General features: G+C 36.6%; 1 protein-coding gene across 3 annotated transcripts; it reads left to right on the top strand.

The window, feature by feature from the left end:
* The first annotated feature begins 112,514 nt into the window (after positions 1 to 112,514).
* On the top strand, positions 112,515 to 249,725 carry CDH8 (cadherin 8). 3 transcript variants are annotated; one of them, XM_055819041.1, is made up of 11 exons: positions 112,515 to 112,768; positions 151,813 to 152,107; positions 168,595 to 168,714; positions 183,406 to 183,573; positions 187,459 to 187,646; positions 190,405 to 190,658; positions 198,121 to 198,257; positions 215,612 to 215,733; positions 223,870 to 223,987; positions 246,276 to 246,527; positions 247,662 to 249,725. In XM_055819041.1, exons 1-11 carry the CDS (start codon positions 112,517 to 112,519, stop codon positions 248,153 to 248,155), a joined length of 2,400 nt encoding a protein of 799 aa, XP_055675016.1. In that variant the 5' UTR covers positions 112,515 to 112,516; the 3' UTR covers positions 248,156 to 249,725. The 3 variants fall into 3 exon arrangements, with proteins under 3 accessions (XP_055675016.1, XP_055675017.1, XP_027648287.1); XM_055819042.1 differs by lacking the exon at positions 247,662 to 249,725 and adding an exon at positions 232,060 to 232,180 and having other exon boundaries at positions 246,276 to 246,390; XM_027792486.2 differs by lacking the exons at positions 112,515 to 112,768; positions 151,813 to 152,107; positions 168,595 to 168,714; ... (4 more) ...; positions 215,612 to 215,733; positions 223,870 to 223,987 and adding an exon at positions 229,017 to 232,180.
* The last annotated feature ends 38,633 nt before the right edge of the window (positions 249,726 to 288,358 follow it).

Raw genomic sequence — 288,358 nt, 5'->3', positions numbered from 1 at the left:
GCACGCGTGGCCAAGCACAGACGTACTGACATTGTAGCTCAGACGAGGAAGAAGAAGGCCTGAGATTGTGGGCCCCCAGCAAGACTTCTTGCAGCTTCTTCTCATGGTTTTGCTTTTTCATGGAAGTCTGATCAAAGATTATGCAGCAGCACTATATCAGAGCTGGCCTTGAAGATGGGCAGCTAAAATCCACTTGGGAGAGAAGGCATTGCAGAATCTCTGCACCTTGTTCAGGGCCCTGGTAGCAATGACTGCGGACACTAATGAGGATTCAGTCGTGCTTAACATAATTCAATCAGAACATTTATATGTAATTGGCTTTATGTATAACATGTATTGTTATTGGTTTCAGGTTTAGTCATTTTCAAACTTTCATAAAAAAGACCAGTACCTTGTCTCACAGGAGGTGCTTTAGTTTATTATTCTTCAGAGGTAAAAAAATCCTTTCCTTCAAAGTAGTAGTTATTTTAACCTCCGATTTCAAACTGCTTCTTTTGGAGCAATGATTGCTAAGAATTTTGTGAAGACTCAAAATGTGCTTATTGCTCAGTAATAAATGCAACTGGTTTTCCTAAGACTTTTGGATAGCTAGGGAAAATTTTACAATCAGGTTATTATGGTAATATGTATTCAGATTTTTCTAGAAAAATGAAATTTGTTAAAAATTTACTCATATCAAAGTCTGTCACAAAAGAAAAATTATTCTGGTGGGCTGCTATACTGATCAAACTAGAGGAGATTTTCCAACAGGACTTAAGATGGGGACAGTGTCTTTCGTATCCTGTTCTCTCCTTACATATATGCCTTTTTTCCTCTTCTTTTTATAGAAAGCTTTTAATTCCACTCAGATCAGACTAGTAGAAAAATATTTAACATCTTATTGGTTAGGTTGCTATTCTCAACTTTACCATACCAAGTAGATTTATGTGTTGTGTAAATGTATTTAAGTGTGCAACTGGACTTTGTCATCATGAATCAGTTCTCTCATGTGAGAACTGAAATTCTCTGGTTATTCTGATTTCAGTGTCATGACCTTTAAAATTTGCTTCCATGCCTGATATAGTTCCATTTCTGAACCTTCATGCATTTTAGCCAGACTGCTACCATGTAGTTCCTGCTGTAAACTGGTAGAGACTATCTGTATATCAGACCAGACACAGACTGTAATACCTCTCCCATCCTCACTGCATAACATCCATACGTCTGTACTGGTTTTTTGTTGGGTTTTTTTTTCCCTTGCTTAACTTTGAACAATACTTAATCCTTTATCTCTTGGGCCCTAAGACACACTTTTTTCTGGATTAATCCTTCCTTTTTTAGCCCTTTATATTCTTCCAAATTCAGTTCACCTTAAAAAAAAAAAAAAAGGAATTCAGTTAATTCAAAGAGACTTTCAGGCTTAGCTACAGATACTGCTAGGTACATAGGTTTCACAGAGCTTGCATCTTTGACCAGCAAATTTCAAGAATTTGGTGTGTCCAAATCCTAGTGATCTTTATAGAATCATAAAATCATTTAGGCTGGAAAACACCTTTGAGACCATCAAGTCCAACTGTCAACCCAGGACTGCCAAGTGCACCGCTAAACCATGTCCCTAAGCACTGCTTCTACACATCTTTTAAATACTTTCAGGCATTGGTGGCTCAATTACTTCCCTGGGCAGCCTGTTCCAATGTTTGATAACCTTTTTGGTGAAGTAATTTTTCCTAATATCCTGTCTAAACCTCCCCTGGCACAACTTGTGGCTATTTCCTCTTGTCCTATCACTTGTTACCTGGGAGACTGGCTCGCACCTCACTACAGCCTCCTTTCAGGTAGCTGTAGAGAGAGATAAGGTCTCCCTTGAGCCCCCTTTCCTCCAGGTTAAAGCAGCCCAGTGCCCTCAGCCACTCCTTGTAAGACCTCTTCTCCAGACCCTTCAACAGCTTCGTTACCCTTCTCCGGACATGCCCCAGCACCAATTCTCTTTAGTAACAGACAGAATTTGTTATTTGTTTCTCAGTATTTTTCTTTTGTGATACACATCCTTACTTAGAAAACTATTTCTGTATATTCTTCAGCACAACCGATACCTTGTGTGATAATTTGACCTGAAGTTTTCTTTTTCTGAACTCTTTCTTCTGCATGGCTCGGCTCTCACTACCAAAATATATATGTGTAATCTTCAAAGTTCTTCCAGTGAGCACTCACTGAAGAAATGTAATAGCTGATATACACAAAACCACATGATAATATAAATCAGAACATTTATCCTGAAGTTTATGTGTGGAAATACAGAGTCTTACATTAACATTAGGAAGATCCATATAAAAATTATTTCTTCGTCAGTAAAAGACTTCCAGCACTACCTCAGAAAATTCAGTTACCTTCCTTCCCCAAAGTGATGTTAATTCACAAAAAAGATTTGGTCTTAACTATGTTATCTCTTTCCATTTTCTGTTGTTCATCATTAACTAACAATACCAATATAAATCATCTTTGTAAGTCGAAAACTCCTGATTGTATTGTGTTGCATTCTTGATCAAGTTCAGTTTCGCTTGTAAGCTCAGGTGTCTACAAGCCTCAGACTTGAAAATGTTTTGCGTCTTCCTTATTTGTCTTGATTCTTCGTACACTTCTACCCTCCTCCCCCCCCGCCTTTTAATTGATGCATTTATAGCCTTAAGTCATAGCTGTGAAATACATTTTGGTCATTCTTGAAGAGGAGAATTTGGAAATGGTGCCAAAGGATCAATGATAATAAATCACAAATACTGCTTTTATGCCTGTCCCTGTAATTCTCAGACATGAGGGTTGTAATCACCAAATACATTGGTAAACCTGGAGATTACTTGGACTGGAATCTTACTGCTCCTATATTTGAAGGTGCATTTAAAAGAACATTGAAACAAGGCTTAGGAATGTCTTCAGGTGAGTAAAAGTACTATAAGGCAAAGTAATTATGTTATCTGTAAAAACTAGACTGGGAAAAGTTTTGTTGCTTTTCATTATTTTCACTGTCATTCAAAGTGCCAAATTTTCTGTGAAATTTGGAGATTGCATTCTTGAACAAACAATAGAGAACTCTAAAGTCACAAGTCAAATAAGTAGGAAAATCAATTCATTTAACTGAGGAAAATTGTGTGAACAATCCTAATAGCATTTTTTCTTGCAACCTGCCATCAACATATTGTATACTGACATAAAAAGATTACAGTATCTCTAAAATTAAAAATGGATCTCTCTATATATATATTTCCCAAGACATTCCTATATTGTACAGCATTTGATCAATTCTCACTTTCTTTTATAAGTATTGATGGAACAACAAATTATTCAGAAATAACTGATCAATATTAGAATCTGTTCCTGGACTTCTTATGTTATCCATGGGTATGTTGCTACTTTCTAATTTTTGATTGTATTTTCTTATTTACTGTTCCAAGACTTAGGCATATTTATATATCAAACCCACCAGGAAATTCTTTATACACTATTATTCTTTAAAACTCTGCATAACCTTGTATAAATACGTGCACTGTAGCAGTACCACTATTGCATCCTCTCTGTTCTTATCCATTTATTCTAGAAAAATTGTAGGGCAATTTCTTACTGTGTGTTTTCAGCCACATATTTTAAAAATAAAATGCAATATTCCAAATCATCTTCATTAGAAGATGGGAAATAAACAATTCTGTCTTCCAAAAACATGTCTTTTCATTCTCTTAATCAGTTGGTTTGAAGATAAGTATTTATTTCTATTCCATGTAAGTTAACAGTATAAGGCTGTGGGGATAAATACAAAGGTTGTTTAAAAGCATAATACCAGTGTTACCTTTCATTGGAAAAGTGTGCTATGGTATTAATTTACATAGTGCATACAGTAGCTCATCTGTACACCACTTTTTAAAATGGGGCAAGTGTGTTTATGGGATATAAGATCACCAGCTGTTTACTGTGAAACCATGCAAAAAATGCATTAAACAGATTTTTGGAAATGTGCATCTACAATGGAAGCTCTTTCATTATATTGTCTATTTTTAAGTAGACTATGGCTTAGCATAGCACTTTCCATATTAAAGTTTTTAGAACAGGAGCATACCATTATACATATTAATCCATTTGTGCTCAAAGTAGGATTTTTCTGGAATATAATTAATTGTTGGAACAAGAGATCTGCGAATTAATATTTTTGCAGTCCACATCCAGTTTTAGTCTTAATACTTCATGATCTAAAAAAATCTGTATTTGATGAAAAGAAGGTATAAAGACTAGACCAGCTTAAATTTTCTGCAGCCTTGCCTTCCTAAGGCTAACTTAACTTCCCAAATTTTTGTTTTGTTTTGTTGTTTTGTTTTGTTATTCTTGCTCCCTCCCACCTCATCTCAAGATACATCATGTCCCAAAGCTTGTACAGCTCACACCAGTTCCAGTTCTCAAATTAACAAATAAATGTTTCTTCCCTTTCTTTTTAACACTGTGATGCTTTAAAGTCTGGCCTGTGCAAATTAGGAACAGTGGTCTGAGTTGTGCAGGTGTCAATCCAAGAAACAAGAAAGATGGAATGTTTTAGGTGTACTGGCTTTCATGTAGAAAACAAAGCCCTGTCCGCTATGTTAAAAGAAAGCTAAGGTAAAAAAGGCTGTCAGAGAGTGGAGCTCAAAAGTGCTGGAATTAGTTACCTGAAAAGCTCTTTTAATTAATTCCATTAATGAAAAGCTGAATGTTAGGGTTCAAGTTTTCTCTACTTCTACTAAAGCAGAAATTCTCTCACATGCAGCCTTGCCACTCTGTGATCCAGCACAGACATTTGCTTCTCAAGCAGTGGGAGGAATAATGAGGAGCCCGTGAACACTGGCGGGTTGTAATCAAATGCAGGCCAGCTGCTTGAGAAGTACTCTGCATGGATGGGTTATCCAGCTGTTTACTGACTGCAGGGACGTATGGAGTTCTCAGTGGTACTTGAAGTTATGAGAAGTTATTAGATATACATGTTTAGTAGTTACAAAGCATCTAAAATCGACTTCCAAATCCCAGTTTCTGAAAATCTACCTTTGCAGTTGAAAATCTGCTTACCCATATAGATCAGCTGGTAGGACACAGACATGAAGAGTTAAGGAACAAATCAGTCTTTGCAGAAGTCAGAATTTCCCAGGATTTGTATTTTCCTTAATTCATATAACTAGACATTGTATCTAAGCTCCACAGTTGGAAAATGTCACTTGTTCTATAGCTTATCTATGTGAACTGTGAGGAATGTCTTGGTACTAAAATGTATTCTGTGCAACGTGATCAAGTGCTGACGTACATTGAGACAAATTCTTACTGAACTTCAGAAAACTTGTCTGTTTAAGGGCAAGAAGCACTTGGAGAAAGTGGCAACAACTACAGTTATAAAATGGAAATCTAACACGAGTTGCTCAGAACTGGTTGGAGAATTTTGACCCAGGGCTGTGATACACTGTAGATATGCACTTACATGTATGCCTATACAAAGTACAGAAATAAAAATTTGTAGTGTAGAGATTTTTCTTTACAGGGGGCTGTACATTTCTGGTATATTTTTTGAACAGTTACCCTGCCCAGTGTGTCCAGTTTAGCTTCTGTCTCCTGACAGTATATTAAGACACTGAATTAAAACTACATTACTTGGTAAAACACCTCTGCGGCAGTGCTAGTAGTTTTTCATTTCCAGCTCATTGGGTTTGGTGGATGAAACAGTAATAGTTATTTGTCTTCTTAATCTAGTTTTCCAAGAAAAAGGTTAAAACTGTCTGTTTAGCATAATCTTTACTTTTTAATAGAAAAAAAAAATAATTTGTTTCAGCTATAAATGTTCCAGAATTACAACCTCTCGGTTCTGTCCCAGTAAAAGTAGATGTCACATCAGGCAACCAGACGTGACCTGCATTAAGTCCATGCCTTAAAGCAAATAACCGAGCAGAATTTCACAGAAATTAGCTTAACACTAAGATAATGTTCCAGTTTAAACCGATGTTTAATGTATTATGTGGAGAGGCAACTGAACAGGAAACAAATCTGTTTAGGTTCATCTTGTTCAGGAAAGCCTATCAAGAGGTCCCAACCATGCTCAAGAAAGCAGTATGACAGGTTAATTCTGATGTTAACAAATGCATCATTACAAACTCATTGAAAGTTCCTTGTCAACATGCAGCTATAGATATTACAATATTTAACAAATGCAGAAGGTGGAAATACTGAAGCTACTGATAAAATTCTGACACAAGAACTATGTCAGTACATCTCAGATTTGATGCCACAGTAGCAATGAAATGTAATTTTACTATCTGCTTAAGGTTGAGAAGGATCTTTTCTTATTTAAGTTAAATACCAGATCATTTTTTTTAAAAAAAATAATCTTATGTACACTTGAACTACTCTGAAAAAAATAAATTGTCTCATATATGTTCTTATTAGGTCTCTTAAACGACAGCTGTTCTCACAACAGCCAAATAAAGTGCACATTATGTTGTCATGTCATGTGTTTTTAAAGTGAATAGTAGCAATCATCTTCAAGGATGTGCTAGTATAATTATATTTCTATTTTTAGTTCATTTTTTAATACATGATCCGATTTACATTTGTCTATGGATACATAAATTTACATTCTATACACAAATGTCACCAGGGCTAACAATAGTGCTATAGGAATTGTACTGTATAAATGCTGATCAGATTATAACTCTATGTAAAACCCTAAATGTTTTAGTTGAAATATTCCTTATACAATATGGAATCCAAACAAATGGAAGAAAACCTTGTTCTGTTTTCATGAGATATTTAAAATCTAAGAGTCTCTAAAATTCTTGTGTGAAATTCTTACAGATTCTGCATCTGTATGTGCTGTAACAAGAACCCTCAGCAAAGTGCAAACAGATTTTTCCTTATATTCTGAAGAAGAGAGGTAGTCATACAGTCTGTTTCTATGCAATTCTCAGACAAAACTGCAGTTTGAACATGAAAGCACTACACAAAATCAAAAACAGTTAATGAATACTACAAAAAGTGAATACATTGAACAAATGTTGGCAGTGAGTTGGAATCTCAGAAAGATTCACCCTCAGCTGTTTCTTCAACTGTGGACCTATTACACATTATGAAATTAGATAATTTTAAACTGATCTGCTTTCTGCTATCTTCAAATTGCTAATCTCTGACATAAAAAAGTAACCAGATTTGTGACAGTTCTTAATATAGCAATTGATAATAACTATCTTGTTGCTAATTCTAACATTTAGTAGGAAAATAATGATGAAAGCTGCTTTTAGACATTCATAGTAACTTCAATATATTTAAAAAACTAATGTATTTTCCCTCATCTGTTTTTCTCCAGTTAAGGAACTAGAGACCTTCTACTCTGTGTTTTTATAGAAAGTAAGTTGTGCTCACATTTGTTGCCATTGTAAGTGTGTGGGGGTGGGTGTTTTCCAAGGTACTTTACAGCTGCAGTGATGAATATTCCAGCATACAGAGCCTTCATTTTTGCCCACTGTAGATTCAGGCCCTGATTAAGTAACTTACCACATAACAAAGTTAATGTTGTGGATGTTAACTCATCTAGATTTCATCACGAGGTCCCACTTGGAAAAAAAAAAAACAAAACCAAAAACAACTAGCTTGTTTCCATCGTTAATGCCTCTAGGAGCCATTGCAACTTTGACTAACTTCGTCATCAAAATTTTCAGAAATATCTAAAAGCTCTCCCTAACAGATTTGTCAGGATAATGTTGCCACTCCACAGCCAAAGCCTTGGAGGATCAGAAGACAGACACCCAAAGAATGTTATTTTCTGTGCGGACCTAACTGCTATTGCCTTTCAGTGCAGTTATACTGTGGTGACCCGGGAAAGAACACTGCTTAGGGTGTGCTTAATCAGAACAATAGTTTCATCAGGTTCAGGAACAACTAAGTTTTTTACTGAAACTTATGCACCGCACTGATAGATGATAGTGTTTTCTGTTTATTGTTTTACAGATCGCTACCTGGGTACCTCATATTGTGTGAAATAAGCAATAGTTGGGTCATGGAGAAAGAAACTGCATGGTTACCTTGTTCTTGCTGCTGGTCATGTGGATCTCATTGGAAGGAAGGTAAGATTGCTCTTTGCTGGTAAAGAACAGCATGCTCAGTGAAAGAAGCTTCTAGAGTGCAGGCAGAGAAACACTAGAAGGGGGGCAGTGGTGGTGGCTGAAAAGAGCTGGAGTTTGATACATAGCCCAGGCCTCAGACACAGTGAAAGACTTCTAAGAGCAGGTAAGGAAATGTATGGACTTTGTTGCAACCTAGGTAGCCACTGAACTGCTTAACTGAGAAAAGGAAAAGAGCCTGAATTTCAGAAGCTTAGTAGGCAGAGAAAGAACTGTAGAAGTCTGTTCTTTTGCTTTATTAGTTACTTAGGTAAAGACAAAAGCTTAGAAATGAAGCACACTAAAACCACCACAGTATTCTGTCTCTAAACTTCTAAATTCAAAGAAGAAACAAAATTCAGATGTCGCATTCTTTTGTTATAGCTAATGCTCAGAAAAGATTTATAGTGGAAGGACAGCACTCATGATCATTAACACTTGCATGCTGGCAATATAGGAAATGTGATTAATTCAAAGAAAATGCATTTAGAAGTGAGATAAGTGTTTAAGAAAACCAATTAGAACAACACTGAATGTAGATTCAGCTTTGTGATGTGCAAGAAGAAACTCCTTGTTTACCACTCAACCCAAGAAAGCCTTGACCAGAAACAGACCTCCTTCTCCAACTGTTATTAAAGGTAACAATGGGTTATTTTACTGACATTTGAGTGAAAGGTTTGGTATAAGATTTGGAGAGTAAGCCACTGGTGGAAAACATTCTTTATCCTATGTAAGGCTATGCCCTGGTGGAGGCTTGTGCCTATCAAAATGCTAGGGTTTTTTCCCTTTTAAAGTAAAAATTCTCTTTCTCTGTAGATGAAAGGTGGGGTTTTTTTGCAGACTAAGCAAACTTTACCAGAAAATAATAGTTAAACAGCGATAGCTAGCTGGACCTAAAACAGGTAGATAAAACTTCTGTTAGCTGCTACGGGGGACATTATAGACATGACCTGCGTTATTATTTGGTGCACTGAAATGGGTTCAGAATTGCAGATGTTTTCTTCTGACAAAGCTAATAGAGTAACATGAGTTTTTGCAATATAGAAAATACTTTGCAGCTTTGAATTTTGCAGGCTATGCTACATCAGTGCTTCCTCTAAATTCCTAGTTACTATACCCGAACTGAAATAGTTGCCAGACTGGTGAATCAACATATATTAATTAAAGCCTACTTAAACTTCTGTTTCATCTTCATGCAGATTCACTTGTTTCATTTTTGAAAAAAAGTAGTTCTGCAATAGTTTACAATCCAAAATATTTATGCAAGCAACATTGACCAACTGAACAAAAAAGGGTATATCTGTATTAGGAAAAGTTAACTTAAACCAAAATTTATAGTCTATTGTCAGTTTATCAGGTCGGACCATGTGGCAAGGCTGTTAGGAAATTGGACCAAAAGAAGTAAAATAGAAGAATAAAAGCAGTAGGTGATTAATAGAATTGCAAACCATAACAGACAAATAAGTAAAGGCATTCAAAAAAGTCTTCATGCTTTCTGATAAGATAGTATCACTACAAGTATTACATTCTTTAATGTCTGAGTCAGGGATAGGATTGATTTACATATTCAGAGCCTCCTGCACTGAAAATGAGAATCACAGTAACTGTAAATCTGTGCTTTACAGTAAGTTTCATGATGAGCTGACAAGGGGGTCTCTAAATAGTACAGCATAAAGGGAAGGAGATGATGAAAAACTGTAATACAGATGACTTTTTGGAGAGAGCAGAAAAATCATAGTAATCCATATTAGAGAGCATAATACAGATGCTACAGAGGATTTGAAAACACTGGGGAAATTTAATTCAACTACTTTTTGCTTCAGTAGACAAATAATAGTGATTCATTATATTAATTCCTTTGACATATTAGGATTTTTAAGGCTTAGGAACTGACATTTAATATCTCTAGATGCTACCGTAAGTATTGCTTGGGTAGCCTATTCATGTCTACCACCATGTTTAATGGCTGGATCCAAGAGATCACTGAGAAGGTAACAGGCATTGATCAGACCTCATACACTTACAGTATAGCATCCCTGGTATAGGACCATTTCATCTTAGTTAGAGTCCTTAGGGGCTCTTAGAATACACATAACAGAAGATCTGTAACTACAGAAACATGGTGAAATATCTTTGTGTTGGAATTGCAGGTATTATAAATGACATAGTAAAATCATTAAGTGTTAAAGAAGCAAAGCATGTTAAATTACCAAGAACTGTTAAAAAATACTTAGAAGTAAATACGTTAAATCATACAAATTTTAAACTGGACAGGATTGTCAGACAGTTTTAAATTATGCAACATTTTCAGAAATAGAATAGTGAGATGTTTACACAAACATCTTGGCAGACAACCCTTGGCTTTTTTAATTACCTTCGGAGACATTTTCTATTATGATTATTAAAATTTTAAGCTACCTTTGCTATCTCAGCATATTGTCTTGATTATTTTAATTATTTAAGATTACATGATGTATATGTACAGTCCACAGTGTTACAGTTATACCTATGATTAGTTTTTATCTATGTTATTTTAAAAGAAGACATGAGAGATTACTTATTTAAAACTTTCAGATCCTTCTACCAGACTGTCATACTCAGCCTCATAAAATGTTTTCTACCAAAAAAAAAATGCAGAAGCCTCATTGGTGATCTCTAATTACCATTGTGATTCACATTTGAGTACTGGCTTCTCTTAGGTAGAAGCCATCTTAGTTCATTAACATTAATGCTTAGCTGTGTTTTATGATCTGTTTCTAGTTCTGTGCCAGACAGAAGACAATTCCTTTCATAGGAAGGAAAAAGAATTCTTTCCAAGATTTTTCACTGTGATGTACATCAACAAAGAGATTCTATTACTTGAACTGTACTCAGACAGTTTTCCTAAATCATCAGTAGAGCTCTGTCTAATTTTGCCTAACTTGCCTTAGGATTTTCTGAATTATAGCATTGAATGGAGCATCATAAATATTAAAAGATATTGTTCATAAACATTTAGCCATCTCCAAGTGTAGTTTCACTTCAAACCAGACTGTTAATTCATTATTCACATTTTGTTTGAATTTATACTAAAAAAATCAAGTTACTTTGAATGATGACTAGAACAGGCTTTTGCTGTAACTAAAATAGTCATGAAAAAACGTTACTTTGGGCATCACAAAAATGTATATGGGTTAAATTTCTTCAATTCTTAAGTAATTTATTAAGTTTAAGTCCCAAGACAAAAGACTGCAGTGTGACTGAAGTAACTGCTCGTGCAGCTGAATTTGAATTGTGAATTCTAAATATTCTCAGTGAAATTTGAGTCAACTGAGTTAGAAGTTATGTCTACAAAAAAATCATCACACAATCAATAAAATACTTCAGTAAAGGTCTAGAATGTATCTACATGCAGAATATTAAAAGGATACTTTTGCTGAATATGTATTTTTCATTAAAATTTAGTATAAATCTGCCTGTGAGCAGCTTGAGTGGAGATATTCCTGTGAAGTCATAGCCAATAGGGGCTTGAAGTAGTTATTTTTGACCAGCTAAAAGTGGATATTCTGCATTGAAGTAAATTTGGTGTTTACTTGTAGACATATTTTGTATTATTTTCCATTGCCTTAGTTACAGGCTGAAAGAAAAGAGCAAAAGGATAGATAAATATGCCAATAAAAGGATACAAGTAAGCTAATATCCATCCCTTTGACTGTTTACACTGAATAAAATAGGAATTAGTATTCCAGGCTTGTGACTCTACCTCTTGGCTCTTAGACTTTTAAATGCAGTTGCTAATAATCTCCATGCATTCATGCATGCTGACAGATATGCCACAACACTTTAATCAGCATTGGCTACAAGGCTAATAAAGGTTAGCAATAAAATAAAATTCTGTAGAGGCTCCTTCTTTACAGGCAATATCAAGCCCTATGAACTTTTAATGCCTACTCTGTCTGTTTAGATAGTCATGGCTCAAAGCCTGTATTAAAAATAGCAAGGAATGCTTATTGTGAAGTGTTTGAAAATATTGCAAATTACACTGTAGTATTGGCTTACTCCAAACTAATCTTATCCCTTACTGACCTTTGCAGAAACACTTCTCTTTCATTTGGCAGCTTCATTTCCCTTCTTTCCTTCTTTCTTATTCCCCTGTCCTTCTACCTTTAGTTTATTTAGTCATCAGGAATTGGTGTGATGGGGATGCTGCTTTTTAACTATGTAGCTGATAGGCTGCTTGTGTTCACCAAGAAGCAAATACCTATTTCTCATTCCATTTCCATTGCAACTTCATTTTCATCTCAATATTGTGTTCTTCAGGAGCTGCACAATACATTTCTTTGAGGAAAGCAATGAATGTATTTACTCTTTGCTTTACCTCTATACAGGGTACTGTGGATTTTCCTGTCCTTTGTTTCCACATATATTTTATAAAAAAATCTAAATTCATTAGGAAGCTAAAAATAAATGCAACAATGAGCCAGGAAATAAATGGGTACACATACACATGCATGTGCAATAAAGATCTTTCATTATCATTATTTATTAAAAATAGATAGAATACAATACATAAATTAATCAGCCCAGTGGAAAGCTAAAATCTTACAATGAAAGATGGGTATATCTTGTATTCTTTGAGATCACAAAGCTTCTATTAGGTCTAATTCTACCCTGGTAGTTGATATAAGTTTCTAGACTTCATAGTGGAAATTGGATCTTTTTACAGTCATGAAGAAGAAAGTGAACCTGGAGTAGTCTTGACAGAATGAGTGCATTTAACTTTGGAACTGCTATTTCATTTCAAACCACATAAAATGAAATATCCAGACATTGATCTGTACCATCCTGTTGTTTCATCTCAGAGTCTCCACTGACGGGACCAAGAGATATTGAATTCTTGTTTCTAGCCTCCCATCCTAATCCAGCAGTCAATGGGCTTGCCAGACTCCCATAAATCTGTGACAAAAGCAGTCTGGCATTGGCATGCCCATTGCAGTTCTTGTTATTTAGGTAGGTTGTGAGTTTATAGATCATCTGCTTCATTCAACTATAATGACATTATAATTGTATTCTGAATGTAATTTATTCCGGTTGTGTTAGAGCTGTTGACAGGATGCACAGTTTTAACTCCTTAAAAGGAACTATATAATCCTGTAGGATAACATTCTGTCATGCTCTAGGCATCTTCAGTTGCCATGGGTGAGTTATCCATATTGTCAGAGTACTGGTTATAGTGACTGCCAGTGTGTTTTGGAAAGTCCTCCTTTGCCAGTAGTGGACTGTACTCGGTAATGTGCTTAAAGGAGCAGAGGTTCATAGATGGTCTCCCGTCAACATCCACAGCCTGACTGGATCAAACTCCATCATGAATGATAATATTTAAGATGCATAGGATGCAGAGTGCTCCTGGAGGACAAATGAGTCTGTAAAAAAATAAGTGCCTGCCTGCAGTACTGCATTCAGCTCTGGGGGCCCCAGCATAAGAAGGACATGGACCTGTTGGAGCAAGTCCAGGGGAGGGCCACAAAGATGAGCAGAGGGCTGGAGCACCTCTCCTGTGCAGACAGGCTGAAAGAGTTGGGGTTGTTCAGCCTGGGGAAGAGAAGGTTCCAGGGAAAGCTTATAGTAACCTTACAGCACCAAAAGGGGGCCTTCAGGAAAGCTGGAGAAAGACTTTTTACAAGGGCATGTAGTGGTAGGACCAGAAGGAGTGGTTCTAAGCTGAAAAAGCATAGATTTAGATTAGATATTGGAAGAAATTATGTGCTGTGAAGGTGCTGAGGCCCTGGAACAAGTTGTCCAGAGAAACTATGGGTGCCCCATTCCTGAGAATGTTTGAGGCCAGGTTGGATGGGGCTTTGAGGGACTTCGCCTAGTAGAAGGTGTCCCTGTCCATGGCAGGGGACTTGGAACTAGATGATCTTTGAGGTCCCTTCCAACCCATTCTATGATTCTATGATTAAGCAAAGAACAAAACAAGGACACTTCTTCTTTTCCTAGACCTTTCTTTGATAGGTCTCAGGTAATGTTTTACAGCTTACTGTAAAATGCCACTCAAAGTCAGGTGTAGAAAGGACTTTATGCCTACTTGAAAAGTCTGCTAAATCATCTCATGTCTTTTCCTTCTGGTGAGACCATCTTCCTTTGTGGGGACACAAAATAATTTGTGCTGGAGGATTGCTTCATTGAAGCCTTCTTCAGGCTTTTACCAGATCCTGAGCTTTTACCCTTGGTGTTTCAGCTGAAGTATTCTCAGTATTCCATATATTATAAATGCTTACAGATGTTTCTAGAAGGACTATTTGCAGACACAAGGTTATACCCTTTTTTCCTTTCTGTTTTCAGAATGCTTCATTTTTTTTCTAATACCTTTTACACTTTGTTCATAAAAAAAACCCCACATACCGTCAGTTATCCTTATACAGAAATCCTTGTTTTGCAATAATATGCCCAATTTGCTGTACTAATTCTGCAATCCTGCCAATGTTTAAGACTTCACTATTCATCACAAAGTCAAATCCAGTTTTTTCACTGCTTGATTTCTTCACTAGTACTACAATTAACATGTCCTTAGTCCTGTTCTTACATGTCTTCCTTTTTATCAACATCTGTCAAGCCTATAGTTTTGTGGTACTACAGTTCTGCAAACATTTACAGTGAAGTATTTTAAGCAGGTCTAGGTGACAACTCTGGATATAGAAACAGAGAAATTCTTCTTTACTGCAGCACTTTCCTTTGTTCTTATTTGACTTCAACACAGTTCTTTCCGCTGAGGAATCTGTACCACTTGTTTGACATCAGCACCTCCAATTGGAACTCCTGCTTTACCATCTGCTAGTGCAACACTGATGTGCTATGCAAGAGTTACACTTGGTACTCTTTGAAGTGATCTCTAGGGTTTACAATGTAGATAAAAAACTAGAGGATATCAATGCTGTACTGTAATACTTGTTTAATCTAGCATTTTTCCACGGTTGTCTTATAAAAAGCTAAAATTTTCACCATCTGGTAACCAATGATTTTGTATTCAGGACTCAATGGTGTAATTCTCAACAAACTTTAACACTGAAATTTGGTCACAGTTAAACCACAACTGTACCTTATTTCTGAGAAGCATGATGCGCTGTGGAGATATGGACTGGCACCTGTATTCATTTTTTACATTTATGACATGTCTGTGTCACATCAATACCACATCAGTACTGATGTGAATTCAGATTTGTGATTTGCAATGAGTTGACCTGGAACCCTTTGCAATTGTTCACTATTTCCAGCTGGCTGTGCACACTTAGACATGTCAATAAATCTCTTTGTGCCTCAAGTGCCCTGTGGAGTGGAGATTATGTCTGGTTTCTTAAACACTTCTGTCTCTAACATTTCGAGGCCTGCATTTGCTTATGGTCTCCAGGCACTACCAAAATATGACTACACAGCAACAACAAAATAGTTAACAGTTCTAAGTCCGCAATACAACTGCCAATTTGTTAGCTGCCAGAAAACTTATTTGTAGTGTATATGTAGCAACTGCGTGGTTGCTCAGACACTTTACAATAAATTCATTGCATATTTATGAAATTTAATATAGTTTAAATATCACAGATGATCCTACTTACTTAAGAGATTATCCATCAACATTAACAAGTGTTAAATTCCTTGGCTGTTACATAAAAAAATCTTTAGTAATATGTTTCTTGGTTTTTTTTTCCCTCTGTTCATTGTTTGAGAATTATATAATAGCACCTCTTATTTTACAACTATTTTTACTTTTTTTTTTTTTTTACTTTACTTTTACACCTGCTTTCAGGTGTTTTTTCCCTTTTTAATGCAGAGCAGTAGCCACACATTATCTATAACTACATTAGCAAGTAGAGTGATGCAACATGACCATGTCTGTGAAGCCAAATAGTTGGGGCTAAGAGCTTGATCCATGTTATGTGATTTTGAAGCAGACTTATTTCAGACTAGTTTTTATTTGGTCGGATGGACTGAATATTCATTAGTGGTTGCATCTAATGCGGTCAAGGAGTACAACTGAAAGGAATCAAGTTTGTCCTCTACATGACTGTTCCCATGGTCCATGGTAATTGAAGACCCCTGGGATATAGGCTTCAAAAGTGCCATCATGATTAAAACTAAGGTACTAATGCCATTGCACAAAGTAACAAACATACGGGATTGTATTGTCTGGTTGCTAGGCAGTTTTGTAATGCATTTAAGTTCAAATTTTCTGTGCATCTACAAAGTTACTGCATAAACTTTTCATGCTGATGCATACAGATCTAACACCAGTTCTCCAGCCAGGCTGAAGAGCCACTGGCTTTGGAGTAGTAAAAGACCACACATGCCTGGTAGCAGAGAAGGAGCAGGTCCCTAGACTGTTTTTCTTTCCATGTTACACTGCTGCAGACACTGCTACAGAGATTTTTAAAGAACTGTCTGACAAGTCCATCCGCTCATTGATCATTTCAGCCTGGCAGGGAGGGTAATCAGTCACTAACAGGATGGATTTTGTCAGGCTGATGTTAGCAGGGCAGGGTCTCAGAGCCAGTGTATCTTGCAGATAAGCTTTAAAAAGGCAGAAGAAAACATAGCAGTAATCATGTTAGCCTGTCAGATACCCAGCTCTCACACAAAACAACAAGATCCAAGATGGTCAAAGCTGAGTGACCCAAAAAACTCCTCCTGAAATTGTTGTTCATAGCCTGACAGTTATGGACAAGCCTTGCTTTAATGGAATAAAGCCACTGCAGAGGGGAGAGTAATGTGAAGAGAAAAATTACTGCGTGAAGAATTTGTATTTGATTCTGACACTTGCCTTTTCAATGTAATTATCAACATGTTTTCTAAAAGTGCACTGAAATTTCATTCAGATTAAGATGAAATATAAGAACAGAAATAAGAGTAATGCACTGAAAGATCCAATGTTGATAATCAGTTTTAGGCAGTAACCTTAATCAAGGTTAATGTCATTTCAGTGCCTCATCTCAGATCCTCATTTTGTGTGTTAGGCAAGCCTGGCTTTTTTGCTTTTTTTTCAAGTAATCTGTTTTATTCATGATATGTACTGCAGACTAATTATTCAGGCTTATCACAAGTTCAAATAGCGTCTGTAGTGGAACTTGATAAAATATTTATTAATAAATATAACATACCCAAGATCTAAAAATATTTTTGCATGATTTTATTTAAAAGCAACAATATTTTATGTGGACCTTCATACCAAATTTTCAGTAATTTCAGTACCTGAGTATTTTACTCTAGCTATAGAAAAATCTATGGGAAGTAATTCTATGGCTAGGAATCACAACAAATAGTTTATTTATTTTTTTTTATCTCTGCAAGATCCCATTACTCTGTGCATGTGTACATTACATTGTATTAATTCTAGCTCATTAGATATGTTTTATTACAGCATGGTTTCCAATATTAGCCTCCTGATTCGGCAGCATAACACGTCCTACTTAGTTTATTTGACTGCACCATTGATGTGCCCTGCTGACATTATGTAGTCCTATATACTTAATACTTTTAGCTGGCCACTGATACTCACCCAGATTTAGATGCAACCCAAATACCCATGGTTTGAGCCTTGTGTAAGGAGAGGGTGTATATGAAAGTTCTCAAGTATTTCAGTCATTGAAAATCAGGGTCTGAATTTGCAGTCTCTTTCTGGCAAAAATTCAAATCTACCATTCAAAATGCTGATCTGCCAAACTTTGTTAGATGAGTCATCGCATGTAAGTGACCTTACTGAATGTGTCACATGGTTTAGTGATTTAAGAAAAGATTAAAAGATTTGGTCATACATTGGTAGAGGGTAAAAAACTGCTGCATTTAATTGAAAATGCAGGGAACACTGGAAAGACAGAATGTTGTAGCTTCTGTATCTAAAGCAGACTGTAAGGAAATTGATTCATTATTCACTGTATCTTCTAGGAGTAAAATAAGTTAAGGATTTCATTTATTCATTTTCTCTGTGTAGTATGCATTTTTGAAACAACACTATCAAGTGTATGGAATAAGAGAGTTAGGTCACTTCTAGTTCCATTTTCAGAGCAAGACAAATTAAAATTAACAGTTGTGTTTGCTTTATTATAGGCAAAAATTTGATTCTCAGCCTGAACGGATAACTAATGCGTTTTGTGTACAAATACAATTAGCATTAAACTTGCATCTCACACTGTTTGAATTGTATAGGTAGTTATTCTGTTCTGTTTTAGACACAAACATGTAAGTATTGACCAAGTACTATCACACATTTGATTAGGCCAGACCAGTGAGTTACAGATACATCTAATTCATGTGCAAGAAAGTTTCACCTCATGCAAAAGGGGATTTTGCAAGGTGAGGCAGTATTTCGGAAAAAAGGCACCTTCCATCTCCTTCTACTAAATCCTTTTTTGACTAGCTATTAATATTGATTAACCTTTTTTGGAGCTGCATGTTTTGTTGAATGGAAGTTACCCTACAAACCTGAAATAGCATATATTCCTAGGCAAATACATTAGGAATGAGATATTTTGGAGCCTTAAGCAAGGGTAAGAGTGACGTCTGAGGCAAAAAATATACAGATGGTCATAATCTCCTATATCCATCTGATATATTCTTTTTTAATCACAGTAAATTCTGATTATTGCTTTGACTTTGCTCTGTCTTTGCTACTGTTTCCTACAGCATATAAAAAACTTTTGTCTATTCTAAAAAATATTAAGCAATGGTTTAAGCTGCTCATCTGCTAAAAGCTACCCATATTTATCCACCTCTGTTGTTTACTGTCATTAATAGCAATTGCATTTCACAATCTGACCTTGAAATGACAGTTTATGTGCATAAATTCTTCCACCCTCTAACACACACATAAACATATAGTATTCATGAACACAAACATTAAATCAAAAATCTCTGATTTAATACTGGGAAAATACAAGTGTGAATGAAGAATACTTAAACACATTGGAAATGTTCATGTAAAATATATTTTTTCATTTTAATTTTTGTAAAATAATATCTGCATCCTTTCACTTCCCCCCACCCCCAGCTCTCATAGCACAAAAAATAGCAAGTGCAACTTGGGCTTAGGCATTGTGTGGTTCCATAACAAGAATAAACAGTAGGAATTCTGTTTTCTAATAAAATCAAATATGCAGATGCTCACTATAAAGAATTATTTGATCTACCTATAGGAAGTATCTGGAGACCATTTGATACAAAACTGTTGTGCCTCCCACTTTGTGGTTAATTCTAGGAATGTATTCTATGAAAGCTCTGTGTTCACTTGAGAACTTGTTTTCTGTTTCCCTTCTTCTCTCTAAGCATGAAGAGAGTTATAGTACTGAAGATGGAGAACAGATACTTTGTCCATCCTACAGGCGGTTGTGTTATTTGGAATGAGTCAATGTTGCCCAGGGACATTAATCATTAAAATACCTAGGAATCTTTCAAGATAAAAGGCACTATAGATTAACTTATGTTAGAATTCTCTACCACATCTAAGTTCGCATTTTCTGAGGAGTGTTGAGAATGTTTCTCATTACTGTAAGCACATTAGATCTTCTAGCCTTATATTCAGGCATTGATGTAAAAGAAACATAGCTTATAAGTACTTAGATCCTCTTTTACCAGCTTTCTCTCTAGAGGGACATGCATTTTCCTTACCATAATGAGGCCCATAAAGAATAAAAATGATGTAGCCTAGTATAGATAGGGAGTCACATTACAGTAACTTTTCATCAGAATTAGAGTAGTTAGAGACTACTATATTATAAGCAGTGGCAGGTAACTCTGCTACTGTTAAAAGCCAGCTGTCAACATCTCTGTTATAAAGCACATTTTTCAGGGGTTTATAACTCCTCTGGAAATTCCACTCAGGGTGAAGCTTGGTTTAGAAAGACTAAGTAAGGGAGTGATCTTTTGAAAATGAAATAGAGGGGCAAGCAAAAGAAACCTGAAATACATGCATTTTTTGGTGAACCACTGTTTTCCTATTTTGTTTTCTTTATCTTAGTATGGTTGCTTTAGTTTTAGGATAAAGGACCTGCAAATAGAGTTTTCAAAAACATTTCAGTGCTGATACTGAAGATATCACTGTATAGTTAGACTCCAGCCTCAGCTCTAATGAGCAGCTTTATGAAGCACCTTTAAAGAGTTACAGAATTGTCCGACTCCCCCGGGGACAGTCTGTTAACAAAAACAAACAAACAAACAAACAAAAAAACCCAAACCAAAACATAAAAGGAAAAAAACCAACAAAACAGTACAGGACTAACATGAAATGATAGACGTCTTTCTGACCCAGCCAACTTCTCCTGGCTCATCTCAGCTTCAACGTTTTTCTTCATGTAGAGCTCCACTACACACTGAGTTCCTGTGGGGTGTAAAATGCAGCACAGAGCATTTCTAAGACACTCAATCCATCGGTGCCAAACAGAAGTGAAACCTGTGCAGGGAATAGTCATTAAATAGACTGTAGAAAATAATGGTAATTCCCTAAGTGTCCTTTTTAACTCTGAAGAAAGTGTCTTAGCTTGTCATTAGAGGGCAGCGAAGGTGCTGCTTTTCCAACAGGACACGAATCGCCACTTGTAGGCACTGGAGTTTTCACTGAACTCTTCCTCTAAGACCCTGATGTTAGCCTCAGTTTCATAGCCAAATTTCATGTCAAGTAATTATTAGCACTAACAATCAGTGAGTGAGCAGCACAAAAACAACTCTGTGAGTTTTCATTTAAATTTTGAAGGAAATTCATGAGTGTTTGTTATTATCTTTTTGAATAAATCTCTAAAAGCATCCTTGCACTCAGAATTTGTGATAGTGCCTATTAAATGTCAAACTTTAAAGTTTTGTAAGAGTTATATTCTATTTGCAGTGTATCTTCTGGTGTAATTTGCTGCTTTGCTAAAAAAAATAAATAAATCAGTTATTGCAAACCAGTCAAAAATAGTAGGCTTGAAATTAGGTTAAGATTGCTATGTAATTATTTCTTAGCCACCATCTTTAGTAGTTACCTACAATTTCTCTGGCATTTATTTTACGTGATGTTTTCTGTCATGCAAACAGTTGTTATGTTCCAGTCTGGAGGAGACAGCGTGGTGGTGGTGAAGGAAGGTCTTCATTTGCCCAAGGGCATTGTAACCCCATTTTACATGCTTAACTTATCAACAGTATGATCATATGAGAAATATACAAATGAGGAAATGTTGGGAAAAAGTCTACATATTTTATTCACATGTAAAATGAAAAGGATGGGAAAGTGTGGTGGGTTGACCTTCATTGGATGCCAGGTGCACACCAAGACACTTTATCACTCCCCTCCTCAGCAGAATAGCGGGGGGAGAAAATAAGATGAAAAAAAAAACATCCAAAAACCAAAACAAACCTTATGGGTCAAGATAGGCAGTTTAATAAAGCAATAGCAAAAGTTGCACATGCGAAAGCAAAGGAAAACAAGAAACTTTTCTCTACTTCCCATCAGCAGGTGATATTCAGCCACTTTATGGGAAGCAGGGCTTCAGTACATGCAGTGGTTGCTGCAGAAGACAAACATAGTAAATAAAGTATGCCTCAACTTCCTCCTCCTTTCTCTTAGCCTTTACATCTCAGCAGATGTCGTATGGTATGGAATATCCCCTTGGTCATTCTGGGTCGGCTGTCCTGACTATGTCTCCTCCTGAGATCGTGCCCAACCCCAGCCTGGAGATGTGTGGCGGGGGGGGCTGGCGAGACGGCCTTGGTGCCGTGCGGGTGCTGCTCAGCAGCAGCCAAAACGCTGGTGTGTTATCACCCCCTTCCCGGCCACCAGTACAAGCGCCGCGCTGTGAGGGCTGCTGGGGGGCTCCACCAGACCCAATACTAAAAGGTGTCTCCAAGATTTTCAGCTTTCTTGTGCTGTTGAACATTTCTCATCCCTTGCTTTTGCATTTTGGATTTCTGTATTTCGAGCATTAGCACTTTGTTATTACCAGCAGTGCAGGTGAACGCAGGCTGTATGAGATCCATTGAAGCAGGCGGCTGGTGCCTTGGCAGAATAGGCTGAAATTACTAATTGAATTTTGTGTCTATACATCTGACTACTGCAAATCAGATCTTCCAGTGAAGGATGATACAATTACCTGAAAGGAGTCTGTAGCAAGGTGGGGGTTGGTCTCTTCTCCCAAATAACAACTGAGAGGACAAGAGGAAATGGCAAGTTGCACCAGGGAAGGTGTAGATTGGATATTAGGGAAAATTAGTTCACTGAAAGGGTTGTCAAGCATTGGAACAGGCTGCCCAGGGAAGTCACCATTCCTGGAAGTATTTAAAAGACATTTAAAAGACATGTAGATGGGGTGCTAAAAACATGGTTTAGCAGTGGGCTTGGCAGCATTTGGTTAACAGTTGGACTCAATGATGTTATATGTCTTTTCCAGCCTAAACAATTCTATAATTCTGTGATTCTGTGATGCAATTCCGGCTCCAGAGAATAGTGAGGTGTCATAGAAGATTGCCGCTTGGCGTTTTCTATGATAATCTTCCACCTTCCAGAAACATGATGATGTTACTGTAGCCTGGTTTCCCACCAATCTCTGATGACAGCATCCTCTGCCTGAGAGATTTGATTCTGGGTCCATCCATTTTTCTCAGTGTGCAAAACCCATGCATTCAACTTGTTCCTTTTGCAGACTGCAGTTTCTTTCCATTCCTGCAACTGAACTCGTATCTTTCCACTGTAGCAAGCAGATCGTTTTTCTGTATTTTAAATTTAAATTATCGTTAAAATTAATGTAAGGTAAAAAAGAACATGCAGCAACAAGACGAACAATAATTTTAGTTGTGTTGTTTTACGCATATTTTATATCATTGCTTGCCAGTCATTGATTGCACCTGGAGTCAAGAAACAGATAAATCATTATCTCAAATTTTTCCTCTCCTTATTTTTATGATTCTCTTTTCATTCCAGGACAGTAAGTGGGAATAATTTATTGCCCAATATCTTTGCTGGGTATTCAAATAGTTACTCACAGTATGCCTGACAGAACAAATATTTCATTACTACTACAATAATTTTTTTTTCATTCCCCCCCCCTCCCCCCCGTGTGTGTGTACTCATTGTAGGTAGTGTAGGTAGGAGACATGAAAGGGCAGAGATTATTTTTTTTCTTCTATTTTCTACACCCATCTTGACTTTGACACACAGAATTAACAGTGTGAAACACAAGGGCAGATTATTTTCTCTGAGAGTCAGATAGCTGAGGATATTTTATTATTATCAAAATCACATTTCATTGCTTCCTTGCTGTTATGACAACACAAGATAATTGTTGCTTTTATTCAAAGGCCAGAATGTATTTATAATCTCTTCCCTAGATTTCCTCCATAAACTAAAAATCTTCTTTTCTGAAACAGCCACTTAGGAATCTAGATTATTGCTGATAGCTTGCTATCTGAACCAGAATAAAAATTGAAATTGCTGTTAACATGGGAATTTGAGCCTCAGTTTTTATAAGCATTTTTCATTGCTCAAGTTCTGAAAAATAAAACCAGCATTGTATGTGTGGGAAAAAAGCTTTTGCTAAAACTTTTCTCACAAAGGGAGAAGTTTTTTAACACACTTTTAATCAAATCAGAATCAACAATACATTTTTTTAGGACTTTGTGGTTTGAGTGGTATACCAGACCATGTAAAGCAATAGTAATCTCCGACATGTGTAATAACAATCACTTTAGGGAGGAGAATTTACATTCTTCTGGGAAATGTGTATAAACCCAAGTGGTAAAATCTACAGAAAAATTAACAAAACAGTTTGTTCTAGAATGTCAGATAATCTGCATGAATGAAATGCCTGCTTTCAAAGCTAATTGCATCTATAAAGAAAAAATAAATTACCTTTTCTTTGATATATATAAGAAATATATTCCTGGTTGAATGCTGTGAGCAGATATAGATACGTCTATGAAAATATGTTTAAATACTTACTCAGTCTTGAATTCTAGGTTGAAACCCTCTGTCTTTGTGTTGGAAGACTGAGAAACTGCCAGAACAAAAGGATTGAAATAAGTTTTATTTTCCTATTTCTGCAACTCCTGAATGGGGTAATGTTATCAGCAGAGATAATAACACCTTTAAATGACTTGGAATTTATTTGGTTCACAAAATCATATGAGAAGATTGACAGCATCTTAAACAGCAGCAGTCAGTGAAGATACGGCTTGAGTATTGACAGAGGTGATTTTTCAAATAATGAAGAAGGTTACGTGATTAGTTTCCTGAAGCATACTTTGCCTGCCGTTTGCGCTTACTGTATATTGTCACCCTTCTGAGTCACAGAAGAGCTTCATTTTTTTTCAGAAGCAGGATCAATAGGCTTAGGGGATTTACACTTAAAGCTTGCCTGTGGCTTCTTGTTAAGCATGTCGTGTGCTTTATAGCTGCCTTTGAGTGGCTTTTCGCAGTGTTCCATGGCATTAATCACCTAAATAATATTCCTACATTCTGATGTTTTGGCTATTTTTTTTCTATTAGTACTCTATAAAATAAGGTATTAAAAAAAAAAGTCAGAAGTCAGACTCTGAAATTCATGTTCAGAATTTTAAATAGTAGCCTGCTCCTCAGAAATTGAGTACTCTTCAACTTTCATAGCAACTGGTGATGTTCACAATTTTATTTTTTCTCACAAAAAAAACTTGTTTGACTGTAGCTGTTCTGTGAAAGACCTGTTGCCTTTGTGTGTCAAACAGTATACACAGAGAAGTCTGCACAGCCAGATGGATAATGTAGTTTGGCAGACACATCAAGACAGATGTGCAGAGGACAGCTTAGCTGGCTCCTTGCAGGTCAGCTAACAACCCATCAGAACTCGCTGGGTAATCTGATGACTGTGCAAGCCAGATGTATTTTGCAAGGCATGATTTGCATGAAATGGTAAAGTTTACTGGTGTGCTACAGTTTAATGGGCTTCCATTGAAGTGTGAAGTTTAGACATTTTATCTCTAGCCTTTATTGTCACTGATCTAATGGATTGGTATAAAGTTTCAACAAAAAGAAGTAATTACTGAAGAAGCTGAGAAATCAAGTCCTTTGCAGAGCTATACACAAAGCACATAAAATGCCAACTTGGAATGAGCACACGTAACATTTCATTGCCCCAGTTCAACAGCAAGGGAAGAATACTGCTCTTTATCTTACCTACTTTGATCCAATTTATAGCTTCTGTATCTGCCCCCTTTTTGCAGAAGAGGCCGTTGAGTCATACAGCTGGATATCTGAGAACAGTTACTACACATACAGGGGGTTCTGTAAGAGGAGAGAGGGTCATCCCAACCTGCAGCAATACACATTGGTAGGCCCCCATCCCTATAGATATTAAAAGGGGGAAAAAAAGAAGTAATTTTGTTATTTGTAAGGTATATTTTTGTAAAAGTTTCCTACTGAGGAGTTCAGAGAAAAGATGCAGCATACCTGTAGCTTTGCAATTGAGTAGTTCATTAGAGAGATAATTAGATGAAGTGCTTGATCAGTGATGGGTAAAATATGTCAGAATTTATCTGAGCAGTGCTTTAAGAATAGGTTTATCCTTTTTCTAGAATGGAACAGAAATAGACTCCAAAAGCAGAAAAAGCTGTTTCTCAGGAGAATTTGGCTTAAGAAATTCAATATTAAAGTCATTTCACTCAGTTTATTGTTTTGAAGCTGAATTAGTGGACATGAATTAAGCATTGTCATACTATTCAGTGAAAGGAAAAAGCACATAATTGTATGTAAAGGAGTCCAGGAGGACAAGGACTGCATAGGGCAGTTTTGATGAAACTCAGTTTGGATTTGAATGTTTTGTACTTGAAAACAGACAGGTAATACTGGCTGAATTTGCAATAGAAATGGACATTGGTGCTAGCTCAGTGAAAATAAATGTACTGGAAAAGCTGGGCATGAGAAAAATCATGGTTATACATACACTGTCAAATATTTTGTAAAGGACAAAAGGACATTAGAATGAATGAGAAGAGTGAGGTATCTGTCTACCAAAGGATTAAATTTTCTCTGACGTTCCTTGTCTAGCAAACTGGAATGACTTTTGCAATGATACTATTCAACTGCAAAAATGATCAGCTTAAAGAGAGTAAGAAACATTTTTTCCTAAAACTGTCATACAGATTTTTAACCAGAAACCTTGAGGTGCTGTGGAGCTACCTTTTAAGGACACACTTGATTTTGGAAATACAAGACCATATTGGAAAAAATAAAATAATTATACTCACAATTGAGTTCAGATATTCATCCAGGGAATTACACAGAATAGATAACAGATACTAATTATTTTTCTTATTTGTCCCGTGTTAGTTACCTGATTCCCAAACTGAATGGATAACTTCAGTTGTGCTGATGATACAACAGCAGCAGGGATGGTCAAATTAAAGTTTAGCACCATCAGAGAATTAGTACTGATTAGAAAGTGTAAACAGGCAGAGGTACTGATTATAATCAGATTTTTTTTAAAAGAGATTGTCATCTCTGATTGGGAATACTTTTTACTTTTTTTTTAAAATGAAATTCAGTATAAATATTAGAGACAAAGCATGATTGATGGAGTAGATGTATGGCTTACGCTAAGTGAAACCAGGTATCTCCTCTTCTTGTAAAGGTCTCTCGGTGGTTTAGTGTGGTGATTCTTCCAGTTCCCCTTCCCATCTTTCTATTGTGTTTTGGGTTTGTTTGGGTTTTGTTTGTTTGGTTTGGGTTCTTTTTTCCAGATAGCATGTTCTTCAGGAAGGAATGTTGTAAGTTTAATTTAAAACTTGCTGTTATGAGTGACCTTTCTATAATTATCAAGTGTTACTGCTGTTATTATTGGAGTCTCTGCATTAAGTGAATTTCTTTCTGGACAATTATAACGTGACTTAACAAATATTTGGCAAATTATGACACGTGTACACATACATGTATTCACTCCAATTTGATACGATGCTCCATGCCCTCACAGTTTGCAGGATAAGACCTATCAATTAAGTAACTAGAAGGTTATTATATAGATGTAATAAAAATGAGATTAATGTTCAGTACTTCCAGCTGTGTGGTATTGCAGGCTAACACCTGCATCTGCGAATACACCCATTGATGAGACTGCAATGTATATGAGTAAAAGAGCTTGCCTTTCTACTTCACAGTGTAGAATAGTTCTTGTAAATAGCTGTCTTCCAAGGGAAAATAAAAGATAATCTTTTAGATTACAAAATTAGTAAGGAAACAGTCTAAATAGAAACATTGAAGTTCAAACTGTCGCTGTAAATGTTCATTTTCACCTGTATTAAAATTTGCCTGTGTTTTTTTGTTTCTTTGTTGTTGTTGGTTTTTAGGGGGTGGTGCTTGGTTTTGGTTTTTAAATTTTAAATAGACTAGGAAAAAAGAAAGAACAGTCAAAGTTATTATTTCCAGGGTGAAAATTAGAGTTGTTTGTGTAGAACATTTGAGCTGTGATAAAAATGGTTTGAAAGGTCTTGAAGGGAAGAATGTATTATTTTGAAATATGAGGAACTCTGAGAAAAAAGGAATTATGTAGGTAATTCTATGCGCTTTTCTCTCTCTTCACTTGGGATGAGTTAATATTACTAGTATCAGTATATTTTAATAATAAGGGAAATAAGAATGGTGCAGTCAGCAGTGTTCTGGTTGTAAGTTTTCTTTGATGTTTTAGTAATACTTTTTCTGCCATCTTCAAAATGAAGGTTATGAGTTTTGAGTAGAATTATAGAATAATTAAGTTTGGAAGGAACATCTATAGGTTTTCTGGTCCAGCTCTGTGTTCAAGGCAAGTGAACCCAGATAAGCAATAAAAGACCCAATGGATAGTTGGCTTCCCGTTACAATACATTTTAACTGCCTTTTCCTTTCTCTTATTTTTTATTGATTTTTAGCTTTACATTTTTTACGTTTACATTATGTGCAGAGCACATTTATATTATCTATAGAGGTAAGAAAAATATGTCCAGTCTGGTCACAGTCACTGTTACACAAGTTTATCAACTTTACAATCCATTTTTCAACAGACTGTTGGATTGGCAGATTAATATGACTGCTGTGTTACCTGTCATAAATTGTTCATCATAAACACAGGATTGTTATTTATAGTTGATAGCACAAAGTCAGTAGTGCACTGAGCAAAATCACCACTGGAACGTTACTCTGTTCTTTTAGTTCAGTAGATGTCAGGAGATCTTCCTGCATGAGGTCAGGCATTTTGGACAAGGATGATGAACAAGCAGCAAAGAGTAAAAAATGCAATCATTTGCAAGATGCTTCGCATTACCAGGCCACCATCAAGAAGGCTGGGGAATGCTGGCAGTAGCAAGGCTTCAAGCAACCGGGAACAACTATAACAAAAGGCCATGTTACCACGTTAGTGTGAAGGGGAAATAGAAGTCATTTCTAACAGTAGTGCCTCAGAACAAGGTGCAGGGGTTTTGTTGCCTAAAGAAAATGCATATCCTATTATAAGGAAAATAAGGTGTCAGAACTACCTTGTCTTTTTAATCTAGATCTCCTAGCCCAATCACTTTGACCTTTCAAGAATCGATGGAAGTTTGCATTACTATAGAAATTCACAATGCAAATTTTATTCCAAGGTCCAGATACAAGTAAGAGGAGCTATAAAATTTCACAGCAGAAATTGTGAGGAAAAATAAGGAGAACATTCCTTTTTATATATAAAAGGACCAGATGAAAATTTTGAGTTCAGATGCAAAAAGAAGAAGAAAGATTTATCAGATGCTATAGTTAGAAAACCTATGGAGGGTTTTTATTTGATTACGGATCATCTGGATATATTTATCAAAGGGAAATCACTGCAAGACATTTTATAAATTCTTCTTTAGAAAAACATTGAGTGGGAAATCCCCAGCTGCAATTTACAAAGGCATTTAATGAATCACCTTATATATACACAGTGAAAATATTCAGAAGACTAATCTATCTAAATCAATCTAAAAGTACGAATGCCTAATCAGCAAGATCACTAAGTTACAATTTATGAGCAACTCCAAGATGCAGAACTTTATTGGATCTCAGTGGCAGAGGGCAAATATGAATGACAAGACATTGGGAATTAGAGATATAAATGCATGTGCACAAAAGATCAGGTTCCTAACCTGTTTTCAAATGTATTGGCTGATTTACATTATAAATAATTTCGAAGAAGAAATGCATAGTAAGGCAAAGAATTATGCTGAGGAAACAAATACAAAGAAGGATGGTCAATACAAAGGGCAGGACAATAACAGCAACATACTGGAAAGGAGGTTATGCCACAGGCATGCTAGTAATTAATGAATTAATGTTGAAAGATTTGATGTTTTAGCTGAGAGTGACCTGGAAAAGTTCAGGTGACAGTGCAAAGAGTAACCTAAATATGAAAGCCTGCAAAACTTCTCTGGAAATGTAAAAAGACAAACCTTCTTGTGAATTTAATGGACTTTTTTTTATTTGCTGCCATAATGGCTAATATAGCTCATAAACCAGAAAATAAATTTTTGTTTTGAACCAGTATAGCCATCTATGATGGGGAAAGATTTTGAAAGGTGTGATTCAAAACCAATGATCCTATTTTCTTTATACTTGAAAACCCATTCTCTGAGTTATGTTTGTTCCACTACAATACAAATAACAAAACCATTTCAGAAAAGAAAAATGGATCTCATCTGAGTATAGATTTTTCCATTGTAAATATTTAATTAGTTTATTAACAATTTTTCACAGAAATAAACATTATTATACTTCTGTGAGAAGTATTATTTATGTTCTTGTGGAAAGGGAGCTAAAAGTAAAAAAAGAGATAAGAAATAGACCAAAGGAAAAAATGAAAAATTCTTCTCAAAATGAAGGCAAAAAGTAATAGCAGCAGCCTTCTTTATACTTAAATATTTTTCATGATTTTGAGTCACTAATAACAAAATGTAGAAATATGGTTCAAGTACCTACTTAAAGCCAATCCTTTACAGTGTTCCATGCCATTTTCTTAGTAAAATCAAACATAAAGAGTACAATGCAAGGTTAGTATTGATTTGTCATTCATTGTTCTCAGATTAACTTTTTTTTGTGTTTTCTTGGATAGTCCCCTTTCTGATGCAGTTTACTTTTCCTTTTTTATCTTATTGGAAGATTTTATTCCCATAAGGTAGTGACAGACACATAAGGGATCAAAAATGAATTCAACTTCTGATAGTTCTGTCCCCTGTGTTGTGGAACAGCAACAGAGCACTGAGTAACTAGTTTTCATGGAATCATAGAAACATTTAGGTTGGAAAACACTGTTGAGATCATGAAGTCTCACCATTAACCTAGCACTGCCATATCCACCACTAAAGTAAGTCTCTAGGTACTGCATCTATGTGTTTTTCATACACCCCCAGGGATGGTGATTCCACCACTTCTCTGTGTAGCCTGTTCCAATGTTTGACCACACTTTCCAAGTAGAAATTTTTCATGATACCCAATCTAAACTTTCCCTGGTTCAACTCAAAGCCATTTCCTCTTGTCCTGTTCTGTTACCTGGGAGAAGAGACCTACCCCCACCTGCCTGCAACTCCTTTCAGGTAGTTGCAGAGTATTACAATCCCCCCTGAGTCTTCTCCAGATTAAATAACCCCAGATCCCTCAGCCACTCCTCATAAGACTTGTGCTCTAGACCCTTCATCAGCCTCACTGCCCTTCTCTGGGCACGTTCCAGCACCTCTGTGTCCCTCTTGAAGTGAGGAGTCCACTTATTATCCATTGTTGGACCATTTATCAGAAAAGTTTCATAGATAGACAGAAATAACTAAAAGAAAAAACAAACTACACACACACACAAAACAAAACAACACCCTATGGTTGATCTTCCTAGACTAATCATCTTCAAAGTTTCTAGATCCTTTCTGTTTAACATTTGAGCAGGACACACCCAACACCCCAAAAAGCTTTTTTTGTACTTTATGTCTCTAAAATCTATATAATGTGATATATGTTTTCTGTAGCTGTTAATATTCTCCTCACTAATTCTACTACAGTCTTAACTTTTTTTATGCTTAAGTCCATGTAAACTATCATAAAACGTTAGATAAAAGGTGGTTTTCCTGTAACAAAAAAAGATTATTTTTTTTTCTTAAAAGAATATTGTCTCTCCACCCATTTAATTTACTTGTCCTAATGACTTCAGGATGTTCTAAAGTCTAAGGCACCATTATATATCTCAAAACCCAATTTGTATTCCTAAGAGACCATCCTGAAAGAATGGGAGGAATGGAAAACAACCTATTTATACAATATATTTTCTCTGAAACCTGGTCTTGAAGTTCTACATGTTTTTCTTCATACCTTCAATATCAGCTGGTTAACATATCAGTTGAGTAGGCAACATTTACCCATAGCCATTTTACTGTTTTAAATGTTTATGTTACTAAAGGCTCCATACATAAATGAATAACATGTTCAAGTACAAGGTGTCGATACACAAGTAAGTTCAGAGCCATTTCATCTACCTCCACATAACCTGTTTTAAAATCTAGGACTTGTCAGTTTTGTCCCCAGTAATTTTACTGAAGCTTTTTATCTAAATCTTATTACTAGTATTTCTCCAGTGCTGTTTTCTGTCATCCTAACTACATTTTCACTTCATAATCATCATTTCTTTCACCATTCCTGGCACAAATCTTAAACAATGAGGATGTAGTACTGTGAAGGTTTTGTTCACATTCTCAGTAAAAGTTGTGCTCAACATCAAACAAACAAAAAAAAAGGTAAAAAAAATTTAATTCTTAAGAAAGAGTTGTAAGTACTTTTCTTACAAATTATAATTCCATACTTTTAAGGACTTACAGTTCTAGGTGAGGATGTGAGTCTTAGAACTTTTATAATTATATTAGCAGTCCTGAAAATAATTTTTTGCTAGGACATTTTTATATTTGATTTAAAGTGTTTTTTGTGAAATTGAGTACTACTTAACATATGCAAACAAACAAGCAGTATCTGCTAACCTTTCATTTTATGTTTTAATTATATTTGAGCAACAACAAATAACAGGATTTTTTCTTCACACAAAAAATCATTTCATCAATCATGATGTAGAAATTCCTACGAGGCAGTGTGACATCTGCAAGTAAGGTGGGAAGTGCAGCTGTGCATAAACCCATCAAGCCTTTAGAAAGGTTGTCCTTTGTTATAATTCTGACAATTTCAGAATGTACATATCTAGATATACACACACAAATTATTTTCAGAAAGAAGCATTTCTGTCATAAAATTCTTGCAATACACCTGAGTTTCAGAGCAGTAGTAAAAGAGTAGAAATAAATCACTGTGCTAACCTTTTGCTAAAACAATTAGCAGGATTGGCATGACTCATTAAATAATGTGAGATAATTATTTTTTATTAGAGGCAGGGGATTTTCATACAAACCAAGAATAACGTCACAGCTGAAAGGATGGACTCAGAGTACCTCTGACTAGTACAGAAGTTCTAGTGTATGCAATGATTTTTAGATACTATTTTTACAAGTATGTATAAAAGGAAAAGTGTACATACATCTATTGATAGCCTTTAGTTTTCTGGCCTTCTTTCACTACAGGGAAAAACATCATCTTCTATTTCATTTCAAATTAGAGATGGCAGTTTTCTGCCACTGTTTCTTGCAGGATGTTACGAATACCAGCTTCACAGACCTCCTCTAGTATTGGCCTGCCGACATCCCAGCATTAGTAGAGAAGATGTGGCTACGTTCATATTTCCACTTCCATATTGACCCCATATCCCTGTATCATGTACATATTAGTTGTGAATATACATACACCTAATATCCTTAGGAGCACAGCCAGAGGGAAGAAAACAGTCCATAGTATTTCTTCATTTTACATAGATACACACACACGGAATAAAAATCACAGGATTCATAGCTTCACTGACCCATAGGCAGAAATCCCACCAACTTTGAGGAGCTACAGGATTTCACCCAAGAAGTGTAGGTATCCCAACCTGTATTTTATTTTTACTTGCATGTTTTGACTCATTAATTACCACTGTAACACATCGACATCAAAGATGAAACACCAGAAACCGCCTTTTGCTCTGACATCAGAGACCCAGAGATTTTGTTCAAATGTGTAACAAATAGTAACACAAATTTAATCTCCTTCCAGTTCTCATATACAGTTCTGGAAGAAGTATACAAAATGCCTTTGAGCCTATCCATACTTTCAAGCTGAGCTTGCCATGGTGAAATGCGCAGCATGAAGAATTTTAGCTGGAGACAGACTCCATTAATGTTACCTACTTGTTTGAAATAATATGCTGTTAGTGTTAATCTCAAGTGCTGCACCCAGCCATTTTTGTGTTTTTACCAGAGAAAATGCGATTATCATAGTAATTATGACATTAAACCTTTAAAATGAATGTACCATTTCAACTTGTATCATCATCTAAAAGGGTGTTTTCTTTGAGCCACAGTAGTCTCACCACGTAAGCAGTCTGGGACAGACCTCTATGGTCCAGGGTTTCATTTGGTTGGTTTTTTTTTTCCCATAGTTACTTTAATATTAAAGCAAAAAATATGAATGGATGTGGTTACCTCAATTCCACCCATACATCCAGCAAAAGCTCAAAATAACAAACAAATTAGATTTGCATTTTAAAATAATATTTTTAAAACCCTACTGGAACCCAACACACCTATAGAATGTTTCATGGAGAAGGGAGAAGATGCTATACTCTCCAAATGTATTTGAGTAGCTAATGAGTAGTTATCTGTAAAGTTAGAAAACACATTTTATTTGAAATTATTTAACTTTACATATTTAAACACTGAAAGTAGAATTTGTCACGTCCATTTTCTATTGTCAGTATTTAATACCTGAATATTTGTGTACTGATCAAAGCTACAAATAACACTCTTCTGTAGGGAATTAGCGCCGTTTCACTAACAGCATCAAACATTTGTCTATACCATGTGTTAGACAAATTAAAAAAATGCTGCTGTATTTCTCTTTCTTCCCCAAGGGTAGCTAATTTAAAGATTTATTCTCCACCACCCACTCATTGTCTTGTATTCATACTAAAGAGAACACTTACCTCTTCTTCCTCCTGTGTTCAACCTAATCAGTATGAATACACTCATACCATAAGCTCTCAAAAAGCAATATAGGATAGAATAGCTGTTATGTCTTAGTTAAGAGAATAGCAAGCCTTAAGCATCCAAATACTAATATCAAGCATTATTTAGAGGTAGAAGTTGTAAAAAGTACTTTTTTTCCATCTAAACCCTCTTCCTGGCAGGGGAAAAAAAACAACAAAACAACCTTAAAACTTCGTAAGTAATAATAAACAGCTTTTCAAGGAAATGGAATAGATGGGGTTTATGAATAGTTTCCGCATAGTAATTGCTCCTGCAAATGCTAAATAGTCACATTATTAGAACAGTTGCCTATTTTCTTCTTGAGTTTATGATGAGCATACCCATTAGCTACATATATAAGCCACAATGTATTCAGCATATCACATACAATTCAGAGAAAAATATTGCACTTGTGCCTTGGTACGTAATTAATTATATATTATGATGAGGTGACCTTGGCAGACTGCCAGATGCTTTTACCTCCCCTACCTAAGCAGGATAGAAAAAGCTTGCAGGTCAAGCTGAAGACAGAGAGATTGTTTACAGTTATCTTCACAGGCAACACAGGATAATGTTTTATTTGTTACTAATTGAATTAGGTTTGGATGATGAGAAACAGAGGCAAAACTAAAGACACCTCCCCCATCCTTTTCCCCAGCTCAGCTTCTGCCCTTCACTCTCAACTGCTCAGATCCCCATCAAGTGCCACAGGGGAGCAGCAAACAAGGGCTGCAATCACCCTGTAACAGCTACTCTCAGCCACTTCTCCCTTCTCACACTTTTCCCCTGCTCCAGCATGTGTCCTTCTATGCACTGCAGTCCTTCAGGATAAACCCACTCCACCGTGGGCTCCCCAGGAACGGCCACTTGCTCTGGCACAGGACCCCACAGAGCCTGCAGCATGGGTCCCGGCTCTTCCCCCCGACTGCAAGGGAACCCTGTGCTACAACAACCCCTGTACAAGCTGCAGAGGCCTCTCTGCTCCAGCACTCACACTCCCCTTCCAAACTGGTCCCGCACTCCCTGAGCACTCTTTCATTTTTCTTAAACACATTTTCCCAGCCGCACCACTGGCTTTGCTAATTGGCTCAGCTGTGACAGGTCCATTACAGAACCAGCTGGAACACACCGTGTCCAGCTCAGGGCAGCCCTAACTTCTCCCCACAGGAGCCACCCTGCAGCTCCCCACTACCAAAACCTTGCCTGGTAAACCCAGTGCATATATGTATTAATTGGTTTTATGTTTCAGCTGAAGCCAGACTCACAGATGGGGTGGATTAATATAGCTGCACTCCAATCTATAAAGCTGTGCTAGGAGGGGGTTACAGGGGGGTTGTCCTTTTTCCAGGCAGGGTATGAGAGTATGTTGGGTAGCCTCACTACTGCTTTCATAGAACTGGTAAGTTCTAAATAATCTTTGTTTGCCTTTAAAGCAGTAATATACTTATGATGTTTTTTGGGGGGATTGGTTTTTTGTTTAGTTTTGTGGTTTGGGTTTTTTTTTTTTTCCTAGAAGGGTAGGACAGTATTATTTCTACTGGAAATGATAGGTTATTTGAAATGTTTTTGGGAAGCTGACAGTTCCTCTGGTATATCAAATCTAGCTATCTGGAGCTTAGAGGTTCTTGGATGTTATAACTTTTGTGATAAAGAAGGAAAAAAAAATGTCTTGTGTAATTGTAGTAGTTGTAATCTCTTTTGATGCTGGTTTTTCCTGGTGTAAATTTGATTAATTGTGAGAAGTAGGGTTTGTTTTAGAAGTGGTACTTTGTGATTTTCCTGTAGTTGCATATTTTAAATTAAAAAGTACTTGTGAATGGCATTGTATCGTGGTGTTTTCTTAAATCATGTTCTGTTAGTATCAGTTTCACATGAGTAGTGATTTTCTTTTGATATCCGAAGACTAGTAGCTTGGTTCCACTAATGAGTAGATTAAGGTACGGGGGAAATTTGTTATGCAATTTCTCACCCAAGGAGTGGTGTGGAGTGCCATCTAACATGAGGGTTGTAGTGCATGCTTGTCTGCTTTCAGATGAGAATATACTTTGTTGATAGCTTGTTGGGACTAAAATTATCTTTACTTGATTCTTTCAATTAAGTGGTTTTAATTTTGTGTAATAATGCTGTTCTTCACAAAACATTTGCCTTGCTATTCCTCTTCTTACAAAATGTCTCATCAGTGCTGTTAATTGCCTCGTGACATCACTGTGTTACTGTTGTGAACTTTCACACACTCCTATAGATGGCACGGCTCATAAAGCTTAATGAGAGTAAGTTCATTAAATTGGTCCTAGTAATTAAGAAACTTGAGGCTTGCTTCTCGGTTGTCTAAGTTGTAATAGTCTTGGCAACTGGCTTCCAGCAGAAGAGAGACCCGAGTCCAAAAGGCCCATAGAAGTCAAAAGTAAATTAATCTTGCTTACAATTTGATTATTGAATTTAAATCTGTTGCTGATATCTATTGACTTGTAAACAGGTTTCCACTTTAAAAAAAAAAATCACCAGTAAAAGGAGAGTTCACTAAAGTAACTTTACTTCCTATACATCTATGTCCAAAATATGTTTTGAATACAGTACATTTCCTGAAGTTGAGTCTGCCTGATTCATCAGAACAGAGCTTTGGCTCTACAGGAAGACTTAAGTGGAGAAGCTGGCTAAACAGCTGGCTCTAAAGTGCTGAATGTCTTCTAATACATTTTTGATCTTAACATTTGTTTTCAGTATTACATAAGAATGTCAGTAAGAATAAGATTAATCTTTTTTTTAGAAAATCCTGTAAAGAAGAGGTGAGGGATCTGTTATACTAATGGTAATCTTAATACAGAGACTGATTGGAAAGACTTTGAATGTGCTTCTATTTTTATTTTTATCCAATTGACTTTAGTGAAGTTACTTGACTTGTTTATATTCCTTTATCTGAAACTAGAGTTGGGACTGTTGAGGTTTTACTGAGGATTTATTGATACATTACTATTATATTTAAAAAGATTTTCTCCCCAAGATAAATCTAATTCTTTTTTAGAATTAACTATGTGCTTATACAGGAGGAAACTGAAAAGCCTCTTTTTCTTGCTAAAATTAAAAGAAAAAGGTGCTATTTAAAACAATTATTTTACATGTTTTAAATATGTAAGGTTTTGCAATTAACTGTTTTAAGTTTTCATAGTTTTCATTAGAAGCAGTAAATAAAAGGTGAATTCGTGCCAAAGGTGAAGTGTGCTGTAAGTTCTCTGTGCACGTGAGGAGAACCAAAGCCTTCACACAATGCTAAGCTGGTCTTAGTACATTTACCTGCGGAGGCTGTAGTTCACAAAAGTGTTTGCAATTAAGACACCAAGGGAATTCCAATTAATTTATGACAGTTGCTGCCTGAACTGTCGAGTTAGGAGCCTTGCTTTCTTTACCATGTGAAGGGTGAGCCGGTTGCTTCTTGAGGGTGATCTACAAACGGCCCTCCATTAGCAACCTGATAGCGAGCTAAAGATGGTAGCACAGCTTGACTCATATCACTTCTGGAGCTTAGACTAGACTTGTACCAGATCTGTAGCTTTCTCCTAAAAGTAAATGCCTGAAAAACATCTGAAAGAGCTGAGCATCGCCATTTTCTTTCTTAAATGGCAGCGATCTCAGATGTAATGCCATACTCTTTGTAATATCATATTGGTTAGGCTGCTTGCTGCTAAAATATTATTGCTGCTAAGTATTAATTTCTTACACTGAAGATGTCCAAATGTATGTTTTCTAACCTGTAGGCCCCATATGCATTCAGCTGGGGTACCCTGGACAGCTGTTTCTGAAAGTCTGTGACTATGTAGTAATTATAAGTCCATGGAAGAAGCAGGCAGTGGGGAATGTGAGTGTGCTAGCCATGGCTGCACTGGTGAAGGAGTTCATGATGCAGAGGTATAGGATGCCCTTTCCAAGGCATGAAGCAGGATGAGCAGTTTGTTGTGATGCTTGCAGTTTGTATGGACACAGGGTATTACTTTTTTTAACTTTACATTGTTAAATAGAATTCAGCTTAAAATAACTTTTCCAAATTTTAGGTTTCTAAATATAAGCTGTCTGATCAATAGCCTGGTACCAAAATAAGAAAATTATTTTAACTGGAGAGTAAGCAAGGGTAAGAAGATTTGACTCTTTGCAGAATGGTAAAGAAGTTATGATTATATCTATTATTGCATATTATTACTTTCAATTTTGCTGATGGGTGACTGATTAGGATGCGTGGTTCTAAGGCAGGCTGTTTTTTCTGTTTAAAGACAAATGGGAAGGAATGCTCCAAGGCAGAGACTGAAAGCAAGTGTATCAAGCTAAAAAAAAAAGTCCTCAGATAAAACATTATTTCCTGAGATCACTGAAAATATGTATATTAATGCAACAAAAATAACTGAAGCATTTAACCAAAGTGCTTCCTTTTTCTCAAACAAAGTTTGAGTCTGACTTGCTCTTGCTGTCTGGAAGTGTTAGTCTGTGAACTTGGAATATGGTGAAAACTGTTGTATTATAAGATTTTATGCTTCCATCTGGTTTTAAAGGTTTTTTTATTTCACCAGTTGAGAAGCACCATACCTTTCCAATTTCCTTGATTAGCTGCAGTTAGGAAGTTCTGAATGTGTGTCGATTTGTAATCTTACATAATTGACTTCGGGCAAAATGTTTATTTTTAGTGTTTGAGTAACTGAAATCAAAATTATTCTTCCATTGTTAGCACTCATCCAGGTGCTTTCCTTCATTTAAAATAATGAAGTGGTTTCAAACCCCCCAGAAAACTGTTTCATGTGAACATGCCCTGCATTTCTGATTTTTTGCTTTTAAAGAAATGGGAGTAACACTGAAATTTAGAGAATCTGAAATCAGTGTTTACTTTTTGTAGTTAAGAATCACCTTGGTGGTTTTGAGTCAGTTCCTAGGCATAATTTAGAGATTAGAAGAAAACTTACAAATTTGCAATTTCTAAGATTCACAAAATAGCTAATTATTAATTTTTATTTAAGAAGTGCTGAAGAAAACCAGGGAACAGTAAAGAAATTATATCTACATATCAAAAGCTAGATCATTAATATATTTTTGTAAATGCAGTTAGGAAATTGCTGAAGGGACAATAGGAAGCGTAGTACTTAATATTGCTTGGTGAAATATGTTATCATATTTGGCGAGTAAAGGGAAGAAATAAAAAAGTTGCAGTATCCTTAGAAAAACTGTGAAGCACCTACCCTGAGTAGTTAAATTCTTTTTTGAAAAGGTGGCTGTGGATTAAGATACCAAGTGTTGTAAGTGAAGTCTCTGTAATCTTATTCTTACTGCTCTGCACGAACAACCTTGATTACAGTCAAGAGAATGAAGAGAAATTAGCTATGCACAATGGGAATACAAATTGGTGCTGACAACAGTAAGACCAGATAAAAGTATAAACTTGAGGGTTTTAATTGGAATACAAGAATTCATTTGCCAGCATAGGGGCATATGGAGTTTTGTTGTGATCACTGCAGAAGTAAAAACTACTACAAGAAGCTAGCATTTAGGAAAGCAAAGCAATGTTGTATCTGCTCTAAAAAATGAATCCTCTCTGTTTCCCTTTTTTACTTTGTGAATACGATGTTTTGATAGAATTGATATATTAATAACTGATAAAAAAATGATAATTTTCTGTTAAGCGGAAGTGTGAAATTAACATCAGCCTTTTAATCAGAATGGTCTGTTAAGACTAAGTAATTAAAATCATAGAGTAAGTCATTTGCTTTATAATGAACTCTGTGACCAATAACAATAAGGTTTTCTGTGAAGTCATTTTTCTTGAGTGAAAGGTGGGAGATTTTAAATCCACTTCTTTCCACTTACAGATCTGTTCATTGCTATACATGTTGTTTATCCTTGCGAAGTTCATAGTTTATGCAAGCTCACAAACAATATTCCAGCTCTCAATGAAGCGGCAGATCTTATCGTCTGGGGGATAAAAACTGAGGCTCCAGAATTTTCTCCTGTAATCATTTAGTCATAATTCTGTTATTAATAGTTATTAAATTAAAAAAAAAATCCAAAGACCCCTACCTACCCACCCCCCCACTTTCACACCCCACCCCCCCAAAAAAAACCCCACCTACAATGCACTTCTTCAAATGTGATTAATTTACCTGCTATGAAGGAAAAATGTATTAGTTGTATTTGCAAGACAAAAGGATTATTTACTGAAATAATAGAGTGTATTACTCTATCAAAAATAAGTAGATATTTAATAAGGCTGAAATGTAACAGGTTCTTACCACGTGTTATAGAGAATATGGAACAGAGCCAGGAGTTTTCTGAAGGTTGTGATGAAGTATGGATTGGGTAGTAACTATCAGTATTTATGGAAAAGTCTAAAACATCTTCATATATTTTTTTCAGTTACATTAAAATTATTTTGATACTGAGGCAAAGGAAGAATGAAACTGTACAACTGATTGTGTTTTCTTAGTAAATTGGCATACAGTTATTAGTTTTCCATTAGCAGAGTTATACCTATCTTTGAAACTTGCTTAACGTGTGAAGAAAAGTATTTAGGAAAGTCTGTTTTCTGTTACTTTTTTCCAAAAGACCTTTGGCTTCCAGATTTTTATGTCTCTGCAAAATGAGTTACAGCTAATACACACAGCTACCAGGTCGACCTAAGGTAATTGCCCCTGCCATGCTTGATGCTTGCCTGCCAGTATCAAATGCAGGAAAACCTTGATGTAGATAAAGTCATTCACTTCAGACTAAACTGAGCTGATTTATTGTATATTTGATATAGACTAAAAGAATATACAGAGACAGCTGTCATAGCTGAGGTGAAGTAGCTCATCCATGTCCCTGAAGCACTTTTCAGTGCGGTATGATCTGGTGCTTCTTTTAATTGCATGATCCACTGATCTTTGAAATTTTAAGTCATTTATTTGATGGCCAAACAGAAGAAATAGTTGTAGGAGAGGTGTTGATGGCACTTTCTATTTCCTGCTGTAAATTGTTGAGTAATAGCTTGTGTGCTGTAGTGGTCAAACAGGTGAAAACAAAAGAAACAGGACCAAGTAGAAATTATTGCTATCCCTTTCATTTTGTGTAGAGTTATATGTTTGGAGTAACGCATGAAGCTCTCACACACTTCTCAGGAACTAAATTCCTGCCTCTCAACAATTCTCTTAAATACTTAACTGCTTACCAAAATACACTATGCGTGTTTTTCACAGTGCTGGGAATCCTAAATACTGACACTTGCATAGTCACAAATATTGACTGGGAGTTCTACAGAACAAGGTCTGTCTTGTGCTTCTAAAAGTAACAGAAGCTGAAAATCTATGCTTTGCATTGTTTCAAATTATCCTTGCTCCTTTATAAAAAGGAAATGTTTATAAAAATATTTAAATACCTTCCTAGCCTTCATATGTTCTGTTGTCTCTGGAAACCTCAGATGCTCAGCCATTCCTAGAAAATGTCATAATGCTGCAATGTTTCCTGGTTGATCTTTCAAAAACTTCACTCATGATTCAGATTGTACGTGTGTGGACATTGAAACTATGATTTATCAATCGACACAATTGTTTACCTAGTCTTGTCTTGAAATGTATGTTGGCTTGTTGGTTTAATCTTGTATTCCCCTTTTGGCCAACAGATTCAGAAAAAATAATGATGGGCAAAATGGTGATGAAGAGAAAGTGACAAAAAAGACTGAATTTCTGCTGGTTTGGTTTTGTTTTTCCTGTGCTGAATTTAAGGTTAATGTGTCTGGTACTAGCCTTTCAGCCCTTTTGAGCGTTAGTGTAAGATCACCATTTTGTGCTAGCATAAAGCCTTTTTTAAAGGCAAATCTTTCAACATATTTGAGAAAGAGAAACGGAAGAAAACAGTACAAACTTTTGTCAAAGTTGTAAATGGAACTACCTGCCAAAACAAACCTGATGACAGAATTGAAGCAGTTAAGGAATACAAGAAACAGAGCAAAGCTGTCTCAGAAATAAGTGGAGTTATTTTTAACTTGTGGTGGTGGGGTAGAGACACCATATGATTATTCTGAGAACTTTCAATTTTGTGTAAAATGTTCCACTAGTTTTATGCATATTTAATTGCTGCTTATAGAAACTGACAAAATGAGCATGCACTTTTTTCTTTTCAGTTTGTGAATATTTTCAATCTTTCTGTTTGGATTTCTTTTATCTACTTAGAAGTGATTGAGTTCATAGTTTTGATTTCCATTCTCTTCCAGCATACTAGTTTGGGCAGGTTTTGAATCTCTAAACAACTTTCTGTAGATGCTACATGGGACTCAGAGTAATTTACCCTGAGACTCAGTCTTGACATAAGAAAGCTCATGTGATTTACTGACCTTTATCTCACACCTCAATGTGGTATCTTTTTTTCCCCTTATTTTGCTTCATGTCTCTATGGAGTGTATATTTTTTGGCAAGGTGAGAAAGGTTCTATAGTGCTAAAACACACTTAACCAGCAGTATGTTCTCTTTTCCCAATAATGCTTTGTGTATTTATTTGTAGTTTTTAAGGCAAAAATAGTCATATAGGGAAAGTATCATTTATTTCTTGCATTACAGCTTGGACAAAGTAAGTGGAAAAGAAACAGATATAGCCAAGCATTATGTTACTCCTTCCTCTTGTTGACTGAATTGTATTTGCTTTGGGAAAAGACGTTTCCCTGCAGAGTCCAACACCTTTCTCCAATGTTGAATTGTCTGAGGAAAATAGGTGGGTTTTTCTGCTTTTGCCTTGTCACACAAAAACACAGGTAATAATTAATTAAGTTAATCAATGTATGCTATCCTTTATAAAGAGCTTTGAGATTATATTTTTAGGTGCATTTGAGATATTAAAACTTAAACATTTCCAAAGATAAATGTCTATTAAAAAAAAAAAAAAAACACCAAACCCCAAAAACCTCAGAACCCACCACAACTGTAGGGGAGATTAAGTAGGCCTAATTACTGCATGTTGACCGCTGAAAGTGTGTTGTGTTGATCTAAGCTTTTGGAGATAATATTTTCAAAATCAGTGTTCACATACTTGAAAGATTTGATCTTCAGTACTCGGTAGCAATACCATTATTTCAGAATAAACTTCATAAGGTGCTTGTATGTAAACTTCAGTTAAAAAGATTAAATGACAGTGTGACGTGTGCATAGATTATATCAATTCTACATTTTGAAACACAGAAAAATACATTTATTTGAAATGATGATTAATTAGTGATTGCCTGTCGACTTACAGGAACAATAAAATTAGTCATCTGTGGAATTCAATACAAATTCATGCATCATGTAATGCTATGGTACGTACAGTAAAAAGTTATTGCTTTTGTAGGGTTTTTTTTCATTTGAATGTTCCCTGCTAGATAACAAATTCCTTCATCTTTTAATGCAGAAAGAAAGCACTAACAGTAATAAATTGAGAATGTAGCACCTGCAGCAGCTACTCCCTAATCAATGGGCTCTGTTTCAGACTCTAAATGTGACAACTGCTTTGTTCTAGATTGCATTTCTAGCAGGACAGAGTACTCCAGCTCTGCTCATAGTTCCCATTGTCTGAAGAATGCATGTTCTAGCCTGTTAGTGTCTGAGAGTGGATGTGATTTATGCAACCAGCAGTTGGTTTCAGCTCCACAGAACAACTCTTTTAGAGCAAGTCAGATTATTTACGTGTTGTTGTGGTAGCATTGCTTATATTTCTGCCTGGTGACTTCTACTTCAATTTATGTCACTGCAGAAAGCATCTGGTTGTTCTTTCAGTTCCCTGACAGTTCAGGTTTTTGTTTCACACTCTACTTGCACTGTTCTCACATTTCTGCCTTCTCTGGCTGACTGTTGTTATAAATCAATGTTTGGTCTATTTGTCTTCCACTCTATCTCAAGGCTCCCTTAGATACATGTTGACAGTCCAAAACAGCCTCTTCATACTAACCAAAGCTGTTACTGCTTGCATGCAAAGCTAGAAAAAAATGAATGGAGAAATTAAGTCTAAACTGTATTCATCAGGTTAGTACAGAAATTTCTTGCATTCTTTACAGCACTTTAGTGCCACCCTGCACTGTGTGGAAACTTAGTCACTGGTAGTTCTTGCAGTGGAAACTGTCACCACAATGTTTCTGCCAGAAGAACGGTTGCTTTATATAAATGTTTCATATCTGGAAACAGGCAGTTCACTGCAGAAGAATTAATAATACGCTGTTCAGAATGACCATTTCTTGGAGTATACAGCTGCGTCCAACTCTGATGCTACATGCGAAGCTGATGATCTGGATGTATTGCAGATTTTTAGTAATGGTAAAGTGGTTTGTGCATGATTTTTTTTTTTTTTTTTTTCTTACTTCAAGGCATAAAGTTGCTGGTATATGAGCCTTACAATCTCTTATGAAATTAATGAAACAGTGAATTAAATTTGCAAACAACTGAATTTCCTGACTTGCCAAAGTATGAGCTCTAGGCAAAACAAGCTTATTTACTGACAGGTAAAATAGATGCTTTCATCTGGCGTTTTGAGCCTCCTTTTGTCAGTACAGCTGTACAAATTCAGCAAGCTGTTTTCAAGTATGCATCAGAAAGAGGTAGGAAGAATTCACCACAGTTTTGATAAAATCAAATTAAAAATTTATGGAAGTAAAACACTGTTCTGCCTGATCCAGTAGGAGACAAGTCTGAGAAATAAAAAAGCATTAGTAGGTGCAGAAGCCTCTGGTGCACTATTTTATTTAATATTAAATAACTTGTCTACTTTGTAATGATTTTATCACTTGCCTCTTGAATACCGTAATTCTCAGAGGAATAATCTTACCTCCTACGCTGCTGATGTAGGAAAGTGCTGTGTTTGATGATCAACAATAGTATACTCCAGAAAGCGCTTTAAGCCAGTAGTGCTTGAAGGAAACAGACTTTGTATCAGTAGCAAATCGATACTTTCTTTTTATATTTCAGGGACATACATATTTCTCCTAGATAAATACAGCATTACCTAGCTTTGTTTAGTTTGCTTATCTGCACAACTTCCAGAGATCGTATCTGTATTTTTACACCATCATTATAATCTCAAAAGTCTATTTAGAACAGGTAGCTCCAACATTGGGTTTTTTTTTTTTAACATTCACTTTTGTATGTTGGAAGTAGGCATGATCTGAAAAATAATTCAGAATTTATGTTACACCTTTGTTAAATTAGCTAATACAGTCGGGATTAGCAAGAAAAGTTAAATAACCCTTACAGCAAGAATTTAGCTATTTCGGTGGGATACCTCATAGATGATTGCTTTAAGCAAGAACTACAGAGCAGGAATGCTAAGTAACCCTAATTTGCAGCATAGTAACTCAATTAAAATGAGAAAAAAATACAACAGTATGGAAATGAAATGGTGTGATGAACAAGTGCAAATTACATCTCCAGTTTCAAGCATTTTGATAATTGCAATTTCTTGACTAACTCTGTATACTTACAACAATGTGTCAGGCAACTTACAGGAGGAGAGAGAGAAGGTCAAGTTCAGTAAAAGTCCAAGACTGGTCTCACATCAGTCCAACAAAAATAAATCAACTTCCCTAGAAGTCTGAGGCCACTGAAACGCTAAAGTCTGCAATTGAGAACTGCTCATTAGATAAGCATTATTTTGAGAACTAGGCACCATGGTGTGAGAGATGCCACAAGCAGATACCCTGAACGGGAGCTGGAGGGGCAGGGACGTGACAAGGAAGGAGTGCTGAGCATGGAGCTGTGCAGGCCACTTCTTTAATTCCTTTGTAGGGCACTCCTGGATTGCAGGGAGGTGAGGAAGAAATCTTGGTCATCCAACATGGTGGGGTTAAGGGTCTTTTGCTCTGTCCTGTTCTCCATTCCCAACAGTTTCAATATTGCCATAACAAGACTCTTCTCCCCAGGTATTGCTCGTGCTGTCTAGGCAACAGGAGACTTTCAAACTTAAAGTAAAAAACCACCACCCCTGCAAAAACCAACAGTGGGGAGAGGGGATGCATAGCTCCTTCCACTGCAAAAAGGCATATAAGGAAGGGTGCATGCATGTGTTTTATAATTTAATTTTTTTCAGTTGTTTAAGTTCTATGTCCCACTTTAAATATTAATGATCTCTATGCAAATGCTTGGTATGGGACTTTAATTCCTAGAATGTAAATGGCAGCCTAAAGGAACAGATTTCATAAAGTACTGGGAAATTGCTCTGCATTATGTTCAGAGAGATACTGTGTAATGGAAGCAGTACTTCAGAAATCACGTGCTTTCATCTCAAGAAGGAGAAGTGTTAGGAAATCTTTATTGTCTAAATATTCAGTGCTTGAGAATTCCATATGTACTGTTCTGGATCTTGTCATAAATATTGTCTCTAATCTGCCTTAGACATTTTGCAACTTGAACTATAGTAAATGAATAGTATTGTCTGAATTCTGTAAGTGAATTGGATTAAAAATGGTTATATTCCAGCTTTGTCTGATGTTGAGAAAAAGGGTGGCTTCTTACTGAGATAGCTGTCTAACTGTATAGTCCTTTTGAGATAAGGCATCAATAACTTTCTCCTAATCTTAGCTGAGCTTAATCAAACACCTCACTTATCAGACTTAGCTGCTCTCAGGTAAAAGCCTCCTTATCTTGCATTCACAGGATTTTATAGGAAGGTAGTTAACATCAAAAAGCACAGATTTTTGAGCATGACAAAGTTCACCTCTACCCTGCAGAACAGGAGCAATCACACCGTTCACATCCATGAAAAGTAGTTAAATCTGAAATCTTGAGAGGTTCCAGTCACAACTGGTAAAATCTTCTTTGTTAACACTGATAATGGCCGAAAGTTTTGTTCTTTGGAGCTGAACATTAATGTTTCTCAACAGAATAGTACCAGGTTGCATGTGCATACCAGATCAAATTTTCCTTCCTTGAGAAAAAAAAAAAAAAAAAAAGCCACATCTAAAGGACAGTGGAAAAAAAACCCATGAGTTTACACTGCTGAAGGATTATTTTCAGAATAATTCAGTACACCAATGGGTGACTAAAAGGCCTGCATTGCCAAGTCAAGGTATACATAGCAAGCCAATTGTGATTTTGTTTTATGTACTTTAACTCTGAATTTTTACTTATTGTACATGCCAGCCTATGAAGCAGAGGAGGGTGTCTTAGTATCTGATTCTGTTAATTTCGTTTAGAACAGTGTTGGGTTTTTTACAAGTACATGCCCAGAGAAGATCCAGAGGAAGGATTTTGTTGGCTAAATGGTAAAGGAGATACAAGAGGACTGATGCAATCCAGAAAGGGAATTGACTTGGCACTGATGTAAAGTAATAAGTATGATATGAAAGTCTAAGGAAAATGTTTCATTTCAAAAGATAAAAAGCATTATGAAGATTTCAAAGACCTAGAGTGTTACTGAACTGTATCTGGTGAAAGAGGAATGTGAAATATTAAGCATTTGAAGTGTTTTGTTCATATGGGAATTCATTTGAAATTGTTGTTGATTTTATTATGCAGTTCATGTTAATGGATATTTGACTGTAAGGTTGATTATTAATGAAGGACAAATGAAATCTATGCTTAATGTTATGCCATAGCATGTCACCTTGAAACTTTAATTGTAAAAATTCAGTAGGGCCAGACTTGATCAGTATTTCAATTGAAAGCCATGAGATGCATGAAGTAGTGCTGGTGATGGGCCCCAGGACAGCTTAATGGCAACTCATGCTACCTTTACAGTGAGGGATTGAACTGCTGCAGCCTTTCATGATCTTCTATTATTTTAAGATGGAACACAAAACAAAACCTAAAAAAACACCCCAGTCTAGTTAGTCTTACTGCCTGAAATACCTTTTTATTAAACTACTTTGTAAACATTATGTGATTGTCTTGTTTTATCCCATGACCTTCAATTACATGTTTGCTTCAGAATTGAAGTTTTCCTTGTGAAATGTTTTCCAATGGTACAGAAACATTCACTGGGACAGATCAGGACTTTTGCCACACATGGATGTTGAGGGTGGAGCTCTGATATTTTACTTGGTTTTTTTCTGATAGAAAATACTGGTTTGTCAGAAGCCTTTTCACTGAATATAAAATGTTAGCACTAGGATTGATTTTTTTTTTTTTGGGGGGGGGGGTGGGGGGGGGGTGGGGGGGACGAGGACACTACAAAAGAGAAGAAGCCGCCTTTATTCCCTTTCCTCAATCCCAAAACACAGACCTCAGTAGCTCTTGTCATAACCTATCACTCACTCTGTGTTGCACCCTTGCTTTCACAAGCATTCATACAAAATGGGACCCCAGGAGACTCTAGAATGGGAGCCTAGCTGTGTCTATGATTGCAAGTGATGTAGACTGGAAGCAGCACTGTAGAACAAAAGAGTTGTTTTAGAGGACCTGTCATCCACCATATGTGCTTTTCTGGTTTTTTTTTTTCATTAGCTGTCATCTGCCTCTAGGGAAATAAACACACATTTGCAGTTGGAATGACACACTGCCACACTGTGGTTATTTGGAAGATAGATCATAAGCAAGAAACTCAACTGTCGACCCCTAAAACCATAGTACAGAGCTTTGGTCCTTGTTAATCTCTGTCAGATGAGAGTGGTTTACATAAGGCTGATGCCTATGAAGAGTATCAGCATAACTGTGTTTGTCCTCTGCTTTTCTTTTACATTTTGTTCAATCCAACGCGTGTCTTTGGGAGGCTTTAATATTCTTGTAACTTGCTTTGAAGTAAACAGAGGGGATTATCACAAGAACCAACATAAATTCAGTAGTCTTTAGTTTGTTCTTGTTTTCAGGTTTTTTTCCAAAGCAAAATAAATTTCAGTATCTAGTTATTTTACTCAGGCTTCAGATGGAACATGTATATTGAGTATAATCTAATACTCATTAAGCATTTCTTAAAGTTCATTGTTCAAAAACTTATCTGCAGTTAGAGTCTCTAATGGGTTTCTTTAGGGGATCCCTGTGGTACTGTTCCTTTTCAGAACTCCCTTTCTGATCTTACCTGTCTTTCCACTCAATATGCTTGTGAAATTAAAAACCTGCACATAATCCATGAAATAAACTGGAGCAGGGAGACAAACCACCGTTTTAAAGCTTCTCTAAGTACCTGTTGCCCAAGCCAGAGAGTTGTCAGCCCACGCCTGTTAAACAGCACATGGTTTGCGAGCAATGCCAGTGCCATCTCAAGGCAGTGCTCCAGCATGAATATTGCTGTCTCTGACGCAGCTCCGTGCCCTGCTCAGCCTTGTTATCTGTTTGGCATGGTGGGATCGGCCATGGGGAACATGGCATGTGTCACTTGAGTGTGGATGTCCTTTGATCCAGGGCTGTGTCTTTGTCATATGAGGACACTTTTGCACATGGCTAGTAGATGAGGAAGCCTAATCACATCTGACCTAAAATAAAAGGACAGGACCAAACTTTAGTGAGGGCACTGTAAATAGTTTTCTACTTTTTTCAATCTGGGAGCAGTTCTCTTGCATGTTCTAACTGCTGAGTTACTTCATCAACAAGAAAAGTAATACTCAAGCAATTATCAGTCTATTTAAACTTCTGTGTCTCAAACCTGATTTCTTCAGCTGTGACTAGCGAGCAGAGGAAAGCAAGTGCAGATCAATACGTTGTTACATTATTTAGTTCTGTCTTTCAGGGTCTAGGGATGTTAATCACACAAATTTCAAATCTTTTGAATACTGGCAATTTGCAGATGCCTAAAGGCATAGAGAATAACAGAAACATAGCCAGGGTTATACAGTGGCTGTAACAGAGCTAGAAAGAGAATTAAGAGTTATTCACTCCTCCACTTCTAAGCATTAGAAGAGATTCTTTAATGGTGTCAGGTCTCAATATTTGTTATAGGAGTTGAGGAGATCAATTAAAATGCTAAAATTCATTGAAAATTAAAAAAAAAACTTTAATGAACAAAGGAATGTTCCTTTGTGACGTGGGATACTAGTGGAGTCTTTAGAATTGAGACATAGAGCCCTAACATAGCTTAAGCAACATAAGAATAATCAAGATTACAGAAGTCTTTAGTTATAATTACAGTTCAGTGTTTTAAACTGTTGTCTTTTTTTCCATTCTTTCTACCAGCAGCACATATGCGGCTTAGCACTTTAACCATATGCATTGTTCATATTATATCACATTAATAGAGGTCAGTGCACCTGAGGTAGAATGAGCTATTGCACAGCTTTTACCCCTCTCTGCTCCAGCGCTTGTCATAACGAAGGCTCCACAGGTCATTGTGTTGGTATCTCTGGGCTTTCTTCTGCCAGATGGTTGGGTTGCAAGTGTGAGGTCTCAATCTCATTCATTTTTTTAATTTTTTTTCCTTTCTTTGGTATATCTTTAATTCTGAGGAGTTTGTTAAATCTGAGTGCAGCATGTATAATTTTCTCATTAAATCAATGGACAAGGTCATTATATGTTAAAAGGAGGAAATAACTAGTTCACACATGTTATCTTCACAAAAATGAGCTGAGCAATTCTGTACTGACCTTTCAATATCATTCAAAATTAAATTCCATATGCACTCTGCTGCTATACCCATTCGGATGATGCTATGATGTTACAATGGCTTTTACATGAAATAAACTGTAACTATGTCTTTGTAACTATTCCATTGCGTTTCCTTATCACTGTTTTTTTCTTTGTCTATATTTAACTTCTTAATTTAATGCACATATGTTTTCACTGTATTGATCATGGGAACTTGAAGTAGCTTCTAATTGCAATAAAACCTGCTATGAACTTTGCATGTACTACTGTCTCCAGAAATACAGGCCTTAATTGCTTAAGAGTAACAAGTGGAAGGACTTGCTTTGTTAAATAGTATAGAAAAGACAGTAATATAGATTTGTAGTCATGAAACAAATTGGTCTGTCTCAGTGGCAGGAAGCAACTTCTGCAGGGTGTAATTCAAACACAAAAGAGCATTGCTACAAAGGCACTGTAAAGATATGAAACAGTAACAGATAAGACCCTAGAGTAAATCTGTTTCCTAGAGGATATTAGTGTTTTGAAAATGAAGACATTAGATGATAACATTAAGGGCTGCAGTGTTCACACCTGTGAATATGCTTAATTGTTTTATTGCAATGCTTTATATGTGATGCATGACAAATAGCAACCTGCAAGGTGCTTCCTTATTAGGGTTTTACCTGAAGCCTTAAGATGGAGGCGTTTCTCTTTGCTAGTAGCAATGTGCTGTATATGAGCTAATAATTTATGAAAATGCATGGATACTATGCAAAGAAAGTCAGGTACTTGGAGGAAAGCTTTGTCTTGCTCTGTTCTCAGAAGTTAGCACAGCTGGTTTTTAATATTTACCGTGGTCTTGGAATACAGCAGAGCATACGTAGATATTTGGAGGATGGGGTGGAGATGACTGCCAGTAAAAACGTTCTGTGCATAAAAATGAAGCACTGAGGCCAGAGACTGTGCTGAATAACTGGGCATTATTTAATTGAAGTCTCAGTTCTGTCTTGACTGAGACCTGATCTGATGAAGAAATTAGAGCTGGATAAGGTGTTTTATCTAAATGCCGGTTTTCTTCGAAAGTTTCAAACAAAAGATTTGTACAGGAGGAGGATAAAACTTTGCCATGGTTGAGGACAAAAGATTAAACAGCAACAGCAGGACACTGGGAAGCCGAGGGTGCTTCTGCTGAGATGTAGGAGTGCCACATTCAGTCGGTTCAGCTCTAGAAAAGATAAATGTCCCAATCTTCCTATTTTAATAACCTAGGATAGCTCTATGTCTTCCTGGTTTTGACCAGAGACCTTTTCCAGTGTATTGCTGAAGTCGGTCTATTTTCACCCTTTCGTCTATTGTGACTAAAAATAATTTAGTTGAGCTGGTCAAGGATTTGGCTGTTCCAAATATAGACAGATAGGGTGACTTGCCAAACTAGAAAGAGCACAATGGAATGGTTTTGGTTTGAAGTTCATTTCATCCCTTTGCTTTTTAAGATAAGAAATTCCTGAACTGAGAAGGCAGATACAACTTCTACTTTAAGAAGGGACACTAGGAAAGGTCAAAACAATTTAGAAGAGATTTGTCTCTTCAAATAAGGCAAGTAGTTATGTTGTTTTAAAAAAGGAAATGAAATCTTCATTGTGGAGGACTTATTCATGTAAAACAGATTAAAATATGCATTCATAATATGTAAATATAAAGTCAATTAACATGAATCTTTTTTACAGTATAAGTGATTGTAACCTGCCAGTGTCCTCTGGGACGACTTTGAAACTGAAATGCTTCTTCTCTATAGTCCCAGTTAGCAAAAATCAATAAACAGTAAACATAGAGTGGTTTGTTGCCAAGTGAACGGTGTCTGAATAGGACAGCTTAATTTTCAACAGATGAGCAGAATTCACCAGGAACAGATAGGCTTGGGAGTCTACAAAGCCCTGCACACATTCCAGGACCAATTCCAGAGGCAACAGAAAAATTCAGAAAGAGGATTAAAATACGTGTTTGGACTGACTCCTCTCTATTTTGTCTCAGATTTAGTCAGCTACACTCATGTGAAGTCAATATGAAGAGGGTATAAAAACACTGAGGCATTTATTTCCACTTTCAGTTTGATCTTTTCTTTGATCCTTGAAAGGTTCCATCAAAGCAGGACAGTTTGAATCTGTCAGGAGGCCTGTTGGTAAAGAGGGTCGTGGTGTGTCAATCTTGCAAAAGCAACATCTTTCCCCTGCAAGTGATCCTGCTAGGAGTCTGCGAAAGGGGCGAGGGGGAAAAAGGCCACATTCTTACTAGCTCTTACCATTGCCACAAATCTCCAGAGCTGATGCTGTCAGGAATATTCTAGTTGTATAAATAATGTTTTCTTTATTATATTATACAAGTGGATGTCTGACTTTTCCTATGAACAGTTGGAGTAATTACTCTATTTGATTATGCCAATTATACCATGTAATATAGCCATTTAAGTGGCCATGCTTTGATCACATTTCTAGAATTCAGCATTTTTGAAGTAGTCTTACACAAAAACATATAACAAGGTATTTGGTCATTTTTAAATGAGGTCTGCTTATATGCAGTTCTGTTGTATAGAATGAATTATTCTGTTCATAATCTGTAACTTTCATTTTGTGTATGGTCCTTGAAGTATTTATCACTGCATCTTCAATTGCGTTAATCCAAGTTGCAAATAGATTGCATGTTTCTGGCAGTACCGAGTTTGGCTCAACTGAGTACAAAACTCTTAAAATTAAGTAGATTGCTGAGGGTTTTGTGCATTTGCTATGTTCAGCATTTGAAAGCAGTTTCTGCTGAAAGACTGTCTACTTAAAATTCAAGCACTTTGCAACTAAGGAACTCCAAAAAGAGGTAATGAACCATAAATTATTGCTGTTAGATATTTAATACTCAATCAGTATGTGCTCTCTCATGCATATCCCACTGGCATTGCATTTATTCTGACAGTGTGTTACTGGTTCAATTACTTTGCTCATTTACAATAAAAGATTAATGAAAAGAGGTATATTTTAGTTCACAGAGATTAATTGCATCCCTTACTTTCCCTACTCTAGAAATATTCAACCCGTAATCCTGATAGCTTTTTCGTCAACAAGTACATGGAAAATTAATAGACTTTCTTCTGCTGGAATCCTCAGTAGGCTTGCAGATACAAACATCCAGGGAAAAGCTGACTGAAAGTTGGCTTTCTGGTATGAAGGAATTAATTTACCTTCTCTCCCTCGCTCTTTCTCTTTCCCTCTCCCTTTAATCCACTCTAATGACACTTTGAATTAGCCAGAATAAACTCGCTTGTGCAGTAAGAGTTTGAAACCAGCACACTCTTTCTAAAGTAGTCTCCAACTAATACATGTTGTGTATTTCCCTACTGAGATGAGGTCAAAGGCAGCTGGTCATTATGAGGGTGGATAGACATTTCAGGCACTTACTAGGATGTTACTGCCTTATAAAATTTAACAGCCTTTATATTTGCAATGCACTTGCTAAGGTTACTAATAAAACTTATTTTTAATCTTGTTATGAATGTAGTTGATACTTGTTTAAAATTGTAAAGGTTCTCATATAGTTTAAGACTGAATAACCTCTCTGGCATTTTACACATTGAAGTAAAAACTCCCAACTAAAGATGATGGGGGAGAGGATCAGCAATAAAGGTATTCATATCTGTGGTGTTGACAAATAGGGAGAGAAAATGCCCTGCTTTATTTTATAGGAGTTCTGTCTACATTAATGAGAAAATGAATTTGAGAAAAAGGCAATAGTTGACAATATCATGACAAAACTCCCAGTGTGAGTCATTTATAAAAATACAAAGTTAAAAAGCTGACATGCAAGCCGCAGAACCTTAAGGTAGATCTTCAGCACTTCATGTCTGCATGTGGACTTTGGCTTAGCCTCTGAAGTGGTGCCCAGTCTGTGATGTTACTGGAATGCAAGTGTAGCAGGGCAGATTTCAAAAGGGTTTGCTTTGAGTTCAGTTTAGAAAAGCATCCAGAAGTTCAGAACTAATCACAAATTTAGAAACCTGTTGAGCTTACAAAACCAAAAAGGAAATCTGATTAACATAATCTTTCTTACAATGTTTTGGCAGTTCTGGCTCCATTCGCTACTGGAAAGAGTAAAAAAAAACTATAACATTTCAATATTTTTGACATTAAACATTTGTTTTAAGCATAAAACTAGTACACTTTAGGTACATGTCTAGCAGATTCACTTATTTTACCTAACTTGTTTGCCTTTCTATGGTCATATAGTAAAGGCTCCTAGAACTAGCTTTGAAAATGCTTCCTGGATATTCTGCTCTAAATAGACTGTAAAATATGTAACAGCTAGCTTAAAGTCTATATCCAGATCAACCTCAAAATGCAGTTTTATGTATTATGGTCCTTTTTAATCTATACTATTTTCCATCTCTAAGACTCATCATTAATTCAGGGTGAATCTTGCTGACTTAGAGTAGAATGAAAGCTGAACTGGTTTATGTTTGAACAGTACAATTTATGGGGCAGTTGAGACTAAGGTAAATGAAGTATGACTTCAGGGGTCTGTAAGTCCTCTGTGATCATTACACAGCCAGGTTTGTCTCCTGAGGGCTGAACAAAGATGTGGACAAAATATTCAGACTTGGATTGTTGGTATCTTAACGAAGACTTTATAGGCTAGTTTAAGCCGTCTGGATTAGGGCCTGTGTCTCTTACTTCAAGATTTTGTCTTGCTACCTTTGGACAGTATAAGGGATCAAATCAAATGGTTATGGGACTGGAGTCACAGCCAAGGTTTTGGCTACGTAGACCATGGCACTAACTTGAGGAACCTGATCTAATAGGAGCCGATGGGATCCATCTGTCAGAGAAGGGTAACAGGATCTCTGGTCACAGGCTTGCCAAGCTGGTGGAGAGGTTTTTAAACTGAAGTTGCCAGGTGGGAGAGGAACCCCAAACCATCCCACTCCTACCAGTTTGATGCCTGTGCCATCAAGAGATGCCTGGAGAGTGGTCACAGGGCAGCATATAAAGAGCATCACACAGGAATTCCAGCTGCTCCAGCCTGTAAGTCTGCTTCATCGGGGGCCCACCTTAAATGCCCCTATGCAAAAACACATGTAACATGGGAAATAAACACGGAGTTAGTGTGCACACCTGCAGAGCTGTCATCTCACTGGCATCACAGAAACATGGTAGGCTGACTTATGACTGGAGTGTTGGAATGGAAGGACACAGGCTCTTTAGAAAGGACAGGCAGGGGAAATGAGGGATGTGTGTGTCCCTCTGCCAGCAACCAGCTGGATTGCGTGGAGCTCCATCTGGGGATGGGTGAGGAGCTGACTGAGAGCTTATTGGTCAGGATTAAAGGGAGGGCATGGGCAGGGACAGGTGACATTATGGTGAGGTCTGCTACAGGCTGCCTGACCAGGAAGACCAAGCAGATGAAGCCCTTTATAGGCAGATAGGAACAACCTCACATTCACAAGCCCTGGTCCTCATGGGGGACTTCAACCACCCCAACATCTGTTGGAAGAACAACGCAGCAGGGCATAAGTAATCCAAGAAGTTCCTGGAATGTGTTGATGATAATTTCCTTGTGCAAGTGACAGAGGACCTAATGTGGAGAGGTGCCATGCTGGGCCTTGTTCTCACCAACGAGGAGGGGCTGGTGGGGAATGCGAAGCTCAGCCTTGGCTGCAGTGACCATGCAATGGTGGAGTTCAAGATGTGGTGTGTCTATGACTGGTAGTGTTTCTATTCTTTCAAAAAGAGGGCATAAATCAAATACATATGTACAAGTTCTGAAGATTTGAGGTTTGACAATATTGCTTAATCACTCACTATGCCTGATCGTATGATGCTGCTGTTAATTCTCTTCATCCTACTAGGCATGGGTGATCTTTCTGGAAACTTTCACTGGGGGAAAAGTATTCTTTGGCTGTTCCTGTTCTTTAGGATAAACTGGCTTATTTTAATGAAAGTTGAATATTTTTCTGGTAGCTATATCTGATTTGGAAAACTGCAGCAAAACACTACTGCATATAATTCTCTTCTGTGTAAAAACTGTATTTTAATTTTGAATAATTTAGCTTATTTCACTTTCTATGCCTACTGTTTCTTTGAATTCTGGATGATTCTGTATTTAATTTCTGATCTTTCTACTAGCAGATTTTTAATTTAATAATACAATAATATACTTTAGAGCTGCCTGTAATTACTTGGAAGATATGACTGCTTTTTGTGTAAGTTATATGCCTGTAATTAAATGAAGATCTGGCATATATATCTCCAGTTATTAATACTCATGATAATAGAAAACCTGTGTAGATTTTAATAGGAAACAACTTTTTAATTTGCTATTATTGAATCCTGTATAAATTGACACAAAACTATTTCCCTTCCACTGCACAGAATGTCTTAAGAAGATTCGATAAAAAGATAGTTTTAAATCCTATGTAGTAGGCCCTGATTTGAGCACCTTTGCAGAATGCCACGCAGAACTGTGCCCTGCCATTGGGTTTCTCTATAGAAACGTGATGCAGCATCCTAAACCAGAAGCTGTGGCTTTGGCCAAGTCATATCTTGTAATGCTGAAGAATCATCACTTGTCATTTAACCTTTATAGATACCAAAGCTGCATAGGTAGCTCAAATTCTGATCTTAAACATTTTACAGAAGGGTGGAATTCTAGATGTTTGCTCTCAGTGTTTCGCTCTCCACAGCCTGACAGATCAGCTGGTAGTCTGAGAGTAAGACCAAAGCACGTGGGTTTAAATCCCCTGTGGCCGAGAAGAGACCTGAGGTCAGGATCTAGCTACTGTGTCCAGTGTGACAGTAGGCACTGCAAGAAGAGGAGATTATAGTAGCTGCTTTCTTTCTATGGCATGACTCATTTTCTTGACAAATGCTTTGGAAATAGTTTTCTACCTTTGAGCTTGTAGGACAGTCTGAGGAGAATATGCTGATGGAAGTCCTTCTTCTGTGGGCTTCTATAATATCAATTGGTGATGAGACTACCTACACCAATACCTCTCATTGAAACTACAGTTCATTCAGCTGTCATTTGCTCTCCCCATACTTCTTTTCGGAAGTGGTATAACTGCAGTGCTCACAGCACATATTAACCTTGAAAATAGCTGTAACATGTGCACTTTTTGTTCTTCTGCTGAGTCTTTCTCAGCCTGATTGTCCAGCTTGTTATCAATACTCTCCATGAATATTTGTAAATCTGTATCTGTGTTTCATACCACAGAAGGACCTGGTGGTCCACTATTTGAAAATGCAATTATTTGTCAAGCAATGATCTTGCAGAGACACCCCTTAAAATAAGGTATATCAATTCAGCAATGTTCTCATATACTTTTACAGAATTCCATCTTATCACACTCTAAATCCTGAACCAATTAATTTAGTGTGGTATTAAAAAATGAGAGCAAAGGAAATTTTGAGGAGGAAAAGTGTTTTTTAACTGGATTTGGAAGTCTTGGTTTACTTCCTCTGCACTCTGTCTTCTGCCTTCTAGCAGAGACCACATCTTACATTCTGGTATTTCAAATCTCTTTGAGGCTTTTCAAAATATCTGTTGTAAAACTAGATTCTTTTGTCATCTTCAGTCTTAACTAACCCTTAATCTAAAATTTTGGACAGACGGTTTTCCACAGCATTCATTGAGTAAATCAGAGCATCTGATTCTTCAGCGTTTCATTTTGCTTTCTGTTGTAGTCAGGGTAGGACCAACCAAGGGAGAAAAGAACAGCATTGATCTATCTCTTCCAGTTGGCTGTGGATCTCTGGTGATGTGTTTGTTTCTAGGACCAAATTCAAAAGTTCAAGTTAATCAAAAGTCTGCCCCTCAGAAACTTTTGAATATGCCTTATAGTAGATAATTACGTATTTATTCTTTTGTGTGTAGATATATATATTACTATTAAAAACAGGAAAATGTTAGCATCAGCTTGTTTAATTAAAAATTGGCTTATACAGATATTGATTCTTTAGCTCAGCAAAAGCACAAGCGAAAACAAGGCAAAGAGCCAAATGATGATGAATCTGGGCGGGGGGGGAGGAAGTGGAATGTGTAACAATACTTTACATCAAGCAAGTATAAAGTAATACAGAATAAGACACATGGCCTGATGTGTTGAATTCTTTTAATGATCTAGAATGCTGACTGGGTCTGTACAAGTTTAATTATTTTTTTTTTTGTATGGAGAGGGAGATAATCCTACTACTCAAAAATGTAAATATCCAATGCAATGCTGCTCATCCTATAAGTAAGATGACATAAATTTTATTAATTTTACATTATAACTAAATTTTACTGAAACCTGCTGTTTTAAATGACCTTATTTATTAATGCAATATCTTAAATTAGAGAAAACCTGTGAATGATTTCTTGTTAGGCATAAAAAGCAGAAAAGAATCAGTGAATTAACAGTTGCATGTGAGGGTGTTTCTTAGTGTATCCTCACGTTGTCCTTCAACAATGTCATTCTTTCCCTGGAGCCAGATGGGGAAGGTAGGGTGCTTGCTTGTATGTATGTACATACATCAAATATACTTTGATATTGTCCTGTCAATCAGATACTCATTCTTTTTCCTCCCTACCTTGATACTGTTTAACTCATTAACCCTCATGATGGAGGGAATTGCATCCTCAGGAAATTGCCTGCTTCTATGTACTGTGGATCAAAGGGGAAGAGCAGTCACAGTTTGAGCTTTAAAGTTTAAATCACTTACGCATTATAAATTGTATAGGAGTGGGGAAAAGGTCTAAAAGCTTAAAAGGTGATGGGGGTGAAGCTTAAGTGTGTTACTGCAAAACCATACTGCAGTGCTTCCATGATCAGCCTTTCCATGGTACAGATCCTGGAGTTCTCAAAATTTCTCTTAACTGGATTTTATCCAAGGTGGTTTTTTAATTGTTGGATTTTTACCCTCCAAAAGTAATAATTAAGAATAGTAAAATTTATTAATATTGGGGAAAACTCATAGAAGCTTCATTAAATTGTTAGGCATATTGGTAAAAAATACATCTGAATCTCCATAACTTCAGAGATTTTTTTGTGTTCAATTTCATCTTTTTCTGAGGAAAAGATGGAGCTTCATTACTTGAGTCTTCTGTATTAAACCCAGTAAAACAACATTTATCAGGATATTGCCCTGTATTTTGGGCTTTGTATTTTTAATAGTAAAATTGTGGGAAAACATTAAAAAATTCTTACACAAGACAAAAAAAAAGAAACAAACCCAAAAACTTTTGGTAAACAATATTTGTGTTGGTTGAGAAAGTAGGCTATGTTACTACAATAAACATCACCAAAAAAGCTTTTATTGGTAACTATCTTTAAAAAAAGATGATCGGGTGAGAAAGATGATTAGAGATTAATTTTTTTTGCATTTTACCACAAACAATTTTGCATTTAAGTCTATTTGATTATGTGAACAAAGCTGAACACCTTTTATTAGCTGAACTTTCCAGGAGAGAAAAAAACACCCAACAATTAAATGCATACCGTTCGGATAATTTGTTCTTTACAGCAGCCATTCTTTGTGGCATATATTTAATGTTATCTAAAGAGCTGTCATTAACTAAAGGGGAAAAGTAGTTAATTAGGCCTACAAGTACAGAAAGTGCATTCTTAAAGATCTTAGAAACTCACATATTGCTGAAGGAGAGAGAAGTAGGTGGTTTCTTTGTCCTTCATGATGAAGGTAATGGGACAATATATTTTGAGGGATAACAATATTGATGGTGACATATAGCTCTCAAGCAAGCAAAGGATCAGTGAACCTTCAGAATGCTATTGAGACTTTATTGGTTCCAGGATTTATGACTAATTTTATAATTAACTGGTATATGTTCACTAAATTTCTTAAACTTTTCTAAGAGCAAGAAGAAAAATAAAATATTAGAAACTTTAGAAGACAAAAGTATTAGAAAAGTGAGAAACAAGTTGAAGGAAACCACAGCACAAATACTACGTTAATAGTATCCTAGGCTTCCCACATAGTATGGGAAAACCATACTAAAGAAATGCATCTGTGTTGGCAATCCTGGTTTCTTGTACTGTACAGCCACTGCAATTTAGTATGCCATGCATCTGCTTCAAAACCGCAGTAGTTCAGATGTGGGATAAAAAGAGAAGTACTACATTAAAAATGGAGAAGGGGGTGTGACTGCAAGAGGGTTGTCAGAGTGGCAAGTCAGAATTAGTTGCAGTCAGCTAATGTAGATCATCGCTTTCATGAGCCAGCTAGGTTCAGAGCATGAACCTTCTACACGTTATTTAAATCAAGCACCCTCAAAGGTGAAAAAAGCCCAATTCTAGTATTAATTAATGCAACTCTGTTGTTGACCTTTGAAACACAACTTGTCTGTTAAAGGTGTGATGGACAATACATGGATCCTTTAAGTCCTAGAAGCTAAATATTAGACTTCAAAGTGAGAGGTAGGTGTGCATGAATGTATCTCTAGCTGGGTAGGATAATAAGATTGATGGTAATCAGCCTCAATTGATGAAGTATGTGATAGATCTGTCCCAAGTAGAAAAGAGAAGGCAAAGTAATGATTTAAATAAGTAATTTGGAATCCTTATGGGAATGGGGGTGGAGGTGTGGGGGGGTGGGGTGTGGGGGAGGTGGGGCAGGGCAGTTACATTAATTTGTTTCTTGCAGGAATATGCAACGCCAAAATACATGAAGAGCCTGAAAGCAGATACTTGTAGCATGCTTTACCCTGCTATTGCTCTTAATCTATGTCATGTCTGACAGTCCAAACAGTCAGGCTCAAATGCTCATTTGGGAGCATTTTTCTCATGAATGTAACTATCTGTGTGATCAGGGGTTCAGCTGGAGTCAACAGTTTATTGTTGGAATAAAGAAAAAGGAAATACACTTTTCGAAGTATCTTACATGTATCCCTTTGCAGTAAAGGCCAGTGATGCTGCTATAAAGCTGACTTGAACAGTACTTAGTTTGAAAGAAATAGACTTTTCAAAAGAAAATGGACTAAATGAAACAGTTTACTGTAAATCCATAGGTCCTACAGCATTTGTTAAAATATTGTTATAACTGGTTCTGGTGAGTGACCAGGACAACAGAGCAAAATTCTTGGGACTTCTTTTTCTGTTTGCTCTTTGTCAGAACATTATTTCATTTAATATCAGGCTTTTAAGTAGATATCAGGCCTTTGCACTCAGCTGCACAGAATTTCTACCCAGTTAGTATCTCTCCCTGCTATCTTGTTGATCTTGTCATCAGCTAAGTGTGGAAGAGAAGGCTTTAGAAGGCTTCTGATTTCTTCCTCTAAAGGTGTTTTGCACCATACCTTGTATTGCTTGAGATGATTCTTACAGTGTAAAGAAAAAATTGCTGAAGTAAAATCCATGTTCATTTGCTTTGTGACTTTGAGGAGTTAACTGCCAAAGATTCAAGGAAATGGTCCTACCTTGAAGGATGAGAATAAAAGCACCCAGGAGGTGTAGCAGTTTCCTCTTTAAAAAAAAAAAAAAGGGGGGGGGGGGGGAAATGAGGGGGTGGATGGATGATGACAGGGGGAGTAAACAAGAGGGTCTTGATAGAGAGGTGCGTCATTGTTGTAGGATGGGAGACATGCTTCTGACAAAAGGCATCAACAGGACATAGCTGTCAGATTCAGACCTGGAAAGAAGCAGAGAAAAATTATATCAAAGTTAATGGTGTTATTGACAAACTTATCAAATGTATTTTGGAGTAAGACTTGGTGTGAATACAACTGAAATGACCAGTTGGTGCCTTTTGTAATCCCTGAACCTGTTGGTTTTATCCTTTTCCAAACTCTTTAGTGATTTGTCTTCTCTGAGTCGTTTTTCTTTGCAATCTCTATCTCGCTATAGGGTTCTCTATTCAAAGCAGAAAATGAAGGAGTGGAAGAAGGAAACTGAACCATTTCACAAGAAATTTATTGCAGATAGCAATTTAGGAGACTCATTATCCCAGCATGAGGAAAATATAGTAGGATCCTAAGAAAGCCAACACAATACAAATGCAGTGAATATATTCAGTGATTGAATAGACAATATCATAATTTTTCAGTTCAAGTTAATAAAGATCATAATTCATTTTGCTGTAATAGAATGTATTAAGTAAATATTAATGCTAATTAATATCCTGCTATTGAAAAAGTAGGAAATAAACCACATGCAATTAGTTCAAACTAGCAGAAATTCTTAAGCTCCTGGGTAATTGGGAATGGTATAACTGAGATATTGGCAGTAGTCTTAGTAGCAAGAAGGTTAAAAATGCTTGTAAGAATTTTCCAAGTAAGTCTAGTTACAAAAAATAAATATACAGTACTGAGCTGGTAGAAAGAGGCAGTTGTAAGCTTTCAATATTATTATTTTTTTTTTAAGATGGGAGCAAACTAAATAGAAAGGCAATTTCAGCATTGTCAGTGCTATTAACATCATATTCTTGATTGCAGCATTTTAATGTATGGAGTTTCTTGATAGATCCCTCCTTGTACCCCGACTAAACACTGCTTTGAAATGCAAAGACAGTCTTGTAGATGGAGTCAACAGAGCTGGTCAGAACCAGTAAAAGGACAGCAATTTTGTTGAACATATTCTGACTGGCTATAAAAATGAATAACACTTCAGACACTCCATTTAGGTATATGCTCAACTCTGTGGTGTATCTCTGCTTTTGACTCAATAGGAGGTATCTGTGCTGTGGATGTGCAAGTCGTGCAGTACACTCCTGTGTCTTGAAATGAATTCTATTTGTCAGCCAGCTTTGACAGTCTAACCTTTGCTCTGCCCATCATTACAGGAAAAGTAATTTTAATTTAGAAACAGAAAGTGATAAGTAGTGCATCAGTTTACTCTTAAAGCACACATTTCAAATTTCTATCCACATTATTAGTAATTATGGGCCGATATGGAAAACTCCATTTGCCTGACCAGTAGCGCACACACCAGAATGCTTTTCCTGCTGAGTTAACAGTTAAACTTGTCTGCTGACTCATAGTGAATTAACAAGTAATAAAAATACTTCTCACTGTTACTAGGTTCAAAAGATGTCTGCCACATACAAACCACACAATTGTTCAACTTCAGCCTGTAAGGGATACCTTCTTAATGAAACTGTAAAGGGAAGCACGGGAACTGTGCAGCACCCACATGCCATTAAAGCCATCATAGATGGCCTTTCCAGCAGATTAAAGATCACTCTGGCTTGGCCTCTTTTGCATAATACAGTGCGGTATATCTAGTGCAAGTATAATGTTTACTACCAGAATTTACTAATTCTGGTAGTAAAAGGGAAATATTGACAAAGGTAGTCTCTCACTTGTCCGGTCTGGGTAGAACTTGAGTACTCATAACTGATTCACTAGTACCAGATCAAATAGGATGAATGTACACTATGTGGCACAGTGTGCTGAATGTTAGTGCAGTAATAAATTATAAAATAGTTCCAACAAATAGCTTGTGCTATTTTTGAAAGCTATATACAAAGGATATTGTATCTTGTATCAATGTGGATTACAGTAGTTATTTGCAACAGGCTATATATCACTTGACACATTAATACTTGCATGTAATACCAGGCCACCCTTCCCTTGGGGGAGAGGGGACAACTGATGTACTAGTGGGATGTGGTAGGACTTAGGTAGAGTAGAACATGTTCAGGGCTGAAGAAGGAAGTTCTTGGGCTCATGCTCTCAGCAGGAGCATTTGCTTGACAAGAGGATACTCAAATGTTTGGGTATTTTCTTTCTTTTCACCCCAGCTCAGCCTTGGCACTAGCTGTCCTCTGTGCAACTTTGATATCTTTGTCAGCTTTTAAATTTACTTTCTTACATAAGGGGTCTCTATTCAGCAAAGAAAAATACCTTCATCTGTAGGTTTCATCACTAGTAGCTCCTTTACCACAACTGCATGCATGGGATCACTGCTCTAAACCCTTTCTGGACACATGTCCTGACTAACAGCACAAAAATGTGGGGACTTACTGCTTCCTGAGGGGTACCAACTACAAATCTAATTTCAGGTTTCTGGTGAACAGTGGGTGTAAAAACGGTTACTGTTCACTCAGGGGTTCACCATACTCTCTAAAGGTTATATCTATGTAACTGTTTTCTTAAACTTTGTTTTGATTGACCTTTTCCAGTCTGTGAATGGCCTGGAGAGTACACAATAAATGTTTGTGACAAAGAAAGCAAACTAGAAATACAGTCTGATGTCACATAAAACCAACAAGGTAGACAAAAAGTGTATGCTCTTAGGAAGCTAAGTAAAAAAAAAAAAAAAACCAAAAAAAACCCAACAAAACAACAACAAAAAAACAAAAACAAAAAAACCCAAAACAAACCAAACACCACAACACGTGAGCTTAATGTTTTCTCTGTCTGGATGAAATATGTGTTCCTATAATTATTTAAATATTTGCCAGAGTCATTTTGTACCATCCAAAGATCCTGTAAACATTTACTAAATTGAATTATTGAAATTCACTTTTAGATAGACTTGCTGTAGTAGATCTGTATTGTACTACCAATGCATTCAAGAAAAATAGTCCTCCTTGTGCTTTTTTTATCCATTCATTAAGATGGTGTCCATAGAAAGTGTTTTCCAGCACTAATGCTGCATTTTGTGTGTGTATATACATATTTATAAAATCATTAAAATGGCTTTTTATGTAAATGCTACTCTTTTTGACTGAGATTTTTTAGAAGTCTTCTATTGAACAGCAAGGAGAAAAATAAAGTCCATGTTATGGTGCACTAGACTTGGTTCTTTTCCTTACAATACAGTATCTATTAAGCAACTGAGGAAAACTTGTACCAAATCGGGTGTTCCAGTGTGTGAGGTGGGGTTCTGTATGTGACACAGATGTTGGAAAAATTACTGTTGTTGCTGTACTGCTGCAAAATTAAGCATCTAATTTTAATTGGGTTTCCATGTAATGACAACTTCAACAGTAATTTACTAACTTTAATTAAAATACTTTCCAGCTAATCTTTGGACATTATCCCTTTAATTATAAAAGGCGTCTGTTGTATTAATAGCCTTGGAGACTGCCTTATTTGCCTTAAAATGTAGGTGCATGTACAATTAAACTTTTGCCATGTTTCACTGTGTTCTGGGTAAGATCAGTGACCATTATGCATTACAAGGCTTACAGAGCTGTGATAATGAAGCAAATTTGTGCTGAAAACCTGTACTTCAAGGGAGTATTAAAGCTCATTAATTTCATTAGCTGAATGTATCTTTTTCATCATAATTTTAAAGAAATCTTGCAACACCGTATAAGAGTACTGTGGCACTGCAGAATGGACCAATTTGTTTAATAACTGTGACTTCACAGCAAATAAACATTTTCACATGATTAGTCTAATAGTATGCCAAGACAGGATTTTCTTTCAAGGTTTAACATTTTCTCTTTTGCATATTTCTTAACTGCATTCTGTTGTGACACATTACATTCCACATCATTAGGAACTAGTAGAGTGTCAAGACATTACACTGCTCGGTACAGAACAGCGAAGCTAGGAGTTATGCAGAACAGGCTGAAGGCATACAAAAATAAGTTACCATCTAGGATGGGAGGACAAATCAATGTGATGTCTGAAGAGGTGTGAGCTGACTGCTTCCAGCTCAGCTCTTTTTCTACTTTTGCCACTCCTTCAAGATTCAGCTGTTGCCTTATCACAGTTACAAATTGGAAAAATCCAATCTTCTGGGACCGCTGCCCTGGTGGTATATCTTTCTTCTAACTTATCTCCTGGAGTAAAAAAAAAAAGTTGTAGTTCTTTACCCATCTTGGTTTTTGTGTTGTTTTATAGTAGCTGGGAAGGATAAACAGTGTGGAGGAGAAAGGAAAGAATGATTTTTTTCAGAGGGAGTTGGGGGTTGGTGGAGGCTTGAAGATGCACAGTTGTAGAACAGAAGGCATATTGAATGGGTCAGGAGTTTATGATTGAAGAGGGGAGAGGGGCAGTTCAGAGAGGAATTTCAGGAGTGAAGTAGACTGAGCAAGGATGGCCTTGAGGTGTCTCTTGTCTCTGTTCTGTGTGAGGTGGTACAAGGAGGACCCAAAGCTCTTGGAGGCAAAGATCCTCCTCTCCACCTGTTAGGGTTTGAAAATGATGTCATTTGCTCCTGTTGGGGTCAGCTTTAAGTACCTCCCTTACCATTATTTTGGGAAACTTCCTACTAGGTATCCAAACAGAAACCAACTTATCTTTTAAGGGATCCTATTTCCATACTGATACAATAGAAATCATTGAACACTAGGTTGGAAAGGACCTTAAGGATCAACTAGTCCAACCTATCCTGGCAAAAGAGAACATTGGTTTGCATTTGTAAGGCCCCATATTCTGTTCCATATGGTCGACTCTGCCCAACTACCACATTCTAATATATCAGTTACGGTTGTTGACACCTCTTAAAGGCTGTCTCCATATTTAGGTGGGTGTATATTAGGCTTTAGTTATCTTTTCAAGTAGGATGGGGCCAAGTTCTTTTCAGTGGTGCCTGGTGACAGAACAAGGGACAAGGGGCACAAACTGCACCACGGGAAGTTCCAGCTGAACATGAGGAAGAACTTCTTTACCCTGAGGGTGACAGAGCCCTGGCACAGGCTGCCCAGGGAGCCTGTGGGGTCTCCTTCTCTGGAGACATTCAAAACTCGCCTGGCCACTGCTCTGTGCAACCTGCTGTAGGTGACCCTGCTTTAGCAGGGGGTTGGGCTGGATGATCTCCAGAGGTGCCTTCCAACCCCAACTGTTCTGTGATTCTGTGTATCATGGCAACAATGGAAGATAGTTCCCTAAAAGATGAGGTCGTGGTGTCTGCTCTGAAAGGAGCAGATTATACAGTCTCAACCAGTTAAGCGTTTCCATGACTTTGCAATTATTCAAAATATTTTATTAAAAAAATAACATGCTATTGGTAATATTAAGTGCTGTTATTAATGACTGAAAATGGTCAAATACCCCTTCTTTGGCAATGCACTATTATATAAATATTTCTTCCTTTTTTCTTTTCTTTAATGCAAGTGAGATGTGTTGTGTCCTAAATTTAAAGAATCTGTATAACCCAGATACATAGCTATAAGTACTTATTAATTGTCATTGTCATATCTTCGAATCTTAATTACTTTTTATCTACATGAGGAGATACAAAGAAACCCCACCTGCTAATGTCACAACAGATTTGTCTGAAAGCAATGCATCTTATAAAGATAGCATGGTCCAAAGAACCAGTGCTTTGCTTTTATTTGAAAAACTCTACTGTATCCACTGAATCAGTTACTGAAAACATACACTCTACTTTTAGCGAAGTCTTATGTTTGTTTCTGTATTTAAGTAATTAAAAAATAATTACAATCGTAATTCATCATAAAATTTGTTTAGCTAACATTAGTCCTAAGCCTCACTCCATAGATCTTGTTCAGCCGGAGTAAGAATCTCCTTTACAGTCCGGATTATGGGTTGGTTTCTGACTGATCACTCTCCCTGCTAGGTCTCTGTTTGGTGCTGTGTTTCCAGAGGTGTCCCTTTTGTTTCTGCATAATCATTATTCTTCCTTAATAGGCAGAAGAGGTAATAAAGGAGTTCAGGGGAGCCTGGATATTGCTACTGTTTCTAAAGCAGGATAAAAGTTTGGTTTAAATTAGGAAAAATAAGTTTAAAGCATGATTCCAAATTTAAAAATATTTTTTTCTTTCAAATAATGGCAATATATTTTCTCATACAGAAATGTAAAACTGTTTTCTCTTCTCTCCAGGGGAACAAGTGAAAAATTTAAGGTGGTGAAACTGCAGCATATATTTTTTCCTTAGTGTTGATTGTCCCAAGCTCTCTTTCTTTGTTCTATATATGCAGTGCAGCATCAGTTCCAGAGAAGGCAGAGATCTTGACACATGTAAGAAGCAGCCACAATGATTAGTAAGGAAAGGCTTCATACACAGCTAGAATGATAACTGCTGGTGTTTACTCAGAAGACTACTCTGAAACTTTCCCTCCCTAATAGCTATCATGTGACATGAAGTGTTCTGTCTAAATCCAGTCTCCTGGACCAGAGGAGTGTGTGTTTCAATACCTTTTCATTGAACTGAATTGGTTACCAGTTCTTCTTGGAATGCTGTTTTTGGTTGGTTTTTTTCCCCTCTTCCCCCAAAAGCCAGAGCCGGCTGATTTGTCTGCTGTAAGTCAAAATGTAGCATCTTCCCTGATGTACACAATCAAGATAAATCCTCAACTAGAACGCAACTGTTTGTTAATTAGCCTCACAGTGCCTTAAAGAAGAGTTGTTGAGTCTTTAATTTTCCAAGGTTGATTTTATTTTAATGTCGCTGAGGACTGCTTTCTTTATGAAGATTAGTAAAGTTAGTGATAGTAAAGTCCTTTGCAATTACTGTGATACAAATTTGGTTAAGACAAGCTAAAAGGAGAACTGAGCTAGAAACGAGTGATAACCTATTTAGCAGTTGTTTTTATGAACTTAATTTAGTTGAAGGGTATCTATGAGACGCCTCGAGGTAGTAAGTTCAGATGTTTACCTAAAATGAAATCAGACACCTGAATTTTCTGATGCGCACAATATTTCAGTGTCGTGAAATTGTGGGCCAGGTTGTCTGCTTCAGTTAACTTGATTTGATGTCACTACAGTTGGAAAATTTATTAGTTATGCTGCTTCCAAAGTGACTTTTCAGTTCCCATTGTTTTTCAAGGAAATACTCACCAAAGCCCTGATCTGTTTTGGATAGGAACTCACCTGGCAGAACAGATGTGCACGACCTCCTCCCCCATGTTTGTTTAACTTTGTTTTTGCAACAGTGTAACACTGCTTTGATTACAATGTTTCCAGTTCCAGAGTTTTTGTTACCAGTGGACTATAATTGGAGAGGAAAAAAAGGTGAAAATACAAGGCAGCATATATTGTTTGGATTTTTTACATGTGTGAACATTTTTCTAGCTGCAAAATGAAAAGGCAGGACTTCAGAATACTGTAGCCATTTGTAAAGTACCATTGCCTGTACATACTCTGATAGGGGACCAAATACAAGACACTGAAGAAAGGAAAAAAAATAGTTTTTTGACAATCTTAATGCAAGGTGTTGCTAACATCCCTACCCATGATTATACTGTTTCTCCTATAATGCTGACATTAAAATCATAGTAGCATGATATCTTGCTAATTTGCTAATTGCTTTGTCTCGAATAATGTTATTTATTAGGTCCTGCTCTTGATCTTCTCGGTATTATCTATTGGAACAATTTCAAACGCAATTCTTCTCAGGACTGAAAGTGGGCAGGTTAATTCTCTTAATACTTAACAGTTGCACACTACTTCCATTTCTTTACAGGTATGTTTATTAAACATGCACTATAGAGTGAGAATATCTTATCACTGGTTTCTGAATGTCTCATTTGCTCTCTCTGCCTTGAAGCCTAATTTGCTGGTGCTTGTCATGAGGCTATGGTTTTGGTGTTTTTTGGTTATGGGGGGGTGGGGGTGGAGGGTTAGCCATTGTCTAACCTGGGATAACAGACTACGCAGTGATACGTGTATAAAAAAGTGAAAGGGCTCATGCCACTTTAAGCATTCTTAAGTTTTTGGCTGTTTCTGATATATGGCTGCATCCTGTGAGAATCACTTTGCTTTTAGTGTGTCCAGAGGTTTTGGGGATATAACCATCATATATAATATATCATTTTATATATATTATAAACATCAGTCATGTAGTAAGTTATCACATTAGACTTAGCTTAGGAGTCATTAGTTGCTTCAAAAATGTAAGGGGCACCTTTCTGTTTACGAGCCAAGTTAAGCCACGGAGTGCAACAGCGTGGTGTGAGCTTTGGCTCTGCTCGACTGTGCTGCTGACAGAGCAGCTGGCCTTCCTGAGCTGGGGAGGAGGAGATGGAGGAGTCGCCAAAGGAAGGCAGGAGTGCAGCAAAAGGAAGATCAATGGCTTTCTATAATTCACTGAGTTCTATGAGGATAGAACAGTTACACTGGCATATATAAGGACATCGGAAGTGTTAAGTAATTTGTAGTTCAACAGTAACTCAATTTTTAGAAATACTGATTTTTTTAAAAAAAATAGTAATAGCAGCTACTCAGAGGCAGCATTATAGTCATCCTTTTTGCAATCTGAGAAGTCAAAATTACTTTTTCAGGGCATTATTAGACGAATGCCATGTCATTTAGTGCTCTTTGTCAAATATTGTTAGATGTCAAGGCAGTTTATATTGATGATAATGTAGCTAATTAACCAAAACTTTAACTTTGTAGTAGTTTGATACCCAATAAGCAGTAGTAAATGTATTGTGATTTGAATCTTATGCTTTCTGTTAGTTCTGTACATTTATTTCTTCAAACCCAACAAACAGAGAAAAGCAAAAAGGTGATTCAAGGCTAATTGTTGGAGTACTAGCAAGGGTATATTAAATAGCTTGTATGACCCTTCTTTTGCACATAATTTTATTACTGAATTGGACATCAATCCTGTCACTATAAAGCTGCATAGGGCCTAGATGCTGAATCCCATGTTCCTGTGAATATATTTGATCACTTTCTGTAAATTTGGTGCAATCAGTACTGGAGCAGAGCTTATAATAAGGCCTGTTCATTGAACAGCTATCCTGAAGAAGTGTGCAATTGGTACTTTTATTTTTTTTCTGTCCTCTGTTCATATCTTGGTTCTAAATTCTGTCATGGTCTTGGAGCCTTTGCAAAGGTAAAGGTACTTTCTTTTGTCTCTTAAAAAAAAAAAAAAAAGACAAAGGAATATTTGCCTTTGACTTGCAAATATACAGGGGTTTGAATAAACTGCATTGATACTTTCCTAATTTAGAAATATTTTACCACATGTCTTTTAGAATGAAAAAATGTATTTTTTTTCATAAGTAATCCTCCTGTAGCCATTAAAAAAAGCAAACCTGTAATATTATTACTGAAGGCCACCCTGACCACCCTGATACCACAAAATGCCAAGTTATCATATAACCAATGCTATATGCTGTGTTCTGCAGCAGGTATTGGTGGGGTGGAGGCCTAAAGCAGAAAAAGAAAACACTGCGACACTGGAGGGACAGGTTCCAAAGTGTCAGGGGGCACTGGATGCTTAAAGTTAGATAGGTACTTAGGAGAAAAAAAAAAAAAAAAAAAAACCACCAACAAAAACCAACAGAAGCTAAGGGCCCTTGGTTAAGAAAAGCAGTGTGAAGAGATTTCAAGGCTACCCTGAGACCAAATAACTCTCAAGCATCCTGTGAAAACACCGTATTATGCTTTTCCTTTGAATTACCTACCTGATCGGATCACTTCTTTCTTCCAAGGTCCAGCAAGGCATCTAAAATCATTTACACTTGACTATTCTGAGTTGTATAAATATTTGATGACATGAAGTCCTGTGGGCACTGGAATAATTATACAAATTGTAATGCTAATCCTTGGTATCAATAATGCCTTTGGAGAAAATAGCATTATATACTTCACTCCCAGAGAATAATAACAATATTAACGCAGCACTGACACTTGGCAGAACTGCTTCCCCAGCCTGTGTTCACTTGGCAATTGGAATTGCAAAGAAGCATAGAAAGCGCACATTTCTGGCTGCAGTTCTGCTTCAGAGTGGCAGAAAGAATTTGGCATTTAATGATATGCAAAGTGTTGTTCCTGTTTGATTGTAGTATACTATACATGCCTTGGAGCATGACTTAAAAGTAATTTAACAACTGGAATAACAGGCATTTGGGAAGAAACTAATTTCATATGAAGGCAGATCACAGACACTAGGCTTGTTGCCTTGTCATGCTATATGAAGTTGGATATCAAGCTAGCAAGATGATGTGGGGGTTAACATCGCTCAGTTCAGACTGGATGAGATCCACTTGACAAAATAACATAATTAGTGATGTGAACATTGTTGTTAACCTGCTTTACAGACCCATATAAAAAATCAAATTATTTTATTTTTTTTCCCCCTTAACCTTTCTCTGCATATCAGTTTGGAGTCTTGTGCGCTGGTTCTGCACTATTCCATATCTACACGTTGCTGCCTGCTTCCTCTATTTTATTAACTTGGAGAAGGAGCCATATCAGTTGAAGTGAAAAGTGATTTTCATTTTGGAGTCTACTTCTCAGCTATTTTGCTGGTAGACTTGTCAAACTGAATAATCATCAATAACAGTTGTCCATATGTACTGGAAACATAACTGAAGTTGCTAGTGTGTTCAAGTAGTTCACAGTGAACCTGGAAAGACAGGAGGAAAAAAAAGTATTAGCAGCCTCTGTTACTATCTCCCAGCTTGTCATTCCCTTTGCCAGAGCTGGATCAGGAGAGCTAAAGGCTTACAATTCAGCTTCCACCTCTTCATGCCTGAACAGAGGACAGAGGCTGGAGGAGAGCAGGGGTTTTAGAAAGGTCAGATTTTTCCAGTCTTTCTTAATGTCGTTTGACTTATGCCAGTAAAAGAACAAGAAAATTGGAAGTGGTATGGTGTGTTGCAGGAGAGTTTGGATTGATGTCGGGGGGTTAAGAGTCTTAAAGCTCTATCATCGATGTTGTTATCAGGGTGGCTAAGAGTTCTGTACTTAAGTGATTACCTAACTGAATAAAATCTATGGTTGTTTTTGACACCCTCAACACTAATTAGGGAATTAAGGCAGAACCCCAAATTTCCCTTTAGCATATGTAAATCTCAGTTCTTAATCTTTCATAGTCCACAAGATTGTTATAAGACTTTTGAGGTTTTTTGAAGTATAATTCTGAGGTTGAAATTATTTTAAAAATAGAAATTATTTGTACTTCATTAGCAGCTTATATTCAAGAATTTCAAGTGCTTTACCAACCATAACAAAGTAAGCCACATAAAGTTGGGAAGTAAGAAAGGGATTAAGAAAAATGATGTAGCAAAAATTGCAAAGTCAAACCTTCTGGGGAAAGACAAACCAATATTTTTCCACTATGTATATTTCCATTTCTTTCTGTGTTCATGTATCTTCTGATGTAGCTCTAAATGACTCCATAAAATACCTTTGTGAGATACATATGTATCCTTAATGAATGCATTAGATAACCATATAAAAGAGGGTAGAAATAATTTGGAAAAAGCAATATAACCCAGCCTTCAATTAGTGGACTCTTAGAGTTCCTTGATATGTTACATGTTTAAACATGAGCTATACAGTGTAAGTGTTGTAAAATTACTTCTGTATGTGGAGATAATTTTACTCTTGCACAGGAAAAAACTTATCAAGTGTCTATTCAATACTCCCTTTAAATGAAATCTCAGGAAGTTACATCCCATTTCTGTGTCCCATAATGGCTAACATTTATCTCTCACTATGGTAATTCTATGTTAGGACGTCTTGCTGAAAAAAACCTTTTAAATCAAGAAATGGAGAATTAAGACTGTAAGCTATACCTTCTTGCTGTTGCTGTGAAACTTCAGACTCCAACATGTCTGACAATGCAATCTGACAAATGCAGTAGGAGATGGGTGTTATATCCTATTCTGAATTTTGTTACAGTTGCCATTTTTAGTGAATACTAATCAAGTTCTATGTGACAACTCTCCCAAAACATTAGAATTCAATGGTATAATGAAATTCATAGTAGAACATGCCAATGCTCATTTGAGACCTGTTTATCATATTCCCTTCAGTTAAATAAAAAAGATCACTTAGGAAATGGTTTAGGTGAAATTACAGATTAGTGTTCTACTTATTCATGCTTAAAATTGAGTTCTATTTCAGCTGTGCTGGCTAATATATCTGATATTTTAGGGGCTTTTTTCCCCATCAGTTCTTAAAGTTCATTGTGTATCAGTAAGTGATCCTTCTCCTGCATTTTGGCAACTAATCTCTGATCAAAGGAATATAAAATCCTAAACATCAAAGGTGCTTCTTAAGGGTTTACAAATCTCTGCTTTCTTCTGTATCACAAAATATGAGTGCTAGTTTTGAGGACACTGCATTTTATCTCTGGGGGGAAAATGATGTCTCCAGAAACTTAAACAATATCAGATCAACTGGTAATTTTCATGTTTGTATATTATATTAGCTTTTCTATTTCTTCAGCAGAGCCATCTGGACCATAGGCTGCAATAAAGAGTGCATTGAATATAATTATAGTAATTCAGGGGGAAAAAAAGTGTGATTTCTCAAAAAAATTAACATTGTTAAAAAGTCTAGTATGACTTCCAATTACAGAAAAAAAGCAGCAGAATTCACTAGACTAAAAGCATATCAAAACAAATGCAGCAGAGAAGTAAAGGAACAAAGAAACTGTATAAACACCAGAGTTGAATGCTGGTAATCTCCCCTGTTACTGGTAGCAACCAAACATGTTAGCACCCATGTTTTTGTAATAAAATTTTGCTGGATACTTATTTATTTTCCTTTTTTTAACTTAGCGTGCAGGTCTTTTATATGTTCGTTATTGCTCCTTTGTTCAAGAACTTTACCACTATGGGAAAATCTGATAACACAAAAATACTGGTACATTTATCAAAACTGTAGGCATGAAGGAGCATGGCAACAGTGTGCAACTGGGTGCAGGGGGGGAAGCAGTGGGATCCTCAAGACTGTTGTTGTCCTATGAATGAAAGAGTGCTTGTCAGGAGAAAGCAGCTTGTCTAAATCTTAGGGTTAGTCGTGTGGCATATATGTGCTATCTTTATTATTAGAATCTCCTCAGATCCTCAATAGTGTTCTCAGTCAGCTGTGTTCTTTGAAGACGTTCAGTGTAAATCCCCTAAAATCCCATGCTTTCTGTTCAAACTTATTGTGACATTTGCTAGTGTGCTTTGCTATGGCACTGCGTCTCTGCAAGTGTGTATGATCAAAAATCGATCATCCATGTAACAAAAATACATATAAAACCATTGAGGAGGAACACTTATTTCACAGGTCAGGTGAGATCTCAAAGTCTGTAAGACTCTCTGATCTCATGTCCCTTCCATTTTACAAAGTTCAGGTGTGGTCTCTGGACTGTTTTTTTTACTCTTCTGCTCTTTTGAGCTTTTTCCTTGTACACTTTCCACTGGACACAACCCAGCATGTCCTGTTCTGCTCTGCTCCTGTTATTAACTATTGCTGGTCCTTTTTGTGATCATTCTTCCTTTCTCACTCTATCCATGTGATTTCTGTTTCTTCTTTTTCTGCAAGAGATTCTTCCTAGTGTTGTGGTTATTGGGTTCTTAGTTTATTCTGAATTTGCCAATTTCATCTTTTGAGTTTTAGTTTTCTTTCCCCCTGCTCTCCTGCTATAGTACTATGTGACAGGTACCTTTACATAGGCACAGGAAAAAAGGAAATTTACTCCTGGTGGTTTAAAGTAGTTTGGTGTCAGTGTGTTTCCAGCTTGTAGGTCATTGTACGTTTTGTATTGCCTCCACATGCAGTAGTAAGCTCTGCTCAGGAGAACACTGGCTTAAACTAAAATTGTGACAGGTCATCATTCCATGCTCATGGAAGAATAAATAATAAAGGAGGTAGTAACGATCAGTGACTAGAAAGAGGATCTGCAGCCAAAACATACTGAGTAGGGCCCTATGACAGACTGCAATCTGCTTGTATGAAGCACTGACAAAGATTATATACTATGTTTCTGAATGAAACCATAGGTTGACCCAACTGCCAGGTACAGTTTTCTAGGAAGTCTGTAAAGTCCCCATGATTATCCAATGTAATGGCACAGAATTCTGAATGAAGCAGCTATGCGGCTCTTCACTTCTGATTGCTATAGTCCTTGAAAGTGGTGTTAAAACCCCCATTGATCTGTATGGGAACTCAGCTGGACTACCTCCAAATGCTTTTGAAAGTCCTACTGGTTTTCCCTACACTTTGATTTATCCAGTCTATTCTAAAGGGCAATTTCAATCTCTAATGGATGCCATCAGTATTTTCAAATGAGGCACCTTTTAAAATGTAGAAATAGCTTTGAGAATAATTCCTGGTAAAGTAAATGTTGAGTGTTAGCTTTTTGTTGTTGCTGTGCAGAAAAATACAGTTTTGCTTGGGGTCAATAAGAGATTGAAACACGTGGTTAATAATGAAAGCTGAAGTGGGAGTTACTTTAATAATCGGGTGTCATGTGTAAGCCTATAAAATAAACAGTAATTATCACATTTGAGAAACTATTGTTAGAATTCATATTGCTCTTGACAGCTTCATCTGTACATCAAGCCTTTCCGGATTATGCACTTTCTTGTTCTTAATGAGCAAACAAATGAAACAGAAATTTTTACCCTGATAGAAGGTGTTGATTTCAGCAAAATCTAAACAAAAATAGATAAGAGAGTCAGTACAGCAGACTTCAGGATTATTTCTTGCTAATGCATTTTGCTGTTGCAAAACAAGATGAAAAACATAGCTATAGTTTTATGATTTTTTTCTTCCACTTTCTATATGGTGCATGTGGAAGGAAGTGGATTTTACATATTACGTAGCCCAAACCAGAGCATTTTTATGAGCAGTTGTGAATCAGAATAAAACACCATAGTTTTTGCAAAGAAACAGTAATGTCTCATGTCTGTGAATCAAACTTCGGTATATCAGATTTGGATGAGACGGTAAGCATTTGTGGTTTTATTCTTTTGCTCTGTATATTCGCACACACACACAGGAAAACTCCAGCAGAATCTGTCTTCTGAGGAAAGGGTTTTTAAAAAAATGTAAGTTAGTATATTATTAAAATTACATATTTTTTGAATACTCATAGCAGATATATCCAAGAAAATAATTTACAGCAGTTCACTATCTTTTATAACTTTTATTTAAATATTTGTATTTCTTTGTTCAGCATTTATAATGGAATTTATATGTTCTTAGTGTTCTTTAGGAAGGTTGAAAGTGTAACACTTTCCAACAATGTATAACATTCTTTATCTTAACAAAAAGAACATCATCAGTACCTATCTCATAAAACACACTCTGACGTGTATTTATTTTGGTACTAAACAACATGCACTTGGTTATAAAGATATAACTAATTTCAATAGCTATTTAAAGATATGTAACTTCTACACATCGGTTCTAAATTTAGTCTTCTCAGCCTTAGAGAGCCAGAGCTGATGTGCGTTAAAGAAATGGAAAAATAAAAGTTAAATCAAGGGAAGGAGCAGAAAATAAGTTGCTACAGTCTCATTATGCTGTCCCTTGAAAGAGTTTTGTCATGTGTTTTCTTTTATTCTCTTATATGAGACATTAAGTTCCTGCAATTGGAGCTAGTTTGTGAAATGGAGGTGCTATGTATAGAGGGTGTATGGCATACACTATATGCATGGATTAGCAAATCTGAATCACTATGTCAGGTGCAGTTGAGGAAATAAATTTTTAGTGGAAAGTATTTCAGTGTTCTGACTTCATTCGCAGCGCTGTTAATGGCAGAGCTATTGATTTTGACATTAGCAGGATTACAGATTTCTTTAGTTTTAGCTGAATTTGGCCTCGTGTTTGTAAGCGGGCTCTGATGCCTAGTTAAAAAGGAGGCGTACCTGTCCAACACAGCAAATAAGGTGCCCTTTCTTAACAAAAAGGACTTGAGGGAGCAGTGCTGAACAGCAGGAACGCTGCCGATGGAACAGTCCTGCCTCTGCCCAGCGGTTCGGCTCCCCGCTGGCCCGCAACCAGGGGCAGCAGAAGCGGCATTCCAACATGTTTATCACCCTGCTTCATCACAAACCTACATTAAATTAAACGCAGTGACACCTGGGCAAGCGCAAGGTAGGTACTGCCTGCAGCCGTGTGTGGCTGAAACGCTGCGTGTCACCCTCTAGTTGGGAGGCCTCTGTGGGCCCCTGGCAAGGCCTGCGCTCGCCTCTGCAGCGCTGAGGTAACCGCTGGGTTGGAAAAGGCTGTTTGCCGTTCCCTGGCAATCCCATCGCAGCCCCACGCTTTGCTGCAGCAGAGATCCTTTTTGGATAAGGATAATATTTGAGCTAAACTTCTGATGTGAACCTGGAAAGCGAGAGGCACTTTATTGAAGCAGCCAGGGCACCAGCACCAGCAGGCCCGGCTGCAGTGCCGCTCAGCTGTAAGCCATGTGCAGCACCTCAGGTACTCGTTTCTCACTGTGGTACTGGCTTTCGGCCCCCACGCAGTCAGTGTGAGGTGTAGTCAGGTGTTCGTCCCCCCAGGAAGATGGCGCTATATGTTGATCGTGCTGAGGAGGGAGAGGACCAGGGCCAAGCAGTGCAGATGGTATGAGGGCCTGTAAAACCCCAGTTACAAAGTGCTGGCACAGCATTTGAGCAGTCGGTTTCTCTAGAGAAGAGCCATATCTGAGATCTACAATGCACCAGATAAAAGCTAGGGAATTTATGTTCAGTTGCGATTTGCTATTCGGTGAGCAGCTGGGTGCCTGAGCACTAAGGTGACTTGGGTTTTCCTGTTGGCCCTGCTGCAGCTGTCCTGCTCTGGAATGTGATCTGCAGCTTCCCAGATGCGTTACACACAGTGAAGTTTCAACCTACTGGATGGTGCCTTCATAAACTGTTCATTTTATTGTTAGGGAGGTTGCCTTTGTGACAATGAAGCAGAAGAAAAGCACGGTGAAGCTACTGCAGGTTATACACAAGGAATAAATAGCTGTAGGAGATTGATGTACTGTTGAAGCCTGGAAGAGGCAATAATGCATGACCAAAAAACCTCTTTAAATATACTGAGTTAATGGATTTTTTTGTGGTTTGTGTCATCCTTCTGCTCCTATTCCAACCTTTTTAACATTACAGAGAGATAAATACAATAGGCAGAAATGAGAAGGAAATAAAGAGGACAACTTAGCTGTGTTTGTGAAAGGATAAAATGAGACAACAGAATGAATGCTAGGCTACCATTCCTAGTACGATATATGCTGTGCTGTCTTGTGCCCAAATTAAACTCTACTAGGTTTAGGAAATCTTAAATGCAGAAATCTCACCTAATTGGGGGAAGGGGGGGAGCCTATAATTTGGGTTCATTTTCTGCTAGTTTATTGTTGCACCTAAGAACAACTGCTTTCTCTGCAGAGATCCACCTTCCGATAGAGAGACAGTGATAGCCCTAATTGCAGTGAGACACATTTGCTTTCCAAAAGTCTTTTTTTCAGCTGCTCCTAAATAATAAAAACATCTTTCTGTATTGTTTGCATTTTTTTTAGTTAACGGAGTACTGTTTGCTTCACTCTTTATAAAAGCAAGGATCGTGCCATACATGGTGGTGCTAGAGTTCTGCTGTAAATTTTAGCAGAACTCAGAAACACATAGGAGTTGCTAGATTTTGCTTTTAAAAATTAACATTCATAGGTGTAAGTCTTATTTACCAATATCCTGCTGTGATGAGAATAACATTAATATACTACATAGCTGCAACTAAGCTAGATTTCCATTTCGTAATTATATTTTTTTCCACCTGAATTTTTCTTTCCCTCACTGAGAAAATGCTTTGTATTATACAATGGAGTTTAAAAAGCCACAAACTGATCTGGATTTCTGGTGCATAATTTCCAGTCATTTTCATGTATATTAATGTTAAATCATGTTCTTGATTTCCATAAATGACCCACATAACATGCCAAACTTCTTTCACACTTTAAACAGCCCTAGGTTTTGATGAGCAAAATTGATAGGTATGAGATGAACAAAAGAACACTGATGACACATAATGTAAGCCGTGATCATAAGTTGTAAACTTGTCAGATGGTCTGCCAAAAATGAATTATTTTCTAAAAGTTTGAAACATGGCTGAGATGCATGCTGGACATTATTCAAAGCCTTTGATTTATAACATTGATGCTGGGCAACTGATAATCAGGTTTTAATTTCCTATAGAATTTGGTGTAAGTGTAGAATGCTTTATGTAACATAATATGCAAAAAAAACCCCTCAGATCACAGAATAGAATTTATATCACTGTCAGTATAGATTATCTAACCTGACATAGTTTTATACTGCTACATTACCTAAAATTGGAATTTTTGTAGACCTGTAGTATTTTGTTGAGTACTTCATGTTCACACTTAAAAATGTCAAGATGCAGTTTGATGTCCATCTTTAGTAATTTACGAACTGCAGTACTTTGTCTAGTTAAACATCCTATCATTTTCTTCTGACTTCATTATACTCTTGCTCTTTATTCACTCTGGATTGTTGAGGTGTCTCTGGTGGATTGTGCATAAATCATAGACTTGTTGATTCTACTGTCTTTTTCTACCAGTTAATACTAAAGTATAGTACCCAGTACAAATGTGACAGTCATCTAATGAAGATAGTTGTTTAGATAAGCATATATTTGCTATAGCTTTTTAGGTTCTGTTTGTGTATTTTTGCTTTCTTTTGCAAGGGATAATAATTAAAATGTAAGTTGGTAAAAACCCTCCTGCAAAACTTTTTAAATGTCTTCCACCATATTCTCATCCCAAGAAAGATGATTTTGTCAGGAAAAAGCTTTCCAGCAACAGGCAATCTTGCAAAGCTATACAGTGTTTGACAGGACTGACTGAACCACAGCAAGCATCTGATTTCCTAGCATCAGCTGAGCAACCTCCCTTTGATCTGTTGTGCTTTGCAGACAGCTAGCCATGAGGTGGTTTGGATCTGAGGCCAGAGATCTTGCTCAGTGTTAGATTATTGTGGAGCTGAAATCCTAATGAAATCATGAAGTCAGTAGCACAGGACTGATTAGACATCATAAAAAGCCAAGTGGCAAAGGGTCCTTCCTGGCCAAAGGAAGACATGAGGTACCCTGGCCATCCCTCCGCAGGCCCATAGGAGTGCCTGAGCAGCTGAATGAAATTGGTATTCTTTGGGATTTAACAATATGTAGGTTTTACTCAGCTACATATAGGGTTCCAGAAACAATGAGTTTACAAACATTATTTGTTTAGGTTTGTGTGAAAAATACTTTCTGCAAAATATTTTAAGCTTGACTCTGCCTTACCTCAAAGCAGCTTGTTCTCTATGGGTTTACAGAAAACTTTGGATTTCCTTCCTGAGGTTTTATTTTACTAAAGACTTTTTTTTATTTTTTTAACAACATGGAAAACATGCTAAGGATACTTACCAAAAAGTGGCAATCATAATAGTTCCATGGGCGTTAATTTATATTACCTGAGAATTTGACCTGGTATTCTATCAAGTAAGCCTTTTTTCTATTAATACTTTCTTTGGTTGGACTAACAAATTACAAGGATCTGACTAACTTCACGGTGTAGAAAGAAGAGGTTATATCTATTTGTAAGTAAAAGCTAATGTTTTGCATTTTAACAGGGAGGGAAATGAACAGTGGCAGTAAAAACACATCTGCCAAAGCAGATCCTAGTGGCAAAAGTTACCTCTTGTTAGTGTGATGACAGTATCCAGATGTCACGCAGTTAGGAGCATTTGCTAAAATCTTTTTGAAGTAGGAACACCTGTGACCGTCAAAAGTGATAAATATTAGATAATAAAATGCTTTCCTGGTAGGTGTACTGTATAACCAATGTAGTCACAGATAGAGTAATCCAATTCCTTGCACTTTCCTTCTAAACCCTTCCTTCTCTCTGTTTATTCCTATCTGTATATTACTTCTCCCTTGGATGAATCTTCGAGGGCCTCTTAATTTACTTTTTTTGTAGCTGGTTTTATTTATAAGATACACTATTGCATGGCTTCCCATTTACTGTCCTGTTTTTCTTCATTTTAGACTGATATGCTGCAGTCCTGAAGTTTAAATGTATGGAATTTTAGATTTGATTAACCACTAGGAATGGAGGGTGCATCTTTCTGTACAGTTGCACGTTTGGTGTCTTCTGGGTGTTGCCCCATTAAAAATAAGGAAATAATATGCAATGCAGACATTGCCGTGAGCTATGTTTAGTCATAATCATTTGACATCATTCTGTGGTCTGCTTTCCTCTGCTTCAGTGAATCTGAAGTAGAGTTTTGGGCTTTTGAGGAAACAGAACCTACAGCTGCTTGAGTTTTTTATTTATTTGAAATCAGAATATTGCCCCACCTAAAGCAAAAAAAAAAACAACCCAAAACCCAAAAAACAAAAAACAAACCAAAAAACCCCCACAAACACGAAAACAACAAAAAAACCCAAAACACTACACCAAAAAGAAAAAAAAAAAACACCAACAAAACCAAAAAAACTCCCCAAAACAAACTAAAAAACCCAACTCACCCCAGAATCCAAATTGTCTTGTTTTGCAACAGATAGTAAAAGCTTGATAACTTGTTATTCCTCCTTCTGGTGAGCTGGCTGGTGCCATTCCTAGCTTGAATATGGTTTGCTTCATCTGTACAACTTCAAAGCTGCTGACCACTCCTGTGACTTAAAACAACAGTAGCAAAAAACTTTCCTGTTGCCACAGAGTAAGAATGTTGTCTTGTATAACGGCTCTGCTTTCAAACATGCTTTTGTGCACTTTCTATTCTAAAAGGATATTAAGATACCCTCTGAGTGTCTGTGTTTAAATGGAGATGGATGCAACTCTGCATTTTGGGGAGGGGATGAGGGGGGATATGATTACACTTTTGTTTTTTGAATAAAAAATGAAATTACACAAATCCTTGCTGTATCAAAATCCACTGTTTCTATTTGATGCCTCGATAGTGACCTCTGGGGCTGCTGTTCTGCTTCTCAAGGGGATTCTATCTCTGCTATTTTGGCTGGACTCCAGGTTTGGATGACAATTTCAAGGTTACAGTTTGTTTGTTGGGTTTTTTTTTATCCAGAGACAGGGGAGATCAATCCTAATCTATAGAGTGACTGAATCTCAAATGCCAGAGTGCCAAAGGCTTGACCCTCAGAAGTGCTGAGCACTCTATGCTTGTAGGCTACCATGTGGCACCTTACAGGGTCAGATTTAACCATTACTGTCCTCTACTTTGCTCTGAGAACTGAATTAGTCACTCACTTTGCTTTCATAGCAGAGGATTTTCTTCCAATTTATATTGATGCCACTGAACTCTGTCTTTCTAAGTAAAGTGGATAGTGGAATTCACTAATTTCTCTTCATTCTTGAAGGTAATATTTGAGACTTACCAGTTGTTTTTCCCTTAGATTGTTTTCCACTTGTCTTTTCTGCTCTTGCAATCTGTGATCCTTTGTTTTCCATGTTAGCTCAGAAATATGAGAAACCAGACTACCTGAATGCCTGGTCCAGCCAGCATCATCGCTGTTGAGGAGCTAACCTTTGGTCTTTGATAGACTTGAGACAAAAGCTCAATGATGGAAGGCACTACTTTTTTGAGTCTTGTCATTGACAGATAAGAATCATAGAAAAAATGTTTCAATTCTTTCTGCTTCACATTAAACCTAAAGACATCTTCTTATGGTCACTTAAGTGGAAGTATCCTTCCACCTCCCTGATGCTCTGTGACCTTTTAGTAGTACCAAGAGAAAGCTCAGTACCAATGACAGTTAGGGACATGTTACAGACTGTAGAACCAAAGTGAAAGTATCCAAGCACAGCACTTTCCCAGGGTGACTGAAATCTGATTTTTGGAGAAGATAACATACTAACCTTTTGATTTTCCCCTCTATTTCTTTTTCTTGGTGATAGATTGACAAGCCTAGCGAATGAAGTTTTCTATTCATAGAACAGGTTCAGTGTGAGTAACAGTACTGATTGTTTCCCATGTTCCTCAGCTGGTGTTTCTCAAACCTGATCTCAAGAGGCTGCTCCTAAGAGCAAGAGTTCAGCCAGCAGTTGTGTCCTTTTCCTCTCTGAGACTGCTAAGATGACTGCTCAATGTTAGTGTAAAAGTGCTTCTGCAGAGTAAACAGTGCTCTACTAGAAACTACACTGATCACTAGCAGAGTTGTTCATAGCTTTCCATTCCTAGCAACCATCTGATATCCTACTGAAGCCAAAATTTTCTTCTGTCCCCAATTCTTTGTGTTCTTAATCACTGCTTGCACTTCAGATGCTTTATTAAAATCTTGTAGCAGAATGAGTGTTCTCTTATGCAAAATTATTTTAAGTATTACTAGTATTGTGAAAGAAATAGATGAGAATATGTGGAATCAATTTGCAAGTTGTTGTTTAATGTGTGTTTGTTATAGGTAGGTTATAACACAGGTTACGAAGATGACATGCCACAAATTAATCTTTTAAGTTTATCTTTTTCCCTCTGATAAATAATTCCCTCCTTTTTTTTCAGTGCTGATATTAGTATCATCTCCATTTGTTGTATGCAAAAGATACCGCTTTCTAATAATGAAACTATTAGTCATGCAATTACCAGAATTGTTATTTCTGAGCATTTATAAAAGAATCTGGGGGCCTTTGCAGCAAGTATGCAAAAGAAAGTGCACAACAAGGATGATTCTGCTGTCCCTGCTCTTCTTTGTGTGGATTCTCATCCACTGACTCTGAGAATGAATAGCAATAAAGAATATCCAGTAGCAAAACAGGATAATATCTAATAATTTCCTGCATGGACAAAGAAAGTTTAGGGTGACTTTAAAGGGTATTACTATCTCAATTTTCATGATATGATACTTTGTATTAATTTTAAATCCTCAACTTCAAAATATTATTGTGGCCTCCAATCCCAGCCCACACAAAGCTGCTAAGACAAAGTACCTTTCTAGGTTAGAAAGAGCCATCAGTCAGCAGTGCACAATACATATCAAAGACATCACAGCTCCAAAAGTGTCATTAATACTAATACAGAATAGAGTGCACTGCAGCTTTCAATACCTTATCTGAAAGGAACCCACATGGTAAATTGTACTTTGCCTGCTTGAGGAGGACGGAGGGATGCATACACTCTAAGATTTCTCAAGGATGAGCACAATTTATATCTGTTCAGATGGTGTTACTTGAGTTTCTATTTGCTTATGGATCACTCCAGTTATTCCTTTAGGAAATAAAGCATTATACTGTCAGGCTTCAAAAATATGTATTGTTAACATTAGCTTTACTTTGCATTAAACATTTAAATTATGTATGAGACTACTCAGGATAAGGGTGTGCAATGAACTGTGGTGTGGAGACTAAAAGTCTGTGTGAAGGCACTTTAACAGAGAGCTTTGTATGAAGACCACACACCTGCCCAAACACATCTGGGCTGAACAATAAAGCAAATGATAAACACAGTCTCACTCTCAATGGCAGCAGTCACTATGTTTTTCAGAAGAGATCTTACAATGTACTGAGCATTTGTAAACCTCTATGGTATAAGCAGTCTATACAAGCACATGTGCACCTTGGCCCCAGATGTGCACGCATGTATATCAGTTATGAAGCTAGCACTTGGGAGGAAAAAGCACTCGAGGCACACTGCTGAGAATCATTCTTTCACTGAAGTGAAAAGGAAAGGAAAAATTACCACAGGAAAGTATCTTCAGCTTGGTGGTTCCAGTGTTCCTGTGTGCTGGCAGTATCTTCACATGTTCTTTGCCAACCTGACCAATGCAAAGGAAGACATGGTAGTGGACTCTTCTAGACCATACATACTACTGAAACATGCACCCAGGTGACGCAGGCACCAGTGGTGACACAGCTGATAAGCAGTTGCCAGGGAATTTCCAACATCCACTTAACATTAACATGTTTGTACATGTGTGTAGCAAGACTGTTTTACCTTGAGTTTCAGTGGTGATCCATTTGGACCAATAATATATATTTTATTCCTTATTTGTTCTGCAGATTAAGCTTTTTAGTTGTAAGCACATGTCACTTATCACTGTTCTGAACCTTGTCAGTTAGAAACAGATGTCTTATCCATGGAAACTTTAAGGCAAAGTAAAACGTAACACTAGTGGAAGCTCACATGTTATTTCTGTTGCCCCTTGAGCTTTAGTTAAATGAAGCGGTAGGACATGACACTACCGGGAAACTTGCTTTTTTTTTTTTTTTTGTAGCTATTCCAAATAACGTCATACCTTATCTTCAGGGAACTCGTTTATTAGGCAGGTACTGAAGTGAAAGCTCAATGCTTGTTTTGCTTGTTTGCTTTGTAGTATTGTTTTACTTGTGCACTGAAAAGAATACTGTAACAATTTGACTGGCAGCTATATATAATGGAATATGTGTTTATCCCTGTTTATATTTGCAGCATCATGCATGTTAATTAGAAGACTATATCTCCAGTGCACTCTTAGCTGCCAAATGTAAATAAATGTTACCTAGTTTTAGATGAGTTGTCCAAAGGCTAAACAAGCAAAACAGACTTGGTTCCATCTTTTTGGTAACTCTGAAGAATACTCTTTCACTAAGATTTAATTCATATGATTCTTTAATATTCTGCACAGTATTTGCACTGCATAATGGTAGTACTCCTGCCAGCAACCCTATGCATCTGTCTACCAGCAAATAACATTTCTGTAATTACAGTATGGGTGATGACAGATAGATGAGTGGGAAATGGTGAGGAATAGTGGGAAGACAATCACAGCAACAAAACACACAATATACAGAAGACAAATCAAAAGAATATTACAAAAATAAACAACAATTTGTGGGGATTAAATCCAAATAAGTATTACTGTGGCAAACGGAAAGAATGGCTTAACTTGAAAAAGCACAATAGCTAAACAGATAGGGCTTTGTATTTGTGGGCTTGTAAATGAAGAGAATTTTCACTAAAGCATCATTAAATTGTAGCCTCTGATAAATCTGAAATGCTGATGAGTTAGATTTGATTTGTTAGTGTTTGCCATTTGATTTTAATCAGTGTTTCTGCAAGTGCATGTAATGCATGGTTTTTCAGCAGAAAGCTGAGATGAGCAGGCTACCTGGGTGTGTGGCTTGTATGTACAGTCAAGGTGGAAAGAATAACTGGAGTACATTGAAGAGACATAAATGTTACTTTCAAGTGCCATAATTTTGGAGGTGTGCTGGAGAAAAAAAAATATCTTTCTAATAGAAGTATAACCTTGTGGGTTGAACTGTTGACTGGCATTTGGTTTGAATCAGAAGCTTTTTGCTGTAAGTCTTCCTTGGATTTCTCTTTGCAGAATAGTCATAAACCTCTGGAGAGAGTAAGTTGGGGTAAATTAATGTAAGGAAAAGTATTTGTGACATTGACACAGGCATGATGGGGTGTGTCTAATTCCTTGCAGAGGTTGTACCCTACAACCCTCTGTAAGCAAACTGACCCTTTCTCTTGTTTGCAAGGTGCTGAAGATTTCCTGCTAGTTTCCAACTGTTGCTTGTGCACGTGTTCTGTCAGTGATAGCAAGGGAGGGACTCATCAGTGCAGGCTAGAAGCTGATACTTGAACACACTGTCCGCTGTATCCATTTTAATAGGTGTTCAATAGGGTTAGGTGTTAGATGGAATGTTAGAAACATGGAAGGCAATAAGCTTTATTTGCGCTAGCTTAACTTACTTCATTAGCACAGATAGAGCCAAGCCAGTCCTAGAAAAAGAAAAGAAAGAGTAATTGAACAAAAATGCTTAACAAAGATGCAGCCCCTCACCAGCCCATCCAGGCAGGGAGTTTAGGCTTGTAGAAGTACAGACTGTTCTGTCCTGAAAGGTGACCTTGAGTTGAAGAACTAACATATGGCTCCCTTCTCGCTTTTTTTTGTAATTGCATGGCTATCAAAAGAAAGAGCTCTGCTGGGTTTTTATTTGTATCTTAAAGGCATTTTACTAAAGTAATAGATAAAAAAGAAATATGTTAAATAAAAACATTTATTAGAGGACATAATTTTAAATATTTAATGATATAATTAAGTCTTATTAATGTAATGGTCTTTATTCTTCAGCTTAAAAATTCACAAGGTTAATTTCCTTTTCATCTTTATTATGCAATGTTTGCCACAATTATTTGTTATATATTCTTATAAATATTTGATGAATATTAGATACTTTAATTTAAATAAAAATATGGGTCGTCTTTTACCACATTGTTACTCCAGTGTTAAACTGGAATTACTGAAGTTAGCACAGTAGTGAATCAGGCTGTACTATTCCTGCAGTGCTGCCACAACTGGCTTATTTGACTCTAGTAATTCATGGAGAACACTGCCTTTTACTTCTGTCTCTTTACTTCAAAGGTCTTGCAAAGAAACTGAGGATCAACAAGTAACAACTATTTGCCACACAATTTTCATGTTCTTTCCCGTGGAGGATGTTATTTCTAGCATCTCAGTCTCAGACACTTATTTGTTTGATTTTACTACTGTATGGCGACAAATACTACCTTCAAAGTTTTAAAATGAATGCAGATAGATGTTTCAGAAAGTATTTAGTTGATTCACTAAAACTACTGGCATTAAAACTAGCTCTTTTCAGTAAAATTATTCTTCTTCTACGTACTCTGCTTTTTTAGCTACTCACTGAGAAAGAAAAGTACTTCAGCATTAAATTCTGGGGATTTAAATGATTTATACTCTCCTTCATTAGCAGTATTTGATACATATGCACCAGAAATATTTTTAGGGGAAATGGATTATTTTACCACAGCATTACCTTCCCCCCCCCCCCCCCCTTTTTTTTTCTTTTAAATCAGTCTGCCAAACTACGATGTCAGCAGTGACTGAAAAAATGACTTTATGGGCAATATGTTGACTTACCTTCCTAATTAAATAAACAAACCAGAAATCTCTGAAGAAAAGTACTTTGAAATAAGCATATATTCCTAATCTGTCACTGAATTCAGAATGGGAAAACAAATACAATTTGGACTGGCAGCCAAATTTCAGTTTGTGTTGTTATTAGATTTGGGTTATGGAGTATGCAAACTACCTTACTGGGAGTTTCTTCAGGTGGTATGTGTTGAAATGTGAGGCTTGTGCTACTTTTCCTTTTGTTTCTATTAGTAACCACACCTACCTTCAGTTCTACTTATCATTGCCACCTTCACATGGACCTAAGATATGCTATTCCTACTCTAGTTGAGGAAGGCACCTTCATGATGAGCTGGTTTAAACTTAAAAATTGACAGCATTGTTACCTTTGTTCCAAACAAGAAATCTCTGAAGTTACCCATTTTATGGCACAGAGATATCCTTGCCACTTGAAAGGCTTTTCCCTTTCCTTATGTTCTACTAGTACCTATAGCAGGTATATTTTACTAATGCTGTAGTAGCAGTTCACCCATATCACTGCACTGTTATGATGAAGGCTGAACACAGTCTGGATAAGTTTGCTCAAACCTGATGGTAATTAATATAGTTTATTTCTCTAAATCACCACCAAGCCCTGTCTAGCCCCTACTAACATGTACATTGGGTCTGTACTTGCTCTAAAGTATGAGAGGGTCTTTTCTGATGGTGTTTCTGGAATAAATCTAGTTGCACTACTGCCATCACATTGCCTGGGCATAGTGTGGCTATTGAGACAGATTTAAATAAACTGTTGAGTGTTAGAAAACTGTGTATTGGTGTACAGAGTTGTTCAGCTTTCTATTTTATTAGCTTCATATGTATGCCAAAAACTATGCTAGAAAATTGCGTTCTCTCTGGAATGGATGAGGAATAGTTAAATTGAAAAAAAAGAAAATCAAAAGAGCCAACATGCTAAGCAGGGAAGAGTCTAAGCTAAGCAAACAGGAAACAATCCTGTTGGCTTCTCTCAGCACCCCACTTGGAAACCACAACACTGCAGCCACAGCCCTAGCTCAGATACTGATGATGACTCTTTCCACTTATAGGAAGTCCAACTGATTTTGCAACTCATAAAAAATTCAATTCTCTCACCTTGTAGCATATCCCTAGTATATACAAGCATTTCATCTCTCCTGGGATCCACCCATCCCTCTTACCTCAGCTCTCAGATAGAAGTCCATTAAAAATCTGTTTTGTTTATAGTATGCTTAAGCTTTCTATTATGAAATTTTATGGTAAATCCTGCTTGAAAGTGAAGACTTGGCTCTGAAGCCAGACCACAATGAAATGAGGAATAGGAAAAAGTTTTCAGTGTTTCTCCCCCAAATATTCACTCATTTGTTCAGTGGAGAGTCAGGTGGGCAACTCAAGTCTGCTTTTTAAATTGAGGAGCACCTGAGAAATATGATTAACTACCTCTTGCAGGTACAGTTACTGATATTTTTCATTATTTGTTCTTGGAGCTGTACCTGGTAATTTTACCTCTCCTGACTATCAACTCTTAACATTCTTTCTCTTCGCATCCTCCCTTTCTTCTTTATCTGTTGTCAGACAGCCTTCTTCTGTCCTGCTGATACGGCAGTTAAACAGCTATAGCTGCTTGGCTGCGTGCGTTGCCTCCTGCAGCCAAAGAGCAACATCGTACAGAACTTCCTATCACTGACAGACATGACACAACCTGTCCAGCCAAGTAATGTCAAAATTTTGACCGAGCACATCAGCATAACGGAAGGACAGATTAATCTGCTCTTAAGGACAGAAGAAAACACACAGAACTTGTTACATGTGTACCTCTATTTTTTTTTTTAATTTATATTCATGTAGAATTACTTATTTTCTAAACTGCTAACAAAAAGTCACAGACTTTCATTCTGGCCTTATTCAATCATGTGCTGATAAAGAATGGTATATAGGTGTCTTATATATGAGTACTTCTATTTGTCACAAATTAGTGTATATTTTTAGGGTGTATTTGTGTTTGCCTAGAATAGCTAAAAATAACTTTGAAAGCCAGGATTATCAGTGCTGCCCAGTACTTTAAAAAAAATAATAATAATAAAAAGCCACAACCAAACAAAAAAACTGTAGAAGCATAATTAGGGGTTTTGTTGTTAAATTTTGTTCTAGGGTCATGTTTTGCTGATGAATATGCTAATTTCCTTTTTCAGATAGAGAAGACTGTTGTTTTGATTCTGATAACATTGAAAACTGTTTGTGTCTCAACAACACTTGCACAATGTCCAGAAGAAGTATTAGGCTTTATTTAACTAATACCCCTGAGAATAAAAACTTGACAGCAAAGGGGTGATTTGATTTTATATAAAGGAGCTAATTCATTTATATACACACAACTAATGCAGTGAACATGATTTTCTCTTTGAATTTCTCTTTCCTCTGAAAAGAAAAGCAGCGTTACACGTTACTTTGGGATTTAAAACTGTGGCTGTTAGGAAAAAGGAGGGAAAAAATTATTTTAACCTGCTTAATTACTGCACACTAGAGGGCACTTGAGGTAGAGCAAACAATATTTGCACAGCTACTGAAACTGATCCAGTTACCTACATTCACAAGGCATATTGAAAACTAAAAGCAAAATATTAACTTTCCAAATTGTATCAGAACATTTATGTACAAAAATAATGGTTGATTGCCTTGCTTGATATAATTTTCCTTTGTCTTTATCTTAGTGTTTGATTTACAAAAGAAATATTTGTGTTTCTAATAGTCAACCTGGCAGCAGCTAATCAAAATTGCAAACAGTACCCAAGGAATAATAAAACCAGATAATGTGTTGTTATTTTTATGCATGCCATAATATCATTGGGGCATCTGGTACACAAATTAGTAGTTGGATTTTTTTATGTTTTAAAATCTCTAGAGATTTTCAAGTGGTCTTAGAACTAGTTATGTTTTATTTTACTAAATAGAGCAATTTTGGGACAGGAAAAAGATTTTTCTAAGGGCTGCTGTTGGGTTTAACCTTCCTGTTTGACAGTCCATGGGCTGGATTGGACTTTGCATGGTTATAAAGACGTGTTTGCCCAATCCAAGTGAAAATAACTTAGTCAAAATCAATGCATTTATTTTTTTTACGTATTGAGTAGCAAGGGAATGGACTTTGATTAGATACCTTTCACAGAAAGCTAGACTGGAAAGCAAGTATTTTTAGTGATTGAGAATTTTTGTCACTTATGGATGCTGTTGCTTTATGGTCTGTTCTTTCATCAGTGGGTTTTTTCAAGCTTTCTGTACCAGTACTGGATATTCAATTTTAACAGTTTTGATCTCTATAAAGAGATCTGGCATTCCATTACAAATACCTCACTTAAGTTTCTCATTTTCTCATTGTTTTTAGCTTTCCCTGTTAAAATGAAATCATTAATTTCTGTCACCACCACTCCCCCCCCAAAAAAAAAAACCACACACACACAAAAAAAAAACCAACCAAAAACCAATCCAACCAAAAAAACCCAAACCCCCACCAACCCCCACCCCCGAAAAAAACAACAAAACCCACCTTACCCTAACCCATAAACCTTCATCCCATGGGCCAGTTGTATGATTTCCTTTGTTTTAATCCATAATATCCGTTGTAAGCATTATATAATGGAACTTTTTCAAGTTATGGATGTCTTCAGTGACTTCCCAAACACAGGGGATCATTATTTTTCATGATAACCAACTTGTGATAACTGTATACAAGTAGGGTTTAAAGGTTACAAGACAGTGATAAGAACCTACATTTCATAGGTCATTATGTCTCTCTACTGACATAGTGAACTGATAAGAGCACTATTTTATTCAGAAATGTTCTGGACTTAAGATAAGTCTCCCTGTTTCTTCTTAGTTTATGGAATGTGAATTCTAGCCTTTCAAAGCAAATTAAATTCAGGAGTAGTCCCTCACAACTTGAGCAAAAGGTACAAGCTAGGTAGAGTGTGTGGATATTGCCTAAGAAAATAGCACTGAATTTATTTAAAGCTTACTAGAATAATTAAGGTTATACTACTGTTCTGTAAACTTGCTTTAGTAACTTTGAGATCAATTATTAATTTATATTATTAATATTACTTTGAAGTGTCACGGCAGTGGTAATCCCTGTAAGCAAAAGTAGCTTGCAGTAAAGTAATTTATCTTGATCAAGTAATTCCCACTGAACTCATTAACCTCAGGTAATTTTGGATCTGGCCCTATACAGTGTATTAAAAACTTAAATCAGCTGCTGATACATTGAGGGAAATATCTCGTTACTAGGTGATCTGATGAAATAAAATCTGAATATGAGGAATTAACACTGGTTTCTTTCCCAGGCATACTTCCCTTCACTCACCTCCCCACCCCTTTCAAGTTCCTGACTTTTACGTTGCTATTTAAATAAGATGACGCTGTGTTGTAATTGAGTTGCCCCTTAAGAGCTCATTTCAGGTCAGTTCTATTGAATATTTTTAAGCAGTAAGGTCTAAATTCTCTGACTTCAAAAAAGCAGTTTATTGCACTGCTTTGCAATGCTGAGGAACAAAGAGTTGTATGATAATCAACAACTGTTTTCACAAAAATATAAAAGGGTGAAAAGATGCTTGAATTACTTTATGCCACACTTTTTTTTTTTAGATGATAGACAGGTATTTCCTGTCTGTGTATGAATAAGAAGTCACATTGGGGTTTTAATCCTTCTTACTCATAAAAGCAAATATGCAAGAAAATTTCCAGGTTCTCTTCCAAGCAGAGGTTAATTTTCCCCCCTTAGGAGTCACAATCAGTCAACCCCCCCCCAAAAAAAAAACCCCAAACACCAACACAAAAAAATCCAAACAGGAAAATAAAAGCCAAAACAAAAAACCCTCAACCAAACAAAACAAAAAAGTAACTAGAAAAACCCAGCAACAAACCCACAACAAAAAGACACAGAAAAAAAGGAAAAAGAAAACCTAGAAACATCCACCCCCTTCTGTATAAGTTGTTTGGGTTTTTTTTCTGGTACAAAGATTTAATACTAAAAATTAAATTCAAGTTTGATCCAGGATGCATTGTCACACACATCTTGTAGATTTATTTTTTTTCTTTACTAGAGTTATTAAACTAAAAATCTTGATCCTATTTCAATTGCAGTCAGAGCTGCTTTTTGCTTAAAAAATGAAATGATCATTGAGGAGACAGAGGAAGGATCTTCCTTATAATATGTATTTAAGATATTTAAGAAGAAACAATTTTTAGCCAGTAGACTCAACAGTGCTATGTGATATTGTCTCTGTGTGTCACTATAACAAATATCATTAAATCATTTAGTTTGGATAGGACGCAGAAAGTTGTAAATGTTCCTTTAGTATTCCAGGATTATTTTTTAAATTAAATATTAATCTGTACACTTCTTCCTGTCAAGATTTACTCAATCCAAAAGGTTTTGCAACAGGGGACTCCACGGATGACTCAATCCATTTTAACAAGACACTTACCACCCTCTCCTACAACTTGAGGATGAAAGAGCATAGCATTTGCCCCAGTAATTTCCAACTGCAAGAAAGGTCACATAGAACAAATGGCAAAAGTCAAAGGTTGAAATCAAAACAAAACCTAAACTTTTAAGCTGTACTTAGAGGTACAACCTCTACCATTAGCTTTCTTCCCACACATAACTGTACTGCCAGTTTAAAGCAGACGCAAGGGATCTAACCCAATCTTATTAGCGAGAATTTTTATTCTTGGTTGCTTCCATCAGGTATTTTTAGTAGAAATGAAAACAAGGTGTGCAACTACTCTTACTGAAACATTAAAAAAAAAAGTTTGAAAACTGTCATTAATTGCCAGGAGTAAACATAGGCTAAATATCCTCATGTTTCCTTGTGACAGCACCTATATTCTCACTGTGGTGTTCAGTTGGTGGAAAGACGGGGGAGAAAAATACCCTTTGCCTCAGCAGGACCTCAGGTAAAGGAAGCCAGATTTCTGATGTTATCTCTTGCACTGCAAAGTGTTTTGTATTTCCCTCAAGGCTTTCTGCCTGCTTCAAGTAAGTATTGTGTATTTTATATCCATCCTTCTCCAAGGAATCATCCCAGGCTCACAGCTTGGAAAGTAAATGTTTGGGCTTAGGGAAGCAAAGAAATAGTTAGATGTTTCCTCATTGCCCTTGAAAAATGTAAAATTTTGGTACATTTTGCTACCTTCTGATGAATTTGAGGCTTCTCAGAATGAATACTTGTGCAAGAAATGCACGTTATCTGCAGTAACTTGTGTTTAGTTCAAATGAAGCACATAAAAGCTCCAAATGCAGGTCTTATTCACTATACATGTGAGCACACATAATATCAGCATAAAAATAAGGTTAACAATCATTAAACTACATTATATGGTATTCTTACAATATAGAGGAATGTTAAGGTCCAATTTCTGCAATCCTAGAGATCTTCAACAATGCAGTCATTTTTTTGTGCTTAAGGTTAAAAGGTTTTCCAATTATATGGGTGGGTTTAAGATGACTAGCCATTTAAAAACAAAGCTGAGCAATGGACCAGCTTTAATAATACAGAACTGCACCGAACACTCATCTTAAACACAACTTAATACTGGTGATGAGAAATTGGAGAATGAGGATGGAGCTGAGTGCACTTAACTAGTACTGTTGTGGAAGCTTAAGTGTTGACTCATTCCTCCATCTTAAGAGTCCTTGTCTGTACCTGACCCTGTCTCTGCGTTGTGTTCCTAGCACAATGCTGACCCCTTCTCTTTTGGTAAAGGTTAAACTTGGGGGAAAAAAAGGGATATAGGCAGTGGTAACGTTTTGGGGGAAAAAAAGGGATATAGGCAGTGGTAACGTTAGAGCTATGTTGTATGTAATTATCAAGTATAATACCTTTAGTCTGCCAGTAGATAATACATGCAGCATAAAAAGGAAGAGACTCATGAATCCAATTGATAAAGAAGATGGGCAAAGGAGTCGCGTGGGCCTGTCATGGCACGGGCTGTGGCATTCCTCAGCCCTCTGCCGTCAGCCCTGCTGGAGCTGTGCTGAGCCCCCCGCAGGGATGAGCACCCTCCAGCTCTTTAAAGTCCAAGACAGTTGAGGATCCTCAATGCTGAGGGCCCCTCAGCCTCTTCCTGGCATTTCACCAGCCCGGTTCTGCAGGATAACAGCACTGTCAGTCACAAGGAGGAACGGGAAACTGGGCGATGGTCAAAACTTACTGTACTGAGGGTGCCCTTCAGCATCTCTTGCTGTGTGGAGGTCTTGGCTCTGCTCTGCGTTTAGGCTGGTTCAGGCTCCTGCTTATAATTTGATTGCCACCCTTGGCTTTAAAACAGCACGAGAGAAAAATTAAATGCTTGCAGTTCTTCGGGGTTTGTTTGGAAAAGGGTTTTTGAAGGATGCCCTCCCCGTCCCCGGGGCGTCCGACTGCCTCTCCCGCCGCGCCTGTCAGGGATGAGCTGCTCCCGCCCCTCCTGGCCCCTCCGCAGCCCCCCGGGCTCCTGCCTCCGCCCGACCGGCGGTGCCCGCAGCCCGGCCGCTACCCGCTGCCCAGTGTCCGCCCCCCCCGCGGCGGGCACGGCCTCGGGGGACCGGGGCTCCCTCCCGCCCGCCGCCTGCGCGCCCCCCGCGGCGCGTTACCGCCGCTCGCCCGCCCGCCCTCCCCCACCCGCCTCCCGGCGCCCCGGGCACGTCCCAGCCCCGCCGAGCTGCCCCGGCGGCCGCCCCCCCGCTGGCCCCGCGCCCCAGCGCCCGGCCTCCCGCGGCCCCCGCCGGCTGCCGCCCGTGCGCCCGCCCCCGCGGCCTCGGGCCGGCCGCAGGGACATGCCCCGGCGGGGAGCTGGCGGTGCGGGCGCCCGCCGCGGAGCGAGCGGCGCCGCCGTTTGTTGGAAAGTTGTGTGCTTACCGGGTTAAAGGCGGGGTAGGGGGGTGTGGAGGAGAGGGAGGGAGGCAAACCACCACCCAAAACTGCTTACATGAATTTCCAAGCGCTAGACCTGCCTCCGAGATCAGCCCAATAAGAGCTGTCAGGGGAGGCTCCCGGCTCACTTTTCCACATCACTTCACAGTTACATTTGGCAGGCAGGCACGTTGGAGCGCTCAGACCCGGAATTAGTGGATTTATTTGGAATATCCCTGCTTTCCTGGAGACGTGCTGCTGCCGCTGGCTTGTGCGAAGGGAGAAATTAATAACCGCACTTTAGCATGCAGGCACAGAAACCCGAGAAGCTAAAAACCCAGCATCTCCTCCAGCATCAGCAGCCTCCAAAAGCATGAAAAGAAAATCTGGAGAATCCTGCCTGTTCACAGGGACTGGCTAATGTTTTTTTACCTCACCCTGTAAATCTGCGCGTGAAGTGGCTGTTGGCGACCGGTTTCCTTGGTCCTTGGAAGAGTGAGTATTTTATTAATATTATTTACGTCTCGCTGGCAGAGGGCTGTCTCTCTGTAGATTTCTTTTTGACTTAAGTGTCTGTGTTTTTGGAAGGTGCGCTGTGCCGGTGCCTTTCTCGTTAATAGGTACAGTGTTAGGCTGACTGTAGTGGCTCATTAAGTCGAATGTTTTGAAATTCCTGATAATGAAAATGTCATGGGGTGCTAGTTAGGATTTTTTTTTTTTTTTATTCCCTTGGGAGGAGGAGTGGTGGTGGTGGTGGTGTGGCTATTTTTCATGTTTGTTTCTTGGGGTGTGTTGCTTTGCCCCCCTCTTCCCTTCTTCCTCCTCTCTAAAGGATCAGGAGGACTTTGGATCACAGAGGGTTGTTTCCAAGGCTGGAGAATGCGTTTCTTCTCCTTGTTTTCTTATTTAGTACAGTAAGTCTCTGGGCTATTTCAGTGGGTTGAATAGATGCAGGGCTGCATTCATGCATTGAAATAGATTGCAGTTTTCGTGCTGAGAATAAAAATCACCCACCAGCCAGATATGTAAATGAGGGAGGAGGAGGCTGCAAGAACCATGAGGGGGGGAAATCCCTCTGATTTATCACCACCTTTCCTCCCCCTAAAGCTTTGCACCCCCTAGGTAAATAAATAAATAGCAGTGGTATGATAGCTTCCTTTCTTACTTTCAGAGAGGAAAGCATCCCAGAAATACCGCTCTTCCTCTTAAAAGGAGAGATGGGAATGAATCTTTACCCTTAACTAGCCAGGAGTCATCCCTGTCCCACAAGTTGTTTTCCTTCCGTTCCTTTGCTTGGCTAAACAGATAATGCACCCAGCTGAAACTTCAGAAAGGGAGAAAGCCCCTTAGCTCCAGTTGCTCATTAGTTGCATCACTGCCAGGGCTCCCAGAGAAGAAATGCAGGAGTCTGTCGACCCCTGAAGCTGGCTGTTCTATTAAACGCTTCATCTTCTCTTTGAGGAAGGCAGAGGAGTAACACATACTTGCATTCTGCTTGGCTACAATATCTGCTGGGTAGCAGCATCTCAATTGGGAGCCCCGAGCTGTCAGACAGCATCCCTGCTAGACAGTATCAGACCTGTATACGGTGCTTGGCTGGGGAGCCCAGGAGGCACTGCAAAGCTTCAGCACAGAAAGCCTATGGCAGTTCCTACGTGGATATTATAGAAAGGATTAATTCAAATCCTTATTTAGATGCTGCCTACCGCCATGAAGGTGACACCACTTAACATAGGCAGGAATTCCTTTGTGGTTCATTGCTGTTCAGTCGTGTCTTGAATCTGTCTCAATTCAAACAGTTTGCATTTAGTACCAGATTAAATAGAGTGGAATCAGTCCAACCTGGCACATAACAGAGTTACACAAACCTGCTGGTGTTGCCAACAGGTATCAAACTCTATACCCTCACTTCTCCCTCCCTCTTCCTGTCTTTTAGACAGTCACAAACACACATACTCTCTTTCATGCAAACGAGTTTGTCTTTCTTTACTGTGTAAGTAGGAATAAATATTCATACAACTTTCATAAAGGCTGACACTTCTAAACAGCCAACTTGATCATATAAATGGCTTGCCTTTTGAGTCTCTGGGTATCACAACCAGATTTTTTTTTGGGGGGGTGTTGATTGTAAGAAATCAAATAACATTGTTTATTGTTTCAAATCTACCATGTTAGTGCTTAATAGAGGGGAAGCTAACAGCTGCTCACTTCAGTTTCAATTAAAGAACAGAGCTCATAACCACAAAAGCTACAGCTGAAGAATTCTCTTAACTTCATTCATCCTCTCTTGGATATTTTTTAAGAGTTTCTCTGCAATCAGGGTAAAGAGAAATATACAGTACTTTTATATGAATGATGTTCCTCCTCTGTGTTCAACACCAGACTGTTACGAAGAAGAGACTTTACAATAGGCTTCCTGGTAAATATAAGTAAATAATAAATACATTCAGAAGACTGAAAAGATTACCTTAGCGTACCTGTCTTAAAGAAAATGATAAAGAAGCTAGAAGAACTTAGTGTTTTGCATACCTGTGAAATTATCAAATTTCACAGCTATAAAATGTGATAACATCAAAACCCAAAAGCTTTTTGCAGTGTCACCTCCCAACCGAATTGTATGAATGTTTGCGACAGAAAAACCCTAGGAAAGGAAGCGATTATTATGTGATATTCTAGGCTAAGGTTTTAATCTATTCAGCCTTATTGTTTTACCTTACTGCATACAGAATGAGCACAGCTTTCTGCTACCTTCCTCCTAGGCTTGCTATTTATTAACTCTCCTTTCTTGTTTTAAAACTTGCTTCCTGGCTTTGATTTCTGTGCCTAGTTATAAGCAGAGGGTCTTCAGTGTCCTCAGAGATTGAAGTACTTTATGTACGTTGGTCCTTAAGTTATACAGGTGAGCAATCTGTTAACTGAGCAGGCTGCTGACCAAGATACTAACTTTGGATATCTTATTAAATATGAAAAAAAATAATAAGTAGTATGTGTGCCTGCTTAACACATGCAACTGGTTTAAAAAAAAAAATTCCCTGTATAGAACATCTACTCCTTTTATACTTTTCATTTAAGGGGAGGAAAAAAAAAAAGTTTTTATCTCTATGGGATAAGGTAGAATCTTCCCTTGAGGAAGTCGCTCAGTGCTTTCCCAATATTGTTGTTCCCACCAGCTCCTGCTACTGAGGTCCCAAACAAAATTGTAAAGAAGGAAGTAGTCCCCCAATCAGATTTAAATTTACTTCTTTGTTATTTGTAATCTTCACAATTTTTCCAATAATATTGCACCTTTATGAAAGAAATTAATTGATCGCTGGACACTTTATTTATGTCACTGTTAACATATGCTACATAGTGTTCTCTAGGAAAAAATATATGTGTACACTTTTCTTCAGGGTAAAGAACTGGTACACAAGTAAGAACATACAATCAGTTGTGGATATAGATTGAAGTCTATCACCCCTTGAAGTACTTCCTGAATTTTCTTTATTTCTTCTGGAACAGTTGCAGATTTTATCTTTTAAGACCTAAATGCCCTACAGAGTTTAGCTGGGACTTTCAGCCACTTATTGAAGTCAGGGGCCTGGAATCCCACCCACTTGGCCCTTGACAAACACACATAATTTCATTTCCAACACTTGAGAGACTTTCATGGGGAAAAAATAGTGACCTTTAAGTTTATGAACAGGAATGAAATGTGAATGCATACTTTAAGTTCTTGGTGCTGTGTATCTCTTGAGTGATGAATATGCATACTTTGTAACAGAAAACAACTGCTCATGCTACATAGTATAAACAGGTATTTTTATAGAATATCTGATAACCATAAGAGGTGATATCTTAGCAGTATTCCTTTTCTATTTTTTTTCCATTTTGATATTATTACAGCCTGACCTTTTAGATATACTCTTAATACTGACAATTGTGTCCTACATTACAGTTGTATCATAAGATATTTTCAACTATGAGTTTAAAATAATACAAACTAAATTCTTTCAGTGGGAGGGAAATGCTAAGGCATTTTGAGTTTGGAACGTTTTAAGCATCATCGCTATCATAAGATCCCATCAATAGAATTAAATTAGATGATGGAAATTCAACATTGTTCTTAGTGTTGTTGCCATAGAAAAGGTGGCTCACTTCATAGCTTTCTGAAAGTATTTGAGCATAAGATAGACACAGAACAATATAAAGTCTATTTTGAAGGTTTCAAGTGTGTGTGTGTATTTTTCCTCCCAACCCCTCAGACTCCTTCATTCTGGAATCTGTTCAGCATGTTTCTCATTTTGTCAGCCAAATAAATAACATCAACACAGTGACATTTCAACTATATTAGTAAAATTTTGTTCCAAAGAAACACTGGGTACTGATGGTATCTGAAGTGGTAGGTGCAAGGTGAAAAGGAAAGATGATTTCTGAAGCAGTTCAGTTACCAACAGATAGTTTACAGCATCTGACTCCAGGCAAGAGGCTGATTTCTACCTGCCTTATTTGTGAGAGTAACCTTTATTTATGAGCTGCAATGATAATACTTATAGAATTGATTTTCCAAGGTGTTCAGCATGATGTGTCTTGTGAAAATTATTTGAAATTGAGAATGATCAGCACCTTGGCTTGGATTTTAAATTAGTGGTGTCAACACTACTAGATCAGAATAAGTGAAACCTTCCATAAGAACTGTCTACTGTACCCTGCGGTGCCAAAGTCATAGACAAGCTCATAAAGGTGTTTCTCTGTACGTCTTGCTCAGGTCTTTGCAATTGGATGGGGGAGTTCAAACCATTATGAAATCAGTCAGTCTTGGCAGTCATCAGCTCACAGTTTCAACTTTCTACTTTGGTGTACATTCATTTGAAGTAGCTTGCTCCTGGGAAGCAACGCTCAGCCTAATTTGTGGAACTCAGACAACCATTTAAATCTATTTCCTTTGCACTCACTGACTACCTTAATCATATACCTGTGTATATTTTGTATTTTTATTGGGGTTTAATACCAAAGCCCTTAAATACTAATACAAATGGACCATATGCGTTCAGAGGTAGTGCAATACATTTGCTGAGGTTTGCAATGGAGCAACAGTTTTGATGTGAACCTGTCTTATGGATTAAATGTAACCGGTATGATCACCTTTTAAGTAATATGTCATCAGAACTTAACTCTTCATGTCGCAGACGTTTAGATTGAGCACTGTGTTCTAGTCTGTGGACTTTATTTTTTGTGCATTTCTAAAAGTTAGATTAAAACAAATGAAGAAACCCCCACCGAAATAACCTTACCTGCCAACTGCAGAAGAAATAGTTTTTATGTTGGAGGACATCAGTTCTTTCCAAACAACTCCTTTAAGTTCATGATAAAACTGCCATCAAATTCAGCCAGCAAAATTAAAGATCCTCACTTTTAATTTAATGAGTTTCAGCCAAAAAGATTTGAGTAGGTTTACCGCAGCAGTACCATATGTAGTTAGAAAAGTCCAGTTATGTTCAAATTTTTCCTTTATAAAGATTTTTTTTTTAAAAATGTACATTTACATTTATGCATATGGCTGGAATGTTTATATAGTTTTCATTAAATCATCATGACCAGTGATGATTTTATATTCTTACTTTAATCAGAATACGTGTCAAACACTCGTGAGTTTATCCTTAATTATTTTGGTTTTTTTTTAAATTATGTAGAGAATACCTAATATCCTTTAAAGGAAACCAATGAAAATGAAAGCTCTGTTGTATATTAAAAAAAAAAAAAAAAGACTGACAAAGAAGCCAGAAAGCAAGGTATTTATGTCCTCCATTAATATTTAAACATTTTTCAGCAAGTACAGGATAAGCACATCCCAGCTGCTGAAACTGTCATGATAAACGATGCCCTAGGCAGAGCACGGTTAACACCTAATTCTCAGTCGCAGGCCAATCTGTTTGCCTTTTTATGAGCTCTCTTCATGTTGTGCACAACTTGCCTTTTTTCCCCTCTCTCCTTTAAAAGTGATATAGGTCTTCAAATTATGTAATACACCCTCATAAAAATGAGCATCGGTTTGAGAGATGAGGTTGGCATGAGCTGAAGCTATTAAATCTATATGTAATGCAGTTCTATTTTAGTCAAAGGAAAATTGCTTTAATCAGTGGACTGTAGAGAATAAAAATGACTTCAGTTCATTTCTTCCTCTTACTATAGAATGAAAACAATGCAGATACAACTATTTTTTTTTCATGTTTAAGTTTCTAGTCCACCTTGGTTGTTCAAACAGATTTTTACTTTCTTCCCTCTCTGTTTTGAGCCTGCATCGTGAGCGTCTCAACACAATGCCATGAGGTGAAGTGATGTTTTTGACACACATCTGGGGAGTATCTGGCTCCTGCAAACCCCAAACCAACCCTTTTTCCTTTTCTAAGTACAAGAGGTTGAAAGGGAAGTTTGCAAATGCCTGTGGTAGGTCTAAAATAGCTATATTGTCATTTCAATGCCTACTCTTTTGGTATCAGCTGTCATGAAAAAGAAAAAAAAAAAAGACACACCAAGAAAATCCACAAGAAAAAAACTCTCCAACCCTAAAATGTTGTAGATACTCATTTCATTGGAGAGGAAATGAAATCAAAAAAGTCATGGTACTTCAATTGCAAACTGTGGAGCACATATTGCCTCTTTGTCTTGTATCAGTATATGTGTAGCTCCGTTGGATTCATGACTAGAATTCCTGAGCACTACACAATGCAAGAAATAATAAAGGAGAAAAAATAGTTTGGAAGTGCTAGCAGTGGGGTTTTTTTTAAATGTGTTCTGGTTCTGTAAAGTAGTGAACAGTTCTGGAAAGACTGACAACTTTATATACAAGTATCAGAGCGTTTGGCAGCTTTAAAGTTGACTCATGTTGATTTTACTGAGTAACAAAAGTATCCCCAATAAGAAATACAAGTTAAGCAATAAGCATGACATCATAGGGCCAGGATATTCTTTTGTTGGTTTGTTCTGTTTTGTTTGCTTGCTTTAAGAAAAAGGATTTCCTGAAAGTTACTATTTTCTAAAAAGTATAAAAAATATTTAGGTAGTCACTAACACAAAATAGACTTTGTAGATATGATGAAGTACTATGTTAAGCAATCAGACTAACAGGCAATTTGTTACATTATATTACTTTGATTAAAGAAGGTATATTTCAATATGATGTACTTGTCATTTTCTCTTTATCCCAAAGCATTAGTCAAGTTGTTTAATGACCTATATCCTATAGCAGCTTCTTCTCTACTTCAGAATACCCATCATGGGGTTTCCTAGTTAAAGCAAGAAGAGTAAGGAAACTAAAGGAAGAGGATTTTTTCTTAGAAAAGCTTTTCTAACCCTGCCTTCCGTCTGTCCCTGAAACAGACCCCTAAAACTGAATAACCTGCTTCTGCTAATAATAAGTGTATAGATTAGTTATCCAAGAAATACAAAAGGTCCAAATACTGAATTAACTGCTACCTTTTTGTATACTTGTGTGTGTATATCTGCATGTCTGTATATCCTCAGTGAAGTGTATGGATTCCATCAGCTAAATGTCCAATGCAAAGGCTGATGAACATTGTGCTTATAACAGTCCCTTAGCATTTGACATGAGCTTAAGAAGTCACTTACCTGAAGAACTTTCAGATGTCTGTAACTATAAAGAGTAGCAATGCATGACTAAGCTTGCAAAATAAAGTGGCATATCTTTGCACACTGAATTACCCTGTGTTCGTGCATGTAGGACAGAATATCTAAGACCAAAAGGAAGAGGTAGTGTCTGTTACCATTTTTGCTGAAACAAGTAATTCTTTAGATAACTGCCTTTTGATTCTGCAAGCAGCCATAAGCAAATTGCCACACAGAATATATAAAAATAAACTTGGACAATTGATATGCACTTGTATTGGCAGGATCCTCTCCTGCACATCTCTGGCAGCACAAAGTATACTTCAAGTCTATGTCACCCTGCTGCTATAGCAGAGTTAGTGTAACATTTCCCATCTCATTTTCCCTCCTTTGAAGGTGCTTGGCCGAAGGAAAGGATGTGTGGATAATGCATTTCTATGTTACAGTTAACTCCAGGTGACATAAAATTCAGGTCCCTTAAAATCACTGTTACTCACTGAAATTTAGAGCAGCTACAAATGATAATTATGATTTGGGGCAATGCCTAGAACACGCAAGGCCCAGAATCTGCTTGCTGGCTCACTGCCATTTCCAGTCCCTCTCCACTGCGTGGTCGTGTGTGCTGCTCAGGGTCAGGATAGCTGGGAGTTCCCCTCCTGACAGACACTCTTCTCAGAACAGCACATCTGCCTGCTGCCTGGCTGCAGTGCAGAGGTTTCCATCCCTAAAATCTGCCAGTATCAATGGACAGAGCTGCATCAGATTGCCATGGTTATATACTAGGAGTCCATCAGAGTTTTATTTAAGTAGTTTTGCTGCCCCTAATTCCCTGTTCTTTACTCTTTTCCAGAAGTTATCCTCCACTCAGTTTTGTGGATTCAACTATTTGTCCAACTGTTCTCTAAAGCATATAGTTAAACCTCATATGCTCTTTGGCAGCACAGCTGTTTTCAGAACTGTCTGTTGTTGTCCTGTAGTTTATGGGCTCTTAGCTGTGCAATGATCTGGGTTATAAACTTGAAGGAAGAGACTTCTTGAAACAGGGTTTTGTTGCAATTATTTCTTAACCCACATATCACTGTTCTGCCTCACAGTGTTGCCTTGCACAACTGCAGGGATAGTGAGCTGCAGCGGAGAAAGCAATGGGGATGGAGAAGTATTATTGGAAACGTGCAGCTGGCGTGTTGCAGGGATGGGGACGGGGGCAAGAACCTCTTAAATTAAAATTGCTCTTGGTGGCAGAATAGCATGAGCAATGGCCTAACCCAACTCTGTCAAAATGATTTGGTTTAAAAAACACCTTACTATTAAAAGCGTTTAAGTTAACAAGATCATTTTGACAGAACTGGGTTAGGGAGTGACTAACATACAATTATGATGGCAGATAAGAGAGGCAGTGAAGTCTAGACAGGGCATGCAAGTGGCACTGAGCAGTGGGCACTCCAAGCATGATCTTAGCTACTGCCATAGCAGCATGTCTGATTACAGCCTCAGTCCCTCTTCATCTCGCAGTAAGGTGGAGAACTGCTTTATAATTTTAACTTTTGGGGGATATGTGAGCAATCTTTACCCAAGTGAGTAATTCACTAAAGAACAGTAGTTATTACTTATGGCAAGAAGTACTCATTCGTTTGCAACAGAAACAAGAGAATCCTGCCTTATCCAAGGTAATTTAAATTCAAGTTCAAGTACAATATAAAGGATACGTACTGGAAACAGGATAAGTATATAGCAAAGTTATGCAGGCAGGGGTGACGTGATTATTTGTTAGTTTTGATGTCTTGATAGTTCTATTCTAATGGACTTCAGTTTTGTTCTGCTTTAATGACAAATTAAAATCCTTACTACAGTTGTCTTATGAGTAAGAATTGTTCCTACAAGTGAGACTGGAGCGCTAGGGAGTGTTAAGGCCTTACATTTTTACTATTAAAAACTTAAGGCTGTATATGGCTCTATTGTGTTGCTAAAAGAGGATCAGTGAAGAAAAAATAATTGTACTTCCCATGGTGGGAAAGCTTTGCACCATGTTGTTACTGTTGATGGAAAAGGACTCTCTGAATCCTTGAGAAACGGGACTAGGAATCATAAGTGGTAGTGTAGCTAATACCTGCAGTAGTAAAAGTAAACCTAAAGAACTTAAGGGACAGGAAGAACAGTGTGAAGACAAACCAAAAACCAACCAAACAAAAAAAACCCCCACAAACACTTCAGTTACTGTGGAGACAAAAACACTAGGAAAGAAAAAAAATGGCCAGAGGTAAAACAAAAATAGTAATTTGAACAATAACAGGGAATTTACTTGGATGTTTACAAAGGAAACAAAAAAAGGTACAAAATACCTGTACGTGTGTACAGGCTGTCAAAATGGATCCCAATTTTGCAGACCTATTGACAGGAGAAATATAATACCTGATCATGAGCTGTGGGAAACCTGTGACAATGTAAAGAGAAACTCATTGTTGCTTAATGAATTTCAGGTAAAGGAAGTCACAAGATGTAAGTTTTTGTGATGGACACCTGCTTAGCCTTCCTATTTCATTCTCATAACCTATATTAAAACTATTACCCTCAGCTCTGTTTTGCAGATGTAAGGATCCTTATTTCTGACAGAAATTAAATTAAATTCATTCTTCTGGCCCTGAAAGCCCACGTGGGTCAGGGGGCATTTTGAGGCTCCGAAGGAAGCATGGGAAGTACACAAGCTATCTGCTTGCTGTCGCACAGCAATAGTTGGAACTCTCTAGGTGATCAGTAAATCAACGCCTCTCATCAATTATTCGAGGCTGTTTGTACTGTAATGCAGATTTGCTTATATTGAAGTAGTGGCAAAGGTAGAAAGTATGTATAAAGATATCTAAAACATTTTTCTAGAACTCCATTGCCTTTATGTACTGTCTATCTCCTCATGTTGTGGCAGTTCAATAGCAGTCTTCTGGATGCATGCTGAAGAGGTCATTTAATGTACAAAAGATTCTTGAAAATTCTACCGAAAACACTGCTTTAGGCAAAGATCACCAACTTTTTTCTGGCATCTCTTGTCTAACTTATTTAAATAAACCAGTACTTTTGGTTGGTTGGTTTGGTTGTTAACAGTTTAGGAATTGATAAAATCCACCCTAATGAAACACTGAGGTTAAAGGGCTTAGCTGTTATATGTCATCACTACGAATGGTAAGGTAAATGCAGAATTAAAGAAAAAAAAATTGCTGCGATTTTAAGACAACCCTATGTGTTTTTTATGTGAAGAAAAACTAGACCAGTTCTAAAATCTTTTGAACTGAGATTATGGTGTAAATCAGTGCACTGGCATTGCAATAAAGTGGTTTACTTGACCAGATGTATTCTGTGGCTTGAAATCTAAAGATAAATTGATTTTTTTTAAAGCTTGTTATGATCTTTCTTTCCTTCTTTTTCAAGAATAAGTTTATATATCTTAAACTTCTTTTATTAACTTTATTAATCTTTTTTTAACAAGTCTACTGCATTCTAGTGTTCACCTTTTAAAGCTACAAGATGATTCTAAAATAACTAGCAAAATTAGTTATATCAGAGATGTTAGGTGTCATAAAGCGTTCCGCCACTCATATATAAAATGAGAACTGTCATCAGTTAGTATATCTGCTATAACTACCTACTGCCATACCTTGCTCTAACTTTATGCAGGCAATTAACTCATACAGGTAACCTACATAGATTTTAGTTCCAAAAAGCATTGCAATGTATATTACATTAATGTCTAAAGTTGATATGCTAGTTATGTTCTAGTGTTAGGTTATAAAATTCTACTTCATTGTAATCACTTGGTGTTGTATAAAACTCATGCATTCTGTGGCCTTGTACAAGTAGTGCTCCAAAATGCATGTTCCTGTTAATAGAACAATATTTTTCTAAACTATATCAGCACATACAGTAAGTAGAAAAAAAAACCACTCAGCTTTATCTGTATTTCTCTATAGGCTGTGCATGGACAACCAAATTTATGAATACAGTCTTATGTTTTTAAAACATAAGACAGCTATCTGAATATCTGCTACCTGACATAATGTCACTTTTTTTTTTCCTCTTTGCTACATTAAATAAATTATTTCTATTTCAAATATCACTTTCCTCGCTGAGGGATGAATGAAGAACTAAAGCTGTTTTGTCAACAGCTTTTCTGGATTAGAGTTGTACCTATAGCTGTATAAAACATATGCTATACAGGGAAACCTCTTAGAACAGTGAAGTTTTGTTAAAGAAAACAGCCCAGGGCCATTTGAATATGTGGACTTTCAAACCAAAAATTATGCTTTAATCAACACCAACAAAATCTTTATAAGGGTGGGAATACACTCTTTAAGGGCCATGTGCTTGTCCTCTTCTGGTTGCTTAGCAAAAGCTAGTTCTGGTTTAGCTGGAATCATTCTGCTGTCATTGCATACTTGCCACTTCTTTAGACCCTGGCATAATATAAGAAGGAAAAATGCTACTGTGCCTCACCTGGTAGTCTTCCCTGATTGCCAGATCTCCCTTTACATATGGCTTTTTAATATCATTATAGTAGCCTGGTTCAGTAGCCCTGTTGGTTTCTCCTACACGTCTAAACCAGAGGATTATTATCTAGCTACAAGACATTTCTTGATTTTTGTATTGGCCAATGTGAAAATTGCAGGTCCAAATATTTAATAATGCCTTCTATCAGCTCCCGCCCACATACATGGTGTTCTGGCCCCAGAAATGGAGAAGAAAATTAATTTCCAAATTTGGTAAAGAAATTTGGGGGCGGTACAGTCTCCATGCATTGCACAAAGTAAATGTCACAATTTACTGATAGAGCAGTGAATCCCAAATGAAAGTCTGTTCCTCCAATAAATCTCAAAAGGCTCCAGCAGTCTAGGTTGAACTGTAGAGAAATTTATCGAGTTCTGCTGTTACAGTCTGGTCGTATTCCCCTGCAATACATGCCAAAGTCTTGTCAGATCTTTTTCTTTTCCCTGCACTGCACAATACGTGCCTTACTTTTCTGTCAGTACTTGAGAGTCTCACAGTTTTGCATTCACTGAGCTTGTATAACTGTACTCTTCACTTTTTTTTTTTTCATGGAGTTAGATTTAATTACATGGTATGTACATTACTAATATTTTTGGTGTGCTTTTGATTTGTTTGCCTTAAAGTATTGCTGAATAGGGAGCTACTGTGAGGATGGTCCAGTCATAGTGAATTGTATGCGTTGGTGCTAGTGGATAGGACCTGAATTTGATTGGAGTAAGTGAAGAGAAACAGGCAGGAGGTCTGGGGGAGGAACTGAGAAGGGATGCACTGAAATGAATTTAATGCTTGCCCAGGATTCAGAGTGGCAGTCTGAAAAAGCACATATCCTGTTCTTCAAACAAAAATGTTTCTGTGAGCATCGTATTGTTTTATCTCGTATATCATCTCTTTTAGAAGGCAGCCTGTGTAGATTATTTAGGAATTGTTCTCATAAAGCTTCTTGAATATGAAAAGAAGTGCTTTGCCTTATTATTATTTAGTCCTGTGAGTAAAAAGAACTATACTACTTTGTACTGGAAGGGTAAGAAAGTCAGTCATGGCCCTCTTGGGGTCTTTTTCAGACTTTCTTGGACAAAGGTGTAACATACTATTCTGTTTCTGATGGCCTCTATTTCTGGGTCAAAAATCACATTGTATGTAAAAACTGAAAGCTCAGCTACAGAAAAGGACTCTTAAACTGGGATTTCAGTTTTTGCCCTTAGTTTTGAATTTAATCCTGAATATTGTTTGAAGATGATGTCTATTGCTCTGTTTTGCAGTGGTTTTATATTTCCTGCGTTTCAATTCTTGCTCCATTGAAGAAATCAGAAAAATCTGTCCCCTGGCAGATACATGCAACTGCAAGCCCACTCACATATGCACAAAGATATGTACAAATAATCTTAACCACTTTCATTGAAAGTTTGGTTGCTTCTACGTTTTGATACCTTCTACCACCAAACATGGCCCAGGAAATCTGTCTTTTTAAAATGTGCCAGAAAGCAGAAGCAGTCACCTCCATGTAATTTCTTAGACCACAGAGGGTTTTCAGGTGATTTGACAGACCCTTCCTATCAAGCAATTAGACTGTTTGCTCCTCATCCTTTACCTTTTCCTGGTATTGAGAGAATGCTGAGAGATTGAAGGCCTCCCTTACTTACCTCACATTTTCCCCAAAATTTCATTGCAAGAGTGTACTGTATTCTCTGATTTCTTTCTTTCCATCTCAGTTGGCAACGAGGCCTGTAAGCCACACAGTTACTTCTGTAATGGATATTCACCTCATTCTTGATGCATTGTCAAAGCGCTGCACTATTAGCTTACTAGTCTTCCATGCTACTTCAGATATTGAGTTTTAGGTTGATAACAGCTCTTCTCCCCTTTTAACAAGACAAGTTTCTCACACTTTCAGATTTTCATGCAACAGATTTCACAGTTGCTTTGGCAATTACTGAAGTTTAAAAAAAAATAAATTACTTTTTACATTGTTTGCTTTTAAAATAACAGCTGACTTTCACCGGTGCTATTCATGTTTTCAGGTATTTTCTTCTATGAGAGTATATGAACATAAAAAAAGCCAACAAACCCACCCACCCCACCAAAAACAACTCCCCAAAATTTTCATAGAGTTGCGACAGTAGGGACTCATTTTAAAGTGGAAAAAAATCCAGTGGAAGACAGAGTGTAAGCTTACCACTAGATGTTTCTATATATCGTGTATATAGCGGTTTCTCATGAGATTGTTTGGATATGAATCAAAGAAAATGTATCAGGAAACTTTTACATAGCTCCAGCTTCATTAGAGTAACTGCAATGCAGCCCTTCTCCCCGAGCCATGGCCCAGCTACCTTTCTACAGGTTTATGTCAATCACTGTGGCATTAGGAAGCCCTACTGTGCTAACTTTCTTGTCCATTTCAAGGAATATTTACATAGAGTTGAAACCTGATGTGGCCGCCTACTACATGAAAGGGTGGGTGGGGAAAGACAGGCAAAATTATCCCAGGTGTCCAACAGGGAAAATGTCTTTGAAATAAAATCTGACTGTGTGTTTTCTCTGAAGGCAAGAGAGACACGGAGAGTTCTGTAGTGCAGATGTACGTAAATAAGCTTGCTTAGATTCTGGTAGTGGTCTGGTCTGGGAATCATGGAAATCGCAGTGGATTTAGCAGCTGTGTTCCTCTGCTGGACTGTGAAGGTTTTGCTGAGCTGTGTGCTCTGCAGCTAGGTGATTACTAAAATGAGAATGTACTGCTGGAGCCCTGTGCACTTATGAGATGTATTTTATTTTTTCTTGTGGAGGAAAGGAGAGTAAGTCCGTATGCAAGAACGTTATTTTGTTTGCCTTTTATTATTTGTCATGCTAAGTGTTTACAGTTGACTACATAAAAAGTAGAGGCTAGCAAGGAGGCCGGGAGAGTCTTCATATCTCAAAACAAACTGCAAGTAAAATGTTTTCTTGTGGGTGTAATCACTTATCTGGATCTTCTCTTACTATTTTAGGCAGTGAAAGAATTTACAGAATAAATTATATTTTTGAACTTATTTAATATGCACTAATATTATATACTACAAAATTAAAACCTAATATAGCTTTTTTATGATGTAAAAGTAAGATCTTTAAGCTAATTTAACCTTTTTTCCCCCCCACCAGGAATCCTTAATGATCGGAAAACTCAATGGATCATGTTTTTATAATCTACAATATTTTTACCTTGACTGTGCTGTAAACACATGGAGGAGCTGTAAGTAAATGTTCTGTACTGCATGATGAATTGGATTGCTACAGTCTGGAGGAAGGCAAAATAATAATTTCATTTCTGTGGTGATTTGCATAGCTTGTGGTACAATGCCAGAAAGACTAACGGAAATGCTTATGGATACATGGACTCCATTAATAATATTATGGATTACTGTCCTTCCTTCCATTTATATGGCTCCAATGAATCAATCTCAAGTACTGCCAAGTGGATTCAGTACAGGACTAAAAAGGCTAACTGAAGAACAAAGAGTTTTGAACCGTTCCAAGAGAGGCTGGGTTTGGAATCAAATGTTTGTATTAGAAGAATTTTCTGGACCTGAACCAATACTAGTAGGCCGGGTAAGGCACAACTTTTTTTTACCTCTTCCCCCCCCCCCCCCCCCCCCCCCCCCCCCAAGTATGTAAATGTATAATATGTGAAGGTCTTTAGTCATTTGGACTCTTCTAAGAAATTCAAATTTGAGGTGCTCTGTTACTCTGAAATTCTTCATTAATATCCATACATTTGTGCTTTAAAGGTATTTCATTTTTAGGTTATGGTTTCCTGGTTAGCTAACCTGCTATTTACAACAAAATTACACATACACCATTTGACAAAAATATGCAGGCATATACACTTCCTTTCTTTACTAATATTAGTCACCACTCTTCAGCTCTGTCAGCTGAAGATTTTCACCAAAGCAGCCTTTTGTAAATGTTCGTATTTATTCATTCAGAAAGGTTTTTACACCTACAGATCATTTTCTGTTTCCAGCCGGGTTACAGAAAAGTTATTTATGTTCTGAGAATCTGAAAAACAAAAAAAGGATGTGTGTTATATATAGCATATTACAATGTACTAGTTTTTAGAGAGGTCCTGATATGCACACATATGAAATAATAGTGTTGTCACAGATTTTGTAATGTACTTTCAAAGTTGGGAAGTTTATAATGTTTTTCTATGTGTCCTAGCTTGGCTATTGCCTTAAACCGTTGGTTGGTGCCATGCTTTAACTTACTCTGTAGTTTGGTGTGTACTAACTTCAGTCAGTGAATCAGCATTGCACTTTCTATAAAAAGATATCATAGGCTGTCTGCATTCATCAGGAATTAATTATCTTTAGAATTATTCTTAGAAAAGAATTTTCTGTTCCTAAATGGGTGTTTGGCCTATAGTGAGCAGTTATAAATACTTGATCGTTGTATCACTAAAGTTCGGATCCCTTCAAATCACCAGGTACATTATTGCCATATTACCTGGCTACTGAAATTGACTAAAAAAGAAAAAAAAAAAAAACCCAACAAAACCCCCCCAAACAAATCGCTAGTGAACAGAAATTACAGATATCAGTTAATTTCATGTAAATATTGGAAATTCTATGGTTAAAGGAATAGGATATAGTATAATATAGGTACTGTCAATAGCTGTAACTATTGCTAAAGAAAACACAGATCAAGTGCATTCCTAAATTTTCCCTAGTGTAGCCACTTTCCAGTCAAAAGTTAGCATCAGAATGTGTAATGAGTTTTATATCCAGTGAATTTTGAGTACTGTGTTAATTTATATTTATATCAGGTATTATACATCTGTTCTCATTTGTATTTCTGCAGTTAGTAACATATCACAATGTCAAAGAGATCGTGATACACTTACTTGAGATCTTAAAATATTTTATCCACCTTATTCTTTTCAGAATATTTTGGTCAAGCTTTTAAAATTTTTTCGAGTTGCTTTTGAGTAGCTGAGGAGAATCCTGAGTTTTTAGTACTTCTATTTTCAGGGTGTATCCAAGTCTTAATATTTCTACAATATTAGTTTTTTTTGGTGAGTATAATATCCTGAATTGAGTCATCAGTGAATAGAAGTGGGTGTGTTAAACTAAGCCAAACCAATGAAGACATTATGCCATCTTCTGCTGGCATTTTGAATAGAATTAGCTACTCTAAAATGCTGTGACAATCTATTTGTTGAGACGTCTACCTAATTAAAACACTGCATGATATAGATGGAAATGAGAAAAAAGTGACATTTGCTCCCCTAGGGAGAAATGCTTGGTTTTATTTATGGAAATGGCTTAAAATATTCTTGTAATTTTTCACACTCTCCAGAAAAATAATCCCTATTTCTGACTTATTTTTCTTTCCTAAGGTTTACAAGTATTGTGGGTGCTTTCAAACTCTGCTGTAGTCAGTGGGAACAGAGGTACTCCACATCTTTCAGAGCTGCTCTTAATTCTTCCTGACTATAAAGCAGCAGCTCCCTCAGTCACAGTTCTTAGCAAGCCCTCTTGCCGAAACTTCAAGGTATACAGAATGTCACCACCAAAATGCTCTCCTCCTTCATGAAGCTGGGCTATAGTTTGTCCTCTGTCACCCTCATCGCATTTTTATCCACTGCAAGTTAAAAATAACCTCCTTTTCAGAACTCACAGTAGATTTGCATTTACCTAGCTCCTCCTCATCTCTTTTCTGCTTACACTCTTCCTCCAGCCTTTCAGTTTTGCCCCCTGCCAAAGGATTTGCACACTTGGAATATTTCCCTCATTCTGTGACGTTCTTTATCAACTATTTTTTTGCCCTCTGACTTACCTTGATTTTCTTTGGGGGTTTTTTGGCCAGCCTTTGAAAGAAGGACACTCTTTAAAATACGATATAATGAATTGATGTAGAGAGGCTTAACATGGTGGATACCAAATATGTATGCTACCTATCTGCTGCATTTTTCTGGACATATATGTGCTTTTCTGACATTATAGAGACAGTGTTTCTTATATGTGCTTTTTTACATGTTCAAAGTACTAGTATAATCTAAAACAAATTTATTGACAGTTAGTGTCCCAAAGTAAACATTCTTGAAGCAAATCTAGTTATGTAGGTTTGGGCTGCAGTTTTCTTCCATTTCTACACTATTTTAGAGTGTATATGGTATGTTTTGTGGTCATATATTATTTGTACAATGTGATTGTACAACGTAATTAGGTGCTCTGGATATTAAATACAAAAATATATATTTTTTTTCACAATCAGAAATAATATACACACAAGCAGAATCTATGTTCTCAAATGTACCTTTAAAGCCCACTGAAAATTCAGCTCTTAAGAACTGCTCAGAATAATATTGATACTTAAATAACGGTTTTTTATGTCAGTGGGTGGAAAGACACTGAGTAGAAGCATTTGATTCTAACGGAATTGAAATGTATGTCAGCAAAATAAAACTGAAAATTTAGATTAATTATAATAAATATAAACAATACAAATCACTTTCAAAATAAAAGGCGGCATATAGAGTGTACTAAGCATTCATTCAATTAGTTAAAAAGATGTGATACCAAAGTTTCTGAAGTACAGCGAAAGTTTAGCAACACAGGGTTTATAGAGATATGTAATACATTTTATTAGGCTGCTCCATTTTTCTGAGAGAAACAGCTTCTAGGCATGAAGACCCTTCTTCAGAATTTTAAATGTTGCAGTACAACCACACACTCTTCAAAGGTACTTATTTATTGCTATTCTGCACAAATTTATATTAATAAATGCATTACCAATGTATTTGCTCAAATAAATGAAAGAATCTGGGGTAAGACTGATAGGGTATTTAATGTCACTTCTTTCTTAAAGAGTGGTCATTTTCTTCGATGGCTTGAGTAAAGGACAGGATAAAATCTTTTGCTTTCAGTCTTGGACTTCTTGCAATGAGTTTGAACAATATGCACTTTTAATATCAATTTTAATATTTATATTCAGTAGGAACAAACTCAAAATATGCAGCTCTACTTGAGTTCACACATCTGTAAAAAGTGTATGAATCTTACTTTTAGGGTGATTTCTGAATTTCAGATTTCTCCATAAAATGCTACAAACGTTCTAGTTTTTCTTTCTTGTCTGTATTAATACTGCATTTATTTTGACAAATGATATTGTAATAAATTCCATATTGTTTTGATCTGTACATGTAGAAATGTATATATGCATTTTGAGAAACCTACAAAGTAACCTTTTTCATGTTCCTGTGACATACTTCAAATGAGCTTGGTTTTGTTCACAGCAATACAATACAGAAAGATAGATTTACAAATACCTTTTCGTACTTAATTTCCTTCTTTTTGCTTCATCCATAGAAACAGGTACATACTTTACAAAGCGAGTGCATCTGCTTTAGAGGACTCTGTACACTGCCTAGCGCTGTCAGCAGTTTGCAGGCCTCCCAGTGGCTGACAACCTCATTGGAGTGTAGAGTGATATGTCTTGTGACACTGCATGCCGTCCCTGTGGACTTGGTTAGTTAGATAGAACTTTTACTTGATACACACTGCTGCATCTCTGTCTCCTCTGCATGCATATACAGCACCATGGCAGCTGCGCTGTGAAATCTGTGGAAGGGCAAACGCTGCTCTTCTTTCACAGGAGACAGATACCAAATTTACAAGAAATAGGTAATAGTGTTTAAAAGCATTAGGAAACTAGGTTCTGGGTATCTAATTGTAGCTCCTGTTTTATGGAACGTGTTGTTTGTGATGTTTTAAATGGGATAGGACCTACTTTAATGGAAGTTTTTAAGCAAAAACCTGGGATAGTTTGATGTGTTAATAGTTGTCGTTTGTAAGTACAATGTGTGGAGAGAACAAAAGAAGGCATGAAGGTGACAAAAGTTTTTGGTTTCTTTTTAATTTAATTATTTAGAAAACCCCTAACCTTCCCCAGACTTTTTGGTATTTACCAATTTCAAGTCCCAAAGTAATATATTGCATATTTTGCATGCAGTCTTTGTGATGAGAGATTTGAAAGTGAGCAAGCCAAGGAAGACCTGCATCTTTCACAGGCACAGCTGCTGTGTCACATCTGTGGCCTGTGGTTGGCAGAAGAGCTGTGCTGGCTCTTGAGAAGTTGCTTTGAAAAGTCGGGACGGGGAGGACACAAACTAGATTGAGTTACTGAGACTCAGAAAGAACGTTCCTGAGTCAACTTTTCAGTGTCGTGTAGTCTCAGGTAGACATTTTTTATCTGTAACTGTGGAGTTTTTCTTCCTTGTTTCTCACTTACGTGATGTGTGTCTTCACTCTGATAAATGCAGATTTTGTTTGTACGGCTTGTAGGATGAGCGAGCTAGGCAACTTCTGCTTTTTAGAGCAATGGAGATTTTTCACTTGATGTATGGGGCTTAGGTTCAGGCCTTTAGAGGAGAAATAATTTTCCTGTAGGAGGAGTAGAAGAAAGGCATCATGTTTTCACGGTTAAGTGCTTCAGGCTGTGCTACTGCAAAAACCGAACCTGGAAATGCAGAGAGCACTTATAAATAGCTTCAAGCTGTATGTTCTACATTATACATGTTTTATGCAATCTTTGATTTCATTGCCAACATACATTTTATCTCTTAACAAGGAAATGGTAAAATCTTACTTGTTTAAAATCATAAATAGTTCTGTTGAAGTACAAGTGATATATATATGCAAAGTAAACAAGGTTTTAATTAAGCAAGTTCTTTCCATATGCTTTCCTTTTTATTCCTGCATTGAGCTTGTGATTATAATGGCTGCCTGAAAGTACTGTTGTACTCAAAGTGATACAAACCCGTAATGTATACAACTAAGGCTGTCATTACTTTAGGTGTGAATTACAAGTTGTTTCCCTGAATGGAAGAAATCATTGTGAAATACAGGTGTAGTATAGACCTAGCATAAGTTTCACAGAGTATAACATGGTCCTACATTAATGTATCATTAAAGTTTTCACCATTAGAACAGCAGAAATCAGAACACCATATTAAATAGATTCTTCTATTTTCCTTCCAATATGCGCTTGTATGTTTTGGTATCTATGATTTAAATGCAAGCCATAAAATATTTAGTATCTGAAATGTTGCAAAGTCAACGCTGCTTTCTAAGGCCTAGATTTTTGTTGTTGTTTTGCAACCATAATTATACGCTAATTTTCCTACATATGTTTAATAAACTCCCAGCAGCTGAAACATACCATTTATTTTGCTACTGTATTCTTCATGGAAAATACTAATTCCCCCTGCCTTTTGTGTGCTTCTGAAGGAGAAGAGATGCCTATATACTTCATAGAATGCTCCAGCTTATATGGTCTAAATCAGTGTGGTAAGCAGGAGTGTCAGTAGTTCTGAGAAAAGCTCTTTGAGAAATGTTGCTGCAAAGACAATAAATATACTATACAACATTTTATAAAAGCCTGATAAAAGTACTGGTTTTTAAAAAAAATATTCCTGAGCCTACACAAATTTGATTTGGGTTTTGTTTTTATTTTTCTTTTAATTAAGTAGGAGTTCAAAGAAATTTCTTCTTGGAAAGCATGAATTTAAAGAAGGAAATTTTGACTGAATTGAGCCAACGGTATGTAAATTCTCTAATACAGTATAAAATAGTTTTCATGATTTTTCTTAGAGTTGACAAAAAAGACGTATCCTCAGACTACAAAATCTCATTGCTGTATATTTCTGGGAGTATCACTAGGTAAGGCTGAACACTTTCATGCTCCCTTATCTCTAGTCTGGGGGCATGACATAAACACATTTTAAGTAGAGTCACAACTTTCAACACTTGTATGTCAGCTAATACAACTGCACTGGTGATAACCAAAAGGCATTTCATCAGTTGCTTCCTTTATTTCTGCTTCACACTATTACGGTAAGAGAGTAAAAAAAGTGGCACATAATAGGTACCAGTATGGACCACCAATGTGGTAAGCACTTAAAGGAATGCATTATAATGTCAAGGTACTTATGAATCCTGCATGGTAAAGGGTCAACCTGCAAAACACCAAGCACCTTCTGAGCCCTCTGTGTTTTCTTTACCTGAGCCCTCTGTGTTTTCTTTACTGAGGTGGGGACACCTCAGTGATGTGATTAACATCTTAAGTTTAAGACTTCATAGACAATAAGCATGGTATAATATCAAAGAATTGAGTTGAGATTTTTGTTTTAGGTTTTTTTGTTGTTGTTGAAAAGCAGAATGGTATATATGGGGGGATATGATTTCACTGTGTGTGCTTAGGCATTTGGATCCCCTGATGTTACTTTAACATTATTTGCTTAAATTTCCTTGTCATGTTTTTCTAAAGCCACAAAGATTTCTAATCTGAAAAAAAAGTAGCTGTTATTGAGAATTTTTGTTTGTTTGTGAAGAATTAGAAGCTTGTGTACTTTTATTCAATATATTGATCTAAACACTTTATCTTTCTCACAATTAATTGAAATGTTTTCCATGTGTGCATGCAAATTGCTGAAGTGACAGTATGAAAAATTAAGTAGAGCCTTCCACATGATATTACACAGATGCCCTATAATCGTTTAGTCTTTCCAACATTGCTTTAGTAAATGGTTTTCAATTTCTACCTGTAGGGCCCACCTCTGGTGCTGTCAGGATGCTTCAGTTCCAGTTGTCAATTTAACTACCAATTAGTGCCAATTGTGATGGTGGTGTTTTGCTAAAAGTTTATCCTTTCTGAACTTGACAAACATATTTCCCATAGGCTGCTGAAAACATAGTAGTGACTTCCCAAAAGTGACAGAACATGTTGCCTTTCAACCAGTAAAGTGAAAGAATTTATTTATTGCTTTCAGGTCCAGATATGATCCTTAATTTTTCAAGGATTTACGTAATAAAAACGTTTAAAATATTTTTGCATTAAAATGATAAATACTTTGGGACTAATTCCTTCAGTGTGTGCAGGCTTCCAGTAAGAGCTCTGGAGCTGAAGTAATTCATGAACTGAATTACATCTGAGAAAGGCTGACTTTTTAACTGGTGGATAGCTCTGTATTTTTAGGATGTAATAAACACACGTTCACCATAACTGCAAGAAAAATTAGTTTGCATGTGAAAATAATGGGAGAGAGCTTGCACAAATTTTGTTTCTTGAAAGTTCTGTTTTAAAAATTGGGTTTTTTTCCTATTTTAGTAAAGTGAAAGAAGAAAAAGGAAGGCATAATGTGTGTAGTGGAACAGACCAAGGACTTCACAGCTGAGGGTCTTTTATTTGGTTGTTGATGAGTTTTATTTTTTTGGACAAGATTCGGATGTTGATGCTATGCAATTTAATCTGGATGCAAAGCAGTAAACCTCATTACGGAAATAATTTGCTTCAATTAGTATTTTAGGCCATGTTTAAAGGTAACTGTTATTTGAAATCAATGTGTGGGGCATTGAAAATAAATGTAGATAATTTCCCTAAAGATATTTAAGCAAATATTTATGTATCTGAGCAGCCTCTTGGCGATCCCTGGGGAACACCTGTGGTGATATAGAGTAACATATAACTTTCTTTTTTCCTTGAGGACTCTCTATTAGTGTAAAGATTCTCCTTCCATAATTTCTTTCAAAGCTTTTATTTTACAGCAGTCATGCCAGCAGCTAAGAAAAAGTAAGTGTAGCTTTCCCTGGGGACTATCAATGCCATTCCTGAATTAACCAGAGGAATCATTAGGAGCAATGTAAGAAATCCCTTTTCTTGTTTCAGGGTCTGAGCTCAGGAACTGTTATGCACCCAGCCCCTGGTGAATAGAAGCAAAGCTGAGGGTTTGTGTTTCAACTTGATGTACTGTGCATTGCTGTTACATCATGCCTCAATGAGAGGGAATGTAGTTAAATAAAAGACTGACTCAGAAAGGATCACTGGAGGCAAGGAACCCAGTTGTAGGTAGAACCAGTGAAACATATTTCTTAGCAGTTTAGAGTGCCCTAGTCATCTCCTGGTTTAAATCCAGAAACCATATTATCCAATTTTTTTTTTCCCTTGCTGAGAGAACTGCTTACATACAATACATACAATAGGGGTATTGTTACCAACTGAGAAAAGGTGAATTTCAGTATATACAAAACTGGTGGCAGGCATCCAGACGTGAAGCACACAGAGGATGCAGGAATTGAACCAAACCATAGCTCATCTATCACATAATTGTCTAAGGTCGTCAAGCTACAAGCATCATTAAAAGCTATTGACATGTTATACACCCAACATAAGAAATCAGGATATTAAAGGGAATGGAAAAAAACCTCCATATTTTTAAATTAATTTGGGATAACCTGCAACATAACTGATGTAACATTATCCTGTATATTAAAGCATGATACAAAAGGTAATATCCAATATTACTCAACTCAAATACCCTTACTGACATAACTGCTATTCCCTTTTAACTTTTTTTTTTTTTTTTAGCTGTCTGTTTTGCAGACAACCTGTTCTCTGTTATGTGGTCTAAAACTTTTAGTGTAGAGTATTGGCACACTTTGCAATTCCTATTGTTGTCATGTCACACAGACAAGAAAATACAATGTCCAGAGGCAAAAAGATTGTGTTTCTTCCTTTATGAAAAACCAAGGTTTAATGCCAAAACAATATTTCAAATTTATAGTTTGTTTCTTCTAATTAATGGATCTTGATTATTTTTTCTATTTCCTGCATATCTGTTAGAATATTTGATTAACTGAGAGCAGGTGCTGATCTAAATATACAAGGACTTTTACTTTTTGTTGAGTTTTCATATGAATAAAAAGAAGTTACTTGAATAATTTAAAACATGTACCAGGATTTTACTTGGCACAAACAGTTTTATATACCAAATTGAGATTTAAGCCATGGGGTTTTTTTAAGGGAATCTCAGCATGGACTTATTTCTTCTGTGATTTTCTAAAATGTTGTACATACCCTCAAAGCATACATGAAGGGCATTTTTATGAAGTGAACTACAGCAAATGAGGAATAGTACACTAAGTAACAGTAAATGTGAGAGCTGCTAGTGCTGCTGTTTGTATTAAGAAGCATTAGTTAAAATTTTGATACATTTTGTTGAATAGGAGAAAATTCCTGCCTCGAAGCCGTTACTGTCTAAATAGGATATGCAGAATGTAGCTGAGGAAGAAAATGTAAATGCAGAAAGATGGTGTGGGCAGAGAAGTCATTTTCAATGTCCGCAATTATGTCTCAAGTCTGTGGCATTGCCAGGGGACAAGCTTTCTGATTTTCTGTTAATTTCCATAGACAGTGCTGTCTCCCACTAACAAGTAATAGTATCACAAGGTGTAAAGACCAAATAGCTCGTGGTGTTCCCCAGGGGTCAGTACTGGGTGCTGTCCTGTTCAACTTACTCATCAGTGACCTGGATGATGGGACGGAGTGCACCCTCTGCAGATTTGCTGATGATACAAAACTGGGAGGAGTGGTCAATATCCCAGAACACTGCACTGCCCTTGAGCAAGACTGGACAGGCTGGAGAGTTGGGTGGAGAGGAACCTCATGAAGGTCAACAAAGGGAAGTGTAAGGTCCGGCACGTGGGGAGGAGCAATGTGGTGCAGCAGTACAGCCTGGGGCTGACCTGCTGGGGGGCGGCTCTGCGGAGAGGGACCCGGGACTGCTGGGGGACAGCAAGTTGCCCGTGGGCCAGCAGTGTGCCTGGGTGGCCAAGGAGGCCAGTGGGATCCTGGGGTGCATGAGGGGAACCGTGGCCAGCAGGTGCAGGGAGGTGATCCTGCCCCTCTGCTCTGCCCTGGTGAGGCTGCACCCGGAGCGCTGTGTCCAGTGCTGGGCTCCCCAGTTCAGGAGAGACAGGGAACTACTGGGGAGGGGCCAGTGAAGGCTACGAAGGTGGTGAGGGGACTGGAGCATCTCCCTTATGAGGAAAGGCTGGGAGAGCTGGGCCTGTTCAGCCTGAAGGCTCAGAGGGATCTTATCAATACATATCTCAAGGGTAAGTGTCAAGAGAACGGGGCCAGGCTCTTTTCAGCAGTGCCCAGCAACAGGACAAGGGGCAGTGGGCACAAACTGCACCACGGGAAGTTCCAGCTGAACATGAGGAAGAACTTCTTTACCCTGAGGGTGACAGAGCCCTGGCACAGGCTGCCCAGGGAGGCTGTGGGGTCTCCTTCTCTGGAGACGGTCAAAATCCACCTGGACGTGGCTGTGCAGCCTGCTGTAGGTGACCCTGCTTTAGCAGGGGGTTGGGCTAGATGATCTCCAGAGGTGCCTTCCAACCCTGACCGTTCTGTGAATATAAGGCTTACTGACACAGTGGAATTATCATACCTCAAAAATAAGGAAAATGACAAGCACTTTAAAATGCAAGGCAGAATTAGGTTTCTCATTCTGTTTAGAAGGTAGCTGCACTGATACCCCATTAAGTAATCATTCTGTAATTGATCTAAGTTCTGTCACTCCAGAAGACCACCTGCTAGTTACTGCAAGCTAGCAATAAGCGATGATAGGAATCGAGTAGTATATATGCGTAAATAAATATTTGGATTTTTTGATGGAGCTTTCTGTGAATAAATGTTTCTAAATCAAATGCATTCTGCAGAAGTACTGTAATAGACAAATACCTATGGACAAAGTTGGATGGATAGCGAAGCAAAATTTTGCTCCACTAGCTAGGCTTCAGCCCCCCTGGGACAATAGATTCACTGCAGTGCTTTGACTGTGTTATGAAATGTATGTGTTACATACCTGTAAAGTGGGAAAAAAATATAACATGAGCCACTATTATTCCAACTGACATATCCTATGCAGAATCAGAAATATATTTGTAAATTCTGCAAATTGCAGAAAGACTGGAAAACACAAGAGATACTTTCCCCACTCCAAGACAGCAAATGTGGCTCCATTTTGTCTTAAGGCTCAGTTTCTCTGATGTCATGTTAGGAAGGCAGTTTGTCAGCCTGGAAGAATGCAAGTACCGACTCGTGATAGTCCACTTTGTATTTAGCTCTGAGCACCTCCGAAGCACAGGAGGATCTAGGCTGGTGTAGGACAAAGTAACTGACCTCAGGAGTCTCTTTTCTTGGTGACCTTCCTGCTGTAATAACCGTCATACAGTCTTCAGGTACTCAGGTGTTTCATTGTCCCCATGAGACACTATCAAAAGAAATCTCTCAGGAGCATGTCTTTGAGATTTCTCAGGGAGACCAATAATCCAGTAATAGTTAATCCTTAATTTATTCTTTTTTTCTGCCACTTAATTGATAAATCACTTGTCCTTATTATGCCCTGTGATATGCTCTGTTACAGAGGCAGAATTTCTGCTTTGTGAAGCTGTATGCTTCGCAGTACTGCTTTTAGCTGATAAAAATAATTTTGAGGGGTCCAGTCTTCCAGATACTTTGAATTGCTTGAGATCCAATAGGTCAAATTCATTCAAAATTTGGTTAGTAAACTCACTAGGCATTAAGCCTGTCTTAATGAAGTTAATGTAAAGTCCTATGTACAGTTTATGCGGTGTCTGGTGGTGGCAGAGAGATGAAAGAAAAAGCAATGACTACACTAAGATGAAAACTCTTGTGTTGTGCATATATATGTTATTACATGTGTCTAAGAGAATATTAAAAGGGTTCCTTTTAATAAGAGGGGACTATAAGACTTAGTAGGGCATGTGTTTTGTTACTGAAACCATTTCTTTCTGGAATTAAGTAAGCAGAATTAATTAAGCACAGGAGCGTAAGAAAGCCACAGCATTCATGCAGCTTCTGCTCTGTGTAGATTGACCCTTGCAGTGTTTGTGTCCTTTGTAATCCTTTTAGAAATCCTCTTAACCTTTTCTGTAGTGACTGTACCTTCATGCTTGATGCAGCAGTATTGTGAGCCAAAAAAGGGGAGAAAAAAAGAAGAAAAGAAAAAAAAAAAAAAACCATCACCTGCCAAAGGTAATTTTGCATGTCATACCAAGTTCTGCTTTGCAGCAGGAAGAGCTGCAGCTACTTGAAAATCCTTTTTTTTTAATAATCTTCCCTATTGATCACACCTGTATTGAAATACTACATGTGGAAGCTCAAATATTTCTGATAAGCCCTTGCAAAGAATACTTATTTCGCTGGAGAATCAAAAAGTGATAATGAGTCGTACTTTATTTTCTAAAACTCAAAGTCTTTTGTCATTCTATACCTTACCAACCTAACATTAGTTAGGATTCTTTCAAAAGTGCAGGTTACTCGTTAGGAATATGTGAAATGAAAATTTTATCCTATGTATTTCTAAATTTCTGTTATTTTCAATTCTTAATATGAAAAAATATTGTTAAGCTTGTTTTGAGATGCATAAAGTGTTTTGGGTGTTCAAGAAAAACTGGTATACTTTTGTTTATAGAAATTAATGATGGGCTGTGTAAGTAAGGAAGTTCTTGTACATAACGTATCATAGCAAAACTGTGGAAAGGTTTGTCCTTGGTACTGTTCTGGCCTTTTATTACAAAAAAACAGAACAGTCAGTAACCACTTATTAATATTTTTCTCTCTCCTTTATTCTAGCTTTAGGTACATTAAGCTCTCAGTAATTATCTCATTCATAATCCTCTATAACAAGTAATATTTTCTGCATCTTGTGAAGTGTAATTGGAAAATATTTTCTTTGGATGTACACTATTTCTATTCCCTCTTTAATATAACTTTACCCAAGAGTATCTTGCCTAGGAAAAATGAGCAAGTATAATTTTATACAGGTAATCAAATCTCTGAAATGTTGGCACATTTTCCTTTATCTCCATGGGACCAAAAGCTAACCTTCAAATAGACCAAGGCATTAAAAGAGAGAACCTCAGCACACAATTAGAACTCAAATAGGCTTGTACAATGCAACTTGAACAGAAGTGCTATTTTGAGTTATTAGTACTGTATTTCTACTACAGGGTATTCCATTTGTTTAATACAGAACTGCAGGACAATATATGTATTACTCTATGTGTATGCATATGTGTCTTGGTCCGTGTATATATAGATATGTCTAACATATTATTTAAATGCTGGATTATACCAGGAGTTTACTGCCTTTCTAAAGAATTCTGTTTTTTTTCTCCCTTAGGAGTCAAAACCACATCTTGATACAGTTTTTATCTTATTTGGCTGAGCAAAATAAACATAGGGTGGGGGGGAGGGGATGACAGAAATCAGCATGTGCTTAGAATCATCTTGGTTGCAATACACTGCATTTATTTCAAACCTTCTGATATATATCATGCTTAAGTGGATACAAAGCTGTCTGGTTTTGGGCAGAGCAGACATTGTCAAGCCTAGTATATGGCAGACCTACAACGAAACCTTTCGGTCTCTATTTTTGTTGTGGAATTGAACATTCTTATTCCTATTTTCACTCATTTCGGTATCAAGGGCTCTTATGAATACGGAACCCAGAGAAAGATGATACTGAAAGATGATATGACTCCCCAGCTGTAAACAATTTACCAGGAATCTGGTAGTGTGTAACCCAGCAAGATAGCTGCCATTTTGACAATGTTTATTTTTAAATAAGGTGCTAGATTTCCCAGTGACCATTTCCCCTCCCCCCCCCCCCCCCCCCTTGCTCTAGTTTAAAAGTTTGGCTTTACATTAGTTGCATATTTAAATGCAATAGTAGGCTTATGTTGGTAATTCAGAATTTTTTGGTGTGGATATGTTCATTCTCAAAGAACAAATTTTGGATTATTTTAAGTTCCGTTTTCAGTTTGCCAGATTATTCTATGGCTATGATATGTAAAGCCTAGTTATTGAGGTCTGAATTTGGTCTTTTATGTTCTTGGACCAAGATTTTTCTGTTTTGCATTACCATGAAAATATTCACTGAGTTCTTCCAATTATAACACTTCAGCTCTAAGACAATTTGCTTAGTGAGTTTGTTAAACATTGCCTTAATTTACTGTGAAAACATTCTTAAAAACAGGATATTCAGTAATTGGCTTTTAAAATGTGGTGCAAGTATGATTAAAAGAAAAAAAAAGAGAAAGAGCAAAACCTTTCAATACAAAAGTTACATTTTTAACCTGAGTTAAAACATCAATGAAGATGAGGTGACTTGGTTAATAGTTTTTTATAATCTGTTGAATTTATTTGCTAATAGGAAAAACTCAGATCAGGGGTCTCTGCTTGAAACTTCAGCCCAGGCAGAAAGTACTTCTGATGCGGAGTCAATATGAATCTTTTTGTGCATTAGGCTCATAGCTCAGGCCAGTATTCCTCCTTCAGGAGAGTGCCTTCATTCAAGGGGTCCTGATAGGTGGGGGTGAGTGTTCTTAAAGTTCTTCCCTTTGCACAAAAAAATTAAACATAAACGAGCAAAATAAAGAATAAGGATAAAGAGAAATGGTGTAACCTAGGGGAAGGGAATTAAGAGGAGTGAAAGCTGGTCGTCAGTGTTCTGGTTTTGGGCGAGAGGATTTTCAAGTACCTGCCTAATTCTATGACTAAAATGTGGGATGAGGAAATCATCAACGTTTCCTGTGTTCTCTCAAAGTTAGCTGCGTGATTCTATAAATCAGGCTCTCTGAGAGAGGGTGTGTCTATTTTTACATCCATGTGACGTGGAAGGCTGAAATATATGCAAACTGACAGCTGTCAGCTTTCATGCAAACCTGGAAAAAGGCATTTAGATGTTTCAGGGCTAGAGAGAGTTTATAGTTGCATAAAGCTGGTAGATTTCTAAGTCTCTTTGTGAATCTAAGAAGCCATCTGCTAATGTCCATGTTAATGCTAGATAATTGACCTGAAATGGCCCTGGTAGCTAATTGACCTGAGAGCTCCTTAGGAAATAAAAATTTTGTAATCCTCTGACACTTCTTTGTAGGTGACATGACCTGTAACATTCCTTTTTTCCTCTCAATGTTCTTTGAACTATACTTCAGTCTATTTTGTATATAGCTGATTTAATATTATTCAGTGTTTCAGTTGCTCTTGTGAACCTTTTGTGTAGTTTGAGCGTGTCTGCAAATCAGGCCTTGCAGGTAAAGAAATGCATACTTGTACATTTTGTCAAGCATTAGGGCTGGATAATGTATTCCGTTTTAAAAATATTATTTAAAAATAATGAAAAATCAACCTTAGAAACACTGTAAAGGCCACAGCAGGAAAGTCAGAGGTGTGGCACGCTCACATACATGTGTCAGAACATATGCCATGCCATCTTTCTAAAGAGCTTCTCCATGAAGTTGTACAAACATAATGTATTATTTGCTGCTATAGAAATGGTACTATACATCTTTTCCAGTTCTGTTGTTCACTCACTGAAGTGAACTCCCACAAAATTCAATATATTTCACATTTTTATTCCATTTGGATTTCTTTGTACTGTAAAACAGTGTCCTTTGCACATTTTATTCATTATTTGAGGGGTCATCTTCTAAATGTTCAAGAACATAGTGGCAGTACTTCTATTATACGAATATGCAACCTTTTCCCTCATATTTACTTTCCTCCCTTTCTATATTCCCTTATGTTGATAAGGAAATTGACGTTTGAGAGATGTAAAAAAACAATTTAAAAAATCCTTTACTATATATTTCCAATTTGTCCAATTATAGCGTATCTGTGCTGACCGCATGCTCAATATTATTGTCATTAGGACCAATTAGGGAGTGGGAAGAAAAGATTATGGGAGTAGCAAAAAAGATTTCAAAGGAATTAATTTTTCTTTTTAACTGAAATATTTTTTTCACAAAATTGTCCAGCTGTTCACTTTTCAGATATTAATCAACCTCTCAAATGTATGTGACTTCTACTGTATGAGGCTTCTAAAAATTAGTTTCCTTCTAAACTTAAGAGAATAATATTTGAGACTAATAGAGGCTATGTGCTGGTTTATTTATTTTGCTTGAAAAGATCCATTGTTTTTGAAATGCTCTTTGACTTCAGTAAAGCATTTGCATTACAACTCACATTTTATTACAAAATACTTTTGCATATCCACGCAGGTCTGTAGAAAGGAACTTGCTGCTTCTCTAGATCTCTTAGTATTCACCTTAATTCATTATGTTGAGCTCATGTGGCATAAAAATGGGATGCAGTTCACTGAAAAATTGTGAATATACTCAGAAATTCACAGTTGTATGTACCCTGAGATGAGAATGTCACTCTTAGTATCTGTATTAGCTTTTCAAGCAGCAATAAAGGAAACTCTGTAATAAGAACTGAACACTTGTAACTGGCAAACACCCTCCTGCAGTTCAAAACTGGAATATGAATGGACATCATGGGAGGCTGGCCCATTTCTGATGAAAGCATTTTTTAACAGCGGGAATTTATGAATCTACACAGTGCAAATGAGAGTTTATTATGTTGAGAGTCTAAAAATGATGCTTTATTTATGAAATTAGTACAAAAATTCAGGTAATGCTGGAGAGTTTTGTTAGATCTTCCTGGATGTCAGAGCTGAGGCTGAAACCGTTGACTTAGGTTATGGGAGGTAATAGTGAAAACAAAACAAGCTGCCAAAACCTTTCTATTCTTTGCTTGAGTGAAATGAGTGTGTGTTTGGAACAGCACCTGCCACTGTTTCCCAGTCTGTGCACTAGAAAAAATTACTTGCAGATTTTGAAGATACTGGATTTGTTTAATGGAAGCTTTTCATAGTTATTTTGTCTAGAAAAAAACTTTTGCCCTTTAAGACCATTCCTCAAAACATGGTCATCTACATCTAGTTGTTGCAAGACTGGAAGCGATGTCATCTACTGTAGTAGAATCTGAAGTAACTTCCAATTTATACCGATATGGTGGAAATCAAAACATAAAATTCAGGCTAATATGATACCTAGTCACAGATAACTCTAAGGCATATTGCCAGATTTTGATATCTAGTCTGCCAGCTGTACTGTGCACTGCCCAGCTCATTCAAACCATATGCCTTGAGCAAACAATCAGCAAAGTGTGTTAAAAGCTCTGAAAAGGACCACATTAGCCGTACATGAACCAGCTGCAATGCACTGCCCTATTAATTTGGATAAAACCTTACCCTTTCAAAACTGATTTTTTTTTTTACTTCTTTAGTTAAAAAATATGGCTTAAATATATAAGCTATGCATCTGCATTTAGGTTTATAGCAGCAATTTCATACTGTCTACAAAATATTACTGAATTTCTGTTGAGGCTTTAAAAGTGTCTCTAGAAACAGAAAAGTCCATTACAAGCTTTTCTGTAGCTCAAAAGGAAACAGCCATTTGTGGAGCACCCTAAAGCCTTTGTAGCACATATTCTTCATCCTCTTGAAACAGCCTTGGTCAGAGTAGAGGGTTTATTCTTGTGCCATAAACAAAATGGAAAATGTATGCATTGTATTTCCTCCTTTTGTTGGATTTGGCTGACACTCACCCTGGCTGAGTCACTATCCTACAGCTATATGTGAGAGCAAGTCAAGAATTCACGGGCAATTATAAACATGTAAACTGCATATGTGTATGACTCTTTATTTCTATGAATCACTGCTTTGTCTCTGTGCTTCTCTATCGTTTTTTTTGGGGGTGTGTGGTCTGTCTTTTTTTTCATGTGTCCGGATTAAAATGGATTCTCTGGTATTTACATTTATGTAGCTATGGATTGTTATTATCTGCATATTAAAATAAAGGGTGAATATGAAAATAAGGAGATAGCATTGCCATTGTGACTAGTAGAAAATCATACTTTCTCAGCTATAATCGTATTTCAGAATCCAGAATAGTATTATTTTAGATTCAATTTTGTAAGATTTAAAAAGAAATAAATTTCTTAATAAAATTCATTAATAAAAATTTTAGCAGCTTCTCTGAGCTAGAATGAAATATTTTGCTGCAAGCAGTCTTAGCTAGTTAAAGGGTAGCAAGTATATTGTGAATGAACCATTTTTGTTGCTGTTACTTACATAGTCTTCTGCTTTCATCCTCAAATATATTATCAAGAGAAACCAGCGTTGCAACTGATAACCCAGAACAGCAGAGCAGCCTACTGGGATTAGTTGCCTGTTCTTCAGTGTTTACTGTTAGGCCAAAGTGAGGCATAATTAGGCAAATAAATTCTATCTGCTTTCTATCATAGTAATATTGTACCATTGTTAATATCACTTTGTAATGTTAGAAAAAAATAATCCTTAAATATTAGGGTAGTAGAAACCCTGACAGACCCTTATTAATTTGTCTGTTGACTTGTGCAATTCTTACAGCAAATACAATTACAAGAACACAGTTCCAGTCAGTGATGCTTAAAGTGTATGCAACAGGTGTAACATACCATAGTTTATCCTTTGTTGCTGTTCATCTCATCACATCACAGACCTGTAATGACTTTATGATATAGTTTGCTGACTCAGCTTCCAATTTCCTTTTGCTTTCCATTCCAGGTCATTGCAGATAGAATGTATCTTGAATTACTGCAAGATATCTCACTGTTCTACATAGCTAAGAAATACTAAAGTTCCTTCTCAGTTGCGTGGCGGTCTTGAGTAGTTGCTGTCCCCCAGATTCTGGTCCCCAGTACTAACAATGTCAACCACATGGTTTAAGACAGTGGTGCAGTCTTAGAGCTTTCCACTTTCCACTTGTGGTAGGAATGGCTGAAAAGCAGAAGGTCTTTTGCCAGGTCTTGAACGTGGCTATAAAGTCTTAGGACTTATGGTCTGCAGACAACATAACTGACATAAAGACATGTTTGTAAAGTTCACTTCAAAGCTGGGGGATGTGGCTCCCCGCAGAAGAATTCATCTAGTGTTAAACTGATACTACGCTGGATGAGAGCCAACAGGCTCTAAACTTGCTTTTTAAAACCTGAATCTCTAAAGCTTTTCAGAGAATACATCTGTATTTCTAATTTGCACCTTGAAGTATGAAATTGACTGGAGAGTTGGTGAGAATGAATAAATTGATTCACAGTGGGTTGACAACTCCCTGTGTCTCACTTTCCGTGAAACATCTGTGGTTGATACCACCACAAAATTTGACTGCCGGATTGCAAGCTGATCCGCTAGCAATACATGATTAAAAACCTGTTACTCGGATATAAGCAACTGAATTTGTGGCACTGTTTTCCAGATTACTTTGTGTAACTTTGAATGGGTGATAAAGGGATTGGAGCAGAGCAAGGAAAGACCTATTTCTTCAAGAAATGTCATCTCTGCTGACTCTCATAGATGTGCAAGTGGAATAATGCAGCAGAGAATCAAGCCTGGAAATGAAAGTAATCATTTATTAAGAAAATATTTTTCTTTTTAAAAAGTAATTTTCTTGTGAGTTTGAATTTTTTTACAGCTTTAGAGAGAAAAATAATGAAGATTACTAAGTTTTAGCAAATATTACAGGGTGAAATTTCTAGCAGCCAGATCATTAGATGCATTCATTTGTAAATATCAGAGATGGATATGACAAGTTATATAGATCACAGTTCTTCTCTTCTTGTCATGGGGAGCAGTAAATCATTATTTAAGTAATCATGCAGCACAGCACGGATTTTAGATTTCCCAAGGAAAAGATTCACAATGTTTATGAATGTTCTAGAATTTTATCATTATAAAATTATGAAGTCAGAAAAACTCATCAATTTCTGAAATGCAGCGCACGTACACTGAACACAGCTGTTGTGTAAAATAGGTAGACCTGTGAATCAAATGCTCTTACATATCATATAGTAACTAAAGATTTTTCCTAATTTGTTTATATAGATAAAGTATATTCACCGTCACGCTATTTTAGTCTATGATGAAGATGTAGTATGTACTTAGAAAGCATACTTATATTGAGCATGCTTAATATGTAGAGCGGTGCTATTTGGCTTTCTTGCATCCTGAGAATTGTCCAATTTCATACAAAGATGAAACGAGACAAGAGACTCAGATGTCCTGGCAGCCTACCCTTCATGCTGAAGAATGAATGAATTAAATATATGAAATTCTTAGCCACTATATTTTTACAAAGGAAAACATAAAATTGTGTAATTATACAATATGTGCATTTAAATTTATTCAGCCCTTGTAGAATCTGCCTGTGGATTTTTTTTTCCCCAGGCAGACATTACTGTAGCTTTATTATAAGGAACAATTTGCTATATCACAGCTGGCCATCAGTGAGGCATCGTAGACTTAATTCCATAGATGGCCTTCAGTGAGGCATTGCCTGATTCATTCTGAGCTGAATGGTGCCAGGGCACATACTTGCTTACTGAAACAATGAGAATTGTTTTATGTCTATGCATATTTGTGTGTGAGCACAGCTTATTTTTTCAGGCTAAAGAGAAGGACTATTGACCACAAACTAGAGCCTCTGATTTTATAATTAGAAATCAATTGGGCAAAGCTTAGTTTTGTGTATGTGACCTCTTCCCATGACTGTATCCCAGAATGTTTTTTTCTTGATATGATTTGCTTAACAATTTTATATCAAGAGCTAATCTATTTGCAGAATCAGTTTGAAACACTAAATTACCTGTGTGCTTTTGGTGGCTACACAGATAAAAGTTTAACCAACATGGAATTACCTGAATGGTGTTTTTGTAATTTACATTTGAATCTCACTGTTTATTTGTTTTAATTAAAAGCTGTCACAAAACTTATTGGCACTGCAGAGTTACATTGACTTTGGTAAGGGCACGGCAGGGCCAATTACATCTGGAGTTTATATTGTTCATTTGTGTCCACAAGGAGGGTAAAATGCAGCTGAACTGCGTCATGCCAGACAGATTGCTAAAAGACATTTACTCAACTGATCTGGCCACCATGGGCCAGTGTGGTGGTGTGGATTCATTTCTGTCCTGATTGCCATGGTGTTTGAGAATCCTCAGGTGGCACAGATGCAGCATTTCCTCTTCCACTTGCTTTCTGGTATTGTGCACTATGAGCTTTTCAGCTCTCTAAAAAGAAGATATCTGTATTTAATTCCAATGACCTTCAAATTCAGGGGTGGGGGAATGGTACCCAACAATCTGGTTTTTTTCCTGGAAAGTAAACTGTAATTTGCAGTAGCCCACATTCCGTATTCCATCTAAGTTTATAGTATAGGGAGTACTGAATGTAATGTAATGCCACTATTGCTCTTTTTCCAGTATGGACAGTGCTTGATCTTAGCCAAATGTAAATGTAAAAACAAAACAAGGTAATGCATAAAATATGTTGCTCTTTTTTTCTGGTTAAGTTTATGTTGGGAATGGAAAGCCCTTTCTATGTTAAAGGGGAAATTTCTAATTAATAACTCAGTAAAATCGTTTTGGGACTTTTAATCCACAGTAATGAATTTATTGTGGTGGTGACATCTTCTGTTCTGGGGGAGCAGGAGCCAGGAATTTTTTTTTATTTTTTTTTTTTTTTTTTGTCTGAGATCTCATTATCTGTGCAAGCTTATTATTTACTACCCCATAGTAATACTATTTTGAAATATGCAAGTATCTGAGATTTGTGGTATGATAGGTCTGAATTGAGTTGGATCTAAGTAACTGCAGACGTGGCTGGTTTCATCTTTATCAGCTTATCTAAGCTTTTGCACTTAAAGGCTTCTGTCAGTTCAAAGCACAGACACCGCGTGGTTGAGCAGAGCTAAATTATGGTTGCACTTCTTAGCCTTTCAAAAATAACACTAATTTAAGCTCACATACTACAGAACTTGAAGGAGTTTAGATATGCATCAAGTAAAAATTTCTTTCCATATTTATAATTACAGGGAGGCACAAAAAAAATAAATCAGTGTTTGAAGTTTAATTTTAGTGTTCTCAAAAATACTTTTTCTTTCTATGTGAACAAATATGATTTGAGTTCTTCCCCCATTCCATTCCTTAAAATCAAGAGATTACTAAAATATAAATCAAAATTTAGCATCAAAGAGCAACTTTGTCAATACAGACATTGGAGAGATTCTTAGAATGTTGGAATAATTACAAGATTGGGTTTCTGTTCAGCATAGGGATAGACAAAAATTTGCTACTACGTATCATAATGAGATATCCAAGTACATTTCTCCCTTTGGAATGATGGGAGAGTCTACTAGTGCAGCATACATAAACAGTGGGATTTTTTTATCTTGAGTTTTGTTTTGCTTGTATCTGCATTTTTCATAGTTTGTACTTAAGCTAGACATCATGGCATATTCAGAGGAAAGTTGGTATCCTTTCTGTTGATTGCACTTCTTGAAAGGGCAATAATATGGACTGCTTCGTAAATAAATAATTTCAAAGAGAGCCTCAAAAATTAGGACTGGAGATTTCCAAAAGCTGGAGCAAACTCAGCCTGATTTATTTGTTAGTAAAATATATACAAAGCAATAATAGAAAGAGCTGTGCACAGGAATGATTTGGTTTGCACATCAAAACTTTTATTGCAAAATCCTTTGGCCAAGTTAGGATCCATGAAAGATAAGCAAGAAGAAATTATTAGGAAGAGACTGTTGAAGAACTAAGAAGGTATTGGGTCTAATCATGTCTTTTCCTTTCCCAAAACTCAATCTGTCAGCTTTCAGGCATGCTTATGCATTGACCTTTTGCCTTAGGGTTAAATTTATCAGGCTTCTATATGGTATTTGCTATTTATGAAAACTTGACTTTCTTCATAATGATATCCTGTACAGGACGAAAGTATGTTTTGAAAAAAAATAATTTTCTGGTGCCTGGAAAAAATAAGCAATTAGATCCACTGTTATATTTGTGACTCAGACTAGGCTGAAGAGCAGAGGAAAGAGACCAAGTCCAGGGAATTGCCTGCAGTGCCTTACAGATCAATCAGGTGGCACCAGTAGTGACCCTGTCCAAGGGATCATTGATCTACAATGGCCCCTGTCATCCTTTCCTTTGGTGCAGATGGTTTGCACATCCTAGTCAGCAGAGTACTGGCCAAAAATTTCAGATGGGTGTTAGATACAGCAACAAGATACTCCTTTATGCACAGTACCCCCAACTAATGTAAAGGGTAGGGAAAAAAGAAGTGGGGGAGAAAGCAAAAGTTGTGAGATTGGTTTGACTGAACATCTAGGGCTTTGACATGGTGGGATGACCCTGTCACTTCCCTGTCTCTGAGCACTGCCAGTTGTGCGAGTGGCAGGAGCTGATTGTGCCTGTCCATTTCAGTGGTAGACCTTGGCAGTGCCTTCACGTTCTTTTGGACCATGACAACATTTATGTGATTAATAGAGATTCTTTACTGGGGGAAAACAGTGTCTTCACAGGTGAAATGTTTGCATGGACCTGTGAGTAACTGGAAGGGAATTTGGTCACAGGGAATTCGAGGAAACTAAGAGAACACAGTATGTGGATGTTTATCATCCTGTGATATAGTTCCATGACTTTCACTATAAAGTACAAAAAAAGTTTAAATAATTAAAAGGTCTTTCCAATTCCTACACAAGTTAAGAAGTGCTCTCAGCAGGTACCATAAATGTGGATTTTACCTCAGTTGTAACTCATCCTGCTGTGATGACTTATTCACATTTTGCAGGCAGCTGCCACATCATAGGTGTGATGTCCTGTATCGCAGAAGCACAATAATTTTGTTCATTAGGATATACTAATCAGAGATATCTTGATCTGTATAATTCAATAGCATGATCTAAGGTCTGATTTTAGAGATATAATATGTACTAGGTGAATGATTACAATGATCACTTAGCTTCTGTTAATTTGAAGTCTTTAAAGCATTCAATAAAATGAGTGTTTGCTGTCCACCCCTGAGTAGAATGCCAATTCTTGTTTATAACATTATAAAGTTACAAAGAAAGTCCAATAATTGCCTTCAGCAGGGTCATTTGCATTATTTCTGCATAGTAATTACATGAACAATAGGTTTTCTATACCTAAGAGCAAAATATATGTTGATCTGTATATACTGAAATATAATCACAGCAAATATATTCTAATTATGTTGGTGATGCTGCAGAAGTAAAGGCACAGTAGAAAGCTGTTCTAATATCTACAGCATGAGTCATAGCATAAAAGCACTAAAACATTAAAATAAAGCTAGTTCTAATGGGGAAAATAATTAAATTATTATAAACAATGGGAATGAAATGGCTTTATTTTTGTTGGAAGTAAAGGTTTAATTGGAGGATTTGTGTTGGCAGCAGGAATGGTTTTGCTTTTAAAGCAAATAAGAATTTAATTCTTGAACTTGAGTGCTTCTTCTGAGCTGAGTGAAAGATACTTATTTCATGCACAGTTTTGAAAGTTTTGGAGAAAAGATACCTCTGTGTCACTCCAAATAGAAAGTTTTGGAATATCAAAAAAATGTTTTGGGCTAGGCATAGTATCTTTATTATATGAAAAACAAACCTCTAATATAAAAAAAAAAATAAAGGGAAGCAATGGTTTACTTTTCAAATGTATTAAAAAGTTAAATACTTTAAAAGAATGAAATTAATGCATATACAGGCATAACAAGATTTTGGAATCTAAAATATCACTTAAGCATTCTTGTCATGAAATGTTCAGAAAAAAATACTGCATTGGTGTTTTCCCATACCTATATTTGTTTCCTAAATCACCTTTTCAGTAAAATGCAAGTGGATGGTTGAAGTGAGTGTCACTGAGTCATCGTTGTCCAAAAAATTAGAGGTGAAAAAATACATGCAGGTACAAGGGCAAGGCTGGTAGTTTGGGTATTGCTTCTTAGTGGTCTTGGGCAGCTATCCTTAGGACCTTCAGCTATTCAGCTTGTTCTGAATATTGGGCCTCTTTATTCTGTGACTCTGTTTCCCCATCAGCAGAATAGGAAAAAAAATTTTTGCTTTGAAATGGTGTAGTGACGGTCCTACCATTACTGTGGTGACACATTGAAATTGTGGATTAATGTACATGATGGCCAAGTATTAATTGTTAAATAATGATAACATTACCTTGATTGTAGGAAGACAAATAAAAGGTTATCTCTAGTTTGTGCAAAGCTGTGAGTGAATTGCTGATATTCAAGATGTGTGATCGCTCTCAGCGTTGCGCCCCGGGGCTGAATGACACAGCCAGTTTGATGATGACTGTCTTTGCTTGGGCTATCAATATAAAGTGTCACCTCTAGAAGAGAATCAGGTCAGAAGACAGCTTTAGCCACAGGGAGTAAGAAGAAATGAGCTTGGCAGTAAGATTCCGGGCAGAATAAATAAGGTTTGGGAGTATGCTTAGCAAAGAAATACACTCACTATTGAATATAATGAGATCCAAATCAGGTAGTACTTGTGGACAGAAAAACACCAACAAAAACATGAGGTTTTCTATTGATCTCATATTCTGTATCCATTCATTTAGGTATCACCTGCAGTCAAAGAAGCTATTGAAATCTGTGTTATCTTTGCAAACAACTTGTGGGTCACCTTTCAAGAATGTAATTCCTTGTATACTCCTTGATTTTTAACTAGCTGGTATTCTAATTTTTCTCATGCCGATCTCTCAAAGAGCTTCTTCCTATCAAGCAACTCCCCCATCCCTTTGATGGTGTGGGACTGCTTCTCCAATGTTTGTCCACACAGGCTTAAAAATTCAGTAATTGTCAATCTCTTGTAGACAGAAAAAAGAAAGAAAATGTATTTCTCAAATATAAAACTCTCCAAGTAACCCTTAAAGTGAATATTATCACAAGTACACATAGATTGTTAGGGGCTTTTTCCTTTTTTTTGCTTTAGGTATTTGTAAGGCTGTGCTTTATTTGTCTTTTATAACAAAAACAACAACACACACACAAAAAAAAAAAAAAAAAAAAAAAAAAGAAAGAAAACCACAACCAAATAACCTAAAACCAAACATATTGTCATCAATGAACTGGCATCTGGAAGTTAAATATTCTCAACTTCATTTTCTGTGGCAAGATTTAAATTGCCTAACAGTCATGTAACTTTTTTCCTATGTGTTTTTAGGAGCCATATGCTTGGTATTTATTTCTTTTTTGTTTCTTCCTGCTTTCCCATTACTTTACTCTAGATATTTCTATTTTGTGGTTGTTTATATCCTCCAAACTGGCTGATGTTTTGGTTTTGACTTTCACTACCACTATCCCTTTGGAACATATCTTAGCAAATAGAAGAAAGCTGAAATATGAGGATTTTTTTTTCCTGGTGACAATGTAGCATAATTCAGATGGAGGCTTTTTACAGTCTTTTCACATTTTCTGTGTTATCCATCACCTGCTCTGCATGATCTCATTCCTTTTTATTGGTAAAGGACAGATGTCAGACTTCTAACTATTTAACTCTTATATTGAAATTCTTTTTCATGGTATAAAGAATAAGTACAGTGTATATAATACAACATCACTACTATCTTCAATTCTGGCTTGCAAATATACATTCTGTTCAGGTCTACAGAAGGACTGAAATTAATGTAGTGTTCATCTAAACAGAATTGGACTGAGCAGAGACTGACCATGCTGGCAAACAGCACACAAAGGTTTAAAGTTACAGGTCAATTGTAAGAAATCCATGGTATTTGCAAGTCCAGAAGTGGAACCGAATCTTTACATGGTGATTTCCAGCAATACTTATTTACACTACAATCTCCATGAGTGTGACTCACATGTAAGGGACTGTTCATGACCTATTTGTAACAATTGACAAACCTAAGAGTTTGCCAGTCTGGATTCTTTGAGACTTGGAACTGTTTGTTAAACCTGCAGATCAATAATATATGAAACAACAGCAGAATATATGGCTTGCTCAGGGACTCTGCTTTTCTTATGAATTTCTATCCCATACAGGCAATGTAGGTGTTGCAGTCCTCCAAAACTTCTGTGTGTTTTCTCTTTGCCAGATTGAAATTGCTTGGGTTTTGTGCTGGCAAAGAAGGGCAGGGTTATGTTCTAACTAATTATTTTTTTCTTTAAAATAATGCTGAAACTTCTACTATTATCTCACACTCTCATAGCACATATGGAAAAGGAAAAGGAGATGGGAGAATTCATGGGGCTTCCCTGTTTAGCCACCTTGCTAACATCGATGCTGTATAATCAGAAGTAGTTATGCACCAGACTGGAGAAAATTATGGCTCCAGGCATTCTTGTCCTGTGGGCTTCTGTCTTTTTCTGAGAAAAGCTACCTGTTAGTGGAATTGGCATAGTTGAGACAGGGAATTATGGTCCCACTGATAAAAATACACAAACTCAGAAACCAATTGTGGTCAGTGGTGAGATATTAAATATGGCTTTGAATTTTTAGTATGGGTGGGGAAAAAAGTTTGGTTTAATCATGCTGATTGTGATATTTGAGTAGGCATGATCCTGATTTGTGTCAAAACAGAGTTAACATTTGATAAGCCAAGATATGTTTAACTGTATCAAGTTTTGTGTCAGAATATCTGTTACAGAACTGAGCAACAGTGCGTTTATACTGCTAATATTTTGTTGAAGAATGTGATACAGCAGATTATCTTTTCAGTTAACTTGGCTATCAATGTCCATTTACATACCCAATGATCCCATCTCCATAGGCAAACAAAATATTCCATCTCCTATATCCTAAGTAAATGTGAAAAGGCAGCTTTACTGACTTGATAAATAATCTCAAATATTTTACTTTACTTCAAGGTCTTGCTATTTTCAACACTTTATTATCTCACAGTCAGATAATTGCTGATCTCATTATTTATCTAGTTTGTGTGAAAATCAGTTATACATGACCTATTAGTTATCAGAAAAGTATAAAAAATAAGCTTGTAGGTTAGGGGTAAATTCTGAATTTAGTTGGACTATAAATTATGGAGTCATAATCCAAATTGATAACTAGATGTCAGTTGTGATTTTTTGTCTTTTTGGGGGGAGTTTGTTTGGTTCTGTATCTTTATTCTTTACATGTTTCAGATAAAGAGTTTTGTCTGGCGTGCTTTGAAATTTGATACAGGCTCCTACTGAGTTCCTTGGTCTTATATCAGATCCCGAAACCATTAAAACTATTAAAAATTCAAAAAAAAAATTTAAAATACCATTTTTGGACTAGAAATTTATGCAAGAATTCAGCCCCATTTTTTCCATGAGTTTGAATCCTACTGAAGCCGTAAGTGGTAATTGTAGAAATTAGCCAATGTCTTAGAAATTAATTTCTAAAATTATGTACTTTGGGTTCATTCTTCCTTGTCCCTCTTTCAGAAGAAAGGTAGGAGGGGAAAAAGCCACTTGGTATTTCACTGTAAGCAGAGGACAGTGAAGTAAGCTCAGTGAAGGTTGCAGCACAGATTATAACAGAGTCCTTGTGCCAACAAGGACCTCTATGTGTTACTGTATTACAAGTAATTAATAATCATTATTTATAGATGAGTACTGAGTCTGCAGTTGTCAGCTGCCCAGCTAACCAGCTGTCATTTGTTTCTCTCAGTAGAGTTTTCAGATAAATAGCAGGAATGTACATTTGATATTTGGATTATGTGTCATTCTTTTACCTAGAGTATGAATTGGCTCATTCAAAAACTTTAGTTCTTAATATTATACCTCTTTCTCATATTTTTAAAGTTTCAGTGGTTTTCCTTCTTTTTCTCCTGAGCCCTTCCAAAAGGTACCTGAACTCATTTATTAGAAAAACCTCAGCAATGCCCTTGGAGATCTTCAAGGATCTCCCTTATGCAGCTTTTCCCTCCTTTGATGTTCCTTTTATGGCCATTATATTTTCTAGGGGGCAACCTAATAATCAGTTCTTCGGGGGGACTACGTGTATTGTTTGAGAAGAGGTCCTGAGAAATCATAATGTTTCTTTGCCTCTTAACTTCAGTCTATTGTGTATCATGCATCTTCTCTGCTGCTCGCAACCCCAAAAGATATTAATACATGATGGCTGCTCACCTCTCTTTCTAAGAAGAATGTCCCATTAGAGAAACGCAAAGAACAGCTGAATGGTGAGAGGACCATATGGGGTTTTGGCTGTTCTGTGCTCACAGAGTGATACGAGCACTACCAAGCTTGTGTGGGTAGAGAAAACTGACAGTGATTCAACCGTCATTAAATTAGTACAGATGTCTCCTGCAGCCTCCCACAGTAGTTTTCACCATGAGCTCAGACGATTTGTATAAAGGTCTAGACTAAATCATTGCTAAGTCTGTATGGATTCTGGCTGTTCTGAGATTGACATATGTTACACACTTACAGTTTTTGTGATACTGATTTGTATACAATTTGTCTGTATTCGTGCTGAACCAGGGTTTCTTTTTAATGGGACATTGACCCCAAATTTTGCATGTTTTGAAACACGGGCAGCTTAGGTGTTTACAGCTAATGACATAAATACTCCAAAATGATGCCCACGCTTATACTCACAGCATTGCTTTTTCCGACTTGGAAACAGGTCAGGTTATCTGATATGCCAAAGAATGTAGTAATTCATATGCAGACTAAAGTCTCAGGAATAACTGAGAAAGGGGACTGCAGGACTCCACACAAGTTGCTTGACAATCAGAGGTAATAACATTAATAAATATCAAACCTTGCTGGATTTGGCACAGTTGTTTCTTTCTGCATATTTAATATTGTCTGTGTGTAATGGTTTGTGTTCTCTGTCAATTCTTTGAGAAAAGCATTAACAAAGGCAGAAGCTATGATCTCTCTCTAGTGGTTTAAAAAAATATTTCAAATTTAATGGTATTGCAAATTGATCGCATTATGAGAGACGTAACCTTTGCAAGTGAGTTTGAAAGAAATTCACAGGAATGCATGACTTAGTGGAAATGCATGGGAAATTACATTAGGAAGCTTTGAAAACCACACAAGTGATGTGACAAATAATTTTTTATGAAACTGTATGAAGTCATAATAACTAGTTTCAACCAGGTTCTTCTGAATAATTTATAATTCTGCACGAGTTATCACTAATAAACATCTAACTGCAAGAAAATGGCAAAAAATAATCAAATTATCCTCATGTTGTATGTACTTATTCTGATGTATGACACTGATGTTACTATGTAACTGCAAGCATGGTAACTGAAGAACTAATGTTTCGTTTGACATCTCATAAGGAATTTGCTTTGTAGCATTTCTTAGCTGTGTTTATTTCCACATTCCAAGTAACTTGAAAAACATTTCTAGTAAGAAAAAAATTATACTGCACCCATGTGCACAGTTCACAGGTTACTGTAAGTACTCTAAAGTTATATTGTCACATATAAGCAGATAGTTCATAAGATAATCAATATGTGAGTACTCACAACTTAATTTTTTAGTTTTCTTTATTTCACTCTGTTACCTTCTCAACGGTTTTCAATTTTAGCTCAAAGCTGGCTGCGTAGCTGATGTTTATATTTCTGCACTGTAGATGTGTTTGACAGCCAATTGCTAGAAAAGAGCCTTCTATTTGCACTGCCAGCTTTACACATCATGTGGTTTTAGACAGTACTTGCTTCCTTATGTTCAGACATGGAAGTCTGCTAAGCAGTCAACTTTGATAAATTACCCTCAAAAAAAGGTATTTTAATGTTTTCAGGTTTGTTTTATTAAATATTATTAAATAACAGAAGGCATTAAGTAACAGAATGCATTCTGCATGGATTTGAAATTCTTTTATTAGAAGGAAGACAGGTTAAATATATTATCACTGGGTTCCTCCTCATCATTGTGAGCAAAGCATGATCAGAAGCCAGGGTTGTAAAAGCAGCTGAAAAAAAGAGCCTTGAAGGATTGTAAAATTGTGACAACTTAAATATGCTTAAATAAATAGAAATATCTTGTCACCTTTGACCACATTGGCCTATTGTACTTCTTTCTGCCTTTGCTGATCTAGGCTATAGCTTGTCTAGTTTGACAGATTTTGTAAGCAGCTTCCAATTTACTGCTGCGGGTATGTAGTGATTAACTTTTTTATTCCTCTTCTGCAATCCTAAGAGTATGTATTATAAGATATTGCTCTGACATGCACTTGAGAAAATAATTTGAAAAGCACAAAGAGGTCTTAGTGCTCCAGTGTAATGTACTCTGTGCCTGAGAATGAAGCCTAGCAAGTTATAATAAGCTTTTAAAGAGGAAAGGAAAAATACAGTTCAAACAACATGGAAGAAAAGCTCAGAACACTGTGAATAAGATGATGATTATTAAAGGAACAAAAGAGAAGGATTTGGTGTATAGGAGCTGCCAGACTTGTGGCTAGCACATTGAATGGGAAATTCTTGTGGCTTATGTTTTTTTACAGCCTTCCCCATCTTTTGCCTATATTGAGGAAGGAGCAGCAAGAGAGTCTCTGCTGGCAGTAAAATTGAAAGCCAAAAGGGAACACTTTTGAAGTTGTGTTGGGAGACTTCACGCAATCTTACAGGTAGTAGAAACTGCAGCATAGTTTGTGTCCAAGACTGACAAGATAGAGGAGAGAGTAAATGATTTCACTGCTATTTTACCAAGTTGGGAAAAGTGACAAGTGCAGGAGGCACTGTTAATTATAATGCCTGAAGCACTGGAATTGTTAATATAAGTGCTTGACTGCAAACAGTAGGAGGTGACAGACGGATACTTTCCCCCTCCACCCAAACCCCCCCCCCCCAAAAAAAAAAAACAAACACAAAACCAAACCCAAAACAACAACAACAAAAACCAACACAGAGGAGAGAATATGTTTTACAAGACTAACACTGCATGCAATTTTTGAGGCTCTCTATATCCAGCTTTCAGATCTCCTGTGGTGAACCACAGTATACTATAGATGAAATAATAGAGAAGTAAATGAGATGGGAAAGGAGTTGTCTTTGGCAACACGACACAACTTCGTTGCACGTTTCCAAGTATCAGAAACAGTTGGGTTAAAAAATCAAGACCTTTTTACAGGAGCAGTGTCTGCTGGAACATAAGAAAGGAACAGCAGTCTGGGTTGAGAAATAGTTACATGAACTCCAAGCTAGGCAGAAAGCCAACTACAAAAAGGTGTCAGCCATCTGAGGCCACTTAACACAGGACACTTGGGCGTTAAATAGCTGCAGAAAGCAGTGACTAAAGGCAACAGTCCAAGCTGTGGTGGGACACAGGTCATATGTGGTGGCCGTGTTCTCAGGACAGAAGGGAAGACAGATGGTATTCCCAAATGGAAAGGGCCAAGGCTAGAACTAGGAAAACAGAAAGCTTTAGCTATCTTCTGGCTTAACATAAGGATTCAGAAGAAGCAAGATACATAAGAAATATATACAGAAAAATCAACCTGAGACCATGCTTTGGAATGAAGATAGAAAAGAGTAGAAACAAATTACCTGGTCCTTGTTGCGATCACAGCCCCTGAAGATGAACTTGTGACTGTGGATTTGGGGAAGACTTTGCATGTGCGGACATGTTTTCCTGATTCCTAGCTCCCCTGGCAGGCAGAAAAAAAATTTGTGAAACAACACTGGCAATACATAACAATTCTAATTAAAAATTAATACTGTGATTAACTGGAGATAAATATGTAGAGCTCTTTAGGAATGGCTTGGGTAGTCCTATGGGCTGGACTGTTTTTCCTAATATATATCTTTGTGAGACTAAACATGGGTTTATCTCTTCCTCTGTTCATCCCATCTGTAAAAACAAGTGTATCTATCTCTTCTCCCAAGACACTGAGTGAAAATAGATATAAATTATTAATTCAGACTGGTGAGGAAGGCAATACATGACACGTACAGAAAGGACCAATGGTGCTCTAACCAGGAATGACTTGGATCAGGGTTCAGTCACATTCCTCAGCTCTTTTCTTGCATCAGTTGGTCATAATCAGTGAATTAGAACAAACAGATAGTTAGATCCAATCTTGTCTCCAGTTTTTTAAAAGCAGTTCACTCTAGTGTATTATGATACCAAAAGGTAAGCAATGGAAAGCAGTTTGTGCACAGTTGCAGCATGAATATAAACAGAGACAAAATTAGCAAATCAAATAGAATAAAAAAGCAACAGCAAAGAATAAACAGAAACATAAAAGAAGCCATCTGGAATCAAAGATACTCAAATGACATGGTAGGAAACTGAGGCAGACAAAAGCAGAGATTATGTTCTTAAATGAAAGTGTTAGGGATATTATTGCTTTAATTCTCTTTGAATATGGTTGTGAAACTGCAGCTGAGAAGTGTGAGCAGTAATGTCTTTTGACAGTTACTCTAGAGGCTTCCAAGTTACATGATTCTCATATCTTAAATGAAACCTTTGTCATCCATGGACATGTCTGTTTCCTTTCTGAATGTGTTCCAAGTACTGACATTATGTCAGGTACATCAAGTCTGTGCCCCAATTTGTCATTACCCTGAATAATAATGCAGAATATTTGGTTTTCTTCTTCCCCCATTGTGCAGCTATAATTCCCATTACTAGAGATGGGATCAGCCTATCCATGGAGAAAATGAAAGAGTCTATTCAATTGAAATTACATTCACTTTATTAATTCTGCGTTGTGTGCAAATGAATTGAATCTATAATAGTTTAATTATGAATGGCTTTTTAAATTGTGGGTCATCAATAAACGTGCTCATTTTCCATTATGTGTCAGAGCATGTCAACAATACACACAGAAACCTTCTGTAACACCTAATGATGTTCATATTTTAGGGAAAAAAAACCACCCTGCCAAAGTCACATACAGAAAGAATCATATGATGAGTCAGGTGCAGTACAGTTTTTTTGAAAGCACTGATATATGTATAAACGATTGTAAAAGTCACTAAAATCCTTCCATGATTTCACAAAATTAGCTATAGCTTCTTAGAACCCAGCAGTTTTGGAGAAGAGTCACGAAAGCTGAAAATTCTGTCTCAAAGTTCATTAAATGGGGTCTGCCTCATAAATGAGAAATATTATTTCAAAGCACAGTTAAATAATAGAAGAACCTGGAGCATTAGGAAAATGTTGGTGTGTTGTGTGTATATCTGCATAACATCAGGTGAAGATTGGTGATGCACTAGTTAATCCCTTAAAAAAAATTCCAGAGTTAGAATGTAAAAGAATGATGCAAATTTTAAAATGAAGTTTTAAGAGCAGATTATACATTTTCCCTTGAAACAAGTAAGGGGTAATTCCCTTGTAATTACACAAGGATGAATTAATTACTTTCTAACAAACTTAAATAAAAACCCAACTACAGAATGCTGCCTTGTCTTCTCTTAATTAAAAATGTGCAGGAGCATTTTCATAATATGCAGATTTCCCCCCTCTTGTGATTTATTGACATATATATACCTTTTCACTAATATGAGGAAATTGGGGTTACAAATCCTCTCTTTCACAATGCATATTGTTACTGGCTAGTCTGTATCAAGTTGTACATCAACACCACGCCTGGAGAGGACTTGGACGTGCCTAATCCCACTACAAAGGGCAGTCAACAGCTTTCTGCTAGTGCTGGGCACAGACCAGACCCAAGTGCATTATGTATTTCCCTGATGGTGAACACATGGCTTGAACATGAAATTCATTGCGCTGAGCAAGCTGTTGTTTTGACTACTGATGATTTGCCAGGTAGCTGACTGAGAGCAGGTGAGATGGGTTCCATCTGCAGAAGATACTCACCAATCTTTCTGCATACTCAGAATTTCAAAAGCACTTCCCAAACCTAGCTTGGAGCTTCTTCAGCCTTCGTCCACACATTAAGTTCTTGGCTGCATACGTAGTTTTGAAGTAAGTCTTTGTTAAGAAAATGTGATTAAAAATGTGATGAACAAATACCTGTGGAATGGAAGAATTTAGTACCAGTGTAACGTGCTCATGTATTTGTTTTTTTACTGCAGAGTAGTACTTTTACATCTACAGCATATAGAGTCTCCTTGAATGAGTTTCATCCACGCAATCTCTCTTGCACTGATTGTAATTATGCATTTTTGTAATGTATTTATGTGGGAGACTATAAATATATGTTATATATTTGAATAGTGTGTTGGCAGTACTTTTAAGTATGCATCTGTTATTAGTGAAAATAATGTTAGTTTTGTGGAAGTACGCTGTGTATGCTTTTACCTATTAATACTGGCTTCTTTGGTTATCATCTGTATTATAACATAGAATTGCAAAGGAAGTAATAATAATTAGAAACTGCAGTGTTCAGAGGGTTCATTCTGGATGAAATTCATTTTTTAGGAACGGACCTGTGCGAGGGCTGCATGGGAGCCATTAGTAGGGTATGAATACAAGGCATCTGCATCACCATTAAAACTAGGAAAGGATCCAAAACCTCTCTTGTTGCCGTAAATCCAGGCATGGAATTGGGTGATGGGGTTGCATCTGCTACTTTAAAGAAGAGAGATGGTTGAATTTATAGCCCCACAGCCAGGGCAGTGGTGGAGGAAGAAGATTTCACTTCCTTTGAAGTCTGATTACCTGAATCTCATGCAATGGAAGTGAGTTGAACATGATTAAGTTTTCCAGTAAACACGCTTTTCTGTTTGTTTTGGGCTGCTGTCTCATAGTGGGACATAGGGGCTAGCTATAGGTGTCTCCTTATTTAAATAGAATTTTTTTTACCTTTCTCAATATTTTTCTGAAAAATAAGAGGTCAGCTTTCAAGCACAGGCACAACAAATGAAGCTACAGGTGTGGAAACCAGTTTCAAATTTACAACATTTGTCAGGCTTTTTCAGCAGAAACCGATATTCATTTATCATATTCATTATGCCTCTCTATCATTCACCTAGACCCTATATAATTATGTGTTTAATGATCTTTAACCTTCACATGAACACAGCTTGCTGAAGCTTGACGATTGCTGTAAATTATCATTCACATCTGGTAGAAGAGAGAAAATATTACTTGGAAAAAATACTGTGCTTTCTGGTCTGGAGTTTCACTTCAGCTCCATGATTTAACTTTGTAAATAGATGATGATGATGTAATCCTAAACCCAAACAATGAATTGATTTTGGAAAAATGGATATTTCTGTGAGTTATTTATTATAATATTTTGATATTATATTGTAAGAACTTCAAAAGCTGGAAAAGGTATTTTAATCTGTCAGTCTGAATGTTCATCTTTAAAAGTATACATATCATTTCTGTAAACACCATGTTTACAGCTTGATTTTTTATTAAAAACTAATAGTGGCAAAAATGATAGTAATTTTTTTTTAATCTTTGGGTAAAGGACTGATCTTCCACTAATCAGCCTCAGTTCCAAATTTAAGATTATAAAATGCTTCTAGCTCTTCCATTTTTTGTTTAATGTTTATCCCTTTATTTTATAGGGTTTCAAATACCAATATCTATTTGTTTCTTTTGATGCAAAGAACTTTAACTTATTAGAAGAAACAATTAATAGTAATCATAGACTTTATTTTGTTTTTACTGTTGGTATCTTACTAGCACTGTAAAGGTTTTATAGCTCCACATTAATTTATACCAGAACTGATTTATGAACGATAAATTGTGTTGAATAATATGGGTAAAATTTACACCAGAGATTATACTGACAGCTTCTCCTACTTATTATTAGCAAATAGCAAACTGGGAGATCTTTGAGCATTCTCAAGTATTTATATGGGATATCTACTTTATCCAGCCAGTGCTTTCTTAGAAATTCAGATTATAGTTTTCATTGTAAGGCTCTGTAGTTGGGTGAACTGAGATGTTCCCAATTGCTTTGCTGAGTTGTGTGTGTCCAGACAATGTTGTGATACATCACTGTAATTCAGTTATGGATATTCTGCTGAAATCTTCATATGCAATGTTAATAAAGTATAGATTTTATCCAGGGATCAAACAGGTGTTTAAACAATCTGTTTAAAACATAAACAGATTCTGGATTGATCTTGACAGGCTCTGGTACCCTAGAAATAATTTTTTGTGTTGCTGACACCTAGATTGATTATAGTTCTGCTTATAAGGACAATATCTTTAAGGCAAAAAATAAATAAAAATAAATGTATTAATGTGTCTTACTGAGCAGAGAAAACTGCAATACCAAACAACAGGGAAGTACTGTCAACTGATTTAGTATAGTTAATAAATGGCACTGATTGTTCTCAAGTAAAAGCTGATAGCAACTACAAAAAGAAAAACTCAGTTTTTGGAAAAAGGACTCAGCTGTCACTTGATGTCTGTATGTGCGCTCATGTGGGCTGGGTAGGAAGAGTCAACTGGATTGAGTCATTCATATTCACAGACAGTTCAAGTGCTTTTAGAAATTTGTTAAAACAATGATGTGGTGTTAGCTGGTGTGGTAATAAAGTGTTGCCCTGCAAAACACCGAGGGTGAAGTCACACCTCCTGTAGTTGGTGGGAGTTCTGCTGTTATTGCAAAGCAGAGAATACACTGGCGGCCCAAGATTTTGTATGTATAATAAACCAGATCATCTGGAAAATCAAACCTGACTGCCATTGTCCGCTGTGCTCATTGCAACAATTTGAGATTCCTTTTTTCTAAGGTGCTGTTAATGAGTTTTCTAAGCCCTTATTCCTGAACAGCTAATTTGCAGATATAACTGTATGTGAGTCATTATCTACTGAAAAACCTGCAGAGCCTGCTTGTGGTATGACATAAAAATCCACTTGTGTCTTGGCTGTAACTGGTGTTACAAGGCTTTTTTTCCACACCTGTATTAATATCCCAATACAGGTTCTTATATCAAATGACAATGCTGGCCCTAGCAACCCCTGATATCCATTGAAGAGTACAATGCATAACCAGCAACAATTTCTGTTGAACTGCCTGCTAAAAAATAAGCAAACAGGAGCAAGTCTAGTGGTAGTTGTAAGTCATGTTGCAGCTGTCCTAAACAGGTTGTACATATTTCCTTCAGACTTCTTGTGAGACAGAGGTAAATAATAATAAATGCAAGTTAGGTTTTTAATGACATGTTATTCACTTCTTATTGTTCATATTGTGTTGGACTTTATAGTAAATAGAATTTAAAGCACTATTACTGTATATTTAAATTATTATCCTGTATTTTTGAGTGTGTCAACCCTAATACATATGGTCCACCAATTGGTACACTCACCCTCACAAATTAAGAATTTGTGATGATAATCCAATATTTAATACTTGATTTTTTTGTGGGCTCAGAATCAATGAATGCCCTTTGTTTGTCTCCAGTGCTCTTCAGTTTAGGCTTTTAATTAACAAATAAAAAATCAAAGTAAAGAAGAATTCTATTTTTCCCATACTGTTTCAGATTATAATAATCTTGTGTTGTTTTTTGAAAAGCCAAATAGAATCTAATTTTTTTTTTCTAATGCAGCATTGAGGAGAATGGGAAGATGTGCGTGAGGGTGGTTTTAATATTTCTGGAAACTTGCTTTAACAAAGGTTGTTTGTTGGGTTTTTTTAGGGGAAATACTTTTAGAATAAATACCTTAGAATCCTTTAAGTTCTGCTAACAGCTGAGTTATGATATGGCTCTAAATTTCTGTGAATGCTGTCCATTACAACATTTGCATAGATGCCAGTGTTCAGCCTTTTTCAGTCACCTGAAAATAAGCTGAAAGTAATAACTAAAAAGAAAAAAATGGATTAAAATATCTATTACTGTTAATCCTTCATTCACCCTTTGATCTAATAGGTTAAGGACATTTTGTGCTTGTTCATTTTGGCTGATAATAGTTCTGAAGACATTTACATTTTAGAACAGGGATTCAATATATATATATATAACAGCTGCTTTTTAAATAGAAAGTCTAATTATGCCTATGATTACATTCACTTTTGATTAGTATGTATACAAATCCCTACTATCCTTGTGTATTCAAGCTGAGATGTGGATCACTGGTGCTAAGCTTAAAGTACAAAAGAATAGCTTGACAAAATGTATGGTTAGACCAATGCAAAAAAAAAAAATAAATCTGGGTGTAAATTTTGTCTCTAAAGTGCTTTTTTTTCCCTGTTTAGTTGCACACAGACCTGGATCCTGGCAGCAGCAAAATCAAGTATATTCTGTCAGGAGATGGAGCTGGAACAATCTTTGTGATCAATGACAAGACTGGAGACATTCATGCAATGAAAAGGCTTGACCGTGAGGAAAAAGCTGAATACACGCTAACAGCCCAAGCGGTCGACAGGGACACAAACCAACCTCTGGAGCCTCCTTCAGAATTCATTATTAAGGTTCAAGACATCAATGACAATGCCCCAGAGTTTGTTGATGGTCCGTATCACGCTACGGTTCCAGAAATGTCTGTTGTAGGTACGTATGTGTAAACATCAACAAACTTTGATTACTCACAGTTTAAACTGTGCCAGTATGCTGTTGAGTTGTTGATGAATAATAAGATATTTATTATGTTGTTAGCATTAATTTGCATATTTACAAATCTCTCCTTGGCCAAAGCTTTCATCTGCAGCACAATAGTGGAGTCCCTTAGTAGTAAGAAAATGACTAACAGATGTATTAATGTGTCTGTCTTTGTCCAACAACACTTTAACGGGTTGAATTTATATTCCCCTTATGATGCTGTACTTAGAGTATTGTTACTGAGAAGGATTTATCAAGATTTGTTCCAACATGACACTCTAATCCTATTGATATTTTGTTGATGTTTAATTATCTGTTTGTGTATTTTCATACACAGATGTAGCACTTGCAGTATGTTGATACATACTTATTTGTTTTCCTCTAAGTGCAACTCTAATCAGCCGAAAACATTGAAATGAATGATGCTCTGTCTGGGAATTGATGGTTAGACTCTAGAGTGGACTTAACCAATTAGCCATAGGATTTGTGTGGAAGATGGAAGGGGAAAACAGAGAAACCTCTGGAAAGAGATGGTGAAGAGGGAAATTAACTGTGTGAAAGCAAAGAAAAAGAAAGGAGTAGGAAATAATCTTCTTAATATGTTTTACTTATATTTATTATTTTTGCCAGATTAATGTGAATCTATTTTCTCATGGATTAATAGATTAGATTTTAATCTTTTTTCATAGTTTCTCCTGTGTTCTGTGTTTGCAAGTGTATACATCTCTACTTACAGGGGTACGTAATTATGTACTCAGGTCCTCAGTCCCTACTGACACAAACATATCGAGTGCAGAAGACCCGTAGCTGTCACTAAAGCAAAAGGGAAGTAAACCCATTAAACCAAAAGAGTCAATTTCAGAGTTCAGTATAAGCAAAGACATCAAAATCTGGCCATGAAATTCAGAGTAAATTCTAATGTGGTTTTTTTTTTTACTATTAGGTTGAGCATAACATGCTTTTCAGCAATTTGTCTACATCTGTCACAGCAAGATAATTGAAAGAATGCCAAGGCGCTTTGTAAAATAAAGCAGCACCCTATCAAAAAGTTTCAAAACCACCATTCTGTCTTATATAGTTAAAAAGAAGAGGAATGTAAGGAGCCAGAACCATCCTCTCACTCACATTCAGTACAATTAGTTGTACCAGGCCATTTTCAAATGTAAGCATGGTGTGCTGACTAGAAGGTGATACCCGAGCCTTCATTTTTTTAATCAACAATTCTCCAACAGATTTTCATATCTTGGTTGTATTGAATTGCTTGTGCCAAAACTGATATGTGAATTTTCAAGCCTGCACATCAGTTTTTACTAAAACATAGGTTTAATTTGTAAGTTGCTTTCAGTTACACAGCAGCATAAACATGATACGAACCTGCTTTCAGAATATATTTTTGCCAGGCTCTAGGCAATACAATGGCTAAATTAAGTAAAACAAAGGGAAAAAAATAAAATAAAGGAGGAAATAGGAGAAGGATGAAAGGAAATTGAAAGCAGTTAATCCTTATATGAACGGGACTTGTTTGGTATTCTAGGAAAAAAGAAAATGAATATATATTGAGACAAGGCTGCTTTAAAAGTAATTTGTATCGGTGCATATGAGCAATATTTATAAACCTTAGTAAAGATATGGCTTCTATCCAAGGAGTATTCACAGTGCAGAAGATGAGGGGAAAAAAAAAACCAACCCAAAACATTGACAGGAAACTAGTCAGAAGATCAGATGAATAAAAATCGAGTGAATTGGTTAACATGAGGTTTAAAAGATGGTGACAGTGCAATGAAAGCAAGAGAGGGGAAATGAAACATGAATAATTTCATTAATGAAAGATAGAGGAAGTGAAACAATTGGGAAAAGTGTTAGGGTGAAGCAGGGAGGGGGGAGGAAATGTAAAGATGGTCATGAGAGATGCATTAGAAGATAAAACTTCATCTGGGGAAACTTCACAGTAGGAGATTGTAGAAGAAATGACCAGTACCTGGACATAGATGTCAGGTTTTGGAACAGTGAAAAGCTCTGGCTTTTTGAGGATATCATTTCACTGTTTTCCCTAGCATGGTGGGGGAAAGAGAAGTAATTCTTCACTGAACTGCCTCGAAATCATGTAGTTCCACATTTTTACATATCCTTAGGCTGCATGGAAGAGTTTAGTCCAAAATGAGTTTATTCTAACACCACAAATACAGATAGAAAATTGTCATAGATTATCCAAGAGGTCTACCATTTATTACCTTTATTAGTGAAATTATGCCAGTTTTGCACATTTATCCCTTATGATGCCTGAACTTTGCATATTTTTCTATGTGACATTCCTAGGGGTGCACATTTTCAGGCTATTTCTGTGAGGAAGCACAAATATACACGCTTGCACTTTTGTTGAAAAACAAAACCTAATTCTAAACTGTCACCTCAGAACTCAGAGTATGTTTGCCATTGCATTACACGGGTCACAACTGACTGTAAAATCTGTGCAGCATATGCAGTCAAGTCTGCATTGCAATCTCTGCTGGAACCAATTTTCAAGGCTAGAAAGATGAAGATCAGACTGTTACCCCTTCGCTAATGTTGCTGTTACTGTTTCCTTCTGCCTTCCTCTTTTAACCTGCAGGTAGCAATATCAAGTTGTACTAAATCTCCATAAACTATTTTAAGTTTCTTTAAGTTTTGTTAGTCCTCTTAAAATTACTTTACTTCTCTATAATGTTTATAAGAAAACTGTCTCCTTTCAGAGTTCAGGGATATTTTTTATTTTTTGCCACACTAAGAGTATTTTACTTCCATTATTCACTTACTTAATTCTCCTTAAAGAGATCTCCACCCACTGCTAATTTCAGCCTTGACATTTCTACAACACAGCCATTACTAGTCAGTGTTCTTATGCAGGATAAAAGGTTCCACTAAATCTCTTCTTTCCTGAAAATCCTTATACAAATTCTGACTGCTCTGAAACAGAAGAGGAAGTCATATGTTATATATATATATATATATATATATATATATATATATATATACGTGTGTGTGTGTGTGTGTGTACACACACACACACAGAGTGTACTTATGTAATGGGGATGCTGGACAAGGTATTTTATTTTTGGACCTCTGTGGAAAGCAATGCATAAAATACAGATGAATGCATTAACCTGTCATTATTCTCTAATGTAATGTTGAGGTTTTAACCCAGTGTGATTTTCCTAATAGCTGTATTAGACACTGGTGTTACATTCCTTGCTGGAAGAGATGCGTTATATGAACGTCAGTGGTATTTTTGCATGACTGTCTAGGACATGAAAGACACATTATGGGGATGTGAAAACTGTGGTGTATGTACAAACCTTGTGTGTGTGATATGTATGAATGTGTGTGTATGCCAGTATATGAAATTATCACAAGTGCATGACCACAATCCGGCCTGTTAGATTTTTTTGTTACGTATCAGTGATATCTGGAAAGTCCTGCTTCGCTATTAAAACAAAAGAAAAGGATTTGCATGGCTTTCCTCCCACTACCTGGTGCAAAGACAATTAGTATTACACTGTGTTATCTCCGGTAGGAATGATGCTCACTTTTCAGCTGTCTTTACAGAACGCACACCCACACACATACTGAGTGGTGTTGTATCGACACTGTGTGCAGAGTTATTTTAAAATAAATTATTTCTCTCTTTGACGAGAGGAGCACATTCCAGAAAAAGTTTTGAGAACTAAATTGAATTTTCCCTTTTTTCATCCTTGTATTCCTTTCTTTTTTTTACACATTTCCTATATAATGTACTGTAGTAAACCCTGTTCCCCAACTCCAAAATGATGAATTTAGTTGTAAAAGCTAATAATGTATATGGAGAATATGCTCTTTGCTGAAACTTAGTGCTTTAATTGTTTAATTCTGATATTAATTTGCTTGAGGGATTAAAGATCAAAAAATGAAATCTGTACAATAATTTTATTGTGACAGTATTGCATGTCACAAATAGGAAATAATTTCATTTGTCTGTACATCTTGCTTAATCACTTTTAGATGTACAGGGATGCACTGGTAATGAAACCCAGTTGAAACCTTTTAAAAAGAGATTCACCTAAGCTTCTGGGTGGAAGAACCCCATGACTTCCCCCCTGCCCCCATTTGTCTGAGATGTGTATATATGCCTGCAATGAAGGTAGCTTATTATGTAAATGAATGAGTTATCTTAGAAGATCCATAAGGGTAATTGTAGCTGGATCTGTAGCTTATTTAAAGAAAAGAAAAAAACAGAGAGAAAAAAAAAGAAAAAAGTTTTTGGTTTTTTTTTTTTTTAAAAAAGAGAGACACTACACCCAAGTATGTTCTATTTCTGTGTTGCCTTCTTAGCTGTGCACAGATGTATGACTTCCCTGAAAGCGTGCTGCAGAGGTGATGATGGAAACAAAAGCGGATACTTTTTCCCAACAGTATAGCAGGATCTTTTTTTCAGGGGTGGGATGAGGAGTGAAATTTCTTGATTTTTTTCTTAGTGAAGGCAAGAGTGTTTAGACAGCTAGTGTCATGTTGAAAGACAGAAGATGACAGAAGTAGAGTGACAAACGTGTTGGTGAAATAAAAAAGGACACAGATGGAAAAAGAACAAAAGCCATAAGGGAAGAGAATTATTTCATAGTTTGCCTGAATTAAGGTAAACAGACAAACTTTAATAACCTCCAAATATTAAGTCCCCTGACAGTCATAAAAAAAAAACCATCTTGAAATACATGCAGTGGAATCCAGTCTGCCATTACTCTAGAAATGCTTTTGCCTTTAACACTAGAAAAAATTAACAGTGTGAGAAAGATTAGAATATTTTTGTCCCTAAATGTTTCCATGAAAACTATTTAGTGGGGGAAAAGGTCTTTATTGGAAAAGGCTTAGGGTTTCATGCAAGTCAGAATATCAATTTCCAATTTTGGCACAAGCACATCTACTTAGCAATGTTTTCCTTTGGATCGAAGTTTACCCTTGGTTACACTACTGTAAATAAGAAATAATTCAATCTTTTTTTTTATTTTTTCTTCAAAAGCAAACTGGAATTATTTAGTGTATCTATTTATAGTAGAAGCGCACTGTATAAGGTCTAGCTTTTCTTTCCAGTTCTCCTAAAGATATTACTCCTCTTCCAGTTACAAATTGTTTGGAAAAGAACAAAATCTGTTGAATACGAAATCGACATGCAACACCTGATATGAATAGTGATAAAATAACTAGATAAATTAGAAAGATGCAAGAAAAACCCCACCTGAAATGTTATCAAGATCAACCACACTGTCTTACTGGTTTGTTGGGGGTTTTTTTCCCCTCTGTATTCATTGATTTTTTAAGGCACTGAGCATGACTGTTAAATCAATGATAGTTTGTCACAAAATTGTAGAGTAAAAGGACTATATTACTGGGGTCAGCTACAAATTAGCCCAAAGGGTAAATGCAAAGGGAGTGCAAAAGCTAAGGAAAAAAACCAGCAGATGTTTTAAAATATGGCAACAGCTGTTAGAAAATGTATATCTTCATGTTTTCTTGTTCCTTTACTTAGTCATCTTGTGCATAATCAAATTCACTAGCTGTGGTACTGAAGAACATTTTACATGAAAGATATATTTAGTGAGCGTACATGTCTTTAAAATCTTCTGTACATTCTGTGTGGCTGAGACAGGGTTCCAAAAGCAGAGTCATAAGTAACCTTCAGTAATTGGTTAGGATATTGATTAGGAAAACCAAGACAGTATTCTCCCTAATTTTACTTGTTATTGAGCCTTGAATAAACATTTCTGAGTATGTTGGTGGGTTTTTTTGTTGGGGTTTTTTGTTTGTTTTTTGGTTTTTGGGAATTTTTTGTACTTTCCATTTCTCACGAGGTCTGTTTGAAAATGTCATTATCTTTTTACATTGTTCGTAAATGACCATGATGAGTTCAAGGACCACAGATGAAGTTACAATATTGCTTTTTAGGGGTTTATAGTCTGACCCTTTAGTTGCACTGACCTATATTGTCCTGAATGTATTAAATTAGTTCATTGACTTTACACAAAATTGCTAAAATCACTGGGATTGCTCAAAATACTTCGTACTAGTGGCAACAAGTATGTGAACATTCAAGTTCTGAAGATACTACCTGGTTCTTAGAAATAAGCTCTAAACTACCTGTGCAAAGTGTGGAGCTGTTAATGTGCAGTGGTTTCTTAGACAAAAACTGCCTTTTTTCCCTCTCCATTAACTGGCAGCAATTTGTTACAATTTTTCCATTTTTTGCACACATTCATTCCCTTTGCACAAAGGAATGTTTTGCAAATGACGCATAGTGAAGTGACATCAGGAAAAAGCTAATTTGGACCAGAGTTGAAGTCCTAGCTCCTTTACATCTTCCTGTGATGTTCCTGTTTCACAGGATGAGGACGAACAGACAGACATAGACACATGTTGACCATATGAGGGCAGAGCAAAGAAAATTTTGGCATTTAGGTGCTTGCTTCTCTAGTCCTAAGCAATCTACAAGAATCTGTCCTACTGTTATTTTTCCAGGTGATTCTTTTCTCATAGTCACAGCTATATATTGTTCTTGTTGCAGATATTCTGCTTCTGAAGTTCTTTGTGGTTCTTTTCATTTATACACTTCACACAGTCATATTTCTGTTCGGTGAATATATGCAAATAAGTCTTTGACTCAGGTTTCTGCTACATGCTCTTTTGGTTGCCACTTTAAATCTACTCTTAACAAGCATTTCTCACAGTTTTTCCAAATTTCACATTTTATAGAAAAGAATGTTCAAAACTGTGGTAGTTTTGTTTTGTTGGCTTTGAAAGCATGCATTTTGTTTCTCCAAACAACTATGCTTGTGACATAAGCCCATTTGCTGGCCAGTGGATGATTTCCTAAGTGGCAAACAGATGAGAGAGAGCCGACTAGTACAGATTTCTGCCAGACTTAGGCTCTGTGAAATACCACAGAATTGGACTGGAATGTATTCTCTCTTTTTTTTTTAGTTATAGGAAACATAGACAAATTCTAACCATGAGTTAGAAAGTTCTAGGTCAAAAAATTAAATTGTGTGGTATTTTTTTTCATAGCAACTTTGATTACTATAACTTACATCACTCTGCTAACACAAAAGATTTAGCTTTAGAATGCTGGAGACCAATAGTCCTCAAACTCTGTTAATTGAGATAGCCTGTGTTAGGCGTCTCTTTGACAGACACACTTGACATTTGGGAAAATGAGATTCAGACGCAATTCAGAACCCATTATTTTATTTTATTTTTTTCCTGGCATTGGTCATTCCCCACCCTGCCCTGAGTTGGTTCCCCTGTCTTTGTATGCTGCTGAATCTGCAGCACTTGAGGTTGCTTTGTGAATACAGAGCAGCAATTGCCTGTGGAGCTGATGTCAATACAGCTTTCTCATGAATCAGCCAGGAGAGGACTGCTGGCCAGCTGATTCAACTGTACCCGCTCCCTGGGGCCCTCATGGTCTGTGCTGCCATATGCTTGCTCCGCAGTGGCCTAAGGGGGCAATATTTCAAAGTCTGCTTTTGTAACCTGGATTACAGTTACTGGCACTGTAGGCTTCGCTCTACCAAATAAAGCAAGCAGGGCATCAAAGCTGCAAGATTATACCAGCCGTTTTCTGTTTTCATGATAGAAAGGTATAAATGAAAGGATTTCTGCAGTAAACAGCCAGGGCTATTTTATTATTTATTTATACTTGTATACAGTACACCTGAGCATAACCTGAAACTTCCATCGAAATCAACAAGCCTTACCGTACTACCCCCCCGCCTCCCCCTTGGTAACGTAGTGTACAGTGATCATCCAATTTCACTGTCTTTGCCTGGGGACCTCGCAGAATGAATGCTGATGAAATAGTCAATTGATTAGAGACAAGCAGTCTTTCAAAAAGTCCTGAACAAAAGAATAGTTATTTCCCACATCTCTTGCAAATATCAATTAATATTCTATAGTGTGGGTGATACCTAAAGGGAGAATAATAATAAAACAATTAAAAAAATGAAAAGAAAACATTATTCTTTAAGCCAAACATAAAATATATTTTACCCTTCTACTGTTGCCTGTGATGTTACATACTTTATTCTAATCCTAACAAACAGCCACCCAGGGGAATTTATAAAGGAGTATCTGCGGGCTCTCTAATGGCAGCATCTTATAAGTTGTACCAAGAAAGGCTGCTAACCTTAAAACTGAAAAGGCAGTGTCCTTTCTTATTAAAGTCACACAGGCTAAATCCAAGCAGTAGGTGAAATCAGCAAGGATAATTGCCAAAGAGTTATCTATATCACTAGATTGAATATACATTTCTGATGTTAAACATTTTTATTTCCAAAAGTTCATGTTATAAAGGCAGCATCAGAGTTCTAAAATGATTAATCTGTGCACAAATTTTGTAAAATACACAGTTTATTAGACTTCACAACCATGCTTCCTACAGTCCTCATTATACAGCTGTAAAATGCTGAAGGCTGCCAGCTTGCTCCGTTGTCTGTGGGCTGTACAGAAGGCTTTCTTCTCCTATGCATAGCAAGCACCTTTCATACTTCTGCAGTTACACATTTGCATATAATATATTTTTCCCTTTTCCCTCACATGATGAAAAGTCCTTAAAATGACACATGAGCAATCTAAAAGCATCATTGTGTTATATGTGGTAGGATATTCAGTTGCTCAGAGATTTTGACTCATACACATACTGCATGCTAACATTTTTTCAAGGTTTCATTAACTTTCTAAACTACTCTAAAAATTGCATTAAGTAATATGTAACATTTGGAAGAAATAACTCGGATTTTTGTTCTGCTTATGGAGCTAAACCTGACTCAGTATATCAGAAGTACATGAAAAAAGTATTTTCCTGCTGGAAACAGGAAAGAGTTTCTTGCGGTTTTTTTGGCACAGTACTTCATAATTTATTGTAGTGGTTATTTCCTACTGTTGACCAAGCTGCTCCTGTTGGGTTCTTTCAGATCCCTTTATTAAGCCAGATTTTTCAGGTGTTAAAACTTTTGGGTTAGACTATCAATTGTATGGGGCACCATCTGCCATTTGCTGTAGGTCTGTAGAGTACTGGGTTCTCAAATTCTGTGTGTTTCAGTGACATCAACAGCGCAACTATATATATAAAACCAACTAGCAAAACAAACCAGTAATGCTTTGTTACTCTGCTTTTTAAGATCAGCTTTAAAAAACTGAATATGAAATGATTTGCAGTTTATTGCAGAAATTATATGTATTTGTCTAAATGAGTGTGTAAGTGCACATAGGTCTTTATATATATATATATATTTGGAAAATAATGTAAACAGAAACAAGAGTCTTGCAATACTTGTGCTTTTCCTATATGTCGATGTGCCAGCTTACATGCCTGAAGTTCCTGGAGGGTTAGTATTATAGATTGGTATGGCCTAATTTGAGTACATACGCATAAGACAGTAGTCATATGTTAAAACTTAGACATTTGCATTAGCTGGCTAATTTAATTTGGATTCCTCGCTGGTCGACCAAGAAAGCAGGTTCCCATGAAAGGACAATTCTGTTTTCCTCCCTTATACAGAGCAGAAAGCTAGTGCAGCTACGTATCTAATTTAGCCAGTTGAGACCAAAACTGAGTGGTATGAATAACCCTCTTTTCCTTCTTCCTTACCTTAATCATCATAAACAAGATCATGACAGCATCACAGTATTTCACTACTTAGAGTCAAACAAATTACAGCTGGGAAAGACAAATTACCCTATTAGTTAATCTTCCTGTCTTTCTAGGGTTTTCCCTTAGAATACATTATCTAGCATCCTGTGCAATAGAGTGAACTCTTCAGTGAGGAGGATTCTGTTATTTCCCTTGGGGAGCTATTCCTCCTTGTACAATTTCTCATTGTAAGGAAGCTTTTGCTGTTGTTTTTGTCTTTGCAGAAGATTAAATGAAGTCTCCTATCTATGTATTTATATGGTTCTCATCACCCACGTATCAGTATTACACCTGTAAAGTACACACATTTTCTTTCTCATTTTTCCCTCTAGGAGTGGCTGTATACAGAACTCTAGTATAAATACAGTAGAATACATTCTGGCCTTCCTGTGTCTCTAGCATGCCAAGCGTAAGCTGCCTATAGTTTCCTTTAGTGGATCCTTCTGGCCCATATCTCCACCCCTTACCGCTGCTTAGGATGTCATCTTTCACCTCCATTAATTTTTCATCACTGAAAGACGTCCGCTTACAAAGCAAATACTTACCTATTTTTCACATGCTTTCCTTTAAGTGTGGGAAGATCTGAAAAACCTACACAAGACTACTGTCATCTGTTCTCAAAGCAGTCCTTAAAACTCTTCCGTGATGCCTATGTGCTGTAGGTGCTGTGGGGAAGGTGTGCTAACCTGACAGCAGGTAGGTCAGGCCACAGCACCACTGCCTGCTGACAGCATGGCTTCCCAGGACGATTTACATCCTCTTGTCATCTCCCTGTCTCTCTTCAGTTGTCTGCCTGCATTTGTCTGCCCTGGTTCTTGCCTCTTGGAGTCTTTGGGGAGAGGACTTTCTTGACTTATGAGACCTGATCCACATATTTTGTTTTCAGAACTTTGGCAATAATGTAGCTGTTAATAATAACAAAAATATAGTCAAGTACTAGTGTAGAAGTTAGGAGTGAAATTATGTATGATCTGCAAAGAACGCTAAACTACTCGTATAACATACCCACATATATGCATCTGCATAGACACCAAGCTATGCAATTTAAAATGCCAATGATAATATTTTATGTGTGCATTTTACACATATTAGAAAGTCCTGAAGTGCATTACACAGATTTCTATTCCATATAAGATTTGTTTATTTGGTTAGTGAAATCTCTAATTCATAGATTTTTGGTTTAGAAATAGTCTCGTGTAGAATAATCTGAGATGATAAGGCTTAAAACTATGTTTTTGTATTTTAAAAATCAGCAACAATGAAAAACAAATAAGAATAAGTTCCTTAAGCTTTGAGGCAGTAATAATTTACATGTCAAGAAGTTATACAGGTTTTTATGAGATTATTGCAGTTTTATTCAATAAAAAATTGTTACCATGACAACAACTGTCATGCTACCTGTGAGATTATAGCAAAGAAGGACAGTGAAGAAAAGGCTTCATTTTGGAAAGAATGCTTATCTGACCTGCTGAATGCAAACAATGCTTTGCTGTGACCGCTACTGACTGCAGGGCTACTATCAGCCAAACTCAAAATCTAGCTGGAGATGTGAAGCACAGTGATTCTTTTAGAAAAACAAAACAGTTTGTAAATAATGGTAGATCTTTTTCATGCATATATACTCTTAATGCCCTGTCAGACTTGTTATCAGATCTTCTGAATGGAATGGAGATTTCAGCCTGTCAGGGTTTGGGAAGAGGAGGAAAGAGTGAGTGAGACCAAAAAGGGCATCAGAAAAGGAAAAAAAATGCTGAAGTCCCTGGGCAAATGAGAAAACATGGTCCCACTATATTGCATTATGGTCACATTTTTTTATTTTTACCAGCCATTACAATCTTTCAACAAAATGGTTGCTTCATTGAATATGGATTCATGTAAATTTCTGGCAACAGCTATGCGTTACCTCCTCTAGAACATACAAGTTTGGGGGGTTTATTGTTGAATTTTTGGTTGTTTTTTTCTTTCTTTTTTCCCAGAACACACATTTCACTGCCACACCAAAAAATTTGCTTCCCGACTCCCTGTGGCAGCATATGCATTTTTCTTTCTGACTAATGTGCAGAATTTGTACCCTGACTTGCACATAAAAACACAGCCAAAACAACAGAAGAGCACTAGCTGAGCACACACATCTTATTTTTATGATAGCTTTTAATCTCAGTTTGCCAGCAAATGCAGGCTTTCTTACCTAGCCATATAAAAATACTTTTATTGCTAATTGCTTCTCTGATTGCTAGCCTGTTGCAAAGAGAAACTATGAAACCTGACACTAAAACAATCAGCAATGGTTAGTGGTGAAATCACATTAGAAGTATTCATTAATTAAAATCTGTTGAATCTCTTCGCAGTCCGTGTTTAATCGCAGGGTCATTAGCATTGCAAAAGTGTACCTCCGAAAAAAATGCAACACGTTTTTTTAACAGAACATCTTAAAATTTGCCTCATCTATTGAAAAGATGGTTTTGTTTTACATAAGGAAATATTAGGAACATAAATTAAAAAAGAAACAGTGATTATGTTGTTGGGCCAGATTATATAAAACTGCTATATTATTGTAATTAGGACAACAGTGACTTGGACTATAATAGTGGCTTTCTTGTAAAAATGGCACCATTTCAAATTTATAGTCTCTAGCTAAATGAGTTTGTTGTAGCATTGACAAAGAAACAAACACAAGCCAAATGCAGTCAAAATTAAACACAAACAGAAACCTTAGCTGTTTTTTTGTTGGGTAGAACCCAGAATGTTGTTTCTCAAAAAGCATTTACTTAATAAATGCTCTTCCCTACATTCTTACTGTTTTTTCAACCAGTAATTTTATTTTTAAAACTTTAAACACATTATGCATGTAAAAATATTTATGTACACGCGGTTTATAACTGCAGAGTCTGTAGTGGAGTAAAATCCTGCTTAAATATCAATAATTCAAAGCTCTAGACCAAAGCATAGAGAGTTCTGCTGTGTTCGGGAGATTGTCTAAGTATCAGCCATGGTGGCTCTGAGTTCCTTTTTTCTGCATTATTTTTCACCCTTAGTTCTCCAGATCTCCAAAGCTTAGGTGGATAGGGTTCTATCACTTGTGGGAGTGGGATGGGTTGCCACTTCTTCTGGACCGTTACCTTCTTGCAGGGGAACCAGAGCAGCAATGCCATACACAGCTGCAGAGGGGACAGTTTGCTCTCTGACATACTTCTTATTGCCAATGTGAACATATTAATGTGGCATGTTTCACACCTGCAGAAGATTTGATTCAAGGCGTAACACAAAAAAAAAAACCCAACAAATTAAAGGAGATAAAATTTAAACTATGTAAAAGCTTAACTAATTTCAATAGTAGAAGTAATTTATTTACTTTCTGTTTCATGATTGCTTGCATATTTCATAAATAATTTTCATCAATAAGGTTTTAGGGAGCAAATTGCTGAATTGTAGTGACCTCAGAATTGTGTATGACAGAAATGAAGTGCTAAGCGGCAGAGACTGGCAGTGTAAGAAATTGATTTCTAAGGGCTGGGAGAATATCTTATTTTTCTGTTCCCTTCATTAGTTTTATTATGTGAGATTATAGTCACGTAAGGGAAAAAAAAGAAGGGTATGTCACGTGCCTCCCCTGTTTTGTGTATATAAACAGTGAATGGGAATAGTAACTATTATGTCTGGTTTTTTAATGTATGTATAAATTTCAGATAAACTTGGGGCCTCAATAAGCAATTAAATTATTTTATGTCATAAGAAATAAATATTGAGAGCTGAGCATTAGGATTGGAAGCAATGTTAGACAGATTGCCTCTTTTTACTATGGTGTATTCAACTTCAGTATCTAATGAACACTTGGGATAAAGGATACTTTTATCAAAGAATCAACATACCCATTTAAGTTTTGAAAACTTGAAATAAATATAAAATTCTTCAAGAATTCTCAAGTGAAATAAGAAAACGATAGGCATTATATATCAAATCTTTCTAAACAAGCAATATAATTATTTCTGAAGTCCTTTGAAATGAGAGCCAGCTAGGCAAATCAAACACAATCTCAAAGAAGTCAACACTTCTTTAACTTATTTTTAAATAACTTCTTTATTTTCTTTTGTGTATGAATTATATCATGGAAACAAAATGAAACAGCCTAGATAAAATACTTTTACAGAAATTTTCACTGTTCTGTGATGAGCCTTATTTTATTGCAGCCCTGTCCTATTGTATGATATTCTGCACAAACCTCTTTTGTTTTGTAATCTTCTAAAAGAGAAGATTTATGATAGCATCCATGGAAACCTAGTACATCTCCTGCTATTGCAGTTTGAATCTAGCTGAAGAAAGCACTGTCCTCTACGTTCATATTTGTTATCATGCATGGGACAGCAGCTGTGAACTGCAGGGAATGTCCTGCTGGGGTGGTGGGGCGGTAGCCTGAATCCTGTGAGAGGGGAGGTACAGCTCGGCTAAGAGATTGCTTTCTGTAGGAACATCGTAACAGAGAACTTGTAACTGTTGTAAGTTACAGAAAGTGAGCCAAAAAACCTTAAATATGTGCGACAATTCTAACAGCTACTACTTTTTAGGCTTTGTAACTACTGTGGGCAAGCCACAAAAGGTCCTTTTGATCCTCTGCTCTTGCATCATCCAAATTCAAGCTTCCTGCATACTTACTTGTCATTGCTCCCTATTTTATTCACTGTAGCCTATGCCATGGCCTCTGAGTATGCCTCGTGGTTGCTTCCCTGTTACTGTTTTCATTCATCTCTGTGTGAAGGAGGTCATTCAGGATATCATCTATAGGTTGAGGCTGCTGTGCTAGCTACAGGGCTGGGGGCCACATTTGTGTCATCTATCCCCTTTATCATTTTCATTCAAAGCTACCAGGCATTGCCTATTAGTGTCTGGGTGTACAGCAAAATTTGGAATTGGTTAGACAACAAATTTCTGATGTTAATTCCTTACAAACCAACCATCAAGTTGAGGATAAAGTCTGTTTCTCATGCCCAGTGGCAGGTTAAAGGTTATTATATTGAATGTTAGGTATAAGATCACCTTTCAACATCAAAAACAGTTAAGCTTAAAAACATGAACAGTACATGCTTACAGAAACAGGTTAGCAAGCATCTGCCAAAGACATATGCAACATAATATTCATCAGCATTGGATTCCTTTTCCGTGTTGTATGCATCAGCTGCAGGCCACGTGGATTCTTCTGGACCCTGCCGAGCAGCAGGAGGGATGCTGGTGGGGCATTTTTCCTGCCAGATGAGGCCATGGTAGAGCCTGCATAACGGCCAGCTGATCTGCTTCCCTTCATTGATGTCACCCCCCTGTAAGAATAGATAAATTCACAGTGGTAGCCAAAATTAATTACCAGTACACGACATAGGCATTTTTTTCTCTAGTGACATGTGTTTCTGCAAGCTGTATTCCCTTCCCGGGGAATAATCCCATTATTCCCATGAACCAAACCTGCCACAACTTCAGGCACTGCAGAACTTCCACTCCATAAGTGAGGTTTCTCCATCCCTCTAGACAATCCAGCGTTTTGCTAGCCCTGTATCTTGCCCTGATGTTTGAAGTGGCCAGGTGGGAAAGGGTGAAATGGAAGCTGTTGAGTGATATGCACGTTATCTCTAAACATGCACACATTTTAAATAATTTATGTGTAGTGTAAAGAACAAAACTGCCCAAAGCTGTAGCAGCAATGTGCCCTACAGAGAAAGAACAGCAAGTGCAATGCAAGGACATGCCAAAGGGATCTCCTCTCCCTTTAGTTTATTGTTTCTGTCCTGAAGTGACATGTAATTTGGATTCAACAGCACACAAAGTATAAGAAAGAAGAGGAGGCTATTTTTATTAGCACACCCAGAAAGGGCGATATTTTGGTGAGTGCTATAATTCTTTTCCTTCCTGAACATAAGAAACATAATTCAGCCCTTAACCTCTCTCTTACTCTTGCTTTCTCTCCCTCATAGATATTGTCTTTATTGTTAGCCTAATTAATGTCATCATTATATTTTTAGGGGGAAAAAAAGTCTCTGTAGCAAGCTTAATGTAACTGACTGAGTTTCATTTGATTTTGCTTCTTACAGAAATGGCAAGTGCAATGTTGCCTAAGAAATAAAAAGGGCAATTTCTTTTTTTTTTTTTTTTCTTCTATTTTTTTAGTCAGAGTATGGGATTTATAACTCTGGCTAGACAATGGCCTCCTCAGTGGCAGAGACTCATTTCAGAGACAATAGATGTTGTCCTACCTCTGTCACTGTGGCCACATCAAACCATTATTATGGCTGCAAGCCAAGAGAAGAAGAAAGAAGCCTTTTTATTATTGCTTTTCTACGTGGTCTCTGTAACTTGTCAAGGTTCTTTCAAATGTGATTTTGCAAATCTTAAATGCAACATATTATATTGTATTATTAACCTTGTATTTTCGTATCCCTTTGATATGACTCCTTTGCAAATGCTTGAAGTCTACAGAGATTTATCAGGTAGCTTTAAATGCATTCTACAAAGAAACTTTAAATAATACAGCTACTAAAAAGGTGTGGGTTTTTTTAACCCAGACATTCACTCTACTGGCATATATCATCTTGAAAAACATTTCCTTTGTGTTCAACAAGTGATATTTTAAGTTGTTAATGTTTTGTATTCTTTTATTGTCATACAACTCACAAGGAAATTAATATTTGTTTCAAATTATTTTTTGAGTTATGCAAATTTCAAGTAAGTGTGTAAACATTAATTGTGTATATTTTTTTTAACTTAGGCACCTTTGTTACTAAAGTAACAGCTACAGATGCAGATGATCCAGTTTATGGAAACAGTGCCAAGCTGGTTTATAGCATTCTGGAAGGACAGCCTTACTTTTCTATTGAGCCACATACAGGTGGGTGACTCTGACCATGAATCCCTGGGTTATACTTACACGAGTGACTGTGCCTCTTACCTATTTCATATAATATACTTAAACAGGGAGCATAAGTAGATGTAAGAAGTAACCAAGTTATAACATGTGTCTCACTTGTATTCCATCAGAGTCTGATCATTGAAAAGACAAAGAAAAATCTGTATTAATGATAATTTAAGTAATGGTGATGCTAATATTACAGAAACTACTGAAGCAAAAGCAAAGGTAGCGAAAGTGCCATGTGGCTTGTGACTGATTAGGGACTGAAAGACTTGGCATGAGGGAATTAATGAGCATAACATGCTTTTCAATATGAGACTATGGTATTTCCAGTATTTTCCAAGTACAGTTTAGCTTGGGTATTTTTGTGAATATATTGTGTGTTTTCATTAAAAATGCTTTTTTCTTCCTTGATTGAGTGGATGAGGGAAAGAAAGAACACGATACTGAGTGTTGGTATGAAGTTTTATTAGTATGCATTTAGGATGACTTTATTTCTCAGTGGTTTTAAAGTCTTGAAAGTCATCTGAAAGAAATGCCAATAAATCCATTTCTTGTTCTTTTCTGTACATGTGTCGTACTTACAACAAATTCATTTAGTTGTGTCTGAGAAGTGGGTTTTTTTTTAAGTGATTTGATATTATTTCTTGTATTCTTTCACCTGCTACTAGAAGCTGGTTTTAATCACTGTGAGTCAAGCAGCTGTGATCTTCTAAGGAGAAGAAAACTATAACTAATTTTAAAACATAAAAAACACACCTGAACATATATGACCACAAAGGAGTAAAGCAGGAGAACAAATTCTTGTCCTCGTGCAGATTAACAGAATTATTAAATAAATGTTAGGAGAAATTATTAAAGGATGCTTTTGGTAGATCAAGTGTGCTAAATTTTCTTACCAATATTAAACAGAGTACTCTTAGACTCTTTGAAGTCCAGAAGTTCTGTAACTCTTTCTGGTGAGATTGTATGGGAAAAATTATTTCCCTTTCCTAGAAGTGTCCGGATTTGCAGGGACTTTAGGTAACAGTGTAAGTCAACAAATTTTAATAGATTAATGGATTAATCCTGTAAAGTATTTTCTTCTGATAGAAAGACAGCTATCCTAAATGTGTAAACGATCTCTAGAATGTGATTCAGTATTTTATTTTATGCTGCTTGTAAAACAGAATTTTGCAAAGAATAATTCTGCACAGTACAATGGAAAAACAGTATCTTCTTTCAAAAATAAGTATGTCAAGAGTGTTATTAATGAAGCACCTTAGTTCGTGCTGGCTGATTTGTCACAAGTCATGTGAAAATAAAACTCTGAATAGACCCCTGACAATCAAGTATCAGAATATATGATTTGATTTTCTTTAATATTGCAAATTATTGCATGAAATAATGACTTGAGTTAGCTGTCTCAATTAGAGGGGGATTAGCTGAAGGCTCTTTTTCACTACCAGGGGCAGTTAGTGCTTTAGCATGGGAACACATCAGCTTTCACAGAGGAGCTGAATCTACACAGATTTTTCACTACCAGGGGCAGTTAGTGCTTTAGCATGGGAACACATCAGCTTTCACAGAGGAGCTGAATCTACACAGATTTTTCACTTCTTTCACACAAAAACAGCTTAAAAAATATTTCAAATGTAAAAAAAAAAAAAGTTTCATTTTACTCAGGTTTATTATTTGTATTGCATTAACACCTTATGCTTAATCCACTGGAGTAACTATTCATCACCTAGGAAAGTGATTTCCATCATCATGAAAGCCAGAAAAAACTCCAAAGTTTTTTGGTGAACCCAAAAATCCTGATTTTTCTCGTGTTTGACTAGCATTAAATTCCCTCTCTACCTTCATTTCCAGTTACAAATATTCCTTTGAGTAGCAGTTCAGTTACCTTGAAAGTTATGATGGTTTCTAACAGAAATTTAATCATAAAGAATGCAACTGTGGCTTTGCCAGCGTCCCTGAGTAAGTGGCTTCATATTGTGGAGCTACTTCTGAATGAGTCAGCGGTTTCACATTCCCCATTTTTCTAGAGGTATGAAGGACATCGATTTGGTTCTTCTCTAAGTCATTGCAACTGGATGAGTTTAAGTACTGAGGCCATCCTCTGTTTCTTCGCCATCTTTTTGTAATGGCCTTCATCTGTAGTGTAAATACCATAGTACTCTTACAGCCACCCAGAAATAGTGTGTTGCCTCCCGAGTATGCAGTCATTCCTATGATATTAGACAGACCTATCCATTGCTTGTAGTGTTTTAAAATTTGCAGAAGTTGTTCTTTTGCCTCAGATGTGTCTTCCTTCACTTAGAGAAATCTTCTTCGTACTAAATGTTCGGTTGTGTAGAGCCCTGCAGCATACATTTGTTTAGGATATGTAAACAATAAATATACATAGAAGTGTAGTCATTAAGCAAACCAGATGCAGGTAGTCATGTAGAAACTGCAGCTGCATATTATACAGGGTGAAAAAGATCGCTCTAAACCCAGCAGCCTTGTAGTTGTTCTTCAAAAAAGGAGTGTTGATTTCAAAAAACGTAAGGAACTATGCAGCATATTTCCTTCGTAATACCAGAATTTTGGAGCAGGGGTGTAATAACGTTTATTACATACCAGACAGAGGTTTATGGGTTGTTACACACAGTCTCAAAACACCAATAGTATTATGCTAAGATAGCTACAATTTTGCAGTAGCTTGTGGCACTGTATGTTTTACCTTTTAGAGGTAGTGATGCATAAAACATGCACACTAGTTTAGCTGCTATACAGTTTGGATACTAGTGCTGTTACTGTGGGCAGATACGGTGGACATTTTTACAAGAAAATGTCCAAAGCAAATAGAAAGTATGTAGATGTTTGATTGTTTCTCTATGTTTATCCAACTTTAGCAATGTGAACCATCACAACTCTTAGTAACTAGGCTGGGAAAGCACATTATCTTACACATCCAGCAGTCTTCATGTGGGATGGATACTCTTATGACACTGTACAGATTAAAGCAGCACAGCAAGGTATAGCAGCGTGTTATCCAAAAGAAATCAAAACTGAAGATGATCCTCCAAGTGTGGAAGATATTTTAGGGTTTGGAGTATATTTGCAGTTTGGGGTGTTTTGTTAGATTTGGGTTGGTTTTTTTTTTGGGGGGTGGGTTTTTTGGGTTTTTTTTTTTTGGTAAGGGAAGGGGGAGAGATGTGGATGTGTGTACAGCTACATTTTCTATGTGATTACATTTCGTTAGTGTCTCTGCTAAGTTGAAAACCTTTCTAATTCACTTGAAACGTCATTGTTTCTGAATGCAGATATTGTGTCTACAATTGTGTCTTTCCCCAAATGGAATCAACTGTTTTAAGAGCTGGACTGTGTTGAACCGATCCACTTCTGAATGTAAACATTTTAGGAAGGAGCAGCCCCCTCCACCATCACAGACTAGGAGCTGACCTGCTGGGGGGCAGCTCTGCGGAGAGGGACCTGGGACTGCTGGGGGACAGCAAGTTGCCCGTGGGCCAGCAGTGTGCCTGGGTGGCCAAGGAGGCCAGTGGGATCCTGGGGTGCATGAGGGGAACCGTGGCCAGCAGGTGCAGGGAGGTGATCCTGCCCCTCTGCTCTGCCCTGGTGAGGCTGCACCTGGAGCGCTGTGTCCAGTGCTGGGCTCCCCAGTTCAAGGGGGACAGGGAACTACTGGGGAGGAGCCACTGGAGGCTACGAAGGTGATGAGGGGACTGGAGCATCTCCCTAATGAGGAAAGGCTGGGAGAGCTGGGCCTGTTCAGCCTGGAGAAGACTGAGAGCAGGTCTTACCAATGCATGCAGAGAATGGGGCCAGGCTCTTGTCAGTGGTACCCAGTGGCAGGACAAGGGGCAACGGGCACAAACTGCACCACGGGAAGTTCCAGCTGAACATGAGGAAGAACTTCTTTACCCTGAGGGTGACAGAGCCCTGGCACAGGCTGCCCAGGGAGGCTGTGGGGTCTCCTTCTCTGGAGACATTCAAAACCCGCCTGGACACAACTCTGTGCAGCCTGCTGTAGGTGACCCTGCTTTAGCAGGGGGTTGGGCTGGATGATCTCCAGAGGTGCCTTCCAACCCTGACCGTTCTGTGTGATTCCGTGATTTTATGTCATTCATGGGAGTGTATCGAATGTTATCAAAAGTATAGTTACTTAGAGCTCATCTAGTTACTATTTTTCTAGGTGCCTGGCCTTTCATTAGCTTTGTCTATTAGGAGTTAAGATCAGATTTGGATCTGTGCAGGTGCCAGCACCAGGGCAGCCATGGATAAGCTGTACTGACTATAACTTTTCATTTCCTGGCTCAGACTAAAGATTGTCTGACCTTGCTGCTTAGTTTTAATGGTATGCTGAGAGCTCACCATCAGGAATAAGCCCAATCATGCCTCCCAGTTCCTCTTTTTTTCTGTAGTACTCTGAATAAACAGAGGGAGCAAAGGTGTAGGATATGGCTTCGCTCCTGTGGTAGAAAGAGTTGCTACACCTGAGGGTAAATGTGAGGAAAGCAGTTGCTTACATTCTGCTTTTTTGTTCCTACCTATTTGACATTAACTATGTGTAGTCCTTATCTGAATCACAGTCTTGGTTGAAACTCTGACTTTACTCTCAATCTCCTTGCTGAAACAATTCTATAATACTGGGTGCACAGAGGCAAGTATTGGTAAGTGACCCATAAAACAATAATTTTCCATTACCTTAGATGAAAAATGCATATACTTCTGTAATTCCAGTACGCAAGTTCTTCTGTGTGTGTTATAGATACATGAAAGAAGGTAATTCAGAAGTTATTTTTCATTCAGTGCTCTGAATTGACTTAGGGTAAATGCTTTTTTGATGGCTTGTTCTGAATAATTTTCACTTTTTGTAGATGAATTTTCATATAGCTTCGGGTTTTGTTGGATAGAGAGTAAATATAAATAATACATTACAAAGATACAGATTCAGGTTTTTTTCTACAAGACACTAAACTTACAACATGATGAGATCAGATTAGTAACGAAACTCATGGTGAACTAAAATGTATTCCATAAATCATTATAGTTACATCTGACTAACTGAAGTCACATACCCTGACTAGTGTGTGTTATTTGTAAAGGCTTTATATGTTGTATATATTGTATGTATTCTCTTATAATCTAAATAATGACAACCACAATGCTGGGGAATGGGGTTCCTTAAGACTTCTAGAAGTAGCTAAAGTGCACTTCTTGCTTTTAAGTTTTTCAAGATCTAATATAGATCATGACTCTCAGTTTAAAAATGAATTTATCATAATGGAACATAATATAAAGTGACATGGTGTTCTACAATATAGGAATGGCAAAGAAAATACATTGTCAGCTGTTTCTGACTTATTTACGTTTCACATGAACATAAATAATGTCAATCCTACACATACTTGAAACATAGTTATATGAAGAAGGCAAATTACGCCAAATGCCCTACTGCACTGAAAAACACATTGCATTATTCAAGCAAAAACATTTACTATATATGAAAAAGAATAGATTTTAAATGCTGCCATCTTGGATATAGTCATTTGGTACGAAGCCAAAGTTCAAGTTAGTACAGCTTGGAACAGGAGACCTAGAAAATAAAAACTCTCCTAATAGAATGTGGATATTTCTTTGGAGAATGAATATTATTTTTTTTTCTTTCACACCCCCCCACCCACCCCCCCACCCACCCATCCCATATACCTAGCTTTTACTTTCAGGTGAAAGTGCATATGCTTTAATCAACAGAGCTATTAATGATTTAGTATATGGTCCTCTCTGGACCACAGTGTTGAACCTGTGGTTCTGAAATCAGAACATAAATAAGTAGGCCTAGGTGGAATGAGAACAGCATTCAGCAGAAGTCAGGTCTGAATCTTTTCTTTTAATTCACTTCCTTTATTATCTTCCTTCATCTATACCTTGACATACAGTCCAGCAAAATAAAAACAAGTAAGGTAGCAAGAGGATATATGACAGCAACTTCCGAGTTACACCTATTTTTGTGATGTTTCAGACTATTTCTTCCATCTGGTTGTTAATGTCCAGTTTATTAGTAGTGGTACATATCAATGATAGCACAAGCTGCCCTCAAAATACTGCATGTAGTATTCATGAGACCCCTCATCATAAGAAAGACTGCTGAAATACTGAAGAAAGTTCAAAGCAGGGTAGCTAAGGTGAGAGAATATTACTTATAATGGAAGTTTGATTGAACTTAATTTGTTTAAACTGGATTAAGAGGTGATTAAAGCAGGGTATGAAATCACTGCACAAATATTTGAGAAGTGTTAACAAGAGAGGCACAGGGACTATTTCTGTAATTACTCATGGTAAAATGACTAAGTAGCGTTTTCAAACTAGAGAGAGACGGGAAAACAGTTTTGATAGAGGAAGTAATCTGGAACTGTAAGGGGGAAGTAATGAGATGCTAGGAACAGAACGAACTTGTGTTCAACAGAGCCTTTCTAAACGGTTCCGTTTCTAAACAGTTTAGATTTAAACCCTCATGGGATTAGTGTGGAGAAAGAACTTGTTTGACTAATGTCCGAGCCTGGATTGAGCTGCTGCTTTCTAGCTCATTTTATGTACTAGTTCTGCTGTGATATCCTTGCTAACTACTACAGATTTAAAGTTAACTAAATTTTAAATGAAATAATTTTAAGAGGCGTGAACTGGGATGGGTAGATGTCTTAGCAAGTGATGTGTAGGAGCCCGTTTCCTAGAGAAGGCAGGTGTGTGCAGCAGCATGCAGAAAGTAGGTCTGTGCAGCCCAGACAGCAACATCCCAAGAAGCAGGATCGGCTCCAGCACATGCAAGGATTTGTGGAGTTTACCCTGATTTCTGGAGTTTACACATGGACACTTCCACTACAGCACCCTCAGATCTGTCTTGACAGCACTGCGTGCACTTAGGCTCAATGCTGAAAATACAATATGTTTTCAAACTAGTATAAGCCTTTTCTTGTCATTCTGTACCAAGTATACTGTGCAACCTAAGGAGTTGTGTAAAGGTGTTTGTACAGAGATTTTTTGGTGATTCTGAGAGTTGTCTTGGTGACAGCCCATTAAGAGAGTGAGTTGTACTGGCAAACCGCTAGCACAGCAGACCTGAAGTTCAGTCCTACAGTGCCTGCTTTTTATTTAGAAATATAAAGTGCAACTGTTATGGATAAGGTATGTAGGGTTGGGTCCTTCAGGAACAGTAAGAGCTGTCTTTTCTGTTTAATAAGGAAGTTTAAAATCACTGCAGAGACATTTGAAAACAGTTATGATGTTCTGTGTAAGGCAAAGATGAGTGGCTTAAGATCAAGAGAGACTGGCATTTGAAAAAAGTGATTTCTGCTTCTAGAGTTTATCTAATAATAGTGATAACAAAAAAGCTGATATCACACATACTTCTTGCAGTTCAGAGCAATACCGCTAATGTTTTGGAAAGCTAGTGAGATAGTTCGGACTTAACCATTTTACTCATGCTGGGTAGGAAAACAGGGACTATATATCTAAATAATGTTGTGCTTCAGGAGACTGAATTAGAGAAAGGAGTTTGAACTACACAGCTAGATTGGGAAAGTATCAGAAAAAAGATTCCAATTCTGTAAAGTGTCTACTATAATTATAGGTATTAGAGAATCATTACAAATAAAGTCCTAAGGAAACAAGCTCATAAATGCAGTGCAGAATGTTTATTCACTGCATTCATTCTCAGTTGGTGACAGTGATCCTTTCACAGTGCCAGTCAAACTTGGTCCCAAGGAAAAGGGACTGGCTGGTAAGTACAGATCAAAGCTTTTACCTATACTATAAAACATGATACAAGTTCATTGAATTAAAAAGGCAGTATTTCAGTAGGTGTTATCCAGTCATATCCTATATGATATTCAAGTAGAATATATATAGTGAAAAGTAGGTAGTGTTAATTTATGCACAATGGCAAACTTGCAAGGTCTACTTCAGAAAGAAAGTAAGATCAGAATACAGAAAAATAGAAGCAATATGGGCTGAAAAGGAAAATACAATAGGCTATAGGCTGAACAAGAAACAAGAGAATTAATAAAACAATATTCAACCTTCATCTCTCAGTTTAACAGAAAGGCATTTTCCCCATTAACTTTATTAAAATATATATGGTAATAAAGTATGTACGATTAAAAATACAAAAAAGGCACAGAATCACTCCACATAAACGTACACTTAAAATTACAAAAATGGCACAAAATCACTCCACATAAAATCGTATAACATAATATTTAATTCCTTACCTAGTAATTACATTTACTGTGGCTAATGTCTTAGATTTGAAACGTATCTACATCTGAATGTAGTTCAGACAACTCCTGTAATTGATAATTTTTCCAGGAAGGTAGCTTATTTTGCTAGAGACTGCAGATGTTTTTCTCATCTTGCTAAAATAAAAATCTTAAGGCATTAGAACTATGTAAGAAATAAGTGTATTTGATATTTTTTATTTTTTTAAAATACAATTTTATGCATTAAAAAAGTGGATCAGTATTCTTGTATCACATCATCAAAGTACTAGATTTATTTGTTTTTAATTTTCGGTAAAGTTGGTTGTGATCTATTATTTTGTTGGGAGTTATGGTACAGGTTTTCCACAGATCTCCAGGTGAAACTTTTTTATGGACTGCTAAAACGTCACTGAAGTCAGTGTTCTTCATGGGAATACAAAGAATGCACTTCACAGCTCTCTGAAGAAATTACAGGACTGATTTTTCAGGAGTTTGGGTCCTAAATGACTTTTATATTTAATAAGAATCTCCACCAAGATTTTAGCACAGAAGGAAGATCCAAGCAATTACTTAGCTCTTCCAAGATGAAGAAAGGAAAGTTCCAAAGTAGGCAAGCTGAAATAGCAGGAAGTCTTCATCAAAATGTGTGAGATGAATGAGATGCTTAAGAAAGGCTTTTCAGGGCCAGATTCCAATTTTGCATAACGATTGCTTGGTTTTGTTCCATGTTCTCAATTATTATTATGTGTAGTCCTACAGTGTTAGCATAAAGAGATCCTTAAAATAATGGAGAGGAAAGTAAAAAGTGAAAAACAGATCCTCATTTCTATTGTTCCTCTTGCTTCTCTTCTTTCTCTTCATCAGCTGTAGCCTCTGACTTATTGTTTCTTTTCCCCTGATCTTTTTCAGTGTGAGACAGTGTATATTCTTCTAAATAGGTTTTTGAAAGTAGTCCACAGGGGTGCATTTTAACCGCATCAAGTTGTGAGGCAGATTGTGCAAATTGCTCAGTGTGTACATTTAGGACCACTGTAAAAATAAATCCCATTCTGCAGCTGTTTTATTTGCTATTGAGCAGTGTGACACCAATAGCTGTTTAGGAAAAGCAACTCAGCCAAAAAAAAAAAAAAAAAAAAAAAAAAGTACTTCATATATTGGGGGTGTTTTCCTTATTGAAGGAATAGATTACTCCTTGATTTCTTTACCTTCCAACCTGCTTCCTGATGCTTCCAGCTTTAGTCAGAGGATCCATAGCTGGATTATGATGCAGGTATCTGTTCAGTGGTTGTACTACATGGCCACTGAATATTTTCCCAGGACTAAGGTTGGTGAAGTATTTTAGAGTACATACAGATAAAGCCTTATCGTACATAATATGGAGGGAAGGGACCTCAAGTGAGAATGCAGTGAGTGCCCCTGCCCCCAGAATGGATCAGGGTTTGTCCCTTTTCATTCTCAACAGACATTTTTCTGAGAGGTTCTTCAAAACTTTCCGTAATGGAAATACTTCATATTTTACAGGCAGCCTTCTGTCTGCACTTACCTTCTCTTTTAGGAAGTGTTCCCCTGCTGTTTAACTGAAATCTCGCTCACGGCAATTTAAACCTGTTTTGTGGGTTATATTTAAGGCCCATCACTTCTCTTATCCCCAGTGGAAAAGGAAAGTAGCTTCCAGTAATTTTTACATATTTGGCTGTAAAGTCTTTCCTCATACTCCCCCTAACTATATGAACCATTTTTTTTCAAAACTGGATACACCATTCCAGCCTTACCAATATGAGTGAACTGGAAGGATTATTCCGCAGTTTTTCCATATAACATACTAGCTAATATACCAGGAAATGTCTGAACATTTTTATCAGCAAAACGCTGTTGATTCATATTCTGCTCATTTTGACTCCACATTTTTTTCTGCCTTGTGAGTCATCTGCTCTATTGTAATTGTGAAGTTAATTGTTTCACCCACACAAGATGCTTTTAAATTGCCAAACTGAGTTGTGTCCTCCTTTTTTAGACCATCCAATTTGTCAAAATGGTTTTGAACTCTAATCCTGTTCTTCCAGCATTTGCAGTGGCTCCCAACTTTGTCATCTGACAGGCTTGATAAGTTCTTCCTGTCTTCCATCATTCAGGAAATATTGAATGATGCTAGAAGCAGAACAAACCCTATGAACCACTTCATCCATCTATCCACTTTGACAGTAAGCCGTTGATAACTGCTCTGAATACAATCTTCCAACAAGCGTCTACCTACCTTACATTAGTTTACGGTAATTCTCATCCCTCGCTTTTAAACTACTCTGCTGTTTGGCACATATCATTTTCATCCATCATAGCATGCTGAACGTGATTATGTTTTTATTCTGGATTTGTTTCTGTGTTGAATTGAAGTAGAGCAGGTGGAATGCTCAATGAGTTAATGTTCTGTGTACTGTATATGCATTATTATTTGGTGAGCCTGAATTGTTTTCTAAAAATAGATTGAAAATTTTAGTATTTCCTGTGAGCCTAGTCTAAGAACTGGTGAATAAAGCAAAAGAACAAATAGTTAACCTTGAAATTCTCTATGCATAACTCTCTTAGTCTGTCTTTGTCTCAATCACATTACTTAGGTGAGTATGGAGACTTTGTATGTTTAGTAATTTGCCTTCTAAGAGATATCGACACTTCTCTTTTGCTGACCTCTGTTCTATAGAGTCTGAATACAGAAATGCTGGTGGTTACAGTCATCCTGTGTAATTTGGCTATATTTGGTGTTTAAAAATCTTCAGCTCCTCATATAGTAATTAAAACAGTAAACGGCTTTTTAGCTTTTTATCGTGTTTGAAATTGAAACCTGACTTTATTTTTTAATCAGGCAAATGGTTTATGGCTGAGACAGCAGATAGAAATATGTATAAAACTATTGAAATAACAGGTTGTGTTAGTATCTTTATACAGACAGAGAGAGACACGCACACACACCCCCTCACCACCCCCCAATTTTTCACATCTTGAAAGTCAGAAACTCTAATTCTGATTTAGGTGCTCTTTAAGGTATTTAATCTTCCTGATCTCTTCCAAACCTTAGACAAGGGCTAGACTGTTCCATACATTAAGAGACAAATTAAAATACATGCCTAGGAAAAATCATCATTTATTGAAATAATTAACTTTTCTTGGAGGAAATTGGATACAAAATGTGGCATCTTATACAAGTCATCTGTAGGCTAGACTTAAATCTGTAAATTAGGCTTTAAAAAAGAAAATAATTAAGAAGCAAGGGAAGCTGCTTAAAAAATAGTAATGGAGGAAAAGCTACAGTAGACAACACAAAACCCACTCAAATATTTCACTGATCTTTGGATCAGCTCTGTTAGTGAAAAAAAAATTAACGTGGACCAAATTCTTATACACTAAGTTTATGTTAGCATCCTTTTCTTGAGTCATCTCATTTATAACAATAGAATTATTTGCAGAATGCATCATTATTATTCCCAATTAGTAAACCAATCAGTCCAAACCAGTCACAACTGTCAAATGCTTTTAGACGTAAGTATAATTTACCTTCCTTACACAGGCTGTTACAGAGGAACTATGACCCTACTCTTTTACTGAATGTATTTTGCACCTATCACATCTGATAAATGTTTATTATTATCTTCTGAGTTTTACTGTTTCCCTGTTTTAATTTAAAAAATGCAACAGAAGCATATTCTTCAATGTTTTGCAGAATAACTTCTGTCCACTCCTATAGATGGAATAGAATAGTTGAATTACACAAATGTTGTACTTCAAGGCTGCTTCATTGGTTTTATAAGCACTGGATTTCATTGGATTTGTCGGGTCCTGAGCACAACCTCCTTCAAGGAGTTTAGTCGGTTAAGTTTAGAAGTGTAGCTGGCTGCATTCAAGGTCAACTGCTTTGCCGATATGAGCTGTCATGAAGAAAGCTTCATGCAGAGGCTGTCCCTCCTTGTCCTTGGGAACGGCTTTTGGGCTGAGGCTCTTCTGCTGGCCCCCAGCTGTGCTACATCTGCAGCTGGTCTTGTGCTTTAGCAGTTCTGACCCACTTCCAGACCCTCTGGCTGGGTTTCCTGGCCTGGTTTCAGACCTACCTTTTTGCTGTGCACTTGCTGGGTGACCGTCAGACTCTGTGGCTCAGCCTGGCCACTGTCTCTGGATCTGAGAGGGACCCTGACTGGCCCCTTTGCAGTCTGGCTCCTCGTTGGGGAGGTCACAGCTCCTGCCTGCCTTTTTTCTGTGCTCTGCTCCTAACTCACCTCTAACTGCACTGCAGCTGGCCTTGCTGCTCCTAACCCCTCCTGCCCCATGCTGGAATGAAAAAATCACTGATTACGCATCCAGTTCTTTGGGAGCAAGAGATTATGCAGTTGCAGACATAAAACAGAGGTTTCATTTTCATCCAGAATTATATTTATAAAATATGTAAGACAACAACCCACAATATTTTACAGTGATCATTTACAAAAGGGTAGGTTACAAGACTGATATTATGTTGTTTGGGAGTTTATGTAGCAAGCATATTGCTGTATTGGAATTCCTTACACCCCCTTGTTCTTAGCTTGGTCCTTTGCTCAGCCAAGAAGAGAAGGTCTGATCAGATTCCTAATGTTACAATACTAAAGATAAATGGATTCTAAAATTTACTAAAATGCATCTCTATTAATGATAAGGAACAGGAACATTTCTTTATTCACCAGAAGTACATGAATAGACAATCTTGGCATTTCAGCCAGTGTCATATCTAAGAAGCTTATTTAATATAAACTATCCCATGTGAAAGAAAAATTTCTATTTGAAGTCTCCATAGCTATGTTAGTCCCAATAGAGAAATCAAAACTAAGGGATTTGCAGTAAGTATTGATTGACATCCAAACCCTCCTGACAGTACTTAATAAAGAACGGGGGGTGGGGGATGGGGAGGTGTGGGGGGGGAGAAAACCAATAAATACAGTCTGAGAGCTAATGAAATGTATGATCAGGCCCCGTAACAGATATGTATGATTCAGAGTGTGAACTTGGCCACTCTATTCAACATGCACATCTTAACAAATATACAGTACAATATAGAAATCTTCCCTTCTTTTTTTTTTTTTAATGACTTCCAAAGACTTGGTGAGTCACTGTCAATGTCTGCCCATAAACTGTGCCCTTCAACTCTGTAAGTACAAGGCGCTCTTCTTTATGCCTCATAAGAACCCTCAAACACCATGGTTTAAAGGAGCTGCTGCAATGGTGGTTCGGTTCCCCTCAGCACTCTTACACTTCGCTTAACCACTAAGATAATTCAGTAACTTGAACTTCGTGTTCTCTCTTCACAGACAAATTATTTTTTTAAAAAATAGAACTCAAAAACAGGATTAAAAGGAAATAAATGCCATGTTTTACTTTAATATTTAGAGTTGTTTTCCCTAGGTCTAGTGGGAGTTCTTTAGTTGATTATGATCTTTTTATTATAATGAACATTACTAGACTGTCATGAGTATGATTGAAATCTACCATTAAACATTTAGTATTGCACTTCTCATACTGAATGTTTTCAATATAATAGCACATTACAGGTGGAGAAATTTTTGGACAGAATTTTTTTTTTTTTTTTTTTTTTTTCTGTTAGATGTCCATAAAGTTTATAGGGGTTTGCCTGGATCTGGCCCTGTATTTAACTGGACTGTCCCTTGCAGATACCTTCCTGCTAGCTCACTGACATTTTGCATTTTATATACTACAGATCATTTTACTTCTCTGTCTTTAAAAACTTCTAACCTAATAAAGTGGGTTATAGCAGCTTACTGAGGAGATTGTCCAACAAGTGACCCTCCTGAGTAGGGACAATGAGGTGACTGTGAGGTGACTGTAGGAGTTTGCAGTACTGGTGACTATGCTGAAAGACATACAGAAGGAGATGCTGCCATTCTCCAGCAGAGGTTTAGGCACTCAGTTTAGGAGTTAAGGGAACAGCTGTAGCCTGCATTATATACAAGAGCTGATTAAGTAATGGTTTGGGGTTTAAAATATTTGAAAACATCTGACAAATACAGATAACAGTGCTTACAGCTTAAGTTTATTATGTTGTTGTTGTCTTCTGGTTGTGAATTCTGTGGGTAAACAACGGATTTCTGTTGGCGGTAAGACAGAAACCAAAATGTTTATCAGGAAGAAAATGTAAAAATTAATATGTATCACAGGTATGATTGATTCTTGGCTTTTGGACCACAATTTCATTGCACTTTTAAATAAATAAAGGTAAGTGACCTCTAATATACTTTTCTGAGAATCTCAAATTCTTCTTTATCCTTGGTACTAAGAGGCAATTGAACTGGCTGTTTAGAAGTTCAATTTTTATATAAATATTTACACATATCCATAGGAATACTTGCAAAACTGGATTTGGTCTGTGTCTGACTTTTTCCCCCCCTTATTGTAGCTATAATTAAAACAGCTCTTCCCAATATGGACAGAGAAGCCAAAGAAGAATATTTTGTGGTCATCCAAGCAAAGGACATGGGAGGACATATGGGTGGACTCTCTGGAACTACAACAGTGACAATTACACTCACTGACGTTAATGACAATCCTCCTAAGTTTGCACAGAGTAAGTGCTATTGCATGTATTACATGTTCTCTTATATAAAAAAGTAATGTAGGGGGTTTTGTGGTTTGGGTTTTTTTTCTTTTAATTATCATATTGCCTGGGTTTATAGTGTAATTTAAAAATATGTAGCTGCTACTAGAGAAAGATTAATAGTGCTCTGTCTGATTAAGAGCTTAGGAAAGAGGGATTTATGTCCACAACAGTGCACACAGCTCTCTGTCTTCCTTGTTACCCCTCTTACATTCACACAAAAGGACTTGGAGATTTTTTAACATATATTTATTTGCTTTCAGTTCAGCTGTTTCTAAGTGCTAGTTTTAGTTGCTGTTATACATGCTTCCATCTCACGCAGGCAAGTGACACCAATGGTAAAAGACATATATAACTGATAAAAGAAATAAAGGTTTGACTAATTAGGTAATAGTGAAGAAAATAAAGGCTATAAGCCTTAGTCTAGATAATTGTTGATCTTTAATTCAAAATCCATATTACTACTGTGGTTCCAATGGATATCTTGCTGGGCTAGGTTAAAATGATTTGGCATCCTGCTGAGATTCTCTACAAGCTTGGTAGTCTGTCTCAAAGATGAAGACAAAAAGAAAAAAGAAGAGGGAAGAGTGTAATGACTGTATTGGTTTTATTTGGAACAGGTACAATCTACTGCACTATAAGTAACCTACATTTTTATCCAGCTTGTTCTGAAAAACTAAAGTTGTAAGGTATTAAGAGCCTGGTTTGGGGTTGGAGAATGTTTGCATCTAGACTTTGTATCATTTTTACTTTATCAGAGGCATGTTTTTCTAACAAAGTATTTATGTACCCAATGTAAAATTAATTGTTTTCCACATATGTATGACTTGAAGTCCCCTTTTGCCCTGTCTGAAGACACAAAGAGTAAAATTGGTTTGTCCTAGTACTTGGCATGTGATAAAACCTCTGCTATAGTCTAGAAAATGCACATACAGATAGAGAAAAATTATAAAATACATCTGCAGTGGGAAAAGCTTATTTACAAAATATGTATTTTATTACCTCATCATAGTGGTTTTTAACAGATAAGCACTCTATGCACAGTAAAAGGTTTTCTCTCATAAGAAAGGCATACATTTTTTACTTCATATCACATTGCATTGCTTGCACTCACGTAGCAGTGTTTTCCAACATATGATGACAATTTCTCTAATAATGTAAACATCTATAGCTGAGACTCGTGGCTGAAGTGTATCACCAGAATGCAGAGGGGCATGCCTTTTACACCTGCAATGTACTGTAGCTCTAAGTCAGTGACTACAGATCTACTTGTGCCAGCTTACCTGCCTTTTATATTTGTATCAGCATTTTCTGTCTCAAAAAGCTTTTGCCTGCCAGTATGAAAAAAAGCTGATCAGAAAATCAGCAACACAACTGGTACTAATTGGTACATTTGCCGGAGGTCTCAGCAGGAAGCACAGGAGTGGATGCATATGGAGTTGAAACTGTATTTCCCCGGTGCAGTTTGCTCGTATCTGTTCTCCAGTAGTTTGGATACAGTGACACACTGACTCAGGAACATGAGGAAAACTGCATCGCAGATCCCTGAAATACTTCCTCTGTGGAAAATGTAGTTTTCCTTCAACAGAATAAGTTGCTGTCTTTGAAGCTGTTACAACTATTGCACTCCAGTGCAGGATTCAAGCTGCCACCTAGAAATAGCCACCCTGTCACAACACTGACCGTTGTGCAACCTCGTGAGAAAAAACCTGCATGTACTGTAACTTTGCATTATGTGTACACTGCATTTAATGAGGGTGAGCCATAGTAAATCTTGCAACTGGATGTTATTGCAAATTCTGCCTTTTAAAACTAAGCATTCATAGCATGCTGCCTAGCATTACAGATTAGTCATGACTCTGGCCTTATACAAGAGCTGATCAAGTCTTTAATGTATTTTTTTTACACTGTTGAAGCACAGTTGGCATTTGCTTGGAAAGGAAAATAAGAAAGGATCAAACTTACAATAGAGCCTAAGCAGAATGAAATAGGAATTCATAAGATGTAATACATGCTGCTTTCACAGTAAATTGTAATGAACTCAGAAAGCAGTGTGTTTTATCGTTTATTGTTTCCAGGCAGGACAGAAATGTATATTTATGGTTTGATTTCAAAGAGCGTTAGCCTCCTGGGTTTTAGAAATGAAAAAGATGAACTTTCCCTACTTCTATGATCTCTGAAATAATTTTAGAGGCATTTTGTAAGTCACAGATTTTTTTTTACCTGGAAGTTTACCATAGGATTGTACTGAGAATAACTGTGCACTCCTGTGAAAGCCAAGGGTTTTCAAAGATGCATAATGCAGATTTTTGGTCAGCTCTGCACTATGACTTCTTGACAGGACAATTCATAATTCTTGAGAGCAATTTGTGTAAAACACTCAGCTGCATCATAATATTTTTTTACAACATTTTGTAAATTATCTTAATAAATCTGAGAGAAAAATACCAACTTAAAAATGCAATCAACTGTGTCTGGAGATTCAAACCACAAAGCAGTATAAATTATGAACACATAATTTCGTCTCCTGAGGCACTTGATTGCTTTGGCTGCTCGTTGTTTGTGAGCCATTATGAATATTCTTGAGTAATCTTGATGATCTCCAAATTATCACTAATAATTTAGCCTAGAAATATGAAAGCAAAAAAAATTCACTTTGGGACAGATTATATGTAGAGCCAATATATGTATTTGTGAATTCCTCGCAGTTTCCTGTTGGTAATGCAATCAGCCTACAAACGGTTAAAGCAACAATTCCAAAATATTTTGGGTTTAGATAACTAATAGCAACATGTAACAGCAAAAACCACCTGTTGCCTTGGAACAACTGTGAGGACAGAAAAGAACAAGTCCAGAACCTTTGTAAAAAACTATTTCGTGTTGGGTACTAACCTTGAATACCTTTTAACTATTTTAACTACTAAGTAGCACTGCAATTGATTAGATCACATATTAACTGTAGCTTCAATAAATGTCAGTTAGTGAGAGGTAAAAAAAAAAGCACTCCATAAAGAATTTTTGATGTAAAGCATGCATGTGTCTTCTGTTTTTCAGAGTACTGGTAAGAACTGGGAGATACAATAACAGAATTGGTATTTCAAGTTTTCTTTTAAAAAAACCACATTTACCTAAAATAATGTATATTGCAAGTTCTAAGCAGATTTTTGACACTTCTTAAGTCAGAAGGTCTGAAGCAAGTATTACAGAAAATAAAAAACTTGACAATTTGAATAGCACTTTCTAGTGGATTCTGTTTTAACCCTACAACCAAATAGTAAATGCAGTAATGACTGCTATGAAAAGTTATTATCGCCTTTAAAAAAAAATATTTGGAGAGTTTCCTTCAATGTTTCTATTTAGTTTCTTACCACAAAAAGGAAGCTGGAAAGGGTTAAACAGACAAAACCAAATTAAATTTAAAGGATAAAGACCTGAAATTGTATAAAGCATCTTTAAAGCATTAGACCATTTTTCTACAGAGTGAAAGCCAAAGTTTCATAGCTGAACTCTAACTGCATGTCTATAAATAAAATGGTAAGTTCAGTGGTGTCTGCAGTAGAGAAAGTTACATACTTCCAGTGTTGGAGGTAGGTTTTTATTGATGTTTGCCAGCACTAAGCATCCCTGCAAGAAAGAAGCAGGCTATTACTGTAATGAAAAGAACATTCACATATAGTAAACTGAATATTCCTGTATGAGGAACATGTTTTGCTGCTTTCTGTAAATAACTTGTGTAAATGTGGTTTGTATCAGCTGCATATCTCAAGAGTTTGCATTGGGGAAGTATAAACAAATGAAGAGCACACAAGAGATACTGGAAACAGGTGTAATATTTAGTCTTTTCCTCTTTGTAAGGTCTGTATCACTTCTCAGTAATGGAAGATGTTGCTCTTGGTGAGCCAATAGGAAGGGTGAAAGCAAATGACCTGGATATTGGAGAAAATGCGAAATCATCCTATGATATTATTGAAGGAGATGGGATGGATATATTTGAAATTACTACAGATGCCCAGACTCAAGATGGCATTATTAGAGTGAGAAAGGTAAATGGTATCTTTGTTAAAAAAAATAATAAATGTTTATTTTACATACAAACACCCAGCCACACTTTACTTTATGAGAAAATACTGGATTTCCAAGGATTCTTTTATCTATGGATGGGGTGTCAAGCCTGTGAACTGATAAAAAAGGGTTGTATTAGCCATGTCCCTCAAAATTGCCATTTAGGTGACAACTGGGGAGACGTCCATGGAAGTATTTGCAGTGCTGGGAATGTGTTAATCTTATCTGGGCTTCCATGTGGTCAAATCAGATTGGTTTTGCTTTCTTGGTTCCAAAGGAGAAGAGTAGATTGATATGCTTTGTTTGTTCCATAAAATCATAAAATCAGATACCTTTTTCTCTATTATTTGATTTGCTGTATGACTGGTAAAATAGTATTCAGAAAAAAAAAATAATTTGAGGCATATTATTTAATCACCTGATGTATGAGAGACTGTCTTCCAGCTTTTCTCATGCTGAACTCTCTTTGCTCAATGAATAGTGATGTCAGTGAACCTTATCAAGCAGATCAGTGCTGTTTCATATGAGAAGTGCCAATTTCAGGCCCTGAAGGAGTCTGCAATTGTTACATTTTCTATGTTTGTACAGTCTTGATGTATGGAAGGTGCATCAAGATATATTCTTGATGTGCAATGTGCACAACAGAAGGACCACCCAATTATATACAGAAATGTGCAGAGAGACAGCATACCTAGAACAAAACTTGGCCAGTAATGTCAATGAAATATTAATTACAGATTTAATTATCATCATTTTTTGTGGAAGGAGGAGAGAGCTGATTCTCATGCTGTGTTCTGAAAAAGGATACGAATATAATTTGTAACTCTGGCATAGACGGTTTTAAATATATAACAGAGCACTCTAAATTAATCTTTGTTTTCTCTAAAACCCAAAATAAACCCCTAAAACATGACATTCCAATGGAAAAAAACAAAACAAAACAAAACCCAAGAAGAATCCAGTGAGTACAGGTAAATAATATTCAACTTGTACCTGTGATTAAAGAGGTCAGGTAGAGTCCCTGTCAAAAGATTATATTTTCTGTTTCTTAGTTGTCAGCCCTGTAGATTTATAATAAAATTATGTGTATTTACATAAATTTAGATCTGTTTTCCTAAAGAGAAAATTATGATATATAATCCTGATCTTTCTTACTGTTATTTATTGTATGCTGTGGCCTCCTTTGAAAACTAAGGCAATTAGCCTTTTGCCCCAGTTCCCTTGGCTTTATTTCACAACTGAGCCTCTAACAAAATGTTGTTTCATATATTCATTTTGACAGCAATAATCATTCTGGTTCTGCTACAGTAGATGATGTATGGAGGGTGCTGTTCAGCAACAGATTTTCTCCAGCATAAATTCATGGAGTTTAGACAATGCAGAGTAAATTTTCAATATGATATTCTGATTAAGCATGACTAAATGTATTGGGGTACTGTCATTTCTGTAAAGTACATGAAAAGCCGTTGAAAAAATGATACAGGAACTATGATTGGCAAATTGTGAATATGCTGATTTATAAATCACCATTCATAATTACAAAAGCTTACTAATTTAAGAGCTGCTAAAGAAGCAAGCTTTTCTCGTGTTTACTAGAATTTGTAAGAAAGAGCAAATCCCATTAGAGCTTGATTCATACCTGAAAAAAATCAACAAAATTTGAAAGTATACATATTGAAGGCTTTGACAGATTTCCTGAAGGTTCCTGTTTGTGCTCTTGCTGGTATTTGCATTGCAGATTTAGAGTTTCTATGTCCTTTTCTTTTTATCCCTGGGACATTGTAATGCAAATCTTAATATCTTTCCAATGCTTGGCAATTTGCATCTTTGAAATTTGAATCATTGTGAGACACAAGAGAATTATGTAGTGAATCTACTGATGTGCTTTAAGACACAAACTTGAATCTCCTATAATGAAAAATTCTAATATTCAAGTGTCACAGATTTGTTTTTTATTTGGCATTTCATTCCTTTAAACCCACTGTGTTTTCATCTTTTATGTTTTAATATGGAACTGTAAAACAGTAAAAACAATGGTGACATGGCAGGTATATTGATAGAATAAAGTAATCAGTTTCATGCTTCTCTCTCTGAAAAAAAAAAAAAAATAGTAGTAAGATACAGAAATAGAAATTGCTAGTTTTAAGAAATTCCTGAGAGATGTCTGCCTCATTTACCCCTATAAACAGAAATGCAGAGCTACCTGAAGTGCAATAATATTGAAACACTTTCTTATATGATTAGCTCTACATTTTTCCATATGATGCCTCTTATGTCCAACAAATAATAATTGTTATTTCTTTGAATTTCTCACATTGTTCTGGAAGTAATAAAATATTTATTCCTGTGGAGCTAGTATAATTCCTTTCTTATCTCCAACTAACAAAGCAGTGATTAAGTGCGTGATTAATATGCAAGTCATGTCATCACCAACAAATCTGTAGTATTTATCTGATATGTAATTGTAATAGTATAATTCATGAGAGAGAATAACTTGGTAAATTTTTTGTGAAAAGCAAGAAAACAAAGAGACTTGTTTTTTCTGAGGCTGGTTAATAAACAGATATCAATATATGACTTGAAAGTTTACAGGTTGGATTTCTGGGAGTGGGAAGTGATTGCATTAAAACTCACTGAATGTACGTAAATACACATAACTTCCATCCATCAGCATTATATTCACTTGTTCTTTCTCTGTGGCCATTAGTAAAAGACATTTATCTTTGTCATTCTTAACAGCCACTGGACTTTGAGACCAAAAAATCCTATTCTCTGAAGGTAGAAGCAGCCAACATTTATATTGATCCTCGCTTCATCAGTGGAGGACCATTCAAGGATACAGCAACGGTAAAAATTGTAGTAGACGATGCTGATGAGCCACCAGTCTTTTCATCACCTACTTACCTACTGGAAGTGCATGAAAATGCTGCTATTAACTCTGTGATTGGTCAGGTGGCTGCCCATGACCCTGACGTGTCTTCCAGTCCTATCAGGTAGTGCTGCTTTGAAGTTCCCTTTGAAAAAAACTACTAAGTATGTTTTCCCATGCGGTATATGACACTCTTCTCATGCCATTTGATTTCTATGAAAATACTTGCATAAGATTTTTTAATCATGTAGCATTTATCAGTTCAGATCATTTTCAAAATCACAAAAATGCTCCTTGCCACGTGAGTAGTCTTACGAAACAGTAGCAGTGCAATGAAAATAAGAAACCGGGTGTACAAGGTTGGATGGGATTCAATCATCAGTGTGTATCTGCAGATTATTTTGAGTAATCTCCTAGTGCCTGCACTAACAATACTGAGTTTATTCCATGTAGTTATAAGGTTGTCAAAACATATTTTGTATTCCTTTGGCTAAACCCATTCCTGGTTTAAAGATAGAAAATCAGAGATGATTGTGCCTGTATGACTTTTGCATCTTCAGTTTACAATATTTTCCTTTTTGATCTAACTTGAACAAAATCTGCTATTCCAGTTTCATCACATAGATGTTTAATGACCACACACCTTCTACTCCTCCTTTGTCATGGCTAGTATGGTATGATGCAAAGGTTCCCAAAAGACATTTTGCTATGTGTAGTACTGCCTGTTAAAACCATTATGAAAACAAACACCAAAACGTCAAATGCATAGGAAAGGTATATTTGGAGAGGGTCTATTTAATAATAATCATCACTGTGTGTTACTGCCTTAGGGAATTTAAGCTATGCAAGCAGTCTTCAGCATCAAGAGGATGATGTTAATTGTTATAATCTGTCACTTAAGACCATTTTCTAATCATCATCATTTACATCAGATTTGTCACAGAGCAAAACTTTAAACCTTTATTTAGGGGGCCTACATATTGCACATTTTAGTATTTTCAGAATTAGAAATTCAGAATTTCCAACACGTTTGGATGTATTAGCACTTGTGTGTGAAGATGTTGGAGACTATGTTGGTCTCTCATTTCTAAATAATCCTTCCAAAACTAGCTAAATGTAGCATTCACTGTCACAGATATCTAGACAAATTAATTGATTAATATATTTTCTACTGCAGCACACAACTCAGACAGTGTTAATAGGCAACAAATTCCTTTTCTTACCAGAGAAGCTCTCAGGATGCTCAGATGGTAATATGATCATAGAAATAGGAAATAAATGAGGGTAGTTACCTAGATCAGAAAAATTTTACATAAACAGAGAAAAGTAATAGAGAATTCACAGTTTGATCTATTACAATTTAAGCAGTGGCCCCGCCCCTAATTTTATTACTGCTGTCCCCTGGCATCTGTGAAAAAGGACTTACTCTGCTACTAGAAAGACAGGGTCTTCTGAAACCAGCCACAGTGGCAGCAAGTTGGCTTTCTTCCCTTTATTCCAGCTTGATAGTCATTTCTCTTTCAATTTAACATTAGTTCCTTCCCTCTGCCCTGTTCTGCTTTACTCTGAGCTTGGTCCTGTGCTCCTCTGCCTCTTGATTGTGTTCCCTCTGCTCCTCATCTCAGCCTGCCTTCAACTCTGTTTCAGTCCTACCTTGGCTATTTTTCCAGTCTTGTTCTGTTTCCCTGGAATTCTTTACTAGTCCTGCCTCAAAGCCCTAATAATTTAGACCAGCTACAGGCCTACATATATCCTAAAACTGTCACTCTCCATTTTGTCCAAGCCTGTAAAACTGAACTGAGTAAAATATTTACCTCATTTCCATTTTTTCAGAATTTTATAGATATGTTCAAAAATTTAAAAGCATAAGTATTTTATATATGCAAACTGAATTAGAATTTCATTACTCATCAAGTTATATAGAAACAATATACATAAAGAGAAGTAGCCAAAATTCATTATATTTAAAAAAAAAGGCATTTAATTAGTGTGACATATGTCCTCTGTAAAAATGTTATATGCAGTACTTTGTAAGATTTAATTTTTCTACAGTATTGGCTTGATAGCTACTTCAAGATACAGAGCTTGATTTTCTATGCAACTTATTTTTCTTCTTGCTTGCTCATCTCATTAATCTGGCTTTATCTGGCATAGCTCTGGAAAGTCCAAATTCTGTTTTTTCAAATTTTTTTGGCAAAAAAATATTTGAAGAAAGAAAAAAAAAGAAAAAAGGATTTCAAGTCAGTAATTCTACTATTACAGAAGCAAAAATATTCATCAGGGGAAAGCAGGGAGCAAAAATGTACTTTCTTTCTTTCCAAGTTGGAACAAAATTAGAACATGGCAATTTCTAACAAAAATATGTGGAAGCATTGGGTTTTTGGATTAGAATGCATCATTTTGATTGTGCATTAAAAGTGTTTATTCCATTATTGCACCATGTAAATTTTAATGTGTATGTTTAATGATACACTTTCAAAAATATTATAATCATAAGTTAAAAATTGAAAATCAGAATGAAAACATTCTGTTCTAAAAATAATGGACATTTTGATGCTGCCTGGCCATTTTTTAATGTATTTTTCCTTTAAAACAGAATTTTAGGAGACAATAGCTAATTGCATTTCAAGGAAATAATATTTTTCAATAGCTATCTGTTCTATCAATATTCTGGTGAGAGCTTTTGTGTGCATTTGTTATGAAAACCCTAACAAAAGAAAAAAAACATGAACCAACTTAGGTGCTACCAATACCATGTCTCCTGCACATTAGTCTTATACACCAAGGCTCAGTAAACTCAAAGTATTGCAGTACCATAAATGAAATAAAACTTAGATATCTCTGAACATGGAAATAGTCTGATAATTGAGTAATGAGACAAAATATTAGAGAATTTAGAAAAAATACTATAGAAAACAGACTGGAAAGAAACTTTTCCTAGGTTTCATTAAAAAAAAAAAAAAAAGTTTAACCTCATTTCTGTCCAATACAACAGTACTTTGGCTTTATGCTTGCTTAGAAGAAATGAAACACATTCTCTGGTCTTTCCATTACTTGCTATAAAAGACATGAACCCTATCACAGATTTACAAGCAGGTGTATAGGTGGGTTACCAGTCTGGTTCTGAGCGTGCCACCCTTATGTAAATACCTAAAGAAGGCTATTTAGTGATGTCTGGTGTCAAATGCAGAGGTTTGGCAGTTATTAGCCTGAAATCTCTGTATCAGCCACAGAAATTCAGACATCTGTAGATGGATGGGGCTAAAGGATGCATATGTTGTATGGGCCTTTTCTCGTTGTTGTTGAGCCCTAATTGTGGATAAGTAAAGGCACCTTTGTATGGCTAACTACTAACGTGGTATTTGGCTGAATTGTGCTTTCATTACCTGTTTCTCCAAGGAATATGAATTATCTGACAGGAGGCTGTAAGGCAAGTGGGGGTCGGTCTCTTCTCCCAGGTAACAAGCACCAGGACAAGAGGAAATGGCCTCAAGTTGTGCCAGGGCAGGTTTAGACTGGATATTAGGAAAAGTTTCTTTAAGGAAAGGGTGGTCAAGAATTGGAACAGGCTGCATAGGAAGGTGGTGGAGTCACCATCCCTGGAGGTGTTTCAAAGACACGTAGCTGCGGCGCTTACCGATATGGCTTAGTGATGGGCTTGGCAGCCCTGGGTTAATGGTTGGAGCCGATGTTCCCAGAGGTGTTTTCCAACCTATGTGATTCTGTGATTGTATGGTTCTACAATCTCTTCATATTGGTTGTTCATATAGTTTAACTACATCATATCTTACATAACCCAGTATTTTTAAAATAAACAGCAGAATTTCTCTTTTGTCTTTGTTTGCTCTTCTGCTGTGCATGGCGGTTAAGGGCCTGGCTCACTTTTAAGTCTGATGGTGTAAAGAATTTACAAATTTGTCTAACAGTTATTAACACAGTTAGTGGTTTGTCTTATTCTAGCCTAGTCACTTCAGAAGTATTCGTTAGTGGCTCGCTACCACAACTAGACCACATGCGTCTCTCTTGGGAAAGGGACTCAGTGAATTCAATTAAGCTAGTCATAAAGCTTTACTGCACTTTATTTAGTAAGGGTGGTACATTCTGGCTTATAGTATAATTAGGCTTGAAAGATCGTTATCCATTAGCATACAAATCTTTTGATTTCAGTTGTAGTTATTTCATGTTTCTGTTGTTATTTTATAACCACGGTCTATTTATCTGTGGTAAGTTATCTTCGATAAAGCATGATCCAAGTGCATAGAAAAAAGCAGGAGTAATAAACTTTCCTCCTATACTGTACCTGCCCTCCTATAAAGCACTGCCCTTCAGTGTCTTTGTGGAGAGAGAAGCTTCACTGGCAGGTTTTCCCCATTCATATCAACAGAGATTTCATCTTTGGCAGCAGCTGATCATTTTCTTAATTCACAGCAGGCCTTAAAAACTGAGATATGATATTTTCTGCCTCCCTAATTGTGCAGCTGTTTATCTGTTACTAAGTAGTATGTCCGATCTGCCTGGCATTAATAAACAATGGTGATTTACCACTGATGAGGTATCAGTACTGTGATTTAAATCTCAGCAGGTGCAGCAAAAAAAGAATTTCTGCTCTTATTTACATTGAGGCAAATAAAGAATAGATAAAATTAAGTCATAATAGCAATTGCTATTGTGCAGGAGCAGGACTGAGAATCATTTTAAGTCTTCTGTTAAACCACTATGGGGGTGTTCCTATAATTGCCATAGCAGACCCATAAACTAACCAAAACTTCCCAATAACCTGTGCTGGGTTTATTACAATTTCAAATGATATTATTTCCCAAGATATTCTTTTCTCATTTTTAGAGAAATCTATGTTTTATGTATAGCTTATGGATTTGACAATGCATTCCCATTAAAAAGAGTTACAATACTATTATCATGAAAAGGAAACTGCAAATGTACTATTAGTTTTCCTAGTTTTATGACACTGCAGATCTTAATTTTTATTTTTGTACCAAATATTTATCAAATTAAAATCACAAGAGGGTTTTACCTCTGTAGTCTTGTAAAGCTATGTAACTTATGTTAAAAATGTTTCATTTTGAATGCTCGTTTTGCATTGTGAATAAATAGTGTTGGGATGAGATGAAATGCGATTTAATAAACTCACAGATGTTATGCTCTCAGTTTTATATCTTCAAAAAAAGGAACTGCTGGAAGACTGTAAATGTTTTAAAAAGTTTAAAAATGTGTGATCCTTAGAGAAGAATTGTGTCTTATCTCAATGGAATTTATGTCAAGCCCAGGTCAACTAAACATTAAGTAACATATAAACATTTCATATTTTATTTCATTTGTGGACTGTAAAAAAGTCATAAATGTTTGGTATCAGAAGAGTTCTTTCTGCAACATTACGTAAACATCAAGAATTAAAATTGGTTTTAAGTTATGACATCTTAAAAAAAGTTGATTGTGGTCTTTCCTGTATTTTCTTGAGTGAAATCTTAAGCCTGTGAAAGTCTGTAAGATATTTTTTACTAACTTCACTAGTACCAGAATTTCACTTCTGATACTTTAATTAGAACTAGGGAGACATTCAAATAAAGTTACAATGCATTTTCAAAAATGGTTGTGTGAAGTTAGGCCCCCACAGCTTTATTTTTCCACACAAGTGACCTGATTTTCAGAAATGCTGAGGGTAGTACAGTTCCCATTAAAGCATTGAGAGCTGAGCATGTGGAGTTCACTAGAAAATGAGTTTACTCCAACATCCAAATATAGATGCATGTGCCTAGCTTTAGGCACATATATTTGGAATTTTACTTCAACTTTTTTTCCTGGTACTCTTCTTAACCAAACCACTCATTTTAAAGTGAATAAAACTAGGTTGTCTGAGTTTAAAACCAGAAACTTAAATGTGTTAACAAATCCCATTACTTAGTTAAGCAGGGGGGTTCACTCTTAAGTCCATTAGTTGTTAAATACCTTACCAACATGATCATGCTAGCATTGATCTTCAGTAAAACAGTCTTTGAACATTTAGACTTTAAAATTTTGATAGATTTCTGTAGTTTAGAACTGATTTTCTGAAAGTGAATTTTATCTGGCTGGATGCATTGCACAAGCAATCTAATTGCAATGCATCATTCATTCTGAATATGAAAATATCTGACAGTGAAATAAAAAAAAGATTAACACCATAATCCTAAGCTTTGAAATCAGATTCTAATGCTATGTCTATCAAAATAATTGTGCTATGCTGGAATGAGTTTGAGTTCATTAGAATATGTTTATTGTAGCATATAGAGGTACTTCCAAATTAGAACTTTTTTTTCAGAAATTGCTTATGATAAAGCATAAACCACAATGGAATAACTGAATTTCAGATAACTCTGCCATTGTCACTGTAGCAAAATATGCTCTTGTTCTTTTATCAGTGAATTTCACAGCGTATTTGCAAAAAGTAGGAATGTAATGGGAAACTGACAGTCTGAGTCACTTTTCTGACCACTATATCATGTAATCCAGTCTAATACTGTACCCTAACTCACCCTATTATGCCTAGATATAATGCAGAACAGATGTAAAAATTGTCAGTGCATGCTGTTAGGTTCTGTAATACATAGACACAAAGGCTTAAAAGGCTTTTCCATAAATCCACAATTGGGATTCAGTAAAACCCCTTGAAGTCAATTTTTGTTGAACCATATCAATAGTTTATCACTAAACTCTCTCATTTCATACCTTTCCTGTCAAAAAATTGGAAGGCTTAATTTTGTGATTTAATTTCTTTTTGCGAATAATATGTTAACAAAATAACTCTGTGAAAATGGACAAACATAAAAGCTTTCCTGGAGATCCTGTTCTGAGCTTTAAATCATCATCCTGCTTAATGCACCGTTGGAGCAATCTACTGCAGCTCGCTCTTGTTGTCAGGCTGGCTCTGTTTAGGCTGCATAATTTACCTGGACATTCACATTTGCAAACTCTGACTACCTGTCAGATGAAACTCGTTTTGTTAAAAATCAGTGATGTCAGTCCATAAAACAATCAGTCCTTCAGTGTTTGAAGTGTTTTATAGGAAAACGGTGATTCACTGTGTTCTGCCCATGGAGCTGCTTGAACCATAACCAAATAATATGCTCGTTGGATAGTTCATGCTTCATTAATCTGAAATTTATTGGTAAAATAATATTATTCAGCCCTTTTTTAAAATAACCATGAGGCCCACCACTTTTGTGGGCTTAATACATTACTGTCAAAATTATCATCAGTTACTGTGGAATACCATAGAAACAGTCTAATAAATGTGATGGATTGTGTCATTAACTCTTGATCAGCACCGTTTTTCAAAGATGTTACCCAGTAAACCTGAGGGCATTTTATGACCTTCACACTGGGTATACAGCTAATTACTCCTTGGGCAATAATTATTAAGTTTTTTTAGTCTCAGTTTGTCATTTTGTCTTATAAATTATTATGCTATTGAGCTTCTGAATCCATTTGGCTATAAAACTGTAGCCCTCAGAGGGCTCCCTAAATTGTCTTGTGATTGTATGGATTACACCAACTTCATTAAGTAGATTACAGGGATGTCTATTTTGTAGGTTTTCCATTGATCGGCACACTGACCTTGAGAGACAGTTCAACATTAATGCAGAAGATGGGAAAATAACTTTGGCAACACCACTGGACAGAGAAACAAATATGTGGCACAACATAACCATTGTAGCTACTGAAACTAGTAAGTGTTTGTGTATACTGGCTTTTAGTTCTGTTGGGTTTGTAAATGGTTTAAGCAACGTTTGCAGTGGAAACTGTGTATAATTCAGTAAAAAGTAATGCACATTGGATTTTTAACTTTTGAGAATTTTTGAAAGGAAACTGAATTTCTGCTGAAGTTTCACTCATTCCCTTTCATCTTCAAAACTGTATTATTCTCAGTGAATAAAGTAGTATAGATTTTGAAGAGACACATGATTACATTTGTAAATGGTATACATGGTAAATGTTAAAACAAAATTCAGAAAACCTAAAACCAAAGCCTTATATTTAGTTACTTATATTAACACAGAAAAAATAAAGCTTTGCTATTGTAGAAGTAAATTGTAGACTCAACCCAAAAGTTCTTAATGCTGAGTGATATTATGTTTCAGTGCCATAAATGATTAAGGGCATGGGTAATGTTACATGAAAGTAGCCCTATTTGATATATATGAATAAATTTACTGATACACAGCTATAGACATGGATTGTTCAGATCCGCAAAGCTGTTGTGACTGATCCGTACACCTAAGTCATGGAGAGCCAGGAGCATCACCCTGTCTGGGAATATGGGTCCTAGATTTCAATCAAAAAGAATTCTTGATTAATTGGGAATTGTAAGCGCTGTTGATGGGATCACAGGTGACAGTATAATTCAGTATTGATATTAGCACTGTATTTTAGAGTATACATTTGACATAAATTTATTGCAGCAAAAGAACAGATTCAGAACGTAGGTCTGTCATCCCATGTCTTTGTCTTAACTGAAACACAAACCATGAAAATGTTTCTGCTGATGTATCTATTCTGCAATCAATGTATATGCATAATTCCCATATGTGCAAGCAGGCTTGACACATTGTTGTAAGAAAATTTGTCTTCAGAGCCTGATGATCAGTGCTGCTAGTTCTTGCATGTAGAATACTGATATTAATTCTTGCTTTTCCCCCAGAGTATCTTTTTTAAAGGATATAGTATTATAATACAGAACTTTTAATGCTCAGTTTCGTAATACTGACTGTAGCTGTGAACATAATGAATGGGAGGATAAAATATGCTTAATTGGCCCATTTTTGTTGTCCAATATTGTTCTGTGGTACTTGTTCTCAGAAACAAACTTGTTGGGAATCTGTGTCAGAGAACTGAAATGCCATACAGAAATGAGAAAGATAGGTCTTAGTATAAACTATGGTCTCAACTGACAACCCCTGTAAACTGTATTCCTATGACATAACTTAATAATTTGTGTATTTCATTGCCAGTAGTGCCAACAGTACCCGTTTAATTACTGTTAAATCTTGCAGGCAAACACTGCTTTGATAAATTAGCAAGAATACTTTCTGCTTGCAGGAAAGCCAAGCCAACACAGGGAATCAAACTACATAAGGAAAGTAAGCGAGCTCTGGTTGCATAGGGTATATTTTGCCCAGGTTAATATCAAACCAGTGAATAGTACTGATGTTTTTAAAGAAGCAAGATATAAAATTTCCATACCAATTCTCTCAAGACATGAGGAATGTCAGATCATGAGATTTACCAGTGGCATGAAAGCAGATTTATTAGGTTGTGATCCAAAGTTTTCAGACACTGGAATAGTAAGATGTAAAATGAAGTAATTTTACATTTTTCTCAAAAAAAGTAAAAAAAGAACAAAATAATAATAAGTTTTTCCAGAAACTCTTCCAATTATTTTTTTAACTCCATTATGTGTGCGTGACTGCAGCGTTAACAGATGTGCACTTTACTGAGCCACATCGGAATCAAGCCTGCCTGTTGCATCTTCAGATTTTTAAAACGTAATTATACTCCAGAATTTTGTTAGAAACCAGCCTTATCATTAGTCTTCATGGGAGCCTCAGCATCTATCACCATTGTAAAATTGCCTCTTATCAGATTGTCTATGAAAATAATAATGCCAATCTTGTTCTAAGCATTTGCATTCCTGCTGATGACTTATTTTCACATTCATAATATAATTATTTGACATTTACATAAAACAAGAGCTTAATTTCATAGACTACTATATTTGCTTTTTTTAAGAGAAATTATTTTTAAACTCCTCATGTAGAAACTAAATTTGTTCATAGAACTGTCAGGCAGGGTAACATGGGCATTTTAAGGTCTTTTTTCAACATCACAATAAGCAAAATCTCTGCTACAAAAGAACCGAAATCTGTTGGAGGCAGGCAGAAGCATCAAATGAAAATTCAGAGTTTGGCATTACGATATCTTCACTGACAGTAATATTAATGGACTACTGATCTCTCCCATAAAAATAAATATGTCAGCATCATTCATACAGGAGCATTTTCTCCTCCCAGGCCAGCTGCTCTCCAGGTTCAGTCCGAGGCTCCCCTCTTCTTGTGGGGCAGCGACCAGAGCATTTCACTGCCATCAAACTTGCTTACCAATCATAAGCCATGATACTGGGTTTATTTTTCTGATTCTCAGCATGGTAGATCCTAATCTATATCTGATTTATCAACACTTCAATAGGTAAACACCAAGTTTTGCCAAAACATGAGTCATTGTTTCAGAACTTTGTGCTGGTGAGTTACCTGCAGTTAAATTTGTGCTTTAAGCACAGGTAATTTTTGGCAGATTTCTGCTGCCACCATGACAAAGTTATTCTTTTATGTCACCCCTCAGCCACTGTCTCAGGTGGGAATGTTCCGAGACACAAGATTGGCCTGGCTGAATTGAGCATAACTACTTCTGTATTTTCACATGGCTTGAGGATGAGGATATTTAGATTCAGATTGGCTGATCTTTTTGAAAGCAACCATATTTAGAATTTCTGTGAATAATTTTAAACATGCTACTTCTTTTTAATCTGAGTTCCCTAAAATGTGAACTTAACCCTTTCATGTCTAGCAAAATTGGGAGGAGAAAGCATGAGCTAGTGGGGACTTTGACTCTTTTCTGTAAGTACTTAACATGCAAAAGTTTGATTGTTTTGTTTTTTGGGGGAGAACATTTTGTTTTCCTATACATAAGCAAGTGTCTGGATAGTTCTAACTCAGAACTAGCATCAAAGTTCATACTATTGTTTACAAATAGTCTTACCATCATATTCTGAGACCTGTGCCGAGGGTGACATTTCCCTCCTTTCATTTTCCCTTGTAAGCAGGCTTCTTCCAGCCTATGTGAAGAAGTTTCTTGTCTGCAGCTTCTTTTTGGGTGGGTAAACTAGACAGACGGACTAAGGAACAGTTGCCTGGAGTTTCTTTCCCTCAGACAGTTGCCCAGACTTTGGTACTGCTTTTATGTTCAAGTTTTTTAAATATGTAGATGAGTGCCATATAGTTTTATCCCTCCTGTTTAAATCAAAGCAACTATGTTACATACTGATTACATGCCCCCTAGAGATAATTCTTCAAATACCTCATCCATCTGCATCTTTTTTTGGTTACTGAAGATAAAACAATGTGAAGACTGCACTGAAAGTGATTAACATAGTACAGGTGATATTTAGGTGGCAGTTTCAGTATTTCAGATTTAGTTATAAATTTTTCATTAATTTGGTGAAAAATTGGTAGATAAATTCCTTTTGTAGCTTTGACCCTCTCCAAGAGTGTCTACTCTTAAATGTTCCATTCATTTTGCACATTTTTTTCTATTGTATGATTTCTTATATTTCTTTCTTATATCATCAAATTAATTTTTGCTTTTTTGTTGTTCAGCTTTTTTCCTTTCTGGTCATGTGGTGACTCCTTTATGTTGATGAGTTCTGTCACATGGACTTTTAAGAGAAGAGGATGTTGCGAAGAACTTTGACATCTTTGAAAGATCACTCTGAAATACAGGTGTAGGATGTGCAGAAGAAATAGATGTATTAACACTCATGGCAAGAGGGATACTGAAAGTTATTGCACCTATGACTTGATTCTTAAATTTTCTTTCTAGATTGCCATACCCCCAAGTTTTCTCTGCTGAATGAGTGAGGAGCAGGAACATCTAGGTTATTGCAGGCTGGATGAAGCAGGCTTATTGACAAAATATGACCTTGCCTTGAGAATGTACCTTTTAGTCTGTAGATATAAAGGGTGATCTTTGTTTTCAAAGTCTCTGGACTTTAGATGCTGGAGTAATGAGATTTCTCATTGTTTTCTGGTGTAGTTGAGACTTACATGAGCTTAAAATTGTATGCCAAGGTTGGGAGGTTTATTTTGGCTAGATGCTTGAGAGAACGGGGGTGGATAATAGCCTTGCTTTGTAAGTCGGGGCTGATTATGCTGCTCAGATGTTTGGGCTCTCAGGAGCTATGCCCTGAACAGGAAAGGAATCTGGGGAATATGCAAGTATTCTCTGAAAGTCTGATTTGCAGTGCAGTAAGAATGAATGATTAACTTGCAGACCTTTCTTTTGGTGCATCTTTTTTGTATGTACAAAGGCTCATCACATCTTTGGTCCTTTGGTACTTTTTTGAAATGGAATTATCTGCCATTCAGTAAAATCTAATAAAGTCAGGTTCCTAATAGTCATACATGATCCCATTCATCTGAACACACAAATACATTTTTTTAGTTTGTATAAGTTACAATGATAGCTGTAACTACTGTTCACATTGGCATGCTTGTGTTGCTTGCATTAGCTGGTTAGCAATTTTGCTGGGCAGTGAAGCAAGGCAGAGTTCAGGCTGGGCTAACCTCCTCGGTATTCTTTCAGTTTCTTGTACAGTTTTGGCAGTACTTACCGGGTTATGTGTTGTCAATGCTACTCAGCTACTAAAAGAAAATCAAATAGCCATGATTTATTTATTAGAACATTTTTGCTTCAGTTTACCCAGATTCTGAAGGGAGCTCAGAATCCCTGATCATTCAAGCTATCAGATTGTCATACATGTATACGGCATATAATAATGAAACCCTTTCTTCTGCCTCCAGCTCCATGGGTTTCCATTTCCATCTTCTAATGGCTGTAACAGCCACATTACAGATACTTCCCTACCATCCTCATGTGTCTCATTAATACTAAGGAAATGCCCTGTACTTCAGTCATTGCTGGTTAATTGATGCAACAAAAGCAGTAATAAATGGAGAACTAATGTAGTTTGAAACCAAAGTAATGACTTATCTCAGAGAAGCTCTTTTAACTTAGGCAAAAAAGAAGTATATTAGTAACATAATTTAGCTGCAAAACATTCCTCCAGTTTAAATATTAATATCCTGATATTTGCATACTCGTCCCTCCCAAACTGTAGCTCAAATCTGCTTGAGATACAGGATTCTAGTGAATTCTTTGAAAATGAGAAGTATACTGTAATGCATTCACTATTAGCAATGCTTACCTGGAACTCTCTTTTCAAAAAAGCAATGTAATCCTTTTCTCAAGAATATGTGTATTACATAGTAGAAATGTATTGAATGATGTCATAGATTTCAACAAGAAAAACCTTCTAAATCTATTCCAGTTGGCAGCCTCTGAGATTTGTGAAAAACACACCAACAAATAACAGAAGCCATGGCTCATAAAATGTAAAGACAGCTAAATGATGATCCCTTTAAAGTTCCCAATCTTTCTTTCACCTGACGTAACACTGAGTGGGATACTCAAGATTTGTATTTCCTTCCTAGCCTTTTTATGACCATGTGTAGCACTGGATTCCTCAGACCACACTCAGGTTGAATCTCCGTTCCTGTTTGTGAGGTACTACCACGAGCATATCCAAGCACAGATGGGCTCTTTTATCGTTAGTACAGACTCAAGCCTTTTCAGACCTACCAGGAAATACCGAGGTGAAGCGTGCACCCATTGGCTCTGTTGCATCAGGGTACGAGAAGGCTCTTCTAAAACTCCTCCCTCTTCTCACACTCTGTGCATCCTGTGCACGGACGTGCAACAAATCTGTTTGCTGAGGAACTCCAGAGGCTGTGCAGGACTGCCTGGGAGAGGATATTTCCCTTAGCCTAGAGCAATGCTTTTAACCAACTTTTACATCTCTGAATGAAGGCTTTTAATGGAATTTCTGTTTTCCTTATTCTGCAGGCACTCCAGTCACGGAGCTATTACTTTCATTTTGATTGACTCCTTTATCAAATGATTCATGGTATTCACCTTCACTTGCCAAACAAAAAACGTACCAGTGGCTAGCTAAGCCCCCCGCCCAGGTATTTGGGAAAGTACCAGAACTGCCACAACTAGTAGAAATTCTCATGAATTATTAGTCAAAGCAAGAGATGAAAGTATAGACAAGATCTTGAAATGTAAATCATGATTTGACAACAATAAATATTTTCCAGGCACAGAGCATAGGAATCTCAAGGACAAAGCTGTGGGCTCTATCTGACAAAGGTAATTACCCATACCAATGGCATTCTTTAGAAATGAAGAAGTATGAGGCAATTTTATCACCTAATGGGAAAGGGCATAAAGCCAGAAAGACTCTTTATGGTTTACCAAGAATATAAATACAATAATTGAATCATCATCCAGCGCATGCTCTTCTAAAGTTATCTATATTGTGTATTCCTTTAAAAAATACAAGGACACTAATTAAAAAGCAGACAGACATAATTACTTTTCAGAATAAGCCTTCAGCTACAAGGTACTTTTTAATGCCATGAATACCTTTGCTCATGCTTTCATTTTTTTAATTTTATTTAGCCTTTTATTGTAAAGATTACTATAGGCATTAATAATAATAATTCTAACATTTTAGGGAGTTACTTTGGTGCATCGTATAACTACCTCTAATTTCGGGCTGAGTAAATGACAGTCAGTTATCAAAAGAAAAGGAAATAAGCCTTTATGAAGGTTTAAACAGGAGAAGCTCAGGAATATTAACCTTTTTTGCTTGACCCTTTTTTATCTGGCTTAGTGAAACTGAAACTAGATAATCCATCATTTTTTTCACAGAAACTCAGAATTTATTAAGGTAATTTTTATTCATTTGCACATAAATACAGGGTTACATGGAACTCCATAGATTCTAATGGGTCACAGAGCATTTGCCATTAGTCAGTGGTGGGCTGGTATATCACATAAAGCTAGTTTGCACTTCTCAGCTATGAAAATGCATTCAGACATATCGCAAACTTTCCCAATAGTGTTTTTTTCATAGTAGGAGAGGTGATCCACATGGGTAACAACATGGGAGTGGCCATATTATGAGGAAATATGAATGGGAATGGAGTGTACTTACAAAATAATCTCTGTCTCAGTCATTCAGGAGCAGACATTAAAATGCAGGTATGGGATGCTGAATAAGCGTTAGCAACCTGTGATTTCAGAGGGAAGCATGTAAGGCAGCTGTGAATAAAGCATCTGAGTAATATAGTGCTAGAAAAAGTTAGAGGAGGTAATAAACATAATTATGGCAAGGAAAACGATAGAGATTTGCATGAACAGTCTAATTTCTTTTATTTCTGGTTTCAGGGCATTATAAAGCCAGGCTAGAAATCTTAGATCTAGGTTTGCTAATGTTGATTTCACAGAAACATACTGGAATTGAGAACACCGTTCAAAGCTGAAAACACAAAATGTTAGGATACTAGGTGGTGTTTGAGAAAGGAATAAGGCTTTCTGGGGCACAAAACAGATAAGGATTCAAGTAAGGCATACAAGGGTTGTTAGTGAAAACATACTTGACTAATTCATGTGAAGTATGTTTGTTAATTACTTTGAGAAAACTGGAGGCATGGTTAAACTGACGATATGCATATTAGCAAAATGAGTGCACTGTTAAACTGAACAACTAACAATTGACCATCTGCGCTTTGAACATTTGAATTAGAATTTCTGAAGAAAATAGGACTGATCTTAAAAATGCTGTGTAGTATTCATCGAGTTGATAAGCTGAATCCATTTACTTCTAAGTGGAATGTGACTGTCTAAAATCTCCGCTGTTTTTTCTGTAGGGCTGAAGCATGAGAATAGGTCAAAACAGAGGTTTGTAACTGAGTTTCTTTTCAGCCAATCTTCTTTAAGCACATATCTTTCTAGAATAAAGACACTACTCAGAGTAGCATGCATTGAGCTTCTAATAAAGTTGCTGGATAAGCAAAGAATGACAGTCTTTTCTGGCTGAAAAACAGAGAGATTTTTTTAAAGATACATGCTGATATGCTGGGGAGATCTTTTTGCTTATTGCTGAAGTTATGCAAAAAAGAATAGTTTGATGTTAAACTCCTAGAACCTGATTCAAATGCAGCATATCCGGCAATATTTTTTCTGTGAAAGAAACATAAGAGTATTAAATTGCACTGTTGAGAAAATCAGTACCAAAAGGGAATATAAGCTCTAAGAAGAATGACATTTAAATACTTCTATAATAAGCTGTTGTTTAATAAAAAACATTTGTTAAAGCATTTTGATTTTTGTCCATCAGTAAATGATGGATTTCATTTGAGCTATTAATTGTTTTATTTCAGTCATTAAATTGTTTAAAAAAAAAAATAATCAAAATATTCCAGGCATCTTGTCCTCAATCAGTCTGCTTATTGTTATTATTACTGCTGCTAGTCATTATAAAATTTCATAGCCAAATATAATTGACAATAAAACCTTGCATATCTAAGTCAATATTTTATAACATTTTAATATGCATGATGTATTAGCATATTAACAATATAATTGCTCTAAAGTGTTGGCCAGATTCCTGACTGTTTTATGGTAGTGCAACTCCCTTGATTAAGCTGGAGTTGAGCAACACAGCAGCAAATCACGCCCTGGGAACTTTGTTGTGTCTTAAAACTTTTGTTCAATCAGTTTCCTTCCTGCCCGTTCACTGGTGTTTGGGTTTTTTTTGTTGTTGTTGTTGTTTTGGGGTGGGTTGTTTTTTTTTGAGGTAAATCCTTTTCTGTCACTTAATGGCAACTTTTTATTGCCTGGATTTTTTTCTCATTGTTTTATTTAGAAATTGAAACCTGTTACTTCCTCACAACAGTTACGGCATTACAATGCCTCAGAAAAGCTTGAATCCTGATTAGGTTTTGTGGTGCTGTGATCCACAAGTAAAGATTCAGTAGCATGTCATGATGCTGTCATTATTACAGTGTGAATGATAAAGACAACAGAAAGATGTGGCTCCCTATGCTTTTCTGTGGTTCGGTTTTCGTAACTCTTTTCCTTCTTATTGGTAGCTGCCATAAGGAACGGGAAAAAACTTTTTTCAAAAGCTTTTATTAGACTCTGACTTTTGGTAAAATGATGAGTCAACAGAATACCGCTTCCTAGTTGCAGATGTTTCCAGAAATTACAAATGCTGGTTTGTTATTGCTTATTCTTGAAGTTAGGTATTTTTTTGTTTGTTTTGCATTGATTTTTTTTCAAAAAATGTAGCTTCAAACCTTTCTAGTTTGCCTTTCTTTATAGTTTATAAGTCAGCTGCTGATAGTTGCTAAAACTTAAACCATGTTTTGATTTTTGCCCTCATAACCACTGAAATACATAACAGTTCATTTACTGAAAGCAACATAACTGCAAAATACATTTTGACTTGCATCCTCGTTAGAGACAAATAAGACTCAGTAACACAGTACTGTATCAGAAATACAGATTGTTTTCTGCCAGCTTTTGTTTCAGTTTGGTCTCTGGATAGATGTGTGGGTGGAAGGATGTTGACAGCGTACTTTTTTTTATTTTTTTTCCCTTAAGAATTTACTTAGGATCTGTGAATAAAGCAGAATTGTTTTCATTGTCATAAAAGTGACATGACTATAGCAGCTTCCAATACAACCCGCTCAAGCAGCTATGCTAATAATTTATTTTGAATTATGTATTTGTTTACTCATATTGATGTGTCACATATGTCTTGATTAGGTGTCACTATGAATATAAAGCTCACTGCGGTCAGAATTAGATATGCAGAAGAACAGTCTCTAAGGACATGCTGTTTGCATCCAGAGCTTCTGACAAGTAGCCCTAATTGCTACTCCAATATTGAAAAGGTGCTACAGTTTCTGATTAGGATGCCCCTTTTAACTCTCTGCAAACCTCACCTCATCCCTTTGTTTCCCCTTCTTTAATATCCCCAGTTCTCCCTCCTAGTGCATATCCCATGCAGTCTAATCACGCTCTTATGCAATATGTAGGTTACCTGTGAGAAGTATTCATGTGTTACTTAGTGCAACTAAGATCTACTATGTCTTCTAGCATTTTCTTTTTGGAGTCCATTAAAATGAATAGGATGTGGTGACACTAATGGATTTTTCAAAACATGAACATTGTGTTTAAAGGAAGAGTGCCATTCAAAGTGGTTTGTCATAACAAGAAACCCTTGAGTTTCTGGGTTGTTGGTTTTTTGGGAGGGTGGCACGAGGGGTGGGGTTTCCTATAGTTCCCATTCCCCTTCAGCTCTAAGGTGGATATGAATTGGTTTCAGCATCCTCTGCTCCCTCAAGGGCAAAATTACAGTTTGCTTACCCTGATTCTCAATCACAGTGCAGCAGCAGACAGCTTTTCCTTTCTTACAGTGCATGACTAAGTTTAAACAGAACGGTGTCTTTTGATTTTCCCTTACAACCAGGGTTATGGTAGAAGAAACCCTCTTCACAGCTGCAAACTACATTTGAGGGGATATTTAGGTTTTCCCATCTAGTTTTGCCTTTCCAAGCCCTTTTGATTTGTCTGTGCACTCAGACAAGACAATATTGTGCATATACACCAAATAAAATGTGATACTTCTGCAAAAAATTGCAGCCATTTCCCAGGTTTGCAAATGGACCTTTCAATTCAGAGTATCAGAGGTGATTACAGAGTAACTGTTTGTTAGGCTGCTGAATAACTGCACAGCTTGATGGTATGAGAAATAACAGAGGTTGTATTTGAATGTCAAATTGTAGCCTGCCCTCAGGTAAGCAAAATGAAGGTTCACTCATTCCATCAATATGATTTGTATCTGTATGAAAGGAATACACTAACTTTTTAAAAGCATAGTTTGATTATCAAGTTTTATAAATCAGTGTTGACACTTTGAAATTAACAAAGTACCCAGCTGAAGTCCTCATTTTAATTTAAATTGTATTTACATTTTAAAAATTTATTTAGAACGTAGGAAGTAGATAATGTAATATTAAGGAAAAGGACTAGATTAAACTTCCAGAGTAGAAGAGATCTGACTAACTTCAGTAGAAGCTCAATCAGGCCTTGAAGTGAAAGAGAAAAGTGTGTACCAACATAGTCTGGTTACGCTATTTTGCTACTACAATGGCAAGCAAAGAACTCAGGGCAGGGGTGTAATGTCACTGATAAAAAAAAGAAAAAAAAATTGTTTGGTCTTTTTGCAGGCATGTTTCATTTTTCTGCAGATTTTAGGTAATTGATTCAAAATTATCATTGGTTCTGGGCTATATTAGACAATTTTTGTGGTTTATGCATATTAAGCCAAAAAAAAGAAAACACCACAGAAAATTAACATGAGTGAAAACTTTGGCAGGGCCTGAAGAATATGGCTTTCTTTATTACCATTTTCTGGCATGGCTTTTCCATCTAACACAGAAATTGTACTCTTTTTTTGTGATTGTATTGGTATTATCAGCAACCTGAAAGTATAATCTGTCCTTCAGTCCCAAGCTATGCATCTTATATACTGATTAAAGGTAGGTGTGTGTAGCCTATGTTAGCCACCTCTTTACAGACGGAGTTGCTGAATTTTGGAAACCTCTTAACTACAAATGCAGCTTTGAATTTGAGGACTTGAAAAAGTGGTCTGTCCTGTTTCCCCTCCTCCTTGTCCACCAGGATATACAGTTGAAATACACTCCTTGTGCTCCACCAGGATAGTGGGTATGTGTGGCTCTGCATTTTCCACACCTGTGGAAGCACACATTTTGCAAGAGTCTGACATCTTTTTCATGGCAGTGAGAGGTAGAAAAGTGGACGAAAATAAAGGAGGTGGAAGATGTTGAGCAAGTCCTTGGTTAAACCTGTGGCAGTCTATCAGTGTCGAAATAAAAATAGAACGTAATATAGCTTTGCTCTTGTCCTGTTCACCTTTCTTCTGGAGACCATAATAAAAAAAATCCAAGTGATCTACTAAAAGCAGACAAAACTTTTCAACTCCATTATTGTTTTTATCCCAAAGAATGACTTAAGGGACAAACCTGAGAAATATTTTTTGCATCTTTTACTTTCTGCCTCCCTCCCACACATATGTTCATGCAGACTCGCCACAATCTGTACTCCTCTAATATACCAGTGTGCTGACAGAAATATAAATGGAACATTATTTTTGAAACAGTGTTTGTTTCTTGTCTTAGCAACTTGTACAGAAGCCTTTGTGATGCACTGATATGTTTATATTACTTAATAGATATTCTACATCTCTTAGTATTTTCTCATCGTTTAAAAATATAAGAATTTCAGAGTGGGTTTAAATCTTCATTATGACCAATCACATTTGGGTTTTTTGTTTGGTTGCTTGAATTTTATGCTAATTCAGAAATAGCTTATGCTCTGTTATTTTTAAAAGAAATATTATCAATTACTGATGTCTTTTCCTGGCAGTTTCAGAGTCAGTTTCAGGCACTCGGTCTCTCTTGAATGAGATCGTTACACAACACTTCAGACAAATGAACATAGTATTCGCTGCAGTATGTAATTGCTATAGTTAAATTCCAACATAAATATTGATTTCACAACAGAATCTTTGTTTCTCAGGGTTCTTGACTTTTGATTTGTCAGTCTAATATGGCAAAAAATTTGTTATAAACTGTGGTGTTATATAAGTAAAGGATTGCACAAAGAAGAAAACTACATAAACCCTAACAGGAGAAATAAACTTGTCCTCCATTTAGATTATCTTAGTAAAGTCACCAGATAAAGCCGTGATAAAGTCACGGGGAATGGGTCTGTTAAAATACAACCTGGTACATTTGAAATAGAAGGGATGTAAAACAAGAGCTGTTGTTTTTAAGTCAGTGATTCAGATTTTGTTTTGACTTCTCTGTCAGAGCTAGGACTTCCTCTACTTCCAATTTAGAATATTATTATAGTAGAAATTTCACTGAATCAGAGAAGCATGAAATAGCCATTTCCAAGCCATGTGGTGATAATAATAATAAAAGATATGTTATTTTCTAGGAGTCTACTTTCCATTCAGGTACTTAATTTTAGTTAAAATGCAAGACAGCTTATGACTTTTTAAAGAGAATCTTGAAGTGATTTTTGGATGATTTAATTAAATAAAGGAAAAATGGATTAAACTGGATTTCCTTGGGCTAAACAAATCATAAACTTCATTTTGTACATCCAATAATTCTTGCTCTTGAAGACCACTTTTATGTGTATCTGTCCAGGAAAGACAGTGGGGAAGTATATTAAGCACGTTTATAAAGTGTTTAAGTGTTTGTGGGAGTTGAATATCTGCATTATGTTCAGTTAGTTATGGCATAAGACCAAAAATTTGATTTATAAGCTTTAGTTGCTCCTAGTATTACTTGCTGCATGCAGTAACAATGTTAACAGTGCTTAGTGTTTTGCATTAAGAATTTCCAATGATACCCACACATCTCAGCTGTGTAGGGTTTTCCCAGGAAGGAAGAAATATATTCATCACAATAAGAAATAGCATGGGTCTGAAGCCTCCAAAAGTTAAGTTTTCAGGTTTGGAGACACTAAATGGCTTGGTAATGGGATTTTTTAAATTTTACTTTGATTATCTCCTCTACCGCATCATTTTTGTATCAAACTCTGCAGCCTTTTTTGATCCTGAGTAAGTTTCAATAGGTATGGCATTTAAAGATGAGTACCAGCAAGTCGCGTATTTCAAGCATTTAATGTTCCAATAGAATCTTGAGAACTGAGGAGAAAAGTAGAAGAGCTTTTTTAGGTGCTTATAATTCTTGTAAACCTTTCAATATTTATTTCTAAACTCACCTCGACTCTCCATTATTTTAGGAAATGTATTTTTTATCACTAATAATTTCACTAGTTATTTTAATATAGAGTCATCCTTTCCTTATATGTGTCCGGATGTTCCTTTCTTTCTGTGTGTGCTGTGCTCATCCACAGCAGACTACTGGATCTTAGAACTGTGCAGTAATTGAGACTTCAGCAGAGAAATAGAAGAGCTGTACTTCTAGGAAATTATGTACATAATTTGCATATGTGTCACTTACAGTTACATGCTGTGCTGTGGCAGTGGTGTCCACAGATGACCAACTGAATGTATTTGGAATTAAAAACTTCCGTGCAGCCTTAACTCTGAATAGAGTTTTGGTAAACTAGACTATGGGAAATTTTCTCAATATTTTTAATTTTGCACCTCAGTGTGCTACATTTTCCAACCAAGCCATTGCTTCTCAAGTGACAGTCCTAATGATAATACTTGTATTTCAAGATTCACAACAGGTCTTCTTAAACTGTGCATCACAATAAATACAGGTAATGAAGCATTTACAAATTCAGTTAGTTCCTTAAAGAGGAGTCTCTAAATTTAAACTCTTTTATGATTTTCCATTACATAATTGACTGGAACTTAAGCAACCGGTCTTACTGTCTATTCAGTAAATGCAAGACTCAGCCTCCTTTGGTTCAATTGACTGGGTGGTTCAGTGGCAAAGAAAACCAACCCAAACAAAAAAAGTAATTAAAACTCAGTTTTGTCACTAATTTTGAAAGAGCTGACTGTCCATTTCGTACAAATGAGGAAATGTTCTGAACATTGAATACTAATCAGTATGAAGCCCAACTGCATTAAGAACAGTTGCCCATGCAAACGTAACAGTCTGTGCACCAGCGTGGATCCACTTCAATCACTTTCTACTTTTATCTCAAGGATATTGGGCACTGCTAACAAAGATGGATTTACACGGTAGAGGGACATCCTCTGCATACATCTTTTACCACTGAGAAGTTTGCAGATATTGAAAGTATGAAAATGGACAGATGAAACTATTTTATCTTGACAGTGTTCTCATCGACAAGTGAAATCTGGATTTTCTTAGTGAGAATGCATTAAATTGCTGGCACAGGTATACTTAGGGTGATTTTTATTTACAGGGAAAATTAGCATAAAGTGAAATTTCATTGAAAAGTTTGCAATGATGAAATAATACAATATAATCAGTGTGGTGGTCAGTACAAGCAGTAGATAAAATTCCCTTTCCATCCCTCTCTCTCTTTCTCAACAACAAATTTCATTGTAGTCACAAGAACCCTAATAGGCGGTGGATATCCCCTTGTTTGGAGATTTCCAAACCAGTTGGGTCTCTCTTGTGTTTAGTAAATTAATTTTTTAAATGAATTCTCATCAAGTTTCTAATTATAATATCTTTAAATTTAATGTTTGTATTTCTGATGAAAGACAAACATTTTGGGGGCAGTCACAAGGGACATGAATAATTTCTTTAGAAGCTTATCTAATTAATTACATTTCTCTGTAATGTCTTTAAAATTTGAACTGCCATCATTTCATTAATTTAGATAAAAGTAAATCTTTAGTGTTTAAATATGACACTGCTGCTGAGAATTCTGATAAGCTCAAGATTCATTGTCTGTATTTTTATCAAGTTAGAGGGAAAAAAAGTGTTTAAAATGTTTGGGATTCATTATTTGCATGTTAGCTTTTATGTGATTTCAAGTACGTTGTTATTTCCGGGCATTAGTGTTCACCTCACCTGTTAAGAAATAAGACCATATGATGCAAAATGGACATAAATATTACTCTTGCAATATCTTGGTGGGGATTTCTTTTTCTTCTGCAACATTTTTCTTCCTGAACTAAAACTCTGTCTGATGTGTTGTAATCTTCAATATCCTGTACAAGTGGAATTTTAATATTTCAGGCTACCCAGCAAACATAAAGCCTTTGTTTATAGTACTAGTACATTTGGTGATAGCTTGACTTTGTGTCTTTTGAAATAGTTATTTTTATGCTATTTCAAAGTAATGTTAGCAGAGCAATTGAAATTTACACATTTAGATTTCTAAGTGGAGCCTCAAAACTTATGACTGTCTTTAGCATACAAGATGCAAGAGGGAGGGTTTGATTAGGTTACAGCACAATTAATGTTGATGGAAACCAGGAAAAATACAGTGTATATAGTGATTCCTCCTTTTATCATCTATGCCACTTGTAAGGCTGCCACCAAGTTGCCACCTGCTCACTGGTGGAGCCTGACCTACTTCTACCTTGTAGGCATTTATTGTTTGAGGTACATTGAACACCAGGCAGTAGGAACTTCTGTCCTGCCTTCCCCTAAGCCAGTTCTGTATTGCCAGAGAATAGAACCCACAAAGACTGATGACAGCTTTGGGAAGCTGCCAAACTGTCACAACAGTCAGTAAGTTGATACCCTGAGTTATGGTAACAGCTTTCTTGCCTGCAGCAATTATTTAGGCAAAACCAGGTAGGTCAGTTCCAGTCAGACCCAGAGCTTAACTCATACAGCGTGCAGGTCTTCAAATTGTTGTTGATATAAACAAGACAAACTACTATGCTTGTAAAACAATACTCACCAGGAGACGGCTTTTAAAACTAGTATTTGAGTTACATGTAGAGGTATGCATGTGCTATAGAACATGGTTTTTTAAACTCTTCCGATCAACTGCTCACCTCAGTTTAAACTGAACTTGTGTTTTTGTTCTCTGGGGGAAATAATCTAATGTGTTTATAAATAATGTCTTAAAATAAATTAGCTCCACTGAAGTGAAGGAAAGACAGCAACTGACGGAAATGTATTCAAAGTAGAATGTGAACTGTTGGTTTAGCTTTTCTTGCATTAAAGCTTATTCTGCTCTCTACAGTAAACAGTTTTATGCAAAATAGCTCTGTGTAATAAATAATGGTGGTTTATTTCAATGAAAAAAGAAGTTCACAGGTCATACTTTTGGTCAGTAGTGGTAGTGCTTTAATAGTCCAAAGTACTATCTAGTTATCCCTATGTCAGTCTATCATCTGTCTTTCTCACAATGTGGGTCTCCACCTTAATCGCATTTATAATGAAGAAATAATAGATGTGCAGTAAGAAAAGTAATAGAGTAAAATGTTCTGTGTTCTGCCAAAGATAAACAAAGAAATAAATCTATGTTGTTTACAGCCTTCTTTTTTTCCATGTATAATGGACTTTATCAATAAAACAATACAAACTTCATCAAAGAAAGATCTTACCCGTTTAGTCCAAGAAAGGTCTTCATTGAGCTAATCTCCAACAAATGCTGTTTGCAATAGGGATCTATTTATTCTTTTCAACCATAAAATCTCAGCCATCCTTCTTTATCTCGTGCTCCAACTCTACGATCCATTAAAGATAAGACAACCCAATTAAGCAAGGACAGAAGAGAGGAAGAGGATGGTTATTTTGTAAGCATTTATGTATCAGTCCTAAATTAAATATAAGCATACTTATATATTTTAAATCAAAGCTTTCATGCTTTGATTTCTTTTCTTAGGGAACCACAGTCAAGTGTCCCGGGTGCCTGTTGCTATCAAGGTTCTTGATGTAAATGACAACGCTCCTGAGTTTGCATCAGAGCATGAAGCTTTTTTATGTGAGAATGGGAAAGCTGGACAAGTAAGTATCTCCATGTTTTTATGTTGTGTACTTCACTGTGTGAGAATGGGGTGCAGTTTCTCCCTGTTATCTTACCCATTTTTATTCCCAAAATATGTGCCTGTGTGTCCATGCTAACAACTCTTAACATTTATTCAAGATAAACCTATGATCATATTCTGTGATACATCTCTCTATACATGGACATAACTATTTTTAAATATTTAAATATTTATTTATTTATTTATTTAGAAATTTAAATATTTTAAATATGTAGGTTTAAAATTGAAGGTAGGTATCTTGGGACAATATCCAGAAAAAAATAATGAGTGTCTTTAAGGTCCCTCTGTTTCCACTCTGATGTGGAGCAAGCAAACCAGAACTCAATGGAAAATGAAGTAAATTGTAACTGTGTTTAAAGTATCTAAAGAGTGATGGGGTGTTGGAGAAGTGGAGTTCAACTTTTCATTACATTCCCCTCCCGCTGCCACCCCACACACCACCACCCCAAAGGAAAAAAAAAACAAAAACAAACAAAAAAAAACCCTAAGAGCTTAATGGGTTATTTCCTTCTTGATTTAATGAAGTATAAGGGTTGTTAATGGAACTTACACAACACTCTACAAGGTGAAATAAACATAGCAAAATACCATAGAATGATAGAACCATTTAGGTTCGAAAACACCTTTGAGATCAAGTCCAACTTTTAACCCAGGACTGCCAGGTCCACCACCAAACCATGTCCCTAAGCACCATATCTAAGCATTTTTAAATACCTCCGGGGCTGGTGATTCCCACGACCTCCTTGTGCAGCATATTCCAATGATTGACTACCCTTTCAGTGAAGAATTTTTTCCTAGTATCAAATCTAAACCTCCACTGGCGTAACTTGGAGTTTTCTCATCTTGTCCAGTTGCTTGTTACCTGGAAAAGACCTACCCCCACCTGCTTACAACCTCCTTTCAGGTAATTATAGAGAACAATAAGGTACTCCCTCAGCCTCCTTTTTTCCAGACTAAACAGTCCCAGTTCCTTCAGACACTCCTCACAGGACTTGTTCTCTGGATTCTTCACCAGCTTTGTTGCCCTTCTCTGGACACAGTCCAGCACCTCAACATTCCTTTTGTGGTGCAGTGCCCAGAACTGAACACAGCATTTGATGTGTGGCCTCACCAGTGCCAAGTACAGGAGGGCAATCACTTCCCTTGTCCTGCTGGCCACACTGGTTTGGATACAAGCCAGGATGCTGTTGGCCGTTGGCCATCGTGGCACACTGCTGGCTCATGTTCAGCTGGCTGTCAACCAGCTCCCCCAGGTCCTTTTCTGCCAGGCACCTTTCCAGCCACTTGTAGCATTTTGGGGGGTTGTTGTGACCCAGATGCAGGAACTGACACTTCTCCTTGTGGAACCTCTTATAATTGGCCTCAGTCCCTCTGCAGAGCCTTCCTGCCCTTGAGCAGATCGACACTCCCCCCAGCTTAGTGTTGCCTTCAAAGTTACTGAGGGTGCACTCAATCCCCTTGTCCAGATCGCCAATAAAGAGATGAAACAGGACTGGCCCCAGTAGTGAGCTCTGGGGGGAACACCACTTGTGACTGGCTGCCAGCTGGATGTAACTCCATCCACTACCACTCTTTGGGTTCAGCCATCCAGCCAGCTTTTAACCCAGCGTAGAGTGCACCCATCCAAGCCACAGGCAGCCAGTTTCTCCAGAAGAATGTTGCGGGAGACTGTGTCAAGGGCTTTGCTAAGGTCCACGTAGCCAACATGCACAGCCTTTCCCTCATCTACTAGGAGGGCCATCTTGTTGTTGAAGGAGATCAGGTTCATGAACCTGCCTTTCTAACCCCATGCTGGCTGGGCCTGATCCCTCGGTTGCCCTGCACGTGCTGCGTGAAGGCGCTCAGGATGAACTGCTCCATGACCTTCCCCAGCACCAAGGTCAGGCTGACAGGCCTGTAGTTTCCCGGATCCTCCTTTTTGCCTTTCTTGTAGATGGGTGTCACACTGGCTAACCCCCAGTCTGCTGGGACCTCCCCTATTAGCCAGGAGTGTTGATAAATGATGGATAGGGGCTTGGTGAGCTCCTCTGCCAGCTCCCTCAGTGGCCTTAGGCCCTCCAATCTGGCCCCATAGACTAATAATCAGAAGCAAGATTTAACTTGTGTAGCCTTTTTCAAAGAAAATTAAACAGAATTCCTGAAAGGCATCCATTTTGAAGGACAAATGTATAGCAGTAGGGAAGGATATATCATACGTCACATAAATTACGAGATAAAGATTCAAGAAAATGTACAAACTTTTAGAAAGTAATGCAGTGTACATCAGATTTAACTTTTGTCCAGCTTGATAAGCACTGGGTGTTTCTGGTTTTTAAGAAATTCACTGGTTTTAAGCTTTCCAATTTATTTCTAGATTGTGACATTTTATTTAAATAAACAGCAGCTGACAACATGACACTAGTCTTGTTAAACCAGCTATTCCTGTGCCTCGTGTGGGTGTTAAGCATTAAATTTACTACTCGCCAAAGAAGGTTACCAGACAATAGAGCTGAAGTTATTTTCTTTCAGTAGTATTAAATGAAATCCTGTATAGTACTATATGACAACCTACCTCTGCCAAGACTGGATTGTTACAGAAGACGATTTGACTTCTAGGACCTCTTTTTGTTTATTTATACAGTGTCAAAAATGTGTAATTTAAGAAATGAACTTTCTCTCTAACCACTGAAAAGCAGATTATTGAAATGTGCCCTTATGGGCAGACAGTTATGCTATGGTTGGTACTTAAGTTCCTCTAGCTCAAAGTGGGTTTTTGTTTCGCGCAGGGTGGATTTCAGATGCTGAGAAGTTAAGTTTTCTAGGATATATTGTATTCTAATGAGTATACCTTTATCCAGGACTCAGTAAGCCTCCCTAAAATCAGAAAGCTGTGTCGCACAGTGTTTTCTGAATATATCTAGGTATTTCTATCAAATTTCAGGTGGTTTAAAGAGATGGTAAAAATTGTTCACGTATCATTTTGGAGTAAAAAAATAAAATAAATGATTGCGAGTCAGCTGGTAAAAGGGGCTTTTGTTTAAGCTTTTACAGAAAACTTTCATTAAACCAAGATATCCTTCATCTTCCCATCATCTCTTACACTCTTGATCTGATGGCAGATGTCACTCTTGAGCATGAATCCTATGTGAACTTTACAGATGGTTATTAAATATTTGGCTGCCAGCATGAATGAGGTGGCAGTGATCCTGTAATTTATTCTGTGTTTTAAACAAATAACATTATTGGAACAGTAACCAGTCCAGAAGAATCACCAAGGTTAGGTTCTAAATTTAAGTCATCATTCAAAAATTATCTACACTGCTTGATTGGTTTTTCTTATGCTTATTATTCTATATTAAAATTTTGGAAGAAATCATATTAATTAGTCAAGATGAAGTGTTAAAAATTTAAATATATCTCAGCTATGAAATAGCTAATATGTGAAAGATGCTACCCTCTTACATAATAACAAAAGCCTAATTAGGATAGTTCGCCAAAGTTTAAACTTTGATGTTACAAGTGCAGAAAAGGGGCAATTGTGTTATGGTATTCCAATCTATTTACATTTGCATTTCAACTTAGATCTAAATTTAAATCAAATTTGAATTACCATAAGGGAGATTACATTTGAACCTTTTATGAAACCTTATTTGCAGCCCCTAAACATACTGAACCATCTATTCCAGTTCACTTTCTAAGTGTTCTATTTTAGGTTCTGATATAATTGCAAGTGGCAAGTGCAGCTGCTGGTGATGTGACAGAATGTATTAAAAACTGTTGATGTATAACGTTGCCAGATGCATTTTCTTTGCTTTAATCTACCTCTAGCAGTAGAGGGTACTACAGCTAGTAGGAGAGGAAAGGGACAGGAGGAGGAAGTATATTTGTCTACACACATATTTAAGTGCTTGTTGCACATTTTTACACGCAACAGGAAGCTGTCGGAAATGTTTTTTGTCAGTTTTAAGGGGGAAAAAAAAAGTATTTGAATGTGCTTTTAAAGTATGTCTAAGTTAACCATAAACCAGTTCATGCCTTTTCATATCATTCCCTTTATTGCATAATTCCACTTAATAAAGCCAGAACATTCATGGTTTTGCTGGCTGTAGCTGTACAGTTTACTTGTCTCCAGCCCAGCTAAATTATTTTCCAATATTCCTAGAAAAGAGTGTCTGTATTGTTGAGTAAGAAAAGTGCCACACTCACTGTTCCCTAGTCCATACCCAGACTTTTCCAGAAGTGCTGCTTGCTCAAAACAAAGCTAGAAAATTTTCAAACATGTAAGTAGCACAAAGATGTGTCAGTGCTCAAGCCAGTTTAAACTAGAACAATATAAAAACTGAGCACAATGTTCCTCCAGTCTTGCAATTTGTCTCTGTTTTATTCAGTTCTCTTAATAGAATTGCCTTTTTCTAATGGAAGAAATCTTCAGATAGATCTTTGCCTCTCTGGAGAGCCAAAGCTCATTCAAACAGCAAAATGCAGGTTCTAGCAGTAAAGGGCTGGCTTTAGCTGAAAAGGCAAAGTTAAAATTCCACTGTGAGTCTACTGTTTATGGTATTACGAGTCTACAAAGTAATTCAGAAAGAACCATGAACTCCCATGTAACTGCAAAAGTGGGTTTTTTTTCACACCTGGAAGAACATCTTTAGTAACAGAAGGGAACAGTTTACTAATGGTAAGGAACCATTCTAAGTTAGGTTAACAAGTTGCATTGCAGGGAAAGGCTTTTAAATGGCATCATGTATTAAAATTGCATATAGGTAGTTACAGTACATTGATAAGAACTTTGTTTTTCTGTTTATCCTTCTACATCATTATGATTATACTGGTGATCTTTTATAAATATTATTTCAGGCACACGAGGTTTTATAGAAATGCAATGCAAATCTGCAGACCATAATGCAGAGTTGTCCTAGGGGATCACTTAACTATTCATTTCAATCCAGAGCTGCCTGTTAAGCAAAATATGCTGATTTATTATGTTTCTATTAAATATATGTACAGAATCAAGTATAAGCATGAATTTTTAATACAACATCATAGTTGAAATTTTACATGGAAGAATTTCTGAAAAGTCAAGATTGAACAGACAAAGGGCTCTTAACTTTCACTCTAGTTATGGATACTTAGTGAAAAAAGTCAGTCATTGTTTTCGCTGTTACTAGTATTGACCAATTTTATATATGGAACACCTCCATTATGCATGTAATTACTAGGAAAGAAAAAATATCTGTAGTGATCATTAAGGCAGGTCAGCCCTGGAAGATTCTCTACCATGTTATGAACCACAGTTTAAGTGTCGGAGAATTACTTCAATAGTGTTTCATTACATAATCGCACAACACTGAGCAATAAAGTGTGCTCATCAGCATACTAATAAAAATGTGTTAATGAGAATTACTGGACTTTTCTCACCCCTATGGAGTAAAAGATACAAGAGCTTTGTATCGCTGTATATATATTAGCCGTCTTTTTTTTTTTTTTTTAAGAGCTTGTTTTAATGCAAATACACAAAGAAATAAGGTTGCTATGGGAACACTAACTCCTAATTCCTTGATGTGTGCATGTAACACAACAAATGTAATATTCCACTAAGCCTGTCTTTTGCATATAATTTTTGGTGCATTTTCAGAGAAAGAATGGTTTCACAAACAATGATGGGAATGGCTGGAAAGAACTGAAATATAAGAAAGAATTCTATAGAACATTGAGAGGTATCTGTAGTTCATGGGGAAAGAAAAAAAAAAAAAAAAAGGACAAATAATATACTTGGTTTCTGTTTCTTGAAAATTTCCAATCTAGATGATATTCTAAGCTTATTTCATGAAATGTCCATGACCTGAATACTCATATTACTAATGCTTTTGGCTACTGTTCTTTGTGTATATTAATTGAAAATCTGGTGACAATGAAGTGAATTTTTACAGTCAACTCTCTTACATAGTGCTGGAAAGAATTAACAGTTATGTAGCCAGCAGAGATAAAATTGCATAACTATCTGATAAACTGCACCTATTATGTGCAGTTGACCTTCCAAACTTCACTGTGCCGTTGTCCTTTTTCCCTGTTGCTTTCTCATTCTAGCAGTGTTTGAAAAGTGGAACAATTATATAATAGATCTGTCTAAAGACACTTGTTCGGGATTCCTTCTAAATTGCGCTTCCCTGTGATGCAGAATTACTAGTACTTAGTCCAACCCTGGGCCCAATGCATGTGGATAGTTTGGTACCTTACTCCTCTGCAAAGAAAAATCTGAAAATGTTCCACATCTGTAAATAGGTCCATCTCTGCAGTGGGACTTACAACATCTGCTTATATAATTTTTAGCTGTTCATGTTTTTTCACACTGTGTAGAATTGGAGACCTAATTCTTTAAGCAAAAGAAGGCCTTTTTTTATCCATCTCTTCTAATACATTGTATTGGAAATCATATCAATCAAGGTTTCCACCTTGGCAGATATAATAAAATAAATAAATAAAACCCCACCAAACTATTTCAGTGGTATTTAAACAATCTAAACCTTTTTCCAGTAGACTTTTAGAACAAATCTGACCTATCTTAATTGTCTCAACTTGCTTGCTAGGTTGTCTTACAAATTATGTGTGCTTATATCAATACCTGTTCAAACATCTCTTTACATACAAAATTTCAAATATTTATGGTAAGACGTTGCTCTTTGTGGTTATCTAGTAAGATTTTATTCTTTCTTTGACTCTTGAAAAACAGAGAAGAAAGAATGGGAAATTGACTATTATTGTATATGTAATGTAGAAAGATTGATAATCTTTTCTCTCCAGTAAAACCAGTATAAAATATTAGTTATTAGAAGTTTCTTAGTGAAGCATTGAAAATTTAAAGTATGAAGTAATGAATTTGGATAGCATCGAACCCTGTTTCTATTTCTTACTCTGCACTTTAAAAATGAAATTTGTAGTGATTCCTAATTTGAATTTAATTGTCCAAGAAGTTATTGGTCAGTGGCTTTAGGCATTACAAAACTGACTACATAAGACAAAAATGTTACTGAATTCAATGGACATGGGAAAGGTCAATAATTCTCATTACATTTCTTATAAGCCTCATACTACTGAAATTCAGCACTGAGTGTGGGATCTGGATCCACAGTTTGTTTCTAATTATCTGGAAAATAGTTGGAATCAAAAGTATTTGCACCAAATATTTAAAAAAAAAACCCCAACAACATAAAACCTCATGAGTATTTGAAAAAAATGTTTCTTCCTTTCATATTCCTGTGCAGCTTTTTAAGATTTGAAGATGACCAGCTGCAGTATCTTTCTAAGTAGTGTTGGAGGTAAAAGAAATAAATGGATGTAAATACACTGCAGATACTGTAGCTGGTCGTATAAATTGTATGAAGTGCTTCATGCAAAGTTATTTGATTATTTGAAGTTATTCAGACTATCCGAACACTCTCTCCTCTTCTAACCTTAGTTCTCTGCATTATTCTGGGAATCATTTGTTAATAATGATATTTTAGAACAAACCTATGTTCCTAGCACAGGAATAACTGAGGTTTCATTAAAATTAAGGGGGGGAAATATATATATATATATACTTAGATAATTTATTTTTTATTTCAGTTCAGATTATTTGTGGTATAAAACTTTACACCAGAAGTTAATAAAGAAAAAATAAATTTCTTCAATTAAGTAAAGAATGGCTGGGGCAGAAAGGAGAAAGGATTAAAGATAGGTTATACATTCCGGTCCAGTGAGAAGCATGGCTATAGAAAGAAAGAGTACCATAAGCATCATGAGTGTTTCTGAAACAGTTTTCCTTCTCTATTGGTGAGTAATAATTACATGCTTAAATCAGCAGCAGTTTTTACTGGCCTTTCTTATTCTCTTATTCCTCTCTTATTCCTCTCCTTATTCCCTGTCTTCTTGTTCTGGAAACAGTTTAAATGGGCCAGATAGTCCCTGTTCCCCAGACTTTCAGTCTAAGCTCTGTAAAAGCCTTGCAAGATCACAAATTAGCATTTTTAATCTAACATGTAGACAAATGAGAGTGTGTCCAATAGAATGGACTGTTTTTTTCAATACTGTGTTTATCAGGTGTGTGAATACTTAATGAGAGAGATTTCTGTTGTAGGTAATTCAGATTGTCAGTGCCATCGACAAAGACGATCCTAAAAACGGGCACTATTTCCTGTACAGTCTTCTTCCTGAAATGGTCAACAATCCAAACTTCACCATCAAGAAAAATGAAGGTAAATATAAAGCATACATAATGTGTATCCGAACAACTTAGTTTTGAATTGCTTTGTTGACTTCCAGTTACTTTACCAGTTTGTCCCTTGGGCAATTACAGTGTAGATAACCTGTTATAATGGTACCTTCATTATATCTCTTAAGCTATTTCCAATATCTTTGCAGTAGATAAGAAGAAAGTAAATGAATACTGAATTTAGATCCAGAAGACAGCTCAATAGCTTAAATAAAATAAAAGGATGGATTTACTGCCTGTTTTATTTGTGTTAATTTGAAATTCCAGAGATATGTTGTAAGATGAAAATCTGAAACTATGTTGATAAATAAATGTTGGTCCTACATTGACTGGATATAGATGGGAACATAAATTTAACTATCTACTAAATCCCCAATGGAAACACCTTTTAAGCCTGTTTGTTGTGTGCATAATGGTTTCAAAGTATTTCAGTTAGGCACTTTTACTAGGAAGAGAAATCTGCTAGGTCAGCAAAGCCCAGAAGGGCACTTTGTGTCACTATGCTTTAGAGCACTTCTGGAAGGGCATAGTGTCGTTCTGTAGTACTGTAGGAGTGGAATCTCATGCGTGATGGAAAAAAAGACCCATTTAATATTGTTGAGCAATAAATTTACACTGAACCTTTTCTTAGGCTCACAGATACATTTGAAGGTCATGTGAGAAAGAGGTAGGAATTATATCACAAGAATGCTATAAATAGTGCTATATGTCTTTATGTATTTGTACTCTCTTGAATATTCAGCAAAGTTTTTCCACTTTGGCTTTACATATATATATATAAAACAAACAAACCACACTACCTGGTCAGGAATTTTAGTCAAATACAGTCTCCTGTTTCTCTTATTTGAAATGATAATAAAGGAAATCCCTATTTAGTCTTTTGCTAATAGGAAGATGTATGTGTGAGGTGTATCTACACAAGTGTAAAAGTAATACATTAAATGTCAAATAAAGAGAAAATACTGTTTTCATTTTTTATTCTAGCTGTTCCAACCAAGAAGAATGATGGTGCTATTTTGTTAAATGATACTATAAAAACCTAAATTCTTAAATCTGCTTAAATATGTCCTGAATTTTTCTTTTCATTAGATATGGTTTTCTTTTGTAGCATTCATGAAGTCTGTCTCTACTTTTATTTGTACTTTCATGTAGGAAATAAGTCTCTGTATGTTTTCTGCACTTACAGGACAAGGTAAAACAAACTTCTTCAAAATGCATTTCATAATCATCAGTAGCATAACACAAATTGAATTAAACATCCTAAATGTGAGGTGGTTTGCTTTGCACAGCATGACAAAGTAAAAAAGGTCTTAACATTTCTCTTCATGGTTAAATATTTAGCACACATCACTAATTAGCCTTGTCCTCCCAATCTGTTACCCATTTAAGACCCACTCTTACTCCTAGTCACAGCCAATGACAAAAATGACTCCTGATGTGAGTGGGAGTGAGGAACTTTTCTATACAACATGGTTTAGAAAAATAAGTCTAATTTTTTTACAACATTGCTGCTCAGTTTTCCACAGTTCTGAATGCATTTGCATCAGTTAAATGTGTAAATTCTCTTAAAACAGCTAACTGAAATCTCAAAATCAAAAACCCATTTGAAGAGACTTTTCTGATTTAATCTTTCAGTATCCAGGAATAAAATTCCAACTATGCATACCATCCTTTTCTATCAAGATTGCTCAGCCATGGATGCAGTCCATGGTTGATGTTAGAATACGATCTCCCACAGGAAGCAAATATTCCTGTCAAAGCCAAAATCAGGGTATCATTTTGTTGAGGTGAGGTTTCATGTCATTTAAACACAATAAATCTTTAGTCTTTATTTAGTTATGCTGCTTAAACGATAGACTTGACCATGAATTTGTCTTGCATATATATGCTAGGTAAGGGTGAATGATTATGTGTGTTGAAAAAACTCTAGTATGCCTAAAAGAACTGATCTCTCACAAGTCAGATTTCTCCTTAGTTGTACTAATGAGTGCCTGGGCTGTCCAAAAGCCAGTTTGGTATGGTTTATTAGAGGCAATATAAAAAATAACAAACCCTACTCTCATTTCTGGATAATTGTATTTCTGAGGGGTAGATCAGTCTACAGCCCACTTAGGCTTGGAACATAAAAACATTTCCTCATAATGGTGGAGCAAAATCCTTGACATCTTCCTGACGGTGACCTCAGCCTCAACTTCCTCCACATTCTTGGCCTTGACAAGTTCTTCAAGGCAGTGGGACTGACTTGATGGCTGCTGAACATATGTTATGTTATGGGTATTGTAAATAGACTGCATTTTCTCGGGAAACCTAATATAGAAACCCAATTTTTTATTTGTTAGAATTACTATGTATTTTCCTTTATTTAAATTATTTTTTATATCTTGCCTTTCTCCAAAATTCTCCCAAGTGCAGAGATAAACAAAAGTGCCCCTTCTCAAGAGCATTTATGAAATGATATTATCATTTTGGACTCCTCTTTTGTGCTTTAGGTAACATTGTGGCATTTGGCAATTCCATTTCTGCTTCATGAAATAATGATGTTATCTGATCTGGTGGCACTGGTATGCAAACAATGCAGCTTGGCATCTGCCATGGGAAGAAAGTTATGATGTTTTGTTTCCGTTCCTCAAATTAAAAAATATATGATGCATATATTTTGTATTTTTCTCTTGGTATATGGAACATAAGCCTAACCATTAATTAATTTAGTTTCTTGCCTACAGGCTACTCCTGTTGTTTAAGCTTCCCAGATTGCACTAAGGCAAGTTAACATGATACTTCAGTAATCAACTGTGCTGCCCAAAAAATACTACAAGTATTATGATCTGCTATGTTGTTATTGCCAGATGTTTAACTGAGTGACACAACAGTGTATCTTACTCAGAAACCACAAAACCCCCTACTCCTCCTAAAGTCATGTTACGTGTTATAGAAATTATCCTGTGATCATAGCAGAATCTGTTCCTTGAAAGGATATACCAGTATCCTTTATTTGTTTGGTCTGTTATATTTGCATATTTACAATCCGTTCTGTAGACAAGATGCCCAAAACTGTAGAGGCTGTACTGTCTTTCTGTAGATGCTGTAGTGCCTTTCTGATGTAAACAATCTATAAATGTGAATTTAAATGTTGCCATACATCTCACTGAATGTCTGTAAATCATCTCTTAGCAATCTTTATTTTTCCTATCTCCTGATCTGTTTTTTCTGTTCTTTTCTGAGCTCAAATGTCAGTTACTGGGTAGTTTTTCTTAGGCTTTTTGTCTTGGTTGAATGGGCAGCTAGTGATAATCTGAAGTAAAGCTATCCTACTCTCTCAAACTGCAGTGCAAGGAATACTGATCATTTAGATTTCCAGATGCATAAACCTTTATTCCTTCACAAGAGAAAGAATAAAATTATGCAATAAAAATATAAGAAGTTAACGCAACGTGAAAATCATGTAATGTTTTCTGTGTTAGTCCTGATGACTGAGCCTGTGACTCCATAACATAACAAATCCTTGACTCCATAAACTCAGACTGACTGTCTGGTCACTTTTCATGTCTTTGTGCATAGGAACAGAAATGTGGAAAATGAAAGAAAATATTCTGTATAGTGTGTCTGACAAACTTCAAAACAGAAAAAAACTAAAACTTGACATGAAAATATGTTTAGACAGATGTTGATACACTCTAGCAGTGTGGTTTAGATTTCTTAGCTGATTAGAATTAACCTTTCCAAAAAGCTGTAGGATCACAATAAAGGACAAAAAACTGACAGGAATTTAGACAACTGATAAAGATTTTGTACTGTCACAGCATCAGTAAATTGAAATGAGACCTCTGGAAATGGAATTGGCATTTGTTGATAGTCTTTTCTTCAGGTGAGTGGTCTTCACAAACCATTACCTAAAATCTAATGCCAGTACATGGATCATCTCTTGCATCCCAAACAATATGCTTACAGCAATACTTGTTTTCAGCATTGAATTCCTAATGTTCTTATGGTTTCCTTAGGTTGTTCAACTGAGAACAGAATTTTGTGATGAAAGCCTTTTCAAGATGTAAACATTTTGATATCCTACCAATGCAATTTTTACTTTTGAAAACTAGCAAATACATCTTTGCCATAGAGAGTCTTAAAAGTTTTTCCCAAAAGATATTTCCATTGCTATTCTACTTTTCTTATACCAAATTCTTTTTCCTAATGGAATAAACCTTGAATCAAATGTTTTACAATGCCTTTGGATGCAGTAACTCTTCTGACAGAAGAAATGGTGCATCTCTACTGCGTAAATGTGATATTACATAGTTCTTACCAGGGTTTATGTAGTAGAATCAATTACAAGGTGGCTTGAAACATGGGAAAGCCTCATCTTTGGATTAAGAGAACCATCTTAATGGCATACATTTGTATTCCTGCAGAAGTCCAATAGCCTTATAAGTAATGAGCCTTCCCTCACCCCAAAATATTCAGTGTCCATCCATGTGAGGTCCAAATTTGGGCCAAACTGATTTTAGTGAGTGCACAGTCAAGAGGGTTTGCTTTTTTTTTTTTCTTTTCATTTTAAATTGAAGCATTATAAGTACTTCAGTGATGAACTGTTCTGTTGGTTCTCTATAATGAACTTAATATTTATTCTTACCCATGCTTAGTACATTATACCTATAATAGCTCCAAGAACGTTCATGTTTAAATGTCCATTTCTTCTGTTCTTTCCATCTAGCAAGTTTAATCTGTCACTTACGTCCTCATTGTGCTGCCTTGAAAGTATAGGCAATGTCATGTATTTGAATGGAAATAGCCTGGTATAATCACTTCAACCACTAACTGGCATACATGCCTTTGTATTTTGCACATTTTCTATTTTTCATCAACTCTTTACAATAATAAATATTTCTAAACTATTTTGAAATAGTCAAAGATGACAATTACATGCAACCTCTTTTCTAGCTATCCCAAATAATAAAACCAAATTATCAGCACTACTTCATTTTTTTTTAAAGTACTTCTCTGTCACTGTGTTTTTAACGTAATAAACCTAGATTTTTTTCCATATCTTTTCCCTGAAAATATTTTTAGCAGTGTCTGTCAAATGCATACCTGGAGGATGAGTCTTTTGTTCCCACAAGAGTAACTCTCATGTGTTAAAATGAGTTTCTTTCCTTGAATCAGTTTCTTTTGGCATTTCTCGATATCTCTGCCATTGTCTCAGCTGCCAGCTAAATCTCCTTCTGTGTTTTTGATTGACTTTTCTTTCCAAATATATGCCTCAGAGAGCTAAGAGGTGGCACTGCTATTTCATTGCCCTCCTTCCACTTTGCCCAATTTGAAAGTTAACCCACTGACCTCAGGTACAAATTGCCTTAGCAAGGACATCATTAAACGCATCATTTCTTGGTAGATGTACAATGTACACCTAGAATAACAGCACCCATATGGTCCTTGGATATGAGCAGTAAATCCTCATACACTTTTGCAGTTTCATGAAATTTTTCATGAGCCTTCAGAAACTTTGTGGCCCAGCTGCCATCTGTGCCAGAGAATGTTTGACAATGGCAATTCTCAAGGGAAAGCACATGCTCATATATTTCTCATGTGTTTAATAATCATCCAAATTTTCTTTATATATCAGTAATTAGACTTTCAAGGTAGAACTCTAAAACATATGAAATCACATCCTTTTTAGTGGTTTTCTTGAAAAGTAAAGTTAAGTGATGTGATCAGAGATGTGTCTTGCATCCTAAATTTAAATATTTTTCTACCATGTCTGTCAATATTAGTGGTATAGAATAACATCTAGAAGACTGAATCTAAAATTATAAACCAATATGCGGCATAATCTAGAAAACAACATTATCATCTCTCTTAATAGGCATAGTCTTGGCACCAGAAATCACAAAGAATACTTCCATAATGAAGTGTGTTCAGTGTGACAGTAGTAGAGTTAAAAATTGATTATTCTGATGTATTGAAAAAAACCCTAACAAACACAAGCTAACCTATAATCTGGCACTTCTGTGCCAGAATCTGCCATCCACAGGCAGACGCCATGTTTCTCCAGGAGTGTTCATATTGTGAAAAAAGGTATTATAAATATCATACTATCAGTCTTTTTCTCAGCATGGCATTGAAGTTGGAACAGTTTAAAAAGCAAAGTTCAACATTTTTATAAACTCAGGATACCAGAACAACCTCAAAGCATTGATTTTTTTTTTTAATGAATAATATAGTTAATAATGATATTGTTAATATAAATTTACTGAAGGATCTGCTTTTTAGTGTGGTTGAGAGATTTTGCTCAATAAGTTCTTTTTTGCTTATGTTATAAATTCTGAGTTACAGAAGTTAAAACAAGGAAGCATAAAGATGGTGGTGATATTTTGCCGAGCAGAAAGGCCTAAGTTTTATCAAAACAAATCATACGAGAGTTAAGGTAGCTAAACTGCATGAGGCATTTTAGTTGTAGATTTAGATTTTTCTGACATTAAGTCATATTTCAGAAAACTCTTAGTTACATTTCAGATGCTTACTTACCTTTCTCAGTTAAAAACAAAATGTGATTTACAGGCCTGAAGTACCACATTCTACTTATGATCTACAAGTTATACTACACTTCAAGGTTTGAGTGCCTTTCTGAGAATGTCCCAGGTGTGTCATGGTCTGTGGGCTGGAAGGCATGTAGGAATTACCATCCAGCTGTGTGGTGATAAGAGAACACTATGCTACCTTACCTCCCTCGCTATGGAGCAGGCAGGCAGGGCTATCACGGCCTGGAAAAGGAAAGGACAGATTCAAGCATCCACCTGATTAATATGCAAAAAGCGGTATTCAGCTGGTGCAAGCGCTTTTCCTGGAGTGATTGGTTGTGCATAAGGCGGTAAGTGTCAAGTCCCTGAAATAATTTGGTTTTATAACATAGGAAATGCAGTTCCTTATATATTATACTCAGGTTCCTTCATCCTTGGCCCTTAGACAATTGACCTGATTGAAACTGCTTTGGATCAGAAACTGTGTTAGATCATTTTTGTAGGAAAAATAATAAATTTTCTTATTTACATATCTGACAATTCTAAGATGTAATGTCATCTTGTGAAGTAATAGACTGTGTCTAAAGACTCAAAAAGATGAACCCTTTCTGCTAGTGATAAAGTGATAAGCAACATGAGGTGGAAATCAGTACTATAGATCTTTGGACTATTAAATTCTAGAAGACTGGTAGAATTTCAAGCTGCTGATAATATTACTGAGGCACCCAAATACATTCCAGTAATACTCTGAAGTTCTATCTTCCCAGGCACTGAATGCATTTCCATTTCCTCTGTATGATTTCACATTGAAGTAATGTATTCAACTCCTTTCTGCTATACCATTTTGCAGTCCTAGCAAGGTTACACTTTTCCATGGTACAGTAGTGTTAGCCCCATCTAGTCTGAGAATGTCAGTGAAAATATTCTCAGTATATATCTTTCATACTTGATAGCTTTCCGCTTCCTTTACCCCTTCTTTCTTTACTATCGTCACTATTGACTATGTTCTGTTATTCACTGATGTTTTTCCTTGATGTTTAATATCAATTGAGTGCAATTTGAAGTAACTTCCCAGGCATAGAAGGATGTGATGTTTTTTTCTGAAGTGAAGATTACATTACTGTAGATTGGAAACCAGTATTTTTCCACTCCAGTCCTTTGTGTGCCACTTCCTTCACTGACACCTGCTTCTGCTGTCTTTACCATCTTTCTTCTTGCATGTAGATCACTGCTCTTTCTGGACTCCCTGCTAATTAGAACTACAGAACATGTGAAGACTCTGTGCAGTTCCTCTGCAAACATACATTTTAGCCCTATCTGGATGATTTGCACCTTCTTACACTAGTTATGTGATTTTCACCACTTTGGTAGGCTAAAAAGATGAATCCTTCTTGGTGCACATAGCTGCTCTAGCTGAAACTGAATGTCAGAAAAACAGAATCAACTCTTCAAACGCTAGCTCAGCTCCCAAGCTCCTCCACACTTTGACCATTCTGTCTGTTCTGTCCATCTGAAACCTTATTCACTCCTCTCCTGTATTCAGGATGCAGGACTCCAGACAGATTCCCTCTCTCCTCCGCCCTAAGCCAGATGCGGTCCATCAAGTCTTCATTCGACTGGACAGGCCAACCTGATGAATGAACCAGCAAGGAGGGGGCCATCTGGTAAGCCGATTGTCCTCTTTTAGGCATCTTTAGGCTCTTCTTCATCTCTGCTGTGTTCCCCAGCACGTCTGTACTTTTTATAGTTTTGTAGCTGGCAAAGCGTTTCTCTGGGAGCGCTTCTGTTCCACATGCTGTTTAACCTTTCAGTCCTTTCTAATTCAGCTCTGTGATGACAACTTCTTTCCAAGCCTCACCAATACAAACGTTCAGACAACTACAGAAGAGTTGTATGTGCACATGGGAAAATAAGACTAAATTCCACAGCATCACATCCTTGCAGAAAGCGCCTTTTTTAAAAACTATTTGACTAAATAAAAATGACAAAGCTATTTCAGGACATTTATGTAAACGATGACCCAGCCCCCAAAAACCGTAAAGTGTGAGTGTTGAAGTACAGGATAATACTGTATATATGCAGTATACCATTATGCATACATGACCAAAGAGACTTTTACTTCACTCATTCTTAATTTATTATTTGTGCTGCTAAGCAACAAAATGTTGTCAAGGCATCAATTATGTTTCATTTTATAAATCAAACTAATTAAGAACCAGATGCAATGTGAGTGAAAAAGATCTGAGGTCACTGTTGTGCACCATATGTACAACAGTGCTTACTCATGGTGAGGAGATGGATTGGACAGCTGTGAATTTTCCTGCTGTAGGAGTATCATCATGCTCAGATAGTATAACATAGTTATGTCTCTCTTTCCAGTTTATTCCTTTAATTTCATAAGAAAACTAAAGAAAAGTGAGCAACACTGCTGTGACTTAAAAAGACGAACTAAGGGGTAAAAGGTTATGAAAACAAAAGAGGAAAATAATTTGGTCAGCAAATTAGCATGAAAAGAAATCGGTTTTAGTAATAATATGGAACATGACTCAAAGAAATAACGGAGAGAAGAATAAATTGAATATTCAGTTTGACTTAATTTCAGACACAGATTGCGGAAAATAAACATTACATCAGGGTCTCAAAACGGAACTGCTTAGCAGACAGAATGGCATTGTTCTTAATGAGTAAAAAACTGCTCAACTAAGTGCTATCAGGACAACAGTAAGATCTGTAGTACCATCTCTCTGGAATTTGCCTTCCAATGCAAATTGCTCCAATAGCCCTTTAATTTTCAAAGGTTCCCTAAGTGCTTTAAAAATGTAACTTCTTGAAAGCTAACAGCAACCACAATAATTACATTCTATGACTTTAAAAGTTTTTCATAGTAGTATTTGTAACTAAGTGATTACAGAATATTTGAAGATAGGTTTCTAGATTTTTAATCAACCGTCTTCTGAAAATAAGATTTCTGCCAAAGTACCACTTCTGGTTTCATGGGTAGATCTAATTCCTCCAGGTTTTCTGCAAGAAACAATTCCTGTAGTGGAAGTGTTGATGGACAATGCACTGTTTGATTGCTTATAAACGGGTTTAATTCACTGAGTAGGAGAAATTATGTCCAGAGCTGAAGGTCCTGGTAGAGTCTCTGCCCCTTCACCACCTCAATATATTATCTGACAAAGACATATTGCATCTTAAGAACCCCCCTCTGTTTTCTCCTTATTATTTGGCTTTGTTTTGAATGCTTGATTTTTTCTCTATTGGTGTCTAATTGGTAATTATGGCACAAGACTGTTTTTCTTACTTTTTTTCCACCTTGTAAATGTATTGGTTGTTTTCATTATGGAATGTTTCTTTGTGTTATCACGTTCTAAATACAGGCTTTTGAGGGGGAGTAAATATTAATTTATTAGTTGCTCTAATTGTACTTTTATTTTGTCAATTAATGAGAAACTAGATAGGAGTCCCATTTTAAAGTTTCACTTGCAGTCAGGATTAAAAGAACCCCAACACTCTTCCACTAGAGGAAGAATCTAAACAGCTAGAATGAAAACAATATGAGCAGGGATAATCACATATTAGCTGTTAAATTTTCATTTGATTAGTAAAAGTCTCCTTTCATCATAATAACACATATAAATTATACAAACAGTTTGCATATGGTTCCTCCATTAAAATAAAAGGTACTAACTTTTCACACTTAGCCTCAAGGCTTGTATGATAAACTATTGCACAACTAACATTATAATGTGATTTAAAAAGACAACGACTATTTTCCAATTTGCATCTTGTTTTGAACCAATTACAGAAGTGGTGTACAGGAAGGAAGAACTTATTATTGGAATCACAGTCGTTCTTCCTACAAGGTGACCATTACACGGATTATTATGTGAAGTCTATGCCTATACATTCTACCGAGCCTGTCTGGTGTGCTCACATTTATTCTATACCCTTTCCTTTTCTCCTTACTCCTTTTAAGCAGGTTCAAGAATGGGCTGTATATCTCTGACAAGAACAAATCTAGCAGTGACACACTGAAGGAAATACAACATTTTTAATGATTCTGACCAGAGCTTCTCACGTCAAGTTTTAAAGAATAATGGAGACAAAGGCTTTATTCAGTTTAGGGTGGGGTGGGGGGTGGGGGTGGGGGTGTACCACTTATGATATTTTCCCATCAAGTTCTGATTTTGTAATTTGTATGGGTGGTCTTGTTGTCAAATGACTCACTTTGTTGGTCTATCTCATTAGGATGTATTCCATTTGGGAAGCATCCAGTAATTAGTGATATATTTATGTAAGTATTAGTATTTAATATTTATATAATAAATATGCCTAGAAGGCAATCCATTCAAAGGCCAGAAAAGAGGTAGAGTACATGATTTTACTGAATGCAGAGATCTTACATATGGAGCCAAATGCAGAAAATAAATGAAACACTTAGGTTGACCTGTCTAGTCTGGGGAGAGAGTTTGCATATCCTAAAATGATAGGATGTGCAGACTTGGTAATCAATGCTGATTATAGAGGGAGTGAAGATGGGCCCCTGTTTGAAGTGAGATAATAAGGCAGCTTGTTAGGGAGAGATAAATAGAAGAACTTCAAGAAAAGGACCAGATGTCTGCTTGATGGTGTTGAAGAGGGAGAGCTAGTGGGGTCCTTCAAACGTAACATGGATGGATGCATAGTCAGAGTACAGTGAATCAGCGAAGCAGTAGTATTTGCATGCCCATATTAAAATAACAAAGTCAGATCACCCCAGCTTGGCTTAAAGTAATTGTGGGCTTAAGCAAGTAACCTTTATTTTTGCTATAGGCTAAGGTCTATGTATATTTTTGAGCAGTAAATGTAACAATGTAGTAATATTTTTTTTTATCTGATTCTATAACAAAAGATAAATCAGGAATAAAGTCTTATCTGTGGAGTTTTGAATGGAGTTAGGTATTGCAGTCATAAACCTTAAAAGGAGCATCAATAATAATCACTGAATGTTGGTATGTCCTATATTCTATAGCATGTTGGACTGTTGAACACGAACATTGACTTTCTTCTCTAATTTTTATAATGTAATAAAACACATTACGGTTTCACATTGTTTTCATAAAATCATATAGAACTTGTTGGGATTGTTTGTGTTTTGTTAGGAAATGTTTGTTCAGTTGAACTTAAAGCTAGAATCTAGGTTATAGGAAATAATAAGAAATAAGGTAAAAATATTTCATGTAGCCTTTTTGAACTTACCACTCTCTAACCTTGCTTAACTCCGTCATGTCACTTTCTATAACATTTTCATCCATTATATATGACCCTTCTGTAAATTATACAGTGTTCACGCCAACAAAGAATAAGACCTTGTGATCTAAGAGCACTCTACAGCAGTTGTGGGATGTTTATTTTGGTTAACGAAGTGTTCTGGGGTTCAGAATACTTTTGTATATCTTAGTTACAGGTTTCCTATATGATTTTGGATGGGTCATTTAATCACCATGCCTGTCATTGTGCCATGCATATACTGCAGATGTATTGTAAAACATTCATGTGATACTCACATGTGACATTAATGGCTCCTATGGCATTAATGGCTCCCTATGGATCGGTGAAGACTGTGATCTTCAAGAGTGCTTTATGGTGTCCATTTGGATCCTTCTGAAGCTCCCAGGTAGAAAACATGTAGAAGTTACTCTGCCACTCAGGGAAGCATTGTTGTATCTTTGATACAAGCTGGAGTACAAAATGTAGAGGAAGGTGTTTTACACTTGATTCTACATACCATCTTTATCTATCCCACAACATTACAACTTCTTTGTACTACTTTCTATTATTCAATAAGAAATTTTTTTTTTTTATAATAAATCAACTTTCTCTTATTTTTTGTTTGTCTGCTGCTAACACACAAGACCAAAAGATGTATTTGCTAAAAACTTTAGAATCCTACTGCAGTCTGTCTAGCAGAACCACTTGCTTCAAAACTTCATATAAAAGCTTAGCTTTTTCTAGACTAAAATTGTTTCTTTTAGTATTTTTTCTTTTCTTTTTTTTTTCTAGTAAGGAAACGTATCTTTCTCAAAGTATCTGTTGGTTTTTTCTGCTCTTTGTTTTTGGACTATTTAAGTTTATTTCATGATCTCGGAGGTTTTTTAGCATATTAACATGTATTCTTTTTTGCCAGTAGAATTGCCTAGTCTCTTGTATTACTTTTATTTGATCCTGCTCCTTGCAGCTTCTTCCTATATACTTCATTTGTACTTCATCATGAATCAGAAGACAACAGGAAACAATTTCACTGTGATATGCAAGTTGTTCTCTATGCATAGAGATGCATTATATATTTGTACCTTATACTTTCTATGCTTGATAGGAGGAGAATGAATAAACGAAATGTCTTTCGTTTTGCTGCACATATATTTCAATAGTGACTAACACCTGGTTTACTATTTACAGAATCTCCACCCCCGGAGATATTCAGAAGTTGCTTGGACATGGTCCTGGGCTCTAGGCAGCTGTGCTTGAGCAGGAGGGTAGGCCAGATGACCTCCAGAGGTCCCTTCCATCCTCAACCATTCTGTGATTCCATGAAAACACTAGAACACCTTATGAACTGATGCTATAGTTTGAGGATATTTACCAATATAAGCACTAACTTTATCATATCTCTACAGTGGTGAGGCAGAACTCATATGCTGACATCTTTCCCTTGCTCCTTCTTTTTCCAAGTTGTGTGTTGTGTCACACAACATATATAGCAAAGTTAAGGTCTTGTGGTATGTCCTAGTCTTGAAATTTAAATGTATGTGCACATGTGTTCCTGTAGACCTGCTTTGCTTCTCAGTAATCTGACTGTGATGGCAGTCTGGAACTTCTGGCTATGCCAGGTTTTCTCTGTGTAATGTTTATATGGTATGCAGAAATGTTCCCAAGAGTATCTGGAATATTTCCTTTGAAAACTTTATGCAATTTATTCCACTCTATAGACAGGTAATTGGTTTTTTTTCACTTGCTGACATTCCTTCTCTGGATGCATTTTGCTGTTCTCTGCATATCAAATGACCGTTAGTCTTCACCATAGGAGACACGTCCTTGTTGAGAGGTGTGCATACAATAAGACATTATGTGTATACTTTGAGTGTAAGACAGAGCTATAAATTACTGCCATTAATGGCCTGATGATAATAAATTTTATTGTTTTATGTAATCTGCATATGAGAATGTCTTCAAAAAGTCATTATCATGCTGCCTGTGTGCCCAGGGGCAATCTTATACCATAGCATTTCAGTCTTTCAAATTACAAAAAGCTAATATAACTCCTGATGACATTTACAAAAATGTATAATGGCACTCCTTTCAGTTCTCTCACAGAAATTATTCTCAGTGAAGTTAAAGGGAGTTCTGCGTATATAAGAACTGTAGGATCTGGCAGTTTTTAAAATCAAAGCCACTTTTTTCTTTTTCTTTTTCTTTTTCTTTTTCTTTTTCTTTTTCTTTTTCTTTTTCTTTTTCTTTTTCTTTTTCTTTTTTTTTAAAAAGTGGCCCTGGCTCAACAAAATGATAAGTCAATTTTTTTTTAATTTATTTTCTCTACTGAAAATACCTCAGCAATGTAAGTCATATTTAACTTTCAATGTTCTTTGGCAGAGAGTACACAATCTAAATTTCTTCTCATAGTAAGTTATTATATCAGTTATAAACCTCTGAAAGTTGGCATTTTGTAATGCAAGTTCTGATAAGGCTTTTATTACACCAGTACAAATAGGCTGCATTTCAATAAATGCTGGTTGGTTTTTTTTTATAGTCTGGTGGTTGCTTTCTGCCGTTATATTTCAAAGTGAACATTATAAGAAAAAGGAATAGCATAATAGAAATACACTGTTATGGCTTGAATTTTGTTCTCCAACTGTTATAACAAAGCTTCAGTATGGTTGATATATCCAATTACAGATTGAGTTTTAATAGATTGTTATAAGATCTACTGGTAAATAGTTTTAAATTCTCACTATGTGAATGTATATGTTCCATACAGTATTGGAACAGAAAAGACAGTTATCATGGCATGGAGAAGTGGCTCTTAAGTTGCTTAGTGTGGAATTCACTTAAATGCCAAGAATATATCATGTTTAAAACCCAAAATGTTCCTGCTTAAGTTTTCTTTTTCTTACTATGGTATTCATAGTTTACATTCTAGAAAGAAAGATTCACTTCAAACTTCTGTGATTGTCTTCATGGTCATGAAGACTCTGAAACTTTCCAGACCCTAGAAGTAAGTCACTGAAGTAAGAATTAAAGGATGTGTATAAAGTGAGGAAGGTAAAGAAAGTAGGATGGAATCCTTGGAACTCTTCCATAACCTACATTTTATAAATGCCAGTGAATCTGCTTGAGATTTAGCGTTACGTATAGGAGAACCCCAAATCAATGTAATGTGTAAAACCGTAAATCTCACCTGAGGGGCTTAGATACCTGTCTTTCATTTGTTTCACTTCTAGACTGCACTTGTAAGTACGCATTCATAATAAGAATAAGAATCCATTATCCCTAAAGAGAAATACAGATGGCAAAACCTGGGGATATTTTGGGGGTTTTATTTATCTGCAGCATTTTGTTGGAATCTGGTAACACAGTAATGGAAAGCTCTTGGTTGCAATGCAAAATATAGCCAATATTTTATCAAAGCATTCTAAAACACAGTATTACTTTCTGAAACTTTTTGGTTAAAGTAACAAGTTAATAGAATTAACTAGAATATGTAGATTTCAAAAATGATCCATCATTCTATGCAAATTGCTCTGTTAATAATGTATTTTTAATGCTAAGCACATTTGACAGCCATTTCATCTCTTTCTAAACTAAAGCTTGGCAACCTGCATTAATTCTTACACTTTACAGATGTAACATTCAATGCACATGCCATGTAGTGATGTGATCCGAATAAAGTAAAGCATGTCAAAGCAATGTGATTATTAGTAAACAAGTTTGTGGCTGGCTTATTGAATACAACAGAGAAAAACGAGAGGCAAAAGCCAGTGCTGTTTTAGCATCTTCATTGGCCTGAATTTGCTTCGTATTGTGGGACTGTCAATCATAACCGGCACCAGAGGATTCAGAAGAGATAAATGGGCATAACATCAGAGAGCAGGTGAGATTAAAATCAGGCATACTGGGTACAGTTCAGACAACCGTGGTAACAGTGTAACTTAACAGACCCAGAGCACAAAGTTTCCTGGTTTGACTTGCCATAAGTATCCATGAATTAAAAAGAGAATTAAAAAGGTATTATGTCCTAATAATTTCTCTACCACATTATCAATGAAATTAGTATCGTTTCAGACTCAGTGCATGCTTCTACATCATTATTTATTCAGCAGGGATTTTCCTTCCTTCCTTCAATGGGTTACAAAAACAAGGTATAAAATTTAAGAGCTGCTGCTAGACTGTAAGTGACAATATAGATAAGTTTGATTATAGCTCTGCTGGACTAAAGGTCAAAGGAAAGTTTTAGAATACTTAAGAGACAATTATCTAAAGTTCAAACTTTTCCAAAGGAATATAACTAGAAATTATACAGACTATTATCTAAAGTTCACATTTTTCAAAGGAAAAATGTACGAGGAAATGCTTATTCCATCACTTTTCTGTAAATTTGCCTCAATTTTTTATTCAAGAATTTGTTTACTACAAGTTTTGCATCACAGTAATATTCACACAATTATTCTGCTTTCCAAGAAACTTTACCGTATGACAATGATGTATTCTTATACATGATTAAATATTACTTTGCTCATGATTCAAAATTCCCAGCAGCACTTTTTATTTCTGCAAAGCAATACATGACCTGGAAATGTGTTTAGGTTTTTTTATTCGTTAGTTGATTCAGCAGTTCAATTCTGGCATAAGCTATTATTATTTAGGCCAATTGGGAAAGAAAAAAGTAATATTCAAATATACAAAATATGTGACATTTTCCAGTTCTTCTCCTTATCAGTACATTTGCTCACATGGAATGAATACTTTTTTTCCTGTGTTCTTATTGGTGTTTTAAGGGATTCCAGAAAGTCCAGGTCTCTCTAAAAATAAAAATTTGTTCAGGTGCTTGCTGAAGTATCATAGGAATGTTTTGTGAATTGCCATTTTATATGTTGGTACGGCATGTGACTTACTGTGGTGCAGGAGAGACAGTTTGATCAGTCAGCTGGATTTTTATAGCACAAAAACTTTTTCCTTTTGAACCTGATGTCTGCAATCAAATTTGATAGCAGTCATCAATCTGCATTTTTGAAAACATCACAAATTTTTGACATTCATGAGAAGCAGGTCAGTTTGAAATACCTGTGAATGCTTCAGTGCCCATATGGTTTGGCTATCATAAATCAGACAAAATATACTATAAAAATGGCCTCTTTTTGTTTTCAGATTATTTTATAAGCCTTCTACTTGAATAAAACATTTATGCCTTTACCACACAGATTAGGCAAGGGGTCATATTTCTTGTAAACTGCTGTTCAACAGGGTTTTGTGTGAGACAGTTATCAGGAAAGATCTAGCACATGTAAAATATTACACATAACACAGTTGTGTTATATATATTAACACAGATACATATATGACTTCTCATAAAAATTTATTTGGTGTACATAAACACACCGATATTAAAAATACTAAGTTTAAAAATTAAAAAAAAATATTGTACGGATACTAATGAACAAATAGATTGTTTTTGCATCTACTAACGAGTGGCAAATTATAACATGCAAACTCAAAATTGTTCCCTTTTAATCAAGTATTCCTTTAGAAAGTGTTACAGCCTAAGGCAGAAACAAAAAAACCCTGTCTTACATAAACACAGGTGTATCTCTCCAAGCATTTTAATGGCATTCTTTTGGAAGCAAAAAAACAACGTTTCTACCTTGTACCTAAGCGTAGTCTGAAACATACAAATCAGTTTTCCAGCTCAGGGCCTGTCTGTGAATAGCCTTTTACACGGTGAACATTGATGAAGGTATGCTTTAAGTTGCAGCTTCTGGGGTTTTGTACTAGATCAGAAAGCAGGTCATAAATATTCTTTCCCACTGCTCTTGTAATTATAAGAATAAAAAAAGATTTCGAAACAGTTGAATTGACAGAGAGATATCACACGTGGGACTATGACATTGAGTTTTTGGGGCTACATTCACTTGTCTTTTCTGTGCAGCATGATGCTGCCAATCTAAATATGTGTTATTTGTAAATCCTTTCACAGAAAGGTATGTACTATTGAGAAAATATGCAAAAGAATAATGATTAATGTATGGCTTATATCTCATGGAGTGTATATAGAGACTTTCTGAGAGTTCTACATGTCTTTGCACAATTTTATTAGTTCCCAGCCTCTAAAATGGGGATTGGAGTCTTCCCCATATTCCACTGTTTCTTTGTCATTAGGTTTCAATTTTGAAGAAAAACAAAAATACCAGTATTATCACAAATCTTTTGAAAATCTGTGTTTAACATTGTAAGGTCTCCAGGATGTATAGTAAGTATTACAGGAGGTGTGTATATAAATTAATAGTTATACAAAGAGCTGAAATGTTATCTTAGCATTCTCTTGAACATTCCTTTCTAGAGCATTTGCAGAAGACTGCTACATATTATATAGCAAACTTTTCTTGGAATGTCATATATTTTGGGGTTTCTGCCTGTGTTTTGGTAGTTTCCACTGAAAATTTGACAATAATAACTTAATTACTCAGTTATTTCAAGTTTTTATGTGAGAATAGATGCCACTTATGAACTGAGGAAGGAAACGAATGAGCTGTCCTCCTCTTTTCATTATCAAAAAAAGCAGGGAGTATCACAGTAAGGATTTTTTTGCTGCTCTTCTACTTTTGCCAAAGGACTCTATTACAGACAATCTGTTTTAGACTAAAAAATGTACACAAAAAGGTGGCTATAATAAACATGAAGAAACATTTATTTCTGTCTAGTGTTTCCAACTGTAAAATTTCCAATTAAAATTCTTACTTCACATAAGTAATATATCCAGCACGGATAAAAAATTCTACCAGAGTCTTTAATAGCACAAATGATTTGATCTTTCTGAGAACATATAAAAGGGATAGAAAAAGAAAGATGGAAAAAGAACTATGTAGGTGTAAGGTTACACAGCAGGGAAGTCCACTGATCTCACAATATTAGAGACCGTGAGGGAATTATAATATGCACAGAGCAAATGACACTTGGATGTAAGCTGCTTCTGTTTTTTACTTTTGTTCTATCATTTTACTGTCTGACTTAAAATTGCAACATGCATTCTTGCACGAAGTGGGAGATAAGTTGACTTCTGCCTGTTAATTTCACATCCAGATAGATGTCCATGCCATTAAAATCACTTGTGTCTAGCAAATCCAAAAGTAGCTTTGTATTGAAACTATTACATTTACTTTTCTCAAAATCTTTCATCCAAGAACCTCAAAAGAGATCAGAGGGTCTTGACAAGAGTTGGGAATCTGCAGGAAGCACTTGGCTCTGTGGTAAGCATGTCCTTGGTTGTGGTTATTCAAAGTACTTTTGTCTAGAAATCACACTGGACATCTTGTAAAGACCTTCTGTGTTGTCATTATTTGTTCCAGCTAGGAGGGAGATATTCCCGTAATAGCCTCTTTCATGGTTGTTTTGCAAATCTGCTTATAAACTTGAGAAACTCAGAGTCATCTGGTGATCTAAATGATTGATCTGATTTTATGTTTAAAAAAGGTAAGAATGAGCTGCAGATCTAAACTGTAGTTATATATTCCTGGAGCTGTGTTACTCTGACCTTACACTGATGCAAAAATTTGTGATGAGTTAAGACAATTATGAAGATCACTTACCTTTCACTATTCCTTAAGCCTACAGGACAGAATATATTTCCTAGTCCATCCTGTGTAACTGGTACATCAACATCAGTGTTGATGTACATTTCATCAGTGAAATGGCATTTAATAGGATTCTGGCATTTCAGTGAACTTCTTCAAGCCCTTCCCCACACAGAAGGGTACAGAAGTCGGGGGGGGGGAGCTTATTTTGGTTGAGAATGTCAAAGGACCTCCTGAATATACCTCACTAACTGGAGGTAAATGCTTAGTGTATCTCTTTGCTTATGGCAGGTTGCCTCAGAGCTTTGTTAACAGAGAGGGGCTCTTTTTTTCTGCATGTAATTTTCCATGTTTTTCTAAAAATAACATGAAAAAATAAATAGCCTGAACAGCGCTATAATGAAGAATCAGTGGGTTAATTGGAAAGATGAGTGGAAAGTGATTGTCCCCTCTCCTGCTGAGCACCTGCTGCCAAGTTAATTCATGCAGCAGTCCTGGAGGTTGTTCCTGGAGGAGATTCCTGCTGTTTTGTCGGCTATGGGTAAGGGGAATGTCCACAGAGAGGAGAAAGCAAATCATACAGATTGAGTTTATTGCTAATCAGCTGCCAGGATTTATTTTCAAGTTCTAGGAACCAACTAAATTGTCAGTTAAAAGAGTCCTTGTTCTTCACTCAAGAATCACATCTCCAGCAACACCAAGGTATATTTATTGTAAGATGTAGCAAAAAAAGGGAAGAAATTTGTTGCTAAACAAAATTCCCAAGGCAAAACTGAATACTTACCATCCACTGGCAAAATAACTTGGTCATTTCATTTTGCTTTTCCTATTGACTGATTGCCAGTTTTTTCCCAGGCACAACAAATGCAACTTTAGTCTAACATAGTAGCTTAAAAAAAAAAACAAAACAAACCAAACAAAAACCAAAAACACCCCCCCCAAACCACACCTCTGTAAAAAAAGTTTATCTTCTCTCCTTGTTTTCTATCTCGTCTTACATAATACTAACTATTCAGCCATTACAATTTCTTTTACACTTAAATAGTTCAGCTAAATTTCCCAAATACCGTGCATATCTTTTGCTTCATTTATTTTGAACTTGATTTGATAACTGTTACTGGTACCAGTTAGTTTCTTATACTCAGCACAGCTTTACTGATTGGCAGAAATGAGCACTTTATTTTCTCTATCCCTTCTCCTTCCTCTCGTTTTTTATGTCCTCTTCTATTTGTCTCTTTATAGCACTCCTCCTTTTCTACTTTGTTTTATTCTGTGATTCTGGTTTACAAGAATTTTCTGAACGAGGAGGAGCAGCAGTGAGTGTGTCAGAAAGATGGAAGGGGTCTGAAGCTGTCACCAAGAGGAGCTTCTTTTTTCTTTTCTTTCTTCCTAAAGCCATGTGCCTTAGCTCTTTTGCATATCTGTAAAGGGCAGGGATGCCAGGGCTCAGCATATCAATCCTTTCCTCCAGCTTGGACAGAGAAGGACTGTACCAGGCTTATAGGAAGGCACAGTCTGTATCAGTACAGATTTCTACAGCACAAGAAGTCACTGTGTAATATAACTATGAAAGTCTCTGGAGTTCTGAGTAAATGACTACAGATGTGATACTTCTGAGTGGGATTTATCTCAAAGACAGACAGAACTGGAAATTGAGCCCCACAGTTTTTTCTCCTTTAAAAGGTTAAAGCAAAAGGATTAAGGATGCAACTTCCGCTGAGATATTTTTAATTTTGTAGGAGAAAATCAAATAGACAGATAAATTTATTTTCCAGTATTTGAAAATGTGTGTGTGTGTGTGCAGAGGAGGAAAAGAATGCTATCAGATAAAAAAATGTACCTTTTACGCATAACAATAGATGTGGCGCTCTTTGGTAAAGCTATACACACTGATATTCAGGAAAACTTATTTACAATATTATTTTACTAACATAACATCTGTTTTTGTTCCTTGCAGTTCAGCTAGAGAGTAAGCATGACACTGGAAGTGGTTTAACTTGCACTCATGAGTTTAAACCTCGGATACATTCAAGCAAGGAGGAGGAGTGCAGTTTTTGCTTAATTCTAATGTGTGCTAGTTGTTGTCTTAAAACACACTTGACTTTTCCACTGCATTATAGTGGCACATACGATACAGGGTATCGTCAAGGAGTTTGCTCCTATTTGAGCTGTCAGAATTCTTAAAAGCTTATACCTGGAATTTATTTTCAGTAAGCACATATGCTTCCTTTAATTTTGTAAAGGCCACAAAGAAGGACTAGACTAATTATTTAGCTCCAGGGTGCCATCAGTCTTGATGTGACTGTTTCCAACTTGAACAGATAAAAAACTTCTGTCATGGAAAGACAAATAATTAGAAATATTTTTGTTCTGCAAAGGTATTATGAACTGAGCATATGTGTACTCTTTATACAGTAGTTAATTTTTAGGTTGATCTTCATGTGTTGCATGCGCTAAATGCTAAGGAAAATGCTGAAATGATGACATAATCTGCAATATAAATTATAGTAAGAACCTCTCTAGGCTGTGTAAGAGTGATTGGTAGGTGATTGCACCATGGAAAGATACAGTAAGACTGTGAAATCAAAGACCTTGAACTTCAGAAGGAGCCTACTTGAATTCCAGTTTCTTAGTCATTGAGTGGGACAACGAGGCTTCATTGTTCTTTTGTATGAAACAATTACCCATGTGCTTAAATACCAAATAAACTTCCTACCACATGACACAAGAAAATGCATATGTTGCATTCACTCATTTTTGGGCATGGGCAGCCAGACAGAAAGGGGAAGGATTTCTGTGCCACATGCTGCTGGTATAATGAGTGTAATAAAGTGCATATGTGTTTGTATAGAGATTTTCTGAATGCATTAAGAAAAAGCTGTGGTTTTAGCTGTTATTCTGTGTGGTAAACCAATGCAAGTTTTCCCTTTTCCAGATAACACTCTCAGCATATTGGCAAAGCATAGTGGATTCAGCCGACAGAAGCAAGAAGTATATCTACTGCCAATCATAATAAGCGATAGTGGGAACCCTCCTATGAGCAGCACTAGCACTCTCACTATTCGAGTCTGTGGTTGCAGCAGTGATGGTATTGTCCAGTCCTGTAATGTTGAAGCATACGTACTTCCCATTGGACTCAGTATGGGAGCCCTAATTGCAATATTAGCATGCATCATTTTGCTGCTAGGTACGTATTCGTTTCACAGTCTGGTGTTCAAAATTTTTCTGATTCCTGGGTGGCTGTAAGCAAGCAAAGAAGTCACATGGAAGGACATACAATCTAATACAATGTAATGTGCAGCAGTACTGAAAAACATTTCAGGACTGCATCCTTACTTACTGAGACTTGAACAAAAGCATATAAAACAAAGTCCCAATCTGAAATAGTCTTACACACATTACATAATAAACAGGTATGGAATATGAAACTGAAAATAAAATCAGGTATGTTAAATAGCAAGATGAACACAGTATGTACTGCACAGATGGAAAATGAATTGGTTGTATCTTCTAAGGCTTGTATGAGTTTATCCTGGATTGGAATGGCACAAGAGATATTACAGTTTTGCAAGATCAGAAGTACTATATTTCAATAAAACATACAAAATTTGTATAAAACATCATGCAAGGGAGAGAACAGTGAAGGAAGAGGCCTATTTCTGCACTTTGCAGCTTCACTTTGTAACTGAGATTTACATCAGTAACTGAGATTTCAGCATTAAGCTGCAAAAACATCAGTGTAACCATTTTAAAGCTTTTTATGCATCTGTCCATGATTCTGAAAATGGTATACCTAAGCTCTTTCTTTTTTGCTTTACTGTCTCATTCTCTTTTCAGTTATATAATGTGAGCCTGTTGCAACACAAAAAATAGACACCAATTTCCTTCTGTCATCAGGGCTATGTTTTCAGAAAAACATCCTCTAATTTTGGAAAATTCCATCATAATGTAGATCATTACAGGCTATGTTCAGTGAATGATGATAGGTTGACTTCACTTAGATTTGCAACTTTTCCAAAGGGAAAAGTTGTTTAATTTTGAGGCTTAAAACTGGAAGGATGCAAAATCTTACTGCTTAGATAAAATTGAGACTCAGATGTAAATACAAGCTGATAATAGAAAACTAGAGGAGTAACCACAGCTCCCAATCAAATTTTTATCATGTGAATGGGGTTGAAGTTATAGGTCTTCAAGATTTTCACTACCCTTATTGCTCTTATTTTCACAAAAAGCAACATATCACCTTCTGCAACTGCCCTTAACGTGTAGTTCTTTGATTGGAAACTTTTTACCTAATCAGCCTGTGATGCTTTCTTTGCAGTCATTGTGGTGCTGTTTGTAACACTAAGAAGACATAAGAATGAGCCTCTAATCATCAAAGATGATGAAGATGTGAGGGAAAATATTATTCGGTATGATGATGAAGGAGGTGGAGAAGAAGATACAGAAGCTTTTGACATTGCAACTTTGCAAAATCCAGATGGAATTAATGGATTTTTGCCTCGCAAGGATATTAAACCTGATCTTCAATTTATGCCCAGGCAGGGTCTTGCACCTGTTCCTAATGGTGTTGATGTTGATGAATTTATTAATGTAAGGCTCCATGAAGCTGATAATGATCCCACTGCTCCACCATATGACTCTATCCAGATTTATGGCTATGAAGGAAGAGGGTCAGCAGCTGGTTCCCTTAGCTCATTGGAGTCCTCTACATCAGACTCAGATCAGAATTTTGACTACCTCAGTGAATGGGGTCCTCGCTTTAAAAGACTTGGAGAACTTTACTCAGTTGGAGAAAGTGACAAAGAGACTTGACAGTGGATCACAAACTTTTTCAATGTTGACTTAATGATCATGTAATATTCTAGGGCCACTGCTGTTAGTTAAAACTGATGTGGCTTTTTGTTTTAGAGGCAAGTTTAGCGCCGGTCATCTATAAAATCAATTACATTGTAATGTTGAACCAAAAAAAAAAAAAAAAAGTATATGTTAGGAGGTTAAGTCTTGTGGAGTGTGAAGTAAAGTATGTGGAGTGTCTAGAAGTCTTTGGATATTTGGTATTCACTTGACCACTCTGAAGATGGAGATTTGGATCTTTGATTATCTTCAGTGAATTGAAAAGAACAAAAAGAAATTGGTGCTTTCTTAGAAAACGGACTTGCAGGGATTTTGCTGTTGAACAGTATCTCCTGCCAGTATGTGTAAAGCTAATGGTTTGTTTCTGCATTGCCAACAAAGATCCTGCCACAGAAATGTTAAAAGCAATATCATGGTCTTCTTAGCAATGCTGAATAGAAATAGCATTGTAATTTCCTACTGGCTTCTACTGTGCAGTGACCATACATTGTACATACAGTAATTGTTGGCCACGTAACCACAGACTGAATATCATCTTTAAATATTGTGTCAAGCCTTAAAATATTCACATGTTCTTAATCCATTCCAGTGATGGGTAATAAAGCCTACTAATGTGCAGAGATTCAGAGGCAGGGCTACAAAACCTTGTTTTACAAAAGGATCTTTTTCTAGAAGAAGGATCAATCCTGTGCTTCATCTTCTGAAAGGAAAGAAAAAACTGTGAAAGGGGATGGACTTACATATATGAAAGAATTGCTGATTTTATTGCTAAAGATCAAATTTATTTGTTTAATCTTTGAAATAAGTATTTTATTGATGTCCATTACTGCTTTTATTTATTAAGACTGATAACATATAGAGTAAGATTATGAAGAAAACTAAATTATATCCTTTAGATTTTTTTTCTATATATAATGAATGTTTAATACATGTACATTTTGAAAAGAAAAATTACAAATTGTTGCAGGTTAAAGCAGTAACCTATCCATTTGCAGTAGCTGAATTTTAAGAGAATGCTGGCAGGAATAAAACTTTCCCAGAGAAAACTTTTGACAGTTTTATATCTTCTTCATAAATCTAGTACCTGGTGTTTTTAATACAAGCACAAACAGCTGGAAGTAAACTGGTTCATGTGAATATTTAAACTATAGACTTTTAGAATTATACACATAACAGTACAGTAAAAAACATGCTTATAGTTCTCCACTGTATTAGAGCAGGAACCAGTGTGTACATAATTTTACTGCTTATGTTATTAGCATTTCTTTTCTATAATATTCATAGTGATGCACCAGGGCTCTTGCACACAGAGAAAGAACACTAGAAGCTGCGAGCATACTCAATTTGTAATGCAAACTTGCCATTTAGAAGTAGCAATTGTATAATAAAACTGCGTATTACATGCAAATCATTTTAATTTTCTACTTTGTTTTGAAGCTATATTATTGTTTGTTTATTTACTCCATGTATTGTATTCAGAGAAACTCCTGTATTGTTTCCTACTTTGTGAAATATATTTTTATAAATATTTCTCTTGTTACTGATTTTCTTTCAGTTTTACCTGTACACTGCAGAAAGGAATCTGCCTGAATATCTTCATAGTTTTTTGAGGAATGTAGTTCCTTAAAAATTATTTATTTATTAATTGAATACAGTCAAAATAAAAAAGGGTAATGTTTGAAGCAATTTTTGACAATGTTTGCAGAATTAAATACACAGCAGCCTTGACCACAGGAGTTATGTGTATCTAATTCCCTGCTCCATGCTGAAAAATAACCTCACACTTTTTTGTTATTGCTAGTAAGAACAATCCCCTCTTTTTAAGCTCCTGTGATGTTTGTTCTGCAGATAAAAATGTCTTAATGCATCACCCTCAATTTTGCCTATATTTCAAAATGGAAACATTTACTTTAGCTGTGGCATGGCTGGTTGTAATGACTGTAGTTTGTGGACAACTAACATGCTAACACCACTTTTATATGTATTATAAAGATTTTGTTGTCATTAATGAAGTTCAAATTCATTTAAGTTACACTGCATTAAAAAAAATTGCTTCTGAATAACTTTATACAGCAATTTGGATAATACTATAAATTGAACAGTGAGGTAATCTAAAGATAGAAAAGAAGCAGTCATCAAGATTTCAATGAAATCAAACAGGTTTATGTAACAGATTGTAATCAAAGCCAAACACATTCTTACTAATCACTTGGACCAAGTGTCAGGGTGTTCTGAATTGCCATGCCAAATCTAATAGTAGTGTAAATGGAAAAGTCTGATTTGAAATTTAGACTAAGCCAATTTCTAGACTACATCCCAATCCTGGGAGCAAAGGAAGGTGCTGTGAGATATGGATCACATTATTGTCTATAGTCACATAAGTGTTTAGGGCAAGTAGCTCTGACTATGAGTTATATTATCTACTGCAGAGTTTTGCAAAGCTCTTTTGTAGGAAAACTCACAAATGGATAACTCTTTGATTGCCTTTTTGATTGAAAGTTCCATCTGAGACCATGACAGCGCATTCAGTAATAAGATTTCCAGGAAAAAAAAATCCCATCACTGGCACTGTAGGAGAGGCAAAGCATGACAGAAATCTCATCATTGTCAGTCGAAAAGAGATGGTAGCTGCTACTGCTGGGCATACTGTAAATTGTGCATTTATACAGGTTTTAAACATGAATATCTACAATGCAGAGGGGAGAAAGAAATTAATGAATTTGTGATCTGTCAATAGCAACGTGCTATTTCTTGAAGTCATTGCTGCCCCACCAAAGGGAAATAATTCATTCTGCAAACTAATTCCATGTAATTTGAATATAAAATTTATACCAAAACACATTAGGGGTTTAAATGTTGATCGTTAGTTTTCTAGTACTTCTCCTTTTTTGACAAAGAAATTAATTCAGTATAAAATTGTTTTGGATAACAGCGGTATTGAGGGGGATTAGAATCATATTGTTCTACGTTTCACCTCTAGATTTAGACATATTGGTGACATTCTTTTTAAGCATGTAAAATGGTAATTCATCTTTTTCAACAACATTTAATTAGCAATTGACTCATTGTAAGTGACTCGGAAAATGCATTAAATTAGAATTATTAATACTGATAAATTTGAGAATTAAATTCTCAAAATCTTTTACAAGTGCCAAGCGCCTTAGAGTCCCACTAATTCTGGCTTACCTTCACCTAGCTATCTCATTTTGTCAGAATTGCTAAAGTAAATCATCCCACACATGAAAGGTGGAATTCTACATTTTTGGCATGGGCATTGTCCAGATACAAAATTAAGCTGAGGCACTTATATATGCAAGTATTGAGAAGTGAATGTGTGTACATGTTTACAAATTATAACTCAGATGACTAAAGGTCTTCGACATATCCTGTCATTTCCAGTAACTGAAAGCACATGCTATTTGTGTGCTATGACCTTGAAATCAGATCATGGGAAGCTCAGTTAGACACAATAAATTTTTTATCTGGTATTATTTATACCTTTTTGTCTATGATGAGTTTGAAATGACTGTGAAATATACAGAAAATAAAATGGCTGAAGATTTTCTTTTAAATCAGCAGTTGCTGATCACAGGAGAAACATTTAGCACTATGGCAACTCCAAATACCATCAACTATGTTACCGTACAGCAGTAACAATCCTCAATTTGGAGAACTGACAGAATGTCTGCAATACAGTATATTCAAAATAACTTTATTTGTACAGGTCTGCTAGAGATGGATCTGCTGATTCTCATATACAGAGAAAAATAAATCAATTATGTTATTTCCATGCAGTTGCATGTACCTACACGTGTGCCTGGCATATTTTTTTAACAGCCTGCATGGTCATGGAATTCTAGAAACGGATAAATGGGCTTAGAAAGCTTCTCCAAAGTTTGTCCAGCTGGAGGAAACCTTGGCAGGTAATCTGTTTCTGTATCTGATTTTTGGGGGATGTAAAATTTAAGTCTTAATTAAGCCATTTGTTTCTCCCCTTTTCCCTGCCCCTCTCTCCACCACTTCACTATCCTGAGCTGTAATACTGTGAACATAATATTAGGAATTAAGTTCATTAAGATCACATAGCTCTATTTCAGCTTATTTCAGCTGGTGTGCTCACTGACTGGAAGTAAGCAGGTAGGCCAGGATAGTTAGATTCACCAAACTCTCATCCCTCTCTCTTACCCACAACAGTATGCAAGTGACTTTACTTTTCAGTTGTAGTTAGAGGACTCTGTTGTTACTTGAACAAGTTTAAGTGCTGAATAAAATAAGCAAATAAATAAATAAAAGGTATGACTAGAAGCAATACAAAACCCTATCACAGGAAGACTTGTAGTGAACAGTCTGGCTTACTTATACCAAATAACTGTTTCTGTATTTTAAAACACACTGGAAATTCTAAAGCTAATGATGGTGCTTTTTAGGTAATAAAAAGAATGTTCAGTAGCAACACACATTCATAAGTAACTCTGATCAAGCGAAGTGAAAAGAGGTTACTCAAAAAAATATTTTTCTGATTTGGAATGGTTTTAGTATTAGCAGGATGTCCTAGTAAATTAAAGTTTATTAAAAGGACAAAAAAAATGGTGGGGGGAGTATTCATCATTATTAGTTTTCTTTCAGAATGTAGCAGGTGTCATTAGCAGCAGACAGAGTACTGGTGGAGTGAGCAATGGAAACTTTCTGTAGTCTTATCATTCAGAGAAGTTGGACTTGTATTATTTCCACATTTGTACACTGTTTGTGCAAGACAATTTTCTGGCTTTGTGGAATATGGAAACCAATTCAACTTGCTGTATAAGTCACTGTGATGGGTTTTGTAATCACACTGCAAAATTAGTCTAGCTGCTGTATTATACTGGCTTATGTGCTGCAGAACTAGTCCCTCTCCAATGTCATAGTATTTTAAATGAGAAAATATAAAAGCCCTGACAATGCTTTTTGTGCAACTGCAACTAAGACATCTTCCAACACGGCTAATAAAAGCGAGCTGAAGCAGAGTTTCTGTACAGAGCCCTGTAAATGTGTTCATTAGCATTGCAACACAACTATTCTTTTTTTTTTTTTTTCCTCCTCCTACCCCCACTCCTCCATCACAAAAATTAAACCAGTGAAATAAACAAAATGAAAATGTCAGCCTTGTCTTCAGAAAGGATATGTAATGATTTAGAAAATTCCCTTTCTTCTCCTTCTACCATTTCAGATGCTTGCTTGAATGAAATCTGTGTGACAATTACAGGCAGATATGAGGGATGAGTAGAGGTTACCTGTTTCATTACATGAATGGAGAAAACATTTATAGTATGAAGGCAGTAGTGCACTCTCCTCAAAATCTCGTCAAAATAAAAATCTTGCAGATGTTCCTCTAGGGAATGCTCATCACACCACACATATTCAGGCAAAGCTTTTCCTCAATGTATACAAAATAGAACTGTTCTTTCTCTGTGCACTCCCAACAACTACTTGAAGTCCAATACTGGCATCTCAAATTCCTGTTCATCAAATGAAAATGGGCCAGCTATTCTGTGGTAGATACCTATATACAGACTCACTCCACAGTGCTTATGAACACATAGATGTGTATCTTTACTGATGTGGAAAGGTTTTGATTTGTGAAGTTTGGAATAAACAGCCAGTAAGACAAAAGGTAGGTAGCATTGATAACTGATGGTAAAAGGATGGATGATTCTGGAATAGGTGCTCATTTTGAATCTTACTTGAGTATTTTTGTTGCCTAAATCTAGCCTTGGTTTGTTGTGGGTTATTTTTCATTTCAAAATATTAACAGCAAAAAAGTAAATTCCCTGCTCTTCATAACAGCTTGTTTTTCAATTATAAGACAGGTCTTATGTTGGGGGGTATATGTGTCTTTTTGTCATTTCTTTCTTTGTTAATGTAACTTCCAGTGACGGCAACATTGACACAGTTCATTATGCCAGATTTCACAAGCTGGCGGTATCAACAATTAATATAAAAGATATGTAATTTTAATTGAAATACCATTTATAGAATTGCAAGTAATGCAAAACCAGTTGAATCACCTTTAAAAATAAACTCCAGCAGTCCCACATTTCCAGCCACAGATGTTACCACTTTTGGACTAATTTTCAAATACACTGGTATACCTGTATTCACATGCAGTTGGCATGAGTTTACTTGCAAGAGAATACCTCAGTCTCTTTAGACATTGTTGATGAATAAGTTTCCTATATTTTATTAAAAAAAGTATGTCATGATTTAAACCTATGGACAAGGAAAGAGTAGGTTTTTATACTCAAAAACATATTCACAAGTAGAATCCAGAACTGAATTCAAAGTCCTGGTCCAACGCCTCAGCTGTGAAGATACAGACAAGTGGACAGCTGATCAGAGGCAAGTAACAGATTTTTTTCAGCAATGCATATGACTTCCCTCCTTCACACAACGAAGGGGTCTTGGTACAACTATCAAGCGCATGGTGGTTTTGTAGGTTACCTGAGGCAGGGTGTTATCCCAGCCTCCTGCCAGGTAAGTTCCATGACAAAGCTATGAAGGTTGCCCAGAGCCTGCCATCTACAGAGGGGCAGGTGTAGCTTTACAGTCCTTGTATTAAGACAGCTTTTAGTCTTTCAGTCAGTACTAGCTTCCTTTCAAATTCTTCACTTTCAGATCTTAATTGTTTCAAGTTGTAGCAACCCAGTATAACCTGTTATACCAAATAAAGGCAGGGTATTGTTAGGTAAAATGTCATTGCAACACAGAGCAGGAGATACAATTAATCCTTCCAGAAAAAGGTCAAGTATGAATCATCGAATGCTGTAGGTTTTTAATGGGTATTTTCCAACCCTCTCACTTCACATGAAATACCAGCCATTTATTTTATTGTATATAATATTTCTTCTTTAAATGAAAGTAAAAGTTGATGATAAAGGAAGTTTATTCAGACTGTCATAATGTCTGCTGATTCTTTTTTATAATTTACAAAACAAATAGGAAATTTTCAGACCATAATTGTATAGACACAGCCTAATATCTGACCAGAACAGAAGACCACATTACTCTTTTCTTTCGGTCTTATCCTCATGAATGTTTTTGACTTGTTTAATTAATGAATTGATTAAATTTACCATTGTGCCTGGTCTTGTCCACATGGCAGTTTATTTGAGAGCTTTTTAACTCAGACTCTGGTAAGAACCCTTTCCTTTCAGGCAGCGTGCTAATGTCAGGTAGGAAAGAAAACTACTATTTTATGAATCTATGATTGCCTTAATAACTGATTTTCAAGTTTTTCCACAGTTTCTCTTTCTGAATACATTTTGTCACTTAAAGATGCATGAAAGAATTAGGTGAGTGGGGTTTTTGCAATCCTAATGTGACACAAACAGAATCTATTGATTTTGAGAATGTACTTCGCCTTATGTCAGCATGATGGTCAAATCAGCACGTAATGATGTGAAGAGTTTTATTATCACAAACCAACTTCTAGTTGAGAATAGAAAAAGAAATATATTTAAAATATTAAAAAACAAAACAAAACAAGCAAAACTAGGTATCTTTACCTATATATTTTAGAATGACTCAGTCTAGTTTTAATTTTCATTTTCATTTCCCATGTACGAAAGGTACTTGCACTGAAATCAATGCCTGCTAGCTAGCTTTGCATGACAAAAGGGGCTAGATTTAGCCCCAAGAAATGCTATACCAAATGTTTGCATTGTGGAACAGATCCTACAGATAAAATCCTTTTTCTCCACTCATGAGATGATATAATGAGTATTCAGAAAAGGTTATTTTGATAGAAAGTTATATTTTACTTTGAAAACTGTGTCTTCACTGCTGAACATTCTTGGGTTCCTCCAAACCATTCAAGTCTGAATATAAGTACCAATATACATACAAGTCTTTTGCAAGCTGAAGTCTATTGTTTCTCCTTATAAAAAATTGAGCAGTGGCTACAGCATTTTATTTCAGTAATATTTTCATTGTGCTTTGTGGAATATTTTCTGGAAACAAATATGTATGCTGACACTTATAGGGTAATTTCCATTAAGAGAACGGACATTATTGCTGCGAATGGTAGTTTTATGTGAATTATGAAAATTGATGGTCTGATATCAATTTAGTTTTCAACGTGGAAATTATGGGAGCTGTAGTCCTCATGGAGAGTGTGGATACATTCCATTGTTGGAAGTCATGACAGGTAAAAACCGTGACAGCTTCAGACTGAACAGGAGGTTTACAGGTTATAAGAAAAGTTGTGGGGAAGACACAGTTTGCACTCCAGGTTTTAGTGTTATGTTGTTAAATGCTTCCTCATCCTATTTTTTTGTTTTCATATGAGACTAGAAAACTGTAGGTTGAATAATCATTTCAGAGAATGGACCTACCCACACAAACTCTGGGTGGGAGATAAGCAACCCTTTCATTATATAGTAGCCTAAGGTAGAGGAGGAAGTGTGCATGGCTCCATACAGTATGATATGTTATTGCGGAGATTTCTAAGTGAGGAATGCACTACTGAGTAAAAGGATAATGAACAGCTTAGTCCTAACAAGTGCCAGCTGCACCAGGTGTGAGTGCTGTAGACTGAGAAGATCTAATTTGCCTGTTTCTGTTTTGGCATTTGTTCCTGATTGCTTTTAGGTGGAAGGTGGAGCACAAAAAACAGTGAGAAAGAAACCGAGGCACTAAGTCAATGTCTGGATCTAATGTAATACCTGACCAGGTAAGTGTGTAGTAATCATTTTTATATTTGTCCTGGGAACCTAAACATTTTTCTTTGAAAGCTGAAATTCAGATAATGAATAGTTGGAAGTGCTTATAGAATGTTTTTTGTATTCATAGCACTTGATGCTTTACATAAAACATTCAAACAAGTTTCTATAAATTGTGAAGGGCTAATGATAAAAAAGGGTACAGCTGAAAAAAAGTAAATAAAACAACAACAACAACAAAAAAACCCCAACAAAACAAACAAACAAAATAAATCTGCTGTGAATAAGTTCACCTAGCAAAAAAGGGTATAAGTTTCCCCTGTGCAGGGAACCAGAGTGAGACCTATACACCACTTAATTAACACTTAAACCCACAAAATATGGCCCTCAGCACTGCAGTCATTTTCTCTGAGGACACAAGCATAGAGAATAAGCTTCAAACTTGTAGGCTATTGCCATTATGTTGGCAGTCTCATACATCATTGTAACTTTCATGCCTGTACCCAATGGCTTTACAATTCTGTAGTGCAGTGTAAGCTGAAAATGTTCAAAATTGTACAAGTCAGCTGGTGAGAATTCAAATAATGTACAAGAGTTGAAAGTGAATGAGCAGCTAAAACATAAGGTGTCACTTATAATCAAATCACTGTGTTGCAATCTGAGTCTGAGTATAATTGTTTTTAGTGTGTATGCAGTAAACCCCAAATCAGATTGGGAATGTAGTGATTTCTGGGATGAGTAACAGAGCGGAAAGCAGTATAAATGAGAATAAATAAAAAAAAAAAACAACAGAATTTGTTTCTCACAAATACATTGTAAATATGAGACAGGGTATGTGTATGGAGTATGGGAGAAAATGAAAAGAAAATATCAAAAATTTGAGAAAGATTCTGCACGCATGGACCATTAACACCTTGACATTCAGTCTTTATAAACAGGATTGATGGTCCAGTTTACAAGGTTCTCAAGCATTTTTCTGTTCTGGTAAGACAACTATTAGAGAACTTCTACTTGGGTTATTTTCTTCACTGCTCTTATCTGCAACACAAGCAACTTTATTTCTTCTTGTTATAAAACGAATTATCATCAGAGTCACCTGAGCTGAGCAGTAATATATGTCTGATCATCTCACTATGCCTTAAATAGACGTTTGTATTTCAGATTGTCTTTCACCCAAAGGTGAAAGACAATCAAATATCTTACAGTATTTCTTTCTGATGTTTTAGTATTTCATGTCTTTGATTTGATGATATTTATACAGCTCCTTTGCCTTTTGCAAACTGAAGGAAAGATATATGAAGTTGCCTTTTAGAAGAAAAGGAACCATACTAACTGGTCAGCTTCAGAGAAACAGCATGGGTAAAGAATTTACTTTCTTCCAATTCAGCAGAATTTCACAGGAACAAAGAAACATACTAATATTTTTTTTTCATTTTCCAGAACAGATGGATTTCCCCATTACCACTAACTTGTACATGTATTAGGGAGAGAACTACAATGATCCTGATGATGTTAGTATTGATGCTAAGAAAGAGCTAGATAACTCGAAGTTTTTCTTGAAGTCACAGGTTAAAGCTTGAATTTGATTTCAAATGAATCTTTCAGCGTGATACACACACTGTGGACAATACTGACTGAACCGGGAATGAGCATGCACAGTGCACAGCTGTCTAGCAGACACTGAATATCACAGAAGCACGATGCCAGAGAGATTTCTCATATTTTACATAGAATTATAGAAAAAATGTTGTTTGGAGGAGATCTCCTGAGACCTGCTCCCCTGCTGGTACAAGTTCTAAATAAGTCCAAAATTTGTAGTGCCTTCCTTCCCCCTGTGAGTCTGGAATGTCTTTCCATGAAAATTAGTGCATGAGGAAGGACTGTGTATGGAGGTAGGATACTGAGTCTTAGATACATTCCTGGGACTGTCTATTTAGATGTAGCCTAAATGAGCGCAGGTTTATCAGAATGTGTTATTCTGTCTCATCAGGGTACCAGAGTATGACTGTTCTGCTCTCTCACAGTAATACTGAATGTATTACTAAGTGTGAGTAAAGAAAGGCATTAGAATCAAAACCACAAAAGTTAAAGATTAGAAATAAAATCTCTAGTCCCCTGCAATTCTTCTTGAGAGTTAAGAGAAAAGGACTTTCAGATCTTGTTTTGTTAAAATATGCAATAAGCTTAAAGAAGTTATATGATACTATAAATAACATGAGGGTTTGAGTAGAAATTGTCATTGTAATACATGGATCAATAAAGAGAATTCATATAGTTCCCAAGCAGATACTTCAGAACGAAGGTCAATTTCTCATTACCCTTTACTCTGTGCCTTTCTTATTTTATGTGCTATTCTCTCAAAAAAATATTAATGACTTATGTCTGTGTGCTTTGCTGATTATATTCCTGTGGAATGTGCTGCATGCCAAACTTTTTATTTCATGTGGAGTGGCCAGAAACAAAAAAACAATGAGCTGTCCTGCCATTTCTCCTTTCCTCTCTCACCTCTGCTTTTTTTTCTGACAGGAAAGTGGATGTAGTTTACTAAGATGAATACCACTTAATTATTTTTTTTTTTAATTATAACCCCCTTTGGTATGCTATGGGTGAACTTTATGCTCATCACATGTTATGAGGTATGTTTAAATTCTGGGTGATTTTTAATCATAACGTCATTCATCTAAACAGGCATGTTATGTGCTAAAATAGTGTCTTTTTTCAGGTAGTGGTACCTGTGTGAAAAGAATGGAATACAAACGTTTTAAATTATAGTCCCTGAAAAAAAATTAAAATTTTACATTCAAGCTAAATAATTTTTAAGTCTATCTCATCAATAAAGAAAGAATATAAACAATTAGCCCTTATATTTCCGGAGGTTAGTAGAAAGGTAGAAAAGGGAAAAAAAGAGAGAATGATACTGGGTTGGTGAGAGGCAAAATAATAATGGAGGTTAAAAACCTGCTGTTATTCACAGGAGGTTCCTCAAGCATTAGACTGGTTCTTTGCCTCCATAGTAGAGCTGAGAAAAAACACATTAATAGTTTAATTAATAGCCGGACTTTAGAGACCCTAGCATTTCAAGACACTCTAAGAATTTTTTCTTGAGAGATTTATTCCATCAAAAGTCTAAGAGAATTAGAGGGGAGATACATAATTCTTTTTCTTTAATGCACATTAGTTTCCATTGTAGTAGCTGAACGCCTCATTTTTGTTACTTGCACAACACCTCTATGTTGTAACATGCTATTAACCAGCTTGTACAAACTAAGAAACTGAAATACTAAAACCCTTCTATAGGGCCACACAAAATATGTAATAAAACAGGAATCATAAGCTAAAAACTATGCATGTCCTGCAAGACCAGGACAGCCTTTTTTCTAGACCACTAGACTCTACAATAGCTAGAACAAGTTAACAGAAAACACTATAACTGAAGAAAGTATAATAGAAAATACCAGATTTCATGTGTTTCGGGTTTTTTATTACAATCTTTTAAAATAATTGTGATCACACCCAGTCTCTACTGAAGTGAACAGGAAACTTTGAGTCTCGTGTCAGTATGACCAACTAATTAATGATTTCTCAACATTCGGATGAGTGAGCTGCCTCATTCCTTGGTAATATTTTTAAATTAACCAATCTAGAATTTCTTACTCAGTTTGGCTCAAAATCCTGATATTTTTTGGTGTGTAAATTAATAATTTGCATGTCTGCACTCCTGTGAGGTACCTATCAATGGAATGAAAGTACTATGGGCGAAAGGTATTTCTGAGTAGTCCAAATGAGGATGGTAGGCTTATGAGATGAAAAAAATTGCTCCAGCCTGCTTTTTATACAAAAGGGATGCTTTGGATAATAATTTTAAAAGCTTTTGAAATGAACCTTCAAAAATTTTAGAATCATCCTTCTCTCATAAAAGGCCTTTTCTGCATCACATCACTGAGATGAATTGGAGATGAAGGTTGCCCTGTTTAAAATTATTTCTTTCTGACATTAGTTTGAATTTGGCTTTTACTCGCTCGACAGCAATCTCAGTGGAGATCATGTGGCACGAGCTGCTGTTCCCATGCTCAGAAATTTTACATTTCAATGATATGTTTGTGTTTCTAGATCTAAGCAGATAAAGATACATAGTGATCTGAGCATGCCCTGAATCTGGAATGTGCTGTCTGCAAGCTAGTGAATAAATGTATATATGGGTTAGTTGTTCATGTTCCTGAGGGAGCTGGGACTAGAGGAGAGGATTCTAAATGTCAGTGATGTTTAGTTTAGCCCTGCACAGCAGGCACTACGAGTGTGCTGCATCCTTGTGTAATTTGGCCCTGCTGAGCATATGCTCTGAAGTTGATTGGCATACACAGCAAGGCACTACACTTCTGAATGAGCAGCTTTGATGTGTGGAGATCTTCAACAAATGGCCATTATCACCTGCTCTCAGATGGCTTGCAAGGAGGACATACAGGGGACCTTACCTTGGGAAAAAAATTGAAGGGTGCATCTTGTGAAAGAAAATAACACATTCTGTGTAAAACTGAGAGAAAGTTTGCAGATTTCTTATTTAAATCCTTGAAATGCAATATGCTTGAAAATGCTGTTACTCTTCCTTTTTATTATAACATAATGTGTCAGGCTGTCAACTAAACAGGGTGGCTTTCTAGATAGACAAGCTTTTTTTGTAACAGTTATGATCCAGAAGGCTTTAGGTAATGACATTCCACAAACTATCTGTGCAGATTCCTAACCATGTCTTACACCAATGTGAATCTGCAATAATTTCAGTGAAATTGTAATCCAGAGCTAGCTGAAGCCTGTGAAAAAACCCGACATCACTGGGTTTACCTAATACCATGCTTCTTGATTTCTACTAGAGCAATCATGCCCGCATATGGACATTGATCCCTCATAACATCTGTGTAACTATCCCCATGAGCGATTTTGCTTTCATCTTGTTTGCTATTTTATTTGTCCCATATGATAAGAGGTCCTAGGCATTTTTTCCGTCAGCGTTTTAAGGAAAAACAGAAGGCCTGAAGAGAATGTCTGCAAATGACTTGTTTTGCTTTTTATCATGATTATGGATAAAAGGATGAGATAACAGTAGTTCCATAAAAGAACAACATCTTTTAAAGGTATGGTATTTCCTCTCACATTTATGCATTATTTGTTATCTAAATATTTCCTTCTCCCTGTTCTCTGTGTTTTGGAAATAACAAAAATTATCAATCACCTGGAACTGTGCTGATGTTTCCATGGCAGTTTAGTAATTAGGTCTGTTCACCAGGGGCTCCGATTAGTCCAATAAAATCCTTTGTGGAATTCTTTCAGAATATTACCCTGTGTTGCCAGCCTATGAATAAAGTAGAATTATTCCAGCCACAGACACTTATTTTCTCATTGATACACAATACCCAAGACTTAAATGCCCTTATTGTGTTATTTTAGGTTTCTTAGTATTCAATCCTGATCTAGAATTCCAAGTTCTGACTTGAGAATGACCATGCATTCCCCAGCAGGGAACAAGCAGTTAACAGTTTGTACTCTAAAAATTGCTAACACCTGGACAGCTTCATTCCCAAATGACCATGGCCAGTATAATTTAACTGGTAATCACTTTTCCTTCAGAAGAAAGCAAAGAACACCCCTGGAAACAGTTTGCAGTACTTGCACAGCTATGTTGCACATCAGCATTAAAAATTGCCCCTTCTACTCAGTCCTTATTAAGCCAAACCAGTGCTTCCAACTGGAAGGATTGGAGTGGCTAAAAGAAACTCAACCTATTAGATGCATTCTTTTACCTACTGTCAATGTGCCTACAGAGCTGGCATATGACGCCCATCTTGAACAACCTTGCACAAGGAAATCATATTCCTATGGCTGTGATACAAGTGGTGTTTCTATTGTACTTCTATTTATACACTCCTACCTACAAGTACTGCCATATGAAACTGCTGAGGAGCAATGTTTGCTAGGGAGGGGCTAGTATGATTAAGACATGGGAGCATCTTCAGATGCACATTAGACAGAGAACTTAAAGGTCAGTTAGGTTCCATTTTGGAGATAAAGGGAAAGTCAATCGCTCTTTATTGAAGATATTTAAGTATTATCTGCAGACACTTTGTTGAATCCTAAGTCCCTGCCATAAATATAATGCATAGAAGTTTGTGGTTTCCTGAGATGGCATAAACAAACATACCATATATTGTTTCATATACTAGCATAAATGCAATCATCCATGTTCGTCTCTCCAATCACATATGCAGATACTCAATTAAGTGGCTAGCAAATGAAAAATGGCACGTATATACTACATTCACATTGGCAGAGGAATGGGATCTATTATCAGTGTTCCATTAAAATTCACAAGTAAAGTTTCAGAAACTTATTCAAAGTTGAATCTTTTTGATAAAACACACAAAACTTTTTGGAAGTGAAATGACACTGAGGGAGAAGTAACAGACTTTTAACATTCTGTGAAAACCTGTATGTTTGCCTGCACTACTTTTACCTGCTGCTCTTTACTACTTCTCCCTGAGACAAAACTCCACAAAAGTCTTGTTTTCATGTTTTTGCAGCAGTGAAAGAGTCAACTATGACAAATTCTAAGGAAATAAAAAAATATTTAATTCTCTTTTCAGCAGTTTTAGGCTGCAAAATATGTTTCATGCCACTTAACCTCCTCAAGTCCTTGATCACAGTGAAGCCTTTTTTCATGCAAAGACTAAGATGTAGTTTTTTGAACTGTAGCTTTTTTTTGGTGATTGAGAAGGGCAGTAAAAATTTTGGCTTTTTAGTAGAAAACACCAATGGATACTCCAGTACTAGCTAGCTAATCATAAGCAGCAGTCTTCAAAGAGGGAACAGTACTGCCCTAAACAGAAGGACAACAATGGGTTGTACTTGGCTGTGCATGACACCAGGAAGCTAAGAAGATAATTGATAACAAGGTCTAGGAATTACATTTAATATAATAGACTTATGACTATTAAAGGCATCTCTACAGACTTGCTAAACAAAATGCCAGTGTGGAGAGCATAGCAGTGGAAATCAGCAGACCTGCTGCTGATCAATAAACAAAAAATTTGAATAATCCTAGACAGGTAATCCCTAAACACTGTATTTCTATACAGGAAAACCCTGAAGCATCTGTAATTGGAATTACCATTGTGATGCTTTATCACTTTTTGTGGGGCTGGGTGTTTGATGCTTAACATTAAACAACTTCTTTGGGGATTTTTTTTAAATCACAAAACTTACCTTTTCTTTGATTTCTTTGAACTGACAAATAGTAGTGTCTATAGTGGATAAATGATAGCTACCTCATTATTCCTTGACAGCTTCTCTGCACTAGAAAATTGTGTTGAATCTTCATTAACTAAGATGGTTCAAGTCTGTGCTGTAGGCTAAAAAGAACATGGATCTTATGGGAGAATACAGCCAGGTGATGCTATAATAAATGTCCTGATATATATTGAAAACAAAATTCTTCAGTGTTAGGTTGATGTCTGCAGAGCAGCATAATTGGAATTTATTTTTTTTTTAAAGGAGATAGAATGGCTTAAGAATGGGACATTAAGCAGATGATCACTCATTCTTGCTGGTACTGTTTGTCATTGTGGGATTCCAAACTAAAAAGAAACTTAAACATATTTGAATAGTCCATTATTTTTTAAACGGAAATTCAAGAGTATAACCAGATCTTTTCTGGAAACTCTTTTTCCCCACTCTTTCTTCTGTCCAGCAAGCAATCTTTGGTTTTGCTTCCTGTCAATTAATATGACCTCTCAACTTTTCCTATAAAAACAGGGGAAAGTATGATGGAATGTGAAGATCTCAAAAAGAGTTGAACTCTTACTATACTAACCAGTGCCAAGAAGAATAAAAATATGGTCATCACTTTTTATTCATAGGGAACAGGTGCTCAACCCACATCATTGCCATGGAGACCTTGAAATTCCTGAATACCCTGTTGTTGAACCTTTAGAGATGCAAATGGAACATGCAGAGCACATAGCTCTTATTAAATTTTGAATATGCATAAATATAAAAATGAGGTATCACCTACTTACATACAGCCTATAATTTTCTTCAGATTGATTTGTGAGCATTAGTGCTAATTTTAGTCTTTTTGTGGTATACATTACATTTCCTGTGAACTAAATGGCAGAGACTGCCCTTTTAATGTACCTTGAATTTTCAAATGTGTACCAAGAAGATGGAGAATTGCACAAAGTTATCGTGTGTAAAATAAGTATACTACTGCCAAGTGGTCTATTATCTTGAGCTTTTTATATAACTAATGTTTTGATAAGAACAATATATGAATGATAATAGTATTTCCTGTGGAGATGTTTTCCTTAGCAGATAGCAGAGGTACTGAGAAGTCTGTCAATATATTTGATGTAACTGTGGTATTATTACACATCTGTTCATGTGTGTCTTGATCAGATAGCTGGTTATATAATCGCCATGATTATCCCAAATTAATGTGTTGAAAATTACAACGTATTGCACACTTCATTTACATTACTTAGTCTTACTGGATTAACTCAGATGAGTAATGCATGTTCTTTCCTGTGTTTGCTAAATATTTCTCTTTTGGGTATACTGTTAAACATTAACCAAGTAATTCATGACTCAAGATGCACATTGACACAAAAGCCAAAATATTCCCTAGATGTAAATGGTAACTAAACTGTATGAGAACTAATGATGGGTCTGAGCAAGTAAAGTTAAATTTCAGACTTCTCTAAGATGTTATTTTATAACATTACTGTATGCCTAGGATTTTTGACAGCTCTTATTGCTAATCTAAGTCAAAGAGGGATCTTGATCTTGCCCGAAGAACTAATTTTGTTAGTATTACATGACTATTCACAACTCCAGTTAATGAGTTGTGTGTAGCTGAAATCACACAAGCAATGCTGGAGACGATGTACAGCTGGTGGAAACAGAACAGTGTTAGACTAATTCGGGGTTCTCTTGCATGATTTTCACTTGGAGTGCAGAAAAAGAATGAAATATGAGTACATCTGCTACAGTGGATACTAAGAATATATAAGGTAACATAGCAGCCTCATACTTAAATATGAGCTTTTTTTTTTTTTTTTTCCAGAATACTGGGTACAAAGAATGGATTAGGCAAGTTTAAAGATTTTTACTCTGTTAACCATTATTAAGTTAGGACTGTTGTCCATAGTATTTGTCCTCTTGTGTTTTAAGTTTAGATCTTGCCTGAGATTCTTCTATTCATTCAATTGCAAACATGCAGGCAGCAACAAAAATTTCTAATATAAAACAAGTAAAACCTTAATAAAACCTCCTTATCCCACTCACCTCACTTTGAGATGAGTTTTGGATTTGAACTTTGTTTTAATGAAAAATAAAATTGAATGTTCAAGTTCAGAACATGCTCACTTTTGATACTGTACTTGCTCATTGGATATTTTTCAGTGTATTCATTTCTTCCTACAGTCCGTTTGAGAGCCACATATTCATCAGCTGACTTGGTAGCATTTCAGCCCAAGCTAATTTTTTTTTTTCTTCCTCAAAGGTAAAACAATAACATAGTTCTTCCAGTAATGCAATATTTTTGTTTAATTTCTCATTGTATTATACTTGAATGTCAGTTTTCAGTTAGATGAAATGAAAATTATATCCTTAAGCAAACAATGGGGGATTCTGCCAGTATGACCTTTAGGGTCAATCATCTCATTAGCAGTCAGCTTTTACAACTGCATGTTATTTATAGGAGAGGGATTTACAAGCTGTTAAACTAAACAACAAATTAAATTGTCCATGAGCCATCATCATCCGATATAGAAACTCCCCATGGGTAACAAGCTGCTGCTTTTTCAATGGGAAGTTTTGGAAAAAATTAATACACTTTATATTTTGCCAGCATAACCTTTATAGGGAACAGTCCCTTTTTTATTATGATGGAAAACTGTGCCATCAGTGTAAACAGCTCCAGATGCACAGTGAAATTCAGCAGTCACAATCCACAAGCCTCATTTTAATGAATGCTCACAGGCATCTCTCTCATCTGCTAATTGTTTTCAATCAAATTTAAAATACCACAAATAGAGAGTAGCTCAGTAGTGCATTTACAGTCTCCATTAACTAACGGTTTTTATTAAATATATTTAAAAAGCAATAATCTAAGAAGATAGCTTTAGGAAAGCTTTCCATCTCTGCATTTTGAAAATAGTAGTATTGTTTCAAATAACGTGTCAGCCTGAGTATGATGTTATGTAATAAAGGAATATGTTCTTAAAGGAATGTTCTTAAAGTATAGGTAGACCAAATTTCTAGGATGCCTAATGATTCTGTTTTCCACTGACAAACTTCAGTGTACAAGCAAGCACTCTGGTTACTACCACAGGGACTCTTCCTTTTACATGTTTTGATGTTTCTGCCCTCATCTTTTCAGGTATTTCAGTCTGAAGTATTAGTCTTCTCATACAAAGTCTATTAATTGTTCTGTTTTGAATCAAATTGCTTATTGCTTTCAAAAGTCTAAGTGATTGCTCCGTCGTGTGTTTCAGTTTACCTTACTTTCGTGCATTCTTTTTTAATATTGTCCTTATGAAAGAAACATAGTGTAGTCCTAATTTAGCATTTGTTTCCATACCTCGTTTTTGCTTGAGAAATATTTGTATCAAGACAACTCCAAATATAAGCTGCTTCTGTTACTCACTGTTCTTTGTGCTTGTTCTGGCCTCTCTTTATACTGCATATGGAAGTGCAGAGAAATAGAAAGCTGCTTCTGAGCTCCTTGTAGTCAAGCGTCTGGAAAAGAAACAGACTGAAACGGAATCCAGAGTCAAGTGTTTACTTGAAACAAAACGCCCACACACTTTTCCACACTTTCATATTTAGTCTATATTCCTAGACATTGGCAGGTAAGGTAGGGGACAGCCAACCCTGATGCTGCAAGTTCAAGTGAAACAATGCCCACTTTTCATAAAAATTAAATGTAATATGTGAAATCTGCATTAAACTATCTGTGTCATAACCCAATGAAGTCAGCAAACCCTTGATAACTTACTTCCTCTATGACCTTAATCGATGCCAGGCTAACTTCACAAATCTAATCAAAGTCAGCGATTTTTGAGAAGTCTGGTAATTCTGTAGCTAATATCACTACCAACATCAGGCCTACATGCTGACCTTATGCTTAAATTCACAGTAAACATACAAAAAATGTCCTGCAGGACATACAATGTTACATCTAACTCAGCACACAGCATGAATGTTAGCACACTTATTTGCAGAGAGAGCTTTCGTCAGGGTTGCGGCTCTGTAAAGGTTGTGACTTTTATTCTGAGCTTCCATGGAAAAGTGAATCTAAGTTTAGACTGGCAAGAAGTTAAGAAGGACATGGGGTTTTCACCGCAAGAGTATGGTCTGTACTACCTTCTGATAGGGAGAGAGGTATACCTACCTTCTAGCGTGGACTAGAGAATCACAAAAAATGACCATGTTCCCAATCGTGTTCAGGACAGGTTCTAACAGAATGGATAGGAGGTCTAGTTCTTTAATACATTGACATGCAAGGGAAAATCTGTGAGGTAACAGAGGGCCCCTAAGACCTACAGGAGAGAAATACCATCTTGCCATGGGTTGAACACTACTTGTGGGTATCTGCTGGCACATCTGTGGAAAGATTATACAAGGACCTGTGCCCTATACTGTGGGATTTAATTCTGGATAGCTCTCAAATGGATCAAACAAGCTGTTACTCAGTTAAAACTCACCCTCACGTATCAGAAGAATGTTTTTTAAATCCTGCAGTGAGAGTTCACGTTAAAGAAGGAACTACATTTAATGACAGTTTAGGACTTTTGGAAAAGAACAGAAAATAGCGAAATATGAATCACTACTTTAAACCTGTGAAAATGTTTTGAGATTGTGCACACCGCATTCTACAATGATAACATCTTATACATAATGCTAAGCTCCAGAAATTATATCTAAATGAAAGACTTCTGCTAGATATTGGGCGTAAGCTACTGATGTCACTCTGTCCCAGTTGATTAATTCCAGTCACTCACAATCACTTGAGTGGCATCTAGTTTTTACTTCTGTTATGACTGTCAAGCCAATGGTACTATGAGCTGGTACATATTTTGTTGCATGCGTCATCAGCAGAATTGCAGCTGGGTCTCACTGTAGAACTTTTATTAGAAAGATGATGTATGAAGCAGAAGGAACACAGCTTGACTTTCAGATCCCAGACTGAGTTTGCTGCTTTAGCAGTTGGGAGGAGTGGAAGAAAAGCTTTTGACATGCAAATTTTGTATCATTTTGGTACAAAGGCAAATGATGTATGATAAATACCATATCCCATTATATATACTTTACACTTTGCAGACAGAGCCACATTTTGATATGCACAACCAGGAGAAAAAGAAGTCAAAAGGGGACTATGATAGGGACATAAATGTCTACAAATAATTGAGCAGCAAGAATCCCTGTTGTGTTATTGACAGTGGCTGAAAATGGCATAATAAGGAGCAATAGTGTGAAATTACTGCATAAAAGGAAATATTTAAATCAGACATTAGGGGGAAAAATCCTTCACAATAAGAAAAATTAGGCAATGGAAATACCTATTTGTAGAGATATTTAAAACATCACTATGAGGTATTCCAGAGTGTGATTTCACTTGACAAGCAGTTATAAAAATTGCAGTTTCTTTACCCATTGTATCCCTTTGTTTAGTCACATTTACTGATTTTTAATTACAACAACTTGTTTTTATACCATGCAGTTCTTGTCATGGGCACTGACAAGCAATAAAGCGAGAATAAGGTGAAGTTTACCGGGCTTCACTAGTAATCAAGAAACTGGTGTTCTTTACAGTAAGTTGACAGTGTCTTTTGGATTCCTGAAAGAAGATCCTGATTTTAGGACTAATTTTGAAGTAATAGAAGTAAGCATGTCACTTTACTTAAAGTGCAATAGTCAGACATATGGCTATTCTAAGCAGAAGCATAACTTTTTCAAAAGTGTGCAGTAGTCATACTGAAAGTTGGTGTAAGAATGTGAGAGAATCAAGGTCTGCTGGGAGGAATAATATATTTAATTAAACTGCTGATAGTGCTATTGAGCCTATTTTTGTAATTCAGCATGGTAGAAGCCTTTAGGTCTCATTCTTAATTTACAGGTCACAATTAAAAATTGAATGAATTCCAAAGTTTGGAGTAGTATGCGCATGCTGAAATGTATGAAAAAAGTGAAAGTTAACACAAGTTTATTTCTGCAATTTCATTTGTATTCAGAATTTCTTTTGTATGATGAACTGGAATAGCACTTTTTGCAACAAAAACATCCTGTGGCATGGGGAACAACTCAGTTGCACTGCTAAATTTTCATATGAGTAGGTAGGGGATGTTTGGTTTTGGTTCTGAGTATTTTTTTAGTTTTGCATTTTAGACTTTGGTTGCTGTAGAAACAGTTTGTTTCATATTTGGGGAGTGTGAGGGCAAATTAAAGATAGATGGCAGGCTCTCTTCCGTTTGGCTATAGGACTGAAGCCATCTGTAAGGCCTGCTCCTGGTAAATGTGCATCTCAAAATGCAAATATTAAGCAAATCTTTATATCAGACATATTTTGCAAAGTATTGCATATAACTTGCTGGAGTAATAAATGTAGCAGCATAAGGGAAGAAATAAGCTAGGGTGCATTCCTGTTTCCTGGGTATTTGCTAGAAGCAGTATTCTTATACAAAGTGGGAAGATACCTTACAGAAATGTGTGGGTCAGTCGTCTGCTTATTAATGAGGATGCATTAGTCATTATATCAAAATGTACCAGAAAGCACTAATGTCTTCTCTTAATTTTTTGCTCTTTTTTATTTCATGCCTTTGTAAGGAATTTTCCTGTTTACTTTTTGGAAATTCACAGTATATTAGCATTTGGAATCTGCTGAGACTCCTGTCCATCCCTAATTTGTGCTAGATTCTATTGTGAGCAGTCAATACTTGGCACTTACTCATGAACCACAAGAAATCAATTGTATGTGGTATGCTACAGCTTTTAATGCTGTAGTATATTGTATGTTTAGCTTAGACTATTTTATTATTTAGCTTAGTTTATTTTAAGATAGATCAATACCACCTGCTGAATTTGGTGCAGTTTTCAAGACATTCACTAGCATTGTGGCTAGGAAAATGAGTGCCCAATCACAATGTATATTCTTTTTTATCACTTTAAGATAATTCCAGTTAAAGCAGCTTATGTACACTTTAAGAAATTTAATGTTAAAAGCATTTAAAGAGGATTAAAGAGTTGAATTACTAAAATTCTGAAATTATGCTTCAAGACCAATTTTATCTACTACATATTAAACTTCTCAAGGTTTTTTAACTTTCCTTTTAGATCATAATTTTGCATTTGTTCATGAGCCTCAGGGATGAACTCCCATAGCTCGCCACTTTTAAATCACAAACAAGCTTGCTAATTCAGTTCACTCTGAAAAGTTTCTTGGTGAACATAGTATTAGAGGGATCCATGGCTGTTAATGCCTTGATGAGTCTTTACTGAATGTACTTGTCTCTCAAGAAGAGTGATCTGGCTGCCAGTCTGGAAAACTCTGCCTGTTTTCAGTCAGACAGGTGTTGGTTTGTGGTTTTTTCCCATTACTACTGGTAATAAAGAGTTTGTTTGTTGAATTAAGACCCTAGTGGCACTTCTGTAACCTCTATTGTACAGCTATAACTGACTGAAAACTACCAAACTATTTCAATGATATACTGGCAGCAATAGCCTTCTGTTAACTCTAAATTCTGGCTCCACAAGAGTGATGGGAATAAACTTTTGTCACTAATTAGAAATGACTGGATACATATATAGATCAGATTTCTTGAGAAAGAAGGTGTCATTTTGTCTTGTCACTTTCTAGAGCAGAGCAATGCTTTAAATAAGACCTGACAGAACCACTGCTCTTTCTGGTGTCTGAGCAGAGAAGTTGATACTTTACTGTGTTACATCATTAGTTTGCAGTTCTTCAGCCAGCTTCCAGTCCAGCTGGCTTGTTTCCAAGTAATTCTGAATTTCTTTTGGAAGATTATGAAAGACATTCTGTCCAATAGTTTATTATTATAGAGATCTCAAGCTAGATCATCCTTTTAGAAGCTTTTTTCCCCTGTATTTATTCTATATATCATAGAATCTTTTAGGTTGGAAAAGACCTTCAAGATAATCAAGTCCAACCATTAACCTGGGACTGCCAAGCCCATCACTAAACCATGTTGCTAAGCGCCACAGCTACGTGGCTTTAAACACCTCCAGGAATGGTGATTCCACCACCTCCCTGTGCAGCCTGTTCCAGTGCTTCATCACCCTTTCCATGAAGAATTTTTTCCTAATATCCAAGCTAAACCTCCTCTGGCACAACTGGAGGTCGTTTCCTCTTGTCCTGGTGCTTGTTACCTGGGAGAAGAGACAGACCCCCACTTGCCTTACAGCCTCCTGTCAGGTTGTGCAGAGAGATAAGGTCTCCCTTAAGCCTCCTCCTCTCCAGATTAAACACCCCCGGTTCCCTCAGCTGCTCCTCATAAGCCTTGAGCTTCAGACCCTTCGCCAGCTTTGCTGCACTTCTCTGGACACACCTCAGAGCATCAATGTTGCCCTTGTAGTGAAATGCCAAAAAATTTGGCACAGTATTCAAGGTGTGGCCTCACCAGTGCCGAGTAGAGGGGGACAATCACTTCCCTTGTCCTGCTGGCCACACTGGTTTGGATACAAGCCAGGATGCTGTTGGCCTTCATGGCACATGGCTTGCTCATGTTCAGCTGGCTCTAAACCAGCACACCCAGGTCCTTTCCTGCCAGGCACCTTTCCAGTCACTTTTCCCCAAGCCTGTAGTGTTTCGCGGGGGTTTTTTGATCCAAGTGCAGGAACTGATACTTCTTGAAATTTCTGTAAGGGGAAGCAGCCCTGAAAACAATTTACAAAACCTTTGGAGGAGTTTTTCCAGCAGAGGGAATACTTTTGTGGCAGACAAGGGCTATAGAGTCCCCATCCTCTTGTCATGTTTGCTGTCTTCTACATCACATACACCTTTTAGAAATATCAGTTTACTTATTTATTACATTCTTGTTTTATAATACAAGTTTAAAAGAACTAAAAATAATGGGGACAGTGAAATACATTGTGGAGAACTTTTTCTCTTTTTAAAACTGCCCAGTTTCTAGATGGTAATGAGAGATGGTGTGTAAGCTTTTGGAGTTCAGACCTCAATTCTGTTTCTTTGCCTGGAACTCTTTGCCAATACTTTTTTCCTTGTACCTCAGTCTTCCCTAAAATAAGGATAATGAAACTGACCTTTGTAAATTACTTGGAGATCTCTGATAAACAGCAACAGATGAAATTATTATTCTTATTTTGATAACTTTTTTGGTTGTGTTTCTTTTTGTTGTTTGTTTGTTGTTTTTTTTTAACCAGAAAGTAGTACTGAAGTATTTGGGGAGGGTAGGAGTGTGATGTTTAAAAAGCATTCTTCCTGTGCAAGATACACTAAAAAGTACCTGCAGAGATTGCCCTTTTAGGGCTAGTCTTATCATAGAGGTTAGTTAAAATTAATATTTAAATAATATAAATTAAAAAATAAGTCTTGTTTCTGTCCTAGCAAAACTTAATCTTTACATGTGTCCTTCCTGTAAGAGCAGCAGGAAAGAACCTATGGAACTGCTCAGCATTAAGCAAGTTCTGGTGTTGGTGTTGAGGGTATTTTAGTGGTTCAGTTGGTCATTACTCAGTAAAATGACAATGTCTTTTGCATTGCTGAGAAAAGAAATAATAGACTAGATAATTTTTAGCTTTCTGTTTTTCTAAAAATGTAATGTCATAACTCTTCCATTTCCATGTTTTCTACTTCCTGTTATTTCTAAAAGAATGAGTCAGAGAAATGGAAACTTAGCTGCTGTGAATAATTTAAAAGTGGTCTGAGAATAGCTAACTATTACTTCTGGTGATGCTGCTTGTGATGGTTACACAATGATAAGATTATCAAAAGAATTGTGGGAGACAGAAAAATGGAAAGGATACATTAAGTCATGTAGTCATTTTTGCTATTGTAGGATTATGCCTTACATTAGTGTTACTAATGGCTTGTCTGGCTACCTTTAAAAAAATTGAGAAAATGGATTTCCAGTATTTCTTCAACATTATCCCTATAGCTGCTGCTTCCACTAAAAGATTTTTTCCTTACTATTGTTATTTCATCCTATTATTTCTAGAGACAATTCTTACTGCTGAGGACTATACAGGTTAAAACAGACAACGAACACTCCCTTTCCCCTTCATACAAGTGATGGGAAAAATCATATTTGTTTCATAACAAAAATGCATGACAACACACATATTCTTAAAAATTACAGCATTTCATAAAAATGGTTGAACTTACGGAATAAATTTCTTTACTTCTTTGCTTTCTCATCTATTCTGTCTTTGCTTCAATTTTTACATCAGTGGGGGTGAGTAGGATGCACAAGGTGGAGATAGGAACTGTTGTCCAGTCAAACCATTTCTGGTTTTCTGTGCAAGTAGGGTGGCACCATGCTTGTCCTGAATATTCTCTAAGTAGCAAAAGACTAAGATAAATTGACTTGACTTTTCTTCCCCCACCACTCCCCATCTTCTGTAATCCTCAACAAATGGTGTAGTCCTGATTCAGTAAATGTTTGACACTGAGTCTGACGATTGGACAGAATCCCATTTAATCCTTCATATTTGTTTTGGAAGGCTAACACCATAAAAGGCAATTAAAAATTGGTTTAGTCTAATTTGGTCTCCGATTTCACTGTTTGGTGAAAAGAAACTTGGGCTTCGCCATAAAGAACTATGTGCTGAACAACTGCAAAGATGAAATTTTATCAGGATGGGAGGATATCACTTTCAGATTGAGATTTCAGAATGTAGCTACCATCTCAAAACTAAGCTTTCCTGTTTGCTTTTCTGTTGTTAACACTGTTTTCATAAGAGATTTTAATCCTTAACTCAGACAGAGAAAAGGTCTGGAATTAGAGATATAAATGGCTTAGGGATACATACAAGCAGTGGGCAATTTTTCCTGTGTTGCCTGCCAAAACGGAACAGTGGATATTTCCCATTTGGCTTCACTTTAATTAGTTGATTTCATTGTAACTACACAATTGCCTATCTATTAGTATTGCTTAAGCTATGTTAATTTTCAGTAAAAGTCTACCTGTGAAACTGACCCCCTTCTTATGGTTCTAAAGTATTTAGCTACGGGGATATCAACATGAAAGGACAGGCCGGAGTGAACCCCCAGAGCTGTATGTTTGCAGGATGATAGAAATCAGATTTCATGTTTGTCTGAATGCTGACTTAACCTAGAGTAGATGTCTACCTTCTGGTCCTCCAAGTACTGAGTAGCAGCCAAGAAGCAGCCTGGCCATCTCCTCATTCTTGAGCAGCACATTGCCTGATGAAGCCCTACTTTTTAATGCCTTCTGCACTGGCATGTTTGTCAAAAATAATTCACTTAAGGTTTATATTTCCTCTAGTTTCATAATTTCCAGGTTTCCACCTAAAGCTATAGTAATCTTTTATCACCACCGCTGCTGTTTTGATGAAAAAAGCAGTTGGGCAGCCTCTCTGCTTCCTTTCTTCACAGTTCATTGAGCTTACATCTAACGGGCAAATATAAAACTGTGGCCAATGCCTTGGAAATCCCTTTAAGTTTCACTTAGAGGCCAAGTAGTTACAATCCCCGCAAGTGATCTGTACTTTAACCCTAACAACTGCTGATATTCTTCATGTTTCTCTATTTATCATTCCCTCAACTTTTTAAATCACAGATTTAAGTAATATTTTTAAGTGTTGAAGAGAATTAGTCACTTGTTATTGCTGCTAGATCTTTCAGCAGGATGAAATCTACTTCAGGGAAAGACATAGTCACCTATCGTTAAAGTTTTCTGACATTGTTCTCTACAAGAAACTACTTCTGTTTGCTTTTGACTTCAGCAAGTTTCAATTGCTTAAGTTAAAAGCTTTCCAGCTTGGAAGTTTTCCTCTGATTTTGGGGATGAGAGAAGAGTGGGAGACAAGACAGGACAAAAGGTTTATCAAGCAGCTCGTAAAGAGGACTCTTGCTTTTGCCCCTGCTGAGGGATAAAAGGCAATCTCTTCCTTTGAAAGTACTGTCTTTCTTATACGTGGACTAGATATTTTCTCCTTTCTTGTTTAGCAGACACCATTGGAATCTTAATATTTGTATGCATTTTCCTAAATTAAAAGTTATTTGAGCCAAAAATGCCATAGAGAAAAGCCAGAGGAGAAAAAGCAAAAGCAACCCGCGGCAGCTGGGCACGTGCACGTTTCTCTGACACCGTGCTCCCACACAACAGGATAACAGGCTGGCAAGAGAGGAGAAGGCTGAGTGATGAAGGCTGTCCCTGCTCCATGCTCTGCTTTTCCTGCAGAATAGCACTGCCAGGGGGCTTACATCCCTCCACCCCCAAATGCCTACAGCCTCTTCCTTCCTTCCTCTGCCTCACCTTGGGGACGGGGAGGAGCAGAGTGGGAGCAGCCGGCGCACACTGACCCAGCGCCGCTGCCGCTTCCCTCAACAGCCGTAATGGCCGTTAGGCGGAGGCGGGAACACCCTGCTGCCTGAGGCGGGAACTGCGCGAGGCGGGAAAACCCGCTGCCTGAGGCAGCCAGGGAGGGACACGGCGCGGAGGGGCAGTGCCCTTCACTGTGGGAAAGGAGAGGTTCAAATGCACTGAAAAAACCCCCCACGGTGGGCATTGCTGAGGCAAATTCAGTCTAGCAGCTGAGGATGTTCTGGAAATTAAGGGGCAGAGAGGAAGCAGCTGCTGGTGGTTCTTGCTGTGCAGGTGGTGGATGCTTTGGTTTCTCAAGGGCCCTTGTTCGGCTGGTCACCCAGCGCTGGTGTTGCCATGCTCCTGTTTTGTTTGCATTTCTTCTATGTGAATCCTGCACACTTTCTCTCCCTTGGTAACTGCAGAACTGATTACGGCTTACCCCTCTGGGTTACTAGTGCTGTGGGAAGATGGCTGCTACAAAGCTTACCTGAAAAAAAAGGTGAGAATTGCTATTCCTACAGTTTCAGTTTCCTTGGTTCGATGATCCTTTGCTGTTGTTGAGTGTCTCTTACCTCCTTGTCTTAAATCAGGTGCATGCTGGTGGCAATCTCTAGCTGGTGTTTTTTGGTGTAAAGGGTAGGTGCCCATGCAACAGCTTTCCCTGTGCCAGCTTGCTTGCTAATCCCTGGGGATGTCACATAATTGTGAAACTGACAAGAAACTGACAGGGTTTGGTGTCTTCTTAAGGGGAAAAAAATTGCAAAGTTTATTACTTCCTTTTTAAGATTACAAAATAAAGTGCTTAACAGTGGTGAGTTAGTGTTTAACTCTCAAATGCCTGATTGCGTGGCCAGTTGTAGGTTGGTTTCCTGAAGAAACGAGGTTTAGCTGTTTGCCCTCCTTGGCTCTTAACAATGTGACTGAGTGCATGAGAAAGATATTTCTCAAATGGATTTTTGCATTTTACCAGACTAAAAGAAATGAGATATGTTTTCTCAAGGTGATTTTTACGTTTTGCTAGATTAAAGGAAATTTAATACACACACATAAATGCAGGTGCTGTTTGTTTCCATGCATGCAGGCTCACTAAATTAAGGTGCACGGGACCACCTTAATTTCTATGTTTTCTCTAAATGGTGTTTGACCTTTCAGTTTTACGAATATTTAAATAAACTTTTCTGTATAAACTCCAAGACACCTAAAGTGTATTAGTATAAACAATAAGCCATGATCAGAGGGTTCTGTGGTTGCAGTCCCTACTGCACAGCATAGGGCTATGTGGCAGCTCTGCACTGGACTTCAAGTCTGCCTCTACTGAATTCATGTTTATGGATGGATTTAACATAGGATGAAGTAGAGCTCTCTCTATTTCAGTGACTTACAGAGGCAGCTGCACTCCCTGTGGGCTGGGCTTGATCTTTGGTTACTAGAACATGTGGATCAGCCACAATTCTGGTAAACTTTAAGTTTAAACAAGCTTTTACACATGGAGATGATCTGTCCAAACAATAATTTTGTAATTAAAAGTCTGTCCATACCAAAATTTCTATAGTTGATTCTACAAAGCATCTAGCCTGTCCTCATTGGAGATTTACGAGGTCAAAGTTTTACCACTTTCATTGACTCATTTCTAGTGCTGTGCTGGCAGTTTAATTTAAAGCAGGGTAAACTGATAAAACCATAGACTGAAGGGTCACAGCAAAAACTAAATCAATAGTTTCAATATTAAAATAGCTTTCCGTACCTCCTATTGCCTCTGTTTTCTATTCCTTTCTGCCTCCTCCTTTCTTCTAAAGGATAACAGATTGCTTCTTTTTTTAGTTAGTGTTAGAGCTAGCAATTTAAGGACTGTAGAGTTTGACCAAAACCGACCACCCTGGAGTTCAGATCATTCACTGGTGGAGAAAAAGGGTGCATGGCTGTTCATAAAAGTAGCCTGTTCACTTCATTGGGGACGTTAATTTAAATGAGTGGTGAAACCAAGACATTCAGACTTTTGTTTAGTTAAGTGACATTAACAGAGTAATTACATTGTCAATATACATCTGTCTGCTTTTTGTTTTGAAACATTTTCAAATGTAGTCTAAAATACTTATCTTCTAGCTGGAGAGCTAGGGTGGAGTAATTTTTGTTTCATATCCATGGCAACTCCTTTTTTTTTTTTTTTATCATTAGTCCTTCAGAAGAAAATTTGCTAGTTTTTAACCTCTTTTGAAAAAAGTTATTGAAACATAGACTTTTAGTTTTCTATTTAAAAATATTTTCCGCTTATTAAAACATTGAAGTAACTTTTTAAAAATAGAGTAAAAGAAAAATTATTATAGAGGATGAAATGCTTTAAAGCAGTATCTTTCTCGTTTCAATTCAACAGCATTAAATATTTCAATGCTGTGTAACTCCCAGTGTATATATTTTTTATGCCAGGGAAGTGAGGCCTATCCATTTTTAGAGACTCAGTTGTGAATTTTGGTTCATTTCTACGCTTCTAATAAAATCCTGCTTTTTTTTTTTTTCTTTTTTTCTGAGATACATGTCCCAGATATTAACTGCTCTATATATACCTTCTTCAAGTTTAACAGGTGAAACTTATATAATGACTCAGCCCTAAAAGCCCTAAAATTTATTTTATGGAAGGAAAGGAATGCTGCTTTTTTTTTTTTTTTTTTTTTTTAGGAAAGGGAGGGGAATTTATATGTATTAGAAAAATAAACCGATCAAAGGCTATGTTATATACAAGTGCCAAATCAAGGTTCTTTTTCATGTAGGCTAAAGAACATGAAATACTGAACTAATCATAGAAATATTTTTCAAGTAAGATTAGATTTTTGTGAAATTTAAGAACAGTAGATGGAAATTACAATATTAGTTTTATTTATATTACTGCTAGGAATCACTTGTGGTGATATGTATGTGAACTGGAAATAACCTGGGGCTACATGAAGGTATGCACTTCAGCAGTGTACTCAGGCTAGCAAAGCTGCTCTAAGCTTGCAAGTTTTACTGGTGAGCAGTCTTCGGGTCAGCCTCAAAGGTTTAATTTTCATCAGCCTTGCCACATTTTCCATGAAGAGTGATTCTAAAGACATCATTCACGCTTTCCACTGCTTCCATCTGTGGAAAAATGCAAATGACACCAGCTTAGGACCTGCTGAAGGGAATGACTGTATTCTAAAGAGTGACTTTTCTATGCTACACTGTATTTTTTTCCTGAAGGGAAGGGATAGATGAGGAGTCAAGCAGATGACACAGAATGTGTGCGTTGAGAGAAAAAACAACAAAATATTTTGTTTAATAGTTTCCCCCCTTCTATCATACAGGGAGTAGCTGTTGTCAACTCATATATGTTAGAACATAGGATTCACTCTTACACAGGATTCTTTTGTATGTTCAGTAATGTTCCCAGTTTCTCTGAATCTGAGAAGGAATTCAAGTGACATGTCACAAAGCCTTACCACTTGAGTAATCGTAAATGTTTGAGCTGGATGATTATTTTTTTTTTTTTAAATGTTCTGAAGAAATATTATTGGAACTTTTTTGCTGTTGTTGGTTTTGATTTATTTTTCTTTTACCCTAGCGGGAGGGGCGGGGGGGGGGGGGGGGGGGAAAGCTCATCCTTGCTTTTCCTTTGTGTTTTCCTGAAAGATTGTGACAGAAATATTTAGGTTGCGTTTAATTTTTCTTTTGCTCTGTTTCAAAAGACTAGGTTCTTTTGAAGTGGCCACTGCCAGGGATCTCCTGGAGGAAAGATTGTCTGCAAAAGAAGCTTCAAGAGGTTGCAGGGCCAGGTAGGAATGGTGCCATTGGAGTTTGCCACACAGAGTGGGACACCCAGCCAGCCAGGCAAAAGACAGTTCAAGAGGAACTGCTTGTGAACCCAGAGGGTAATGGACAAAGTTTGTTGCAGTTGAGGAAGTTGTTGATTCAGCATCATCAGCCCAGGAAGTGGGAACCAGCCTGGAGGAATGTGCTAGGTAAGGAAGTATTAACAATACTTGCTAGCTAGAAGAGGATACAGTCACAGTTGCCTTACAATTTTATGAAACTGATCCGGAAGGTTCACTGTCCTTTCTACCGAGTTAGCGGTTCTGGTATCCAGATTACTATTTTCTGGTTTCTAGGCTCATTTTTGATAGGTATCTGCAAAGGAATGAAGGCAGTGGGTTGATTGACATTGATAGTATGTTGCTGTGGCCTTGCTTTGAAGGCAGTTTGTTGATTGACATGGACAATGTGCAACTGTAGCTCGTTCCCGCAGTGGTTAAATAGCTCTGAGGAGTGCGGGAGAAGGAGAGACTGGATGAAGCAGGAGTCTGGAGAAGGAAGAAGCTGGGACAAGGAGCAGTGTGGTCTGGCCTCTGGAGGATGGAGAAACAGCATGGACAGTAGAATTTGACCAATGGTAAAGCCTTTTGCAGCTTGCTAGTTTTGTTTGCGCTGCGACAAGTATCTGAGACAGAGAGAGAGACTCCACAGTCAAGAATGACTTTTTCTGGTAGGTTCCCCTGACAAACACTGTTCCCTTTTCCCCCCTACTCCATTCTTAATATACTGTGTGGTGTCATAGCTGTTTATTTTCACCTGAATGCATTTGCTTGGCCAAATGAAGTATATTCAGCTCTAGGATGAAAGATCTGAAAAAAATTATTTTTCTTATGCCAGTTATTTTGATGGTAGATGTGTTAGCATGTTTTGTCTTTCTACAGTGTGGGCTCTGTTATGGTCTGACAAAAAGTTTGCTTTTGATTATGCGTTTAATAAAATGGGGAGGCAGTGGCATTTCAATTTTAAAGAGTGGTGACGGAAGAAATATTGTACTGAAAAGATTCTCCTGTGTGGATTGGCTGGCTTTAAAAAAAAAAGTGTTCTGATTGTAGAGAAAAATTTTCTTGTTGGCAGAAGTAATCCTTTTCAGGTTATTGAGGTAGGATTGATGAACTTTCCTCTAGTAAGTGCAGTGGCATTTGAGGACTTGACAGCACTAGAATTTTTGAGAAGTAAGGTAGATGTATTGATATGTATAAGGGAGTCTAGTGTTGGTTAGGTGATGCTGTCTAGTTTGACCTAATCCCAATTTAAAAATGGATTTTAGTACTTAGAACTGTAAATTCCATGTTGCATGAACACATTTTAGAGTTCACCCTTCTAGCAATGAAAAAAACATGAAATGCAGACTGATATGCAAGCTTGATTTACTGAAAGTCATGTACATGTTTGAATACTTGGTGCCTACCTTTGCAACTGAGAAAGTCAATAGAAGAGAGCTGATGACTAGCCATGTGTTGAAACTGATTTATTAGAAAATGTTGGTTACCACTGTGTTGTTTTGGAAATGTTCTAACCTGCGAGACAGCTTTGGTTTGCTATCTGCAGTATGGATGATTTTCAGAATTCTTCAGTCAAGCAATCTGATCTTAGTGTATTGATTGTGAATTAAATTTATTTTAATTTTGCTTAGTAACTTTGTGACTGACGTAGTTTGGGAAATTGAAATGACACTGATGATATGACATGTTATGGCAAGAGAATCTGATTTAGTAACCACACAATTTGCATATTGTTTCAATTATTTTTTTGTAGTGCTCTCTTGAGACTGCACTTCACTGCAGTACTATCCTATTTAAAGTGCAGGGAAGATGTGCTGTGTTGTGTAATGTTCACTGGGTTTTTTTGATCCCTTCTTGTCTAATTTATGGACCTGTTGTGACTCATTCTGGCCCACGTGTGCAATCTTCTATCTCAAGGCAACCAGGTTATAAAGCAAATACTCTGACACATAAAATCAGCCAGCTGTGCACATTCACCTAAGCATTGGGAAGTGCTGTCAGACTTGTGGGTTAGAGGTAGCTGAAAGTAGGGTAGGATCTACTGGGTGCATAATTATTTCTTAGACTGAGAAATAATGAATTATAGAGTATGTCAAGTTGTTCAGAAGCAGCAGGGAATTTCTAAACATTTTTGTGGATTGCTTTGGGTTTAGTTAGGTAATATATAGTAGCAGTTATTTGCCACAGTCAAATTTCAGTGTTATTAACAGTCTAAAATAGCATAAGTAGGCAAAAGACATCTCGGTGAAAAAGCAGATAATTGCTTCTATAATTGCTAGTGATAAGCACTAAGAATGTGTTTCTCAGTTTACCTTTCTATTCAATGAAAATTTCTGTTTATTGAGATACAAAGATTTTCTGAATTGGCTAAGAAAATTAAAACTTCTAACCCAGTTGAGCAAGATGATGCAATTTAAAGAAACAGTAGAGCAAGATGCCTGAATGATGCAGATTTCAGCATCAGATCTAGAATTTGCAGTGTTAACTACCTTGTCTTTCCAAATTCATCTTGCTATTGTGATGCTTTGGGATTGAGGTCTGGATTTCTGTTTTTTGAATTATGCCCCTTTTATTGCAAGAAAATTGGTTTGGTTCAAGTTTGTTTCTTAGAAAAAAAGGTCTAAAATGCAGGTATTTCAAACATGGAGGCAGATCTGTCTCAATGATGTGTTTTGTTATTGGCAGGGAGGGTGCTGACTTTCATTGTCCTGCAAATAAAAATACTAATACTAAATCTCTGGTGTCTTAAAATTAAAACAGAACCTTTCTATAATAATCTCTGTCACCACAATAGCATTTAAAGAAGTTTCTTTCACAGTGTGAAACCCGAGCTGGCTAGAACTATCAACTAGTGACAGTGTGATGTCTGATGAGTGCCACTGAGGAATAGTAGCTGTGTTGGGGAAAAAAGCTACTATTAAGAATCCAGAGGAAAAAAACCACCCAGAACTCCCAGTCATTTCTTTCCTGCTGTTTCTTGAAGGCCTCTTCTGCCCACTATGTATGGGTTCCCCTCTTTCTGGGTATTTAGTACAAAATCCATTGCAATGCAAGTGCAGAAATTTAGGAGTGTATAATGCATTACAAACGTTATTTTTCATAGAACCATAAAATGGTTTGTTTGGGTTAGAAGGAACCTTAAAGACCATCTAGTTCCGGCCCCCCTGCCATGGGCAGGGACACCTTCCACCAGCCCAGGTTGCTCAAAGCCCCATCCACCCTGGCCTTGAACACTTCCAGGGATGGGGCATCCAAAGCTTCTCTAGGCAACCTGTGCCAGAACCTCACCACCCTCACAGTAGAGAATTTCTTCCTAATATCTAATCTAAATCCACCTTCTTTCAGTTTAAAGCCCTTCCCCCTTGCCCTGCTACTACATGCCCTTGTAAAAAGTCCCTCTCCAGCTGTCTGGTAGGCCCCTTTAGATACAGGAGGGCTGCTACAAGGTCTCCCCAGAGCCTTCTCTTCTCCAGGCTTTACAACCCCAACTCTTCCAAACTGTCTTCACAGGAGGGGTCCTCCAGCCCTCTGATCATCTTTGTGGCCCTCCTCTGGACTTGCTTCATGATAGAAATACATTTTTTTAGGCAGGTATAGATATTCTCATTTATAAAAAGCTGTGAGAAATCATGCTTTCAAAGAATTCCTGTAATATCAATATACAGTATGTTTCTTACAGCAGCGAACAACTTGCTTATGGAAATAGAGAAACCATTTAAATAAAGCAGCTTTGAGCAACAGTTGCAACAGTAATAACCCAGCTTGGGCTTTTTGCTGCAGAGTTTGTGAACCAGATTCATTAGAAAATAATTTGGTTCGGTTAAGGAACAGTTATCATCACTGTTGAGATTTGAGTAATTTAAGATTTTTAAAAATGACCACACCATGTAGTGATTTACAAATTCTTATCCCCACTGATACTGTGAATGAATTCCTCAAGCAGCTGGTCTTTTCCTTCCAGACTTGTTGTTCGTGGATTGTGTAGAGTTTTCAGGTATTTGTATGGTGAGCTATATTTCCAGCTAAACTGGCAGGCATTCAGAAATCCAGTTCATGTCTTACACTGATCACAAGACCTTTATGCTTTCTGATTTTGTGGGATCTATTATGCACATGTTGCAAAACAAAATGCATGGGACATGTTGGACTTAATGCTTATATACAAATAATATGTGTAGCAAATCATTTGCACCACGTGCACGTGCACAAGTTTCAGTCCAGCAGATGTTCTGCTGCAGAAGTATGGGAGTCTACACCAAAAGAGAAATATTGTGTTTGATTAAAATCTTTTCCTGTTTTTTTTACTGGCATTCCAGCTAAACTGGTTAGACTGTGAGGTATCAAGGGTGGTAGCATAAACATTTATACAGTTGTTCAATTTTTGACACCTGAGATCTGTAGACTAGAATTTACAAACAGCTCAAAATAAATTGTACAGCAGATCTAGCCATGTTAAATTCTGTTTACATACTACATAAGGAAAGGCTGTGTGATCTAAACTTTGTATCTGTAATTGGTTGTGTGATGCATTTGAATCATTAAGATTCAAAGAGCCAGTCTTAAATATTCTTCACAAATATCTGCTTTTGGTGCAGGGAGAGGGGAGGAGAACTCTTTGTTTTCAAAACTTCTGAAGTTCTTGAAGTGCAAAATGTTTTCTTCAGGTCAATTGATTATTGACATCAGATACTCCCATTTCTCGGATGCTGAACTGAAACAAGGCCTGCCTGGTGAGAACAAACACTGTTCTATTACAGTTGATGATTAGACTTGCAAACCTAATTATTCCCTTTGGGAGTCAGCACAGACCTAACGCAGCCTGGATTATGGAGGCAAGCTCTTACTTTCAACTTTGTTCAATAGATTTTTGACAAGTCTGGTCTTAGAGATGATTAAATTTTGGCACAATGATTAAAGAGATTTCTGCAAATTTATCACTGGATTTTTGGGGGGTTGAAATGGAACAACTTTTCTGTTTCACTTAGAGGTTTGGGTTTTTTTCCCGCCATGGTTTTTATTCAAGTTGGTTTTGTTTTTTGCAAGCAGACCTATCCTTCAGGTCTAGTATATAAGAAGTGGTTGATGCACTGGGTCTATACTATCTGTATAAGTTTTATGTTTGCAAAAGGAAATTGTCATAAATAAGTGGTAACCATGGTCACTGGGCAATTTTATTGCCTCATCTAGTTTTAGCTTGGTGAGCTGATGCATGGCGCAGGATGTAAAGTAATTTGGGTAGTCACAGTCCTCATGGTGCGTAGAGAGACTGCCTGACCTTCAGACAAATTCATGCCTACTTAGCATCTCCCCAAGGCTGTCATTGAAGATGTAACAGGTTGTAGGTAGGCTCTAGAGCTTCAGTGAAAAAGTCAGTTGAAGCAACTTTAGGTGTTTGCATTAGCTGAACATGAAGCATGAGTGCATTTTTTAATTTCCTGGAGGAGGACAATAAGAAAAATGTATTGAAATCTAAATCCTAAGCCTCAAAAACTTACTCCTGGAGTATTACCATTATAAACATCAGTCCTTTTTCCAGGCTGTACTTACCACTAAATTTGTATTTTTATTAAGTCAAGCTACATATCAAAATGTCTCTATCCATCTCTTTTAATATACTCAGCACTTATGTTAGTACATTCTTGTAATGAAGGTAAGAATAGTTGCAAATAATCCTGCAAACACTAATGTTAGAAAAGTTGTAAGGATTTGTCTTGCAGAATTGCAAAATACTTAATTATGAGCACCATTGTACATAAGTTTTTCTTGTGGGCTCTCTTAGGTAGATTTTGTCTCTTCTCAGTATCCTTTTGTCCCTTAAGTGTTTAAATAATCTGTCAGCCTACCCTATTTTCTACAAAACTTAAATGACCGAAACTTATCTGAGACTGCCATTTCAAAAGAAAAAAGAAAAATTGTCCTGGGGATTAAGAAGTTATTGGGAGGAAGATGAAGTGCAGTGTTTGGGTTTTTTTTAAGGCTTCTTTCTGTATGAGACTAGGCTAAAATATCTTCACTTAAATATGTACGTATTTTCTAGGCTGAAAGATGAAGAAAGCCATATAGACTTCAAACAGGTCTAAGACTGACAGGCAGACACAAAATTTGTGGCCCATAATTAAATTATCTGGGAATAGACTGCATATCCAACTGATTAAAAAAAAAAGTTGAAATGTCATTCATTAACAATGCTGCTTCTTAGATAAGATCAGTTTTACTGTAGTGTGGCACAATCAAGCATCCAATAAAAAGTACAGTAATTTTAAGTTATAAATATGTAGTCTGGAAAAAAATACTGGCAGTCAAGTATATGGTACACTATATTCTATTGTATATTAAAAAAAAGGTGCTGGTAGGGAAAGAAATGCTCTTCCAAAGCATCATACAGTTTTTCTTACTTTTTTTTTTTTTATATGTTATTAGTAGGTATGGATTATTGGCATGATGGGATTGTTAGAAGTCAATGACTTATGAAAAGGATTTATGCACAAAAGCATGTAAAGCCGGGGTCCTCAAACTTTTTAAAGAGGGGGCCAGCATGCAGATGAAGTGGCAGGCAGTCATCTATGACTGCTTGGTTTCCCCCCCCAACCCAGGGAAGAAGTGGGGGGTGTGTGTGTGTGTGTGTGTGTGTCTGTAAATACCGGGGGTGGATTGAGGACCCTGTGGGGCAGTGTCCAGCCCGCGGGCCGTAGTTTGAGGACCCCTGATGTAAAGGAAGGGATGTTGGGTTCCTCATGAGTTATCTGGCTTCTGGGAAAACAAAACAAAAAAAACAACCAACCAACCAAACCCCCTCCCAAAAACATACAAACAAAATCCCCAATCCAGCTGTTATTTTTCTTCCATGAAATGTTCTGGCTGACCTCTTGTGTGTATTCTCAATCCATTTTGGTATTTATCCGTACAGGAAGATGTCTTGAGAATTTTTCCCTTTGCATAGTAGTCTCACGTAACTCATCTGCAGGACAAAAATATTGCCCACGTTTATAAATTTGAAATGGTTTGTGTTTAACTATTCCATATGCTATGCACCTCCTTCCAATGAAGTCATGGTTCTTCTTCTATCTCTAGGTAATGTAAAATGTTACAGAAAAACAGACTTTGCTTGGTTTTAGATATTCCATAATATTCCTTTGCAAGGAAAAGAAAGTTCCATTGGGTGTGTGGAGGATCCTTTTGTACGGTCCATGCTTCCTTCATTGGCTTTTTTTTTTGGCATGACTTTTTTTTTTTCCTCTCTTGCTAGTTTGTACTAATATTTTTATCTATTTGATATAAGAATCACCATTCTAAACCTTTATATTAAACTTTCTGAATCCCTCCATGATCTATCTCTCCACGTATGTCCATGCAGGGGTAAAAGGCAGCAAGTAAATTTCTTGTGTAATGTTAAACAACTAATGATTTCTTCAGGCATTTCTAAAAGTATGATGCCATTGTCTCTGTTGATAGGAAAAAGAAAACCCTTCTGAAATAGAAAATGAACAAAAATGTACCTGTAATTGTGTACTTTTTCTTGGAGTCTTCACAGCTTTGTCAACCTTAGTCACTTAGAAGATGATCTTAGTAGTGTAGGAATCCATGGAAAGCTGTGATACCTTCACCACAATTCAAATTTTGTGATTTAAAGAAGTTTTTCTTTATGGGTGTTTCTGTGATATTTGGGTGTGTGTGGATGAATTTCATGTTACTATGTCCATTTTTGTAGAGATGCATAGCAATATTTGAAATTATATGTAACAAATGTCACATAAGTGTTTCTGAAGTTTGGATGCCTTTGTAAAATACAGATAAATTGCTGGCAATAGGATTCACAACTTAAGAGTGATAGTTGAGGTTACAGATAAGGACAGAAATTTTAAATTTGTGGAGTATTTGGATCCACACTTGTATACAAGAGAAACTTTTCAGCAGCACCATCTTAGATTTTCACGAAACTTGACCTAAGATCAGGGTTCACAGTTCAGAACTTTCTGCCTAGGAAAGATTATTTCTGCCACACGCATAACCACTCAGCATGCATTTAGTGGTTTTATATTCCATAGTAACATAAGTACAGATTAA

This window comes from Falco peregrinus, chromosome 14, assembly GCF_023634155.1.
Source record: "Falco peregrinus isolate bFalPer1 chromosome 14, bFalPer1.pri, whole genome shotgun sequence".
Classification (NCBI taxonomy): Eukaryota; Metazoa; Chordata; class Aves; order Falconiformes; family Falconidae; genus Falco; species Falco peregrinus.
The sequence above is the reverse complement of the archived record's forward strand: the minus strand, read 5'-3'. Positions and strand labels throughout refer to the sequence as shown.

Excerpts from the sequence above, each read along its gene's own strand:
- CDH8 (XM_055819041.1), top strand. The coding sequence starts at position 112,517 with ATGCCAGAAAGACTAACGGAAATGCTTATGGATACATGGACTCCATTA. Across the intron at positions 190,659-198,120 it reads GTGTCTTCCAGTCCTATCAG|GTTTTCCATTGATCGGCACA; the intron begins GTAGTGCTGCTT and ends TCTATTTTGTAG. Across the intron at positions 198,258-215,611 it reads CATTGTAGCTACTGAAACTA|GGAACCACAGTCAAGTGTCC; the intron begins GTAAGTGTTTGT and ends TTCTTTTCTTAG.